We start from the raw sequence: 246,391 nt of genomic DNA, 5'->3' as shown, positions 1-246,391 counted from the left end.
GGACATTGCGTCCTTCCTTGAGTAGGTCCAGAAATGAGTCATTTTTGCCATCTAAGGCGAATCTATGCGTGTGGTATAAGGATTCGCTTTAGAAATTCACGTTCGTGTGGTATAAGGATTCGCTTTAGATTCACGTTCGTGTGGTATGTGTGCTGCATATGTCATGACAGGAACAAAAGCTGCCCACAAGAAACTGCCTCTTAGGGCTGAAAGCAGAGTTGATGGTAGAGAAGTTCATTTCCTGGTGGGCAGAGGATGTTGTTAGGAGTTCCAAATCCTCCCACCACCTCCACACTTCAGGAGCCAATGCTGAGCCGAAGCAGGTGAAATGAATTGGCAGACCACAAACACTATTTCCTCCCAAGACCAAGCTTTACCCAGCCAGCACGTAAGACCCTGGGGGGGGGGGTTCTCAACCTGTGGGTCGCAACTCTTTTCCATAGGGGTCGCATATCAGATATTTACATTACGATTCATAACAGTAGCAAAACTACAGTTACGAAGTAACAACGAATATATTATGGTTGGGGTCACCACAGCATGAGGAGCCGTATTAAAGGGTCACAGAATTAGGAAGATTGAGAACCGCTGCCCTAGGACATCAAAATTCTTTATTCAGGGCCAAATGGCATCTAAAATACTTCAGTCAAATAAATAAAATCGTTGCTGGAAGTTTGGGGTTGAAGTCAAAGAATGAATCCTATGGACCTTCCTGTGGCCTCAAGATATCTCACAAAGTTAAGGTTCAGTGGAATGTCACTAGGCCACCACGGTCCAGGTACAGTGAAGGACAAACGCTTTGTATCTCCTTCTTTAAGTAGCACAATATTGATTTCATAAACCTAAGTGATTAATTTTATAGCATTTGCTTCAGAAACTCAAAAAAAAATAGAAAAAAGAACCTGCCTATTGGGAGTCAGCCACATGGACCAACCCATATCAATATCAACATGGCATCAAAGTCTTCTATTAGAACCACATGGAGGGCTGGCAAGAGGCTCCACAGGTAAAGGTGAGTGCCACACAAGCCAGGCAACCAGAGTTCAACCCCTGAAGCCCATGGTGGAAGCAGAAAACTGACCCCTGAATGTAATCCTCTGCCACATGAGCACTGTGACATTAACGCGCATGCACTCGAGCACATGCAGACACAGACACAGACACAGACACAGACACACACACACACACACACACACACACACACACACACACACACACACACACACACTGAAAGTACCACCACCTAGGGAATCCTTGAATTTTGACAAAACAAGGCAGTTGATTACCAGAATGAAAGAATAGAAGCAAGGAAGAAAGGAAGGAGATTTAGACTTGAGTGATATCATGAGGGAGACAGGAAGGAGCTGGGGAGGATGCATTTGACCAAATGTTATATGAGTCATTGAAAGGCATAGGATAATTCTGCCCAGTCTCTGTGAACTAGTACAGATAAAGGCCCCTTAAGCCATGCCTTCTCTTTAGTACAGCATCCTTTTGACAGTGCTTCTTCTAAAGTTTCAACAAGAGCATCCTCTTAGATGGAGCCTTTTTTTTTTTTTTTACAAGTAGCTGAATTTAATGGCAGCTGTCTTCTTGATATTGTTTTGTGTAGTAAGGAGTCTCTTGGGACTTATCCAGAAACTAAGTCAAGAAAAGACAATATTGAGGAACAAAATAAAAGGTAATCCCAGGAAAGGCAATGATGCCTAATGGGTCCAATTGGGGCTTATTATTGGTTAATGAATCATTGTCAAAACATCACAGCAAGCATGAGCGTGCACAGTCTCATTGACAGTGAGAAAATGACTCTTCATCCCAACAGTTATTAACTGGGAGTTGTTTGAAAACACGTCCAGTGATTATAACAACACCGGAGCTAATTGAGAACCCTGAGTCGACAGCAAACAGCCTACAATAGCAGACTCGGTCAGCTCAGACGGGGTTTCTTTCCTAATTACTTCTTGAAAAATAGCAGGGAAGAAAATTGAATTTGGGTGACAGCCTGCAGATATCAAGCTTAACTAAATCTCCCTGTTATTGGTACATACGTGTGTATCATACATATAATCATGACATGTATATCACGATATATATTATTGTGACATTAGAAGCAGCATTTGAAAACAGAAATTTCTCAAGGAAACATTATGGTTGCTGTCCCCAGCGTGGTCTTTATAAGAATACTGATACCTAACATGCATTTCAGCCAACTCTCAAGTATTCATAGGCCTAGAGCATCTCATCCCTAAGGCTCAGTACATTTTCATAGCTTCTGTTCCCAGTGGGCAGGAACAGACAGAAGTACACAAATGCCCCATCTGCCTCTTTGGTTATTTTCCCAGGAAGGAAAGGATTGAAAACTGTAGCAACCAAGTGAAGCCTCGGCTTTGGGGCAGATCTTATTGCTCTGCAATGCTCACTCACTACATCAGTGATTCTAAGAAATTGTCTAGAATGTCAAACAAAACACTATTTCTATACTCTTAAGGGAAAATTAAGGTGAAACATGCTGTCTTTGTTGGGGTTTCTATTGCTGTGAAGAGACAACCATGACCACAGCAACTCTTTATAAAGGAAAACACTTAATTGGGGCTGGCTTACAGTTTCAGAGGTTTAGTCCATTATCTTCATGGCAGGAAGCATGGCACCATGCAGACAGACAGGGTACTGAAGAGGAGCTGAGAATTCTACATCTTGATCCACAGGCAGCAGGAAGAGACTGTGCCACACTGGGCATAGCTTGAGCATATAAGACCTCAAAGCCCGCCTCCACAGTGACACACTTCCTGCAACAAGGCCACACCTACTCCAACAAGGCCACAACTCCTAATAGTGCCACTCCCTATGGGCCAAGCATTCAAACACATGAGTCTATGAGGGCCATTCCTATTCAAACCACCACATACACACTCTTAGAAAAGTTACATTTAGGGCCAGGGGGGATGGCTCAGTCCTAAAGTTAGGGTCTGGGTTTGGATCCCCAGTACCACACACCTCTAACCCTAGCACTGTAGGGATGGGAGAGGTGGAAAATGGCCAAGCCAGGGAACTCAGTGGTCAGCTCTTGACCTTCACACATACACACACACACACACACACACACACACACACACACACACACACACACACAAGCACACTCAAAGTTTAGTTTATTCTGCTTTTCAGATATACTGAGAAGTCACTCGGCATGGCTGAAAGCCAGTGGTATTCAGAACTGTCCCCTTGCCCACAGCTTCCACACTGAATATAGTGTCCATTTCTACCCAGTGGCTTCCTTTAGCAACAGCATACATCCTTCTCATCACGGGACTGGGAGGACACAAATACCAATTTCTCAAGCAAACAGCTTTTAATGGCCGACTTTCTATCTATTCATCTCACCCCCTAAATCGTGCCACTGTCTGAAACATCCTCATAGTTCAACTGTGGATGACTTGATTTTGTTCAGTAGAACAAATGGACAGTCAGAGCTTCCCAAAATATTATAAAAACAATACATTGCAAAAATCTACTAAGATGTAGGTATTTTTCAGCTCTATCCAGAGATGCAGTGCTCTTTAGAAAATATGAAGAGAGGAAAATTTGGAAGGCAGGTTGATGTCTCCTGTTGCCTCTCCATTACCTTCTTATTTCCCCTTTGCAAACCTGGGTCACATAAGTAATTAATTTTCAATAAGCTGGGTAAATGGTCTTGGCTATTATATCACTCTAATAGGTTGAGGGGACGAGAGCAATGTGAGACGTCTAGGCAAATTCATTTAGCAAGGCCTTGACATTTCTCCTAAGACTTCACACATACTTTTTTACTGGATTGTCAGTTCGCAGAGGCCGGCCATGATCATGAGACTCGTAGCCTGCTTTACAGTCGGTTCCTTGTTGTTGTAGGTCCAAGCTTGGTGTAAATCTGTCTCCACATGCATGCTCACACGCAAGAGGCCAGAGTAAGACATTGGGTGTCTTTCTCTGTTGCTTTTCACTTTATTGAGACAGGGCCTCATTTTGGCTAAGCGGCCTAGCCAGTGAGCTCTCGGGAGCTGCTCTCAGGAGCCGCCTGTTTCCACTCCCTAATGTGGGTGCTGGAGACTTGAACTCAGGTCCTCGTGCCTGCCGAGCAAGTGCTCTTAGCCACAGAGCCATCTCCCTGGCCATGGATCCCAAGCTTGCATCCATACTGCCAATGTGACAGTACAAAAAAAAATAAAATCATCTCTTGAAAAGCAGAGACTATTCTGAATAAACTCAGCGAAGAGTTCGACAGTGAATAATTTGGGCTCCACTCTTTCCCTTTATGGCAAATTCTCTCCCACTTGAATGTTTCGCTACCGTCTCTGACACCCAAGCAGAGATCCAAATGAGCGTCCTAAAGCTCGGCGGGCCCCACCTCCTGTCCCCATTCTTTCCGTCACCTAGCAGTGAGGTCCACCCCCGTTTTCCCTGCACCCACACAATGGCGACACTTTGAAGTGGAGCAGATGAGGTCCCTAAATTTGTTGTCCCTACTTAAAATTGATAATCTCCTATGTTACAAACCTCAAGCACCTATTTTTAATGAAAGCTTTAGATGAATATCAAAGAACTATTTAGCCGTGTCTAATATTTTAATTAGATTATAGTCTCAATTTAACCCATTAAATCTCCTTTGATGATCCCCATATTTAGTGTTTAGCCTCAGATGCACGAGGTAATGAATACTGGACCTTTTGATTTAATGAGAATTTCGGCTCTTCCAGCCTGCACCTCTTTTTTGTGTACCTTTTATTTTGCCGGCTATAGAATTCAGTTAATTGAAGGGGTCTCTCACCATCACACATTAAGGAGTATAAATTAGCATCCCCATTCTGGCTGAAAAATGCAGGCGGACAGTTCTGCTTTGATCTGAGGATTGAGCTGAAGAAGGCAGCAGCCCCCTGAAAATGAGCTGATGGCCTTGTTATCAGAGCCAAATACAGATGCGTCCATGTGTCACAGAACACTTAATGTCTTAATTGGTCACCTTCCAATTCTGCCTGTCCTGTTCATCTCATTCTCCTGAGAGCCTGCATGTGCAAGTGTGTCTGTCTGTCTGCATCTCCGTCTGGCCTTCTCTTTTTTCTCCCGTTTCGCCCCTCTCTTCACTCGGTTACATACCCAGATTTTAAATTAATCTCAGTTCAAGGAAAAGGCAGCACAGCCACCCCTCAGAATCCGAGGGGAATCTGATCCAGGACTCCCTACAGATATGAAAACTCTGTGCCTGGTCAAGCCCCTTGATTAAAATGGCTTGGTATTTTCATGCAACTTCTCTATATCCTCTCATGTCCTTTCAATCAGCTCCAAGTTACTTAGGACACCTACCGTAATACAATGCAAATGCTACCAAAATGTCTGTTTGGGGAATGGAGACAGGGAAATAGAGACTTCACGTGTTCACACAGAAAAATATATCTTTCCAAATATTCTCAGTTGGTGGCTGGAGCCACAGACTCCATCATCCAAATGCAGAAAATCAACTGTAGCAAAAATGCCTTCCCTTGAAATAATTTTTCAAGCATTTACTTATTTTGTGTGTGTGTATATGTGTATGAGTCTGTTCTTTCCTTCCACCATGTGAAACCTGGGCTTGGAACTTAGTTCATCAGGCTTGGCCACAAGCGCCCTTACCCACTGAGCTATGTTGCTGGCCCATGCCTTGTCATTTCTACAAACATCTGGAGCTATTCAGAGCCTTCCACAGACACAATGCTTAGGTTCTGTGTTCTCATCCTCATCTATCTCATGTCATGGGGGTGCTGCTGGGAGATGTCTTTCTGTACTCTGTGAATATATATTGTTCCCATTGGTTAATAAATAAGCTGCTTTGGCCTATGGCAAGGCATCTTAGAGGCAGGCAGGAAATCCAAAGAGAAAGACAGGAAAGAGAGGCGGAGTCTGGGTAGACACCAACCTACCACCCAATGAGCAATATGTAATGCCACAGCTATGTGGCAAAACATAGATTAATAGAAATGGGTTAATTTAAGATGATAGAGCTAGCTATCAAGAAAATTAAGCCATTGGCCATACAGTTTGTAATTAATATAAACCTCTGAGTGATTATTTTATAAGCTCTTTAGGACCATGGAGCTGGGCGGGACCAGAGAAAACTTTCGACTACAGTGTGCATCTCTTACTATAATCTCAGAAGGGCTATTCTGTGTTTTCTTCCTCCTATACAAAAGAGGGAATACACTGAATAAAACTATGTTTTTACTAAACATAATAAAGTTAAATACTTTGGGCCCTGTATATACTTATTCTTGATGACAAATTTATCTCCCATCTTAATTTTCTACTTTATCTTGGCCATCTAGAGGATTGTCAAAATCACCCTGATGAGCCTGGCTAGCCTATTCCCATCCTGATATTGGGCTGTGAAGTCTTTCCCCACACACCCCCCAGCTTTAAATCTACTCTAGTGATAAAGTGATTCCCGCCCCCCCCCCAAGGTCAACAAATTCTTTTCAACCTTGAGAAATAAAAATAAAGGATCAATTCAATTCCAACAGCAGGCCAAATAAAGCTAAAAAAATGTCAAATTTCAGATGATGAAACTTTTGGATAAATATGGTAGACTGAAAACACACACAAAAAAAATCTGGTTTCATTTTCAAGATGAATCATAGGGAATAACTGAGTGACACTCTTCCTAGGGAAATGTGAACAAATCTTCCACTTATCCCAAATGAGAAACCAACAACAGCTGGGTGGTGGTGGTACACACCTTTAATCCCAGCACTCAGGAGGCAGAGGCAGATGGATCTCTGTGAATTCAAGGCCAGCCTGGTCTACAGAGTGAGTTCAATGACAGCCAGGGCTGTTACACAGAGAAACCTTGTCTCTAAAAAAAAAAAAAAAATAAGCCAAGTACAGATACTCCCAAAGTCAGATTTGGGTAAGCCAATAAATTTTATTAGATACAGAATACAGAAGCAGAAATTACTTAAAGACAGCTGCATCACCAAAGCCCACCCCCACGTAGGTGACATCTCACAAAGCTGGGACCCTGGAGCACCCAGTACAGCCTACAGTCAGCTCAACTGGTAGCACAGTTGGTCTGAGCCTTTTCCGGGCAGCGCAGCTGGGCTTTGTTTCTTCTGGGCAGTTCACTGCTTGTCTTGTCTTTGCTTCCTCCAGGGTGCTCAGTCTGAACTTCATCCAAATCGCACAGCTTGTCCAAGAGTGATTTTTCAGCTGTTTTGACAGCTTCTATACATGCTTGGAGAGGGAGGAGCCTAGTGAGGCTGCTCAGTTTCAGGGACCTTCTGAGGTTATCCTGAGATGTGTATGTCTTCAGGAGCTTCCCTGCAAGATGAACTGTTTCACCTCCTCGTTAGACTCTGGAGTTGTTTCATCATCTTGATGATGAGCTTCCCTCCAAGATGGAAGGTTTTAATCTCAGAGGAAACTTACACAACAGTAGCTCGAAAAAGGCCCAAGGAGGAGGAGTGACAGTAGTGATGAAACTTTGGAAGCTGGAAAAACAGATGAGTGCCATACTTCAGAAAAACCGACCAACTCCAAAAGTAGTTGACTCTAAGCTAGCACGGAGAAAAGCCTTGAGTCGCTCTGACTCACCTCAGTAAACAGCAAAGATGCTCAAGAGCTGACGGTATCAGTCATGTCCAGGATAAGGGTTGAGGAGCTGGAGAGATGGCTCAGGGACTAAGAGTACTCGCTGCTCTTGCAAGGACTTGGGTTTGGTTCTCAGCCCCCACATAGCAGTTCATAGACATCCATGACTCCTGTTCCAGGGATCCCAACGCCCTCTCCCGGCCTTCGGGGGCACCGTGTGCATGTGGTGCACATGTATACATGCAGGCAAAACACTCATACATATAAACTAAAAGACAAATGTTTTAAGAGAATAATAAGCTAGAAGGAGGAGGAGTAGAGATGAGGAGGTAAGTGAGGCATGGATAAAAATGTGTTCAAAAGCAGCTAGACCTGTGTCGTTCTCCATTCTCCATGCAGCCGAGCAACGGCTTTCTCCAGCCCCAGGAATAGATGGTCACCTTCTGATGAGGAAGTGAGGAACAATTGGCTCTGGTGAGACGACACATGCTGTGTAAGCAGGGGGCATGGGCGTCCCCTCTCACCTGGCGCTCAGAAAGTAGAGAGTCATCTCACACAGAAGAGTTTAGAAAAGTCTTCTCTAGGGAATCTGACCAGCTGACAAGAGAAGCCCTGGGGCTGTAGCTGGATGGCAGAGCAATCCCCTAACATACTGAAGGCCCTAGGTTGAATCCATAGTACTGAGTGGGGGAAAGGAAACTATTAACTCCGGGTTGCTTTGACCATGCTTTCATGGGCCAGGAATGTATCTTAGTTGGTGGAATGACTGCCAACATGCACAAGGATCTTAATTCTCTCTCCAGAACCACACAGTCGGCATGTGGTACGTGCCTATAACAGCACCACAGAGGTAGAAGCAAGAGAATCAGAAGTTCAAGTTCATCCTCAGCAACCTGCCCTGCTTAGGCTACACAAGACTCCTTCATCAAGTAAATAAGTAAATTTAAAAGGGGAAAGACCTAAAAATCCTGGCCTCAGGGGTTCTTCAACTGCCCATGATAAAGCTCTCAGCTCCACAACCATGTACTCTTAAGTTCTCCTCAAGTTGCTCATCCTTTATTTTAAATAGGGTGAAAATACTGGAAATCCCTAGCATCTGAGCATATTACAACAGGACACCTGGGGAACCAGGGACCATATGAGTTAGAGAGAGGACAGCACGGCAGCAGAAATCAACTCACACATAAGGTTAGAAAATAACAGAAAGGGATTTCCCCAGAAATCAGAGTGAAAATGGAAAGGGATAGAAATAAAGCAAAGAGATAAAGAAATGTAGAGATTCAATCTAGCAGGTAAGAATCCAAAGCACGGATGTTCTATAACGTCCTATAAGGAACAAATAGAAAAAAGGAGAGGGGCCGGGCGGTGGTGGCGCACGCCTTTAATCCCAGCACTTGGGAGGCAGAGGCAGGCGGATCTCTGTAAATTCGAGGTCAGCCTGGGCTACAGAGCGAGATCTAGGATAGGCACCAAAACTACACAGAGAAGCCTTGTCTCAGAAAGAAAAAAAGAAAGAAAGAAAGAAAAAGAAAAAGAATGAGAAGGCCACCAAAGGAACAACTGGAGAAAACTGCTCCTAACTGAAAGATCAAATGACTTTTCTGACTCACAGTGCCTTCTGGATGTGCAAAAGAGTGGATGAAAACAGAACCAAAACACGATGCAGAGCTGAATTCCGGTACACTGGCTGCAAGGAGAAGACCTTGCTGGCTCCAGAATGCGCGCAGCTGCAGTGGAGAAGGAACCTGGGTTGGGAGTAACAATGGCCATTGGCAGCTGAGCCAGTCAGTGGAGTCCAGCATTCAGAATTACTCAGAAATACTCATAAATTATTTCTACCTGGAAGTGCCAATAACCATGAGACTGGAATGATTTCAGTCCTTTCACCCATCAGGCACCAGTTCTCAGAAAACACAGTAAATTGGTTTCCCAGAGCAAGAGATGTTAGCTCCGTGGTGGAGCTCTTGACTGAAGTTGGAGCCTCAGTCCCGAGTGCAAAACAAAACCCAAACAAGAGAGGGCAAAGCAAGAAAGAAGATAGTGTGAGAAAGAAGAACAGAAGGGAATAAAAGGGATTCCCGGGGTGACAGAGAAGGGAGTTGCTTTGACACTGAACATGGAGTGGACTCCATCAGAAGAGGCTGTGAGAGAGATTTTTCAGGGAAATGAGATGTTAGAAATATGAGTACTTCAGGAGTGGGAGACAGACAGACAGAGCTTAAGAGCCAAGGAGTCACAAGTCCATTAAGAGTTTTAAAACAATGAGATAATTCAATCAAAGGAAAAAATAAGCCCTCCAGAGAAGCCATTGGCTAGCCGTCATAACTGGCATATGTATATCACCATAATGATGTAACTGACGTTACATTATTATTTTTATTGAGAAGAGAAATGAAAAGAGTATGCATGGGCAGAGGCAGGGAAGAAGGAACACTATTTCCATCTTTCCTGGTCTAAAGTTCTAGGAAATTCTTAAACCAAAAAATACCAAAAAGCAAGAATTCAGTGAAATCCCTTAGAAACATAGAGACGCCCTAAAATCAGCAGCGCCAGATGGGAGATGGCTAGTTATCTCTGTAGTAAAGAACATGGAAGGGTTGGTCAGTGAGCTGACTCAGGCAGTAAAGGTGCTGACTGCCAAGCCTGATGACCTATGTTCAACCCCGTGGTGGAACCCACGTGGTGGAAAGAGAGTACCAACTCCCATAAATTACCTTTTGACCTCCACGCTCATGCTATGGTGTGGATGGCATATACACACAAACATGCACGCACGTGCACACACACACACACACACACACACACACACACACACAAACATGCATTCATGCACACACACACAGTACACAAGTAAAATGTAATTTTGAAAATTTTTAAAAAATGAGGAAGAAGATGGGGCAGCTCTTCTTCTCTTTTAAATAAAATCCTTATAGAACTATTTGATTCTTTAAACAATGCACGTGTGCAAATAATAAAAGACAATTCTTTAAAATCTGAAATAAAGCACTTAGGAATTTAAAGTAAATGCAAAAATGTAAAAGCAGAGCTGGCATGACGTATTGGGTTTTCTTTCCTTTGGTTTTGCTTTAAGCTTATAAATTCCCATTTGAAGTCTGAAGTCAAGCCCTGAGGTGGCCGAGAAAGGACTAGCTGAGCAGACAGGTGTACAGCTCAACTGGTAGAGAGCGTGTCTGGTGCGCATGAAGCCTCTGTTTCAGTCTCCAGCACGGCATACACTGGGTGTGGGGGTACATGCCAGCCACCCCAGCACTGAGGAGATAGAGGCAGGAGGACCACCAGTTCAAAGCCATCTTCAACTATATAGCAAGTTCATGGTCAGCCTGGGCTGTATAAAATCCTGTCTCCTCAAAAATGCTATGGGGCTGGAGAGATGGCTCAGTGGTTAAGAGTTCATACGGACCTTACAGAGGACCCAAGTTTGGTTCCCAGCACCCATGTCGGATGGGTCACAATTGCTTGTAATTCTAGCTCCAGAATATTTCACACCCTCTTCCGGACTCTGCAAGCACCTGCCCTTACATGTGCACATAACCACATATATGTATATAATTTAAAAAATAATAAAATAAACCTTTAAAAAGATAAAATAGCCAGTGGGCTATTCTTTGGCTTGCACTGGCATAAATTACTGGAAAGGACACTCCATTACCTTATTAACTATAATGTGGATCCTAGAGAGACAACGAATACTGGAAATTCAGTTGCTCCCCAAGGAGTATATTCATCAACATTTTAATTAATTTTTAAAACAAATCCTTCTAAAACTTTCACCATGTGTGTTCATGTTCTTTTACCTTAAAATGTATTATTTTATGTATTTGGGGTCGGGGGTGGTAGCACAAACCACGGTGGACATGTGGACATCAGAGGACAACTTTGTGGAATTGTTTCTCTCCTTCCTCTTTTGTGTGGATTCCTGAGATGGAACGCAGGTCTTCAGCCTTGTGTGGCACACACTTGACCTACAGAACAATCTCTCTGGCCCCCACAAATTGGTCTCATCACTTCCTCCATCCACATTTTTCTTTGATTTGATTTTTGAGATGCAGTTTTGTGTCGCCCAGACTGGCCTCTTACTCACTATGTCAAGCCCAGGATGAACTTGAATTCCTTTCCAATCTTCTGGTTTCTACCCCCCAAGTTCTAGGATCACAAATATGGGCCATTATGCCCAGTTTTGTTTCTCCTTTTAGAGAGGGTTGTTTCGTGTTTGTGCTCCAAGGAGATGGACACCTTAAAGACACAGCTGGAACGTAACTTCTGGCTTTCCCTTGGTATGTTGAAGACTATATTCATTATCACTTTAAAAGGTCCTTATGAATTTGTCCACCCTCTCTCTGTTCCCTATCAGTCACCAAATCGGGTAACTAAAACCTTAGAGCAGAATGGGGCAGGGCTAGAGAAAGGGGAAAAAGGCATGATGTCAGCAAGCCCTTTTCAATGGAGCCTTCCAGGCTATGTTTCTTTCGTGGAATACAAGTCTTCACCTGGCGCAAAAAAAAAAAAAAAAAAAAAAAAAAAGTAGGACAAAGTGTGATGGATCCACACACACAGCTCCTTTGAGACATTCTAACCCCTTTGTAATGAAATGGTGAAGCTCAGATGGCTGCTTAATGTGAATCATATGAATGGTTGAGATCCTATGTAGTCTGATGTCAGGGACTTCCTAACTGATAGGTTCTGACCTACGTAGTCATCTGTTATGTTCTTCCAGCTGAGACCTCATAGTAGGTCCTTGCAAAGCTCTCACCTCACTCTGTTCACCATTCTTAACTCATTTGTGGGGCACATCCAGCCAATGGCTATGATGCCTACTCAGCTCCATCTGTGACTCTCCAATACCACAGGGAGAGCACAAGAGAAAGAGGTAACTGAAAACGAAATCACGGAGGCCAGGTTATCTGGTGCATCCTCTAGAAACGCTAAGGGGTAAGAGGGGAGGAGTACCAACCAAAGAATACAAGGGCCCTGGGGCATGGGATGCAAGCTTGTGATCCTAGCCCTTGGGCGGGGCCGGCAAAGGAGGACCATGAGCTCAAGGCCAGCCTGATCGACAGAGTGAGACTTGACTTCAAATGAAAAACAAACACAATACACTGGAGGGAACATAGGAGAGCCATTTTGAATGTTCAGCTCACGCGTCAACATTTACTAGAATTTTCTCTGACCAACTAGATGTATTAACTCTGCAACTCCCCAAAATAATGAGCTTTGTGACACTGAGCTTGTCTCTCTGTGCCTGGGATGACTGACTCATCATAACTAGAAGATTAGGTGAAGGAGTTTGTTTGTTTGTTTGTTTTATAAGGGAAAGGTGTAAATGCGAGAACCTACTCATCCTGTCAGATACAGGGGTGTCTTCTGAAACAGCCCAGCAGGCAGTTGCCCCACCTTGTCTTAATGAACAGAGTGTGAAGGAACTTGGAACCTCCTAGGAAAATTCATTCCAGGTTCAGATTGCTCTTGGCCAGGAGAGTTGCCAAAAGTCGACCTAAGATGTTATTAGACAATTGGCAGCTACCACTTCTTATTCATTCTTACATCTGAAATTGCTACAAAAATCCTCTCCTCCCAGTGCTACCGTACCCACAGAGCTGCTGTCACTTACCATAGCAACCCGAATTGCTTGTGAGGTGGCACCAGAAGCAGCTTCTACTCTTAATCCCGCCACTTTGTCTTTGCGATCATCTGAGACTTGATTTCTCCCATGTAGTAAGTGTCAAATGAAGGGCTTGGGAGTTATTAGATGTGTCTTCTAACAGGGATCATTTCTTCCTGAGAGACACTTTGTCCTTAACTTAGTAAAATGACCCCTTGTTTTCATTTACTTTCTAGAATGAAGTGTTAGAACTTGATGAATTAAAATCCATACTCTCCTCCTCTGCCCTGTTTTAAGTCTTCTAATTGCTGTGGATCTATTTATTTAAATTAGGATGCGTGAACTGAAGTCTTCATGAAATGTCAGACCATCTAAACAATGGGAAACCTGCGGTTCCTTTCCTCTAGAAAGAAGACAGGATGTCGGAGCTTAATAATGAAGAACCACATAAGGGCTGGAGATGGAGTTCAGTGGTGGTACACTGCCTAAAATGCATGATGCTCTGGGTTCCGTTCCCAGGAGGAGGGGCAGGAGGAGGTATCTAATGCAGCCTTGCGTAGGTAGAGAAGCCCACACTAGAAAGTGCCCTGGACTTGCCTTGTGACCTCTGTCTAAACCTTCCTAATGAGAAGGTGCTTAGTATAGAGACAGCCTCATCCTTACATGACAGGGTACATCGACCCTACAGTTGCAGCTACCACCAGCTAGCTCCTTCTCCACTCCTCCCCAAAGCTTCCCTCTGACTAGCCAAAGGGCTGACAGTCCTTTATTTGTGTTTTACACACCAGTAAGTATTTGGGCTCCTGCACACTATGGACATTTTAGCTTGTCAATATTCTCTTTGAAGTTCGATGGCAAAAACATTTAAAATAAACATAGCGTTTAAGTATTTCAATTAATTCATTATTTTGTAGATTGAGCCAAATTCAGGAAGACCCAGGGAGCTCCCTGCTTCAACTGAATGTGTTTACTGCATAGTTAGTTCTCTGGGCTCCAGGAAGCCCTGTTTAGTGTGCCTCTCCACATTGTTGCCTCTCAGAGACCCGATCCACTCTCTCATGTCATGCATGCAGATTAAGTATTTCTTAGAATGACAGTCAGCAACACTAAGCTGAGAAATAGTACTGAAAATCTCTCTCAGAAGCTCTGAAATTAAGTCCTTCAGGAGCAGTCTTGGGGACAAACATGGGTTGGGGGGATCCCATTTGGGGATTAGATGAGAAATTATTTGCCTTCCTCGGCTACTCAAAGATGTTTCTGTCTCTTCAAAATTGGATCTATATGTCTTTCTATAATATAACGAACATAGTTTTGTGGGATCTTTACTAACAAGAGGGACTGAGTTGAGACAAAAACCTGAGCCATTCAGACAAAATACTTTGTCAGCCCATTGAGGCTTTGATCAGTTTCGAAGGTCAAAAGCAAAAATTGCTGCCATTCAATTGAGACTAAATTGTGTCTGTCTTTTAATATCACTGATCTGAAGAAAAGAAGGACTGGGGGAAGGGGGAGAGGAGAGGAGAGGAGAGGAGAGGAGAGGAGAGGAGAGGAGAGGAGAGGAGAGGAGAGGAGAGGAGAGGAGAGGAGAGGAGAGGAGAAAAGCTGTGAGGACTTTGCTATCACTTTATTTACCACAATTCTAGGGCTGGGGTGGGGTCGGTGAGAAAACTGTACCTTGCTCTGGTTGCATTCAGAGCTCTTCCCCTCCCAGCATTCCAGTAGTAAAAATCAGGGTGACTGGAAGTGGCATCTCCCTAAACAGGCAATGCTCCTGAATCAGACTCCAGTTCCTGGGGCTCCAGACTCACTGTGCCCCAATCTGGAAGAGCTATTTTTAAGCTGGAAGCTTTTCTGTTTACCTGCTTCTTCAAGACAGAAGCTCAAGAAGTGCCCTCACTCTGATCCCCATGGAATAAGTCCTGGCATTTTCTGAAGGCAGAAAAGATAAATGCCTAGTGCTTTTGAGTTTGTGTTCACCGTCTAATTTAATATCTCTCTCTCTCTCTCTCTCTCTCTCTCTCTCTCTCTCTCTCTCTCTCTCTCTCTAAGCAGCTGTTGTCCACAGGACTAGAAAAACTTGAGTTTTTTTCCCCTTGGCTTTGGCTCCATGCTCTTATGTGAGATATCTTTCTTTTATTATCAAATCACACTCCTCTAGCCCAAGGGTTTGTTTGTTGGTTTGGTTGGTTTTTGTTTGGGGATGTGTGTGTGTGTGTGTGTGTGTGTGTGTGTGTGTGTGTGTGTGTGTGTGTGTCTGTAAAGCATTTTCTGTAAACTACTTCTTTTAAATGGTTCTGTAAGGCTGGAGATACGGTGTTTCCGGAAGTAGCGGAAGTAGAGGGTTTGCCTGGAGACACTCCGGCTTTGAAAAAATATGGTCATTATCTGAACAGAGGAGGAGAAATCTGAGCCTGAATTTGCATCATTAGCCACAACTACACAAACTAAAGAAATGAGGAGGATGTTCTTATAAAGCCACAGGGGCAAATTGCAAGCCAAGGCATTGTTACCAGAAAGTAAAGAAACAATGGGGAAGAGCATACAAAAAGAAGGGAACAGAGTCAAATGATCTGAGTCCATCCAGCTGTTAGCTAGCCCAGTTCCTGGATACATTCAACTTTGTGGAGCCTCAGTTTGCTGACCTATGGTTCACAGCCCCCTTGACTGACCACAGAGCAGGCTTCACAACGCCTGTGTTTTAAGTGGTGGCTTTGCCTCCTCGGTGACGCAGACTAAAGCTCCCTTTCTGCCAGTTGTTTTTGAAGCATCGCTACATTTGTTACACTGCGTAAACTCAGAACTTTCACCTAGAGGAGTCTTGAAAATTCATCCCCTCGTTGGGGAAAAAAAAAGAAGAAGAAGATTAAATACACCCAAAACTCACACCACTGCAGTCTCTGTAATTATTTATCTCTGCTCCCGAGGGTGAGGAATGCACCTGCCACGTTCATTCCTCTCCAGTTTTCCTAGGCTCGCTGATCTAAAGACAACCAATAAGCCAAGGGAGGCCGGAAACCGAAGTCTCCTCCCTCACGGCTGCTATGTCCGTTAAGTGTCTTCACATAGTTCATTAGCATAGTTTCACATTCCAAATACCAAAAGGCGCCAGTCCCCTCAGCGTTTTGCAGAGACAAGATACCATTTGCGGTGACCTTTTTCACCTGGATGAAATTCATTAATCTCCATTAGTCAGGTGATTGAAAACAGAAAAGTCGGGGTCGAGGAGACGGAAAGTGTTAAGTAAAGGTCATTAGCCAAGTTCATTGCTACCGGGGATAAGAAACTGGGAAAAGGGAGGTGACTGCTAGCAGCGGAACGGGACAACGAACGATTCCCGGAAACCTAAGCTCCTTCCCAATTTGCCCCGCAAGCCCTTTATTATCTAGAGAGACCGCAGACCTAGAAAGAGAAAAGAAGACCTTCCAGGGGCAATGGAGAGGAGTGGCGGCGGCGAGCCATAGCTTCAATGCCCCACCCCCAAACAAGTGCGCATCCACAACACCTTTTGCCTTAATTCCGAAGGCTGTAGCCTTGCCAAAACACTGCACGAAGTGAGCGCGTCCACAAACAACCCGAAGACAACACTTTTAAAATCTCAGTAGCCTTTGGGACATGAAAGGGTTGCGGGACAAGAGTGCAACAAGTTCCGGAAGCAGAAATTGCGCTGTGGATTTTCTCTGTCCATGGGTCTGTGGAGAGGGACGTTGTGGGGGACCATGAGCGCCACAAGCGCCCGGGATACCGAGCGTACCGATGACCACTGGGACCCCAGAGGATGGAAGCGCAGTCCGTAGAAGGGGGTCGCCTAGGGATTTGAGTTAGAAATGTGGGGTCCGGGTAGGGGTGTGAGCAGAAATAGTGAAAAGCCACCGACAACCCTGCCAGGACACAGAAGGTTTAAAAGGTCCAGCGTGGCTCTCCCTGGATCCCCGCATGGCCCCAGCCATCTGGTCCCTTCATCTGCAGTCAACTGTACTGCTTAGGGGAAAGCTACGGTCCGGGTGGAGAGGCGGCGGGTACAGGGCGACAGAACTAGGGGACGAGTGGCTGAGAAAGGAGGATGGAGGGGCTCTGCATTGGCAGCGGGGAAGAAAGCTCCGTCGAATTGTAGAACCGCGAGCCCAGGTGCCAGTTTGGACTGCGACACTGGGCAGGTCCCGGGCGCTGAAGACGCCGAGCGAGCGCGGGAACCAGCGATCCCACTGGTGATCCCGGACGGGGACAGGATGCGGACAGGGAGAAGGCTGGGGGCGAGTCGCGGGCGCCTGCGGATTGATGAATGGACTGCACAGTCTTTCTTCCAGCCCGGGCGACTGGAGCAGAGTCTAGAGTCTCAGCGAGTCTTTCTGTCCGGGAAGGACCACGGCTGGCCCCGCGAGCTGCTCGCCCTGGTCTCCCTCCCCAGCCCGAGCACTCAGAGCACGTGCGGCCCTGAGCTGAGCTCGCCTTCGTCCCCAATGTCCACCTCATCCTCCGGCTCCGTAAGCACGAAGGCGCCGGCGGGCAGACTCAGCCGAGCGTCGGCCACCGCGGCCTCTGGGGCCCGGGGGCTGCCCTCCGGGCTCTCAGGCCCGTCTGCGGCTTTGGGTTCGTCTTGAGTTTTCCTCAGCTGCTTTTTATGCTTCATCCGCCGGTTCTGGAACCACGTTTTCACCTGGTTGAGGGGAGACAAACAAAATCACGTCACTCCTCAGACAAATGGTGACGGAGCTAAGAGCTGAGCGAGTGGCGGGGGTTTAAGGGAAAAGGCTCTCTGTCTACCGAGTTGAATTCGGTCCTGACGCTATGGTCGCTTTTGGGAAAGCCACGCATTATCGTTTTAGGCTGAATGAAAACTTAAGGCTTCCAAGAGAGAGTGCACCAGAATAGCGATGAGGATCAATGGTATGGACAGTAATTTGCTGGATGGATAGGGTCTCCTTTACACCCCATTTATGACCCTGTGACGGAAACAACTAAATCCGGGGCCCAACGGGACTCGTGGGCCCGGAAGACAAGAATGGATTGAAGTGACTGGTTTTTCTCGGAGAGAATATTAGTCTCAGCTCCGAATGGCTGGTGATTTCACAGCAAGATCCTGAGAAGGAATAAAGGAAGGGCTTGGGGCGGGTGGTGGTGGTGAAGGAATAGGACCAAAGATGAAAAGTAGAGGGGAAGCTTGTACTCCAGTGTGAGCAAGCCCTGGGATACCTATGAAGACTTGCTGCTGGGAATGGTACTCACTGAAATAAGTACACGGGGGCACTGAAGAGGGGTCAACGGAGCATGGAGGGGTGGTGTAAACCCATAATCCACACACGGAGGCTGAAGCGGGAAGACGAGGTTTGGGGGCCAGCCTGGACTACGCGATAAAACCCTCTCCAAAACAAAAAACCGTTTAAGCTTCTCCAGAAACAAGAGCCACCTAAATCAGCTTGTCACCCGCTTGGTCGGAAGAAAAATAGAAATAACCACTAACTTGGAGGTGACAACCGAATCACTCGAAGTGATCCCCGCCCCCGTAGAGGCGGGTAGATAAATCTAATGTGAAAATTGGGTATAAATTCTGCCGGGTCTTGGGGGTAACCTCGAAGGAGAGGGGAGAGATTCATTTTTACTAGACGTTTCTGGCACTGTTCAGAGCTGAGGGGAGAAAAGCAGGGCGCAGGATCCGGGGTCTCCTGTCCACCTGAGTCTCGGAGAGGCTGAGGGCTGTGGCCAGCTCCACGCGCTCTGGCGTCGACAGGTAGCGCTGGATTTCGAACCTCTTCTCCAGGCCGGAGAGCTGCGAGTCAGAAAACACCGTGCGAGCTTTGCGGCGGCGGCAGTGCTTCCCGGGCAGCTCGGCGTGCTGCGGGTGCGGGAACAGCGCCGGGACCGGCACCCCTACAGAGACAAGAGCAGTCTGACTGACGGAACCGGCATCCCCAGGAAGTGCCCTTCAGCCTCCCAGCTCCACTCCACTCCGTTGCCCAGCCTTCCCGAACACCTGTCCCGTACTTGATCCAAAGCTCCTGGATCCCATCTCCCAATAACCCTAAGACAGGGGAGAGGAGGATCGCAAAAATAGCGCTTGGAGATCCCTCCCAAAAGGCCATCACAAAATACAAATACTAATCAGTAAGTAAAACAGAAAAGAAAAATAGAGCAAAGATCCAGAGGACTTTAAAAAAAAAATCATCTTCCTGGAGACTTCCTCAGAGCGCACTTCCTGTTGGGTCTGTGCGGCTTGGCGAAGTTTTCTTGCAAAAGTCGGAGGGTACTGGAGCTGTCCACCCACATCCATCCAGACCTTCACAACACCGAGGGCTAGATAGAACTTTGCCTTCTCGACTCTGAAAAGCACCTTTCCCGGGTCGCCCTCACCCTTCCAGCAACCAAACAAAACAGCGCAAAAGGATGCTTATCCAAAGAAACTGTGGTCCTCTCCTCGGACATTTCCTTGTCAGTGGCAGGGGCGCCCTGGAGACCCTGTTCTGTAGTCTGATCCTAAGCTTTTCCCTCCGACTCCAAGCCCCGCGGATCAGGAGAGCTGAAGCGCCCTTTTCTGGTGATCCGGGGAGGATGCTTCCGTTTTGCCACTCTCTCAGCTTTACTCAGTGTTTTAGACGCTCCAAACCTACAGGCCTCGGACACCAGTGCCTACCAATCCCCGGGGAAGAAAAACAAAAATCAAGCTGTTTTAGCACCACGGATTTGGGGCAATACCAGCCCTGGGAGAAGTGTTCATCCTCAGCCGCGTGGTGAAGCCAGAAGCAAAGCGGGCCTCAACGGGGAACCTCAGAATCTCCTCTCTAAGCTAGCGCTTGAGAATGGGTTTTAACTATCATACACTTTCAACCTTTTCTTTTTTCTAGATTCCAGCGTCCATATTTCATACGTTGCCTGTTACCTTTCCTCGGCTCCTGCTGGAACCAATTTACTCTGGTGCTCAGCATGGAGATTAGAAGACTTTTTCTATTCTGGCTGGAACGAAAATGCTAGAGAAGAAAGTGTGCGTGTAGTCTGAGAGAAACAAGCAAACAAAACCAAAACCGACCTATTTCCCAGCATCTCCAGGCCCAGTCTTACTTTGTCAGTCCCCACTCCATGCCAAATGGTCAATCTGAAATACTTTAGCAACTGATTCCAGCAACTGGGCCAGAAGAAAGAAGACACCGAGCAGACTGACCATGAATTAAACGTTGAACATTGGAAGTGAAGGTGGTTCGAGAACAGTAGCTCTCTTCTGTTCTGAACCCTTCCTGTCAACCTGAATCTCCTTTCCTCCCTCACTTCCATGTCCTCTGCTGAATCGGCAAATGTTCCTGACCCGACCTAGCTGAAGAGAGCTGGCCAAGTGAAGCCTTTTCAGTTTCTGCACTGGAAAGTTCAGGGCAATTCTGTGGTACAAGAATGACTGAGGACCTCCTTCTGAGATGGAAGAAGCTAAGGGGGAGAAGGGGGCATTGAGATATGAACAAAGTGGCCTGGAAGCGTAGAGTAAGACTGAGCACTGGCCCACCAGGAATATGATCACATCCATCCACTCCAGCTGCCTCTGGCCAGACACAATCCCCATCCCGTTATAAAAACTGTGAAGTAACCACGAATTGTTCCACTCAGTTGGCATGCCACAGGGAAGCTCTCCTCTCTGCCATGTCCCCAACCTTCTACTGTTACCCAAGGACCCAAGGAGGGAGGCCACCCAGCCAAATCTGGTCTCTGGCGGGGGGGGGGGGGGGGGGGGCGCTGTGCTAAAACAAAACAAAACAAATAACAAGACCCAGCCCACCCTCTCTCTCCCCACTCCTAGAGGCTTTTGCTACTTACCCGAGGTGGTCAGGAAATAAGGATGATGGTGGTCCCCCTTATGCAGAGGGTGATGGGCATGAGGGGTGAGGAGGGTGGGTGTGGGCATAAGGGGGTAGCCATAGTCTAGCAAAGGCACCCTAGAGGCCAGAGAGCTTGCAAAATGGTCAGGGGCCACCTCCCTCAGCGGCTTGGGCTTGTGTAGCAGAATGTCCTCTATGAAGAACGACGTGGGCCTCTGAGAAGATGCCGGGTGGAGAGGGGAGGTGAAGTTGAGATTCATCTTGCAGAGCGCCTGTCACAGGGTTTGGGCCAGGACAAAGTGTCGAAGGCAGACAGCTTCGCAGCTGGCCTAGCCGAAAGAAAGCCCGCACCTGCTCCTGATCGCCTAGGCTCAGATTTCGGCTGCTCTAGCGACCCGGGCTATCCCGGCGCTTGTCTTCTTGCCTCTCCAGCGCCAGGGTAGGTTGGTTCTCTGTGTTGGAGAATTGGCAGCTTGGAGAGGGGAGCCGGGAGAACCAATAGCGAGGCTGCGGAGGCAGAGAGGAGGGTGGGGTGGGCTCGGGGCGGGGCGGGGCGGGGATCTGTCCGCGGTGCTGAATGAGCCTGGCCAAGCAGGGAGCGCTGAGCCCAATGGGTTCGGTTCCTAGCAGGCTTCTCCACCCCAATTTCTGCCCCTCCCGGAGCTGCAAGAGGTGTTGTGTTCTGTCTCTTAAAAAGACTGAAAACGAATTTTTTTTTAGCCGTTGTTTAGCAAACCAGAATACCAAAAGAGTCCCGATAGCGTAGGAATAAAGCACTTACTCAAGCCCGTTTTGGTTTTTAAAGAGTTTCAGTCATCAGTAACAAAGAGGAGGAAAGTGAAGAAATAAAGATGCAGACCATCTGCTACATCAAGTGGCTAGAGTTAGATTAAATTGACAGGAAGGATGACTGAATTGTTGAGGGAGTAAAGATGACGGTGGAAGATGCTTTACCTGGAATCTAGGGAGTGGACAGAGGGAGTCTATGTCTATCACCCAAATGACTTGGTCATTTTAAATCTGTCCACAGACACCGTTGCTGTCACCCTCCATCCTGCCGCTCCTCGCTTCAGTCATATGGTGGTTTGTTTTTGTTTTTGTTGGTGGTGGTGGTTCTTTTTTTTTCTACATCACCAGCTCCAGCCACAGTCGTCACCCATCACTGCATTAGATTTTATCCCATCTCTTTCCCCTGCCTCTTTCCTTACTCTTCTTTCCAGTCTTTCCCCCCACCCTGTTTGTCTTTTTCTAATCTGTCACATTTATTTCCCTGGAGTCAATTTGCTAAAATTAAGGTGATCATCGACAGCACAGCAGGAGTAATTTGGGCTCGCATCTCTGAAAATTGCTCTAATTATTGATGTTAAACTCGGGGAAATTAAAAGAAGCCACTTCTCTTCCATCTCCCAATTTTTAAGCTCTAATTTGTTGATATCTAGTCGTCATCACAATTCCAATCACTACTGCTAATAGCAAAAGTGTCTTAACAGAGACTGAGTCCTTGCAACCCATGCTATGAGATAATTAGAGGAGGTGCTGGGAAGTCAAGTGTTAATCCTTGGGCGCTGCAGCAGGATTTCCATCTGATCTAGCAGGTAGAACAAATTAATTACCAGAATCAATTAGGCCCCAAACTTCAGTGCTCTAGGAAGTGGAAGTGTCCTATTCCACACGGACACACCGGTAAGCAGATAGGAGAGGAAGCAGAGGGAGAGAGTATGGGGGGGAGGGGGGACAGAGAAATGAGATCTTGGTACATCAATCAGGCATGTAAATGAAGTCAGAACTGTCTCTCTTTGTCTGAGAGGTGACTTGTGTTTTGAAGTTTATAATAGTAGGAAGAGAAGGCGGGAGAGGAGGTGACCACCGAAAGGAGACAGTAGACTTCAGAGAAGTTCTCTAACCTTTTGTCCTGGCCGAGTCATCATTTATGGCACTGAGGGAGATAAAGGTGATGGTCCACACAATGGAAGTCCACCCATCTCTACTCTCGGTGTGAATGTATCAAATGGGTATCAGTCATCCAAGCATAGCAAATGGATATCAATCTAGTCTATCTCCAAACACAAGGCTGGCAGGCTATTGTGGGGAGGGAGCCTTACAACCAGACTTCCCTGGATGTCAGTCAGCCTAGGTTCAGATCCTCACCCGACCTCCGGGGGGCGGACTTTCCAGCTTCCTTGGGTCAGGGACTAACTTGTGCCACAGAAACAGAAAAGACTGAATGTCACTTGGGGGACAGGGTTAGTAGGAACGTCCTTGAGTGCCAGTCATTGAGCGGTGACACAGAGAACTCTTCCTTAAACAAACACATCTCCGAGTGATGGAGGAATCCGGGGTCGGGAAAGGGAGGAGAAGGAGTAGTAGATTGCCTTCCCGGTCCTTTGGTGTCAGACAGCCTTTATACCCTGACATCGATGCTGTATTCTCCGCTCAGGCTCAGGCTTCTCTCCCGGGGCAGAAACTGGTGATGGGGGTGGGGGGTGGCGGAGGCTCACGCCCAGGCTAGCCGAAAGCATAGCTGCCCATGGAGAGAGACTGAAAGGCGTTTTCCTCGGTAATCCGGCCGTCCAGTCTCTGCCTCTTTAGGTCGCGATAGGACCTAAGAAGTTAGAGCCGAAGGAGGAAACACGGACGCTGGGAAAGGTGCAAGACCTGGGGCACTGGCGTCTTTCCCTTCCCGATCGGTGCCGCTAGCGAACAATACTAGGAGGCTGGATGAGTTCCAGCCGCCAAGACCAAAGCAGACCCTTGGATACTCTTAGGTATCCTCGGTGCCGCCACCATCCTTATCCACGACAGAGACCCCTTCTCCTCGGGTCCCAGACACATCGCAGCCAGGGACCTTGTGGGGCCTGAGACCAGTGCACCAACCGGAGGGAAGCGCGGGTGCGGACTGTATGCGGATGCTTGGTCCTCAAAGGGTTTCTGATCCCGTCCTGGCCTCAGGTTCCAGGCCGGGCTATGTCCCAGATCCTAGAGGAAATCCTGAGGCAAGGAATGCCATAAAGTTTCTCCCATTGGCCGGGACTCCTTGAGCAGAACCCCTGAGAAAACGCTTGAGTGACCAAAACCAGTTCTGGCCCAGTCATACAAGGGCTCTGGGGTGAATGCCAGGCACACGGTGTCCAGCCCCTCCAGGTCTCAGTCCTAGTTTGTTCTAAGGGAGTGGGTATTGCAATCGGCAGCCCGATTACACACGCATCGCTCTCTACCTTCCAACTCCACCTCTCCCAGGCTTGGGACAACCTAGGTAACCAAGTCAGTGTTAGATTTTAGATAGGGGTAAAGATTACGAGCTGCAGGGAAACAATTTCCTTTTAAAACAACAACAAAACCCAAAAAGACAGATGTGTCATTGTCTAGCTTAACCCCGAAGCCTAGAACAGTGCCCGTCAATAATATAGTGTGACCCACATAGACCATTTTCAATTCCACCCGTCAAATTTTAAAACCAGGCCAGGTGGCGCCTGCCTTTAAGACTTTAATCCGAGCACTAGGGAAGCAAAGGCAGGCAGTGAGTTTGAGACTAGCCTGGTCTACATAGCAGGGTTCCAGGACAGCCAGGGCTACACAGAGAAATCCCGTACCAAAAGAATTTTTTTAAATAAAAATTAAAACAAATATTTGTGTACTATATTTAATCCCAATATACCCCAGATATTATTAGTCAACATATGATCAATATAAATATGATTTGCATCCTTTTTCATACTATGTTTCTTGTTTGTTTTCTAGGCAGGGTTTCATGTAGTCTAGATAGGTTTTGAAGTCAACATGCAGGCAAGAATAACCTTGAACTCTTGATCCTCACCTGCTCTGGGATTACAGGTCCCAGGCAAGGCTTCCCACTAAACTGAAGTGTCTATTTTGCATTTACTGCACATCTCAATCCACACTAGCTCTTTCAAGCGCTCTGTAGCCACGCTAGGTTTGAGGTTACCGTACTGTACAGCAGCCCTGTAGTTCACCACCGCCCTCTCTTTTACTTCCTCCAAATGTAGGCAGACACACAAGAAAAATAAAAAGCAGTTGCTGCAACCAACCTAACAGTTTCTCAAGGTTTGCCCTTTCATTCACCACTATGCTTAATTATTAAGAATTCACAGAACATCTACTCTACAAGGCTCCTTTCTCCAAGCCTTGGTAAGTTTCATAAATGCATCCATGTTACATTTTATTTTATCTTATTCTCACTCACTTGGTCAAAAAAAAAAAAATCTGTCCCTCGGAACCAGAAAGCTGTAGCTGTAAGGCTGACACAAATCCCGATCCTATATGCTGCCCAGAATAAAAGAATACAGCAACAGTAATAATAAAGATCAAATGATCCTCTCTCTCCCCATCTAGGATTCAATGACATTCTTGCTTGGGTTTTAGCTGGAGAATCATTCATTTAAAGAGAGAAAAGACATGCTTTGCAGGGAATAGATAATTAAACAGGCCCTCTCTCTTTCATGTCAGCCTCAGCTAAAACTGCCATCTGAGGTGGGACTTAGTTTCCCAAAAAGATGGCCCTATTGATGATCAAAGGAAGGACTGGTTCCATTAGCCAAGTTGCCTTCAAAATAAAGGAGACATGTATTTTAGCAGGATCTGAGTAACACACTTTACTCATAACAGTTTGTATTATATTGCTGGTTGTCCGCTTCAGCCTACCTTCTATCTGGTACTTTATTTTAAGCACTACCAAAGTGGATGACATGTCTACAAAAAGAACAGGACTCGCTGGATGCTTCTAGCAAATGCATCTTCAAAACAAATGCTTTTGTACAGGAAATTAGGATGTGAACCCTCATGAGAAACACATTCAAAGATGTGAGATTGAAAACCCGGCATTTCTAATGTGTCAAGGACAGAATCCATCCAGTTTGCTCATTTGGATCTTCCATTTCTAAGATCTTCCATTTCTCTCCTGAAGTTCCCAATGCTGTCTTTGGCTATCTCAAATTAAAACATATTTCATGTTCTTTTAGGAAGTGGAACTTGGAAGAAAGAATTCAGTTTCAAATGTGAAAGAGTTGATGCCATTTCTCAAATCTCTGAAAAATACACAATAGAATAAAAATGGCCTTTAATCTACCTCTTACCAGTAGCTCTACATTTCTCCAGCAGATTTTGAAAGAGTGCCCAAATATACTACCATGGGGGGAGGGGCATGGTGGATAAGGTAAAAAAAGCCAGGCGATGGTGGAGCATGCCTTTAATTCCAGTACTTGGGAGGCAGAGGCAGGAAGATCTCTGAGTTCAAGGACAGCCTTGTCTACAGAACGAGTTCCAGGACTGTCAGGACTACACAGGACTACCCTGTCTCGAAAGACAAAAGAAACACAAACTAACAAAAAGCCTTTTCTCTATACCCTTTTATGCAGGCATGATCGTGCTGGTCTTAGGAGGTGGTGACAGGAGATTGGTACTTCTGAGATAGCCAGATGAGCTGGAGACCAGCCTGGGTTTAATGAGACCCTGTCTCAAAAATACGACCGAGTTCGGCAAACAGCTTTCACAACACAAACTGATAATCATATTACTAAGTTACATAGGGCTTATTTTTTTTTAAAGGAGTTAGTTATCTTTAATTATGCATGTGTTCGTGTGTAGGTAATGTCTACCAGTACCTGTAGCTGCCAGAGGTGTCAGATCCTCCTGGGCTAGAGTTATACGAAGTTGTGAACCATGCTATGTGGGTGTTGGGAACAAAACTGGCCCTCCGCAAGAATACTTTGTGCTCTTAATGCTAAGCCATCTCTCTAGCCCAAAGATACTCACTTCTTATTTATTTGGGTTTGTATAAAAATATATTTATATGTGTGTTTATTTTCATAGTTGGTAAGCTTCTGGCATTATGAGTTGTCAGACCCTTTCAAATTCTGTTATTAGGAACAGAGATGAGCTTGTGAACATTTCCCAAAAGAAATTCATGCCTAGAGGTAGATATTTGGTACATTTTTTTTATTAAATTGCTTAGTTGTTATACACTGTTCATAAAGCCAAGTTGATTTAAATCCTTTAACTCTTGCTGATACTAGATAAAGGAAGGAAATACAGGTCTTATCACTCTAAGGGGATAATATTGAATTTGTTTTCCAATGACCACAAAGATATGTAGTCCTAAACAGAAGGGGAAATATTGGAAAAGCTTTGTTCAATAAAAGTAAAGTACAGCCAGGAGTGGTGGCACACGCCTTTAATCCCAGGACTCTGGAGGCAGAAGCAAGTGAATCTCCATGAGTCTGAGGCCAGCCTGGTCTACATAGTGAATTCCAAGACAGCCAGGGCTACTTAGAGAGACCCTGTCTCAAAATCAATCCATTAATCAATAGATAGATAAATACAGTTAAAACAAGGAAGGGCATTCTGTGTGAGACATAAAAAATTTAGAAGCCGCCGGGCGGTGGTGGCGCACGCCTTTAATCCCAGCACTCGGGAGGCAGAGCCAGGCGGATTTCCGTGAGTTCGAGGCCAGCCTGGGCTACCAAGTGAGTTCCAGGAAAGGCGCAAAGCTACACAGAGAAACCCTGTCTCGAAAAACCAAAAAAAAAAAAAAAAATTTAGAAGCCATTAAAAAAACAGTAAGACAAGCTGTGCTGATTTTTTAAATTCTACATAGCAAAATCAATCTTAAGCAACATAAAAAAAAAAAAAACGTAAACCACAAACAGGAAGAAAGTACTTGTGATTCATTTGTAATCAGAGTGCTTTACTATGTGTAAATTCCTGTAAGTTGTAGGAAGATACAGGCTGTGTTGTTTTTGAAACAGGGGTCCTTCTATGTATCCCACGCAGGCTTTGAACTTACTCTGATGCCAAGACTGGGCTCAAACTCTCAGTCCCCATGCTGAGATTACTAGAATGTGCCACCACACCTGACTCAAGAGTATAATTTTTTATTATTGATTATGTGTGTATATGTATATGTATGTACGTGTGAGTACAGGTATTTAAAAGACTGGAATATGACATCAGATTCCCTGGAGTTACAGTGACTGTGAACCTCCAGACATGGGAACTGAACTCAGGTCCTCTGGAAGAGCAGTATGTACTCTTAACCTCTAAGCCATGTCTACAGCCAAAGAGTATAATTTTAAAATGGAAAAAGGAGTTGGGCAGTGGTGGCACATGCCTTTAATCCCAGCACTCGGGAGGCAGAGGCAGGTGGATCTCTGTGAGTTCGAGGCCAGCCTGGTCTACAGAGTGAGGTACAGGACAGCCAGGACTATGTCACAGAGAACCCCTGTCTCGAAAAACCAAAAATAAAAATAAATAAATAAATAAAATGGAAAAAAACGATAAAAAGAAACAGTATATATGCACACACACACACACACACACACTGAACATTTGAAAAGATGCAAACAGAAATATTAGCCAATCATGCTGGCACACTCTTATAATCCCAACATTCAAGAGGCTGAGACAGCTAAATTATGAATTTGACGCTACCCTGAGATACTTAGTAAGACTCTACCTCAAAAAGAAAGGAAATTTTAAAAATGAAATTAAAAATAATAAAGTCAGTTTGATGACAATAAGAAAAATCTTCCGCCTACCTTTTTTTTTAAAAAAAAAAAAAAAAACATACATTTATTTTGTGGGGAGGAGACAAGCAACATGGCTCTCTTGTGGCAGTGAATTGACATCTTTTAAGAACCAGGTTTCTTCTTTCACCATATGGATTCCAGGGGTGGAACTCTGAGGGTCGGGTGTGAAGGCAAGTGCCTCTATGCTGGCCCACAACTAACAAATCCCCAAAATCAAAATCAACTAAAGAATTCTGTGGATGGATCGTAGGAAATGCTTGTTCTCCCACATTCATGCAAGGATTATAAACTGTTCGATGAAGAACAACTTGATCAAAATTATCAGTTCCCTGCGGGCTGCAAACCATGGCTAAATTACAGGAACTCGATGAAGGGACCTTTGAGATACATGCCTAAGTGAAAAAAGCTGAGCACCAGATATGAACTTCTGTTTTCAGGGAGAGGAGGAAGAGAAAACAAACTTAATTACCTATGCTTGTATCACTTGGAGAGATGCATAAGACACTCCCATTAGTGGCCTCTAGGGACCAACCTAGGCGCTGGGAACTTAGTGAGGACTGAGTGTTTCCCCTCTGCCCCTTTTGGATGTTTTAAGTATAAAGCATAAAAAACATTAAAATTTCAAAAGTAAAAACACAGAAAAAAAAGGATCATTTTACTTTAATGTAAATACCCAAATCATCTTATATTACGATTCTCATTTTATCTATGCAAATTATTGGTCCCAAATTAGGGCATAATGATGTTTAACTAAACTTATATTCCTTAGCAAGGATCATGCAGCTCTTGCTTTCATATACATTAGCCATGATTTCAGAGAGCTAACACATCCCTGCCCTCAAACACATATAAATAAAGATAATATCATCTGAAGGAGTGTGTTAACAAGAGTTTTTCAACAGGCATGGTGGTAAAATCCCAGCCCTTGAGAGGTAGAGGTAAGAAGATCAGAAGTTCAAAGTCATCTTCAGTTGCATAGTGAGTTCCAGGCCAGCCTGGGATATATGAAACACTATCTCAAAAAAAAAAAATCTTTTTACTATCCTAATAATAGCTCTTTGGGTAACTTTAGGGTGAGTTTCTTCCATTTATATTATTCAACATATATCTATTCTGCATAACTTTTATTATTTTATGGATATTGAAACATGGAAATCTCTTAGGAACAGTTGTAAGGTCAAGATAACATGGCTAGTGTATTTAGTCAGTTTCAGGGACTTCCTTTTCTTTACTTTCTGAGCTTTCCCGATTGGTGGAATGTCTCAGAGGAAAGTGCTATACAACAACCTGTTGTAGGAAGTATTTTGTGATATGAATGTGTAAAGCTTTAAAAGACTGTCTGGAAATAGGAAACCTAGTGAATGCCAAGGACAATAGCTTCCTCTGGGCATCTGGTGCTTTCATGCTCCCTCACTAATCCAGGCTACAATGTAACACAATTAATTTAGCTTCACATTTCAAGGAATGGAAGATCAGTGAGGGGCCTTCCAAGGCCTCCAGCTAGTTAGTGGCAGAAGAGGATTCAAACAAGTCCAGAGATCAAGCTCTTTCCACCAAATCACATTTTTGTTTATATTAAGAAATAAATTTTTGTTCTTGCTCTATGCTTTGTTTTGAAATTTTGTTTAAATTATATGTCAAGCACAATGCGTGTGGAGAATGGAGCTGAGCCTATAAGGACGGGGAGGCTCTGGAATATTTCAGTGGGGTTGGTTCCAGCTCACAGGAGTCATATAAACAGATGCTCACAGGTGGGGTGGAACACGGTTTGCTTGCAGGATACGGAGATGAGCAAAATCACAGCAAATATTTCCGGAAGTATCTGAAGTATGGCTGGGTATCTGAAGATCACCAGAGGCAGATCTTGAGGAAAAATACATACCTCTGGGGACAAAGAAGGCGATTCGAGTGGATCTGCACCCTCACGTAGTGATGCTCTGAGGAGCTGCATCTCAAGCTAGAGAGATGGCTCAGCAGTTAAGCGTGCTACGGCTCTATCAGAGGAAGGGGCTTTGGATCCTAACACACACACACACACACACACACACACACACACACACACACACACACACGAGAGAGAGAGAGAGAGAGAGAGAGAGAGAGAGAAATAAAGCAATATTTTTAAAAGGTTTAATTGTATCTCATTTCTATGTACAGAAGGAATTAGAAGAAAGAAATTGGTAAATCCACATATTTAAATTTTGATGTTTCCAGATGTAAGTCCCTTCGGTTAGTGGCCAACTAACCACTCATTTGTTTAAAAAAAAAAAAGTCCATGTCACTTTGTATGGATACCAGCTACGACAGTATTATCTTAGATATAAATACAAATAACATGCCCTTTGCTTTGGAATCATTTTTTGGTCTGTCTCTCCAATCCCTTCTTCACTGGTCTGAAGGGTGATTCAAAATGTAAATCTTATTATATCAGTTAATGCTGAAAATCCTCTTAGTATGTTGTGTATATTTGTCAACAAAACAATAACATTTGATAATTTCTCAATGCTAAACTCTAAGATACCTCATTATCTCTCATCTTTAATTTTTTTAATTTATTTATTATGTATTCAGTGTTCTGTCTGCAGGCCAGAATAGGGTACCAGATCTCATTACAGATGGTTGTGAGCCAACATGTGGTTGCTGGGAATTGAACCAGGACCTCAGGAAGAATAGCCAGTGCCCTTAACCACTCACTGAGCTATCTCTCCAGCCCCTCATCTTTAATTTTTTAAAGATTTATTTTTATTGATGTTCAGTACATGCTTTTGTGAATTTATATGCATCATGTGTGTGAAAGAACCCACAAAAGCCAGAGAGTGTCAGATCTCCTGACACTGGAGTTATGGGCAGTTGTGGGCTGCCTAATGTAGATGTTGGGAACTGAACCCAGGTCCTCTGGAAAAGCAGTAAGCACTCTTAACTGCTGAGTCATTCCTCCAGCCCCATTTTCTCTCTTTAAGTGTTAATGCATACTATACCTCTACCAGGAACATTTATTTATTTTTCTACCAACTCTCACTCCATCCATACAGTTTTCAGCTAACACATTGTAGATGTAACCAACCGTCTTATTAAATAAGAAACACAGAACCAATGTAAAAGAGAAAGTCAAGAGGTCAGAGCTCAGAGCTTAAATCTCACCCTTCCTCCTGCGGTGGTCCTAGTTCCCCGAAAGAGAGCTACTTCCTGTGTGTCTGTCTTTTCATAGTCTTTTGTTCTGCCTTTTCATTGGTTGTAAACCCAAACACGTGTCTGCCTCGTCACTATCTGTATGTACAGCCCCCCAGGTCTTAAAGGCATATGTCTCCAATGCTGGCTGTATCCCTGAACACACAGAGATCTACCTAGCTCTTCTACCAAGTGCTGGGATTAAAGGCGTGTGCCACCACCGCCACACTCTTGCTATGGCTCTAATAGCTCTGACCTCCAGGCAACTTTATTTATTAACATACAATCAAAATCACATTTCAGTACAATTAGAATACCACCACAACACATCAATTCCCCCCGAAAAGTTATTTAATATTAGAGTCTTTTCTTGATGCTCCCGAGAGTTAGGTACCCTTTCTGGGCTACCACACACGTCTGACATATGTTTTTATGTATTGTAACTGCCTCTTTGTCTCCCTCTCTAGTCTGAAAACTCCAAATAAGGAGGCCAATTATTGGGATACAACACATCCCAAGCATCAGGTGTGTGGTGTTACACACAGTCGGGGCTCAGTGAATGCAGAGTAATTACTGAATTAGTAAGTGAATAAGTAAATGCATCAATGAAACATCACCCTGGGAGATATTACTGTGCTTGAGGGGAAAATGGACATGCTAATCCTAGTTAGTAATGGAGTTTGATGATGGTGGCATGGCTTGCTATCAGGTAAGAAGATGTGGGGAGGGTGGTTGCTATGACAACCTTATTAAATATCATTGGTCTATAGTGCTCAGGGAAGGTCCAGATGCAAGTGGGTTTAAATCTACATGCATGGAGCTAGAGAGATGGCTCAGAAATTAGGAGCACCGGCTGCTCTTCCAAGAGGACCTGGGTTTGATTCCTAGCACCCACATGGCAGCTCACACTCTTAACTCTAGTTCCAGGAGATTTAGTGCCCTCTTCTGGCCTCCTCAGGCATTTCCAGCCACATATGTAAATACACACATACAGATAAGTAAATAATAAAGTACATCTTAAAAACAGTGTATCTGCAGGTTCCAACTATTTGGTGTGTGTATCTTAGAATGCCAAGATTAGTAAACCCTTGGAGCCTTGGAAATGTCTCTTTTTGGTAGTCTTTGTAGTACAAATAGATTCCACAGGAAGTCACACTGAAAAACAGTAAGAAAGCAGAACCTTGAAACCAGAGTCTCTACATCTAGTGGAGAGTTAGCTTTCCGTGACTCCCAGAGGTAGGGGACCCTGTCAGAGACACATCAGTCACGGCCAGAATTGCAGTACTTCTCATCGTGCTGATTGTGAAAATCCAGCCCCTTAAATCCTATGTATTCACTTACCTCCACCAATACTTAGAGTGTCACTGTGTACCTTGCACCACCAGGTACTACAGAAAGCTCTAACCCAAGCTCCTGGGACATTTTATGATTGGGACTGTAAAACGGGAAAGCTGAAGTTTACATCAACAGATCACTTACAACTAAATAGAAAGTCTAACCTTCTGCTAGCCATTCAAGCCAAAGATCAAGCTTGGCATCACTAAGACTGAGAGAATCAGGCTCTGTGTACTCAGTTAGGGTGTTAACTGATGTGCCTATAAAGTATTTGCACCAAAGCTAGGTGTGGTGGTACCCATCTCTCATCCCAGTACTCCAGGTACTAAAGAGAAAAGTGACTTCAAGGCCATCCTGGACTACATACTCCTCAGAAACCAGAAGATCCCCATCTTAGAACAAAATAAAAAGGTATTTGGATTGAAATGTTTACTCTTAATTAAACTAGGGCTATACCTAAGTTCAAGTTATTATAGGACACACAAAGGACAGAAAACAAGGTAAACTATACTGCATGGAAGCAGCCTGACAGACTCAGGAGATGCAATACCACACTGGGGAATTCCTGCAATCCTTCAGTCAGGAATGAGGAAAACAGAAATATAGTGAGGACCAGCGACTTAAGAGCTGAGATCAAGGGTGACGAGATGGCTCAGTAGGTAAAGGTGCTTGCCACCAAGGCTGAGGACCTGAGTATGATCTTAGGGTGGGGGAGAACCAACTCCTGTAAGCTGTCCCATTGACACAGACACACACACAGAGAGAGACACACACACACACACCAAAAAAAGTAATAATAACAAGATTAAAAGTCATTTTTAAAAAAGAGCAAGAGAAAGTCACACACTAGTGGTCCTTAAATTGGACCCTGCTTTGAACCAACTAACCAACAACAAAGGATGCTTTTAAGAATAGGAAACTTTTGTTTATTTGTTTGTTTGTTTTATGTTTTGTTTTTTGAAACAGGGTTTCACTGTGTAGCCCTGGTTATCCTGGAACTCACTCTTGGAACGAACCTACTGGCCTCGAACTCAGAGATCCTCCTTCCTAGGATTAAAGGCATGTTCTACCACCACCCAGCTGAGCTTGAGACTCTTAATTTCAGGGGCATAGGTTCAAGGCCCACACTGGCCACTGGAGAGAATCTGAGCCCATATTTGCATAACTTTAATCCCTGCCCTCAGGAGTCAGAGGCAGGCAAATCTCTGTGAGTTGGAGGCCAGCTTGGTCTGCATAGAGAGTTCCAGGCCAGCTAAGGCTACAATAAACAAAGAAAAAACACAGAAGGGGCAGGCTAGGGGTCTAGCACAGTAGTGGGTGTAGTACAGATTGTGCCTGGTTTGAATGAGACCCTGGGTTCAACCCACAGCAGTATGGGAAGAAAGGAGGGAAGGAGAGGAGAAGGGAGAGGAAGGAGAGAGGCCGGCAGACAGACAGACATGCACACACAGACAGAGACAAACAGGGAGAGATTCTTAAATACGGGTGGAACTTCACCATGTCTGAATGTAAATAAGCCTCTGGACAGAAGATTGATAACTATAACATTCTGATTTGAAAATATTCAGTCACAAAAGTTAAACAATGGTGGACGTTAGTACATATTCAGCATGTAGTACTCAGAAAATGCCACAGACCAAAACCTTTCTAGGAGTCTTGAGTTAAAAAAAAAAAAAAGATTTCTTGACAGGACGTAGGCAAGGAGTACTTCTTGGAGGAGGTGGGCGGTGGATGAATGTGCACTAGCCAAGCCTGGGGGGGGGGGGTCACTGAGGAAGGGTCAGGGTGTTGTCATCCTAAAAGCACAGGCCTCCCCACTCCCCAGCCCCACCCGTGAGCTGTCCAAGGGGCCCCAGCGAATCTAGCCCTCAGAGACTCTGGGCCCCATCGCCTAAGATGTCTTTGGAAGTCCTCTTGCTGTTGGTGTAGTGAGGGAAGCCCAGCGCCTGACCTCCTCGCTGTTCAGGGCTGTAAGCTCCTAGACGAATAATCAAAGCTAATTACAAACACAAAGAGATGCTCATTTACAAAGAAATGACCTTGGTTACTTGTTGCACCAGCCGGAGGTCAACTGAGTCCAACCCAATTAGTACTTTCCCCGGAGGTTGCGGAGACCTCCTCTAGGACCCCAGGCGCCTAGCTAAGCGACTAGGCTTCCAGCCGGTCTAAACCACCCAGAAAGAAGCCTCTGACAGCAGACGGCCTGGTTTGATCTCAAGCTTAGTGATGACCGGCTTCTCCCCACCGTTAAGCACAAATTCAGCGAGTCCACATCAAAATAAGTAAATAAATAAATAAAAGCAAAAAAAAAAAAAAAAAAAAAAAAAGCCGAATGGCTGATGTGGCCATTTATACGCTCTGACTAATGCGGCCCCTGATTTCCCTTCCAAATTAAATGCGTTTCGCTTAGTACATTTTCAACAGACGTTGCTCATCTGCTGGATTAATGAGTTTGCTGTGAAAGCTACTTCCGTAGCAATTCGAAACAAAAGCGCCTTAACGCGAGTGCGGCTCTGCGTCCCCGGCCCTCTCCATCCCTCCCTCTCCCTCCCCAGGGCAAATGCACCGTTGTTGCCAGGATGGGGAAGCTGCAGTCGGCCGAGGGTTCTCTTCTGTGTCACTACACTACATTAGGAATAAAACCTTCCACTTAAACACTTAAATGAAAACATCGAGAAACTAATTTACTATTTGCAATCACATGATTTAAGCCGGAGCTGCCTTAATTTCCTTCCATTTTGCTTCATATTCAATGTGCGCGTTCGCTAGATTGGTCTATGAAAAGGCTGTCTCCGAATCGCAACACTTAAGACCTCTTTCATTTTCTTTTTGATTAAATAATTGAAATTCCTGTCAGGGCCTGCACTTTACTGCCGCACAGATTTGGTGTGTGAGGATAAAGACCCCCCCTTATTTATGTGTTTATTTATTTATTTACTGTCCGTATCTTAAAAGCTAGTGGGCTTTAGTTCAGTGAGGGCTGGGGAAAATGGACGGAAGCTATTCACCCATTTCACGGGAATCTCCTGTGCCCATTAAGTGATTGTTTGAGACAAATTAAGAAAAGCACGGCCTCTCATTTAGCCACCCCCATTCATCTGGAAGCTTCTACCTGCTGGAAGGAGTCCAGCTACTCCACTGCCAATACCAGCCATTAGGAAAACAAAACGGAGATCTCCACCGGCGCACGTGCGTGCACAGACACAAAACACACACCTATCAAGTAAGCCCAAGAAAGCTTCGGTACCGAAGCGGCTAGCCGTCGAAGGTTGTTTATCCTGTTTGATGAATCTCGGGCCAGAAACGCCCGCCCCGGGTGAACCTCCAGCCCATTGCTACCATATGCTCTAAGTCCCTTGGAGTTGAGGCCACAGGATCCTTATGGAGGATGGAGGAGGGGCCCTGGCTCAGGGGAGGAGCTAAGCTTCCGCTTCTCCAGCCCCACCCAACATCTGGGGGGGGGGGGGGGAGAGAGAGAGAGAGAGAGAGAGAGAGAGAGAGAGAGAGAGAGAGAGAGAGAGAGAGAGAGAGAGAGAGAGACTCTGTGTGTGTGTGTGTGTGTGTGTGTGTGTGTGTGTGTGTGTGTGTGTGTGTGTGTGTAAATGGGGACCAGTGTGGTGTGTGTGGAGGTCAGAGGAAAACTTCAGGTATTGGTCCCACTTTCTACTTTGCTCCATACACCAGGCTAGTGAGTTGTCCTTTGAGCTCCTCAGGGTTCTCCTGGTTCTGCCTCTCGGTTCCCTGTAAGGAGCACTGGGATGCCAGACACCTGTGCTACAGATTCGGCTTTTATGCAAGTTCTGGGAGTTTGAACTCAGGTTCTCAAGCCTGTACAGCAAGACTTCTTAGATAGATAGAGAAGCCATCTATCTCCTCAGCCCAGATGGACATTTCTTTTAAAGTGGCAGCAGCAGGTATTTATGTGGCTCTGCCTTTTGACACGGGCTTCTGTGATGCCCGTGCAGTCTCAGAGTGAGTCTCTGTATTTAAACACAAGGGGGCACATCCTAATTTAAGAGGCTGGCCATCCAACACCCTAGGAGGTACACCCTAGCTCTCCCTAGCTGTGTGGTTCGGGATATGTTATCCCCTCGGAACCTCCTCTGTGAAATGGAGACATAAATAAATGGCTTCTCCTTCCCCAAAGGATGGCTGAGAGCTTTACATGAGACAATACACAGAAATAGTCGGTGTAGCATCTGATACGGGGAAATTGTTGAATGGAAATCACAACACTACTATGTGTATACACATCTTTACATGTTCTCAGTCTCTCAAATAGTGTACCCACAGAAGACGGTCTCTTCCACAATCTTCCCACTTAAAAAAAAAATACAGAGAGGGAAGGAGGGAGGAAGAGAGAGAGAACCCAATCTCACACAAATAATTCAACTGCAGAACACAGCCTTGAAGGACATCTAGCCCAGTCTCCACCCACCTGAAACACCTAACTCACTTGAATGTCTTTCCTATAGGAAGTCTCAGTTTACTTCCACACAGCCTCAACTGGTGATTCCCATTCTGACACTGGTGTCTTCTAGAATGCCACACTTATCAGAGAGAAGCTTTGCCAATATTAAAACCAATGCCAACCACTCAAGGCCAGGCATGGCACCGCATACCTGTAATCTCAGCACTGGGAAGCTGGGATAGTTTAGTGAATTGGAACCAGCCTAGGCTACATGGCAAGACCTTGTCTGAGAAACAAAGGCAAAAGCAAAAACAGGAAACGGAAACATTCTGCCACCTTCTCTAAGTGTTATTTTGCTTCAAATGCATATTCTCAAATCTTGCACCATTATTCCTAACATTTTTTTTTAGTCCCTTGTGAATCTATATAGTTTAAAATCATGTTTCCCTTGAATTGAGCCTAATAGTCCAAGTATGGTGTGAACAATGCCAGATAGAAACACATATTGTATTTTCTCACTGATTATTCACTCCAGCATTTACAGACTGATAGACCCCAGACCCAGGGTACTACCTTCTCGAGGGGGCGCCCCAAGAACCCAGACTCTGATCCAGTTGATGCAACAGCAAGAGGCGTTTATTAATGCGGCTGTACAGTCAGGCAGACTCAGCTCCAGAGAGCAAGAGTCGCATCTTACTGTAGACACATGGGTGCTTTTAAAGGAAAAAAAACACAAAAGCCATAAGGTTACAATTCCCATACAATTTCGTTTCACAAGATCATGGTCTGATCACAGAGTGGGTACAGTCACATCCGTATGTACATTTTCCTGAAACCTCAAGGGGGGTATCAGGGCAGGAGCGGAGTTTACACACAGGTCACCGTGGTCCTTCCTGGAGCACTTGCAACTATCCCAGTCACAGTTGAGCACATCTCTTAACAGAAATCTTTTTACATTGTTACAGGGGTGACTGAGTAATGATTGAGTCAGGTTGGCCCTTGGAACTAGTTTTCTTTTTAGTTCCTTATTTCCTGGAGCTTGGGGGTGTAAGCCTGAAGGGTTAGGGTCTTTCAAGACAAGAGAAACTCTGCCAAACATATACACCATACACACTGAAAAGCATGATAATCCTATGCAAAAGATTAACTCTCAACTACGCATGTTGGAGGTGACCCATGACAAGCCTGAGTTCCCCTTCCAGCCATGCCTCCCAGAATTCCTGTTTCATATGCAGTCATTATCGGTGGGAATTGGGAACACCATTTCATTTTTTAACCCTAACCTAAAGAATAAAAGGAGGGCCAGCGAGAAGGTTCAGCAACAAAAAGTGTTTGCAGAGAAAGCCTGGTGGGCCCCAGTTTGATCCTCAGAACACACACAAGGTTGAAACTGTGGAGCTCTGTCTAGTGCTCCTGCTTCTCCAGCCTGGCTCTCCCTCTCCTCCCCTCTCATGATAGAATCTTGCCATGTTTGAGACATTCTCTTTCCTTTCCCAAGTCTGGTGGGCAATTCTGAACATACGAGATAGTCACCATGCACACCTGCTACATAGTTAGTGCTGAGGATTTGGGAAAAGGTGACCAAGACCCCCAATAGCTAGGGGAAAGGTGATTGAGGTCACTCCTGTCGGGGCTTTGGAGACTCTGTGCTTCTGGCCTCTTGTGTTCTGAACAGCAATGACTCGAGCTTGGCCAATAAATACATCCATGCATGAAAAGTCGAGGAGATGGGGTTTGGCTCTATAGCTGTTTCTGCCTTTCTAGGTGACCTCTTAGACCACTCTTTAAACTCACCCGTGAGGTATGGGGAAAGTCGTCAATGCAAAGTAATGTGGAACCAAAGGACGAAGAGCTGTTCCCATCAGGCTGCTCAGGCTGCCCCATGGTGCACAGTGAATCCTAATTCACTTCTTACCTGAGCCTTGAACCCTGCTCTGAGGAGACTCCAGCACCCCCTCACATTTCGTTCCAGCTTCCTTCCATCTGCCACAGTTTCAATGCTTTATCCCTAGAAGCAGACAAGTGAGGTGGAGCTCCTGTTCTCAGACAATGGGTTCTGTACCAGTGCTGACACATGGCAAAGTGGAAAACCTAAATGAATGCAATGTGGTCAACAGGAACATTCCTTCAAACTTTGTCTTCTGTACCAGGCAAGGTTACATCATGTAGCCCTGGCTGGCCTGGAACTCAGTATGTAGGCCAGGCTAGCCTTGAACTCACAGAGAGAGGTCAGACTGCCTCTGCCTCTTGAGTGCTGGGACTAAAGCCATGTGCCCCCATACCAAACTAGCCTTTTATTCTAATGGCAGGACACTGTGAGCTCTAAGAAGGCAAGGACTTGGACATCCTTGTTCTCTGTTTTATCACCAACCCCCAGAAGACACATGTATGTATAGGCAATCCATAAATACATGTGGAATGAATAAGGAAATAAACTGTACCCTTTCTTGTTTCTACTATTAAAATAGCCTTTTTCAATAAACTGATAATAATAATAATAATATTTTTGAGAATATTTTTATTGGAAAACATCTAAGTAAATAATCATTTTTGAAGATTTGTTGATCTGTAATGCCTGCATTTAGAAACCTCTAGACTAGATTTTTTTTTTTAAGTCTTTTGAGACAGAATTTCTCTGTGTAGCTTTGGAGCCTGTCCTGGAACTTACTCTGTAGATTAGGCAGGCCTCGAACTCACAGAGATCCACCTGCCTCATGCGCCACCACCGCCCAGCCCTAGACTAGATAATTTATCGATGGCCACTTAGTCTGTAATCCCTCAGACACTGAGGATAAAATACTTGAAAGATCTTTAGAAACCATGACAGGTGTCTCCCGCTGAGGTTTGCGTGACTTTGATTGAGATTATGGAAAACAGCTAAGTCTAATGGCACAGCCTGACATCCTAGCACTCAAGAGCTGAGGCAGGAGCATTGTGAATTCCAGACTATTGTGTCTCACACCTTCTGACCAGTCCCATTACTAAATTCTCTTGACAGACAGTTGTACCCTCCCATCTCCAGCTGAGATAGGGACAAGCTCCTACAGCTTCATCACCAAATAAATACTACGAGGAAAGAGACATTAACCCAGCCACACACAAACCTCAACAATTCTGTAAAACCCTTAGATAGCCAGTTTTGTGGCTTATGAAGATGAAGCTCTCTGTGTACCGGTTCTAGTTCTCAGGGCTGCTGACATTTCAGGGTGGGCTATTCTTTTTCTTTTCCATTTTATGTAGATGAGTGTTTTGCCTGCAAGTATATCTGTGCACCTTTACTTTCTGTGCCTGGTGTCTTCAAAGACCAGGAAAAGAGCATCAGAACCCTGGGAACTGGAGTTACAGATGTTTGTGAGCTGCCATGTGGGTGCTGGGAATTGAACTCTGGTCCTCTGGAAGAGCAGCCAGTAAGTACTCTTAACCACTAAGTCATCTCTCAGGTCCCTGGGCCATTCTTTGTTGCGGAGGCTGCCTTCAGTATTGCAAGAAGTTTGGGCAGCATCTATGACTTCTACCCACCAGATGCTAGTAGCGCCCTCACACATGTGGGCAGTCTCTGGAAGGGTGATGAGGGTGTGCACAGTTCTCTGCAGTTGACAACTATTCCTATGAGCACTTTGCAAGCCATGTTCACTCCCCTGGGTTCGGATAACATCTCAACAGAACCGGACAGCCACATCTCTGTAAGCCTCTTCAAACAGGACCAGGAAAAATTTATACTAAGGGCACTGGTGTAGAAGGTTTAGGCTGCTGGACATGCTCAAAGTTTCCTCTTCATTCATGAAAGTGCCTTGTCAATATGTCTGTTCAATATACCATGAACAACGTTCTATTGGCCAGAAAAAAAAAAAAAAAAACTTCTAACATTAATTGTGAATTGCTGTGGATATTGCTCTATATAAATAAAACACTGATGGCCAGTGACCAGGCAGGAAGTAGGTTGCCAGGCAGGAAGTAGGTGGGACAAGGAGAGAGGAGAATTCTGGGAAGTGAAAGGCTGAGGCAGAGTCACTGCCAGCTGCCGCCATGACAAGCACTATGTGAAGACTCCGGTAAGCCACCAGCCACATGGCAAGGTATAGATTTATGGAAATGGATTAATTTAAGCTATAAGAACAGTTAGCAAGAAGCCTGCCACGGCCATACAGTTTGTATGCAATATAAGTCTCTGTGTTTACTTGGTTGGGTCTGAGCGGCTGTGGGACTGGCGGGTGACAAAGACTTGTCCTGACTGTGGGCCAGGCAGGAAAACTCTAGCTACAGTGAATATTAATAAAAACTCTGTGATAAAAGAAAATAAAGATCGCTGGGCGGTGGTGGCGCACGCCTATTAATCCCAGCACTCAGGAGGCAGAGCCAGGTGGATCTCTGTGAGTTCGAGGCCAGCCTGGGCTACCAAGTGAGTTCCAGGAAAGGTACAAAGCTACACAGAGAAACCCTGTCTCGAAAAACCCAAAATAAATAAAGAAAGAAAGAAAAGAAAAGAAAAAGAAAAAATAAATAAAAAGAAAACAAAGATCAACAAAGACTGCACTAAGTGCAGTCATCAGCCACTTCAAGGATAATGCATTTTTGACCAGAGATATTCAAATGTTAACTGACCAGTCCTGAGGTGTGAAATGTATAGCACACTCTTTATACAGAGACAACTGTAAATTGAAACAACACAAACCAGACATGGTAGTATATGATTTTAATCTCAGGACTCATGAGTTTGAGCAGGTTGAACAGGAGGTTGGCCAATCTGAAATCAGTCTGAACCATACAGTATGTTCCAAGTCAGCTTAGGCTGAATAGTTAGATACTGTTTTAGAAATAAATAACTACTTGGGTGTGGTGGTGCACAGCTATAATCCCAGCACTTGAGAAATAAAAGCAGGAGGATCATCAGCTAGGAGATCAAAGTCATCTTCAGCTAGTTTGAGGCTAGCTTGAGCTACATTAAGACCTTAACTCAAAAAAAATAGATTAAAGTTGAAGAAAGAAAGAAGGAAGGGAGGGAGGGAGGGAGGGAGAGAGACAGAGACACAGAGAGAGAGAGAGAGAGACAGAGAGAAAAGAAAGAAAGAAAGAAAGAAAGAAAGAAAGAAAGAAAGAAAGAAAGAAAGAAAGAAAGAAAGAAAGAAAGAAAGAAAGAAAGAAAGAAAGAAAGAAAGAAAAAGGGAAAGAAAGAACGAGAAAGGCAACTCAATAGCTTGAAGGACAGCAACTTAGGCATTCCAGATGTTGGTGCTGCTGTTATTATTTTAGCAGTATTATTGATTCATTAAATCCCCAAGGCTGAAATCCACGGCCCCACATCCAACAGTTTGTTTATGAGCGGCTGGGAGAAGAAGGCAAGTCCCTCCATGGGGACCCTTGCACTCAGACTGTTCTTGCATGCGATTTGCTGCCCGATTTTAATGAAAACCAATGTCCCCAGCCACTTTTCCCAACTGGCAGTGAGGCTGGCGTACAGCAGGAGTCAGCTCAAGAGTCCATGTTGGGGGTGAGTTACATGACTGCCAAACAGAGTTTGTTCCCCAGCAAGTTTGTGTGTATAAGAATGCACAAGTTGCAATTAATTCCCAGCGAAGGCGCTGCTCGAGTTAATTAGAAATGCAAAGTGTGAGTCTAAATGTTATGAGATTATAAAATGGCTTAATAATGGGAACAATGAGATTGAAGCATATGCATTCTGGCCATGTAAATATTTCCTAACAGTGCCAATCTGATTTCATTTGCCTAATCACACCATTGATATGCAGCCGCAAGCCTGCAAATAGAAAGGCTGAATTGCAACAGATCACCCTTCTAATGTCATAATTATTAATCTTGGAGGGAAATGGAGCTGATATAGTCTGATGCAGGCTGCTGGTCCCCTTGAATTGAAATGGGGATAGCAGTGCTGAGGAAGGAGGAGGAAGGTGATACACCGGCCCCAACATCCCTACTCAGCTTGCTGACCAGTACTTAGGTAATTAGGAAACTCAACAAATCAGTGATGAGAATTCTGGGGAGAAGCTAGGCATCAATTCCCCAGTCCTCAGCAACACACACACACACACACACACACACACACGCACGCACGCACGCACGCACGCACGCACACGCACGCACACGCACACGCACACACATGTCGAGTAAAAGAAAAAGAGAGAAAGAACTTTCTGTGGCACTGAGGACATCCAAGACAAATGAATGGGGATGGAGCTGAGCAGGGCAGATATGACTTCTCTTTGCGTCCTCTACTTTGTTGGTGTGCTCCATATCTTGAGCACACAAAACCTCACTCCCAACTGAACCAGTGGACCAAATTCCCTCCATTGTGAACTCACTAGCCTGTGAATGTCTCGTCTCTTCATTTGTAATATAAAGGATACTTAATCAGGATATTATCTGTACTTCCCATGGCAGCATGCATGGTGAGTGTGTGTGTGTGTGTGTGTGTGTGTGTGTGTGTGTGTGTGTGTGTGTTACAGCACATGTATGTAGGTCAAAGGACAACCTCAGCTCTCAGCTTTTTCTCCTTCCACTTTGCAGCGTTCTTTGCCATCTGACACTGAGTACGCCGCCCGCCGGGGCCAACCGCGCCCCCCCCCCTCACCCCTTCCCTGAGCTCCTGAGGAGTGGCTTGTCTCCACCTCCATCCCACCACAGGTGTGCAGTACTGTATCTTGTTTTGCATAGCTTCTGAGAAATGGAGTCCTCATGCTTACAGTACCTGGGGAGTCATCACCCCAGTACCCTCCCCGACGGCATTTTGCAAGGCACTGTAAGTGTGGCTTGCAGATCCTACTGCAATGGGCCAGATCTCTAGGTGCCGCAGTGAGGATCCAGCTGCCAGACAGGGTATGATGAAGGCATGGGTTTAAGTCCTGAACTTGCATTTAGCTGTGTGACTGTGGGTCAGTCACCTGACCAACTGTGGGCAAGTCACCTGACCCCGGTGAGCCTCCACCTTCCCATTTACAGTCCGGGATTTGTGACCCCTGCCTTAGAGTTTTGTTGTAGAGGGTTATTTAAGACAAAAAAAAAAAAAAGTGAAGTCACTTATTTCAAAGGATCTCGAGCCATCAGAAAGCCCTTCATAAAATATCAAATGCTATGTGATCATTTAAAATGCGAAATCTCAGCCCCAAGTTTCTCTGCTCCAAACAGTCTCTCTCTAGCCAAAGAAGTTGTTACCTGTCAACAAATGCTGCAAGAATTTCTAAGGCCCAGCAGACTGGCTGAATACACCCACAGGCCTGCCCAGTGTCGCTGGCTCAGCCTAGGTAGGTGGAAGACACCCATAGGGCTGCCCAGTGCCTCCACACATCAGGCAGACAGGCGCCATTAGGATGAGTGGGGAAATGGACAAGAAAGAGAAGAGAAGCAGTTCATGTGCTATGGAGAGAGGCAGAAATGAGGGATCAAAGGTGGTGAGAAACAAGCTGATGTGGGTGGCCTGAGCTCCCACCTGGGGCCATGGTGACATCGGGGCCTAGGCTGATGCCTAGGGCTAAGTCTGGGTCCATGACCCTACCACAGCCAGGGTCTATGTGGATGTCCATGGCTCCTGTTACCACTGAGGGCCATGCAGATGCCCAGGAACTGGGCTCCACCTGAGGCCATGGTGACGTCTAAAAGCCATGCTGCCACTGTGCCATGCTGATCTGAGTGTCCTGCAATGCCACCAAGGGCCACGGCGCCATCTGGGCCTGGGCTGCTGCCTGGGGCCATGTCTGGGTCCGGGGTCCTATAGTAGGGGTTTGTGCTGATGTCCGTGGCCCCTGTTGCCACCAAAAGCCACACGGATGCCCAGGGTCTGGACCGCCACCTGTGGCCATGCTGGTGTCTGGGAGTGTGGGATGTCAATCCAGTCATACCCTTCCCTGAGGTGGGCAGTCCCAGTGGAGGCCCAGGCTAACCAACTCAGCTCCCACCCAGGCCCACATCCAGGGCTTTGACAGAGATGACTAGGAGAAAGACAGAGACACAGGATCGCTTTGGGAGGGCCCTGAATCAATACCCAGTTGCCCAGAACTTTATTTAAAAGGACTTTTTATAATATGCCAAGAGAAGAGGCATAAGACCTCCCCGTTGCAAGATCAAAGCACATCATACAGCCAAGTGTAGACCCTTCCAAACACCTGATAAACACGCTCCTGGCCAAATCATTCTATTATGCCGCTCTGCTGGGTAAAGCAAACTCAGATTCTCTGACCCTGAGTAAGGTCTCACTCGGAAGCCTCTGTGGGTCTCCATACTCTCAGACCTCATTCAGGGAAAAATCCTTGAAGCTGGGGAGGCTAGAAAGTCTCTGGGGTGAGAGGTCTTGTGTGCTTTACTTGGCCTTTTGGGCTTGGGACTCAGGCCTTTTCTCTAACGGCCTTTGGCATTTCAGTCATGTACTCATCCTGAGTCTTTGAGGCAGAGCTCCCAAAGGGCAGCTTCTTGTCACTCGGCACCTCACCACTGCAGCTAGGTCCCAGTCTGTATTATCAGGACCCTCCTCCAGGACACACATCCCAGCAGATAACTGGTAGACCACAGAGAAGGCAGCTCTGGGAATTGTCAGTTTTTCTACAGCATCAGCAGCTGGATTGAATGAGGCAGTTGACTTAGCTCTCTAAGTACAGCCAAGGGGCCGCAGAAGTGAGTTGCAATCCACTGATGCTTGGTATCCACGAGAAATTGGTTCCTGGATGCCCTGCACACACAACATCCAAGATGGTTTACATGTGTGTTGTCTGCCTGCTTGTTTTGAAGCAGGCTCTCATTTTTATAGACAAAGCTGGCCTGACATTCACTATCTAGCCTAGGCTGGCCCTCTAACTTATAGTACTTCTGAGTGCTGGGATGGCATGAAATTATCTCTAGATGGCTTACAATGCCTAATACAATGTAAATGCTGTTGTATTGTATTGCTGAAAGTACAATGACAAGACATGAAACCAGAAAGGAGACCATGAGGTAGGGGGAAAGAGTTGAGGAAGGAAGGAAGAAATAGAGTATGTAACATGAAAGAAGGCAAAAGGCCACTGGAAGTGGAGGAGTACAGGGAATGGGGTAGAGAGAAGAGGAGGGTGAGAATCAAGAAAACCAAATTATGCTTGAAAATGCCATAATGATCCCTAACATCTTGCATGCTAATTAGAATTTTTGTTTATATGTTTTTGTTTTTCGAAACAGGGTTTCTCTGTGTTAACAGCCCTGGCTGTCCTGGAACTGACTCTGTAGCCCAGGCTGGCTTCTTACTCACAGAGATCCTCCTGCCTCTGCCTCCCGAGTGCTGGGATTAAAGGCGTGCACCACTGCCACTCGGCTAGAACTGTTTTTTTTTTTTTTAATTTTTTAAATAAACCAAGGTTGGAAAGGTGGCTGAACCAGTAAAGGCCCTTGCCACCAAGCCTGACGGCCTGAGTTGGACACCTGAGACCTGCAAAGACAGAGGCAGCTCCCACAAGCTGTCCTCAGACCTCCGTGTATACCAACCATGTCATGTGCACTCCCACGGTGGAGTAGTATACACAGGCACACACACAAACATGGGGGGCCTGGGGGGGGAGAAATTAAAAAATTAAATAGTGATGTGGGGAAAAAACAAAACATTCAAACACATTTAGTATTTATACAAGTGCAATTTTTTCAAGTATTTTTCAATATGATCATTTTGGATATAACTCAGTGGTAACATGCTTACCTAGCATGCATCAGATTTTGGGGTTCTGGGCTAGCAAAATGGCACTTGCTGTGTCAGTCCAATGACCCAAGTTCAATTCCTGAATCCCCATGATAGAAGCATTGACTCCTAAAAGTTGTCCTCTGACCTCCACATGCCGGTACCACCCATCACACACACACACACACACACACACACACACACACACACACACACACACACACACACACGAGAAGAAACAAGACCCCAGGTTTCATCCTAAGCACTGCTGAGAAAAATTAAATATTTTCTGTCTGACTGGGCTGGATCTGTGGACAGGACCTGCCTGCTCAGCACAGTGGTTATGAGTGCAGAGGCTGAAGCGGGAAGGTCAGGGCCTCAGTCTTGGCTTTCTTTCTGTTCGTTATCTTGGGCAAGTCCTTAGCCTTTTAGGGCCACTGTTCCTTGTTTTCAAATAGAACTAAATGGAACTAATGCTAGCCCCTAGCTTGGACCACTGTGGTGATTAGATTAGCCCACATAAATCATAGTATACTCAATCAAGTAAAAACTATTTTTTTACATGCAAATCAGTGTCTGAGATGTATGGATGTGGTTCCTACATCTCTCTCTCTCTCTCTCTCTCTCTCTCTCTCTCTCTCTCTCTCTCTCTCTCTCTCTCTCTCTCTCTCTCACATACACACACACACACACACACACACACACACACACACACACACACACCCCAGTTCCTTTGGCCAGTCATCCCCTATAGCCTTGCTCTGGGCTGGAGACAAAGGAAGGACCCTGTGGGGCTCTGGTGAGCAAATGATAACAGGTTGGACCCAATTAGGACGAGATCCCTGGAACAGATGTTGCTTGTATGCAGAGGAGGGGATGAAAGAATTGGTTCCAGAGGCTTGGGACCTGCTTGTAGAAGATGCTAATTGATTTCTTGCTGACAATTTTTTACCCTTAAATGAACAAGAAAGAGGGTATCACTGAGGCTCATGTGTTTCACGGGCTAATGCGTATCTGTGTCCAGAGAGAGGAGAAAATTGTCTTTGTTTTTCTCTCCATAAGAAACATAGTCTCATTTGTCCCGGGCAAAGATTTAATTCCTGGCAGATCTTCAGAGCTTGAAGTGGATAAAGGTTACCTTCAGAACTGCATGGGAGTGCTTGCTGCCTCTTGTACACCCTGGGGACATCCAAAGGCCTGGGAAATCCAGGTGGGGTTGACATTTTCTCATTGGGGAGTTTGGGGAGCGAGGGGCAAGGATGAAGCACCAGCCTTAGAAACTGACGAGACCCTGACTTGGTGGGAAGAATCAGACCCAACAACAGAAGAGGTCTCTGTAAGAATAGCTCCACCTTCAAACTCTCTCTGTCCATTGTATCTTTGTCTCGTTGCTACGCCGTGATGGACTGTATCAATCCGGTGACATGCCTGTCCTTGAAAAGAATTTTGTCTCAGGGATAACATCAGACATACACTGCATGACAGGCACTGTTCCCTTTGCATTTTCCCATTAACGCATTTAAGCCTCGCAGAAATTCTACATGACAGGTGCACTTACTATCCCTGTGCTAAAAAAAAAAAAAAAACGGAAAGGCCGAGGTCACGTGTAGACTGGGCTCGGAAGCCTGACAGAGTTCCTCACCTCTGTTCTTCTTGTGCCTCCAAACCCTAACACAATATGAGCTTAATGTTCTGTGCTGAACTAAGAGCGCACACAGTGGTGGTGCCGATGCCGTGAGCATAATGCTGAGCGCTCTATAAATATTAGCTAAGGAACTGCCTGCCAAGAAGATGATTTTAAAGCTGCAACCTGAGGTGAGCCAGATGGCTCCGCAGGTCAAGGCGCCTGCTGCCAAGCCTGACAACCTGAGTTCAATCCCCAGGAACCACGAGGTGGGAGGAGAGACCTGACTCCGGTCAGTGTGTTCTCTGACCTCCACAGGCACACCGTGGCAGATATGCACACACATACACAGGCAGCAAATAAAATAAAAAGCAAGTGAAGCTGTGATTCCATCACAGCCACTGTCACCCACCCGGAGGTCACGCCAGGAAGAGGGAGGACACCGTCGGGGTACCTCACCTACTTGACCGTGCAAATCGATTGTCATTTGGGCAACTTAGGAATGCAGGCTCTTGTGTGTGCAACACAATTGTTCTACACGGAACTACATCCCCAGATTCCTCCTTTCCATTCCTGTTGTCACCTTCTGTCACGCCCTCTATTCAAAAACTGATTACCACCTTTTCTTTCTTTTCTTTTGTATAGTTTTGAGTGTGTGCATGTGGTGTATGAGTGTGTGCACCTGTGTGTATGAATGTGTTCCCCCGGCACCTGTGGAAGCCCAAGGTTAATGACTTCCTCAGTTGCTTCACGAGTCACCATTTTGACTGGGCTGGCTGGCCACCGAGTTCTGGGAATCTGCCCATCTCTGCTCCCTTCCTCTGAGAATACAGATGCTTACCTCTGCATCTGGCTTTTATATGAGTACCAAGGATCCAAACTTGGGTCCTCATGCTTGTGTGGCAAACTCCCTGGGCCATCTCCCAAGATCCCACACCTCCTTCTTAAAAAAAAAAAACAACTAAACTGCCAGGCGGTGGTGGCGCACACCTTTAATCCCAGCACTCGGGAGGCAGAGCCAGGCGGATCTCTGTGAGTTCGAGGCCAGCCTGGGCTACAGAGTGAGGTCCAGGAAAGGTGCCAAAGCTACATAGAGAACCCCTGTCTTGAAAAAACAAATATAAATGTACATGAGTGCTCTATTTGTATGACTGCATGCTGAAAGAGGGTGTCAGATCCTTTTACAGATGATTGTGAGCCTCCACGTGGGTGCTGGAAATTGAACTCAGGACCTCTGGAAAAGCAGCCAGTGCTCTTAACCTTTGAGCCATCTCTCTAGCAGCACCTCCCCCCAACACACACTCACCTCCTTCTTAATTAGGAATTAATACTACTGGAGTAATCCCTCTGAACTCCAGACTCCTCTACCTGTTATGGTTAGATTAATGTTCCCAGGAACCAATTTTAACTGAGCAAAGCCTGGCACTCCAGGTGCCTTCCTAAGTCCTTAGCTGCTTTGCGAATCCTCCCAAACCTGGTGCTCCATCTCAGACACAATTCTGCATGTTCACATTTCATCTCAGAGTTTGTTACCATGTAGCCCCAGGCTTCGGGCCTCTGTAGTAGAAGAGAATAGCAGAAGACTCCCTGGTTTTGATTATTAAATTTTTAGTTTTGACAATCTCATGTACATATAAACGCATTGTAATCATATCCACCCCCACCACCCTGTCCTGTCCCCTCCCAGATCCACTTCTTCCCATAGTCTTCCTCCTATTTTCATGCCTTTTTGTTTGTTTTTCATTTAGGTCGTGTGCAGGTAGCCACAGTGCTCATGATTGCAGTGGCCAAGTCCTATCTAGCTCCACGGCACTTCTCTTTCTGTCTTTCCGGCCCCTCTTCCTCGAGGCTCCTTAAGCCCTAAAGAAGTAATGTAGATGTCCTGTTTAGGGCTGAGCACGCAACAGTCATTCTCGGTGCTTTGTCAGTTGTGAGACTCTGAACTCAATGTCTCCCTCAGACCCAGGCTGATAGCAACACTGGTCCATGAAGAGAAACACAAGCATTTGACCTGTCTCAGGTTTATTTATTGGAGGGGACTTTTCTTCTTGGAGAGTGTCTTTACTGGATGAAGAATTCTGCATTGATAGGTAATTTACTGGTGTTATATTGTTTTCTGGCTTTCATTGTTTATGAGGAGAAATCGATGTTTTACTCCGTGAAGATTTTTGCTATCTTTGAAGGCAGTTTGGCCATACATCACACCAACAATACCAAGTTCCCTCCTAGGTCATGTGACCTTCTTAGTCATAAACTTTAGATTTACTGTACTGGGCATGCGTTCCCTCCTACAAGGCGGGTCTCGGATTCTAGCAGAAGGTGGCTTGTAACCCCACCCCCACCCCAGTCTTATCGTTATTGCATCAATGGCCACATCTCACTGCCAGGTCAATACTGTAGCACATAGTACTCACTTTTTTTTTTTTTTTTTTGAGACAGGGTTTCTCTGCTATGTAGCCCGGGTTGTCCTGAAACTTGCTATGTAAACCAGTCTGGTCTCAGACTCATAGAAATCCACCTGACTCTGCCTCCAGAGTGCTGGAATTAAAGGCGTGGACCACCATGCCTGCCTCAGAGTCACAATTTTTTTTTTTTCTTTTTTAAATCAAGACAAGGTTTCTACATGTAGCTTTGGAGCCTGTCCTGGAACTCGCTCTGTAGACCAGGAAGCTGGCCTCGAACTCACAGAGATCCACCTGCCTCTGCCTTCCAGAGTGCTGGTATAAAAGGCGTGTGTGCCACCACCGCCCAGCACCAGAGTCACAATTGTTAAAGTCAGACAAAGCCAGGGTTTGACCCTCTGCCTTGTCACTTGAGTAGCAATAACTTGGTCAAGTTATTTCATCTCTGATTCTTGGATTCCGTGTCAAAGGAAAATAATAACACCAACTTTGCAGAATTGCCACAAAGTTAGATGGACGTGGTGTCTGCTGAGTATCTTCTAAGTGGCTGGCATCACTGGAAGACGGTGAACAAACCATGGAGCTGCCATCCAGCCAAGATGGAAGTGGCGTGAGTATTTACTCTGTGTAGTAGTAACTGTGTAACGAGTCTTTTCTGTCCCCCAGCCAACTCCCAAATGACGACACTGAGACTTCTTACTAATTATGAATGTTCAGCCTTTAGCTTAGGCTTGTCTCAACTAGCTCTTATAACTTAAATTAACCCATTTATTTGCTAATCTACATTCTGCCACATGGCATTACCTCTCTTCCATCTGGCACCTCCTGTTTCCTCTCAGGCTGGCTGGCAACTCCGCCTTTCTTCTTCCCAGAGCTCTCTCTGCCCAGAAGTCCCACCTATACCTTCTGCCTAGCTATTGGCTATTCAGCTTTTTAATTACACCAATCACAGCAATACATTTTCACACAGTGAACAAATATCCCACAACACACCTGTTTGTATCTGCCACAAAGTTGCCTCAATAAATGCTAATTGCTTTTTCTTTTAAACATCTCAAAATGCCTAATAATAGACGTTACTCTATTTTCTACCCAAGACACCATTAAGCAAAGATGCTGTGTTTCTTCAATTTCAAATGAAAACAAGGAAATTCCTTAAATGAGAGGCAGTGTCTTTTTGTTTGGTTGGTTTGGGTTTTTGTTGTTGTTGTTGTTATTGTTGTTGTTTTTGCTTTGTTTTCCTTTGTTTTGAGAGGGGCAGGATCCTGTTGGTTGATGTGCACTCTGAATTTGATACCATACTCACAGCAGTCACTAAATACTTGGTGGATAAATCAAGCATAGCTCCTTGGCAACTTTGTGTGTGCACAAATTTCAGGCTTGATACTTAGCATTACAAGAAAGAAAGATCACTGCTGTTGTGGAATATTATTTTAAGGTGTATTACATTTGTGTATCCTGTGGAACATTTGTTTTAATGATGCAAAGATGTGTTGCATTCTTTTATGTTGAAATTGTTTAACTCTGTGAAGCTGTGTTACTGTGCCTGTCTAAAACACCTGATGGCCTAACAAAGAGCTAAGCAGCCAATATTGAGGTAGGAGAGAGAAATAGGCAGGGCTGGCAGGCAGAGAGGATAAATAGAAAGAGAAAAAGAGGGACAGGGAAGCAAGAGGATCAAGGAGCAAGGGAACAAGGAGAGGAGGATGCTAGAGGCCAGCCACACAGCCACACAGCCACACAGCCACACAGCCACACAGCCAGCCATGGAGTAAGAGTAAAAGTAAGATATACAGAAGTAAGAAAAGGAAAAAGTCCAGAGACAAAAGGTAGATGGGATAATTTAAGGAAAGCTGACTAGAAGTCACCTAAGCTAAATCCAGGCATTTATAAGCAATAATAAGCCTCTGTGTGTGACTTATTGGGGAGCTGGGTGCTGGGTTCCCCCAAAAAAGAGTCAAAGGGTAAAGAGAAAAATAAAACAACCAACTACACACTACTCTTTACACATATATATCTGTATGTATGTATCTTGGGTTTTTTGTTGTTTGGGCTGACTTGGCTTTGATAGGCAAAATCTTTCAAATGTGATGCTACTGCAAAAGAAGAATCATAGATGTTTCCATGCCATAAACACATTACCTTACAGGCAGTGGGGAGTTTCCCCACACCCAATTCAACCATGCCAGATATCAGAGAGAGAGCAGCAATGGCAAGCATGCAATGGCAGAGCAGAAGCAGAGGACATTCTGGGGTCTGGGGTCTCGGGGGCCTTGCCAACCTGAGAATTATTTACTAGGTGGGCTGACAGCCTGAACCTCAATCGTCACCTGCTGCCCCCATGACATGACTACCAACAAGACTTCTCTCACTTCACTCCAGAACTAGTCTGCATGGGCTTCATAGGACCAGCCTCTAAATTCTGACAAGAAAGGCAACAGCTTATGCTAAATAACAACAAAATATTATGTGGGTCATGATGTACGCTTCAAGACAAACCAAGTTAAATCTCATTTTTAAACTCCCGGCTCCCCAGTTAGGGTGATGTTTTGTTTTGTTTGTGAGACAGGGTCATGAAGCCCTGCCTGGTTTTGAACTTGATGTGCAGCTGAGGCTGGTTTTGAACTTTTGACCCTCCTACCTCCACCTCTCAAGTGTTGGGATAGCAGGTGTGCACTGTCATACTTAGCCATTCTTTGATTTTTTTTTAAATTTTTAATTGACAAATCAAAATTACATGTAATTATAGGGTACCATGTGATGTTTTGCTGTATTTACATATGGTTATATTTATCTCCTACTGTGGCTTGGGTAATTTATTTTACCTCTCTGGACCCCAATTTCCTCCTCTGTAAAGTGGAGAAATAGAACAATAGTACCAACATCATAGTATCAGGGAAGCAATCAAGGATGATTTGTGTAAAAATATCATAAAAGGTCTAAGGTGCTATAAACATTCAAGAAATGCTGGCTATTCATCTCCAGAACTGCAAGAAGTGAGGGGTGTGAGGAAAAGCAAGGCCAGAAAGGCAGATGTGATGGCACATGCCTGTAATCCAGTATCGATGGTACTGAGGCAGGAAGAGCTAGAATCTGAAGCCAGCCTGAGCTAGAGTGAGTTAGAGGCCAGCTGAGCCTTAGAAATGAGACACTAAAAATAAAGTAGGGGAGGGAGGGAGGGAGGGAGGGAGGGAGGGAGGGAGGGAGGGGGGGAGGGAGGGAGGGAAAAGGAAAAACAGAGAGAGAGAAAGAGAGAGAGAGAGAGAGCCACACAATCAAAGGTTTCCAAAGACCCAGATGTTGGCTGGGAAGACAGCTCTGTGGAGCTTGCTGCAAAATCGTGAGGGCCTGAGTTTGAATCCCCACCACATATTTAAAAATCTGGGTGTGGACACATTCACCCAGAACCCCAACACTAGAGCAAGCGCTCAGAGAGAGGAGGATTACTGGGGCTTGCTCTCTGCCAGCCTAGCTGCCTCTGTGAGTATTCATACACATGTAGGAGGCATGCTTTTGCATGCAAATGCACACACAACCATAAACAAATAAGAAAATCTAAAAAGCAAATGCCATTTATCATTCATTACCTAGACTCCACAGCTGGGTGTGTGGCTGTATCTCAGGTACTTCCCGCCTGCTCCCAGCAAGCTGTTGAGTTAGTTCTTAACCTGAGACTTGATAGAAATAATATACTCCATACTGTGGGCATTGTAGGGACTGCAAATATATAAACACAATATATGCTTATGCTGGTATCTGTAAATGGACAATAAATATTAAAGTTATTGGCATGGCCACCATAGCTCCATCCCATTGCTAGGGCTTTTATCCATTTGTGAGCCAGTGTAGACAGAATCTATGTGCCCCATGATGAGAATAACTCCACCAGATAACTAGAGAGTGGCAGCAATCTGACTAGAGATGAGTCCTGTCCTCGGGAGCATGTGACCTGGTTCACAGAAGCCAAGCATTGTAAGAGCACGCTGATTACAGAGTCCTTTCTCATTGGACAGCCTGTGTGTTCAAAGCTCTAGGGGACAGATGTCGCCAGCCCTGTTTGTGCTCTGCCTAGCACGAGTGACTCCCAGAGGTCATCCTGCTTTCTAGTGGGCAGCTGAGTCAGGACAGGAAGAGGCGCCCTCTCTCTGGGGTGAGGCTTATGGTCCCCAGAGAACGAGTTTTGATTAGGAGGAAGAAGCACCTCAGAGCTGGAAGGGAGCAGAGTGACAGGTACAAATCCCTCCCACTGCACCTGCTTCCTCACATACAACCTACAGAGAGCTTGGAAGAGCCTGGATGTGGGGGTTCCCCAGAAAGGAATCTTGTTTGTTTGTCTGTGGTACTGGGAGTTGAACCCAGGGCCTTTAGCACATGCCGGGGAAGTGCTAATCTACATTCCGAGCACTCCTTTTATTATGAGACAGGAGTTCACTGAGTTCTTCAGGCTGGCCTTGAACTTATGATTCTCCTCTCAGTCCCCAGGGCTGCTGGGAACACAGGCCTTGCCACTAGGCCCAGCCAGGGAGGCCAGTCTTCACAGGACTCCACTAGGCCCAGCCAGGGAGGCCAGTCTTCACAGGACTCCACTAGGCCCAGCCAGGGAGGCCGTCTTCACAGGACTCCACTAGGGACTCCACTAGGCCCAGCCAGGGAGGCCATCTTCACAGGACTCCCCTTCTTTGGTTACTGGCTTCCTCCCCTTCCTGTCTTGCCAACCCTTGTTTAACTGGAAGAAATCAGTCCCTTTCTTTTCTCTTTGCGTGTGTGTGTGTGTGTGTGTGTGTGTGTGTGTGTGTGTGTGTGTGTGTGTTTGCACACTCATGGAGACCAGAAGGTGACTTCAGATGTCTTCCTCAGTCACTGCCCACTTTGTTTACTAAGGCAGAACGTGGAGCTGAACGTGGAGCCCGCTGGCTGCACAAGCCAGTTTGTCCCTGGCCTCTGTCTCTGCTTCCCGAGCGCTGGGATTGCAGACAGGCTTTCCCATGGGGCCCTCACACTTACACAGAGAGCGTTTTTCTTCCCTGAGCCACTTCCCCAGCCCTAAGTTCCTTTCTCTCCAGTGCCTGAGTACATTTGTCACTGGGCTCCCTTAATTTCAGGTCTACAGTCTCCTCTTCTTTTTAATAGCTAATGAGTCCTTGGCTGATTAGAGTTTTACAGTCACCTATAATTAGGCCTATTTAGTGCTTTTGAATAGGATACTTTTAACCCATTTCCGCCTCTTCCCATCATTAGGGGCTTCTGCCCAGGTGCAGACACACAGGAAGCTGGCACTGCTGAGGATGGAGGGGAAGGGAGGGTCAAAGGCACTAATGTATGTCCATATACATATACATATACATACATACCTATTCACACATGGGACTGTCTGCAGGTGCACACGCAGGAAGCAGGCAAAGGCATGGGGAAGGGCAAGTATGCACACAGGTGCATACACACGTATGTGTATGCACACATTCACACGTGACACTGCCCACTTTTGGGGTCCAGCCCCAGGGTCCCTGTGAGGCCAATAAGAGCACCATGCCTCTATATGTACCTTACATGGTTGTAAGGAAATCATTTGACTGTGTGTATAGTCAAGAGCACAAGAGTCCATCCTTATCCATGGGTTGTTTTCTGTAGTTATCCTGGACCCCAAAAACTGCTAAATTGAAAATTTCCAGAAATAAGCAATTCAGAAGTTTCAAGTAGCCAGATGATGAAGTTTCAGGCCTGGTTGTTGCAGCCCACACGGGGAGTGACCTTCCTGTAGCTGGTGGAGTCACGCTGCTATGTTGCCTGTCCATCAGTGACTTGACAGCCACACTGGTCATCAGATCAGCCCCACAGTGCTTGTATTCAAGTGTCCCTTATTTGATTTGATAAGAGTCCCCAGTGGGGATGCTGACAGTTTTATCACAGTGTATCGTTATATCTTACTTTAGCTACAGATTTTAGTCTCTTACTGTGCCTAATTTATAAATGAAACTGTGCTACAGGCATGAGTATTTGGGGAAAGCACAGTAGATGTGAATTTCAGAACTATGGAGACTCAAGCATCCACTAGGGTTCAAGGCCAGCCTCCCAGCATTCGGGAGGCAGAAGCAGGGGGATCAGGAATTCAGGACTGTCTTGCTAGTTAGGTCTATTTGTTTGTAAACCTGACAGGAGCTAGAGTCATCTGGGAAGAGAGGCAGTCAACTGGGAAAATGCCTCCATCAGATTGGCCTGCGGGCAAATTTGTGGGGACATTATCTTATTGATGATCCATGAGGGAGGGCTCAGCCCACTGTGGGCAGTAGGCACGTGGCCCTAGTTTGTGTAAGAAAGCAAACTGAAGTGCCAGGGATGGTGGTGCTCGCCTTTAAAAATCCCAGCACTTGGGAGGCAGAGGCAGGTGGATCTCTGTGAGTTCAAGGCCAGCCTGGTCTCCAAAGTGAATTCCAGGACAGCCAGGGCTGTTACACAGAGAAACCTTGCCTGTCTCAAAAAAACAAAAAAAGAAAGGAAGGAAGGAAGGAAGGAAGGAAGGAAGGAAGGCAGAGAGAGAGAGAGACAGAGAAAGAGAGAAAGAAGAAAAGAGAGAAAGAAAAGAAAAGAAAAGAAAAGAAAAGAAAAAAAGAAGAGAAGAGAAGAGAAAAGGAAAGAGAAGAAAAGAAAAGAGAAGAGAAGAAAAGAAAAGAAAGCAAACTGAGCACGCCCCCAAGCGGCGCTCCGTGGCTCCTGCTTCTGTCCCTGCCTCCTTTCATGTCTTGGTTGAGCTCCTGATCTGACTACCCTTCTTGGTGGGCTGTAAGCCGTGAGGTGAGTACACCCTTCTCTCCCCAAGTTGCTTTTGATCCTAGTGTTTATCACCGCCACAGGAAGCTAACTCGGGCAGTTGTCTTAGCTACTTTTTCCGTGGCTGTGATAAAATACTCTAAAAGCAATTCATGAGAGAAGCAGTTCATTCCGCTTCACGGTTCCCCAAGGAAGGGGTGCAGTTTCCGCTCAGCCCCAGCCTCCTGCTGTCCAGTGGAAGCTTCCTTTGCAGCTGCGATAACAGAACAAGAAGCCTGGGCACACAGAGAGTAAGGCCTGGCAACCCACTGAAAAACAGAAGCGCCCTAAGGTCTCTAAACAGGTCAGAGGCTAAATGCTTCCGTTATGATTTTGCTACCTGATGACCTAAACCGTAGGAAACTCTTAACGAAATTTAAAAACAGAAAGAAAAAAGAAAGAAACTAGAACACTCTCTTGTCTTCTCAGGACACAATGGCTTCTTAAAGTCAGCCTAACTCAAAGCCGCTGAATTTTGAAATGCGGCTCCAGGAGACTCTGGAGCGCCACCTGGTGGTCTCCTCCAGCAAGTGGCAATGAAAAGGGATAAATGTGTTTTGATAGAAGTGTGGTTCACGGGAGGTGTAGGGACCCCCATTCCTCTACCACCCTACCCCAGTCCCCAAGGCAGAAAAAGATGTCATTTGGCCTGGGGCCAAAGAAGAGGAGCCTTCAGTGCAGGTGGGCTAGACTGAAGTTCAGGACTTTGAAGAACGTGTGCAAATTTCGTTGCAGATCACTGAAGAAATCGGTGATGGAGAAACAGAAGATATGTTAAGGGGAAGGGCAGCGAGAGATGAGGGCTCCACCCTCCCTACAGGCTCCAGGGCACTTGGTCGGGGTTATTTCACCAGAGCTGAGTGTTGGACAAACAGAAACAGTTACATGTGCATGGAGATTTTCTTTAGTTTTTATTGATTCTTTGAGAATTTCATACACATATACGATGGATTTTGATCATATGCACCCCTCTTCCCCCCTCCAACTCCTCCCAACTGTCCCTACAGCCACACCTCCCTCCCAGCTTCATGTCCTATTTTTTTTTTAAAGATTTATTTTCATGTGCGTTGGTGTTCGACCTGCATGCATGTCTGTGTGAGGGTGCTAAGATTCCCTGAAACTGGAGCTACAGACAGTTGTGAGCTGCCATGTGGGTGCTGGGAATTGAACCCGGGTCCTCTGGAAAAGCAGCCGGTGCTCTTAACCACTGAGCCATCCTCCAGCCCTTCAGATCCTATTTTTAACCTACTACACCCAAGGAATGCTGCCTGTCTGGGCACAGGGGTAAGATGATGGATGGCAGCTTGCGCAGCCCGACAGGAGCCACCTCCCTGAAGAAACCTGACCCTCCCTTCTCACAGTCACCTTCTACAAACAGCTCTTCATCTCAGGGTGGGGCCTTGTGAGCCTCTTCTACTTTACGGTTTTCAATACCACAAAGTCAGGTCTCCTATGCTGCCCTTCCCTGCCTGAGAGGACTCACTAGGTGGACTCATGGCCATCCTCTTGCCTCTGCCTCCAAAGCACTCGGCTTACAGGTGTGAGCCGCCATGCCCACCCTCAGTACACTTTTTTAAAAGTCTATTTCCAGGGCCTGCAAGATGGCCCAGGGGATAAAAGTGCTTGCTGCCAAGTCTGACGAGCTGAATTCAATCCCCGGGACTCACCTGATAGAGTAAGAGAAACAACTCCTGTAAGCTGTCTTCTGATACACCTACCCACCTAAATACATACATACATACATACATACACACATACATACATACACACATACATACACACATACATGCATACTGTTCATGGGGGCTTTAGAGATGCTCAGCTGGTAAAGCACTTGCCACAGTAGCATAAGGATCAGAGTTCAAATCCTCAACACCCACATTCACGCCATGTAATCCCAGCCCACAGAAAGCAGATACAGAATCCCTGGAGCAAGCTGGCTGGCCAGACCAGCCAAATTGAGGAGCTCTAGGTTCAAGTGAGAGTCCCTGCCTCAATACATAACGTGGAGAATAACCAAGAAAGACACCCAAAGTCAACATCTGACCTCCACAAATACATCCACTCACTTGCACACACACATGTTCCCACACATATGAGAACATTCACACATATCACACACACGCACACACAGACCTTTAAAACGCGTATTGATTTTTATTATAAACTAATAACAAAACCACAATAAAATAAGTTGAGGGAAGGAGAATTAATGTAAGTAACAGAAGAGTGATTCAACAACGTACTCTAAGGTAAAGCGCACACAACAATGTATCTATTTGGAAAAGCTGGTTGTTACAGAATATAAATTAGAAACTGTGAAACTACACTGTGTAAGGTCAAACAAAAAGTCAAGATATTATGAATAAAAGTCAGCAAGACTTTTACTATTGAAGAAAGAAATTAGAAGGTTTTTGTTTATTTGTTTGTTGTTGTTGTTGTTTTAAGGGTGAAAGAACCATTTTTTTTTAAGAGAATGAACCATTCGCCTTGGGCTGGAATTGGAGCCCTCTGTATAAAGTCATGGTTTTCATCAGACAGATGATAAATCCGATGGCCACAGAGACACAAGCAGGAACCGATGTGTTTGAACACAAATGAATAACCGAAGCCATCCAGACAATAAAGAAACAGTCAGACCCCTTAACATTAAGCACCTTTCATCCAGAGTCTTCTCGCTTTCCCCCACACCCTTTTTTGTTGCCCAGGCTGACTTAAAGCTTGCAAAAGTCCTCCTGCCTCAGCTGGAATTGTGGACATGAATCACTAGTGCTGGGATTAAAGGTGTGAGCCACCATGCCTGGCTGGCAAGGAAAATTTTTTAAATATAAAAAATAAACCAAGAAGGGGAAATAGCTTTTTCTTTCTATAGCATTCCAGTTAATCAAGGTAAGTAGAATAATAGAAAGCCAAGCCATCCTTGGCTACATAGCCAGTTGAAGACCATCCTGGGTTATATAAGACCCTGTTCAATATTCCCTTCCTCCCAAAACATGAATAATCACATAGTCTTTGTATTAGAGAAAGAACTCTTAGCATATCATCAGGAGTCGGCCTAACAGTCCTCCTCAGACATCTCTGTACCTTAATTAATTGGTTCATTTGTGGGTGTTCTGAATTAAAGGACTAGGAACTAGGCTTCCTACTAGAAACACAACAGTGAATAAGCCAGACATAATCCTTACCTTCAATAAGCTGCAGGCCTGGCAGAGATAATTAAAGAATCCATTACAGCTAGGCATGGTGGCGCACGCCTTCAATCCCAGCACTCAGAGGCAGAGGCAGGCGGATCTCTGAGTTTGAGGCCAGCCTAGTCTACATAGTGAGTTCCAGTAGTAAGCACCCTTCAGAATACACATATCTGTGCACCCCTCACTCTGCTAATTTTAGAATATTCTGTCACCCCAGAATAAAATGCCACAGTCATTGCGATTATCCCACACCTAAGGAACCACCAATCTACTGTCTGTCAGGTTGGCTGTGCCTATTACGGACATTAGCTATAAAAGGAGTCAGACCATGTAATCTGACTGGCTTCTTTCAGTTAGCAAATGTTCCCTGGGTCATCTGCATTGCAGCATGTCAGTATGGACTCTGGTACTTGACTAATATTTTATTGTGGGAGGTATCACAATTCTAATTTATTCCTTTACTGAGTGATATGTAAGTGGTTGGGTGTTATGACTAACACTTTGTGTGGATGTATGCTCTCAGTTCTCTTGAGAATATGCCTACATGTGCAACTGCTAGGTCATATGGGATTTTTTTCCATCTTATTTATTTGTGTGTGTGTGTGTGTGTGTGTGTGTGTGTGTGTACAAACATGTGAGGATGGAAGGGATACACCCTTGCCACAGCATGAATGTGGAGGTCAGAGGACAACTTTCAGAAGTCATCCATGTGGGGACCCAGGGAATCAAACTCGGTTACTTGGGTGGCAAGCACCTTTACCTATATTGAGCCATCTCACCAGCCAAGGAAGATTGTGTCTAATTTTTTTTTTAAAGATTTTTATTTTATGTGTATGAGTGTTTTGTCTGCACGTATGTGTATGGATATTGTTCATGCCTACGGATGGCCCTGAGCCATCATGTGGGTGCTGGGAACCGAACCTGGGTCCTCTGCAAGAACAAGTGCTCTTAACTGCTGAGCCATCTCTCCTTACAAAATGTTTGTGGCACTGCAAGACTGCTTTTCAATGTGACCATACTATTTTATACTTTTACCACACAAAGGATAAAAGTTTCAGTTTCTTGAACATCCTTGCTGATGATTATTATGTGTTGTTTAATACTGTAGCCATCTCAATTGCTGGGAAATGCCACCTCATTGTGCTTTCCAGTTGCAATTCTCTCATGTCCAACAATACTGAACATCTTCTTATATGCCCATTGGCCATTTTTATAACTTCTTTGGAGAAAAATCCATTCAAATGGATTGTCTTCTATTATTGAGTTGTAAGATTTATTTATATACTTGATATAAGTCCATTATCAGATATATGATTTCCAAAAGTCACCTTTTTTTCTTCTTTGTTTGTTTGAAACAAGGTCTCTTGTAGCCTAGGCTAGACTCAAACTTTCTAAGTGAAGCTGGTCTTGAACTCCTGATCTTCCTGCTCTCACCTCCCAAGTGCTGGGATTGCAAGCACGTACACCATGCCAGCATGAAATGTGCTCTCTCTTCACCATTCTGTGTTTACAGCAATGGTTACTTCTGCATGGCTGTGACCGAACGCCTGATGGAAATAACTCAAGAGGGGGGAACACGTTTTATCTTAGCCCAGCCGTTTCAGTTCAATACAAAGGCACTTGACCCATGTGCTTGGACAGAACGTCTTGGTGGAAGCAGTGGGGGAGGAGCGCGGAGGATTGAGAAAGAGGCAAGAGATACAAGATGGCCGCAGAGGCCCCCGCCCGCCCGGGGATCCATTTCCTCTACTTAGGTCCCATATCCTAAAGTTCCCAGGGCCTCCCGAAAGAGTGCCACAAACTGGGGACCAAGCCCTCAACACTCGCAGGAAGGGTTTGTTTGTTTGTTTGTTTGTTTTTGTTTACCAGAAACACTTCTTAATCAAACTACAGTAGTCGAAAAGCAAACCACAGCTTGTTCTTAGCGGACTCCAGGTATCTCGAGGGCTCACAAAGCATTTCATACTCTGGGAGCTGTTCATGGCCAGCTTCGACATTACAGGTATATACTTTACAGAATTACCCTCCCACACATCCTGTATGTTGTGTTCTGACACCAATTTGGCTCCTAATTCTTTGGTCAAGTCTCACACTGCGTCCTCCTACAGCCAAGAGCGTGGCTCTAACAAGGACTAGCAGCTCATTCAAACATCGATGTCAGAAATACGCATGACTAGCATAAATGCCTCGTGTCCTCCTCCTGTCTTCCAGTTCTCCCATCAGCAAAAAGCACACCAATGTCACTTCTGGGACAGCCCTTACGAGACTCCCCCAACTTCGAACATGAACAACAGCTGCCCGTGACACCAACACCGAGAGAAAACTGTATACATTGTTTACTCGGTTTTATCCAGGCACCCAAATTGCCACTTCCTGAAGCCCACTCTCCAGTTGTTAAAGGGGCCAACTCTGATTACTTTCAGGCATATGGGTCCAGGGCTGATTTTCTTAGCTTGTTCTCTGAACAATAAAGTGTTCTTAATTCAAACAACAACCACCAAAAAGAAAAGGGGGGGGGGCATCGTGCTTTCTTCACCTGCTCAAAGACGCAGCCCCACCGTCCCCATCTCCCTAAAAGCTTTCTGCAGCCCACTAAGAATACCCAATGTTGACAGATGCAGGCTATCAATACAGAGACTCAAGATCCCAGGGTGAGAAGTGGCCAGAGGCGAAGTCTTGATAAACAGCTCAAATTGGCTCTTACTCCACAGGTGATGCCTAGTTTATCTGGGTAATTGTAAAGGGCATTTTACAGCAAATCAATTAAATGAAAATCTTTTAAACCCTTTTTAAATGGGGGAGGAGGGGGCGGGAGGAGAGGGCCAACCTTTGTGAGCTAACAGGTGATTTTAATTGGATCCAGCAGCGTTATACCATGTTTTTGACCCATTCGGTAAAGGCAGGAAAAGAAATCAATACATTTCCATCAGCATCCGCCCTCCTGGAGTCTCATAAATAGAATGGAGACACGAACCCCACTTAATGGCTTCATCAAGCACCTCACTGATTCTCTAACAGAATTAAATAGGTTGCAGCTCTCTCACCCACCAATGTCCTGACACTGAGATTCAAAACGCCCCACGGGCTGGGTGCTGCTAGGTGACATATTTGGTCTTGTACTGTTCTTTGTAAACACAGCCTTGCCTTTAGTCTAGCCCCAATCACGACTGCATCTTCTGAAGCAATCTGAACTCAGAGATGTGAACCTGTGCCCCAACCGTTCCCTAAATTCAAAACACAGAACATCCAAGTTGCATTCCTGACAATAGAGCCCTGGAGAATTCACAGGGCCCAACAGCCAGGGAGCTTGACTTCAGCCATATATTAGTTGTGTGATGTTGGGCAAATTATTTCACCTCTCTAATCTGCTATATTCTCGTCTTTAATGGGCGCTAGTGAAACCGATCCCTACCTCGTGAGTGACTGTGAAATTAGGTATTTTTATGTATCAATCTATTTAAAGGTCCATGCAAAGGCTGGAGCAACATGAAGAGACAGACTGTGTGTGTCACTAATAATAAGAGCCATGTGAAGCTAAGTGTGATGACGCACACTGTAATCCCAGCTACTCAGAGGCAGAGAGAAGGAGAACATGTCCTCTCTCCTGTTTCAAAATAAAATGTAAAAGCGTGATGGACGTAATTGTCAGTAAAGCACTTGCTTAGCATGCCCAAGAGCCTTTGTGCAAAATGCCCAGGATTGCAAAAACATGGGAAATAAGAGAAATCAAAATAAAGCTATATTCATCTACTGGATTGGCCAAAAAATAGATATAACATTACTATAAATTTTTAAAGAAAAAAAGACAAAGTATCAATTTGATGTGTGGTCTGCTGAGAAAACAATTATTTCCAGTGACTTCCCATGACAAGAGTGGAATACACGCTTCTTCCCGTTACTGTTTTTCTACACCGGGGTTTGCCCTGCAGCAGACTGACCTCCCGCTGGAGAGTCTCCGGTCTCAGCTTCCTGCGTGCAGGACATCCAGCTAGAGCAATGTACCCTAAAGACAAAGCTGGGGGGGGGAAACCAGTTTAAGTCTCATCTGGGAGACAGACTGTTAGTCAAACTATTGTGGGATATTTAAAGGGATTTTATGGGTTTTGGAGTAAGTCTACAAAATAGTCATACTGCTGTCAGACACTAGTACTTTCCATGTAAAACAAAAACAAAAGCAAAAAAATGTTAAGTAGCCCTTGAAAAACATCAATGCCAGCAGTCAGAGAGCTGAGGAGAGAAGGTGGGATATTCATTCCATCTTGCCTCCCCTGTGAACCCTAGTCTCGAACAAACAAATCATCATCATCATCATCATCATCATCATCAAGGTTCAGATCTTGAGACCTTACCCCTAACTTCCTTTTTCTTTTTGGAAAGACACCTGCACCCAGGGCAGGGCTGGGTTGTGAGAGGACCTGGATCATGGATGGGGCTAGACCCTGGGAGGAGCTGGCCATGAGATCGAAAGCACTCCGAGCTTCCCTGAAGGGGAAGAGCCCTCTTAATCCTACGTACCAGCTACAGGTAACCGAAAGACCCCATCTCCTAAAAAATTAAGACTAGCCCTGCCTAATGGCACAGTTCTTTAATCCCAGTTACTCAGGAGGCTGAGGCAGGAGGATCACAAGTTACAAGGCAGCCCAGGATACATAAGAAGTTCATTGCCAGTTTTGGCGTCTTAGTGAGGCTGCATCTCAGAATAAAACATAGCAAAGGAGCTTGGGAAGATCGCTGGGTAGTAACACACTGGCACAGCATGTGCAGTCCCTGGTACTGCACAAATAAGAGGAATTAACAGTTTGAGAGTAAGCGGCAGTGGTGGCGCACGCCTTTAGTCCCAGCACCCGGGAGGCAGAGGCAGGTGGATCTCTGTGAGTTCGAGGCCAGTGTGGTCTATAAATCGAGTTCCAGAACAGCCAGCACAAAGAAACCCTATCTTGAAAAAAAAAAAAAACAGAAAGAAAAACAATTTGAGAGTAAACAGAGAGTAGAATAGAGAACAGGGGGAGGGGTACTGGACAAAGTCACCAAGACACTGGTAAACAGGAAGAAAAAATCCTAAGTGTTTAAAGGTAATAAAGGTGACATTAATTCAATGTCACCATTTCACTGAAAGATGTGCCATTGAGTATGTCTTAATTATGTGTGTTTACAATTTACCACAAATTAGCTAATTAATGAAGTCATGTTTAAAAACAAACTGAAAAATAGTTCTCCTTCTTTGCTTTCCTTTAATGCACCTGAAAATGCTAAAGCCTACGGGACAGAAGTTGTCCAGATTCACAAAAGTGAAGGGCCCTCGTTAAAACAAAAGTAGGCGAAGACAAGTCGGTTCAACAAGAAGCGTGAGGTTCAGAGTTCAGATCCTCAGAACCAGCATCCGGCCCACCAGTGATCCCAGAGGGCTGTAGCACAGATACAATCACCTAGAGCAAGCTGGCTAGCCAGACGAGCCATAAAGGTGAGCTCCAGATTCAACAAGAGACCCTGCTTCCATACATAAGGTGAAGAGCAATTGAGGAAAATATTCAACATCAATTTGTGATGGCTATCTTGGTTGTTGACTTGACTGTATCTGAAATTAGCTAAAACCCCAAAATGGCTGGGCACACCTGTAAGGGATTTTTGCTTAATTGAATGCTGTGGGACGGTCTATATGTCAAATTGCTCTGATTGGCCAATAAATAAAACACTGGTTGGCCAGTGGCCAGGCAGGAAGTAGGTGGGACAAGGAGAGAGGAGAATTCTGGGAAGCAGAAGGCTGAGGCAGAGAGTCACTGCAGCCGCCGCCATGACCAGCAGCATGTGAAGACGCCGGTAAGCCACCAGCCACGTGGCAGGGTATAGATGTATGGAAATGGATTAATTTAAGCTATAAGAACAGTTAGCAAGAAGCCTGCCACGGCCATACAGTTTGTATGCAATATAAGTCTCTGTGTTTACTTGGTTGGGTCTGAGCGGCTGTGGGACTGGCGGGTGACAGAGATTTGTCCTAACTGTGGGCAAAGCAGGAAACTCTAGCTACAATTGAATCATTTGAAGAGGGAAGATCCACTTCTAATCTTGATCCTTGAGGTGGGAAAACACACCTCTAATTTGGGCCACATCTTCTGCTGGCAGCCTACATAAGGACATGGAAGAAGGATCTTTGCCTTTGATCTTTGCCTGCTTGCCTGCACTCTTACTAACAATCCATTCCTTCACTGGCATTAGAACCTGCTTCTTCAGGTGTCCAGTGTATACTGAAGACCCGCTGAGTCTCATGAACTGAATAACTACTGGATTTTTGGACTTTCTGTTAGAGGCAGCCATTGTTGGATTAGCTGGACCACAACCTGTAAGTCACTCTAATAAATCCCCTATATATGGAATATATATACATATACATATATATAGAGAGAGACACACTCTAGAAAACCCCAACTAATACAAACATCCACTCACACTTGCACACATGTGTACATGCACCTGCAAACACACTCACAAACACCACCAGGGCCTGAGGGATGCCCTGCAGATAAAGATGCCTGCCACACAAGCCAGACAATCTGAGTTCAATGGCCAGATCCCACATAAGAAGTAGCAGAGAACCAACTCCACAAAGTTCTCCCTTGACCTCCAGACACATGCTGTGACACAGACACACCCTACAACCACAGACACACGCACACACATGCACACACAGAGAGACAGACAGACAGACAAAAAAGACAAGGTGATAGAAATAATTCAGCAAAAGCAGATAGTAACGTTAAGAAGGAATGAGTAAAAATGATTTCATTAACAAGATCTCCATCTGTGTGGTAGCTAGGCAGTGGTGGCAAGTGTCTTGAGTTCTGTCGGTCCTTCCCTCTCATCCCTGAGGGAGTTTTGTCATTGATACAGTCCATTCAGGGCTCATCCACACGTCTACAGGATGGGATCCATCTTAGGAATTTCTCATTTGTAAGTTCCATTGGCAACAGTACCACGCAGTGTGTGCTAATATGAACTGGAGTCGGACAAGCCAGGCAGGTTGGCATGCAGCTGCAATCCCAGCACTCAGGAGGTGGAGGCAGGAGGATTACAAGGCTAAAGTCATCCTGGGCTATCTGGTAAGATGGAGGAGCGGGGAGTAGGCCAGGAGAAGGAGAGACTACTCTCCTCATTTGTGGAATGAGATTAACATGTGGACTGGCTTGGTGTTATGTAATGATACAATGGAAAAAAAAACCCACCATGTGTAGTGTTCAGCATACCTGGCACACAGGGAGGGCTGAAATGTTTGCTGTTACTAATGGGCTGAGGACAGCTTCAGGAATGGCGGCCTGGCTCCCTCATCCTTGCCCCGTCAGAATCCATCACGCTGCCTAGCGTCTGTCAAGAGTTCAGTGAACATTCCCTGAATGAGTCACTGTGTGGGAAGGGGGGGTGTCAGGGAACATGGGAACACCATTAATAAAGCCGTGGCCCCAGGTCACCAGGACGCTTGGCCACTTCAAAGCAGAGCGTATCAATCTTTGCAGAGAGGATGCCCTTTAAGTCTCTTGCTTCCTAAGTGTTTACATTGTACCTGACTGAGCATAAGTCTTGGAGAGAAAGATTCAATCAAACGTCCTAGCCTCATTCTATTCCAGCCAGAGCAGAGCAGTGTCTATCTCTCCCTTTCTCTGGGCCTGTCACAATCTCAACAGATAGGCTTTTAAATTAAGTAGTGATTTGGAATGTAAGTGAGTGCATTTAAGATGATAAGAGACAGAGAGATCCTAATGGCTGAAATATTTGTCATATCACAAGTAAACGGAGTGTTTCGGGGAGTCTCTAATATAACTAATTTTTCCCAGATCCTCCTCTGCTCTGTGTGAGAAGATGAGGTCAGCTCGGGTTGAGGCGGCCCAGAGTGAGCAGCTGTCGGGGGACTGAAGAGAATACTGATGGATGGCTGCGACGCCGGGACTGTTTTCCACGAGAACCCAGAGCTCGATTGGATAAATTAAGCTGTGGATGCCCAACAACCAGAGGCGGCCCGCTGCAAATGAAAGGTGGGAATGAACGTGTAGCCCAGGCTGCTGCCCCCCAGAGATCGGAGATAGGCCTGTGTGGGCTTGGCCCTGTGCCGGGGGTGGGAGGGACCTGGAGGGTAGATGGAAATAATAGTATGCAATTCTCTTCTCATTCTGCGCCCTTCTCATTCTCCTGAGCAGCAATTCTGAATCCTGTTGTCAAATCTTTTCTCGAAAACTCAACTCTCAGAGCTGGTAATTTCACCACTTCCGGGGTTGCCCATCTCCTCTGAGGCTGCCTATCTTGATCAACATGCTTAGGAGATACCCTGGCAGCTTCCATTGTAGCCATAATGCCCTACTGCTTGTGTGAGAAGTGCAATGAAAGCTGAAAATATGTGCTAAGACTGGCGGTGAGGATGGGGTTGGGTGCGGAAAAGACAGCCCTGCTCAGTGGCAATTAGTACAGTCGTTATTTAGGCTTGTAGTTTAAAAAACAACAACAAAACAAAAAACTAAATTTAAATTTTGTATGGCCTGTTTGTTTGAGTCAGGGTCTGATGCTGTAGTCTACAATGGCCTGGAATTCACTGTGTAGACCCGGCTGCCCACAAACTCAGCCATCTTCTTGCATCTGCCTCCTGAATGCTAGGATCCCAGGTATGACCCACCACACCCAGCTTGCTCTTTCTTTTGTTTGTTTTGTTTTCCGAGACAGGGTTTCTCTGTGTAACATTCCTGGCTGTCCTGGAACTCTTTGTAGACCAGGCTAGCCTACAAAGATCTCAAACTCACTGAGATCCCCCTGACTCTGCTTCCCAGGTGCTGGGATTAAAGGCGTGCACCACCACCACCACCACCACCACCACCACCACCACCACCACCACCACCACCACCACCACTACCTGGCTCCAGCTTGCACTTTAAAAAGCATACATTCACTAAGTGTAAATTTTTGTTGTTGTTGTTTTGTTTTGTTTTGTTGATTTTTTGAGACAAGGTTTCTCTGTGTAATGGACCTGGCTGTTCTGGAACTCACTTTGAAGACCAGGCTGGCCTCAAACTCACAGAGAACTGCCTGCCACTGCCTCCCAAGTGCTGGGATTAAAGACATTCACCACCACTGCCCGGGAAGTGTAAATGTTTTTAAAGTCACAATTTTGTAATCTTGATTTGGCATTTTTTAGTATTTTGGGAACCTAAAATGAAAATAAATGGCCCAGGCTTCTCCCTTGAGGCTCTGTCCTTCCTTCCAACATTTAAAATTATTACTGCATTCAAATAAGATTAAGAGTGTAAAATTAAACTGGACCCAGTGATGCAGGCCTGTAATCCCAGCTACTCAGGAGGCTGAGGCATGAGGATGACAGCTCAAGGCCAGCCTGAGGACCTTAGTGAGAATCTGTCTCAAAATAAAACGTAAGACAGCAAGATGGTTCAATGGTTAGAGCCACTGATGCACAAACGTGATGCCCTGAGTTTGATCCCTGGAACCCCACGTAAACATGGAAAGAGAGAACCAGCCCAACCATACAGTTATCCTTCGACCTCCACGAGTGCATCATAACACTCTTACACACACAATATACATACACACCCAAATAAATAAATAAATAAATAGATAAATAAATAAGGCTGGGAGCCGTAGTTCAGTGGTACCTGCTTACTCTAGTACCACAGAAAAAAATCTGAAGTTAGTTTGTTATAAAAGTATACTTTATGCCAGGCAGAGGTGGCACATGCCTTTAATCCCAGCATTTGGGAGGCAGAGGCAGGTGGATCTCTGTGAGTTCGAGGTCAGCCTGAGCTACAGAGCGAGTTCCAGGACAGCCACCAAAACTACACAGAGAAACCTTGTCTCGAAAAACAAAACAAAACAAAAGGTATACTTTATATAATATGTGAGCTATCTAGAGTAGGAAAACTCAGAAATGGGAGGGGACTAGTAATTGCCCACGACTGGGAAGGAAAAGGGAGGTGTGTTTGTTTAAGGGCAGCATTTCAGCTTCGCCAACGAGAAACAATCCAGAGACGAGCTGCGGAAGGGTGTGAAGGACTTAACCGGAACCACAGGCACTTGAACATTATTAAGATGGAGGCTGGATATGCTAGCTCACACCTGCAGCCCTCACCCCTGGGAGGCTGATTTAAGAGGATCAAGAGTTCAAGACCAGGGCTGAGGCGATAACTCAGTTGGTGCCTGCCTTGCAAGCATAAAGATCTAATTTCAATCCATAAAGTCGATGTGAAGAAAGCCAGGTGTGGTGGCATGCACTTGTAACCCCAGCACGCTGGGGAGGTAGAAAAAGGCAGATCCCTGAGGCTCACTGGCCAGCCACCCTAGCCTACTGACAAGTTCCAGGCCAATGAGAGACCATGTCTCAGAAAAAGGTAGACAGTAATGCCTGGGGCACAACACTTAAGGTTGTTCCCTGGCCTCTGCGTGCTCACACACGTGCACATTTACACACGACTCCAGGTTAGAGACAGTAAATAGGGGCTTGTTAACTTTTAATCCCTGCACTTGGAAGGCAGAGGTAGGCGGATCCTGTGAGACCAGTCTGGTCGACAAATCAAGTTCCAGGACAGCCAGGGCTGCACAGAGAAACCCTGTCTCAAAACAAAAAAGGAGACACACACACACACACACACACACACACACACACACACACACACACACAGAGAGAGAGAGAGAGAGAGAGAGAGAGAGAGAGAGAGAGAGAGAGAGAGAGAGAGAAACTTAGAGCCCAGAGCAGCCTTTTGCCGTCCACTCCCCTGCCCGCCCCCATGGATGTCGATTCTAACTGCAGTTGGAGTGAATATAGTCACACTCTTCACCTGTTTGAAAATAGCTATCCAGCCTCTCCACGCTCCCTCTCCTTTTTCCAGCCTTTCAAAACCTTTTATTGATTTCCCTGCCGCAGGCTCCTAGGACAAGGAGTCTTATGGGACTTATTCCTGCGTCCTGGAGGCAGCACAATACCATGATGCTTTTTGTGATGCCAGGTGCTTGGTCAGGCTGACTGTGAATGTTCCAGTTGCTGCAAACTGTAGTCTTTGTATTGAACCCCAAACAGCTTTCTTTCAAAGCTGGTCAATTCAGCTACATGAACTTGAACCAAGCACCTCACCCATTCCAAGCCTCAGTTTCTTTGCTATGATAACGAGATAGGCATTCCTGTGCTGACAGTTTCTGATTCCCATACTCCAGGGACCTGGTTGAGAGGGGAACACAGGAGGATTTTGGGTCATCTTGACCCAGAAGAGATGCCAAGCAAATGTGTTTGCTGTGTTTTTTAACTTCTAGAACTAGAAGCTAAATAATCTTCTATTGAAAGGTACTAGAGGTTAAGAGCACTGGCTGCTCTTCTAGAGGTCCTGAGTTCAGTTCCAGACAAACACATGGTGGCTCAGGAGCATCTATAATGGGATCTGGTACCCTCTTCAGGCATGGAGGCAGAACACTGTATATGTAATAAATAAATTTTTTAAAAAAGACAAGGGGGCAGAGTTTCAGGGGGAGAGAGCAGGAAAGGAGGAAGGAAGGAAGAGGAGGATGGAGAGAGGAAAAGGTTGGACTCGGGAGTATAATTCGGGTTTGCTCAGCAAACATGAAGCCTTGCGTTATGTCTCCACCAGGGATGAGGAGAAATGTTGATTTTATTTATTTTTTGAGACAAAATCTCATGTCTGATCCTCCTGCCTCCACTCCCCAAATTCTGGGATTACGAATGTACACTTCCATACCCAACTTCCGAAGTGCTGGAGACTGAACCCAAGGCTTCTTGTGTGTGTGTGGGGGGGGGGGGGGCGGCTAATTTGTGTGCACTTGATACAAGCTGTAGGCATTTGGAAAAGGGATCCTGAATTGAGACAATGTCCCCAGGGGATTGGCCTGGGGGCAAGCCTATGGTACATTTTCTTGATTCATGATTAGTGTGGGAAAGGAAGGGTCCAGCTCATGTAGGTGGGGCCATGTTAGTCTGGTGGTCCAGAGTCCAAGGAAGCAGACTGAGCAAGCCAGTAAGCAGTGATCCTTTGGGGCCTCTGCTTAAGTTCCTGCTTCCAGATTCCTACCCTGCCTTCTTTCGGTGATGGACTGTGATATGGAGGTATAACTGAAATGAAACCTTTTCTTCTCAAGTTGGTTTTGGTCATGGTGTTTGTATTCCAGCAACTGAACCCAGAAAAGATTTACTTGGGCTCAGAATTGGAGGTTCTTGTGCATGATTAGTTGGTTCCGTTGCTTTTGAAGAAGCAGCATGTCGTGTGGCAGCACGTGGTAAAACCACTGACCTTGTGGCCAGGCGTAAAGAGAGAAAGGGGAATGGGTAGGGTCTCACCGTCCCCTTCAAGGGCATGCACACAGTGGTCACAAAACTTAAAGTTCCTGTCCCCTGACAGTAATGCCACACTGGGAACTAAGCCTTTAGCACTGGGCCTTTGGGGACATTTTGTGTCCAAACAATATTGAATGGGTCTGTGTCCTTGTGTGACAAAGCTTCTCCTGGGGCAACACAACACACACACACACACACACACACACACACACACACACACACACACACACACACATCTACTGACCCCAGATAAGGAACCCATGACAGATCAAACTATGGGTACCACCAAAGCCCAAACTTGGTGAACCAGTGGGTTTTATTGGAGTTACTTACAGGAAGGTGGGTGAGGGGTCATGTACAGGAGCAGAAATGACTCAAAGACGGATGTATCACCAAGGCCCACCCCAGCATGAGTGACAGCTCACAAAAACCGGGAACCTGGAGCACACTGCACAGCCTGCAGGCAGCTCAAGAGTTTGGAGAATGTCCTTTTCAAGTGACTCAGATGGTCTAAAGCTCTTCTAGGCAGCTCAGCTGGGTTTGGCTTCTTTTAAGTAGCTGGTCTGGTTTCACGCTCGTCTTTGCTGCTCAGCTTCATTTGTCATTAAGAAACGCTCACTTTTACTGCTTTCTCTGGCAAGGAGAGGATCTAGTGAATCTGGTCAGTTTCAGGGACTTCCTGAAGCTGTTTGGAGTTGTTTATCTTCCTGATCAAGGAGCTTCCCTGCTGGACCCAACGTTTCAATCTCAGAGGAAACTGTTACACAACAGCCCTGCCCCACTGTCTCTCACTTTGCCCCTGATGTTCGTTCTCGTTCTCTCTCTCTCTCTCTCTCTCTCTCTCTCTCTCTCTCTCTCTCTCTCTCTCTCTCTCTCTCTCTCTCTCTCTCTCTCCCTCCCCCCCCCTCCCTCCCTCCCTCCCTCCCTCTCTCTCGTATTATTAACATTCTGAAGAGTGGGCAGCTGGTGGAGATCCTTGGTAGTAGTGGGGAGCTTTGGGGAGGGGACAGGATACTCTTTGTATCAGGTGTGTATCCTAATGGTCAGGATAGTACCAGTTTACCAGTTTACCAAACAAGCATTGGGATCAGCCTGCCTAAGTTCAAGTCCCTACCATGTCACTCCTTCGTGACCTTTCTCTGGGTAAGTCATTTTGTCCTGAGTCTATATAACAGAATATATGAGTTATTAATGGCATTGAAGTCAGAGGCTTATTACTGCTCATAACAACAACAACAATGTTTGAAACCTATTCGATAGTTCTGGGTCCCATGTGCTTGAAACTGTGGTAACTACCACACGGTCATCTAGCCTTTTCCCCAGCTTGTGACCTCATTATGTCCATCCCCCTCCATCTTCACTTTATAATGAAGAAGCCCAGTGCTAACTCCAGAATGAGGGTGCAAATGTGGTCCTACCCTAGAGGACATTTATGGAAGCTGCTATGATTGGAGGACACCCCTGGACTAAGTAGGAGAGAGGGATGTTTGGCATCTTGCAACATGCAAAAGTCCTTCACGTCAAAGAAAAAGCCTCAGCTCAGGAGACTTCTGAAACTGGGTTGGGTTGTAGCCTGTGCTTGTAATCCCAACACTTGGGAGGTTAGGAGGTAGGAGCAGGAGGATCAGGAGTTCAAGGTCATCCTCCACTAACTACATAGCCCAAGGCCAGCCTAGGCTATGTGAAACCGGGTCTCAAAGGAATGAAACCTGAACAAACTCACATGACTTCTAACTCTTCCAGACATTTGACAAAAACTAGTTTCACCCATAAAATTTATTTCCCAATATCTCCCATTTCAGGAATTTTCTTTAACTATACTTACTTGTTTTTAAATATACTTCAAATTTGTCTTTAAATATATTTACCTATATTTATGTGCATTGGTATTTTGCCTGTGCACCACACGCATGGTTGGTGCCCCTCGGAGGCCAGAAGAGGGTGTCAGATGCTCCTGAAGCTAGAGTCATAGATGGTTGTGAGCCACCATGTGGGTACCGGGAATTGAACCCGGGTCCTCTGGGAAAGCAGCCAGTGCTCTTAACTACGGAGCCATCTCTCCAGCCCCAGGAATTTCCTTTAATGGTGACCTCTTACAGTTACTCGAATTAGTGTCCCTTTCCTTGATGTTGCCTGTGCTGCAGTTTTGTCGTGGGTGGGTTGCCATGCACAACCAATTTACTTTTAATGGAGGACATACCAATTCTCTGTCCATGCAGCAGCACTCACAGAAAACCTGAAGGTCACAGTATATAGCAGATAGAAAAGTCTCTTAAGCAATTATTATGATTGAAAATTGAATTTAGCAAGTTCATACAATATATAGTCAATATTTACCTTTGATGCTATTCCTGTATAAAAGGAATAAATAACTAGAAAATGAAATTTGAAAACCATTCCATTTACAATAGCACCAGGGGAAGAGGAAGGGTGGAGTCAGGAGTCGCCAGTCACACACAGAGGAAGCAAGATGAAAATGCCCAACTGAGAAAAGGTGCCAAGCCACGTGGCTAAACATAGACAGACTCTCGAAGTAGACGGGCCCAGTGGCGGCCCGCTGAGGTAAACGGGCCCGGCGGCAGCGGCCGACAGGGACATTCAGCCCCGGCAGCACCCGGCAGAGACATTCAGGCCCAGCGGCGGCCCACAGAGGTAGACAGGCCCGGCGGCAGAGACAAGCAGACGCAGGTAGGCCTGCGGCGGCGGCCCGCGGAGGTAGACGGGCCCAGCAGCAGCCCGCTGAGGTAGACGGGCCCAGCGGCGGCAGCCGACAGAGATATTCAGGCCCGGCGGCAGCCGGCAGAGACATTCAGTCCCAGCGGCGGTCCACAGAAGTAGACAGGCCCGGCGGCAAAGACAAGCAGACGCAGGTAGGCCTGTGGCGGCGGCCTGTGGAGGAAGACGGGCCCAGCGGCAGCCTGCTGAGGTAGACGTGCAGCGGCTGACAGGGACATTCAGGCCCGGTGGCGGCCCCCAGAGGCAGACAGACCCAGCGGCAGCTGACAGGGACATACAGGCCCGGCGGCGGACCGCAGAGGTAAACAGGCCCAGGGACGGAGACAAGCAGACACAGCTTGGAACAGGGACGCCCCTAACCCCAACATCTGGGGAAGAAGCTATCTCCGTGGGTCAGAACCAGAACGAATCTGAACACTCCGTCTGAGGACAACCCAGGGCCCAGCTGCTGATCCTGTGAAACCCAACAACTTGGAGGTGTTGGTGAGACTACCCTGCTCAGCTGAAACCCATCTGGGAGAGGATTCAGAAAACAATAGCACCAATATAATCAGCCAGATGTGGTGGCTCACACCTGTAATCCTAGCTCTCAGGAGGCTGAGATGGGGGATACTAGTTCAAACTCAACGTTTGAGTTATTTATCAAAAACAAACCTATCAATATAATTAGGACTAAATTTAAGAAATGAAACACAAGAGTTCTTCATTTTAAACTACCTATTGACAGATTATTCAAGCCCTAAGTAATGGAGAGCTGTACCATATTCTTCAGACCATCGTTATTAAACTGTCAGTTTTACTCAGTTTGAGCTACAGAGTAAATAACATCCCCATCATAAGTCAGCCTGCCATTTCACCAGAAATTGAGCTGACTACTGGACATGGCAGCACAGACCTGTACTCTCAGCACTTGAGAGGTAGAGGCAGGGGAATCAGGATTCCAGGCCAGCTTTAATTACATAGTGAATTCGAGGCCATCCTGGGTTTCATGAGGCCCTCTGTGAAACAACAACATAAATAAACTATACACCAATAAAGAAACAGAATGAGGGGCCGATGAGATGGCTCGGTGTTCATCAGCTCTTGGTACTCTTTAAGAGGGTCTGAATTCAGCCGGGCGGTGGTGGCGCACGCCTTTAATCCCAGCACTCGGGAGGCAGAGCCAGGTGGATCTCTGTGAGTTCAAGGCCAGCCTGGGCTACCAAGTGAGTTCCAGGAAAGGCGCAAAGTTACACAGAGGAAACCCTGTCTCGAAAAACCAAAAAAAAAAAAAAAAAAAAGAGGGTCTGAATTCAATTCTCAGCACCCACGTGGGGCTAATAGCCACCTGTAACTCCAGTTCCCGGGGAGCTGACACCCTCTTCTGGTCTCCATTGGTAGAGCATGTACATGGTGCACAGACACGTGCAGGCCAAACACCAATACACATTAAATCAAAATAAACAAACTTTGAAAGAAACATAATGGGTATCGGAGACTATAGGGGTCCAGCCCCTCGATAGTCCCCTCCCAGGGTCCGGGAAGAATCTACAACCAGCTGATAATTAATCTTTGATGAAAAGAAAAGTCCATACACTTTAGTATTCTGTGATAGTTCTCTCTCTGCACAGCTTCTATTCTGCTCTCATGTCTAGCTCCTTTCTTGCCTGATTTCTCTCTATACTTACCTATTGCTCCCTCTAAATTCTATCTTAATTCTCTCACCTTAATTCTGCCTCATCTAGGTTCTCTTTTTTTTTTTTTTTTTTTTTTTTTGGTTTTTCGAGACAGGGTTTCTTTGTGTATCTTTGCGCCTTTCCTGGAACTCACTTGGTAGACCAGGCTGGCCTCGAACTCACAGAGATCCGCCTGCCTCTGCCTCCTGAGTGCTGGGATTAAAGGCGAGCGCCGCCGCCGCCGCCGCCGCCGCCGCCGCCGCCGCCGCCGCCGCCGCCACCACCAGCTACCAGCTAGTTCTTCCCCATCTGGCTCTTCCTCATCTTCCATCTCGTTCCTCTAGTCCTCTCTTCTAGCCCTTCAATCTAGTTCTTCCCCATCTCAGTTTGTTCCTCTCAAATTCTTTTTTTTTTTTTTTATTTTTATTTTTTTGGTTTTTTCGAGACAGGGTTTCTCTGTGTAGCTTTGCGCCTTTCCTGGAACTCACTTGGTAGCCCAGGCTGGCCTCGAACTCACAGAGATCCACCTGGCTCTGCCTCCCGAGTGCTGGGATTAAAGGCGTGCGCCGCCACCACCGCCCGGCTCCTCTCAAATTCTTACCCATCTAGTTCTTCCACTCTCTTTTCTCTTCTCTCCTTTGTGCCCTAGAAGTCCCGGTATATAAAGGGATGGTCCAAGCTAAATTGTATAAAACTATTACTTAATGTCCACCTAACCTAGGTGGTATCCCCTTGTGGAATTTACCTTAAGTCAGGAGTCTTGTATGTGGGCTGTTATCACTGTTAGTCCTTGGAAATTGGGTGACCACCTGGGCGGTGTCTCCTTGTGGAATTTACCTTAAGTCAGAAGACTCACCTGTGGGTTGTTATCACTGTTAGTCCTCGGAAATTGGGCGACCACCTGGGTGGTGTCTCCTTTAGTCCTTGAAGGTGGCTAGGGGAGATATCTGTTTCTGGAGAAAGCCTTTCCTGAGGCTGTTCTCCAAATGCCTGGAATGTGTATGTCTAGAGAGTGATCAGTCCACATTGTTAGCCCTTCTTAGAGAAAAATCAATTGGGAAAACTATGAAAGCACACATGATTTTCATAACAGAATACAGCTGATATATAACAAGCCAAGTAACACCAAAAACTCCTTGGGATTTGGCTTCCTCTGGAGGAATTCCCTGATTCCTCCAGGTAGTGACTTTGCCATAACCAGCTGATTTCTTACGATATATTTCTGCGGCCCGCAGCAAATGGGGGCTGGAGAGACGGCTCAGAGGTTAAGAGCACTAGCTGCTCTTCCAGAGGACCCAGGTTCAATTCCCCACACCCACGTGGCTGCTCACAATTGTCTGTAACTCCAGTTCCAGGGGATCTGACGCCCTCACACAGACATACAACAGGCTAAACACCAATGCACATAAAATAAAAATAAATTTAAAAAAGAAACATAATGACCTTAAAAGTTAATTTTTAATATTTATATGAAAAAGCAGATTGAAATCATTTTTTTTTTGGTTTTTCGAGACAGGGTTTCTCTGTGTAGCTTTGCGCCTTTCCTGGAGCTCACTTGGTAGCCTAGGCTGGCCTCGAACTCACAGAGATCCGCCTGGTTCTGCCTCCCGAGTGCTGGGATTAAAGGCGTGTGCCGCCGCCGCCGCCGCCGCCGCCGCCGCCGCCGCCGCCGCCGCCGCCGCCGCCGCCGCCGCCGCCGCCGCCGCCGCCCCCCGGCTCATTTTTTTTTAAACTCGAAAAGCAATTAGGGAAGGGAGGCTCATATTAACTTTAAGGCTTTCTATAAACAGCTTGGTGATCCAGCTTAACCACAAACAATGTGAAGAACCAAATTTAGTTCAGTTACTGTATGACAACCAGTAGCAAGACTACCCTCAAACAGTGCTGAGGACCTGGATCTCCAGTGACATTTACTTTGCTTCTGGGCCTAGGGGGGGCTATGCTCATCTGTGGAGCCTCTCATGAGAGACGGGGTGGCTGGGGCAGAGTCCTGTTTACTTACCACTCCTCCTGCCTCTGACTAGTGCCCAGAGGCTACTTCTGTACCTCTCTGTCGGGGTGGTCTGTCCAAATGAGGGTTCATGAAAAGCAGACTTCCTGCAGGGCAGTGGAAGACTCCTACAGTGAATATATCCAGAGAAGCAGGTGGGAGCCTCATGGCTTTGATAATCTAGATTTGGAAGGTTCCCAGAATGTCAACATTCTGTCTATTGTAAGGCAGTCCCCAAAACCAGTCCATATTCCAAGGGAGACAATTAGATTGTACCTTTACTAAAGAAAGGTAAAAAAAAGAGGTTATAGATGTGTTTTAAAAATAGTACTCAAGCTAGGCAATGGTGGCACATGCCTTCTATCCCAGCACTTGGGAGGCAGAGGCAGGCAGATCTCTGTGAGTTCGAGGCCAGCCTGGTCTACAGAGTGAGTTCCAGGACAGCCAGGACTGTTACACAAAGAAACCCTGTCTCGGTAAAAACAGAACAAAACAAACAAACAAACAAAAAAAAATAGTACCAAAAAAAAAAAAAAACAAAGAAGGGTAGGGTTCTGGAATGAAATTCACCTAAGAGAAAGTATGGCAACAATGAAAAAGTATCTAAAGAAAGACTAGAACAGCCGCCACCCGAGGAGTTTTTTCCCAAGACTTGTGATAACACTCATCAGCAGAGAGAGGTGAGTTAGAAGATGAAGCTGGGTGGAGGACCGGGCCTCAGTGTTGGACATCTGCCCTAGGTTCAACCCAGTACTGCTGAAAACGGGGTGGGGTGGGCAGAAAAGCCAAGGTCACTCAAGGCCCCCAAATCTCACGAGCCTGCACATCTTCACTTCCCACTAACATGCCCTTCTTTCTTCCGGCTTTTCGTACTCATTCCTTAGGGTTGGCTTAGACACTGGCCTCCTTCATCCAAGTGTGGGTCTAGTGTTCTTTCTATTGGGCTCCATGACTCACTAACACTTACCAGTGTCTACTATTTTATCCTCATCTCCATTCCTCTCCCCCTTCCTGGAGTCTACGCTGCTTGCAGGCACAAGGCATTGCTTTGAACCTACAGACCCCTAGCAAGCAAGCGATGAATGACTTAAACAAGGGCATGGAGTATTCCTAAGTCACCACACAGGACACACACACATGGGGCTGCCAGACCTCTTGTTTGGCCCCGAGATCTCCTGTTACCTCCCTGCACAAGCCAACTAGAGCTGTGCAGAGCTGGTCTGAGGTAGGCTAAGCTAGTCCCTTAGTGTGACGAGCCAGCTCTTCAGTCTGCTCAGCTGTGGCCTCCCCTCAAGTCTCCCCAAATCAGCCAGTTCCTCTTCCCAGTTCCTCTCTGGGAGTAGATCGACCTGCTTCCAGCTAAAACCTCAGACGCGATAATAGGAGAAAAAAAATAAATAAATAAGGGTTGAGAGTTGGACAGTTGGTGGCAACGAGATGAACATAGATTAATGATGTGGACCTCGCCCTGGCCTCCTCAGCCTGGGCTGGGGAAGGTTCATGGTTGATACCCATTAAAGGGCTTAATGAAATAATTATAATTCACACCCCAGAGCATCAGAGAATCAATACTGGGGAACTTTGAGCCACTCTGGGGGTGGCACCCCACTGGCTTCACAGTTCAGCTCAGCAGGTGGAGCTGGTAGAAGGAAATGCAGTTGACAGGAAAGTTACATTAAAAGAGGGTAATAATAGATTAAAAGCTGCCGGGATCCTGGTGACTGGATGTCAATAACCTTTATTCCCTGCCTTGGCCCAATTCTGCCCCCTCCGTGCACTATTAGCCCAAATCGATGGGCTGTCAATTGACATCCCCAGCTACAGCATTAATGCGAGCTCACAAAGGAAGCCTGGCCTTATATTATCACTCCTCTCGCTTCCAAATTACCACATAATGCAGGCCGCGGGCAGCTTGTGACATGTTAACACTATACACGATTTGTTGGGATTGGACTAAACATTTCATGGCTATAGATTTCATCAGAGACTTGATGACAGAAATAAACTGCCATCCACGGGGAAATCACTGGAAATAATAGAATTAGGCATTGTTTGGGAATCCAGAGGGACAATGGAGGGATGATGAAGGAGGAAGAGAAAAGAGCCGATGGCCTGCTGTGGGGGCAGCGCCCGAGAAAGACTACAATCGAAAGGCCTTGCTTTCATTGGGTCTCAGTAAAGAACAGGTACTTGGATTTTGTCCTTGGCTTCATTTTCAATTTTTACTCAAGAACTGGGGAGAAGATTCTTTCCCCGTGACAACCAGGAATGTGATGGTCGTGGGCTGACCTGTCACTGAATCCTAATCCCAGAACCTCAAATTTGAAAGTAGGGTCCTTACAGAGTTGCCCGGACAGCAAATGTTTAGGGTCCTGCTTCTTTACACATTGACAAGCACAATATGACAGGCAGGTGACGGTAGAGTCAGGAGATTCCCCTCCCAGGCAACTATGACTCCTGCCCAGATGTTGACTTCAGACTACCAGTCTCTAGACTGGAGACAATAAATCTGTTGTTTTAAGCTGTCTATGTGTGTTTGGTGCTTTTATGGCCCCCTTAGGAAATAGTGTTTACTCATGGCTAATGATAGCCCCATTTACTGAGCTCTCTCCCAAGTCAGCTGCAGGGATAAATGTTTTACACATACCGGCTCCCTTCATTCTCCTGATGATCCTAAGGTCGAGTATTGTAACCTCCACTTCTCAGGTAGTTTCAGAAAAGTAATTTGCTCAGCATCGCACACCTTTAGAGGGCACAGCAGGTCTCTGGACAGAAACAGGAGAAATACTAAACCAACAAAAAAGCTTCTGTTGAACTTCCCGAGGTTCAGTTGGTTTCTTGCTTGTAGCTGGCCTTCTTTTCAAGTCTATCTAGTATTTCCTACCCTACCTATTTGGTTTGAATTGAGCCCCACTGCAAATATACATCAAACCACATGGTATACCACCACGGCCTCGAACTTGCATTCCTCCTGCCCACCTCCTAAGTGCTGGCATACAGGCATGAGGCAGCCCCCCTGGCCTTAGATACTTGTGAGAAGGAAAAAACTGTCCTATTCCTTCTCCTTCATCCCAATATTGTAACAGTTCTCTCCCATTTGATCTCTCTCTCTCTCTCTCTGCTCTTTTCCCTACAGCCACTTGGTGGAAATGTTAAAGGAGTCACAAAGACCATGTATTATATGCTTCTGTGTCTGCAAAATGTTCAAAATGGATGCATGGCTAAGGGAGTTTGTGACTAAGAAACAGTGGTAACGGATAGAGTTTTGTTGACTAAATTGTTTTACATCATTCTGTAAATATGTAAATATACACAAAATACTGACCAAAAAATAAATAAATAAATAAAAGATGGTATATGGCCGGGCGGTGGTGGCGCACGCCTTTAATCCCAGCACTCGGGAGGCAGAGCCAGGCGGATCTCTGAGAGTTCGAGGCCAGCCCGGGCTACCAAGTGAGCTCCAGGAAAGGCGCAAAGCTATGCAGAGAAACCCTGTCTCGAAAAACCAAAAAAAAAAAAAAAAAAAAAAAAAGATGGTATATGAACTGTTAAAACTGTTGTCTTTTCTTAGAGACATGAGTTATAGCCAAGGCTCTACCTTGAACTCACCATACAACTACAGATGATGCTGAACTTCTGATCCTTGTCTCCACCTCCCAAGTGCTACACTACAGTCATGGGTCACACCGAGTTTTCTATGGTGCCAGGACTGAATCCTGCTGGGCAAGCATTCCCACCTGAGCCTCATTGTCTTTGCAAAGGTCAGCTCAGAAGTGAGTTTAAGTTCAAAGGGTAAGACAGGAACATCCGCTTAGCCACTGAGCCTTTGCTCCCCTGCCCGCCCCTCTACTCTACCTGCATTCACACACTAAACTCTCTACCTCAAGCCATGCCCCACTCCATCCCCAGCAGGGAGGGGCACTTGCTCACGTGCTTGGACATGAATGTGGACATTTGGGGCTGGCTTGGTCTATCATTAACCTGTGCTTCGTCATGCTGCCAATAAGGCAACATGTGAAAACAAACAAAAAGCACTCCCAACAAAACTGTTCCAGCTGAGCATGGTGGCCTTTAATCCCAACACTCAAGAGGCAAAGGTAGGCAGACCTCTGAGTTTAGGGGCAGCTTGGTCTACAGAGTTCCAGGACAAACAGGGCTATGCAGAGAAATCCTGCCTTGAAAAAATCAAGAGAAAAATATCCCCGGGCAGTTGCTTTATAGTTAGTGCCACCTGCTGGACAAAGATGTCTTAAAATTACACAGGATCATGTGAACCAGGTCTCATTACAGCCCCTACCACTGCTCCACTCCATCAGGACTAAGACACTACTTTCTTGTACACTTCGAGCCTTGAACTCAGTATCATTACATTTGAACTGTTGAGAATTTTATTGCTATGGCTCACAACAAAAATATTTCCCTTAGTAAATTAAAAGTCTACGTTACTTGAGGAACTTTAGCTATAAAATATAAAAATATAAAATATTTTTATTGCTATAGCAATAAAAAATGCATCACAGCTCAATTTTAACTAAAGCCTGGCATGGTAGTCAATGCCAGAGATCTCAGTACTTTCCAGGCAAAATTGAGACAACCGTGAAAAGCTAAGGTAACATGCTGAACTGCAGAAACAGCAATTACCTTCCCTGTAAATTAGACTTAGGAATCAAAATGAATGGCAGTGGAATACTGATGTCCCTGGAGAACATCTAGTTTTGCTTAGTGATTTCTTCCAGAAAAACAATACTAATGTTCACTCTGTAATGGGGCAGGGCAGAGTTGTGTGCTAATAAGCCTACTGCCTTCAGTTCCCAGAACCCAGACTTCGTCTGTCTTCTGACCTCCAGATGTGTGCCCATATATACAGAATTGTAAAAAAAATCTGCAAAGAATTATAGTCTGTGCTCTAAATGTACTGAGGCCTCAAAACAATTATATGGCAGTACATTAATGTACTGGCCAGGGAGTAAGAAAAAAAGTTCTAAGTAGCCCAAGTAATAAGCTGTAGATGTTCCTCAGCTCATACAGTGCTTTCCTAACATGTTGGAAATCTCTTGGTTCAATCCAAGTGGCAGTATGTGCACTACACACCTGTAATCTCAGCACCATAAGGCTTAACTCTTAATAGGCTGAAGTAAATCTGCCTTTCATGCAATTTGTGGCACTAGCCTAAGAGAAGCCCCAACTATTCGCACTAGAGGCAAGAGCTATTAGGCTAGTCTGCCACTAGGTGGCAGCCTAACACTTAATAGTTTTCAGATGTGGAAGCCCCAAAAGATTTACCATTTCCTGGGATTCGGATTACCATTGGCCTACCAACAGCCCCATTTTTTTTGTCTTTGCCAAGAGATTACACCAAAACCCCCACCCTCCCATGGGGCTAAGGCCCTTTTGCTCCCTTCAGCTTTGTCAAATTGGTGCCATTTTTAAGAACCAAATCCAGTTATGTGAAGCTGCAGGTTGAAACTAAAACCCAAATTCACTGCTTGTGAATCTTGTCAATCTTATTCTCCCAGTTAATGTTCATCATCCCAAAGCTCAACTGATGAGTAAACCCACTGAGGTTTTATTTCCACCCTCACTGTGCCAGGTGTGGTGGCACAGGCTTCTCAAACCAGCATTTAGAAAACAAGTCAGCTAGAGATCTAGCTGAGTCACATTTCAAAAACCACCTCTGGCTCATAAGTTACACACTCAGGACAACTGTATGGTGCCAATTTAAATAATTTTATTAGACATTCCATTTTCCACCTGTTTTATCAGACATTGCATTTTCCGTTTAGGATACAGTGCTTATAAAGTGCAATGTTTTATTTACTTCCTCTCCCTGTGCACATGTTCCATGTTCAAGTATTGAGAATGCCCAGTAATTTATTGTAGCAGCTTCAATTTAAAACTGCTATGAAACTTGCTAAATTTGGGTCCTTCAATTGTTTCCCTGTGGAACAATGCTACACCTCTACTTGGACTGACTTAATCCACCTCCTCAATGGTGGGCCCTGAAGAAGCACCACCAGATGGAGGAGCTCCTCCTCCAGGGAAGCCCCCAGGCATCCCTCCTGGCATGCCACCAGCACTCTGGTACAGCTTGGTAATGATGGGGTTGCAGACTTTCTCCAGTTCCTTCTGCTGGTGTTCAAACTCTTCCTTCTCTGCAGTCTATGAAGAGAAAAGTATCAAATTACTAGAGGTCTTTAAACAGTTCATTCTGAGGGGCTGCCAACTAAAGGCTACATTACAGGAACCCATTCCTTAGCCTTAAGAGTCACTCAGACATCCAAGGAAGGTAACTGCCAACACTGCTTTGCATTCTGGTGGAAACCGCGAATGTTTTGGACCATTCATCACAGTGACCCCTACTCAGCATCCATCTATATATACTACTCCCTCTTATTGGCAACAGAACACCTACCTGATTCTTATCCAGCCAGCTGATGATTTCATTACACTTGTCTAGAATCTTCTGTTTGTCCTCATCATTGATCTTGCCTTGAAGTTTCTCATCTTCAACTGTTGCTTTCATGTTGAAAGCATAGGACTCCAATGAATTCTTGGAGGAAACCTTGTCTCTCTGCTTCTCGTCTTCAGCTTTGTACTTCTCAGCCTCCTGGACCATGCGCTCAATATCCTCCTTGCTCAAGCGGCCTGGTTAAAACACAAAATTATGAGCAAATCTTAGAATTCAAGTTAGATAGACCACTAGGGCTGAATCCTATTAGAAGGCAGTTGCTATGGCCACACTTACCCTTGTCATTGGTGATGGTGATCTTGTTCTCCTTGCCTGTGCTCTTATCTACAGCAGAAACATTGAGGATGCCATTGGCATCAATGTCAAAAGTGACTTCAATCTGAGGAACACCACGGGGTGCTGGAGGTATGCCTGTAAGTTCAAACTTTCCAAGCAGGTTGTTATCCTTGGTCATGGCTCTTTCACCTTCGTACACCTTGAGGAAAAGTAAAAACACAGTAATTAAGATATTGGATTTAGAATGAAAGAACCAAAAAAAAAAAAAATCACCTCAATTAGGGGAAGATCAGTCGCTCAGACATCCAAGGAAGGAACTAGCCAACACAGCATTTCTGGTGGAAACTACGAATGGTTTTGGAATCCATCATCACAGCGAAGACTTCCCTGGGTTTTCTATATAAACCAAAGCAAAACTCTATAAACATACCTGAATGAGCACACCAGGCTGGTTGTCAGAGTAGGTGGTGAAAGTCTGTGTCTGCTTGGTAGGGATGGTGGTATTGCGCTTGATGAGGACAGTCATGACTCCACCAGCAGTTTCAATACCAAGGGAGAGAGGAGTGACATCCAAGAGCAGCAAATCCTGAACATTCTCAGACTTGTCTCCAGACAGAATGGCAGCCTGGACAGCTACAAAAGGGAAAATAAAGGTTAGAAACAACCACCCTACTAAGTTCAATCACTTCAACACATTTCATTCGCTCAGACATCCAAGGAAGGAACTAGCCAACACAAAACTTCTGGTGGAAACTACGAATGGTTTTGGAATCCATCATCACAGCGAACTTATCTTAAGGGCCTCTTTAAAGAGGGACTTTTTGGACTGTCAAGACAAGTATGTAGGGCCTTATTTACCTGCACCATAAGCAACAGCTTCATCGGGGTTAATGCTCTTATTCAGTTCTTTTCCATTGAAGAAGTCTTGCAGAAGCTTCTGAATCTTGGGGATTCTGGTAGAACCACCCACCAGGACAATGTCATGGATCTGTGACTTGTCTAGTTTGGCATCTCGAAGGGCCTTTTCTACAGGGTCCAGAGTGCCTCGGAACAGGTCAGCATTTAATTCTTCAAATCGAGCACGGGTAATGGAGGTATAGAAGTCGATTCCCTCATAGAGAGAATCAATCTCAATACTGGCCTGGGTGCTGGAGGAGAGGGTACGCTTAGCCCGTTCACAGGCAGTACGCAGACGCCTGACAGCTCTCTTGTTCTCACTGATGTCCTTCTTGTGCTTCCGCTTAAACTCAGCAATGAAATGGTTGACCATTCGGTTATCAAAGTCTTCTCCACCCAAGTGGGTGTCTCCAGCTGTTGATTTGACCTCAAAAATTCCATCCTCAATAGTGAGGATTGACACATCAAAAGTACCACCTCCCAAGTCAAAAATCAGCACATTCCTTTCAGCTCCAACCTGTCATTGAAAAAAAATATTCTTAGCTCATATACTTCTGGTGGTGTGCAAATTAACCTAAGCCAAATTTGTGCTTGAACACATACCTTCTTATCTAACCCATAAGCAATAGCAGCAGCGGTTGGTTCATTGATAATTCGAAGCACATTGAGGCCGGCAATAGTTCCAGCATCTTTTGTTGCCTGTCGCTGAGAGTCATTGAAGTAGGCTGGCACAGTGACCACAGCATTGGTGACAGTCTAGAAAATACAATCAGTAATTTGCACAATTGTTAGCTTAGCAAATTCCAGCACTTAACAGAATGCTTTTCAGAATCAAGAGCCACCCCAAATTGACACGTGCTAAAACCCACCTTCCCAAGATAGGCTTCTGCAATTTCCTTCATCTTCGTCAGAACCATAGAGGACACCTCCTCTGGGTAGAAACTTTTTGTCTCTCCTTTGTATTCTACTTGGACCTTGGGCCTGCCTGCATCATTCACCACCATGAAAGGCCAGTGCTTCATATCAGACTGAACAACAGCATCATCAAACCTACGTCCGATCAAACGTTTGGCATCTGTAAAATAAATGTATTTCATTTTACTACACCACTAAATCACAAATTAAGGGAGCCCAGAAGTTATGTTGTACTTTAGCCCACTAAAGGAGTGGTCCCTTATCACCGAAGGGGGGGGTGGGGAAAGATGACATCCGGGGCACAATGGCCCACATTCAATACCTTGCGACACACTACACTGCCCATTTTATCAGTTGCAGCGTTAATTTCTCAGGCTGCGGCAGCCTAGAAAAAAGCTTCCCAGCCCACATAAAAAATTGGCTCCTTACCAAAAACTGTGTTGGTGGGGTTCATTGCAACCTGATTCTTCGCGGCATCCCCAATTAGCCGTTCTGTGTCAGTGAAAGCAACGTAGCTCGGTGTGGTTCGGTTTCCCTGGTCATTGGCAATTATCTCCACCTTCCCGTGCTGGAAGACACCCACACAGGAGTAGGTGGTGCCAAGATCGATGCCGACTGCAGGTCCCTTAGACATGGTTGCTGCAAGAGAACGGCACAGAGGAGAAAATGGTTACTAAGCGGCTTCCTGCCCCTCCCCGGAGTCCGGACCGCAATGGCTGTGGGTTCCTGCCAGCCCAGACCGATCACCTGAGGCGGCGCACAAGGCTCAGGACGGCACTGCTGCAGTCCCGGCGGCCGTGCCAGCGCTGGCAGCGCCCGCCCCTGGCTGGAGCAACCATCTGTCCTGAAGGTCTGCGACAATGGCTGAGCACGTGGCCCCGGCCCCGAGCGCCCAGCCCCCCCTCCCCTCCCCGCGCCGTCCGGACCGCGCACTGCGGCCGCCGGGCTCGCCCTCCTCGACTATTCCAAGCAGCTCGCTCCCGGGCGCCTGTCGAAAGCCTCCCTCTCCCAACCCGGGGACCGGAGTCGTGGATGCGGCCCGGGGCCGCCGCGGCCCCCCTCCCCCGCCGCGCGGAGCCTCCAGGCCATGGCGGCGCCGCCCTGCCTAAGCCCATCCTCCCCTTCTCCAGCTGCAGCCGCGGTCTCCGGGGACGGAGGCCTAAGCCGCGCCGCGCCCGCCGCCCGAGCACCCCTGCTGCCCGCTGCAACCCGGCCGCGGCCCTCCCCACCCCAGCCACCCGAGTCCCAGGCCTCACCTGGCGTGTAGGCCTGTGCTGCGCTAGCGACGAGACCGCACAAATTCCCCCCGAAAGCTGCCTCCGCGTTCAATGAGACCGGTTTCCGCCCGCCTCACTGTCTCTTATACCCTGTCTTAGAACCTTCCAGAAGGATCCCGCCCCGTCCCGCTGCCCATCAGAGCCCCTCAGCCAGTGGGCGACGGGTCGCGTCTGAACGCACCAATGAGGAACCAGGACGCCCCCCCGGGGCCCGCCTCCGCCCCGCCCCCGCCCCGCCCCACCTGGCGATGACGCACGCCCGCAGCGTTCTGGAACTTTCATGCTCGCCCCCGCGCTCCGCACGGCCCGTGGGGGGGGCGGGGGGGGGAAGGGGAGGGCGGGGCGCAGGGAGCCCGCGCGCGGGAGTCCTCTGTCACTCAGGGCTGGCGGGGGAGGGGGTGGAGGGAGGCGGCCGAGTGTACGCATGCGCGTCCTTGTCCGCGGGCGCGGGCGGGGAGCGGAAGGAAGCGGACGCGGGAAGGCGGGTCGATCCGCCACGGACCAATGACGGCCGTGTTCTCCGCGACCTGGGCCTCTCGGGAGCCTGGGCCGGGGGGGAGAGGAGCCCGAGGGGAGGGGGAGTCCGGGAAGAGAAGACGGAAGTGGGCCGAGGACAAAATGGCGGCGAGGGTTGTCGCGCCCCTCCCCCGCCCGCCCGCTCCTCCGGCCCGGCCCGCTCGCTCCGCCAGCCCCGCGGGCCATCGGCTTCCGCCAGGTGTGGCGCGGTCCGCCGCCCTGAGACGGATGGGGCGGCCGCGCTGGCGTGGCCGGGTCGCCGTGCCGCCTCGGAGGTGGCGCGGCCCCCGGAGGAATGGAACGCGCCCGTCCGCAGCCCCCAGGGCGGAGGCCCAGCCGTGCCTGACCGGGTCCCGGGGTCCCCAGGACCCTCGGCCGTGCCCCTCAGTGAGAGGAAGGGTCCAGTCCTGGCTGATGGCCGCAGCCGAGCGCCCCTCCCCACCTCGGGACTGCGGCCGCGTGGCCTCTGTCCCCTCCCGGTCCCTCCAGACCGCTCCCTCCGTGGGGGAAGGAAAAAAATGTGCAAAAGGGTGTTTTTTTGTTTTCCCCCCTCCCGAGGGTGAGCCGGGCCTTGGCAGTCCTCGTTTCCGGCAGCCCTGTGTCCTTGATGGAGCCGTCTCGACCTTTTATTTTCAGTAACATGAGGTAATGTCTCCCCCGACTTGACTTGCCCCAAACCGAAGGGCGCGAGCGCGCAGAGTCCCTGCAAACGTGACAGTGGCCGCCGGCGCGGGCGCCGGACCCCGGAACCGCAGTGCGCCGAGGCAGGCAAGGGCGTCCGGGGTCCGCGCCCACCGAGCCCCGCTCGCCTGCCCGGCCACGTGTCCTCTCCGACGGGCAGAGCGGCTGCTTATCAGCCGCACATCGGTTTATTTTTTAAAGAAGAGTACTGTAGCTACTCGGAATTAGGCTGTTTGAATTGGAAGGTCTCCAGACCACGTGAGGACGGCTATCCGAAGGCTCTTTGTCCTTATCAAAGCCAGTAATAACCGAACCAAAGTCATAAAGGAATAACTCCCCCCACCCCCACCCCGTATTTGAATCTTGGCATGGAGTTCCTGGAGGGATGTACTTTTTGTGACTGTCCAAGAAGATCGTTTTAATACGGTGCTTTTCGTGTAAATGTGAACACACGTGCTTATTTCTTACGGCTTTTCTAAAGTATATATCGCTCACCCCCATATCAGGAACGAGAGGCACAAAGACATCACAACTCCTTTGTCTTAGGCTCACCCCTGGCCGATTTTCTAAGCTACAGTGTCACTGGGTGTGGCGGCTTACACTTACAGTCAGCACTCCGGAGGTGGAGGATCAGGAGTTCTGCTAGACCCAGCTTGGAATATATGAGACGGTCAGTCAGTCTGTAAAATGAAATTTGAAAAATGAGGAGCTTGAGTCTGTTTGACAAGTGTTCTTTCTGGGAGGTCCGGTGGTGAGGGCCTATGACCCTTGCTACTACAGAGGCTGAAACAAGGAAGGGAGCTCAAGGCCTGCCTGGACTAGAGCGTGAGTTAAAGGCAAACCGGAGCAACTTAGTGAAACCCTGTCTCAAAATAAGAAGTAAAAGCGTAAAAGCGAGGCCCGATTAGAAGACAGGACATCCTGAGGATGGGAGAGGAGGGAAGAAGCCTCCTGCCTGTGGAAAAACAAGCATTCCAGCAAAATTAACAACTGCTCAATGCCCTCCCTTTCCAGGAATCTCACTGTAAACCCCATTCACAGGGAACAAACTTTTACTAACCCCCTGGTGCAATCCTAATGGCTCCAGACTTCGTCTTATCGGACGACAGTTCCAGCCAAGGCATCTCTGGAGCCAACCTATAATCTCACTATCAAGAGAGGGAAAGGGGGCAGGGAAATGTCAGGACCTGCAGTCCAGGGAGTTCCCGGTTAGTGCTGCCTCAGCCTTGATCTCTTAACAGGCTTCCCTCTGGAGCAAATGGTGGTTAATGCAGAGACTCAAGGCTGGTCAGACTGCTGAGAACAAGCGACTGTAGAGTGTTCAGCCTTAAAGGGACATCATAACACCTCCTCCAAGACTCAGGAAGCATTCGGGAAGAGGGGGTAGAGAGAAGTAAGAGCCAGATGATGGGACAGAGGATCATGAAATGTTTCTGGGCATGGCATGGCAGTGGCACTCATGAAGTCGGTGGCTGGCATTGCCAGCATAGGATCTGCGCAAGCCTGATCCTCCGAACATTCAGTCTAGATGGGGGAGGGGCTCAAGGAGCCCTGCCTCACCCAGGGAGCAGATGGTTTGATTGCTGGTGGAGAGAAAGTCTTGAGTGGGTAACCACTGGTGAATAAGCCATGCTCTAGTGGATATAACTCCATACTCTGCCCACAAAGGCAGCCTTGATTAAGCCCAGTGGATCCCAAAGTAAAAACAAAAGACATGAAAGGGAGTTGGGGACCTTTTAAAAAAGCCTCTTCTGGCTTCCTCGGGCACCCACACACAGGGACACATATTCACACACAGAAGAAGGTGTCAGATCCCCTGAGAATAGTTATAGGTGGAGGAAAGCCTCCTGACATGTGTCAAGAACTGAACTCCAGTCTTTCAGAAGAGCAGCAAACACTTTTTTTTTTTCTTGCTTTTTCGAGACAGAGTTTCTCTGTGTAGCTTTGCGCCTTTTCTGGGACTTGCTTTGGACACATGCTGGCCTCGAACTCACAAAGATCCGCCTGGCTCTGCCTCCCAAGTGCTGGGATTAAAGGTGTGTGCCACCACCGCCCGGCGCAGCAAACACTCTTAACCACTGAGCCATCTAGCCAGCCCAGAATGGGGATTTGTTGAATGAGAGACCAATGGGGGGGGGGGGCTGCCAAGGGGATAAGAGTGGGTGAGGGGGCTGCTCCTTCACCATCATGTCATGCCCACTCAGCTGAGGAGTTGTCATGAGCAAGGTCCGCCCTCCCAAACTGAAGAGATTTATGGACAAGAATTACCATTGAAGTTAAATGGTGGCCGACATGTACAAGGAATACTGCGGGGACTTTAATCCCTTTTATGAGTCTCCTGATTGATGAGTGTGTGGGGATGGTAACTAGTGGGCAACACATGAATATCAGAATGGTGGTCACAGGAGGAAACAGCATCATCATGTAGGAAGCCTTGGAAAGAGTCTAAGCAATGGCTGTTCAGCACAGGGGTCACATCTCTTCCCCAGAGGGACTGTTTGACTGTGATGTAGAATTGGGTCGTGTTTTCATATAAAACGTTTTGCTAAGTAAACTTTTGTGATTCACTATGGGGCAGGGGGCATGAGGGAACCAGTGTGACCGGAATGCACTAGATGTATCTGGGACTTCTGGCCTAATTACTGCTAAGTTCCAGTCTCAAGAGGATAAGGTTATGATACCCGACACCTTCCTCTGAGCTCTGCAAGCTTACAGGCACACACAACTGCACATATACCACACTATACATACACACATGAACAGAAAAAGGTTTTTTGGGTTTTCTTTTAGGTTTTTTTTTTTTTTTTTTTTTTTGGTTTTTCAAGACGGTTTCTCTGTGTAGCTTTGCGCGTCTTTCCTGGAACTCACTCTGTAGACCAGGCTGGCCTCGAACTCAGAGATCCGCCTGGCTCTGCCTACCAAGTGCTGGGATTAAAGGCGTGCGCCACCACCGCCCGACTCCAGAAATAGTTTTTAGACAGCAGAACAATTAGCATCAGCTTCTGGTCGCTCAAAGTGTGTTCCAGGGTTTGAATCGTGTTCTTACTATCTATTAAAAGCACAAAGGGAGCCGGGCGGTGGTGGTGCACGCCTTTAATCCCAGCACTCGGGAGGCAGAGCCAGGCGGATCTCTGTGAGTTCGAGGCCAGCCTGGGCTACCAAGTGAGCTCCAGGAAAGGCGCAAAGCTACACAGAGAAACCCTGTCTCGAAAAACCAAAAAAAAAAAAAAAAAAAGCACAAAGGGCCGGCAAGATAGCCCAGAAGGTAAACTGTCTGCCATGCAGACATGAAGACATGGGTTTGAGTCTTGGAAGCCATGTAAAGGAAGAAAAAGCAAACTGGTCCTACAAGGTGGCACTCTGACCTCCACATGCACACCGTGGCATGAATGCCCCTTCCCCTATAAAAAATAAAACTAAGACAAAATAAAAGCAGAAAATAAAGTGAATGTTGTGTCTTTGCTTCTAGCAGCTCAGGGTTTCAAACAGCAAATTTACTTATTCCAGAGCTGAGATTAACCAAGCAGAGTGATGCAGACCTACACCCCAACACTCAGGAGGTGCAGACAGGAAAGGCACTAGTTCTAGGCCAAGGAGGGCTACCCAGGGAGACTGTTAAAAAAAAAAAAAAAGACCAGGGTGCTTGTACACACCTGTAATCCCAGCACTCGGGAGGCAGAGGCCTAAGGCTCATTTCAAGTCTGAGGCCAACCACATCCACTGAGTGAGACCCTCTGTGCTGGTTCACTTTCTATTGCTGTGATAAACACCATGACCAAAGGCAGCACGGGAGGAGAGAGTTGATTTCCTCATATAGTTTATAGTCCATTGGAGGGGAAATCAGGGAAGAAACTCAAGGCAGGAACCTGGAGGCAGGACTGAAGCGGAGACCAGAGGAACACTGCTTACTGGCTTGCTCTCTGGGGCTTGCTCAGTTTGTTTTTTGTTTGTTTGTTTTTTCGAGGCAGGGTTTCTCTGTGTGGTTTTGGAGCCTGTCCTGGAACTCACTTTGTAGACCAGGCTGGCCTCAAACTCACAGAGATCTATATGCCTTTGCCTCCCAAGTGTCGAGATTGGAGGCGTGTGCAACCACCGCCCAGCTCAGTTTTTTTTTAATAGAACCCAGGATCACCTGCCCAGGGGTGGTACCACCCTCAGTGGTCTGGGGCATCTCACATCAACTATTTAATTAATTATTTAATCCCAGCACTCAGGAAGCAGAGGCAGGTGGATCTTCCTGAGTTCCAGGTTAGCCTGGTCAACAGAGTGAGTTCTAGGACAGCCAGGGCTACACAGAGAAACCCTGTCTGAAAAAAAAAGAAAGAAAGAAAATGTCCCACAGATTTGCCTACCAGCTAATCTGATAGAAGTGTTTTCTCAACTGACATTCCCACTTCTCAGATAACTCTAGTTTGTGTTAAGCTGACAACAAAAACAAATGAATAAAAACCCCCAAAATGAACCAGCACACCTTTTCTAAAGAATAAAAAAAAAAAATCAAAGTTTGGGTGCTTGGGGTGCTGCCTGGAAATAGGGTAACGATGTACATTGGTGTGTGCCTACCACATGCTAAGCACTGTTTTAAGTAGGTGGCACACACTACTCATTTACTTTTAATTACAAGGTCAGGCATGAGGCACTTGTCTGCACTCAAAATATGAGAGGCAAGAGGATCATGACTTTGAGCCTGAGCTAATAGTGAGACTCAGTCTCAAGAAGAACAACAGAAAATGTATCCCAGATCTCCAGAAGTAAGAGTTCTGTGATTACAAAACAGAACCTTCTGTTTCTCTTCCTATAGTACAAGGCCTTCAGAGCTTTAGAGGGTAAATAAAATGTGTAGGACTTTATTTTTCTGTCCTTTGTCTATCATTTCGTTTCCTGTTTTTCCCCTTAGGGTTCTTAGGTCTGGAAGTGTCAGAACATTTAGGTCTTTTTATCTCAGAGACCCAAGATCCATAAAATCTGAATTTGTCATGCTCTTGCTGTTTAATGAGAGTCTAATGAGGCAGGTAGTATATGAAGGCCAGGCTGATGGATGGAGAGATGGCTCAGAGGTTAAGAGCACTGGCTGCTCTTCCGGAGGTCCTGAGTTCAATTCCCAGCAACCACATGATGGTTTATAAACATCTGTAATGAAATCTGGTGCCCTCTTCTGGCCTGTAGGGATGCAGGCAGAACACTGCATGCATAATAAAAAAATATTAAAAAATAAATAAATAAGAAAGAAAGAAAGGCAGGCCAGGGTACCCAAATTTATATTGTGTGTAGAGTATAAATGGGATTCATAGGTGTATGCGCTCTCTGGTAGCAGTAACTTATTTGTGGGGTTGGGGATTTAGCTTAGTGGTAGAGCGCTTGCCTAGCAAGTGCAAGGTCCTGGGTTCTGCGTCCTCAGCTGGGGGTGGGGAAAGTTATTATTCAGGATCAAAGAACGATAAACTTAAATGGAAATTCCATCAGAAACAGCCCCTCTTAGAATCAATGACATGACTAAAAACTGCAGTATGTGGCCTGATTGTCCAAGACTTGAATGTGTTTACTGCATTCCTTCAGGAAAATTGAAACCAGAATGATCCAAACTGATATTAGTATTTTGCCTTTCTAACTGTAGCAAAGTATAAATTACTTCACATAAACATGAAGACATACATGTAAGTCATCCTAATATCATTTTCTTTTATTATACTATACAAAGGAAATTAAGGAAAATATTTAGCCACATTGAACATTAAAAGCAGCCTGCTGTCTAACTATTGAGTTCTTTTTCTACAGCCTCTGTGTGTGGAGCAAGGACCCAGGACACTCGTGTTTCCTTATGTGACTCGAATGTCAACTGTTTTACACAGATCTTTGTTGTTTTGTTTTTGCTTTGAAACAGGATCTCACTGTGTAGCTTTGGCTGGCCTGGAACTTACTCTGTAGACTGGGCTGATTTCAGCTCACAGAGATCTGCCCCTCAGCCTCCTGAGTGCTGGAATTAAAGCTGCAGGGTACTGCAGTGCTCAGCTTGTGGTAGGCAGATTGTATCCTACCTTCAGATACAGACAGAAAGGCTCCTGAAAGAATAAACAATCTGCTCTACCTCAACCTAGTTTCAAAGTCAGATCAGCCTTATTCCACAGCATATGCTTTGCTTTGTGTGCTTCGATTCTTAGCCAAGATTGTCAGCAGTTTATGAAGTTTCAAAATACTTAATTTGTTATCTGGAGAGTGCATGGCATGTATGTGGACATCAGGACAGCTTTGTGGATAGAGTAGGATCTACACACACACACACACACACACACACACACACACACACACTTAAAAAGTATCTTTGAGACAGAGTCTTCTGTTGTCCAGGCTGGTCTCACTCTACAACAGAGGATGAACTTGAACTCTTAAGTGATGCAATTAAAGGTAGGTGCTGCTATGGCTGGCTTCAAATTCCATGTAAATCATCTTGTTTAATCCTGTAGTATGGAAAAGAGATGCTGTTGTAGGAACCATCTTCTCCATAAATTGTTGTTATTGTTATGATTATTGGGTGTTAGAGGTATCACCATGAAGCCCTGGCTGGTCTGGAATTTACTATGTAGAGCAGACTGGACTTGAACTCAGAGACCTGCTTTCCATGTCTCCCATGTGCTGGGTTTTTTGTTTTGTTTTGTTTTTAATATAAATTGAAATCATTGTCAAAGGTGCTTAGTGGATAAACTGATTTAAAAAATGTTTCTGAGCCGGACATGGTGGCATACGCCTTTAATCCCAGTACTCGGAAGGCAGAGGCAGGTGGATCTCTGTGAGTTCGAGGGCAGCCTGGTCTACCGAGAGAGTTCCAGGACAGGCACCAAAACTACACAGAGAAACCCTGTCCTCCCAAAACAATAAATAAATAAATAAATAAATAAATAAATAAATAAATAAATAAATAAATAAATAAATAAAATAAAGCGAAACAAAAAGCAAAAACATGTTTCTGACTTCTCTGGGAATGGTGACAAAGATGAGATAAAAACCCAGAAAGAGCTGGAGATGTCGCACAGTGGTAGAGCCTTTGCCTAGTTTTGTTAGGTTGTGGGTTTCAGTCCTAGCAGGTAGGCAGGCAGGCAGAGAAAAGAGGGACAAGAAAGTTAGCCTTAAATAATTATAAACACAGTTCTTGGACTGGGGTTTTGTTTCACTATGGTTTTTTTTTTATTATTTATTTATTTTTATTTATTTTTTTTGAGACAGGGTTTCTCTGTGTAGCTTTGGAGTCTGTCCTGGATCTCACTCTGTAGACCAGGTCGGGCTTGAACTCACAAAGATCCGCCTGGCTCTGCCTCCCGAGTGCTGGGATTAAAGGCGTGCGCCGCCGCCGCCCGGCTTTGTTTCATTATGTTTTTGAGACAGGGTCTCATTGGGTAGCTCATGCTGGCGGAACTCAACTTGTTTTTCTTTTTTAGATTTACTCATTTATTTGTTTATTTCCTTATTTTTGAGACAGTGTCTGTTTAGCTTTGTAGCTGCGTGTAGCTTTACTATACAGCTTTGGTTGGCCTGGAGTTTGCTCTATAGACTAGGCTGGCCTTGAACTTGTAGGGATCTGCCTGCCTCAGCCTTCTGAGTACTGGGATTAAAGATGTGTGCTACCATGCCCAGCTCCAATTTTTTTTTTTTAATTTGTATGGCTGTTCTGCCTGCATGTATGTTAGTGTAGCACATGAACACAGTGGAGACCAGAAGAGGGTGTCAGATCTCCTAGAACTGGAGTTACAGGTATCTGTGAGCCACCATGTGGGGGCCAGGAATCAAACCTGGGTCCTCTGGAAGAACAGCTAGTATTCCTAACTGCTGAACCATCTCTCCGGAACCAGACCTTACTTTGTAGTCCAGGCTGGCCTCGAACTCTCAATGGCCCTCTTGCCATCCATCAGCTTTCCAAGTGATGAGATTAGAGGCAGGCGCCACCACACCCAGCTGTGACCATAATGACTTCTAAATCTGGGGCCCCTTGAATGTTTGAGCTCTATAAACATTTTTAATAAAATTAATGTACCTTAATTATTATCAACTTAACCTCAGTGTGTTCAAGATACTCTGTGCTCAACATTCTCTCAGAATTGTACGTATTATTTCATCTATATCCATGATTACATTTATTTATTTATTTATTTATTTATTTATTTATTTATTTATTTATTTATTTATTTATTTATCGAGACAGGATTTCTCTGTGTAGCTTTGGAGCCTGACCTGAACTCATTCTGTAGACTAGACTGGCCTCAAACTCATAGAGATCCACCTGTCTCTGCCTCCCGAGTGCTGGGATTAAAGGCATGTGCCACCGCTGCCCGGCATGATATATGTATTTATATGTTTACAAAATAATTTGTACTGTTTGAATGATCTTTGTTGTGTGAGTGAAGAGGGTAGAGAAGAGAAAGCAAGCAGAAGGAAGGTATGTCCATGGGTTTTCATAAAAGCTATAAGAATTTTAGGGATAAGAAGAGCAGCTAGTCAAGATCTATCAGTTCTGATGGAACACAATGGTGTACGTCTGGGTGCATGTATTATATTTCTGAGATGACGTCTTGCTAATGTTGCTCAGGCTGTTACTTGCCTCAGCCTCCCAAGTGCTGGGATTCCATGTCATGTTACTACACCGACACAGCTGTGTATAAATTGGAGCTCTGCTACTGACTCAAACTCGCTGTGTTTTACTTTTCCCATTTGTTTTTAATTTTGTCTTTCCAGACGGTTTCTCTGTGTAGCCCTGACTGTCCTGGAACTCATTCTGCAGACCAGGCTGGGCTTTAACTCAGAGAGATCCACCTGCCTCTGCCTCCTGAGAGCTGGGATGAAGGTCGTGTGCTACCATCTCCCAGCCTTATTTGTTTTTTAATTGTATTTACTTTTATGTGTATATGTGTGTATTTGCATGAGTGTATATGTACCGTATAGATGCAGAAGCCTGAGGAGGTCAGAGAAGAGCATCAGAGCCTCTAAACTGGAGTTAGGGACAATCGTGAGCCACCATGTGAGTGCTGGGAACCAAACTCCAGTCCTCTGCAAAACCAGCAGTGCTTTTAACTGCCAAACCATCTTTCCAACACCGAGTTTTCTTACTTTTAAAATGAGAATGCACCTCGTGGTAGTAGTGCATGTCTTTCATCCCAGCACTCGGGAGGCAGAGACAGGTGGACTCTCAGTGAATTTAAGGCCAGCCTGGTCTAGAGTGAGTTCCAGGACAGCCAATGTGGTTACACAGAGAAACCCTGTCTCAAAAAACAAAAGCAAACAATAAATTAAAATAAAATGAGAATGCAAACATCTTTTCATAGAGCTAATATGAGTATGAAGCTGAGATAAAATGTATAATATATTTAGAGTTTTGGGGTCAGGGAAGGAAAAAGCTAAGCATAGTAAATTTGCTTGTAATGTCAGCACTCTAGGAGGTCGGGGCAGGACCTCAGGGTAATCCTTAGCTGTAAGTATATGGCCAGCCTTGGCTACATGAAATCCTGTCTTCAAAGAAATAGTGCCCATCACACGATATTTCAATAAGTGATAGCTACCGTTATTGTTCTCTGTCTTTCTGAAACAGGTTTCATGTATGCCAGGCTGGGTGAATGTGAACTCCTGACTCCAGTTGAGTGATCAGATTATGGGGATGTACCACCAGCCTGTTACTTTTTGCTCTTAGATTTCTGTGGACATCTGTGAAGTTGTTTTCGGATTTCTATGACTCTCAGGGGTTACTTCTCTTGCCAGATCCCTCAGTTGGTACTTAGCCTTGGCACAAAATACTCGCTTCGCAATGATTATTGGTTGATTGTGACAAAGTCTTTAAGGGCAGCTGTCTCTGTGCCGTTTACACCTAACATCTGGCTTTGAGAGGAAGAAATACTTCATATACTGATGAGCCGGCCTGCTTTCACGAATTGCCTGCTTTAATTCATTTGGATGATGATTTGGGTCAGTGGTCTTTCTCCTGGAATCTTGGGGATTAACAATAACTTGTGAATGAACTCACTCACTGATAGATTGCACTTGGCCTCCATTCTGTTATTTTGGCAGCAAGGTGTAGCTACATCTCCACGGCAGGTTCCAGGAGCCCAGCCTCTCCTGCAGTGGTGTCTTCCTTTGTTTATTTTGTCATTGCTGATACAGATGGAGTTACAATCAATAATCAATAACTGCCTTTGTGACACTTTCTGTCCATTTACAAGGCGACAAAGCAGACTGACAGATACACAGCTTAACACCGGAAATGAGACAAACTATAAGAACCTTTTGGAACAGAATTCTGAAACGCTTTGCATACAACACAACAAAAACATCACTTTTACTAATTTACAGATTTCAGTTTGGCTTACGTATTTTATTGAAACGGTTACTCTTTAAACGTCCACATTCTTCCATCTGCATTTTCTTCCCACAAACTTTTATTTGGGCTTCTGTCCATCAGTAATTTTTTCCTCTGTTTCACAGTAAAGACTCATTCAGCTTGGTTGGCAAAATCAATGGAATAAGGTTTGGAGCCGGTCATGGCCCTCACTCTGTCCCCAGCCCACACTCCGTCTTACTGAAACCTGGAAGCCTGATTCTAAGGGAAGGCGCTCAGGGCCGCAGCTCCCAGAATTCCTCAGCTCCTAGTACAATCTGTTTTATATATTTATTGTAGTTTTCCACTGGGAATGAATTTCCAAAGTCACTTGGGTATTCAATGGGATTAGTCTCCAATAACACATTCAAATAACCGGGATTTCCTTTTCAGACAAAGGGGACTGATCCCTGCTCTGGAAGCACTGACAGGAAACCTGATTCTCAAAGACAGGAAACAGTGAGAAGATTGCCAGTGAGGCCCAGCTGCAGCCTTCATTGTGAGCTCCTTTGGCTCAGGGACTCCAGGAAGGCGAATTCTCAGAATTACATAGCAGAAGAGACATGTTGCCTGGATACCATCCTCCAGGAGGAATAAAAATGTAGTCGAGTAAAGGGCTTTAAAAAAAAAAAATCTTACAATGAGATAAGAGTTAGTATAAGGAGCATTTCAAATATGCCTATTCTCTCAAATGAACAGGCATCCCTGTTATTCCCCCAGTGTCTCTTATCTGTACCTCTTTCAAAGGAAGACAAAACTCAGGTGAGGACCGTCATTTTAGCAGGCAGGAAGTCCACCCAAATGAACCTAGACACCTTAACACAAGCATCATTTCCCAGGCACTTTAGAAGGAAATGTATGTATATTCTGTGAGGACACTCTTCTGCACATTAAACGTAGGGATGGATAAAAAGCCAGAGAAACGGGGCAATATTGAGCATCAACCTTTTCCCTGTCCCCGTCTGAGTACCACTTCAGAGAGTGCTTCAGCACAGTAGCTGCAGCCACTTCCTCTTTCCTGCAGCCTTTGCCCTGGTTAACAAAAGGAAATGCTGGGTTCCACCCACCAGGACCTGCTGACTTTGAATTCAGGCTTAGCAGCTAGGCCATAGGAACCCCATTTGTCACAGCTGTCTAAAAGGCAAGTTACTTATCCTTATCGAGGAAGGACTGCTTTTTTTTTTCCTTTTCCTTTTTAAATTTCTTTCTTTTCCCTTATATGAGTTGTTTTGATAGTTTTGCTGGTGAATCCTTTTTGCTAATTCTTTCCCAAATGCCAAACACACACACACACACACACACACACACACACACACAAGCATTAACAGACATTAGCTGAACCCTCTCCTGACACCCACTTGTTTTTCTCACCACCTGCTCCCTAATGGTAGTTTGTGTGCCTTTCAGCCCACAGCTACACTTTTCTTGGAGGCGAAGGCTGAGAAGAGAGACGCTGAGGTTCTCTCTGGTTCAGCCTCTTAGTGGGGGAGTGACGGGGCATGTATTTTCAATGCCTTTAGGAAATGATCTTTGAAAATTTAAGGCCTAGAATCATCAAAGGTCCCACATCCACATCCTTCTAAAAGGAAAGAAACAGAGGAATCTCCAAGTTTGGGCCAGTATTAAATGTCCTTTGACCTATTAAGGGAAAGGTCTAATTCCCCTCTCTATTCCAATCAGTCTTGAAATTCTGGTTTCACGGCTTCTCAGCAAGAGGAGCAGGAAATGGTATTCAAAGGGGACCTTCCAACTTCCCTAAGAGACTTTCTCTAGAGGATTCTTTCCCTAAGGACATTCATTAAGTGACCTGTAGCGAATACTTGTTTCTTCTAGAAACATCTAGTAGAGAAGTCTTTAGGGGGCGTCAGATTTGAGTCATGACCGGCAACTGCCCCAGGATTTATTTTTGATATCTGTTGGCAATCCTCTGAACATCAAAGTGGAAAGTTCTTCACAGACCCATGTCCCATCTTGGTTGGACTCTTTTCTTAGTTATTATTCTAGGGTTCCATGGAAATCGGGAGGTTGGTTGTAGATAAGGAAAGAGAAAATCACGTTTCTCTGTCCCCTGCTAATCCTCCCCCAAATTAATGTTCAGACCTTAGGATACATGAAGTCAAGTCAAAGTAGAAAAAAAAAAAAGTGTTTCCTTCTTTTTTTAATGTGAGTTTCTTAGAAGCATTTGTCCCAGTACATGTTGCAGAGAGGTGTTAATATAAGGCTGTGGGTTTCTGTTTTGACTATCTGAATAATCACGATAATCCAATCAATTTGCAGAAATGAATAGAAAATTGATCTATGAGATTCCCATTTCTTCTTGACTGTGGTGACTCGCAACATTCCTAGGTAAGATGGCTCAGGTGTACACAACCTCACCTCTCCTTGATTTTCACCACAAGTCCTGGTCAGCAAAATTAGTTTGGGCCCCCCTTGCCTCCACCTCTCCTCTGAAGGCACAGTGAGGTGCCTTTCTTGAGATGACCAGCCTATCCATGTCCTTTGTTTGGTGTCCGGTAAGGAAGGAAGGTGCTCGTCAGAACTGGTCGGTGCCATGATGGCAGCTATGAAAGTGAGTTCTCATCTGGCTGAGGGGCTTGTGTGGCTGGTGAACGGAGCTCCGGTGGCTAGGCTAGGATCCTGACTTCTGGAAGAGCGCAAGTCAAGTCCGCTGTGATTTCAGACAGTTTGGAAGGCTTTGCTCTGGCTAGGGATTGTGCTGAGTGTGGTTTCTGCTTTGGTCAGGGTCGTGTGGTGCACTTTCTTTGGTTCAGAACCTCTTGCTTCTGGTCCAATCAGGCTGTAGGCCTGAGTGGCAACCCCCGGCTGGGGGGCCGCTTCACTGGACAGTGTCCTCTGGCTTCTCGAGGCACTGTTCCCTGTGGAGCGGGTGGAGGAAGAGCCAGAGCGGGAGCTCCTGGAGCCTGAGGAAGAGGAGCTGGGCTTCACGAGGCGGGCTCTGGGGGCTTCCGCATCTTCTCTGAAAGGGAAAAAAATGAGCAGACAGAAAAGATAAACTTTAGTACTGCCAGGGATGTGGTGATGACTCTTAAAAGTTACTTCCTAAAAAAAAAAAAATAAATTTTTTTTTTTTAAATAAATCCCTCAAGCCAAAAAACCTCCAAAGGCAGCCAGTTAAGGAACTAAACACTTCCTGGTTTTGTAAGACTGGATGCTCAGTTTAGGAAAATGTTTGGTATGTGACAGCTGGACGTCCAGCCAGGTGTACCAGAAGGATACGGATCAACATGAGATGGTCTGCATAGAATAGCCTTGATTTTGGGGTCTGTGTACTCAAAGCCTTCCATGTCCTGTAGGTCATACCGTCCTTTATCATATACCCTTTTTAAGTGGGAATGAATCAGAAGTAAAGTTGAGAATTATGCCGGTTGATTGTTAGCTTGACTCAAGGCAGAGTCATGTGGAAAGGGAGCCTTAACTGAGAAGACGTCTCTGTCAGGCTGGCCTTGGGGCAAGTCTGTAGGGCATTTTCTGGATTAATGAGTGATGTCAGAGAGGACAGCTCACCGTGGGTGGGGACGCCCTGGGTGGGGTGGGGGAGATGATGCTGGTTATATAAGAAAGCGGCTGAGCAAGCTGTGAGGAGCATGCCAGTAAGGTGCACCCCTCCAGCGTGGCCTCTGCTTCAGTTACACCCCACCCCACCCCCACCCCGGGTTCCCGCTTGAGTTCCTGCCCTGACTCCCCTTTGTACTGGACTGTAAGCTGGAAGGGGAAATAAGTCCTTTCCTCCCCCATACTGCTGCTTTTGGTCATGATGTTTATCACAGCAGCAGAAACACAAGCCAGAACAAGGACAGTTTCACAGTAAAGTGAGTCACATCTTCCGTCCCTCGACTGCAATTTCCTACCTGCCAGAATAATCCTTTGAAGGGATCCCTGGTTCGGAGGGAATGAGGGATGTTTATACTGACTAGTTACTATGGGCCTGGCCTGTAAAGGGAGTTCCTAGGCGTAGGGAAGCTTACCGAATCTCGTTGGGTCTCTCCTCTTCCTCGTATCTCTCTTTGCTTTTCCTTCGGATCAGCAGCCATATCAGGAGGAAAATGAGCAGGGCCCCAGCCACTATGCCCGTCACTGCTCCTGCCACCATGCCGATGCTTTGCACATCTGTTTTCTCAGAAGCACAGACAGAAGTCAAGTCAAACCTAAGCTAGGAGACGCACGAGCTCTCAAGACAGAAGCCCTGGACAGGACGGCTTATAGCACCGCACCCCGGGACCCTCACTTGTGCGACTGTGCCTTTGCATATTCTCACCAGCTGTAGTCACGGAACCACGGATTTTAAGTCTGCCTTGGTTTACATGATAAAATGGGTGGGGAAAGTTATTGTGTCATGTTAAAAAACCGTTTTAATCCTAATAAGATACCTTTGGGCCATCTTCTAGCTCTGCTCATGCCCCTTTCCCTAACTTCCCTCTTCTACTGGTAAAATAAAATAGAAGATAACCTACAGCGTACAATTCTGTGCGTGATTACTTGTGGCTTTCAAACTCAGAACTCTAGGTAAATTTGGCTTGCACATTAGTAACATAAATGTTCTCATTTGAATATAAATTAGGCTAAGAATTTATTAAGTGCCCGCCTTAAGCCAGGCAGTTCTAGGTCTGATAGAGAGTGATAAGAGTTTTCCTGTTTGTGAGTTTGAAACAAATAAAGAAGTCAGTACAAATAATTGTAGGATGTGAGAGCCAAAGTGATGACTGGCCATGTGGAGGGAGGACAGAGAACAGTTTCAGTCTGGGCACGCAGGACTCCGATGAAGTATGGTGTTTAAGTCGAAATGTAAATGACAGGACTGTCTTGTGGTGAACTAGACGTAGAGCGCTCCAGGCAGAAGGCACAGTGGGTGTGATGGACTTGAGTCAGTGTGAAGGAAAAGTGCAGGGACATGAAGTCACAGGAAGGGACCGTCTCCCATGGGGCCTAATGGACCAGACAACCATTGTATTATTGAGGCAATAGAAGAGTTGCATGCTTCAGGCCACATTTAAGAAAGCACACTACGTCAGTTCTAGGGGACATGGAGGGTCTCAAGGGAAGGAGAGGAAGCAAGGATACGAGTTAGGATGCTTCTAACTGTGCAAGCTGGAGACGATGGCGAGTGGGCGAGGCTGGACGTAACGTGCGTAGAAGCAGGTAGAAGGGTACCACCTCTATTTGGAAAGTGTTGTCGACAGAAAGTGCTGTTTACTCTTGTCCTGCTTATCTTTGAAAACTAAATGGCCTCTTACTATAAGGATTTACCCTTCATCCAGTTTTCCCCTGAGACAGGGGCTGGGGTGACCTGGAATTCACTATATAGACCAGGCTGTCCTCACACAGAAATCCTCCTACCTCTGCCTCCCAAGTGCTGGGATTTATGGTGTGCACCACCATGCCTGCCTGGCAAAAAAAAATTATTTTTTTAAAAAAAATTGGACTTTAGATAGCTCTAGGTTCTTGAAAGGTTGGGGTTTACCTTATTTTATCATTGCATTTTATTTATTTATTTTATATGCATGTGTGCCTTTGTGAGCGTATGCTGAGGTCAGAGGACAGCTTGCACGAACCGGTTCTCTCCTTCCACCTTGTGGATTCCTGCAATCAAATTAAGCTCATCAGGCTGGGCAGGAAGCACCTACTGCCAAGCCATCTCACTGGCTTTGGGTTGTGTATGTGTGCACATGCACGGCTTGGTTTATAGCCCAGACTGACTTTGAGTCCCTGGTTCTCCTTATTGCTGAGATTGTATGTATGAGCTTCCATACCTAGTTGGTACTATTTTATTTTAGTTTAGTTTAGTTTCACTGGCATGATAGCTTCAAATAAAAAGGGTGGACTTTTGACATGACAGGCAGTTTCTCATAGTTTCTCTGTGAAGACCTTGTTAAATTCGTAGGACAACTGATGCTTGACAGGACAGAAGTCCACTTCCTGACCCTTTGTAACTCTAACACAGCTTACAGACCTCTGCGCAGCAGGAAGACACAGGCTTCCCATTCCCGTTAAACAGGTGACCCCAGAGATCACACCTGCCATTGTGTGGAACATTAACTATTTTGCTGCCTACCCCAGTGATCTTCACAGTCTCCAAGTTAAAGTGTCTCTGTCCCTAACCTAAGGTTTCAAGTGCTCTTTGGACCGGCTTTAACATCCTAACAGCTCCTTCATTAACTAGTGAGATAGTTTGTGTGTATGTGTGTGTGGGGGGGGCATGCACGTGCCACTGTACCCTTGGTTGGCGGTCACAGGACAGACAGCTAGAGGGAGCTGGTTCTTTCCACCATGTTGGTCCTGGGCATGGAACTCAGGCCATTAGGCTTGCTGCCAAGAGCCTTTATCTGCTGACCACTCTTGCTCACCCATGACTCACTTCTAGTAAACAAAACACACCTCTGAGGCTTTGCTTTTACAGAATCACTGCAAGTCTTAGTTCTCAAGTCTCTAGATCTCCAATGACTGTTTCAGGCTGGCCAGGAGCCACAGGGAGCCATTTTAGAGGGCTAGCCTCCAGCATCCAGGTCTGATAATGTATGCAGCCCAGATGACTCACTGTGCAACCTCTCCTGAGGAGAGAGTGAGCCCGACTTCCTAGCTAGGCCACTCTTGAATTTCCGACTTACAGAAAGTAAGTCAAGAAGAGAGTCAAGAAGTTTTAAGTGGCAAAATTTGGGGCAATTTGTTACACAGAAATAGAGACAAGTATTCAGGCTGGTTTTATTTTGTGACTTGGTTTATGATGTTATTTTTTTTCCCCACAGTGGTTAGTAATCCCCAATGTTGAAAGTGCTGCTACTGAACCATTGAAGATGTTTTGGCTGGCTGACATTTCTGTGGCCTATGAGCTTTAGAGCTGGTTAAGACCGTTAATTGCTTTTCTCTCTTGTCATATTTGTTTATTTCGAGACAGGGTCTCACTATGTAGTCCTGGCTGTCCTGGAACTCACTCTGTAAACCAGGCTGGCCTCAGACCCACAGAGATTCACCTGCCTCTGCCTCCCGAGTGCTGGGATTAAAGGAGTGCACCATCACACCTGACTCTTTCCTTTCCTTAAAAAAAAAAAAAAAGTTATCATCAAGTGGTCCAAGCTGGCTTCAAATTCACTATCCTCCTGTCATAGTACCCCTAGTGCTACCATTGCAGGATGCATCAAAACACCTGACTCTACTTTTCTGTTTTGTTGTTGGTTTTTTGAGACAGGGTCTTATGTAGCCCTGATTGGCTCTAAACTTCTTCTGTATAGTGGGGGATGACCTTGAATTCCAGATTATCCTGCCTTCACCTTCTAAACTTGAGGACTGTGTATGTATCTCTGACCTCACCCCAAGTCTGTGTGTGTGTGTGTGTGTGTGTGTGTGTGTGTGTGTATGTGTATGTGTATGTGTGTGTCTGTGAGTGTGAGTGTGTGTATATGTGTGTGTATGTGTGAGTGTGTGTGTATGTGTGTATGTGTGTGTGTAGGTGTGTGTGTGTGTATACGTGTATGTGTGGTGTGTGTGTAGGTGTGTGTGTGTGTATACGTGTATGTGTGGTGTGTGTGTGTGTGTCTGTGTGTGTGTGTGTGTGTACAGAAGCATGGTGCTGGCACCCAACTGAGGGAGCTACCCATGCTATGCCAGTGCTAGCCCACTGAGCCAATCCCCAGCTCCACAGTTCGGAGGACTGGCTAAGTCACATTGGTAACCATACAACCAGTCAGAGTCATGTTCTTCTGGAAAGAAAGACTTTGACCTTGACCTTATTTTTACTCATGATTTAAACATTTTATGCCAAACTGTAATGCAACAATAAAAATTGTAAATGAAACAAACAACAAAATCCTTTATGGAAAGTTGGGGGTTTAGCTCAGTGGTAGAATGCTGGCTGGCATGCCCATGGCGCTGAGTTTTATCTCCATTCTAAAAGAAAGGCTGCTGTGGATATCATTCTATATAAATAAAAAACTGATGGCCAGTGACCAGGCAGGAAGTAGGTGGCCAGACAGGAAGTAGGTGGGACAAGGAGAGAGGAGAATTCTGGGAAGCGAAAGGCTGAGGAAGAGACACTGCAGCCACCGCCAGGACAAGCAGCATGTAGAGACTCTGGTAAGCCATCAGCCACGTGGCAAGGTATAGATTTATAAAAATGGGTTAATTTAAGATAAAAGAACAGTTAGCAAGAAGCCTGCCACGGCCATACAGTTTATAAGTGATATAAGCGTCTGAGTGATTATTTTATAAGTGGATTGTGGGACTGCGGGGCTTGGGGAACCTGGAGAGAAGCCCTCCAGCAACAAAAGGCAACATCAAGATACTCACACTGCACAGGGCCACCCCAGGATACTCACACTGTACAAGGCAACCCCAAGACACTTGCTCACACTGATCAGGGAAACCCCAAGATACTCACACTGTACCGTCACTCGAACCACACAGCTCTCCTTTCCAGCCTCGTTGCCCGCTGTGCACTGGTAGAGCCCAGAGGAGTCCATGGTGAGATTCTGCAGCAGCACCCGGCCAGGGTTGTTGTAATCTATACAAGAGGAAAGCAGAATGGTAAGTCTCCTCCAGGACAGTGTCTATATTGTTTACTGTGGCACATCACTGACCTGTGAGGTCAAATGGTTCCATGGGATGAAATGACAGAAAAGATCTTGTTTTGAAACGTGGGAAATGGGTAAATACTATTTTAAATTGTCGTGCAACTTCAAGAGTTACCAAAGATTGGGAACGACGGGCCTGGTGGCTGTTTGAGAGGCTGAAGCAGGAGAATCACCTGTTCATGGTCTAACTGGGCTACAGAGTGAGTTCAAGGGTATTCTGGGCAACTTCCGGAGACTATCTGAGGGGACAGGGAGCAGATACAAAGTCCTAGTTCTAATCCCCACTGCAGAGCCAAAAGAAAAAAAAATGGAGAGCATTCAGTGAATACTAAAACAGTTCATTTAGTTAGAGTAGTTTATATAATACATTTCCTTAACCCTCTCATTTTAATTTTTATGACATTTGAAGAAAGAGGTAGGGTTTTGTTGTTGTTCAAGTTTACAGATGAAAAAATGAAGTTTAAGAGATTTAACAGTAACCTAGACGTGTAGGTAAGTCCCTATAATCCCAGCAATTGGGAGACAGAGGCAGGATAATCCAGAGTTCACTAGTCTTGAACTCTGGGTAGCAAGTTCCATGCCAACCTTGGCTCTATGACATCCTGTCTCAAAAAATAAACAATAACAGCAAGAATGGTTCACACTGGACTTGGTGGTAACATATGCTGTAATCCCAGCACCTGAGAGGTGGAGGCTGAAGGTTCAGGTGTTTGAGGCTAGCCTGGGCTATGTAAGACCTTACATCTGATCTTGGCCAAAGGTTGAGAGTAGACTTCTGCTGGTTAGTTTTTTTTTTTTTTGGGGGGGGGGAGGGGAGAGGGTTTCAAGGTAGGGTCTCTCTGTGTAGTTTTGGAACCTGTCCTGGAACTTGCTCTATAGACCAGTCTGGCCTCAAATTCACAGAGATCTGCTTGTAGTGAATCTTAAAAGGTCTTATTAATAAAAACAAACTCGGAACCAGGCATTGGGGTGAACGCTGAAAGATCAGAGAAGCAGAACAAGCCACAGCTTCCTCACCTCGCCACTTCCTCAGCTGTTCCTGTTTCCTCAGACTGGAAGCTTCTGAATCCCCATCCAAATGAATCTCAGCTGAACTGCTGCTCAAAAGCCTAAAAGCTTAACCAGCTCTAGTTCCTCATCCTCACGCCTTAAATACCTCTCTGCTGCCTGCCATCACTTCCTGGGATTAAAGGCTCTTGTTACCATGCCTGGCTGTTCCCAGTGTGGCTTTGGATTTACAGAGATCCAGATGGATCTCTGCCTCTGAAATACTAGGATTAAAGGCATGTGTGCCACCATTTTCTGGCCTCTATATCTAGTGGCTGTTCTGTTCTCTGACCCAGATATGTTTATTAGGGTGCACAATATTTTTGGGAACACAATATCACCCTATCTGCCTGCCTCTGTCTCCCTGCCTGCCTCTGGGACTGAAGGCATGCACTACCACTGTATGGCTTTTTTTTTTTTTTTTTTTTTTTTTTTGCTGGTTAGTTTTTGATGGTCACTTTGACACACTTGGGAAGAGGGAACCCCCCCCCCCTCCAACTACATTGATCTCTGGGTGTGTCTGTGAAAGATTGTTTTGATTGATGGTTGATATGGGAGGAAGGCCCAGGTCACTGCAGGTGGCAACATCCCTAGGTAGGAGCGCCCAGGCTGTGTAAGAAAGCTAGTTGAGGGGGCTGTTCTTCCAGAAGTCCTGAGTTCAATTCCCGGCAGCTACATAGTGACTCACAACCATCTATCATGGGATCTGATGCCCTCTTCTGGCAGACACAAATGCAGATAGCATACTCATACGCATAAAATAAATACATGAAAGCTAAAAAAAGAGAGAGAGAGAGAGAGAGAGAGAGAGAGAGAGAGAGAGAGAGAGAGAAAGAAAGAAAGAAAGAAAGAAAGAAAGAAAGAAAGAAAGAAAGAAAGAAAGAAAGAAAGAAAGAGAAAGAAAGCTAGTTGAGCATATCTAGAGAGAGAGAGCAAGTTGGTTCATTAATGGTTCCTGCCTGCAGGTTCTTATCTTGCCTTCCTGCCTGACTTCTCAAAGATGGACTGTGACCGGGGAGTGTAAGATAACACTCTCCTAGCTGCTTTGGGTCATAGTGTTCTACCACAAGAACAGAAAAGCAATCTAGGACAGGATGCTAGATGAGACCCTAAATCAAACCAAACAGAGCAAAACAAACTAATGACAACCGCACAAGCCCATGACAATGCATTGAAAGGAGACTCCTCAGCCTGGTCAAGGGCGTCTGGCGAGCTGCTGGCCCAGCAGATTTGGAAGCCGTGGCCACTGTATTATATATTTTTGGCCCCGGAGACTGACAGGAAGATGACTTACCAATTCTGGATCTGGGCGGCAGGTGTTCATCCTCTCCCTCCTTCTCCCGGATGCGCTGCCAATAATACACAATGGGCTTGGTTCCAGAGGCAGACTCACACTGCAACATCAGGTCGCTGCCCTCCGTCAGCTCTCCTTCCAGCTCACACTTGGGCTTGGAGGGTTTCACTGGCGAAAAAAATTTTTTGAAAAAGTGTGATCATGCAGAAATTTTCCTAATGCCAGGTTCAGAGGAAGAGCTGCACCCTGCTTGGGTGTTTATTTAGTCATCCATCTTGCCGACTTTCGTTCAGTTTTGAGTTGAAACTCACCTAGCCATGCTTCACCTCCTGAAGCTCGATCATCTTCTCCCCGGCCCCTCTCCCCAGCATCCCTCAGCAGCTACCTGCAGTGGTGGAACCTGCCACGCCTCAGAAACCCCCATGCCACTTCTCAAAAAACAGATGCTGTTATTTACTGGGAATTTCTCTTTTTTTTGGGGGGGGGAGGGGGTTCAAGACAGGGTTTTTCTGTATAGTTTTGGTGCCTGTCCTGGATCTCGCTCTGTAGACCAGGCTGGCCTCGAACTCACAGAGATCCGTCTCGCTCCCCCCCCTCCCCCAGTGCTGGGATTAATGGCATGCACCACCGCCACCTGGCTTTACTGGGAATTTTAAGAAAATTAATTGAAACAAGGATAGAAGATCAGTAGTTTGGAAGTACTTATTCAAGTATTCAAAGAAAATTATCCAAATATTAGAGGATGTTTAAATTTTATAAATAAGTTGCCATGGGAAAATCATAATTATGGGTCATCAAGATGGCTCAGTGGGTAAAAGCGCTTGCTCTATGAGCCTGGAGTCCTGAGTTCAGATCCCCCCTCCCCAACCAATAATAGAAATGTATACACACACACACACACACACACATGCACACAAACTAAATAAAGTTAAAAAAGAAAACTATAATTATGTTTTCTTCTCTTATTATGGTTAAAATCTAGAACATAAACGTTTCTTTGTGGGAACTGGTCCTGGTGATGTCTACGTGCATACTACAAGAATTAAATAGGTGATTTTACTGCCATCTACAGCTGGCTCGGCCCCTCTTGACACCTCATAAGATGCAGGTATTTTTTTGAGACAGGGTTTCTCTGTGTAGCCCAGGCTGTCCTGGAATTCACTCTGTAGACCAAGCTGGCCTCAAACTCATAGAGAGATCTGTCTGGCAGGCATTTACCTTACCTAGGACTTTGAGGATGACATGGCTCCAAACATAGCGTCCTGAGTTCTTCACCTTGCAGGTGTATCGGCCTTCGTCGCTAGGCTTCAGAGGCTCGATTTGCAGGGAGGCATCTCCTGCCAGGAAGTTGGAAGCAAAGGCCACTCGGCCCTTCTGTTCCTCAGTCAAGTTATTGTAGACATGGCGACTGGAGTAAGTAATAACCTGGGGAGACAGACAGAGGCAGCGTCAAGGGGTGGGACCCTTCCCCATTCCCTTCTGCTGTCAGGATGAGGAAAGGGCCAGGTGTGGTAGTGCACATCCAGTATCCCAGCACCAGGGAGCCTGAGGAAATAGGATCACAGGTTCCAGGCCAGCCTGGGCCAACAAAATCCTGTCCAGAGAGAGAGAGGGAGGGGAGAGAGAGAGACAGACAGAGAGAGAGAGACAGACAGAGAGACAGAGAGAGAGACAGAGACAGAGACAGAGACAGAGAGACAGACAGAGAGACAGAGACAGAGAGACAGAGAGAAGTGGAGGAGGAGGAGAGGAAGAAAGATTATTCTCAGTGACACAAAGCAATCAAGTTTGGGTTGATTCTAAAGGCTCAAGAGATTGTTATTAGAATCCGAGTATAATGTATTTGCTTAGGCTTTGCTGTTTCTTCCAAAAATAATACTTTATATCTATCTGCGTAGTATTTACTTACTGATTGTTTATTTTAGGGAGAGTCTCACTGTGGTAGACCTGGCCAGCCTGGAACTCACTATGTAGACCTGTCTAATCTCAAACTCATAGAGCTCCACTTGCCTCTGCCTCAGGAGTGTGGGAGCAAAAGGTGCACGCCACTCTACCTGGCCTGTGCAGCCTTTGTTCAGCCCCCACCCCCTTTGCCTTCCCCACAGATAAGAATAAGTTAACATGGAGGGCTAGAGAGGTGGTCCAGCAGTTAAGAGCACTGGCTGCTCTTCCAAAGGATGTGGGGTCAATTCCTGGCACCCACATGGTGGCTCCCAAATGTCTGTAACTCTAGTTTCAGGGGATCTGGCACCCTCATCTAGGATACACATGCAAGCAAAACACCAATGTGCATAAAATAAAAATAAAAAAATCATTAAACATTTAAAAAAGTTACTTAGAAAAAAACCCATTTCTTCCACTTTGTTTCCCCAGTTAGGGAAAACACACTTTAGATTTCCCTAAGAACAGAAAACACTTCCCTCCTAGTCAGTGCATTCTGCCTGCCCATCAGCCTCAGGTCTTTGTTCTTTCTCCGGATCATCTCAGTTGTCATTCCTGTTGGTGACAAGAGCCACGCTGATGGAGTCCACCAACACCTCCGCCCTTTAACTGCCGTTCTGCCATCCTGTCTGGTTTCGTCACCAGCAAACATGACTGCTTCCCACCAGACCCTTTTCTTGATCCCAAACACAATGGAGTGAGATTAGCAAGGAGAGGAACGTAAACACATTTCCTTGCTTTCCTCAGGACACCGCAGGAAGCATGTGCCAGAAAAGTTGGTGGCAGTTGAATCTGAAAGATAAGCAGGCTACATAAGGGATGAGAGGCAGGGAGAGGAGAGCATTCCGGACCCACAGGACAGCCCCGCAGTAAGCATGGAAGCATCTGGGGATCTCCCAGGCACATTTCTGGACACAGCTGTTCTGAGTTGTCTCACCCAAGAGCCTTCACCCGGCCCCAGCCACATGCTGCGGCTCTGCCACTCAGCAGAGGCTTTCCTGAGAAGTCAAAGCTACCAGTAAAACATCCATTCTATCTGGACTCCTCGGTGCTGTCTTCTAAACACAGAAGCTTAGTAATATTTGCTGAGTTAAAAACAAAATGCAGAGAGAGAAGAAAACATCTTTCTCAAAGCTTCTATGTCAGATGCTGCCCAACACAGAGAATCAAAGAGAGGCAAGGCACAGCTCCTACTCTGAAGGAGCTAGCTCAAGATCTTGGGGGAAGAGAGAAAAGAATGAGAGAATACTAAACACCATGTCTTATTATATTTGTGTTTATTCAATACTGTCCTCTTACCTTCAAATACCAGTACTGTCGGGGCAGGTGTGGGCATAAGCCTGGAATCCCAGCGTTTGAGAGGCAGAGACAAGGTCTAGCAATCTTCCTGCCTCAGCATCCAGATAATTGGGACTATATATAGGTGTACACCACTCTATCTGGAGTGAGCTCATCCCTAAGTCTGGCTTCTTCCTGGTTATGGTGTATTTCTGACCTATCTAATCTACGCTACAAAAAGCTGTCAAGTTAATCTTACTGATGTGAAATGTGCATTCTCTCCTTTGGTTCAAAACTCTAATGGAGTTTCCTTACCACCTTTGAGAGATGGCCAGACTCAGCCTAGGGGTTTCAAGGTCACCGCCACACTACTGTCCCAATGCCCTTCCCAACTGGCTCAGTCACACAGCGGAGGACCAGCAGCTTGCTTCATTTCCCTGGTGTAGCACTGTGGCAGGAATCTTAAAAGTTCTTATTAATAAGATCAAACCTGAGAGCCAGGTATTGGGGTGAAGCTGGAAGGTCAGAGAGACAGAACAAGCCACAGCTAACCTCACCTGGCCAACTTCTCAGCTTGGTCTTGTTTCCTCAGACTGGAAGCTTCTGTGTCCTCATCCCAATGGCTCTCAGCTGAACTGCTGCTCAAAAGCCTGAAGCTTAACCAGCTAAAAGCTTAACCAGCCAAATGCTTCTAGTTTCTGGTCCTTATACCTTATATACCTTTCTGCTTTCTATCACCACTCCCTGGGATTAAAGGCGTGAGTCACCATGCCTGGCTGTTTCCAATGTGGCCGTGAACTCACAGAGATCCAGAGGGATTTCTGTCTCTGGAGTGCTGGGATGAAAGGTGTGAGCGCCACCATTTTCTAGCCTTTGTATCTAGTGGCTGTTCTGTCTCCGACTTCAGATAAGTTTATTAGTGTGCACAGTATTTGGGGAACACAATACCACCACATAGCACGAATCTTAAAAGGTCTTATTAATAAAAACAAACCCAGAGCCAGGTATTGGGGTGAACATTGAAAGATCAGAGAAACAGAACAAGCCACAGCCACCTCACCTCGCCACTTCCTCAGCTGATTCTATTTCCTCAGACTGGAAGCCTCTGAGTCCTTATCTGAATGGATCTCAGCTGAACTGCTGCTAAAAGCCTAAAAGCTTAACAAGACCTCTAGTTTGTGATCCTTATGCCTAATATGCCTTTCTGCTTCTTGACATCACTTCGTTGGATTAAAGGCGTGTGTCACCATGCCTGGCTATTTCCAGTGGGGCCTTGAACTCACAGAGATCGGGATGGATCTCTGCCTCCCAAATGATAGGATTAAAGGTATGAGTGCCACCATTTTCTGGCCTCTATGTCTATCTAGTGGCTGTTCTGTTCTCTGACCCCAGATAAGTTATTTAGGGTGCATGATATATTGGGGGGCACAATATATCACCACACCCTGGCATCAATATGGGTTGTGCTATCTGTGTGGCCCACCCTGGCCTTTGCCGACATGTCGCCACCCCACTTAGGTAATTTTCCCTTCTCTGTCTCCACATAAAGAAGCTCTGTTCGTTCCTTGAAGTTTGAAGTCAATGTCAACGTCTCAGGAAACTTTTCCTGATATGACAGGCCGGGAAGGGCTTCTTCACTTTGCTCCCATCTCTAGCATTTCTTCGTACCTTTTTTAAAAATTCCTTTTGGGGACTGACAGTTGAACCCAGAGCCTTGTGCGTGTTGAGCACAAGCTGCCATCAAGTTACACTTCAGTCCCTTAACCACTTGCCTGTGAAGAACAGTTGTGAAAAGACTTTGGCAATGGGCAGACAGGTTGCTTTCTATCATGTTGGGCTCTTCTGGGGACCCCTGTGCAGCGGTCTGATTTTATGCAGAGTTGTGATCTTTAGCTGGGCTACTTGCCAGCTCTGCATTCAACATGCCTTTATTAAAATCATACTCTGAGCCAGGTGCAGTGATTCATGCCCATAAACCCAGCACTTGGGAAGCTGAGGTACGCGAGTTTGAGGACAGCCTGGACTACTGCATTACTTGTCTTAAAGCAAAACAAGACAACCCCCCACACCGTCTGCTTGGTACTGTGCTGGAAATTATCCACTGCAAAGGAAATAAGTGTCGAGAAACGTTAAAAGATAACTTTTGAAAAAGAGGTAAAACTGTGACTCATTACATGAAAAAAGAGCACAGTGTCAGGAATGTTGATCTTTACTCAGTAAATGACTGAAAACCAGCAAGCAGAGAAACATGTGCTAACAAACACTTATAATCTCAGCACCCAGGATGCCACGGCAGAACGGTCACTAGTTTGAAGCCAGCCTGGGCTACAAAGCAAGTGCCAGGCTATGAAAACCTGTCTTAGAATAAAAACACAAACCGACAAACCAAAGCAGGAAGATGTTACAACCAGGTCACATGAGAATTAGGACTAAAAGTGTATGCTTTCCTTTGGACAACACTGATTGGTTTCTCTGGGAATGACAGTGACTTTCATTGCTGTAGCTCACAAATGTTACCATCAGCCTCTAACTCATGATCCTCCTGCCTCAGCCTCACAAGCCCTGGGATTCTGAGAGCTGCCACTTGTGGTGATATTGTGTTCCCCAATATATTATGAACACTAATGAACTTATCTGGGGTCAGAGAACAGAACAGCCATTAGACATAGAGGCCAGAAAATGGTGGCACACACACCTTTAACCCTAACATTCCAAAGGCAGAGATCCGTCTGGATCTCTGTGAGTTCAATGTCACACTGGAAATAGCCAGGCATGGTGACACACACCTTTAATCCCAGGAAGTGATGGCAAGAAGTAGAAAGGTATATAAGGCATGAAGACCAGGAACTAGAGCTGGTTAAGCTTTTAGGCTTTGAACAGCAGTTCAGCTGAGATTCATTCGGATGAGGACACAGAGGCTTCCAGTCTGAGGAAACAGGATCAGCTGAGGAATTGGCGAGGTGAGGTGGCTGTGGCTTGTTCTGTTTCTCTGATCTTTCAGCGTTCACCCCATACCTGCCCCCAGGTTTGTTTTTATTAATAAGGCCTGTTAAGATTCGTGCTACAGTCACTATACCTAGTTCTGGTGTTGCTTGTCTCTGGTGTCTTTGGCCATGATCATGGAGTCTTCTCCTTCAGAAGTGCTTCTCTTATTTTTGCTCAAGAAACATTCACATAGGCTGCCTTTTGTATATAGCCTTTCCTGTGCCCCAGTTAGGATGGTACCCTGCTGTTCGAATCTTATATGGTCTTAAAATAAAAAAAATACAAAACCCAGAGCCAGATATCAGAGTCAAAGATGAAAGCTCAGAGAAGCCGAGCAGCCAGGCACTAGTTCTTACCTGTACACAGTCCTCAGCCTAAAGAGAGTGAGTTCCTGTTTCCTCACGCCTTATATACCTTTCTCTGCTCAGACATCACTTGCTGGAATTTAAGGCATGTGTGCTTCCCAGTACTGAGATTAAAGGCATGTGCCACCACTGCCTGGCCCTGTTTCCAGTGTGGCCTTGAACCCACAGAGATCCAGACAGATCTCTGCCTCCCGAGTGATAGGATTAAGGATGTGTGCCACTACTGCCTGACCTCTGTGTCTAATCCAGTGGCTGGCTCTGTCCTTTGATCCCCAGGCAAGTTTATTAGGGTACACAATATATCACTAGAGTACCCTCAATCTGAAAAAAAATTTTTTTGACAGGGTTTCACTATGCAGCCCTGACTGTCCTGGAACAGGTCCACCTGTTTCAACCTCCTGAGTGCTGGGATGAAAAGTGTGCACTACCATACCTGCCTGGCTGTTTGTATTTAGTGTGTGTGTGTGTTTCTGTCTGTGTATAGGTATACATGCACACATGATTTGTAGGCACACAAATAACAGTGTATGCCAGAGAACAATCTGTAGGCGCAGATTCTCTCTTTCCACCAAGTTGGTCCCTGGGATCAAACTCAGGTCGTCAGGCTTGGCTACAAGTGCCTTTACCCACTGAGTCAGCTGGCTGGCCTGATTATTTTACGCGTAGAAAAAGGTAGTGACGAGAGTAGACTGTATGTTGTCATCCGACAGAACAATGAAAGTCAATCTAACCATTTTGTAAAGAAACAAAAGAAGTAACTATATGAATTACAGCCGTCGTGAGGCTGTGTTTATGAAGTTCCGGGAGGACCTGGGTCAACTTGTTCCGACTTGTACGGAACAGATAAATCTGCTCAGCAGCCTGGCAGCTCCTCTCTCTGCTGTGCTGTGGCCTGGGAAGCAATTGCAAAATTGCTTGTCTCTTTCATTTTCCCTTGTTTATTTGTGTGTTTGTGCGTGCCCCGGCACGTGAGTGGAGGTCAGAAGACACCCTGTGGGAATCAGTTCTCTCCTTTCCCCACGTGGGTCCTGTGGATGGAACTGCAAGCACCATCACCCTCTGAGCCATTGTAGCCGCCTGGGTTCTGTTTCCCATCAGGGGTCTTCTTGCTCAAAGCCGAAGGGGAGAGGAAAGAGTGACGTGTAAGATGTTACCATGGCAATTGGACAATTGCTGTTTTAATTCCTTTTTTCTTTTCTTTTTTAAATATTTACGTACATTGGTGTCCCCTGGAACTGGAGTTACAGACAGTTGTGAGCTGCCACATGGGTGCTGGGAATCGAACCTGGGTCCTCTGGAAGAGCAGCCAATGCTCTTAACCACTGAGCAATATTTCTCCAGCTTCCTGTTTTGATTTCTAAATTTGAGAACATAGAGAACAATTCTATCACAGGTTGCCAGCTGACTTGTGGGAGGGGGTGGTCAGTCTCCCCTTTGAAATTTATCCAGCCTTAGGACAAAGGAAAAAAGTACTTGAATTCTTTGGCTATACTACCAAGACCGAAATACACGAGTCCCCAGGACTGCCTACTCACCCCCAGATGTTCCCTGCCTGTTCTGAGCATCCGAGACAAACAGATGAAAACATTTCTCACATTGAAATGCAAAGCTAAACTTGCGATTTGCGTCATTGCTCAGCCCACGCTATACACCGCGTCTATTTCAGCCCTTCCCGTCCCTTGCAGCCACCCTCGGCCCCGCTCCTTTCTCCACACCCTGGAAGTTGTTGTAAAGTTCTGGCAGCTTCACCCACTATTTATTTCTTATCTCTGTCTTGAGATTCCCAAGTACGAATGACTGTGGTTTGAATTATTGTAAACTGGGTGTGGTGGTGAATGCCTGCAGAACCAGCGTTCGGGAGCTTGATGGGAGAGGAATGGGAATGTGAGGCCAGTTTGGGATATACAAGTGAGATTAAAAAAGTATTTCAAAAATTTCTCTGTCTGTGTGTGTGTGTTTGTGTGTCTGTGCATAGTTGTGCACTTGCTAAGGCGTGAAATGAGTGGAAGAGGAGGCGGGGTGGGGTGGGGTGGTGGTGGTGGTGGGGGGCCGCGGGCGGGGCCGGGGAGGAAGGAAGAGAAATCTTTATTGTATAGTATGAAATTATGCCTGCTTTTAGTTGAGGTTCTCTCTTTTTTTTTGTTTTGTTTTGTTTTGTTTTGTTTTTTTGAGACAGGGTTTCTCTGTGTAGTTTTGGTGCCTTTCCTGGAACTCGCTTTGGAGACCAGGCTGGCCTCGAACTCACAGAGATCCACCTGGCTCTGCCTCCCGAGTGCTGGGATTAAAGGCGTGCGCCACCACCGCCCGGCAGTTGTTAACTCCCGGTACCTGTGTCAGAGGGGTTTGCCTTAAAATGCAGCCTGTCCCTAGTGCTCCTCCAGTCTTTCTAAAACGCCATGACATTATTATAGGACCGTTTTTCACCTCCCTAGTACGGCCGGCCGGGAGATCTTCCTCGCAGCCCCTACAGGCTTACGGCTTTAACTCCACCACTCCAGCTGCTTAGGATTTCCCAGCTGCCTTTGAGTCTGTGCCGCTGTGTTTCCTTCAGGAATGTTTCAGAGACTTAGCCCAAAGCTGCGTGTTGTGGTCTAACCTTGTAATTCCAGCCCTGGAAAGGCTGAGGAAAAAGGGTTTCAAATCTAAGGCCAGCCTGAGCTATGGAGACCCTTATCTCAAAAATAAAAACACTGGGTGTGGCAGTAAGTCCCTGTGACTTCAGCATTCTGTGATGATGATGATGATGTAATGATGATGTAATGATGATGTAACGATGATGTAATGTCGTGTTCCATCGGCATGCATGCCTGCAGACAGGCCAGAAGAGGGCACCAGATCTCATTATGGATGGTCGTGAGCCACCATGTGGTTGCTAGGAATTGAACTCAGGACCTCTGGAAGAACAGCCAGTACTCTTAACCTCTGAGCCATCTCTCCAGCCCTGATCTCAGCATTCTTAAAGGCAGAACAGGAGGACTGCCAGGGATTTGAGGGCACCCTGGGCTATAGCAAGACTCTGTCTCAAAAAAGCAAACGAAAGTTTTACATCAGCTTTTTTTTTTTTTTCTTCTACAGGAAGCTGTCCTTGACCTCTTCCTCCATCAAGTCTTGGGGGCTGGTTCTGGTTTTATGTAACAATCCCCTTATCTCTAGTTTCACTTTCTGGGGTTTCATTACCTGCAGCCTATCACTGTCCAAAAGCATTTAATCCTGGCACTTTGGAGGTAGAGGCAGGTAGATCTCTGAGTTGGAGGCCAGCCTGGTCTACTCAGGACAGCCAGGGCTACACAGAAAAACCTTGTCTTGACCTGCCCACCCCCCCAAATCCAGGAACAAACAGTATGTATGGTTTAAATTGTGCTCGGTTCTGAGTAGTGTGAGGAAGTTTTTGCAATCCTATCCCATCCTGCCTGAGCCATACATCGTACCTTTATCCAGCCTGTCTATGCTGTCCATGAGGTGACCACTCATCAGTCACCCAGCAGCAGGCTGTTCTTGGATGGCTGTCCAGGTGTTATAGTACTTATACTCAAGGAACCTGACTCACAGATTAATTCAGAGAAATGGTAAAAACTTGGATATGCTGAAAAGAAGACATAAAGTCTTCCTTCAGTGAAAAGGTGAAAAATTTTGCCTTCATAAGGGAAACAAACAAACAAACAAAAGTACCATGTGCTGAATTCGCTGTAGTTTCTGGAAGACTAAATCTTTGCTTGTTCATTGAGACGGGGTCTCGTGTAGCGATGACTGTACTCCTCCTCCTCTTTATGTAGCTCAGGAGGACCCTGGATTTCTGATCTCCCCATTTCCACCTCATGAGTGCTAGCTAGGATTGCATGTGTGCACTACCACATCCAGTTGGTGGATGCTGTGGGTTGAACCCAGGGCTCTGTGCATTCTGGGTAAGCACTTCATCAAGTGCATTACCTCCCCAGCTCCTTTCCCCTCCTTTCCTTTCGAGTTATCAAGTGTCTTTCGCTGTAAGCTCCCAGGAGGCAGTGATCTGACAGCCTCCTCACAGTCGCCCTGGCAGGTAGACTGGCATAGAGTGAGCGCTACATAAGTCTGTGGGGTCTGAATGACAGAATAGACGGCCATCCTTAGAACGTCAGCCGAAGGTAAGTTAGGAACTCATGACTGCATAAAGCCAGGGGAGCGGAGCTTTTAACCCTACCTTAAAACAACCTCACTCTCCCGGTTGTTCGGCCATATAACTCAGCAGCTCTTTTCCCCCCTTTACTTGAAATGAAAACTTTCGGGCAGAAGTTACATGAGTGGTGATTAAAGAGAAAACGGGGAGGTGTTCTGAGTGAGTGGTGATAAGCCACCAACATGCACAAAAGAGAAAATATCCAGCAATGTGTGTTAAAGACGGTGGGGACATCTATTCCATTGGGGTAGTTGTGACCGCTGTAGGGACTTGCTGCCAGGTTGTGAGTTGGGGGCAGAGATTGGCTCAACTCTGACTCAAAGCCTAAGTGGGGCCTTGAATTATTAAGAAACACGAGAGGTAAGAGTGTCTGTCTCTGTCGACTTGGGACTTTTGTGGAAAGTTGGCCAGTTGATACGATATTGGAGATGCCCAGCGTGAGAAGTTCGCTGAACTGCCTGGGCGGGACTCTCACTCCAAACAGATCCCACCGGGACAGAAGAGGTGGCCTGAGGTCGCAAAGAGCTCAGGAGCTGGGCTCCAGTCGGGTCAGAGGAGAGTCCTTTTCAGAGTTGTTCTTTGGCTGTTGTTCCAGAAGCTCCCGTTTCCTCTGTTCAGAGCTGAGAATAGCATGTCTGTGACTGACCAAGACCTTCTCAGAGCACACACATTCCGGTTAAGGTGACCTTGCTCTGCAGAGAACAGGTCGTCTTTGGAGGATGTGCTATGAGAACAGGATGACAAGCAGCATCACACAACAAGGTGATACAGGCTGCCGTGTAAGCAGCTGAAAACCCCAGTGTGATCCTGAGATGGGTTTTTAGTGCAAACCTCAGCTTCTCCCAGCACAAACCATCCTAGGAAGTTAGTAACGGGGCATTTAGAAAAAAGGACTAACTTTCTTTTTTTTAAAAAAATTAAATCAGAGAAAGAAGCAAAGCTCCATGAAAAAAAGGAAGGCAAATTTAAAAGACTTCCCAAGTTATAGATTAAAAAAAAAAAAAAAAAAAAAAAAAAGATCACAGGGCTGGAGAGATGGCTCAGTGGTTACGAGGATTGGCTGCTCTTCCAAAGGACCTGGGTTCGATTCCCAGTACCCATATGGCGGCTCACAACTGTCTGTAACTCCAGTTCCTTCTGGTGTACATGAAGACAGGTGACTCATATACATAAAATAAATATTTTTAAAAAAGAAAAAGATAAGTCTTTGAATAAAAACAACAGTAAGTCGTCAATGTGTAAATGAGAATAACTAAACTGTAGAGTACCTGAAGGAGGAAGACCCGGCTGCAGGCAGCCAAGGCAGAGAGGATGGTAACTGTACGTTACTCACTCATAGTGCCTAACGACAGGCAGCCCAGGGCATCGTCAGGAGCCTGAGCACTCCAGCTTTCATCCCCACTGCCAGAAGCACGGGACCCCCAAACCCATCGTGGCTCTGCCTACACGGAGCGTGGAAGTCCCAAGCCTGTTTCTTTCTTTCTTTTTTTTTTTTTTTTTGACTTCAGAGGCAGCAGCTGTCATGTGGACTAGCCACATTTGTGAACGGCATTGTCCTGTTCTTGCCCCTCTCCATCACAAGGTGTTTGTCATATTCTATGGTCTTTAGAACCTGGACGTCGGGCTGGAGAGATGGCTCAGAGGTTAAGAACACTGGCTGCTCTTCCAAAGGTCCTGAGTTCAATTCCCAGCACCCATATGGTGCCTCACAACCATCTGTAATGAGATCTGATGCCCTCTTCTAAATAAATAAATAAATCTTTAAAAAAAAAAAAAAAAAAAAAAAAAAAGAAAAGAAAAGAACCTGGACGTCATGACTGTGCATGTCCAAAACCTGGCCAGGTGATGAGAGTTCAGGGAAGCAGGAGAAGGAGAGTTCTGGGCGTGGAGCTCCCTCTAGACTGGGGACCAGCTGCTGCACTTAGCTCCCTTCTTAGGCGAAGATGCCGCCACCGCCGACACAGACTCCTTTCCCTAGTGCCAGGGGCTTTGGACTAGTCGGCCCAGCCCCAAAGACTCTCTTACTCTCGTAACCATAGAGACGCTTCTAGTCTCGCTAGCTTCTTGCCTGTTCTTCTTGCCCTTGCCTCCTGAGTGCTGAGATTATAGGAGTGAACCACCTTGGTTCTTTTCTGTACTTTTGTATGTGAAGTCGTTCAGGTTAATGTTAGATGAGAAAGCTTTGAAGAAAGCAGATGTGAGGGTAGAGAGGAGAGCCACTCTAGCCAGGAGGGTACTTACCACTTTCTGGTTCCCTTCATTATCCGTGAGCAGCCATTCAATGTCCAGGGTGTCTTTCTCTGGAAGCCCCAGTTGATGGTGACAGGGCAAGGTAACCTTTTCCTCCGCCACTCTCTTGATCTCAGTGTGAGTCCCCAACGTTCCAACATAATAGGATACTGGAAAGAGGAGAAACCTCTAATGAGCAATGCAGATCCTGGAGGACAGCGTGCACAGGGCAGAGAGCCCAAGAAATAAACCACAGGAGCTCCCGTGGGCAGGGAAGGGGCAGGTCAAGGCTGTGGACATCCCGGGCTGGAAGGAGGAGAAGCCCTTTGCCTGCCACTGGCTCCTCCCAGGAGCAGAGCCAAAGCCACTTCAGACTCCCTGGATTTCACCCTATGGGTGCCTGTCTTCTTTCCTCGTTAATGTGTTGGTTGGCCGTGGTTTGTTTGTTTGTTTTTAATAATTATTTTTATTTCATGTGTGTTCATGTTTTGCCTGCATGTATGTCTGTGTGAAGGTGTCAGATCCCCTGAAACTGGAGTTACAGGCAGTTGTGAGCTGCCATGTGGGTGCTGGGTATTGAACCCTGGTCCTCTAGAAGAGCAGCCAGTGCTCATAGCTCCTGAGCCATCTCTTTAGCTCCCAGGTTTTTTGTTGTTTTTGTTTTTCTTTTTTCTTTCTCCCTCTCTTTCTCTCTTTTCTTTTTTTTTTTTTTTTTTTTTTTTTTTGGTTTTTTCGAGACAGGGTTTCTCTGTGTAGCTTTGCGCCTTTCCTGGAGCTCACTTGGTAGCCCAGGCTGGCCTCGAACTCACAGAGATCCGCCTGGCTCTGCCTCCCGAGTGCTGGGATTAAAGGCGTGCGCCACCACCGCCCGGCTTTCTTTTCTTTTTTATTTCTTCTTTTTTTTCCCCCCAAGACAAGGTTTCACACCATAGCTTGGGCTGACCATGAATGTACTATCTATGCCAGGTTAACCTCAAACTATTAGCAACCCTCCTGCCCCAGTAGCCACCATGGTCAATTCCTCTTATAGTTTTATTGTTGTTTGCTTTTTAAAATCAATTATGAGATCCTTGCTGGGCCTGGTGGTATAGGCTGATAATCCCAGAAATCTGGGTGGTTAAAGCAGGTGGATGAAAGGTTCAAGGCCAGCCTAGGCTACAGAGGGAGTTGAAGGCCAACCTGGGCAACTTCGTGAGACCCTGTCTCTGAAGAGCGAGCCAGGTGTGGCGGCCCAGGCCTTTGATCCATCCCAGCACTTGGGAAACAGAATTAGGCAGACCTCTGGGAGTTCAAGGCCAGCCTGATCTACAGAGCAAGTTCATGAACAGCCAAGGCTACATAGGAGACCCTGTCTTGAAAAGACCAAGTACAAAGTCAAGAGAGGCTTGTGGCTATCGCTCTGTGGTAGGTGTTTGCTCAGCACATGAGAGGACCTAGGTTTGGTTTCCAGTACCTCGGTAAACAATGGAAAACAAAACCGAATGACGTAAGTCAAGTATGTCTTGTCTTCACCAGAGGCTTCTGGAAGGATGGCAGTCACACAAGCCCTGCGTCGAGCTACAGGCAGCTCTGGTTCCTGAAGTTACAGAGTCACTGAAGCTGGAGAGAACCCCCCAGCTTTTCTGTTTCAGCGAGAACCTTCTTATTTTTCAAATGAGAACCTTCTTATTTTTCAATTGGAACGTTCTTACTCTTCAAATGAGCTGCTGCTCTAACCCCAGAATGACTCTTGTTTTCCAGTGGCATACATTTAGGAGGATGAAAAGATGACAGACGCCATTGTAATAAAAAGGGAAATCATTCACAATAGAAGGATTATATGAATGTAGAGAAGAGAAATCGTGGGCAACTGACTACAGCAAGGGCTTTGTAAATATTAGAAATACTGTATGCAAATCATCTGTCTAGTATACCGTTTAGCACTTTATGAATGAAATGTTGTTATTGTTAAGTGTTTCACTGGCCATGCTGATACACATCTGTAATCCCAGGTGCTCAGGGCGCTGAGGCTAGAAGATGACTTGAACTTGGGCATGACAGGGAGACCCTGCCTTTAGAGTAAAGAAAACAGGGGCTGAGTACAGCGCCCTGTGCTTGCCACCCCAGCACTTGAAGGCTAAGGCAGAAGAACCAAAAGTTTGGGGTTACCTGGGCTAAAACCCTTTAAGAAGCTGGGGCTAGAGAGGAGGTTCGGCAGTGAAGAGCACTGGCTGTTCTTCCAGAGGACCTGAGCTCGGTTCCCAACTCCCGTGTCAGGCAGCTCACACCCAACATCTGTTTCTTGCCACTTTCTATCACGTGTACAGCAAGTTCTCTTGGAACAAATGTCAGTGCAAAACACAAGACTGTGAGATGAAACCCACATGTCACACTTGTACTTGAACCAATGTACGCGTTGCCCAGCTTATGTGGCACAATCGGTTTAGAAATAATACTTTCAGTTTCCTTTTACTGTGTGGGAGAAAGATTTCCTGTAAACTGACATGTTTTTGCCTTGTGGGTTTGAATACATGGCAGATAGCCAGTCAGCATTTAGACATATTTTACTGACGAGCAAACTAAGGCATGGGGGAGAAGAATGCTGCTACCAGGTCGTGATAACTCCTTTAGAGCAGAAGCACTCTATAACATAATCTGTTTCCCTCTGGTCCCCCACAGCAGCCCCCAGGAAAGCTGAGAAAGTGGCCTGTCTGCATCGTGCTGAGGTGAGCATGGAGGAGGAATCACTGGCTTCCATCTCAACGGAAACCGGCAGAGCCTCCCTAGCCTCACAGAAAGCTAGAGAACGGCTACACCCCCCAAGTGCATCCAGGAGGCCCTTGCTGCACGCAGAATAAATCAGTGCGGAGGCTCGGCTGTGAGACTTGCCGAAAGAGGCCACTAGAGGGAAACAAAGGCTCAGATTTGGCTGATGTCCCCAGAGGACCGGAACACGGTGGTGGGTGGCGGTGTGCTCTGACAGAGCTGTAGCTTCTATTTATAACGCACCCAGAATTAAACGGAGCAGCACCAGGAGGGTGCCTTCGTGAATACAGATGACTTAAGCCAGGCAGGGAGCATCAACCAGAGCCCACGGATCTGCTGTGGTCCTTGGACCTCGAGTCCCCAGACTCCAAGATGCCACCAGGGTTTCTGCAGATTTCTGGGATCTTAAAATAATAGCCATGACCATATGTTGATTCTATAGTCTGAGCTGGCAGGGGCCTTGGTAGTATTGGTGGGAGCTGCTTGGCATGTGCCTGCCATCTGGTGGGTGAGAGAGAATGGGCAGTCCAACCACCCTATGGCTAGTATAGGGTTCCCTGGGCAACAAGGCTCATTTTTTGGGGACAAAAAATCCTTACAGATGGCTAAACTTAAGAAGAAATTGCAGCCTAACTAAACTAGTGAGAGGCAAGGGTGGGGGAAGAGGGAGGTTTCTGAAATTCTGCTGTAGCATTTGTCTGTGGGAAGAGGTATTGGAAGGGGATGTTGCAAAGAGAGGCTTCTTGTGTATATGCAAAATACTTTCCTGGGAGCCGCGGGCTTTCCCCTGCGGGGCTTTTACAGGCAGTCCCCACACTTACCCAGGTGTTAGGGGGAATTGACCTCTCAGTCTTGATGTTATCAGCAGGCCCCTAGCCCTGGGACCGGCCATAGGAGCTGCCCTGGAAATATCCCCTTCCCTGCTCCTCTGTAGTGAGGAAGGGGCTAGTTCTTAGAGGACTGCATTCAGTCAAGGTTAGCTTACAGCTTTGCTCTCCAAAACCTCGAGTTTCATTAGATTCTCTTGACCATTCCCAACTGCCTTGAAAAAGATCAGGCAAGAGGAAATTTTTAACAAAACCCATACTCTCTTCCCCTTTCTCCCCCCTCCCCCTCCCTCCCCTCCCCCTCATAGTTTGGTGAGTATACTACACAAGGGATAGTGGTCTGGCCAGGGACAACAACAGTCTCCAACCTCTTTTTCCTTAATAGGACTCGCCCACTTTTCCAGTGTCTGGTGGATACAGGCTCCCATCTACATGTCCCCAGGCTCTGGGGAATGAACAGTAGAAATGGTCCCTGAAGGTACAGTCACAGCAGGCTCTAGCAAAGTCACAGAGCTTGGTGTAGGGGCTATGATCTGAGTTATTTATCAGCCTGTGTAGGTCAAAGTTTACAAAGTTAGAGTACCACAGTAGGTAATTTCTCCCATGGCAGGGATCTAAGTCTGTCCAGGCACACTTATAGTGAACAGTGGAGTGCCCTCTAGTGGTGACAGTCATGTAGGCATCCTTTCTTCAACTGAGTGATAATTCTTTTCTCAATGGTTCTGGGACATTTAGCATTCACTAATCCTAAGTAGGAGGAGTTTCCCCATATTTTTCTTTACCCAGAATATATGAGCAAGCCTCAGGAGAATGAAAGCACCACATTTAGTTAGAAAAGCAAAAGGAAGGGCCATTCCAGTACTTGCAAGACTGAGACGAGAGAAACACTGAGTATCGTGACTTCAAAGTTAGCCTGGGCTGCAGTGACCTATCCCATCAAAAAACAAAACAACCAAAATAAAAAGGACTTTGGGAACCTTCCCATCAACCTCTCATTGCATAGACCAAGATTCTGAGTGACTCAAGCCAAGTTTGTGGAGTTCTGTAGGGAGAGGGGTATGTGCATGCTCTTGCACGAGTGAGACACCCACACTTTCCTGGAACACCCTATGCGCTTCACCAGGCACCATGATGGCACAGCAAGAGTGAGCTTTGGGATCAGACCTGGATTTAGAGTCCCTGATCTCTCCCAGCCTTTTCTTCTCTGTAAAGTGAAAAGAAAAACACTATCATCCAAAGGGTGCTGGAAGGATTGAACGCGGCTGGTGCCAAGGATCTAACAGAGCATGCACTCAACATTCCGTGGTTGTTATTGTTGACTGTCACACTACGTTGTAAAAGACAAGGGGAAACAGGACAGACACGAGGAAGCCCAGCAGGGGTGTGAGGGGTTTGGAAGGAGACAGTTCTGGGGACACAGGAATGCCGTAGATGCAGAGTGGAGGGAGCACCCAGAGCAGGGTGGGGTGCATGTGGTGCGGCTCTCCTGCCTTCTCTTACCAGTCTCCCACTAGCAGTCTCCATGCCAGCTAGTGAGGTTCCTCTTCTACAAAGCAAAGCATATGCTGCCCAGCCCAGCCCAGCCCAGCCCAGCCTCGTTGCTTTATGAAGATCTTCAGAAGAGAGAGAGAAAAAAGTGTGTGTGTGCTGGAGAGATGGCTCAGCAGTTAAGAGCACTGGCTTTTTGAACCCAGAGGACCCAGGTTCAATTTCCAGCACCCACATGGCAGCTCACAACTGTCTGTAATTCCAAGATCTGACACCCTCACCCAGACATACATGCAGGCAAAAACACCAGTGCACATAAAATACAAGCAAATAAATTATTTAAGAGAGAGAGAGAAGAAGGCTGCCGCGGCTATGAATTGCTAACCACCAGATACACTGCTGAAATGCACGCATATTTGGTATTTAGACAAAGCCTAAAGCTAAAGGAATGAAGCTTGAAGCTTGCCAGTGGAATTTCAAACATCTGGAAACGGGGATGATGTCTGGTTAGGCTATCCCCCACCCCTAGTCCGCCAGGACTCTCTAAAATAGTGGGGTGAGCACAAGGATAAGCCATAGGCTTTGGTCAGGAGACTGGACACAGACACGCCTCTTCATACCCTAGTCCGTGGTCTGGTTTTAAAGAAACAATAGGGAGAAGGAAGGAAGGGAGGGAAGCGGGGTGTGTGTGGGGAGATAAGTAAAAGGTGATGAGAAGATGGTGAGGGAGATAAAAGGGGGGGCAGCAAGAGGGGAAGAGAAGGGGGGGGGGAGGAGAGCCCAGCATTGATTGAAAGAGTAACAGGGTAGTTTTCATTCTGTTTTCTTACTGCAGTGCTGAGGATCTAAGTCCTGGGCCTTCTACAGGGTGGGCACATGCTTTACCACAAAACCACACCCCAGCCCTAAGTTTTCAGATGCAACAAAGGCTGCTTAAAGATGAAGACTCACGCCAGGTGTGGTCGTGCGCACCTTTAATCCCAGCACCTGGAGGCAGAGGCAGGTGGATCGCTGAGTTTGAAGGCAGCCTGGTCTACAGAGTGAATTCCAGGCCAGCCAAGGCTGTATAGTGAGACCATGTCTCATTAAGGGGAAAACAGACAATATGTGGTTTATTGTGTCCACCCGCAGTAAAAACATCCACTGTTCTCTTCATAAGTGAAGATGGTACTGGGAATACAAAGATGGGGGTCTCTTGTTCCCTAAAGCCTTTGGAAAGCTGATGGTTAATGATCCCTTCCACTAATTTAACAGTTAACTCAGCTCATTCAAATGCCTCATCCCAAGTGAGGCCCATGACCACACCGTGAGCTAATGCTATCAGTTCTGTTTAGAGAAGAGAAAACTGAAGCTACCATAGCTGAGGCCATGCAGCTTATAGGAAGCACCGTGGAGATAGCTCACTTCTGATCACCCCCTTCCCCTAAGAGCATTGCTTTTACCTTGCAAGATCAGTGGGAAACAGGTCATTTCTATTAAATATATATACACCAAGCTAGGTAGCCAAGTTAATCCGATTGGGTACTCCGCAGGTACATTAATTGTCTTGCTAGCTGGGATTCGGAGGCAAACACAGGGAGAAATTTAATAGAGACATGTTGAAAGTTACAACCAGACACAAGTACAGGGTTGGAACCCGCAATCAGGTAAGAACTCCATTGGCTGCTAGTTGATATGAATTAAGTCCGGGGCTGCACTCATGGCGGGATGATGTTTCAAACACAGGAGTGGCAGCCCCCACTGCACCTCACACGAGCCACGCTAGCACGTTCATCACATCTGTGAGCAGGGCGAGGTGTTAAAAGCTGGAAGAAACTGATTAAAAAAACAGAAACAACAAAAACATTGCCGTCAGAGGAATGTGGCCAGGCAATGATAATGCTGGAGAACCATGTGTAAAGAACAGTTGGTACAGTTATAGGTGAAGGTCAGCAGGACGGAGTCCTACAGGGCAGTGTGACAGTTGCCGTCCAACATTAAAAAGGCTGCAAAAGAGCCAGGCGTGGAGACCCAGACCTGTAATCCCAGCGACTGGGGAGCTGAAGCACCGAGGCTCACAAGTTCAAGGTCTGCTTGGACTAGAAGAGTGAGCTCAAGGGCCAGCAAGTGACTGCACAATTCAGTGAGTCTGTGTCACAGTAAAGAGTAAGAAGAGGGCTGAGAACGAGCTCAGTGGGAGGTCTTTTGTCTAACGGGCTTAAGGCCCTAGGTCTAACCCCCACAACCGGAAGCAGAGAGTCTACAAAAACTGGTAACAGGATTTCCTGTGCAGGGAGGCAGTGGGCAGCATCTGATGTGTCAGGAGGGCTCCTCAGGTTTTTTGTCTCAGTCAGTGTGTGACTTGCTGATCTGTCTGTAGCTCATCTTACTTCCTGGCTCCAGATCAGAGAGAGACCAGTGACCAAGGTGACTAGCCTGTGACCTCTGCCAAGTGCACCCAGCTTAGGGTGCTGCCAGACCTCTGCCGGAGTTACAGGAGACTCCATTGAGCTCTTAGCCTCTAAACTTATCATGGCATCGTGGCTCATGAATGTCCATGGGCTGTTTTCATTGGAAGTTCAATTGCACATCATCCAGGGCTAGATTTCACTGGGACCTCTTTATGAACCAATACCGACGGGTATCATTTTTACCATACTCAACCTGATTTTCCTTCTTTCTTTTATTTATTTAAAATATTATTTTTTATTCATTTTACATACCAACCACAGATTTCCCTCTCGTTCCTTCTCCCGCTCCCGCTGCGCCCCCACTCCCCCATCCCCGCCTCCAAAAGGGTAAGGCCTCCCATGGGGAGTCAGCAAAGCCTAGTATGTTCATCTGAGGTAGGACCAAGCCCCTCCCTCCTGCATCAAGGGTGAGCAAGGCATCCCACCATAAGTAATGGGATCCAGAAAGCCAGCTCACGCACCAGGGGTAGATCCTGATCCCACTGCCAGGGGCCCCTCAGACAGACCAAGCTACACAACTGTCTCCTGTATGCAGAGGGCCTGGTCCGGTCCCAGGCAGGTTCCACAGCTGTCTGTCTAAAGTTCATGAGTTCCTACGAGCTTTCACATTGGTTTTTTTATGTCTGCGTGTTCATGAGTTTAAATGTGCACAGATGTCAGAAATCAATCCTTTTTCTCCCCCCAACCCCCAACAGGGTCTCCCAATGGCCTAGAACTCACCTAGTAGGCTAGACTGGCTGGTTAAGAAACCCCAGGAACCTGCTTGTTTGCACCCCTCCAGCCCTGGCATCATAAGTGTGCCCCCCTGCACTCAGCTTTTTCTGTATTTTGCCCGGGATTGAACTCAGATCCTCATGCTTGAGTGGCACGCCCTTTATCCACTGAGCCGTCTCTTCAGTCCCAGCGTAATCTTTTAAAATAAGAGCTTATTATGCCGTTGATATGCATGAATTTTTCATGTGAGGAAAAAGGGCTTCTTTAGATTAAGAAAAAAAATCAAGTACATCATAAGCCTGTTGCGTATTGTTCCTTGGGGCAGAATTATCTCCTTACGGCATAACTGATTCAACCAGAAAACCATGGATTGGGAGATCGATCTTCAGTTCTGTGATCACAGATGACCTATACAGTCACACGATTCCGCCTGTGGTTGGAATATGTTGTGGTTGCTGGCCTTTTGTTTTGCAGGGCTGGAGAATGAACCCAAGGCCCTGCCACATGCTAAGAAGGTACTCTAGCATCACGGAGCCACACCCAGACCTGGAGTTAATATGTTCACTTGTTCACCATAATGTCTGACACAGCAGAATGAGCCGCAGAATCACACATTTTTTCATTCACATAGGGTTATGCAAAGGGGATGTTAAACTGAATATTCAAAACGTTTCTCATTGTGAAGGGCTTACTGACTTGATGTACTTACGCCGTGTGGAATATGAAATACAAAATGGAGCTGGGTGGTGGTGGCGCATACCTTTAGTCCCAGCACTCAGGAGGCAGAGGCAGAGGCAGGCGGATCTCTGTGAGTTCAAGGCCAGCCTGGACTACAGAGTGAGTTCCATGAAAGGCGCAAAGCTACACAGAGAAACCCTGGGGGCTAGAAGGATGGCTCAGCAGTTAGGAGCACTGACTGCTCTTCCAGAGGACCCAGGTTCAATTCCCAGCACCCATATGGCAGTTAGCAACTGTCTGTAACCAAGATCTGACACCCTCACATGGACATACACCAATGCACATAAAATAAAAATAAATAAATTATTTAAAAAAAGAAACCCTGTCTCGAAAAAAGAAAGAAAGAAAGAAAGAAAGAAAGAAAGAAGAAAAGAAAGAAAAAAGAAATACAAAAATGTGTACTGTTGTATGTGGGTGTGTTTCTTCACCCCGCTAAGCTCTCACAGTTTACACAAAGGGTCTGGTTTTGTTCCCTGTTTCCTTGACTTCCTCAGCACGTTCAGGGCTACAGTGTTCTTTTCTGCTCTGTAGAGGTTTTCATCCACACGGGGGCAGAATTCACCCAGGAAGAATTAACAAACATCCCACCTTGGTTTCCCCTAACAAAGCTCCTAACTGACCAAGAGTGTTAGACTAACCTGGACTTAAGCTGGGTCAGCACTTTGCAGCATTTGGTGTTATGTGATAAAACGACATGCACTTAATACTCAAGGGCTCGTGCAGCAAGTGGAAACCTTAGACAATAGCATGACGTTCAGAGAACTTTACCCAGGAAACAGAAATTAATAGTGCTTTAATAACTTAAAATTGAAAAAGTTTTATTTTGTGTTTTTGAGTGTTTTGTCTGCAAGTATGTTGACATACTACATGCATGCTTGGTGTCCAAGGAGGCCTTAGAAGTGAGTGTTGGATCCTCTTGAACTAGAGTGACAGTCATTTGTAAGCCAGCATGTGGGCACTGGAAATTGAAGCCAGGTTCTCTATAAGAGCAGCCAGGGTTTCCACACTGAGCCGTATCTCCAACCCCTGGTTATTTTTTTTTAAATAAATTTTAACAATTTAAGGTCAACATTTTACTCTTGCAAATTAAACAGATGTTTGCTTTGTTTGTCTAAGTCCAAAAATACTTATTTTATTTGCAGAATACATTACAAGAAAAAAACCAAAACAATTACTCAGGTGATGTAAAGTACTATCTCAGTGCAGTAAATAAAATGGATAAGGAGGGAAAGTTGTCCCACCAAGCTGGGCAGTGGTGGCACATCCTTTTTTGTTTTGTTTTGTTTTTTTCGAGACAGGGTTTCTCTGTGTAGTTTTGGTGCCTGTCCTGGATCTCACTCTGTAGACCAGGCTGGCCTCGAACTCACAGAGATCTGCCTGGCTCTGCCTCCCAGCCTCGCACATGCCTTTAATCCAGCACTTGGGAAGCAGATCTGAGTTGAAGGCCGGCCTGATGGACAGAGTGGGTTCCAGGACAACCAGAACTACACTGAGAAACGCTGTGTTAAAACACTGAATAGCAGCAACAACAAAACCCGAACAACAACAATAACAACAAAACTCACACGCTGTGCCAGAGCCACATGCCTGTAATACCTACATTTGGGAGGTGTGGGCAAGAAGATTGCTTACAGTAAAGGCCAACCAGGCTGCAGAGTGGGTGAGACCTTATCTCAAAACAGAACGAAACCACATCAAAGAATTGGCTGCAGGAATAGCCCAGCAGTTCAGAGCACTGACTGCTCAGTTACAATGACCACAGCATTTGGGTCCCAGCACTCACCCAATGTGCTCACCAATGCCTGTCACTCCAGCTCCAAGGGAACTCTTCTGGCCTCTCCAGGCACAGGCACACACACACACACACACACACACACACACACACACACACACACACACACACAATCACATAAATTAAAAACCAAAGAACAAAGCCCAACAAAAATCTGTCTCAGATGGTTAAAGATGCCAAGATGTCAGTGTTTCAAGGCACTTTCAGCCTTGAAGTTTAGGCTCTGTTCTAGGCCAATAATCTATCCTACCTACAAAATTCTGGAATATGCCGGTTATTTGGAATCTAGAACCTCAAACTAGAGCAGGCATGTAGAAAGTCATCTAAATCACTTGTGGCTTTAGGCCAGTGAATCAAGCTAGTCTGTGTCAAACTGTTCACATACAATAATTATTTCTGAGAATGTGAACCACAGTGAGACTGTCCTGAAATCGTGGCAGAGCTGAGTATCCAGCATTTTATTTTTTGTATATCATCACACTCAGGTATACTGATTCCACATTTCCTTAAATGAACACCTAATCCCCTGTTTACCTGGGTGATACAAACCCACAAGGACTTTGACAATGTCGTTGGCATCCAAAGGGGAGTGGCCGGGAGCACACTGTTGCTCACAAATACAAGTGGCGCTCTCGTTACTGCGCCAGGGGTGGAGAATCATCTTTTGTCTACAAGAAGACCACAGTCTAACAGAGAAATACACAGGCACCAAATTCTGTTCAACAGTGTGTGATGAGCGTGGTGTGTGGGTCAGGAGGGCGCTAAGAATCCAGAGGAGGAAGAACACAGAAAAGGCTGGATCTACTCTGGACCTTGACTTGGCTGGAGTTTTAGAGATGTAAATGACAGGTGGTGGCATGCCATAAGCTGTGAGTAGGATGGACTGATATACCTAAGTCACCAAGCTGACCTGAACATAGACATATTAGACCCTTCATCCTGACAAGTTCTCAGAATGTGATGGGGGAAGGTCAACAACGCACACGCTTCACCACTGCAGACTGGAGGTTGACCGTCTGTCTAGGAATTAGCTTTTCTGTTTTTGTTTGTTTGGCCTCAGACTCAGGCATTCTTTCTGCCTTAGCCCTTCAATTGCCGGGCTTTCTAGTGTGCGCCACCACACCCAGCTTGAGAAGGTCTTATCCTCATTTCTCAGGTAATAATGGTCAAAGGAAGGATATCACCTGGCCCACAAAGACCAGGTCTCTCAGAAACATAGCAGTCCTTGAGATGCTTCCTTCAGCCGCATCCTCATCCTCTGTGCACATAATCTGGCTCACAGATGTAGGAACTCATACATACCCATCCCTGTCCAGAGTCCTCTGCATTCATGCCTGTGCCAATCCACAGGTCAGGGAGAGCGTGTGTCTTTGATTATGAATGACACTTTCAGAGCTCTAGATCTCATCCTGGCTTATTTCATCAGCATATCTATTTACAGCCTCTGTCTCATTCCAAATGCTAAGGCACTTTCTAAATCTAAATCTTTTATTACTGACGGAGGAGATCTGAACAGGAGAGGGAACTTAAAAATAGTCACCAACTCCGAGGGTGAGAGTGGATCGTTAGGGATCCATGACAATAGAGAACGGAGAGGATGATGATGTCTGAAATCCATGGATGTATAAGAGCCTCAGTCCAGTCTCTATCTTACCAATGCTGGTAACAAATAGAAGGTGACTGGTTTGAGCTTCACCCCTTCCCCTTCCTCAGTCACTCTCTAAGAAGGGACAGTAAAGGCGGGGGATGAACAAAATGAACCAGGAGAGCTGTGTTTGCTGCTCACCGGTAAATCCCATCCAGAATGATTAAAAAGGACAATACAAATTTGCTATTCGATATACTTAACATTTCTCCTGTGTAGAAATGTTGCTTAATAACAGCTGATAATCTAAAAAGTTTTCTGACTTTCTTTATGTGTGCATGTGTGCAGCCACATGTGAACACGCCATGCTACACACGTGGAGCTCACAGGACAATGGGTGGAGATGTTCTCTGCTTCCACCACGTGGGTCTCAGAGATGGAACTCAGATAGCCATGCTTAGCATTGAGTGCCTTTACCCACTGAGCCAACCTGCCACCCTTACCAATGTTTCTTTCTTTTATTGAGGCTGGCTTCTAACTCAAGATTCACTCTCTTTGTTAGCTCCGTGAGTGACAGGATTACAGATCTGTGCCATCACACTTAGATAGCTAATGATTTTTTGGCATGTATATGCACAACATTGTTACTTGATTAACATTCGTTTCCATTTTCCATCTTTTTAGTAACGCTCATTGACACATATAGACATGAACTAGGAAGACTGGCTTGCCTACAACCACACAATAAGGAATAGATACAAAATTCTAATCCATCAATTTCGAGAGAGACAGACATCCTTGGCAACATATTAGCCCCTCCACCTCCCCCCCAGTATATCTGGTTAATAAAAATCATATTGCTCTAGAGCAGTGGTTCTCAACCTTCCTAATGCCACAGCCCTTTGATACAGTTCCTCATGTTGTGGTGACCCCCTAACCATAAAATTATTTCATTACTACTTCATAACTATAATTTTGCTATTGTTAGGAATCATAAAGTAAACATCTCATACAAAGTCATGACCCACATATTGAGAACCACTGTTCTAGAGTCTTCTTAAAGCTTTTTTGTACTTTCCTCTACTCTTGGCTATATTCAGAGATGCTTCTCAGTCTTTCTCTGTTTAGGCTCCCTTTTTGTTTTGTTTTGTTTTATTTTGTTTTTCAAGACAGGGTTTCTTTGTGCAGTTTTAGTGCCTGTCCTGGATCTTACTCTATAGACCAGGCTGGCCTCGAACTCACAGAGATCCCCCTGGCTCTGCCTCTCCAGTGCTGGGATTAAAGTCGTGCACCACTGTTGCCTGGCTAGGCTCCCTTTGTTGTGTATGTATAAATGAACTCATACATCATCACTAGTATTTGGAATAGATTAAATGTGATTAAACGACGACATTTTATAGCAGACTTTCCAAAATAACACAAGGCAAATTTCATGCCAATTGAGAGAAGGTGGGTACAACAGAAATATTTAGTACATGGTTCTGTTTATATGAGTTATAGAAATAAGAAAGAACTAATCTGGCCCAGGCATGGTGATGCACACCTTTAATCCCAGCACTAGAGAGGCAGAGGCAGGTGGATCTCTGAGTTCAAGGCCAGCCTGGTCTACAGAGTTCCAGGGTTATACAAAGCAGTATTGTCTCAAAAACAAAACAAAAAGAAAGAACTAATCTGTGTATTAAAGTCTAGGCAGCTACGGTACACACACAGATAGACACACATAAACGTGCGCGCGCACACACACACACACACACACACACACACACACACACACACCCCTGATAACACACACACACACACACACACACACACACACACACACACACACACACACTGTCACCTTATCAGAAGCCTATAAAACAGGGTTTGATCATTTTACAGAGCAAAATCTAAGACTCGGAAAGGCTGATTTGCTTAAAGATCTCAGAGCTAATAACTGTTAGAACCAATTTTTCCTTTTATTCATTCTATATACCAACCATAGATTCTCCTCTCATCCCTCCTCCCGCTCCACCCCGCATCCCCTCCCCGCTCCCCATGCCCTTAGAACCAAAATTTTACCTCCAGCAGTGTGACATGGAACCTGTGTTCTGTAAGTGACATCAGCTACCACACTGTTCCTGTCACTCTGGCTGTATGTCTTTCTGGCTCATGTCGTCAGGAATATCTTACAAGGTGCTGCCATCCAGTTGTTGGAGCACAAAACTCAAAACCATCTTCAGAGACTATGGCAAATGGGATGTAATAGTTACTTCCTGTGCACCGTTTGTAGGCACCGCTTTAAATCTGTTAGGAAGATTTAGATTTAAATCTAAAAGGCTAAAGTTGCTGGTCCCTGAGTATTTGGGAGGAACAGTTAGAACATACTCTTATTAATGAGTTCTTGAGAAGCTACCAGATGCAACAATCCCTTATCTAACAGAGACCTTTTCAATTACTTAAAAATTAGTCACATAAGGGGCTTAAGAACACTGGCTGCTTTCTCCCCACCCCCCCCAGAGGACTCAAGTTCGATTCCCAGCAACCACATGGAGGCTCACAACTGTCTTAGTCTAACTCCGTTCCAGGGGATCTGACACCCTCCTCTGGTCTCCTCTGGTACCAAGCATGAAAAAGGTATACAGACATATATGCCTAAAAACACCCATACACACAAAAAACAATAAAAGAGAGAACATTAAGTTCTATATTTGATAAATTCTTAAAGATTACAATGAATTTTGTTTCATTTTTATTTGTGCGCACACACACACACACACACACACACACACACACACACACACACACGTTGTATATTCTGGTGTCTGTGGAGGCCAGAAGATGGAGTCAGATCTCCCTGGGATCTGGAGTTACAGGTAGTTGTGAAACACCTAACATGGGTGTTCGGAACAAAACTTCTGTTCTCTGCCAGAGCACCAAGTGCTCTTAATCAGTGAGCAATCTCTTGTAACCTTTAGTAAGCTTTAATACACTTCTTACAGTAAGTGTGTAAGACAGCGGTTCTCAACTTTCCTAATGCTGTGACCTTTTAATGCAGTTCCTCATATTGTGGTGACCCCAACCATAAAAATATCTTCATTGCTACTTCATGGCTATAATTTTGCTACTGTTATGAATCATAATGTAAATATCTAATATGCGACTCCTTTAAAGAGGGTCTTGACCCACAGATTAAGAACCTCTGATGTAAGCATAGTCATAGTCAGATTTGGCTTTTTTTAAAATTTATTTTGTTTTTGCATCCCAACCACAGTTTCCCCTCTCCTCTCTCCTCCCAGTCTCCCCTCTCCATTCCCCCTTCCACTCCTCCTCCTCTGTTTCTCCTCAGAAAAGGGCAGGCCTCCTGCGGATGTCAGCCAGCCATGGTATATCAAGTTGCAATAAGACTAGGCACCTCCTCTCCTATTAAGGCTGGATGAGGCAATCTGGTAGGAGGAAAGGTTCCCAAAATCAGGCCACAGGGTCAGAGGCAGCCCCTGCTTCCTCTGTTAGGAATCCTACAAGAAGACCAAGTTACACAACTGTAACATATATGCAGAGTGTAGGCCTAGGTCAGTCCCATGCAGGCTCCCTGGTTCAGTCTCTGTGAAGTCCTATGAGCCCAGGTTAGTTGAGTCTGTGGGTTTTCTTGTGTTGTCCTTGACTGCTCTGGCTCCTACAATCCTTCCTCCCTCTCTTCCACAGGATTCCCTGAGCTCCACTCAATGTTTGGCTGTGAGTCTCTGCATCTGTTTCCATCAGTAGCTGGATGAAGCCTCTCTGATGACAGCTGGGCTAGGTACCAATCTACGAGGGTAGTAGCAGAGTATCATTAGGAAGGGCTTAAAAAAAAAAAAAACAAGGAAAATTCTTAGAACGTCTTCACTTTCAGAGACTGAATAATAATAATGTCTATCAGAATCTGGGTCTTGGCCAGTGTGCTACTTAGTGACAGTGTCGTGGTAAATAGCCCAAACTGGACACCAGCTTCTCTATCAGTGTTGTGGTAGAACAACCCGAGCCCTGCAGTTCGATCCCTGACACTCAGGGCACTTTGCTGTAGAAAGCAGCACACCCCGGCAGGGGAGGATTTGTAAAGGCCAGTGGTTCCGGAACTTTCCTTTCCTCCTGTCACTCACCCACACCCAAATGACTCAAAGGGCAACTTCACGCTCATCTGTTCCTTCTCCACTCGGGTTTCCTCTTCACATGATCTAACCATGAGTCTTGAGTCTGTCTTGCCAGGAGGATGTCTTTGCAATGCCATCAGAGCTGAAAACCAGTTGGGGCTGACCTCCCTCCCTACAGACCTGGCATCCTTCATGCTAGAGCGGGAAGGACAGCAAGGAATGAGAAATCACCCACATGGAAATCACCCACGTGCTTTCTCATCGATGATGAGTACCCCTTATCTAGCTAATTAGTAGCATCCCTTAAAAGAGTTTGTTTTTGAATGTAAGCCTATATGGTAAGTAAACTTTCCAACAGAACAAAAGGAACACAGTAAAAAGCAAAACTCCTTTTCACAGCTGTCCATCATTTTCCCTTCTACAGGAAACTTACTGCAAGTTCATGTGCATTCTACGGGTCACGCTGGGTTTACGGTTTGGCTAGATACAGACTGCTAGATTGGATATTGATTTTGCTCAAATTTCAGACAGCATTCCTCCATTAGTGTGGTTGATCCTTAGTGCTGATTGCCAACTTGGTTGGGTGGAGAAATGCCCAGGAGATGAGTAAAACACAACTCTCGATACATCTGTGAATGCACTTGTAGAGAGGAACTCCTGAATGTGGGTATGGGAGTGGTGCCATCCGTACAGGCTGGAAACAGGACTCCCCACCTCCTTCTACCTTGTTCACTGTGAGGCAAGCAGCCTGTGCCACAGGCTTCTACTGATGTTCTGTCTCACCACAGGTGCAGAACCATGGGTGCAGAACCACAGGTGCAGAACCACGGGTTCAGAACCACGGGCACAGAGCCACAGGCGCAGAACCACGGGTGCAGAACCACGGGCACAGAGCCACGGGTGCAGAACCACGGGCGCAGAACCACGGGCACAGAACCATGGGTGCAGAACCATGGGCACAGAGCCACGGGTGCAGAACCATGGGCACAGAGCCACAGGTGCAGAACCACGGGCGCAGAGCCACGGGTGCAGAACCATGGGCGCAGAGCCACAGGTGCAGAACCATGGGTGCAGAACCACAGGCACAGAGCCATGGGTGCAGAACCACGGGTGCAGAACCATGGGTGCAGAACCACGGGTGCAGAACCACAGGCACAGAGCCACGGGTACAGACCATGGGCACAGAACCACGGGCACAGAACCATGGGTACAGACCACGGGCACAGAACCATGGGTGCAGAACCACGGGCACAGAACCACAGGTGCAGAACCACGGGCGCAGAACCACGGGCGCAGAGCCACGGGTGCAGAACCATGGGCGCAGAGCCACAGGTGCAGAACCATGGGTGCAGAACCACAGGTGCAGAACCACGGGTGCAGAACCATGGGCACAGAGCCACAGGCACAGAACCACGGGCGCAGAACCACGGGTGCAGAACCATAGGTACAGAGCCATGGGTGCAGAATCACAGGTGCAGAACCACGGGCACAGAGCCACAGGTGCAGAACCACGGGCACAGAGCCACAGGTGCAGAACCACGGGTGCAGAACCACGTGCACAGAGCCACGGGTGCAGAAAGTTTTAGGCTCTTATGCCTAAAACTTTTATGCCTTTCTTCCTCCCTCTGTTCCTCCCTCCCTCCCTCCCTCTCTCCTTCCCTCCCTCCCTCCTTCCCTTCCTTCCTTATTCATTTGTTGTCAAGCCATTTAACATGAAGACTTGTTTTATGTGTCAGGAAATGTTCTTGTGCTATTCAAAAACGATTCTGCACAACTTCTCTTTTAGATGCCAGGCCTCCTGGACGGGCCCCCTAACTTTTGTGTCTTTTCTCTCATGTTGTTCCGTTGAGCTGTTCTGAGAATCTTCCTGCGGGCTCTCTTGGGGAGCATTATAAGAAATCTGTTAAAACTGGCCATTCAAATAACAGACCTATTCTTTTTCTGGTTGCATAACATTCAGTGCATTCCTTTTCATCTTCGAATCTTAGTTTCCCCAGCCACAATATGGGGAAAGTAAGTGTACAGAACTATGGGCATTAAATAAAAACTAGGGCTGTGTGTGGTGGCATACACCTGTAATCCCACACGTGGATCTTTGCAAGTTTGAGGCCAGCCAGTGCTATAAAGAGAAGCTATCTCAAAAAAAAAAAAAAAGTATATTGTGAGAATTCAGTTAGTTTAAATACATGTCTGATACAAAATAAATGTTCAGTAAATATTGCTATTATTGTTATTACCTGTTCCTCTTAAATAACATTCTATTCTTCAAGGATTCATCCCATTTATGTCTCTGGGATATCAACCAGCATTCCTTGCATGTCTCTCTCTGTTTTCCTCTTTACTCAGATGTCTTGGGAAGAGAGAGAGAGCAAAAACCTTTTTGATGATGCTATGAATGCATGGGGCTTGGTCTATGCTGGGCTTCTCTGTTGACCTTTTCATTGTAGAATTTCCAAACGGCAGTGTCTGTCCCCCCACCCCCACCCCTCCACGAAGGGAGGGGTTGTCTTCCTCTGATTCTGCACATTTGTTCACAGAGTTCTTTTCTTCTCTTTTGTTTAGCCAGGCTCTTGTGAAGCACAGGTTAGACTTGACTCTGTTAGATGGCCGAGGATGGCTTTGAACCCCCCATCCTCCTAGCTCTGCCTCTCAAGTGCTCAGATTACTGGCATGTGACACTGCACCCAGCAGAGTTCTTAAGTCAGCTGCCTGTCAGCAAGAGGTGGGTGAGGACTGTCAATGATGTCTGAACTGAGAATGCTCACAGCAGCCTCGGAGGAAAGGCGGCCTATGGACCCTGCCCTTGCTTCTAGGTTGGCTTGCTTTGCACTGTGCCTGATCCTTCCGCGTCTGACTTCCCACACTTCCCTTCTATGTGGAAGGTGCAGAGACAGAAACTGAGATGTCTAAGTATCCCATCCCCTTTTCGAGACAAGGTCTCCTGTGGCCCAGGCTGGCTTTAAACTCCTGACCTTCCCACCTCTATCACCTAAGCCCTGGGAGTATAGAAATGGACCACCACACTCTGCTTAACCACCCCCTTTAAAAGCAGGTCTCCCACCCCCAGCCGTGAGCCCCCGGGCCCCAGCTCATCTCTCTGCGGTAACCTGGTAGATGCCGGTCCTGTGATGGACCGGCTTGTTCCCCGTAAGGACTGTGTCTTCATCCGCTGAACTCCAGCATCATCAGCTGCTTCTCTCTCCCACGCTCTCATCTCCTCTACGTTTACTCCCTTCCCCATTCTCTTGTCCGTGTGGACTCACGTCCATCTCGTTCCTTTATTTTTACCTCAATGGGATTTGGGAAAAGAAACAGCAAAGCACTTATGCCCAGTCCTCTGGTACCTATAGTAAGTGATCTGGAGGTGGGAGAACGTCGGCATCTCCTCTCTTTCGTTTTTGAGAACATCTAAACCTTGAATCTGCCTGTGGCCTTTTATCCTCCCATTTCCTGTATGACAGTCGTCTTTGCTGAGTTCAGTGTCTCGGCTGCCAGATGGCCTGTGGTGGTGCTGCCCAACTCCCCACCACAGAGGACAGTCCTCGGGGAAAAGGACAGCTGGTCCTTGTGCTCAGCAGCTCCTGTTGGATCCTGGGTGGCCACACTCAGGCTGGGAACCATTTCGGTTGCAACACCCTCTGCTCAGCGTGAGACCAGAGGAGAAAAAGAAGGAGCCCCTGTTTCCCATTAGGCTCTGCTTCTCCCCAGAACCTGCCTGAGAGAAGATACTGGAAGAATTGAAAGCAAGTCTCAACCAGAATGAGAAAACTGCCAATTACATTCCTAGTCAGTCCCTTTTTAAAAAATATTTTTGTTGTTTTTGATTTTTTTAAAAAGATTTATTGCCGGGCGTTGGTGGCGCACGCCTTTAATCCCAGCACTCGGGAGGCAGAGGCAGGCGGATCTCTGTGAGTTCGAGGCCAGCCTGGGCTACCAAGTGAGTTCCAGGAAAGGCGCAAAGCTACACAGAGAAACCCTGTCTCGAAAAACCAAAAAAAAAAAAAAAAAAAAAAAAAGATTTATTTATTATGTATACAGTGTTCTGCCTACATGTATGCTTGCAGACCACAAGAGGGCACCAGATCTCACTATGGATGGTTGTGAGCCACCATGTAGTTGCTGGGAATTGAACTCAGGACCCCTGGAAGAACAGCCAGTGCTCTTAAACTCTGAGCCATCTCTCCAGCCCCCATTTTGTTTTTTTTCAAGAGAGGGTCTTGCTATGTAGCTCATGCTGGCCTCAAGCTGATCATCCTCCTGCCTCACCTTCCCACATTTATTTAATTATAAGACAAGGTCTCACTGTAATGCCCAGGCTAGCCTTGAACTCCTGGGTTCAAATGATCTTTCTGCCTCAATCTCCTAGACACACAGAGCTACTTTGCCTAGCTTTGCTAGTTCCTCAACCCACGCCGGGATCTGACCCATACTCTCCCCAAATGTACCGTCATTTTTACCCTAAGAAACCACAGAAGGAAAAATAGTGTGGGTTTCTAAACTTTCCCTTGTCTCTTTCTTCTTTTCCCCTGCCGCTCTCACTTCCTCTTTCCTTCTTTTCTTTCAATTTAGCAGGCTCTCTGAGCTGAAGGCATTTTTGGTTCAGACAGAGAGAAATGAATGACGGTTTTCAGATGTGAAGAAAGTAAAGAAATCCTCTGGATGCGCCATCACTGCGGTGTAAGCAAAGCCCTGTTCTGCCCAGCACAGCGCTTTCTCAGTTCTCAGCTCTTTTGCTGTGTCTGCAGCTTAGAAACCCTTCTAGAGACGGAGGTCTGCTTAGGAAAAATATTTATTTAAATCTTTCATTTTTTCCCCCCTCTGTGGTCTTTAAAAACCACTATGGTTTTTAGTCTTGTAATCAGCTTTTCTGGGCATATCACATTTGTCTCCAGCTGTGACCTTTCTGGGGCATGAACTCTGCAAAATTCTAGGAGATATCTGATATTTCTGTGCATGAGAGGTTGGTGGTGAGGCTTATGAGGGGATACAGGGATACCCAGGCAAATGTCGAAGCGCGTAGCCTAGTTCCTGTGTGAGCCAGTGAGTCAGCAACTGGGCCATACATTGCACTTTGAGGGACACAGGATCCTGCAGCAGATGGTAACGAGTGAACGGGGGAATCAGCGGAGGGAGCAAGGCTTCCCTGCAAAGGACCACGGCATTTCAGAGTGACAGGTGAAGGGTGGCTGTGACTCACAGAGGCAGGAGTGGGTGCTGGGTGCTTGGCTGGAGTGAACCATCAGTCAAGGTTGGATCGCAAGGGAAAGAAGGAGCTAGGAGGAAAGGGTGAGCCATTTGAGGGGGACTTGGGAAGAGAACGTTTAGAAAAAGAAGAGAGAGCCGGCCTTGAGCTGTGCGCGTTTTGAGACAAGGACTAATCAGATAGCCCAGGCTGGCCTTGAACTCATGATTCTCCTGCTTCTACAACCCAAGTGCTTGGAATACAGGTGTGTGCGCACCACCACACCTAGGTACTGTCTATCACTTTTTAGATCCTGGTCTTGTCCTTTTATGTCCATCATTTATTCATTTGATGAATGTTTATCAGGCAAATGTCAGGTTACCAGCAAAAGTTTTTAAATGTGTAAGAATACTAGTAATAATAATAATAAAAGGGTAGTCTTTTCGTTATGTCCTTCTCAAAAGGGATGCTCAAATCTGGCATAATGAATGGTAGATGCAGAAAGATCATGACTTCTGGGCCAGCCTGGGCTACATAGGGAGGCCCTGTCTCAAGCAACAACAAACAAAGGCAAGTAATGAGCAGTATGATAGGACCACTTGGGTTTACAGGGTGATTATGTAATCTGTGTGTGGTGGTTTAAATAATAACGACCCCCATGGGCTCATCTATTTGAATGCTTAGTCACCAGGGAGTGGAACTGTTTGAAAGGATTAGAAGGATTAGGAGGTGTGGCTTTGTTAGAATAGGTGTGCTATTGGGGGTGGAACTTGAGGTTTTAAAACCCATGCCAGGCCCAGTCTCTCTCCCTCTGCCTGTGGATCAGGCTGTAGCTCTCAGCCCCTGCTCTAGCACCGCCATGCCCCCTCCAAGATAATAATGGAGTAACCCTTTGAAACTGCAAGCAAGCCCACAATTAAATTCTTTCTCTTGTAAGAATTGCCTTGGTCATGGTGTCTCTTCATAGCAATAGAAGAGTGACTAAGACATTGTGTAATCTATATTCTCCTGGAGTATCATTTTCTGAATGGTCAGTAAGTTAAAAACAATTTCTTGTTTCTCTCTCTTTTTCTCTCTCTCTTTTCTAGCCAGTTTTTTTTGTTGTTGTTGCCTGTGTGTATGTGTATGCATGTGTGTGTGTGTGTATCCCTGGCTATCCTGGAACTTTGCTCAGTAAACCAGGCTAGCCTTGAACTTAAGAGATCCACCTACTCTGCTGAGACTAAAGGCATGTGCCAACCACACCCAGCTCAATTACTTGTTTTAAAAAATACAAAGTAGAGAGATGGGTCAGCAAAATGACTCAGTGGGTAAAGGCATTTGCTGCTCAGCCTGAGGACCTAAGTATAACCCACATGGTAAAAGAACCAACTCCCCCAAGTTGTCCTCTGATTGACACATGTGCACTTAGGCATTCATGTACTTAGGCCACACACATACACACACACACACACACACACACACACACACATGAATACAAAATTCATGGGTTTTGATTTTTTTTTTTTTTTTGAGACAGAGTTTCTTTGTGTAGCCTTGGCTATCCTAGAACCAGGCTTGCCTAGAACTCGCAGGGATCAGCCTGTCTCTGCCTCCCAAGTGCTGACATTAAAGGCATGTGCCACCACTGCCCAGCTTCATGTGTATTTTTAAAGACATGCATCCTTGGGGCAGGAGAAATGAACGGCTCAGTGGTTAAGAGTGCTTACTATTCTTGCAGAGGGCCTAAGCCCAATTCTCAGCATCCATGTCAGGCGGCTGAGGTGGCCCAAATGGCTCATAACCTCCTGTAACTCTAGTTCCAAGGGGACCCGACACCTCTGACCTCCAAGGGTACCTGCACACATATGCAAATGTCCATAAACAGGGATACACATATACCAAAAATAAATGAATGAATGAATGAATGAATTAATGAATGAATAAGAAAGAAAGAAAAAAACAAGGAAATTTGTGCTTATGTCTTATTATTGTAACCCTCTCAGGCAAGGACACTTCTCACATGCACTTTTGTATTCATACAATGCTTGTCATCAATAAGCATTCAATAAATATAAGCTGACCTGATTAATTTTCAGAGGGATATGCAAACTGCCTGAAAAGCACATCCAAAACCATTAATTATTTTATTCATTCATCTCTTCATGAATTAATTATCAGCTTTCTATTCTTGAGGTGGGCTATGAAGGTAATAGCAAAGAAAACAGATCTAGTCTCTTCTCCTATAAAACTTATAATTGAAGAGGACACCTAGGAATAAAAGAAAAATACTTAATTATAAGTATTTAATTATATTGAATAGAATAGATTAAATAAAATCAAATATTAGCTGTGTAAATGTGAGAAATACTATATAAGAAAAGTATATGAAATTATGAATATATAATAATAATTATTATTAGGGAATTATAATAATGATTAATATTATTACTAATATTTATTATTATTATTATTATTATAGGGAAGAAAGAAAGAAAGAAAGAAAGAAAGAAAGAAAGAAAGAAAGAAAGAAAGAGCATTTAATAAATGCAAGATATGTTCATTATCTTTAAAAACTTTTCAGGGGCTGGAGACAAGGCTTATAGGTTAATAGACCACTTGTTCCTCCCAAGGACCCAAGTTTGGTTCCCAGCACCTACACTGAGTGATTCAAAACCACCTATAACTCTAACTCCATGTGATCCAATACCCTCTTCTGGAATCCAAGGGCCCCTCACTCATGTACACATACTCACACAGACATACATACAAATATATAATAAAATAAAATAAAATAAAATAAATCTCAAAAAAAAAACCCAGTAAACCAAGAAAGGAATTTCTTAAAAGCAAACAATAAAATGGGCAGAAAAATGCAAAAAAATTAAGTTTAATAATTATCAATATGATATTGAATCATAAAAATTTGATCTTTTGAAAACACTAAATCTTCAGGTGTACAGGAATGGCGAGACTCCTCATGGACTGTCTACGCTGATGACTAGCTTTATGGATCACTTGTTAAAACCTCCAGGAATATTACTTAATCCTTACAACAACCCTATGAGATAGGTAAGCCTTTATTCCCACTTTACAGACAATAATACTAAGGTGTAGAGAAGAAAAACTGGCTAAGCAGATATAGCTGGATGTCATAGCCTATATTTTAATACAAGACCCGTGTCACTTGGAGTCTGGGTCCGTAGCTGTGCATACCCTGTGTTAGCCAACCATATGACCTTTCACCTAGACAGCTGAGTGGCAGGCAAGCATGCAAGTTAGTGGTAAAGCAGGGACTAGAACCCAGGTCTCTTCCTCCAAAGGTACTGTCTTTGCTTTTAGAAGCTGTTACTTTCCCATCGAATCCTCCTACCCCTCCCTTTTAACCAAACACTCATTTTTCTTTCTTGGAAGTTCCAGCCCTGAAATACTAGAGAAATAAATATAACTCATAGAGCCAAGGAGACTGGATTTCATCTCCTGCCATGTTTAGCATTCAAAACCACTAAGCCGCAGAGAAGCTTACCCACTCTAAGAAAAGAGCCTCCTAAAGCAGGAATGGGTGTGATTCTCTCTTCCTAGGAATGTAGATGGTGTGAAGGACTAAATAAAGGGAAGAGAAGGCGAAAGTAGGCGGAGACTGGAAGGTCTTCACAGCATGGTTCTTCTCTCTGGAAACGTGAAACTCTGGGGTCTGTGCTGGAGCATTCAAGGGATGTAATCTGTTTTCTTGTGGACAAGGATCAGTTCCCATTGTCTTCACTCACAGTCACCAGAGAGACCCTTCTAACTTCCTGAGAAGTGGACCCTTAGGAACCAAGACTCCAGAGTTCTTACCCTGCTTTCTGGGCGGGGTTTGGCAAAATTAAAAGGGAAGCAAAATTCTTTATCATCCCAGCCTGTGAATTAAGAAGAAAACTGGGGGCTGGAGAAGACAGCTCAGCTGGTAACGTGCTTGCCTTGTTAAGCTCGAGGACCTGAGTCTGATCCTCCTAAGTAGCAAAACAGCAGAGGGGGGGGGTGCCTATCTGTAAACTGACAAGGGCTGGGAGAAACAGGCGAGTCCCTAGTGCAACCTACTTGGTGAGTTCTAGTCCAGCAGGAGACTCTATCTCAAACAAAAAAAACCAAAAAAAACCTATGCATGCACTAGAGGAACAACACCCCAAATGGACCTCTGACCTCTACAGACATGTGCACATGCATGAACATGGAGGGACAGTAGGGGAGCAGAGACAAAGATGGAGAGAGGGAAAATGGTATTGACTAGACAAGTCAAGAGAGAGAAGAAAGGTCTCCTCCGCCTTTTTCCTTTTTAACACTGGCCGATGAGTCTGAAGTGTTGGAGAGAATGGCACCTTGGCAACACCAGAGCCAGCCAGTCTCCAGCCTTAGGCAGCGCGTGCAGAATGAGCATCCTGGAATGAGCATCGAGCTGTTGAAGAGGGACCAGTCTAAAACCTCACAGGAAGCTGCTTCTAAACAAGGTCAGGGGCCTGGGTGTGTATATATTCACACACAGTGTAAACGGTGGGGGAACATCTTTGTTTTCCTTCCCCGGGATGAATTTCAAAATTATTGTGCATCACTCCAAAGTAGATCATTTGAGGCTACCCTTTTCCTTCCCAGGAATAACGTCACCTCTTCAATCTTTGTTCTTCTCCCTCCAAAGTAAAGGGTATAGAAAGTTCACTTTCCCCATGAGTTCCAGCGAGAGAAATATTTCCCAGAAGCCACAGGGGTTGAGGAAAAAAAAATATGGGAAAGAATATTTTGAGTCTTGTAGGTGATTTTAAAATCTTTCTTAGCTTAATTGTATGCATTTAAAATTAGGAACAGCTGGGCACGGTGGTCTACGCTTCACTCAGGAGACTTACAGTTGAGAGGATCAGGAAGGCAAGGTCAGCTTTCCCTATGCAGGGAGTTCAAGGTTAGACTGGGCTACATGACAGCCTGTTCCAACACACACAGTCACAGATACACATACATACAACACATAAAAATTAATAAAAAAAAAATCAAGAGGCAGGTGGATCTTTGTGAGTTAGAGGCTAGCCTGGTCTGCAGAGAGAGTTCCAGGACAGTCAGAGGTACACAGAGAAACCCTGTCTCAAAAATCAAGAAACCCACCAAACAAAAAAACAAAAAAAAAATCAAGACATTTATAAACCCCAGTGTAACCAATGGTTTCCTGAGCTGGCTGTGGTCAAACTGAAGTCTAGACTGCCATTTACTAAGATCCATCGTTGACTGAAGCCTGTTTAATAAGTGCCAATGAACAGAAGAGCATGGCTGTCATAAGATTAAGAGCACTGTTTGAAGCACAGAGCATTGTATTCATACAGAACAACTTCTTGACTTATAATAGGGCTGTATTTCTGATAAATTATCAATCAACTGAAAACATTAGAAATTTCTAGTGCATTTGCATCTAACCTACAGAACACGAGAGCATAGTAACATAGTAGACTAGAAATGGGGAGCTGTTTTTTATCACAGTTGTGTGGCTGATTGGGACCGGGGCTCCCTGCAACACCTCAGAGTCATGACAGAGGATAGGTCATCTTTTCTGAAGCCCTGGGAAAAGAACAGGTGCAAAGTAGGATTTCTACTGAGTTTGTGTTGCCAAAATCAAAAACCCTAAGTTGATCCATTGTTCAGTTATAGACCAACTGTACACCTTAACTATTCTATGAAAGAGTGACAAGAAAAAAAACAAAAACAAAACAAAAAACGGAGACCTGGACATGGTGGCACATGCCTATAATGTCAGCACTTAGGAGGTGAAGCAGGAGAATCAGTTCACGGTCATTCTTGGTTACTTAATGAGTTTGAGGCCAAGGTGAGTGAGCTGCATAAGACTCTGTGGTGCGTGGGGGAGGAAAGAAAGAATTACAGCGTTTCTGGATGTAGCTCAACAGTAGAATGCTTGCCTACCAAAGCCCTGAGTTCAAGTCCCTCCCTGTACCACCACAACCATACACACATACAAAACTGCAAAATTAAGGCAGTGAGATATCTCAACGGGTATAGGTCTGGAGTCCTGAGTTCAAGCCATCCCTGGAAACTACATAAAGGTATAAGGAGACAACCAGTTCTACAGAATTGTCCTCTGACCTGCATGTGTGTGACATGGCATTCATTTGGGTATATACACACACTCATATAATAAATAAATAAATAAATAAATAAATAAATAAATAAATAAATAAACAAATACATTTTAAAATTTATTTTTTATATTTATTGGTGTTTTGCCTGTATGATGTATGTCTGTGTGATGGTGCCAGATCCCCTGGCACTGGAGTTACAGACAGTTGTGAGCTGCCATGGGGGTGCTGGGAATCAAACCCAGGTCCTTTGGAAGAGCAGCCAGTACTCTTAACCACTGAGCCATCTGTCCAGCCTCTTCAGACAAATACATTTTAAAAAAGAAGCAGGGAGCCAGGGCAGTGGTGGTGCATGCCTTTAATCCCAGCACTGGGGAAGCAGAGCCAGGTGGATCTCTGTGAGTTCGAGGCCAGCCTGGTCTATAGAGCGAGATCCAGGACAGGCACCAATACTACACAGAAAAATCCTGTCTCACAAAACCAAAAACCAAACCAAAGCAAAGCAAGCAAGCAAGCAAGCAAACAAACAAACAAACAAACAAAACCCAACCCAAATCAACCAACCAACAAACAGAAAGTGCAGGGTTGAACCCAGGTGCTGGGCACAGCTTCTGTTAGCGCTAATAGTGAGTTATGATTTCCAAGTCTTTAGGTCAATTCTTCACCCAGGCCCACTTTGTGGGTGCACAGGATCCCTATTAAGGACTCAAAATGAATGGTTACTTTGGGAACTGACAAAGGAAAGCTATTTGGGGTCCACATAGAGGTAGCTAGTTCCTAAATGACAGTTTCCCCAATATTTCCTAATTCTCTGACTCCCTAGGTCATAATTACTCACTAACGCAATCCTAGAGCTCTTTGGGTAACCGGGGAAATACGTTTCCGGTGACTTCGTTGGAGGATAGACAGGATGTTATGACTAGAAATCTGGCTGGAAGGTAGCACAGCGCCAGACCTGTGTGGTGACAAACTTTTCCCTTGACTGAGCCGTGGCCAGAACCTTCCAAGTCCTCCTTTTGTTTCTTCTCAACCTTGGGTGCCGGGTTGGCTCACTTACTTCGGCAAGAATCTTCCCATGTCACTTCAGTGACCCAGCCCACTCTGGATCTCATTATCCATCCTACCACTCTGGTCTACTCTTAAGAAATACCCTGTCCGTCAGTTTTAGCAAAGAATTGGGCCATTCTTAGTGTTTCCACCCTCCGGTCTCCCCTCCCTGCTTCGTGGCTGTGAATCCTTGCTTTCCTTCTTGTATTGGTAGTTGATTTCCATCTCTCTCCCCTCCCACAAAACCCCATTGTAATGACCACCGATAGGGCTTTAGGACATACTGCTGTCCACTTAGGCACGTTGACTATTTTAAGCTGAAATGATGTAAGGAAAAAGCCCAAGGCCCCTGTGATCTTCCCCTGCAGCAGGTCCTGAGAGAGTTGTCCTCCCTAACCAGAGGAGAAAGGATTAAGGGATCAGTCGCAGCCAACAGCCTCACTCAGCCTGACCTTCCAGTTCACTCCCTCCTCCCCAAGACTTTCCACTCCTCATTAAGTCCACTGTAAAAACACTCGGGGTTGAATCATTTCTTCGAGTCTTCATTTCCTTACCAATGTTCTGACATCAGAGAAGACATTAAATTTATATGCTTTTCTCTTGATCATCTGTCTTTTGTTACAGGGACCTGACCTGGCTGGAAACCTGGAGGGGTGGAAGGAAAGCTTTTTGTCGTCTTCTACTCTTCCTTTGAAGAGTCATCCTTTCCACCTCCAACAAGGGTTTTTTTCTTTTGCAATGACATACTGAGAGGATTAGGTCATTCTTGGTACCCAGGCCAAGGGGAGCCAGTGGGGTTTAAAGCAGGAGTGCTTTATGTTTCAGTCTGTAAAGCCAGAATGTGCGCTGTTAGCGGTGTCACAGATGCTACCCAGGGCAGATCTGATGTCTTGGAGACCAGCTGCAATATATCCAAGGGTGACAAGGAACAGTGAACAGTTTTTGAGCCTGTTAAATTTTCTTTGTGTCTTAATTATCTCAACAACAATAGAAGACCTGGGAAGATGATCAAACACGTTTGCAATGTTCATATAGATATTCTAAAAAATAAGTTATGCCTGGGGCTGGAGACATGGCTCTGTGGGTAAGAGCACTTGCTTCTCTGGCAGAGGACAGTTCCTAGCACCCACTTTGGGTGGCTCACCATCACCTGTGACCACATAACCAGGGCTCCAAAGGCTTCTCCTGGTTTTTGTGGGCACCTGTACTCCTATGCATGTGTACACACACACATACACGCGCGCACGCGCACACAAAATTAAAAATAACATGAACCTTCAAAAAAATTTTTTGTTATCCCTGTAAAAATGCCAACCCTGCTTTACAAATGCCTCCTTACTATAGGTGTTATGGTCAAGGCTAAAGACCCCAGTGAATGTCCCTGGCTCCTCGCTAAGCATGTTTTTCCTGTTTCTTAGCCCGCCCCCTCCATACTAGACCAAATCCTGAACATGCTTTCTCCAACATCCTGAGCTTTCTCACTTTCTCTGTTTTCCATTCCTAACTTAAAAGGCTTTTTCTTGATCTCCCCTCCTCCCTTTCAGCTTACCTGCCTTGTTTTCTCTCTCAAGATTTAATAAAATTGTCCTCGAGCTTCCTTCTGAGTCCGTTTTAAAATTCTTTTATTAATGAGACTAAGAACGCAAAGGGAGACCTCGGTTTCCCAGGCAACAGATACTTCAGGCCCGCAGACCAGGTACGGGATTGTGAAAGAAGATGATTGCCTGCAGTAGATTTCTACTTCCAGCGTAACATTCCCCGGCTGCAGCCCAGGTGACTGCTTTCAAGAAATAATGTGTGCAACTGAAGCCCAAAGGGTTATTTTAGTAACTCACAGTAAATGGACCCGGTTTACAGGCTGGTGAACAGCATTTGGCTCCCAGGGTGACAGGCGGCCAACGTGGGGCTGTCAGGCTTTGTCCTCCTCCGAAACCGAGTAAGCCAACCGTCAGTGTCCACCTCCCGGAGCCCCATGTGCGTTTCTATTCAAACCCTTCTCCTCTAGAAAACCAAGCTAGAAAGCTCACTTTCCATAGTTCACAAAATTGTACCCCACTCAGAGGAAGGAACGGAGAGAGGGCCCGGGTGACAGACAGGCTAGGGTATCCTCGGAGGCTGGGGAGATGGCCATCTGCTAAGAACCAGCCGTCTCTCCAGGGACCCGCTAGGGTCATCTGCTGGGTGTTTGCTTTGGCCAGCATCTGCCAAGAGGGAGCGGGGTCGGCTCTCCCCGGAGACCCAGAGCGCAGCAGCCCGGCTTCCCCCACGCTGCCTGTAGCCTGCCGCTCGGGGCTGCCTGGCCACCGCTGCAGTTTTATAGACCAGCAAGGCGGAGCCCAGAGCCACCCGCGAGGGCGGCCACCCGGGCTGGGCTAGGCTCCTCCCAAACAAAGAAGTCGCAGAGCTGCAGGGCTTCTGCGCCGGCGGAAGGCGCCAGGCTGGGTGATTGAAACCACATGTGCCGGAGGTCTGCGACAGCTGGGGGCAGACACCAGGGACTGGCGGCGGGCTGCTGCTGATGTGGCCTCTCGCATTTTTGTCCCTTGGGTTTCTAGCTAGACCCGCTGAGAGCACTAGATAGACCACAAGCATTCTGGCAGGAACTCCTTCCCCATAACAAAATGATTAGAAACCCCCAAGGCCCGGGGTCTCTGATTTCCAAGAAGCTGTGAAAGAGGCCCTAGTTCTCCTCCCAGGACACAGCAAAGGGGATGAATTTTACTTGTGGTTCTGAAATAAATTAATCGACATTAGCCACTCACACACTCATGCACGTTCACACACACACACACACACACACACACACACACACACACACACACACGTTAAGCCTTTTTGAAGGTTTCAAACTCATTGGACAAATGCACTGTTGTTGTTGTTGTTGTTGTTGTTGTTGTTGTTGTTGTTGTTATAACACTTAGAGGCCTTCCTTGACCAACTCCCTTCAAGCCTCTCAAATAAGTGTAGCCTTGGCTGCCCTGGAACTCTTTGTAGACCAGACAGGCCTCACACTCAGAAATCTGCCCATCTCTGCTTCTCGGAGAACTGGAATTAAAGGTGTGAACCACCACCGCCTGGCAAATCTTTTTTTAGATTTTATGTGTATGAGTGTTTTGCCTGCATGTATATCTGTGCACCACATTTGTGCTTGGCGCCCAAGGAGGTGGTAAGCCTCCATGTGGGATCTGGGAATTGAACCCGGGTCCTACGCAACAAGAAGTGCTCTTAACCACTGAGCCAACTCTCCAGCCCGTAACTTATTACTTTTATAAATACTTTCTACACTTTTTCTGTATGGTCACTAATAGGTTTCAAACCTGGGACAAGTGCCTATTTACCAAAGCGCACACTGGCCCCCAGCTTCTCCCTGCATCCCTCAGTCCCTACCAGTTATGCCTCCTGGAATGCCTGGAGCTGGCATATCCCACCCTCTACTACTCCCCCTTCCTCTTCCCCTCTCCTCATGGCTTAGGGTCATGTCCACTCTGGACTCTCCCAGACGTCCCTGCCTCTGGCTCTGCTCTCCCATATATCCACGCTACACTTTTCTCCTCCACCATACCTAGGAGTAGTCATGTTTCTTTCTTTTTCCTTCTCTTTTTTTCATCAGTCACACGTTCCTATGTATGTACTCAGATGAAAGCAAGCCTGTACATTTAACTAAACGGGCATCAGTAAGTGTGCTGTTTGCAGTCCACACCAATTCATAGTAAATTTTAAAAGTATTTATTTTTATTTTTGCCTGTATGCGTACATGCACATGTATCATGTGCGTGCCTCTTAGAAGTCAGAAGAGGGGGTCAGGGGTCCTGCATTTGGAGTTACAGATGGTCATGAGCACCCCGAGGGTGCTGAGAACTGACCCTGGGTCCTCTGCAAGAGCAGCAAGTGCTGTTAACCATGGAGTCTTCTCTCCAGCCCCAGTTCTTGAGAGATTCTGAACGCTTTTCCACACTGTAACGAAGACTTTCAACTCTGTGATGGGGTTTCTCATTTATCATGAGAAGGAGGGGCAGATGGGATAGAGGGATGAGCTATGGAGTCTCTATGGGACCAAAATAGCAATACCTCTTTCCACCAGCCTCACTCAGAAGGACTCGCCTCAGGGAAGAGGTTCAGAAAGTGATTGTACTATCAGATGTCAAAAAGAAAAGAATGCGGGCTGACAGTAACTTAGAGGGCCTAGGTCCTACAGTTGGCTTTGCTATTTGGCAACTTGTACGGTCTTGCTATCAATTCTCCCTTTTGGGGAATCGATTTCCACATCTGCAGTTCAGAGGGAGTGGGCACAATCTACAGGCAAGCTTCCAGAACCCTGGGAATCCTGAGAGTAAACCAGGTAGGAACAGCTGGGGAAGATGTTCTTGAAAAGATGGATTTTCTTTTTTTTTTTTCTTTTCTTTTCTTTTCTTTTTTTTTTTTTTTTTTTTTTTTGGTTTTTTGAGACAGGCTTTCTCTGTGTAGCTTTGCGCCTTTTCCTGGAACTCACTTGGTAGTCCAGGCTGGCCTCGAACTCACAGAGATCCGCCTGCCTCTGCCTCCCGAGTGCTGGGATTAAAGGCGTGCACCACCACCGCCCGGCGAAAAGATGGATTTTCTTTTCTCTCTTTTTTTCTTTTATTCTTTTCTCTTCTCATCTCTTCTTTGAAGAGCATGTCATTGTAGCCTAGGCTATCCTCAAACTTACTATATAGTTGAGGATAGCACTGAACCCCCATGGATCACTTTTTTAAAACAAGCTGAGCTGGCTAGTTTTACGTCAACTTGACACAAGCCAGCGGGGAGCCTCAGTTGAGAAAAATTCCTCCATTAGATTGGGCTGCAGGCAAGTTTGTAGGACATTTTTTTAAATTAGCGATTGATGTGGGAGGGTCCAGGATGTGAGAGGGCCCAGCCCATGGTGGGTGATGCCATCCCTGGGCTGGGTGGTTCTAAGCTATATAAGAAAGCAGGCTGAACAAGCTATGGGGAGCAAGCCAATAAAGAGCACCCCTTCATGGCCTCTGTATCAGCTCCTGCCTCAGGTTTCTGACCTGTTTGAGTTTCTTCTCTGGCTTCCTCCCCTGATGGACTATGATGTGGAAATATAAGCCAAATAAACCCTTTCTTCCCCATCTTGCTTTGGGTCATGGTGTTTCATCACAGCAATCGCAATCCTGCATGAGACCCAGCACCATGATTTCCTTTCCCCACCGGTGCCCCTGCATGGGTGCAGGGGAGACACATCAAGAACCAAGTGGAGGGGTTGGAGAGATGGATAAGTGATTGAGAGTATCAGAGCTCTGCTGTGAATATGTGTCACTCTCATTGGTTGATACATAAAGCTGTTTCGGCCAATAGGCAGTGCACATCTATGCATGCAGGTGAAACACTCATACACATACAATAAAAATAAGTCTGCTAAAGCCACTGATGCTCTTCACGGTCCCTTCTGTGAGCCGGGCCTCTCACCTAGGTGGGCTCTGCGGGGTTCCAGCACTTCTAACCCCCACTCCCTAGTTTTTAAGCAAGCTGCCCAAGGCCAAGATCCACATCTCACTGTCATTATGTGGTGGAAGGACATTGGCTGTAGACTCAAAGCACATGGACCTCAGTCCTGATTGTCCCCCCTGTGAGATGAGTAAATACGGCCAGTCTTTCTCCCCGACCCGCACTGTCCACCTTTGTTAAGCAGTAGAAACAGATCCCTTTCTACCTCATCACTCTGATTGTTCAAGGTTTGTCTCCGTCACACAGTCTGACTATAGTCCCGTGCCCCAGCTTTCCAGGGCTGGAGCTCCTAGGACTAAGCCGCTTGTGACTAGTAAGCCCTTGAAATGTGGCCACCTGAACTGAGAGACACCATAAAAATAAAACAGAGGCAATAAGAAAAGTAGTATAAGAGATCCTGTTATTATGAGTTGAAATATCTTCAACACTTAAAGTTAGAAGATGTAGGATTAAGTTAACACACCTGTTGATCAGCAGCTTCTCATTTTCCCAGCCCATCAGTTCCTGGCACTCACCATTCTCTTCTCTGCTTCTATGAGTCTGACTATTTTAGAATCCTTATGTAAGTAATATGAGCATAGTCACTGATGTTGTCTTTTAATGACAGACAGGTTTATTCCACTTACCATCACATCTGCAAGTTCATCCATGCTGCCTATTTTATATTTTTATGTCTGAATGATATTCTGTCCAAAAGAATCATGTAAGCTATGTGTGGTCTATCTATAATCTTAGCACTTAGGAGGTGAGGCAGATATATTAGGAGTTCAAGGCTTGCCTCAGCTATACAGTGAGATTGAGGACAGCTTGGGCTACGAGAGTCCCCTCCCCCAACACACACACACACACACACACACACACACACACACACACAAAACACACACACACACACACACACATGCGCGGATCATGCACTAATAGCATGGTTATGGAGAATAAATGAGATTCCCCAAGAAAAGTGCTTAGTGCTTGACCAATGTGTGCACTCAGTCGATGCTGGCTCTTGTCTTTTCTTATTCCTCTATATTGAGAGCCTTAAGTTTTTGAAAAGCAGACACAGGCCACACACAAATATGCTCTCAGCTCACAAGAAGTAGACCCACCCACTCTTTACACTTACTCTTGCTCAAATCTCCATCAGTTCTTTTTTTCTCATGGATGTGAACCATGAAGATTGGCTCCAGATCCCGTTTTCCTCCACACTTATCCAGATGTTTCATCATCTCCGAGGTCTCCATACACACAGATGCTGATAACTTCCTAATCTACTCTACCATGCAGACCTCTTTCCTGTTGGATCCAGCTAGAGCATCTCTCTCTATCTCAGGCACCTCACACTGGTGTTTTGCCACCTGCATTCTGAACCTGATGGAAGGTATCTGTTCTGACTCTAGTACCACCCACTTGGTCCGTTTTCTGACCCAGTTTCCTGAGTCAGAACTAGGGACTAATGCCTGATTCATTTCTTCCTTTCTTTCAGTCCTGGCCCTGGTCCCGCAGATTCTGTATCCTGGACACCTCTGACTCTCACCTTTCTCCACCCCATTGCCCTGCTGATTGCAGACTTAGATCTGTTGAGTTACCTCTAGTTAGACTTGGTTCTATATTTTCCATCCATTTCACTCATGTATTATAAAATGCCTGTTTTCAGCTGGGCAGTGGTGGCACACGCCTTTAATCCCAGCACTCGGAAGGCAGAGGCAGGAGGATCTCTGTGAGTTTGTAGGCCAGCCTGGTCTATAGAGTAAGTTCCAGGACAACCAGGGATACACAGAGAAACCCTGTCTCGAAAAACCAAAACCAAATAAATGATAAAAAATAAAAAGAAGCCGGGCGGTGGTGGCTCACGCCTTTAATCCCAGCACTTGGGAGGCAGAGCCAGGTGGATCTCTGTGAGTTCGAGGCCAGCCTGGGCTACCAAGTGAGCTCCAGGAAAGGCGCAAAGCTACGCAGAGAAACCCTGTCTCGAAAAACCAAAAAAAAAAAAAAATAAAAAAATAAAAAATAAAAAATAAAAAGAAATAAAATGCCTCTTTTCTTTCAGGTTTCAGCTTTAACCCAGTTCCTGTGTTAGTTTCCCTGGCTGCTTACTCTCATTCATTTATTCATGAATTCCAAAGGTGTTTTTTGAACATCTAACTTTTGAAGCACTTTACTAGCTATGAGGTGTACAAGGATAAATAATATACTGTCACCTTCCTAGTTGAGAAATACGTACCACTATAGGACAGATAGATGAATCCACAATTACAGTATAATACATCAAGTGCCTATAAGAGGTATAATGGATACAGAGTTGATCTTCTTTCTCCTGGCCCTACCTACCAAAGTGGGGGGAGAATCTTGTTAATTAAGTTATACCCAGATAGAGAAGTCTATCGGGAACCAAATGTGTAACCCTGCCCATGGCCACTTTTGCTTACTTCATGGACTCTTCATTTCTAGCATGTTTATTAACGAGCAGCAACTATAGCATATCTTTTGTCTGCTGGAAGTTTTCTAACTTTAGTACCACCTGCTTTGCCCCTTTTCTCAGCTCACTCCTGATTTAAGTGTAAACAGCTTTCTCCTGCCTCTTCCCCTTCCAGAATGTTCTTCCTAATTAATGCCCAGCAGATTGCTTCGCCTATAATACCACCCTGATGGTAGCCCTTAAAAGTCTGCTGATTGAGACATTTAAATCCCTTCCAGTTCAATTTCAAATAATAACCACCATATAATGGTTGGAATGAGGCCCTGATGACTTCATTGAATATCAGAACCCTGAAAATGAGATAATGTTATGAAAAATATTAATAATTGCACGGGGCTGTACGTACACATTATTGTTTTTGTTTTACTGTAACCCCAGCTTTGAAGAGAAAGTCTGTCTGCAGCCCAGCTCTCTATTCTTTGGTTTTTCATTTTCTCAACGGTTCTCTTATTTAAAGTGAACGCTCCTATCTTACAAAGTTACTTTACTCAACCTCTGGACATGTCTTCTTAGAGGCAGATCTAACATTTTCTGGGCCGGTCCTTCCACCTAGAATGCTCTCGGCTCCCACTTCCTCTCTCTACCCTCATGCAAACTTGACACACCTCTCTAGCTAACGCAGTCCCACTGGTCGGCAAAGCCTTCTTCAGACCTCACCAGCGACTGGCAGTTTTCCCACCTGAGTTCACCCCAGTAGCCCTACAATACAAAACACGAGGCACAGAGGCTCTATTGATAGATCTGCATCGCTTTTCACGTGCAGGGATTGCTCTGTGTGCTCTCAGAGTCCTTACATTGGAGTCCTAACTTCCGAATGTGGCTGTATGTAGCGACAATCTCTTGCTATTATTACTATTTTGAGACACTCTAGTCCAGGTGAGCCTAGAACTGGCTGCACTCCTAATGTTTCAGCCTGAGTTCTGGGATTAGTTGCAAGCACTATATCCTGGTGATTTCTTTCAGCTATAAGCTCTTTTAATATGAGGTTATTAGGGTGGTAGTCTAGTCATGAAAACAAGGTAATGTTTATGAAACTCTTAATAACAGCACAGGCCTGGATGTGCTCATTATCGTTATTTGTTTCACTATCCGGCTCGGAAGAGAAAGTCTGTCTGCAGCGCAGCCCTCTGCCCTTATGATTTCCATTCACTTTCTCAAGCTCTTCTCTTCCACAGAGGGAATGCTCCAGTGTTACAGACAAATACATAGAACTGATTGGGACACCAAAAGGTGCAGAGAAGATCATGCAAAGACCTGGAAGAAGGCGTGGGAGACCGTGGGAGAAACCATCCTAACACTTGGATCCCACACTTGCAGCTTCCACGACTGTGAGAATCTAAAAACTTCTGTTCTTTAAGTCACTCAGTCAAGGCCACTTTGATATGACAACCCAGACAAATGTACCCCCTCGAGGTCATCTAATTCTGATTCGCTTTATAGCTCAGATTAGGAAAACATTTGCCAAGTACCTGGTCTTCTTTGCCTTTGAACTCCATATTGCCTCCTGTATATGTTCATGTTGCCTGTAATGTACGCCCCAGCCAAACTCTGCAGGAAAAGATCTTAAGCACAGAGGTTGTGTAAGAAATGCCTGATGGGGAGACATGTTGAAAGATGTTTTAGTCACTGGGCCAATATGAAGTACTCTCAAAAACAGTTCATTATTATTTTTGTAAAGGTTTCTTTCTTCCTTCCCTCCCTTCCTCCCTCCCTCCTCTCTCCTTCCTTCCTCTCTCCTTCCTTCCTTCCTTCCTTCCTTCCTTCCTTCCTTCCTTCCTTCCTTCCTTCCTTCCTTCCTTCCTTCCTTCCTTCCTTCCCTCTTTCCTAGGAATCATGATCTCTTGCCATGAACCATATCTGGCTGAGAGACTCCAGTGCATTGACATTGAGTGTAATTGACATTAAGCATCACTCTGGACTGCCTTCCATGCTGCTCCCAAGGTTCCAGGGCTTGCGTGGCAGTGAGCAATGACATTCAAGCTTGCCAGTCATCTGGAACACTGAACTCTCCTCTCCCCGGGCACAAACAGCCTGCAGGGTTGGAGCAAATCAGAGTTTCAGATGTGTCTCTGTGGGATAGGCCCAACGGAAACTTTTATCTGATCTTTTTCTCTGAACTTCCTTTTCTTCCCGATCAGTGCCTCTGAGCCCTGTTACCAGGACCGTATCCACCCCCAGGGATATACCTCTCTCACTTAATATTTGGGCCGCAAATAGAAAATACAAAACCCTCATTCCCTGTGCCCTTTAATAAAGCTAAGGCAGACTGGAGCATATATGGGAAATTCTACTATGAACTGATTGGGGACCACACACACACACAGAGAGAGAGAGAGAGAGAGAGAGAGAGAGAGAGAGAGAGAGAGAGAGAGAGAGAGAGAGAGAGAGAGAGAGAGAGAGAAATAGCATAAAACTAATTATGACATATTGACTTTTAAATAACTAGCCCACTTAACTTGCTTGTTAAACACCAATGTTTTGTATTTGCAGGCTGGAGAGATTTTGCTTTGATTCTCGGGCTTTTCTTTCTTTGGTTCTTTTCTGACCCTTTTGGAGAAGCAATGGCATTAGACACCTATCAGAGTGCTGACCTTCCCACCCAAACCTGAAGCTGAAGGCCAGTCCAAGATAAACAAGGAGCCTTCACTTCTCAGCCCTTGTTCCGGGTGGCAAAGCAGGAGGTATGCAAATTTTGGCCCTCACAGCCTCCTCCACCAAGGAGGGCTCCTTAGGATGGCTTTTTTCACCCCATCCTTACAGCACTTTTTTTTTTTTTTGGTTGTGGTTTTTTTGAGACAGGGTTTCTCTGTGTAGTTTCGGTGCCTGTCCTGGAGTTTGCTCTGTAGACCAGGCTGGCCTCGAACTCACAGAGATCTGCCTGCCTCTGCCTCCCAAGTGCTGGGATTAAAGGCGTGCGCCACTGCTGCCGCCACCACCACCACCCGGCCATCTCTCTATTATAATAAACTCTCCACATGGATGCATCTGCCCAGCCTGCTGCAGCATGTGTCCCTGCACACGAGGGATACCCTCGGGGGTGTTCCTTCCCCCCATAAGTTTTTTTTTTTAACACCCCCATAGGCCTCTCGGCCACGGCCACTGCAGCAATCCAAATCAGACTGAATTAGACTGGTTGAATGAGAAAAAGCCCAGGTTTAATGGGTAAAGCATTCCTGGGTGATTCTCCAGCCCCCCCCCCCCACCCCCCCCCCCCCCCCCCCCCGAGAGGAGATAGGGACGAGAAACAGGAAAACCAAGGTTCTGTTTTCTGGGATGCAGTTTAAATACCCTGTGGGAGTGGTCTTGAGCCTCTCTGGGGGAGGAGCTGTGTCTAGAGGGCTTTGAAGGGGCCGGTTTGGGCAAAGAGATGGGAGAGGGGAGTTGAGGTGAATCTTCCACCAGAACATTCCAGACTCTTTGGGTATAGGATACCAGGGTGCCAGGGGTTGAGGTGGAGCTCCCACCCCAAACACTACCCCCGCCCCCCCCCAATAATTCATAACAATGGACACTTAGAATTAAGGGATGGTTATGGCTTTGGAATCAGGGGCATCAGGTTAGAGCCCCAATTCTATTACAAGCTAACCTGTGTAAATGAAATCTTTCCACCTTTCTGGTTCTCTTAATCACTTAATTTTTCACTAGAAGACTCCCAACTCATCGTTGGAAGCACTAGAGATCACTGATAGGAATTTCTGACGAGCTGTGATAGACGCTTAGATAGAGAGAATGGGAGAGATGAGTATGTAATTGCTATATTTGTTTGGTGGTGAAAAGTATTTAAAAAAATATGGGACTTCTTGGAAACAAATAACAGAAAAAGACTTGATGGTTAAAAAATGTGTAAAAAAATGTGTTGAGTATTAGATTAACTAATATTTAAGTCCTTTCTAACTGGCCCTCCAGAATCCCTGTGCTGTCGTTATAAGAGAACGGGTCGTGAAGTCAGAGCACACAGGGCTAGTGATGGGTGAGACAGGTTTGGAGGAGGAAAAGGGTATTTACCTGATGGCCACTGTTTGTGACATGCCAAGTCTGTTTTTCTCATTTATTACTTAACAGCCATTTAAACTGAAGTCATCAGTGTCCTGACAATGGGGAAATCAGCTCAGAGAGGCAGTTTTCCACAGCTCAGCACCGACAGAACTAGAATCTTGTTGTATTTCTGGGTCTGCTGCTCGCGATCTTTCACAGTGGTGTGGGAGCTGGCCTCCAAGATGGCTTCCTGGCATTCACGACTGTCTGTAACTACTTCCTCCACCAAGGAAGCCCGGCCTGTTTAGTCAGTAGTATTTCTTTCTTCCGAAATGATGGTGTTGAACTTCCAAAGCTGGGTCATATAACACATGGTGGCTTCTACCCTGTTCTTTTGGACTGTTCCTTTTGTGGGGAGTCAGACATCCCAGCACAAAGAAAACAAACCCGTCATGGAGAGTCTCATGTACCTCCTGCATAAATGAACGAGCATTCTTTGGGAAGCAGCGGACTGAGGAGGGTTTAAGTTCTCTGCCCCATTCACCTGCTGAGGTCGCAGTCCCAACTGTAACTATATTTGAAAATGGAGCCTCTAAGGATGTAACTGAGGGGTAAATGAAATCCTAACGAGGGAGCTTGTGCCAGTCAAACAAATGTCTGTATAAGAGCAGACGAGGAGGTCTCTCTCCCCGCATCATGGAAGAGAGTCCAAGTGAGAACACAGAGGGAAGGCAGCTGTCTACAAGCTGGAGGGCAGCCTCTCACCACACAGCAAATTTGCTAGCACCTTGATATCAACATAGAGCTTATAGAACTCCGGGAAGACAAGTGTCTGTTCTTTAAGCCACCTAGCCTGGGGTGCTTTGCTGTGACAGTCTGAACTAATACCGAGGCAGACCCTTTAGTCCCAAACAAGCTTCCAGATGAACGGCGGCGCCTTACCTTGACCACACCCTCAGATGATCCTAAGCCAGAACCCAGTCAGCTAAGCCCCTTCTGAGTTCCAGATCCACAGAAACTGCGACCTGATCAGTGTTTGCTGGTTTAAACCACTGTCTTGGGGTGTAACTTTTATATGCAGCAATATTTAACTGATGGAGGAAATGGGGGAGGGACATTTACCACAAGGAAGAAAACCAGAAAAGGCACAGCTTATAGCTTGAAGATATCGCTCAAAATGTTTCTCAGACATGCTCTATCCCATGGATAGAGACTGACAAACAATGCTTCCTGTTGGCTATGTGTTAGAGAAATACCCAGGTACACTCCCTCTCACAGATGAAAAACCAATAAATGATATTTCTTTTCTCCAAAACGTTTTGTGAAGAATCCCCAACAGCATGAATGGGACCAAAGGGAAAGTCTCCTTGGATATCTCACTCAGATAGTTTCTTCCTGGGACTCTGGTTTGCTACTCTGCTAATACATTTTTATTGAGATTTCTATTAAATGGCTGAGGCTCATGACCAGCTTTCGGAGAGGAAATCCTCAAGGACGTATCCATTCATGGGGGGGATGGAGGGGTTACAGATGTTCTGTGGCTGGCATGAATTCATTAGCTGACTCTGGCTCCCAAAAATAAAATTCAGAAGAACCTGGGGAGATAACTTGTCACAGAGTATTCATAGCAGAGTGGGGTGTTCTGAACATCCCCAGGACATCACTTCAAATAATTCAAGTCCAAGAGAATCCTAGAATGTCAAACCTAGAACCCATTTTCAACCACCTCTTTATAGGGAATAAAGGAGAAGGCCGAGAAGCTATGCCGTTCTCCCACACGTTTACCGTCTAAAATAATAAAGTACAGCGGGCAGTGGCGTATGCCTTTAATCCCAGCATTTGGGAAGCAGAGCCAGGCGGACCTCTGTGAGTTCAAGGCCAGCCTGGGCTACCAAGTGAGTTCCAGGAAAGGCGCAAAGGAACACAGAGAAACCCTGTCTTGAAAAACCAAAAAAAAAAAGAAAGAAAGAAAGAAAGAAAGAAAGAAAGAAAGAAAGAAAGAAAGAAAGAAAGAAAGAAAGAAAGAAAGAAAGAAACCCTGTCAAGCTGGACGGTGGTAGCACACACCTTTAATCCCAGCACTTGGGAGGCAGAGCCAGGCAGATCTCTGTGAGTTCGAGGCCAGCCTGGTCTACAGCGTGAGATCTAGGACAGGCACCAAAACAACACAGAGAAACCCTAAGAAAAGAAGAAGAAGAAAAAGAAGGAGAAGGAGAAGAAACTCTGTCTTGAAAATAAAATGAAAGCACAGCCTAGGACTCTCATTATTTATGTTCTCTTTGCTGGTTGTCTGATGGCTTTCATCTTTTTTTTATATTTTACTCCCCCATCCCAACATGTGCGTGCATGCGTGCGTGTGTGCGTGTGTGTGTGTGTGTGTGTGTGTGTGTGTGTGTGTGTGTGTGTGTGTATGCTGGAGTGTAGATGTCGGAGGATAACTTGGGGGAGTCCATTCTTTCCTTCCACCATGTGGACTCCAGTGATCGCACACAGATCTTTAAGTCTGGCAGCAAGGGACTTTATCCACTGAGCCACCTCTCACTGTCCTTGTGTGCTTTTGTGAGTAGGGATCTCACTATGCAGCACAGACTGGCCTTGAACTTGATATGGCCCAGGCTTAATATCCTCTTGTCTTAGCCTCTCTAGTGCTGGTGTTATGGATATGTGCCTCTCCACTGGGCTTGGTTGTCTGGTCTTTATATTTCAGAGCATTCTGTTACCCTCTGGTGGAGGAGGAGGGTGAGGGGCATTTTCTTTCCGGCCCAGCAGTTCTGCTCAACTGCCCTTCCTAGTTAAGTGCCTTGGTCTCGACTTCTTCCTACTTGGTCTCTTTTGCACAAATCTCCCAGGTCTGCTCTCTCAGGCTTTCGCATAGATCACTCCGCCTGCATTCAAAGTACACTGCTTGGTTCCAGTACTGATGTCCAGCCAGCTTTTGGCAGGACAGGAAGAAGGTGTAATGGAAAGTACCACAGCCGGCAGGGTTAGAGTGGGACTCTCACATCAGCCACCGGGCCACTGTGGGATCGTAGGCAAGTCACGTAGTGCTTCCCAGCCTCTAAGTGCCCTTCCAATTATAGCCTGCTGTCTCATCAATCAAAGAAAGCAATCCCTTCTAATGAGTTAGCTAGCTACTGTTCAGGGTGCCTAGACAATACAATGCTGCAGTCTTGGTAAAACGCTTCTCTCTTAGACAAATGCTTAAGAGCAATAACAATGGTAGAGTATTCAGGCTCTGGAGGTGCAGGTTTACATGTGTGTGTATGTATGTATGCTACTGGGGATTGAATTCAGGAGCGGCGGTGGGCGGGGGGGGGGGGGGGGGGGGGGGGGGATCTCCCGGATGCGAGGCACATGCTGTGCCATTGAGCTACATGCTCAGCATTATCACATACATTCCTTTTAAAAACTATTGCCTTTAGTCAGTATACAAACAAAAGGTTTTGTTCTGGCATTTTCATCCATATATGTCTTTGTGCTTTGCTCCTGGTTTATCCCCTCTCCCACGGCCCCCTCCTCGTCCTCTGTCCATCTCTTTCTGTTTCTTCCCCTCAAATAGCCCCCCCCCTTTCTACTTTCATGTCACCTGTACTCCAGTGGTCTTTATTTCTTTGGATCTCCCCCACTTTAAGACCTCTTCTAACACTCCCTGGGCCTGCTTTTTATTTTCAAAAACCTGAACGGCCCATGTCAACATACATGAGAGAGCAGAGAGTACTTATCTGGATCTGCTTCAGCCTCTAAAAACATAATTTGAGATCGTGTCTCATAATCCATCTGCCTGAGCTTTCCTAGTATCTGAATTAAAGGTGGCTGTGGAAGACTTGTCTGTCGCTTTCTGCTTCTAGAAACTAGACTTGGCCCCAGACCATTCTGTCTTGGTCTGAGGGCTTTGCAACTCTGGTGGAGCCATCTCTTGCTGAGGCCTCACTGTCTCCTCTTTTTTTTTTTTGAGACAGGGTTTCTCTGTGTAGCTTTGCGCCTTTCCTGGATCTCACTCTGTAGTCCAGGCTGGCCTTGAACTCACCGAGATCCGCCTGCCTCTGCCTCTCCTGAGTGCTGGGATTAAAGGCGTGCGCCACCACCGCCCAGCCTCACTGCCTCCCTTTAAAGAACTCTTCACTTGTTTCTCATGTGCATCCTGCTGTTGGGTGAACAGCTCTAATTTCGCAATAAATCATGAAGCCAAGAGCCAGCACGGATATTTACAGCCCCTCGATTCAATTGTTCTTCTCATATTTTGCTCAATGAAGCGCAGGGGATTTAGTATGAGGCAGATCTGGTTCTGAAATCTGCTTTATTCCTTCCAGTTGTTAGAACCCAGCAAGTGGCTTCATCCCTCCTACCCCAGGGCGAGTTCTTACATGGTGTTAGCAATACAGAGGTAGCATCAGCATTAAAGAAGATGGTACACCAAGGGCCTCACACTGTGAGTATTAGTGGTGACTATCAGAGGTCTGTGACTAATTCACTGAGCCTCCTTGTAGGAGCCCAGATATCCTGTGAGGAGCCGGGATAGAAATAAAAGACAATCTGCAGAAGTTTGTGAAGCGGTTGATTTGCAGGCTTAGTTCTAAGACATTTGGAAAAGGTGGGGAAGACTCAACATCCACCAAAATGTTAAAGAGAGGAATTCGTTTCAATTTGGATGTGCACGCGTGCTATTAAAATAATGATCAAAACAGTTTCTGGGTGGTCTTTCCAAAACCCATTCTCCCGGAGAATTAGACCTTTACCTTCCACGCAAAGGCATCAGCGTGTGGCTCTCCCAGAATCTGTGCAGACCAGATTACCAAAGAACAGCATGAGAGCCTACAGGCCACCGGGAAGTGGGAGCCCCAGACTGTCAAGAAGAGAGCTTGCACCTGACACTAAGGGGAGCTAGGAAAATGGAGGCAGGGGTTGAGAAGGGTAAATGCTGTCCCCGTGAATCACTGTGCTGTAGGAGTCATGATGGCCTCCAGGCAGGTGTGGGAAGCGTCTACATGAGTTTCACATCCAAATGAGAACAGATCCCTTGTTGGGATGACGTCAACAGATGCATCAGTCAGAGTGCTACATCGGTTTTAAATCATGTTGACTCTTCTTCACAGCTTCGATCTGTAGATAATTTTCTCACATTTAACAGAATAGGGGACCAGCGACCAACAATGACAAGGTGCTGAGGTAAGTGTTGGCTGAGATGGTGGTGAGATGCCCAGGTGTGCAGGGAAAGAGGGTGGTTTCAGAGCACAGCTGTGATGCCATGAGTCTGCAAGGCTGCGATGTCTTCCTTTGCCACACACTCAGCCTGTCGGTGGTAATGGCTGCGTTCAAATTTGTTCTTTGGTGTCTAGCTCAAAAGGATGAATTTGCCAGTCTTTCTTACATCTACCAGATTTGTGATAAGATCTCCTTCCTGATGGGGATGAACTTATTTTTGCAAAGGGAACACTTTTCTATATTGTTATTATTGTTAGGAATTCTTTTTTAAATGTTTGGAGAACTGACTGACAGCTGGGGAGCCTGCATGGGACCACACTAGGTCTTCTGAATGTGGGTGGAAGTTACGTGACTTGATGTGTTTGTGGCTCCCCTGGCAATGTGACCAGGACTTATCCCGGGTACAGGAACTGGCTTTTTAAAGCCCATTCCCTATGGTGCCATGCCTTACTCAGCCTTGATGCAGAGGGGAGGGGCTAGGTCCGGCCCCACCTTGGTATGCCAACCTGTTGACTACCCAAGGGAGGCCTTACCCTCTAAGTGGAGGGGATGGGATGGAATGGGAGTAGGTGGTGGGGGGAGTGGGAGAAGAGGAAGGAGGGGAACAGGGGTTGGTACATAAAAGGAAAGAAAATTTTTTAAAAATAAAAAATTATAAAATAAAAAAAGAAAAAAATGTTTGGAGAACTAAGAGGTAGAAATTGATGCAAAGAATTTTTCTTTGCAATAATCCAATTATACTCCATGAATTTAGTACCTTTCCTAGGGAGGTAAATTATTGATGAGGAGAGGTCATTTTGTTGCATGTTTTTGCTACACTTTTTGTGACTTCCCAGAGGTCAGCTCCCATGACCACCGTGGATTTCAAGAGAAAATCAGAGTGCACAGCCACAGTGTAACTTGGGAGCAGAGGCTGAATGATGTGGAATGATTCTGCACAGTTCACGTCAGAGGAACGTCTTTGACTTATTGATTTCCTAAGGTGAGTAGAGCGTCTTGATCCTGTTTCATGCCTCTTCTTTTTGAACCCCCCTACCCCCCCTTCTTACTCTCCCAAACAGTTGAGGTTAGGTTTCCTTTCCTCCACTAGCAACACCACACAAGGGTCAAGGCGAGGCAATTACAGAGTTCAGGTGAAAGGCTCCACCTGGGCTCTGCCACTGGCATCTGCAAAAACTGCGCTCTAAATCTCCGATTGTGAATGACTTATCATCTGTCTGGGGAGGTACCACTAAGATAGGTAGAACAAGTAATTTAACCCATTAAATATTTATCATACCTTTGCCATGTGCCAGACTCCTCATGCTCAGCCTGCATGTAAGACACTGATTTCTTTCTTTCTATCTGTCTTTCTTATACCAAATGGCTGGATCTCATTCTTCAGCGCAGCTGGCTTCCGAAAGCGGTTTTCAGAGTACAGATCATCCGGAAACTCATTCTGCATGTGAACTGTTGGCTTCAGTCTTGCTAGGAACGGGTGTCAGCAGCCTGTGACCCTGCAGGCGCTAGGATGTCTGCAAGCTCACGTCTGGGAGTGAAGTGCCGCGCAAGGAGGGGGTTTTGGCACCTGAATGCTCCCAAAGCTGTGCAGAATGTGTGGCTATGGAGCCAGGATGGGGAGCCATTGTGCTGGCAAATTGAGAGTTGCAAAGAACAGGGACCCTGATGCGGAGAGGTTCACAGTTTAGTGGGACGATAGTAATCCAGGTGCCACTGGATGCCACAGGACAGCTCTACCCAGGGGGACGTTTGCAGAGGAGCTAGGGCTCCCACTAGAGTTGAGCGGGATTCCAGAGAGTTCTGGGAGAAACCACACAGAAGGAAAGATGAACAAAAGGGCCAGAGGCAGGGAAGAGCAAGAAGAGCAGACACCAGCCTGCTCTTCACACGGGCTTGAAGGCATTCAAGTATTCATTCAACAAACATTTCCCCAGTGTCCGCTTTTACAGCTGATCATTGATGATTTATAGTTCAGTGACTTCCAAGGAAGGATTTGGGTCGGTTTAAAACACATCCCAAACAGGAAGATAAGTAATGTAAATAGAACATAGAGCCATTAAGAGGTTCTGGGGAATAGTTTCTCAGGCACCTGGGATGAATTAATTGAAAGCTTGCTGGGAGCAAGTACTGCAGAGGTGCTGTGGGTTTTATTGAGTGAGAGGAAGTAGCTTAAGAGCCCACAGGGAGAATGGAAGTGTACATAAGTAACCACATGTAGGCAAAGAGCTTTGGAACTTTCCAGATAGGCAAGATCGGTCTGAGCCGTGGAGAGCAGAACCGGTGCCGGGAGGGGAGAAAGTGTGAGTTCAGAAGGAAGAAGAGGTCGGCGTGGCAGTTGAAGCAGGAAGGAGTATCAGTGGGATGAAAAAACGGTCCTAAAGTTCTCAAGGCAAAGCAGCAAGCCAGATGAAGGGTAGACCCAGTCAGTGGGAATAGAGCGAATTCTTGATGAAAAAAGCCACAGCCATCCGGAGAGGGCCTTACTTTCGGTTGTAGGAATTTCAGTCCAGCTCGATAGTTAGCAAAGCTCACTGCGGGTGTTTTGGTGGGGGTAGGGTAGGGGAAAACAAGGGAAAAATTACAGTATAGGAGATTCATTCCGCAGACGCACCTAGGATGAAGTGGAAAGAGAGGTGTGTAGGGAGACCTCTTAGGACGCTGAGACTGGTCTGGACACTCGGAGAGAAAGAAGCATGGTCTGAGCAGGATACAGCAGGAACAGGAGAACGGAAGACAGCTGGGACAGACACTTTGTGTTGTCGTCTACAGCTTGCTGCTTCAAGTGTGGTATTACAACCCGAAGCACAAGCCTCGTCTGGGAGCGTGTGAGACTGCGGAGCCTCTGGCTCCGTGCAGACTCAGCTGAATTTGAACCTGCATTGTTACTGAAGCCCTAGGTGATGCAGAGGAGAGTACACAGTCCCCTCTGGCCACTGGGGACTGGCAGCCTACTGTGTGTGCAAGGAGCAGGGGAGAGCATCCCCTGCCACCAAGTGTAGGTGTAAGGGCTTGGTGGGGGGTCAGAACAGTTTGTACTGGGAAGGCCAGACTAATGGCTGACTGATGAGTTCCGAGACCAATGATAGCTGGAAGGGATAAGGGTATTTATGCTTAATTTTGTATCTTTATGCCAGACTACTGCTCAGTAAAGCCATGTCAGTCACATTGTATGGCATACAGAATTCTGTCAGAGAAATGACAATTTTGTCCAAAACTTACATTTCTTTTCTATTTTTTTTTTTTTGATTTTTCAAGACTGGGTTTCACTGTGTAGCTCTGTAGCCCAGGATGGCCTTGAACTCACAGAGACCTGCCTGCCTCTGCCTCCCAAATGCTGGGATTAAAGGTGTGCGCCGCCGCCGCTCAGCCAAAGCTTACATGTCTAACAATAAAATCCAAATTGTCCTATCCGTTGTTTCTTTGCTAACACTGACAGTGGTGTGGTAACACATTGTGCCCTGTTTTCAGTGTTTGCTCTGAAATAATTCCAGGCAAACAAATATTAATGTGCCAATTAAGAACTGTGCTTGAGCTGAGGGTGGAGTTCAGGTGGCAGCTATGGCATTTCCCTAGCATATATGAAGGCCTGGGTTTGATCCCTACCATAATAACCAAGCTCCGAGGTGGGCACTCAGGTGCTGGAAGCAGGAGGAGTCAGAGTTCAAGGTCACTCACAGCTACGTGTTGAAGTCCAGGCCAACGGGGATACCTGAGACTCTGTCTCAAAATTCTGTGTTTACATATGTGCTTAACTGCAATTGATAACTTGCTTCCTCTGGCCATTTCAGTTGTTTGTTCGCTGTCCTCCACAGACTCCCCTAGGTTTCAATATCTCAGTCAAGACGTTAAAGTTAGAAGTAACTCACTGATTTCATTTTTCATGAACAAAAAGCTGATCTGGATAAGAGTACATCTCAGCACTACCCTTGGAGCATTGTGACTCTTTGATTCCTCATGTCATTCTTGCTTGGACATCTGTCTCTTCTGAGAAGAGAAGACTTTATTTTCCTGTTCCCAGGATCAAACACAGTGTCAGCTATTTAATATAATAACTGCACAATAAATCTGGATGACTAAATGAAGTCATATTTGCAATAACGGGCTTTTAAAACATGATAATAAATTCCTTAAAAGTTAATAAAAGTGACCTCAGGATCCTTGGACTTGGAAGCCAACCAGGGAATTTTTTCGAATGATTTATTTACTTTTATTTTATGTGAGTTGGTGTTTTTCCTGCATGTATGTCTGTGTGAGGGTGTTGGATCCCCTGGAGCTAGAGTTACAGGCAGCTGTGAGCTGCTATATGGGTGCTGGGAATTGAACCCAGGTCCTCTGGAAGAGCAGCCAGTGCTCTCAATCACTGAGCCATCTCTCCAGCCCCAACCAGGGAATTTTGTGACATGAATATATTATCATTTGGCTGAGAAAGAGAGGATGTCATAACAGAAGGGTCATGACTGCTGCAAAGTTCTAGAAAAAGCAACTATAAAAATGTGATGTTGACAACATCGCTCAATGCTGTGCATGAGACAGGGTGTACTAACAAAAACCAACACCTCCTCAAAAATAGAGGCAGCTTCTCTCTTTTTTACTAATCTGATGAGAGGACCGCCCAAAGTCCCCAGAGCAACTTCTGGTCTGTCACCAGCCTCTGGAGGACATGACATCTTCCAGGAGGGCATGACCTAAGCAAGGATCTAACCTTGGTATAAACAGGCTGCTAAAAACAGCTGGACTGTAGCAAGTTGTCTGCAGCCCAGCTCTGTGTATGACAAATCTGAAACCTTGAGCAGACCAGTTTTCTCTAAGAGCCTTAGTTTATTCACCTGTAAACTAAGAATAAAACTCACCTAACTTCTCAGCCTTATAAAGCCCCCTCGATGTGTGCAAACCCAGCATCTGGTACCTTACCCACCCCTGCCCTTCGCTATACCTCACCCTAGTCCTAGATGCGCTGCTCATCAATAACAAAGTGCTGACTGTTATTCTGTGTTCTAGCAGGTGCCCAGAGGTCCATAGCAGAGTCCATGGTGATAATCTTGAAGTCCCGATTCCCTGTGGCCTCTGCAGCCAGCAAGTCTTTCTCCTTTTAGTAGCATTATTTGATGTTTCCTACCTTGCTAGAAATCCAGACATCCACCGTTGTGGGTAATGTTTTATTTCTCTTATTCAACAGTGATTTGTTGTTTTTGTTTTCAGCACTGGGGATCAAACCCAGAGCTTTGCCGATGGCCAGCAAGCATTCCACCCCTGGATCATCCCCAGTCCTTATTTCCCGAAACGGGATCTCAGGATGTAGTCAGTACAGGATAGGCTGACTCTCCCCGACCTCGTGTACCTCTAAATGCCAAGTGCTGGAATCACAGGTGTGTACCACCACCACTACCCAGTTTCCTCTTTTTACTCAACCTCGGGCCTCTGGGGATTTTAAAACTCTCCCCTTAGTCTTTTGTCATCCTAGAAACCCATGAGCACAGACTCTACCTAGATCCCATGCTACCTGGTGCTCTCAAATCCATGGAAATGGAGGAGACGCGAAGGGTAGAACATGCTCCCAGCCGATGCTCACATTGGACTGTTCAACACTGCTTCGCTGTCTTTCTGCTTTCCAGGCTCTGCTACAGCTTTGTTACTCCCTATATGCATCAAAGGGTCTTGAATTACATTTAAGGAGAAATGGAAGAAACCATTAAGAGGCATGAAGTCTGACTTCCTTACCACAAACCCGTATGTGTTATTTGCTACAGGCCCAGATTCTGATAGAACATCTTGCCTAGTCCCAGGCCAGTGGGGAGCTGCTGCTGCTGCTGCTGCTGTTTTACTAAATTAGCACGATGTGCCCATCAAACCACCGCCACTGCCTCCTCCTCCTCCTTCTTTAGACTTATTCATTTTACCTTATGTGTGTTTTGCCCATGTGTATGTATATGTACCACATGAGTGCTTGGTGCCCTCAAAGGTCAGAAGATGGCATCAGATTCTGGGTCACTGCAGTTATTAGTGGTTGTAAACCATCATGTGGGTGCTAGGAATTGAACTGGGGTCCCTTGCAGGGACAACAGGTGTTTTTAACTCCAGAGCCACATTTCCTGTCTCTCAAAATGCCTTCTAATAATTTATGTATTTTTATCTTATGTACATTAGTGTTTTGCCTGCATGTATGTCTGTGTGAGGGTGTTGGATTCCATGGAACAGGAGTTACAGACAGTTGTGAGCTGCTATGTGGGTGCTGGGCATTGAACCCAGGTCCTCTGGAAGGGCAGCGGTGCTCTCAACCACTGAGCCATCTCTCCAGCTCCAAACTGCCTTCTAAAGAGCTATGTTCATACCTGTAGAATGGCACTGCTGTTGGCTTCGCTTAGAGAAGCTTCTTGTAGTGGTCACTGTAGAGGCTCCTAACTGGCCAGCATGTTAAGAAACGGTAACTATTGAACGCATAGCCACAAATAGGACATCAATGTCACTGCCTCCGAGGCTTAGGGAACACTGTGGAGGAAGGAGCAGAAAGAAGGCAAGAGCTGAGAGGAGGTGGGATGTGTGGAATGAAGTGATGACTTCCAGCCACGACATGGCTGTTGTGCTTTTGAACCTACAGTGGCTCTGATTCTGACACAAGATCTGAACAGGACTGGCCTCCCTACCACTGTTTGTGGAAGAGTGGAGAGCTCACGGGGGCCTACAGTGTGTAAATCTACTACTGTGTATTAATCCACTCCTGCTATGTGTAAATCGCACTGAGGATTTATGTACAGTTAGTGGTGGATGAGGGAGAGACGCTTTCTTCAGCTGTATAGCCTCTGATAAGTTGCCCGTGTTCCTGTAAGCAACTCCTCACCTACACTCTTCTAAGCAATTGTCTTAGCTGCTGTTCTATTGTTGTGAGGAGACTCCATGAACAAGGCAACTTGTAAGAGAAAGCATAATTAATTGGGATCTTCTTATAGTTTCCAAGGTTAGTCCATGATCATCATGTCAGGAACTATGGCAGCAGGCAGGCAGATGTGGGGCTGGTGCAGTAGCTGAGAGCTCACATTTGATCTGCAAGTTGCAGGCAGAAAGAGAGAGAGAGAGAGAGAGACTGGTCTTGGCTTGGGCTTTTCCATGTTCAAAGTCCACTCCCGGTGACACACCTCCTCCAACAGGACCATACTACTCCACAAATGCCATACCTCCTAATCCTCCCTGAACACTTCTGCTAACTGGGAACCAAACATTCAATGGGACCATTCCCATTCAAACCATCACAGCAACTCTAAACAAACACACACACACACACACACACACACACACACACGAGGGCTTAATTGCGAAGAGAAAAGTGATTAGTGGGAAGAGGACAAGAGGGATGGATATGATGAAAGTATGTTATGTACATGTAAGAAAATGCCACAATGAAACCCATTATTATGTATAATTAATATATGCTAATATTATTTGTAAGTGTGACCCTTCCATTCGTCCCACTTTCCAGCTTCCTGTCATGCTTTGGACCCTGAGTGCAATGACATCAACAGGCCAGGCAAGATGTGCCTCCTTGTGCAAAAACATCCAGTCTGCAAATGGCTTGTTCTTGCCTTGAGGGCCCGAAGGGGGAGCAGCTGGGTCCACATTCTGCGAAATAGGTTTTGGATATAAGAAGGTTTCTCGGAGTTATTGCCCGCCTCCCCAGGCACCAGGTGCCTCTTCTCCAACTTCGTCTCTTTGCCCAATGCCAGGGTTCCGCTCTCTTCAGCGGGGTTGACTATAAATGGTCATCAAGGGGAGGCAGCCAGAATGCCAAGAGCTATGAGCCTGACAGAACTTGTGTATCAGCCTGACAGCTTCAATAGCCCAGAGTCTGCGAGGAATCCCAAATAGTCGTGGTTCCTTCCTCCTCAACCACAGGCTGCCTGCCTGCCTCCTGGCCTTGTTTAAACAGGACAAGAGCAGGCTGTGTTTGCACTCAGAGGCCAGTGACCTTTCCCCACTGTGGGAGAACAGGTCAGGAAGACTAGCTTGCTGCTTTCCTGCTTTTAGGTCTGACTTGCAGAAACGGGACGGTAGGGTTTCCTTATCTGCTAAAAGTCAGACCTGTTCCCGGCTGAGAGGGATGCCTGGGTCCGAGGGCAGTGATCATTACAACTCACATTACTGTGTGTCAGGCTTGGTGCTAAGCACTTGGGGGATAATGAGCATATAGCATTTAGCCTAGTACTTGGTATACAGGAAGTACTCAATAAATGATAGCTACTGTCATCAATAATATTTTTAAACATCTTTTAAAATTATTTAATTTAGATTTATTTATTTAATTGTTTTATGTGTCTGAGTATTTTGCCTGCATGTATGTATGTATGTATGTATGTGTACCATAGATGGTCCTATTGCCTGTGGAAGTCAGAATTGGGGGCCAGGTGTCGGGTGTTCAATTCCCTGGAACTGGAGTTAGAGTTGTCAACCACTGTGTGAGTCCTGTGGAAGAGCAGCCTGTGCTTGTAGCCACTGAACCATCTCTCCAGTCCATCAACAATCTTTTTAAAAATTTAAAAATTACATTATTATGCATATATGTGTGTGCGCTTTCACACTTGTGTGCCATGGTACACATGGAGGTCAGAGGACAACCTGTGGGAGGTGGTTCTCTCCTTCCACCATGTGGGTCCTGGGGCTCAAACTCAGGTTGCCAGGCTTGGTGGCAAGGACCTTACCCATTGAACTATCTTGCAACCCTCAATATTTATTAAATTTTAACTTAATTAATTATGTTTTTTTTTTGAGACAGGGTCTAACTATGTAGCCCTAGGTGGCCTGAAAATCAGAGATCTGTGTGATTCTACTGCCCATGTGCTAAATTTAAAGGCAGACGCCAGTTTGCCTGGTTCCCTCATCAATTACCTTACAGATCATTCAATGAGATATTTTTATCTTTTGTTTTGTTTTGTTTTGTTGCTGTTTTTTTTTTTTTCTTTTTCAAGACAGGGTTTCTCTGTGTAGTTTTTGGTGCCTGTCCTGGATCTCACTCTGTAGACCAGGCTGGCCTTGAACCCACAGAAATCCGGCTAGCTCTGCCTCCCAAGTGCTGGGATTAAAGGCATGTGCCACCAGCACCAGGCATCCCTTTATTTTTGACAGCTGATAAAAACATGATGCTCTGAAAGCAGAAACATATATACCCTTCGTACCTATAGTTTATTTTATTTTTAATTATATGTATATGTGTATCTATGCACATGTATGTATGCGTGCACACACCTACAGTGTCCAGAAGAGGGCATCAGATTCCCTGGAGCTGGGGCTGAAGGCAATTGTGTACAATGTGGATGCTGGGGTCTGAACTCAGGTCTTTTGCAAAAGCAGTGTGTGATTTCAACTGCTGAGCCATCTCTCCAGCTCCAGAAAGTTCTTTTTAAAACTGATAGCAGGCTGCCAACTTGCTGAGGTCAGCAACGAAATCGGGGCTAGGGAAGCCTTCTCCTTCAGCAGCGCCAGCTCTGAAAAACAGTTTGGCTGAAAACTTCGGCCCTCCCACAGCTCCTTCCTCTGCCCCGCCCCCACCCCACCCTATGCCATGCCCGCTGTGTGTTTTGTGCACTTTCCTTAGAAAGCACTCTGCAGAGGGAGGTCCACAATATGGCTCAGACAGTGCTGTAACTTCATACTGACATTGGGGCCAGGGTACCTTGGCGTCAGTACACAGCACCCAGGGGCAGCCATCAGATGGACCCTCTCCATCTACAGTGGATTTGGATGTCTTCTTTTAGGAGAATTCTCTGAGACTCTTTCTTTCCAGAAGTGGAAATAAATCATGGAGCTGGTTGAGCTACTTGGCTCAGAGGCAGGGCTGTTGGAATCTGGAACTTGGGGGCTGACTCAGCTGCCCTGCACTGCCCTGGTAGGTAAGAGAGCTGGCCATCTGTTAGTAGTCAGTACCCTCCAAAGTCCACTCTTTCTCTCCAAGTACTCCTCTTCCAGGGAGCCTTCTGGGATGAGCTCAGGTCCAGGGATACTTCCTTCCGGTCCTGCCCCACCTCTGTGAAATGTACAAGGTTCACAAACTGCTAACTGTGCCACACTTTTTAACATTGTGTTCCCCTCTGATTTGTGTGTCCCATTGGACCTGGAGTCTTTTAAGAACATAAAGTCCTGGGTCTCTTCATCTCCCCAAACCCCAATCCCTGCCCTGCTCCTCCCCTGCCCCTCCCCTGCTCCTGCCCTGCCCTCCCCTGCTCCTGCACTTGTTGGGTTGAACAGAATCTACTGTGGGCTACGCTTCCTCCATGCATCCTCCAGGACCAGGCATATGAGATGGTAATGGGGAACTCCCTGGTCTTCAGAGACCTTTACTGTGAAGGCCCACCACAAGAAAGGAATGGACAGCATGGAAGTCTGGCTGCCCAAAAGATCATGTGTCTAATGTTTGCACTCTGAAAATGAGCTGCTGGACCCCTGCTGGGGAATATCCGTACAACCCTGGGGCTCTCTGGGCACAGCTGGACTTCAGAGGTCCAGGGGGAGGTACAAAGTGAAGTATATTCTCTTTGGCTATGAGGGACTCCGGGACTCCCAGGGGAACCCACTGGCCTCATATATATTTATGTGAACTTAAGATGCTAATGAGTGTTGCGGAGCCAAACGCCCCACTGGGTTTTGTGAGCAATTGGGTCTACTCTTCACATCAGCTTCTTTGTGTGCAGGGCTGTAGGTTCAAATTGCAGATCTGAGCTTGGAAGCGCAGCTGACATGGACACCTGCCAGGCCTAAGAGCGGAGTCAGAGGGGCTCCAGCAGGAAGCAGAGCCAAATGCACCGCAACGATGGCCTGGCTGAGATCAGCGTGTCCATCTCCCAGGGTCCAAGAGGCAGTGCCTGATATCTATTAGATAGGGAGTTTGGACCCCATTGCTAGGGGATCCCCGCCCCCTCGTCCTTTCCAACCATTGAACCCTGTGGAAGCCCCTCCCTAACAGGCCAGTTTTGCTAACCTCGAAGCCTTGTTTTTCTTGTTCTCTGACATGGGGCCCGAAGATCAGTACACGGTCACCTCAGAGACCATCTCCCTAGTGTGGCCTGATGCCACTCTCGTTCCAGGTCAGCGGTCAATTCCAGTCTGTTCATCATCAGACAGAGACTCTGTGCCAGGCACCAGGCAAAGTGAGACGAATGAGTCAAACTTTCTCCTCCCAAATATATGGTGTGGGGACACTCACTAGTTACGGTGTTTGCTGAAATAGAGCGATGAGCAAGAGTCTTCTTTAGGAAAGAAGCACAGCAAACAGCAACCACTCTGCTTGGGAATGATGAGTAAGGTTTCCCAGGAGGCCTAACTCCCCAGCTTGGCCCCAAAGGTCAACTAATCATCTTCTAGGTATAAAAAGAGGGGGAAGGAGGCTTGGGAGATGACTCAATTAGTGTCTGCTGTGCGAGGATAAGAACCTGAGTTCCAATCCCCAACAACCACATAAAAAGCTGAGCATGATGGTGTGTACCGTAAATCCCAGTACTGGGGAAGCAGGAAAACAGGATCTGGAAGCTCAATGGTTAGCTACTCTAGCTGAATTGGTGAGCTCCAGGTTCAGGGAGAGACTATGTCTCAAAACAGAGATACAGAGCAACCGAAGAAGACACTGACATCAACCTCTGAATTATAAGCAAGTGCGTGCGTGCGTGCGTGCGTGTGTGTGTGTGTGTGTGTGTGTGTGTGTGTGTACATACACGTACACCCCCCCCCACGCACACACAGAGGCAGGCACACATGCATGCACATACGCATGCACGCACTCATATATGTAAAAGGGTGGGCAGAGGGATTAAAGGGCATTCTCAGCAGAGGGGAGAACATGCTTGAGGACCAGACTTGAAAGGGTCTGGCCTGTGTGGTGAACAGCAAGTACTGACTGAGTAAGCTGGAACTGTACTTCCAACTCTGGTGGCAACAAGTAGCCAAGGTCTGCACCGAGACCATGGGCAGCCTGATCACTGAGCCGAGAGGACTTGGGCCCAGGGCACGGAGAGTGATTGTGGACTCTTGGACTAAGTCAAGAGAAAGAAAGAGCTATTTAAGGAGGAGAGGCACGTGGCCACAGCAACTACTAAACAACTTGGATAATAAGGCCAAAAAAATAAACAAAATAATAATCAACTACATCCACTCTTAACTTTTTACTACACATATCCTTCCAGCCTTTAAATTTAAAAAAAAAATATTATATTTCTCATATGAAATAACAGGTTTCCTTCATCCCTTTCAGCATTGTTAAGATAGAGAGAGATACTGGACCTCCAGTCCTGAGGTCTTCTTATTAATCAGCATTGGATCACGAGTAGTTATCCAAGTCACAATATTTCTCTTTTAGTTGTTTTCCTGGAAGCACAGGGTTCAGGACTAGCTGTCCCTGAACCGCTTTCCTATCTGGGGGTTTTCAGTTCACGCTGGGTATTTTGTTTTGCTGCTTTTTGTATATAAGCTTTTGGGTCATGTAAGGCTTTCTCTGTGATTTTTTTTTCTTTTATCATGCTGTAGATCCTCATACATGATAGGTAAGTTTCTTCCCCTACTACACCTCCAGCCTAGTGACATTAAGTCAGATCATGTCCTTAGCATAAGTTTCTAGCAATGGAATCAATGGGCCAAAATTATGTTTTTTAAATTGCCAAATCAGACTTTTAAACTTTAAAAAGGTTTGACATCTCTCCCCTCAGTGAATAAATGCATCCATATTCCCGGAGTGCCAATCCAAAGGGCCATGTCTCCTCACCATTTTGCATGTCAGTTCTTCAGGGAGCATGATCAATGTGTCCCCTCACCGCCCCCCCCCCCAAATCTGGGCCAGGAGCTTCAAAGTTCACTGTGTTTCCCTAAAACTTCTCTAGAATAATTATCAATAAGGCAGGCATGATTTACTTTTCCCTACGGAGACAGAGTGGTAGGTTTTCACCACTCAAGAATAAGCCCCACGTCTCTCTATGGAGGACACCTAGTGTCTTTCTGTGGGGCACAGGTTAGTGTCAGTTGCAGACTGCTTCATGCTGGGGGACATCACATAACAACCCAGCTTCTCTGGGGGGAAATCCATGGTTCTAGCCTGCTCTTCTTCCTTTCTTCTTTTATTTTATTTTAAACTTTTAGTTAGGGGGTAGGGTGGGCATGTGCACATCGTTTTACCTGAAGAGGCCAGAGGTGTGAGATCCCTCTGCTGTGGGATGGTCTGTATGTCAAATTGCTCTGATTGGTCAATAAATAAAACACTGATTGGCCAGTGGCCAGGCAGGAAGTAGGTGGGACAAGGAGAGAGGAGAATTCTGGGAAGTGGAAGGCTGAGGCAGAGAGACACTGCCAGCTGCCGCCATGACAAGCAGCATGTGAAGACACCGGTAAGCCACCAGCCACGTGGCAAGGTATAGATTTATGGAAATGGATTAATTTAAGCTATAAGAACAGTTAGCAAGAAGCCTGCCACAGCCATACAGTTTGTAAGCAATATAAGTCTCTGTGTTTACTTGGTTGGGTCTGAGCGGCTGTGGGACTGGCGGGTGACAGAGATTTGTCCTGACTGTGGGCAAGGCAGGAAAACTCTAGCTACATCCCTCTGGAGCTGGAGTTATGGGTGGTTGTATGTCACTTGACGTGCTGGGAATTGAACTCAGGGCCTCTGGAAGCACAGCACATGCTCTTCACAGTTGAGCCATCTCTTTAGTCCCTTCAGCCTACTCTTGATGTATCTTTATGCGAGCCAGACTGTAACAGCAGTGATGCTAGTAGTTTTATACGAACGTGTTCACACACTTAAGTACATGTGGAATGACCTTTCTTTCATACATGCCAGATGGGAGGCTGTACATACTAACCACAAGGGAACCATCGCATGCCTGGCTGGTTACATGTTATTGTGTGAACTCATTTGGAGACTTGAGTGACTAAGGGGAAGCGCATAGGCTTGGCGCAGTCTGATGTATGGTAGTTTGAGACCGGTAAAGCTGTGTTACCGCTCAGAGCCTCGGCTTCCACCTGTGTTACACTGGAAGACACATACTTGTTTCACAGACACAAACACTGAGGCTCAGGGACACGGCACCTGCCCAAGACCACAGAGCTAACACACAAATGGCGCCATCCTTCCCCTCCCGCCCCAACATACTAAATTCCAAGCTTAGAATCTAAGCCTTCTTCCCCCTCCCTTTTTTTGGTTTCTGCCGTACTGAATGCTGATCCTACATTCATACATGCGAGGCAAGCGCTCTGTCGCTGACCTACACCCCCAGCCCAGCCTGTAAACATGTATGAAACTTCAGCTTTTCACCTGAAGTAGCGCCCGAAGCTCCGCCCTCTGCACATTCTCCTTGCACGTATTCGAGTGCTCCCTCCCCCACATTTGCCACCTCACATGACCTTCTTCTTGTCCCACTCCAGGGACAGGATGTAGACGGACATCACTTTTGTCATAGTATGCACAATAGGAAATTGTGATTGTTTCCATCGTTTCTACTAGCAGAGATAAGATGGCCAACTGGAAGGGATGACATGGGCCAAGATGGTCGGGACAAGCCGCATTCATTCCTCTGTGAATACGGCTCCTTTTCCATCTGTATGCAACAGCACTGTCTCCTGAAATGCGATATTTCACATCCCTGACATTGGGTCTCCTTGAGCTGTTTTGGTAAGCACTGAGAAAATAAACATGATCTCCCCCTTGCTGCCTCCTCCGGAAGAGGTGTGTGGTCCCTGGGGAGACGGCACAGTGCACAGTCTCATCCTTGTGCTTACTTCTTCTGAAGAATGCCCTCTGGCTACAGGCAGACCTTTGGAGTCTCATTCTGTTGAAGGCCCCTGAGAGTCGCCTTTAATCTGGAAATTAGGGACAAGTTTAGGATTTTTTAAAAAATGGCTCCCGAGAGTTATTTAATTCAGACCTCCTTATTCAATCCCACATTCCCCCCCTTGGCTGGAGCCATCTGGTTTGTGTTCATTGTGAAAGACGATCGCAGGACGTTACCCTTTTGAGAGTGCAGGCAGGGGAAGAGGGCACAGGGTTCTTTCTCTACTGCAGTAGCTTTTCCTTTGGCTTCCATGCCGTGCAAAGGTGGATGGAAATGTTTTCACTTTGGCTGGATTCCGATTTGCTTGGGGGCACTGCATTTGTCAACAAAGACTGCAAGCCTGCAAGTCTTCTGGGAGCAGAACTTGATGGGCCACATACATCAAAGAGAACTTCAAAGGGAGCCGTTTGTCATCTGGATCCAGAGTAAGTCACTCTGAAGGGTCACATCCTGGTTTCTGTCTTCAGGTGGAAAATTTAAGGTTCATAAAATTTTTGGCTCCACCAGCAGTGAGTTACCTAAGAAAGATCATTTAGTGATCCTGACAGTAGGGTATAAATGGGTGCAGCTGGTCCAGGGTGAAATAGCATCACATGGCAGCATCACATAGTCTCATAGTGTCACGGGGAAGAAAAATATGCCATGCATGTGCATGGAAAATGGAAGAATATCAGTAAAATCCTTAGAATGGTGCCTGGCACACAGTGCACACTTAATAAATGCTAGCTGTTATACACAAAAAAACTGTTCATACATGGCCTGCTGCCTTCCTATGCTGGTTGAAACAGCAGTCTTTTGAAGAATGAATTTAATAAAAGAAATGCTGATGTGCCATTTTGTTTACATCAATAGCTAGCAATATTTTAACAGCGAGTTTCTGATTTTGTGCCCACATTTTACATTTTATTTATTTATTTATTTATTTATTTATTTATTTATTTATTTATTTTGAGACAGGGTTTCTCTGTTGTAGCCCTGGATGTCCTGGAACTCACACTGTAGACCAGGTTGACCTCAAACTTAGAGATCTGCCTGCTTGCCTCCAGAGTGTTGGGATTAAAGGTGTGCACCACTACACACAGCTTTCTGCCCTGAAATATAAGTCTGAGAAACACTAACCCAGGCATGACTCTACTTCAAATAAAATTTTATTTAGTCAGTAACTAGATTCCTTTTTGAACAATGGAAGACCATGTGGGTTTTTCCACAGGTATTCGCAAGGAATAGATGAGTCTGGGAGGTGAAAGAGACACCGATGGTCAGCAAACTAGATGTTCTGTGGAGTTCTGTCCAAGGCCAAGACAGAACTACTGGAATCCCAGCTGCTGAGACTCCCCCCGACCCCCATCTCCCTGAGAAGTATCTACTCTCATTCACAATGTCTGTTCTCTCTTGCCCCCTCAGCTCCTGCAGGGATGGAGAGAGATGGAAGCCGCATCTCCCCCAGGGCAGCTCCACAGTAGCAGCCAGGCGCATGAATGGACTAAACAGCATTTGGGAGAAGACAGTGTAAGCGCCTTCTTGGCTCTGTATCACACACACGAGAATCACCGTGCTGGGTGTCATATGGATGCTTCGTCTGTGGCAAGGTTGTGAGACCCCCTAAGGTCAAGCCCTTCCTCGAGGCTGAGGACGAGTGAGTGGGTCATTCACTTGTTCCTCGTCCAGTGAGCTTGAAGTGTCAGACACTTTGAGGGTACAGAGAGATGGCCCTGTGCCTTCAGAGAGCTCCCAGCCCAGCAGGTGAGAAAAGCCGTGTTTGTGAAGAGCTACATTTGCAATGAGGGAGTTTAGTCAGCTATCTTTGGCAGAGCGGGGAGAGGGAGCCCCCGGGGAAAGATGGCATTCAGGCTAGTTAGGCTGTCTTAGAGCAAGCCCGGGCTTTGAATTCAGAGCCCCCTCTTGAAAGCCTCAGCGCTTTGGGGGTGTTTTTCCTTCTTTTGGTGCAGCACATATTTGGGGTTTGAAGTGACGGAACGGAGCATGTGGGAGGGCAAGAAGGGGACATCACCACAGTACCCTCTATGTTGTCAGAAGCTGTCTGCAGCACATATACCACGACTGTGGCCATCTTCACCGGAACAACGGTGACGACCCTCGGGAGGCCCACACAAGATTCAGTCTACGGACATCCCTTCATAGAAGTGGGGAGGGGCGGTATCGGAGCTCCTCAGGACTCCAGCCACTCTTGCTCCTCCCAGCTGTCTGCAATTCTGCCCCAGCTGCATGTGGTCTGGAAGGTGCTAGAGGACACAGAACGTGGAAAGTGAACTGAAAGGGAAGATCCCATCTACGCCATTTTAAGCGAAGAGGTCCTCCCTTATGCTGCGGTGGGACTTTTCAGTATTTAAGGATCACCTACATTCCTGCATGCCACCCTCCACCCACACGCCTCTAAGCAAGTCCTGTAATCTCATTGGCTCACTCAGCTGGACTTGGGTGGCATCTTTTCTTTGGTCTGTCATTGGTGCCATATCTCAGGAGAATGGACATTTGTTCACCTCTCCCTAGGACAAGTGAAGCGGTGTCCTGTTACCTGGGTGTCTGCCTCCTCTGAGTGAGGATCCTGAAAGAGGAGAATGGGAGCTAGGGCACTAACCTCCTTGGGCTACATTCTCCTTAACCTTGGTCCTAAGAACTTGGTAAATTTATCCTTGAACTCAGATGGAAGGTTCATGGGGGATCCAAGGAAGTCAAGGGAGACTGGAAATGTGGTCTGTGGCCCTGCGATGAAAATAAAACAGAAGCCCAGTCTCAACCCTCAAGGAAGGGCTGGAGAGATGGCTCAGCAGTTAAGAGTTCTTGCTGCCCCTGCTAAAGACCTAGGTTCTATTCTCAGCACCCACGTGACAGCTTACAACCATCTATAACTCCAGTTCCTGGGGATCAGGTACCCTCTTTCGGCTTCCATAACTACTATACACACACATGCCGCACATATATCCATGTAAACACCCATACACACAAAGCAACAGTAAGAGAGGCTGACAGGTGCTACAAAACCAGGACTATAGCTGAGCCTCAGTTTACCTTTCCCCAAGGCTCAGGCAGGATCAGAGATAGGCTTTCATCCACCTTCCCGAATGTTTTCTCATCCTTCTCATGAATATGAGAATCTCAGTGAACATGTTGGTGCACACCTTTGATCCCAGCACTTGGGAGTCAGAGGCTGGTAGATCTGAGTTCAAGACCAGCCTGGTTTACATGATGAGTTCCAGGACAGCCAGAACTACATAGTGAGATCTTCTCTCAAAAAGACTTCACACCCAAAAACTAAAAAGATGAGAAACCAACCAACCAACCAACCAATCAAACAAACAGAAAAAGACAAGAACCTCAAAAATCTATTCCTCAGATGCCATGCTTTTTGGATGAATGTGTTTACAACAACTCCATTGTGGTGATGGTTTCGTGGATGTATACACACATCCAAACTTATCCAACTGTGTATTTGAAATACAAGAAGTGTATCATATGCCTATTATATCTCCATGAAGCTGTTTTACAAAACCACTGAATTATTATCAAATGTCTTCCACAGATGGATACCCTTAGTGATTCTGCCACACATTAGGCTCCAGAGAAGAACCCTCATTTCTAAGTCACTCTTTGAAGGAGGCCAAACATGCCAGTGTGAAAAAGATGCTTGAACACTGGACATCCAAGTCTGCACTTTCTCCCTCGAGGATTCCCACTGCCTCTCATTCCTTCACTCGAGCGCTTTTCTCGTTTCACTCAGAGAGACCCAAGCTCATGCCTAGCTTTCTGTCCCTAACCGAGCACACCCAGAAAAATGGCTTCTCTGAGCTTCACCAGTTGCTCTTCTGAAAAATGCTGCTACTTCAGAATTCTGAATGACATTAACTCGGTCTGCATTTTGGGTGCTGGCACATAACATGACCCGCATTAATGATGGCTAGCACTATGTTGTGAAAACCAGGGAGAAAAGGGTCAAGGAGAATGAAAGGAGAGGGAAGAAGACAGACATAAAAAAGTCTTCTTTAGCTATTTAAGGGCTTTCCGACTTGGGAGGCAAAGGCAGGTGGATCTCTGTGAGTTTGAGGGCACTCTGGTCTATACAGGGAGTTCTAGGACAGCCAGAGCTACTTAGTGAGTCTAGGAAAACAAACAAACAAACAAACTTCAAGGGTTCCTGGGTAGGACGGACGGGGATGGGAGGCCATGAGGAAGCAGAAAGAATGTGAGCTTCTGAAGCTTCCTAGCCTTGTGCCACTGGGCAAGTCACTCAAGCTACTCCGTGCCTCAGTTTCCATATTTTGTCAAAGGTCCAGGGATACTACACACTTCAGGAAGAAGTTATTTTACACGAGGTGACACACACATGAACATGGCAGGCACAGGGCCTGTCATAGATAAAGGGTTAAAATCCCTCTTAACTTGCAAAGTGATGAACGTGTGTGTGTCCTCAGTGGCAGTTGCGGGAAAGGAGACTCCCACACGGAGAAGAAAGTCATTCCTCATGCTGAGAGCTGTCTTAAGGACTGTTGGCAAGTCCCTAGATCGTTCTTGTGTGCTCAAACGGAGGACAGAGCAGTCTCTGAAAGGGACTTCTGTTGGGTAGAAGGTGGGACAGGCAGTCCTTGGACGAGTTCTCAGCGAGGCCACCTTTGACAGGTAGATGGCCTGGTCCCTGTCCCCGACATGCCAGCTCTACCACTTCTCAAGGACTAACCCTGTGTTACGACAGCTTCGACTCTGACTCTCAGGTGGGATCCCTCCCGATGGTACCTACTGGAGAGACGTGCTCTAAGGATCAAGTGAAATCGTACGTTGAGAGCTTTGCGGCCTCGTCCGATGACTTCAGCTCTGAATCATAGTGCTATGAGCCATGTGGCCAGAGCACCTGTGTTCCCACCGTGTATACATAGAGTATTTCTGTCAGCCATTGCCTTAGGCTCAGGGGTATAGAGGAAAAGATAGAAATGAAGTCAACTCTGTGGCAGAAACTGACACTAAGGGGTTGGGGATTTAGCTCAGTGGTAGAGCGCTTGCTTAGCAAGTATAAGGCCCTGGGTTCGGTCCCCAGCTCCTGAAAAAAAAAAAAGATTGACACTAGACAAAAGTGCCTTACTGTAGACAGATGTTTGTGAGGGTCTCCCTCCCCACTGGAGTTCCCGTGTTGAAATCTCAGCTCTGTGTGTGATGATTTTGGGCAAGATCCTTGGAAGGTAATTAGGTCCTGAGGGGTGCAGTGCCTTCTTTCCACCGTGTGAGTGAGAGCACGCACGCGCGCGCACACACACACACACACACACACACACACACACACACACACACACACCAGCAACTGTCAGTCCACAAGACGGCCCTCCCCAGACACTGAATCTGCCAGGAACTTGATCTTGGATTTCTCAGCCTGTAAAACACTGAGAAATACATTTTTGCTCTTTATGAGCTACCAATCTACGGCAGTTTGTTACAGCAGCCAGAATGGGCTAAGACACACATGAACAGGCGGGGGAAAAAGACATTCGGGAGTGTGGTAAATGTCAGGGAGAAAATACAGCAGGGCGAAGTGGCAGCGATGTCTAAGCAAGAGGCGTCCTGGTTAGAGTGCAGAGGGAGTTCAGAGAAGGTCTCAGTGAGGCAATATGTGCCCTCAAACCTGGAAGGCAGAGAGCCAGCCTTGGAACCATCTGGGGGAAGAACATTCTTGAAGGGGCGGGGTGTGGAGAGACCCTGAGGCAGGAGCCGCTGTGGCGTCTTTGGGGTCAGAGGTCTTGGGGGGGGGGTGTTAAACCGCACAGGTCGGGGCACCTGGGAGATGGGTTAGTCTCTAGGGGGAGTCTTAGAGAGTAAAGGCAGGGCAGAGGCAGGGATGCTACCAGCACCCAGGTGAGGACAGGCTGTGGCTCCAACCTCAACAGTGAGAGCCCTGGCTCTCACCTGGAGTAGAAAGAAGCCATTGGGCTGTGGCTCTGCTGTAAAAGTACACTCGAGGGCTCTGAAGCTGCAGTGTGGGAAGGGACCTCGCAATTCCCCCTTCCCGTCTTTCCTCCCTCAGGACGGGCACAAAAACCCAGAATGAGAGCCCCTTCTGGCGTAGTCAGTTTCCATTGCTATAACAAAACAGTAATGCTGGTTAATACGTAAACAAAGGAAGTTTGTTTATAAGTGAATAATATCCTGTAAGTCCAAGCTTGAGCAGCTCCTCTGGTTATGGTCTCTTGGCAGGTTGTATCTTTGTGGGAGTGTGTGTGTGTGTGTGTGTGTGTGTGTGTGTGTGTGAGAGAGAGAGAGAGAGAGAGAGAGAGAGAGAGAGAGAGAGAGAGAGAGAGAGAGAGAGAGCTCTTAGCTAGGCAGGAAGCAGGGTCACTCTAATAACACGTCTCTACTTCAGGAATCAGCCAGCATCCTTCAATAACTACCTTCTTCCCTTCCAAGGACAGCAGCCATTTAAAAGTCCCATTACCTCTGAACATCGACCAAGCATCTAGCACCCCAACCTTTGGGGGAAAACCACATCTAGGGCACAGCGTCTCCCAACGTTCCCCAACGTGGCCTGAGGTGCCCCTGGCCCCAGTCTGTGAACTACAAATGTGTACTATTTCCAGAGCGAGACCAGGATGTCACAACAGCCTCCACTCCCACGAGTCCTCCCCTCTACCCTCTGCTCCAGGCTCTCTGATGCGCCACCCCCACCCTGCACCACCCCCACCCTGCACCACCCCCGGTGCAGTGCCCTGACGACATGCCTGTGTTCCCCCTCACACTACTCACTCTCCCTCCACTGCGAGCAGAGGAACCTTCTGTCTTCTTAACTGTCCTTGTCTGTTCCGAACATTTTAGCTCTGTCTGGCACTGTTCAACGTTTTTTATTTTCCTCTGTCAACCTGGTCCCCTGACCCCACTAAAATGAGCAGAGTCTTGAGTCACGTGTGATTCCGTATCCACCCGTAGGACCCAGCACAGAGAGTCACTACCTGATTGAAAAAAAAAAATGTCTCCTCTTAGAAGATTCACCTCCGGCCAAAGGCAAAAACATGCACAGAAAAAGTTGTCATGCAAACCACAGCGAGGTCAGTGACATTCTCCCTCCTCTGACAGAGGTGACAGCTTGACTTCTTGGTGTCAGGATGCATATCATTGCAAACATCAGCTTGGTCTCAAACAGCTCTGACTGAGCGATGAACACATCTGTCTCGGAGCCTGCCAGTCACCCCCCTCCCCCCTCCCCCCTCCCGCTCCCCAAGGCTGTCCTCCTTTCTAGCTGCCCACTGGGCATGTGACTTGGAACCAGAGAGGAAGTTGACAAACGTGAGTTATTGCTTGTTTCAGTCCAAGTCAGCTCTGCAATAGGAGAAACACAAAGACTTTTCCCCACCTTTGGTCAGTACCTGTTCTGCTCACATGGGGTGGTCAAACTAGATTTCGGAGCTCGGTAAAAGGAAAGATGACCAGGGGCCAGTGAGAGGGCTCAGTAGGTAAAGGTACTTGCAGCAAAACCTGAAGACCCACGTCCCATCCCAGGACCCACCTGGTAGACAGAGAGAACCAACCCCTTCAGGCTGTCCTCAGACCTCACACTGTTCTCTCTAGTGTGCCCCATGGCGTATATACACAGTAAGTTCATAAATGGTTTTGTTTCTTTTAAGATAAACAGAAGATGACACCCGCTGTCACTGTGGAGACTTGAACAACTATTCTGATCCATGTTTGGTCAGAACCCAGAGAAATTATTGAAGTCCTTATTATTGGAATCCAGTTCTGTTACCTCTGCTTATGCCCAAGCCAGGTAATCACCCTAGGGGAAAACAGGCTGGGTCATTGTTGATAGCTTGTTTCTTGTTATAATTTAGCCAGATGTGCAGTAAAGGGGAACACCTGTAGGCTTGGGTAGCTCTTCCACAGCCTCATCACTCCATCAATTAATAATGGCTGGCATCCACTGGGTCCCAAGCATGGTTGCTATGGATGCTTTTCATTCCATGTTTTTCTTCCCATCTCTATGCCTGCTGTATATATGGCTTATCTGCTGTCAGCTGTCATGGTCCAGCCTCTACCCACATCCAAGGATATAGGCTTGGGGGCCAAGGAACTGTAACACTTTTCAAAGACCAGCATGCTTTCAAAGTAAGAGTAGAAAAATATGTAACCATTGCTCACTTCACCTCCCACAACACTAGGGATCCCGAGCATTTCTTTCCAACTGGGTCAAATGGGGGACTCCTTCCTTCCTCTGTTTGTGGACCTATGGTCTTGGTTTTGTGGCCACCGAAATGCTCATATAATCTCCATGTGAACCTCTAGTTCCTCAGTGCTCATTACAGGTGCTGTGAGTATTTCTCTAGAACTTCTCAGATGTCTTTTTCCTTTCTTTTCCTTTTTTTTTGAGGGGGGGGGGAGACAGGGTTTCTCTGTGTAGCTTTGGAGCCTTTCCTGGAACTCATTCTGTAGCCCAGGCTGGCCTCGAACTCACAGAGATCTGCCTGCCTCTGCCTCCCGAGTGCTGGGATTAAAGGTGTGCGCCACCACCGCCCAGCCTTTTTTCTTTCTTAAACTTCGTGGGAAACTTGAGAAAATGCAGATTCTTGATGCAGGCGAAGCATGTGTTGGTCTTCATGTCAATCAAGTTTGCTTGGAGAACCAGTCCTGCAGTTTGAGGCCCCCTCATTCTGAACGGCTTTCTCAAGGCTGTCCAGGTTGGAGCCCTGAAAATCCCACACCGTACCTCCTGAGAACTCCCACAGTCCTGAGCAGACTGGAGAAGCTGGTGACTCTCTACCCATTAAACAGGAGGCCTGTGGGAAGCAGCGGGGAAGCCTGAAGCTTGCCTTTCGAAGGAAGCTCTCTGACGGGCCCTTTGACGCGCTGGGGTGGAGAGGAGACATCGGAAGACGGGAGCAGCTGCCCATGGTCTTGTGAAGCAGCTGCCACACAATGATCCGGGAGCTGGGAGATTTAGCTTCTTGTTTTGATTCCACCGCTCACTGTGTATTGCATCAGGACAACTGACGACAACTGACCTCACCGATCCGTCTCTGCAAAATGGGTGCTGACGCTATCTGCCTCACGGTCACAAGGATCACAGGAGTGATTGAAGGAACATACACATTCTTAAAGCCCACCCCAGCTTTTGACGATCACCACCTGACTTGTGTGTCTTCTGCTTGCTCTGCCTCAGTGAAACCTTGGTAGGGTTAGTGACAAGTGAGGAGGAGGACTATGGGGGAGAAAGGGGCTGGGGAGATGGCTAAGTGAGCAAAGGGCTTGCTGGGCAGCCATGAGGCTCTGAGTGGGGAGCTCCATCACCCAGGTGGAAGCTGGATGTTGCCACTGGTATCTGTAATCCCTGCACGGGTATCTGTAATCCCTGCACGGGTATCTGTAATCCCTGCACTGATATCTGTAATCCCTGCACTGATATCTGTAATCCCTGCATGGGTATCTATAGTCCCTGCATGGGTATCTGTAATCCCTGCACTGATATCTGTAATCCCTGCATGGGTATCTGTAATCCCTGCACTGATATCTGTAATCCCTTCACTGATATCTGTAATCCCTGCATGGGTATCTGTAATCCCTGTGCTGGGGGATGGAGACAGGTAGAGTGAAGGGGCTGTCTAGCCCCAAACAGGTTCAGTGAAGACCTTGTCATCAAAAACAGGAGTGATGGGGAGATATCCCAGCATCAACCTCTGGCTTCCATATATGCATGAACAGGAGCACACATACCCCCAAACACACATATGCACACACAGACATAATGCACAGACACAGACAGAAACACACACACACACACACACACACACACACACACACAAGGAGAAAGAGGGAGGAAGATGGCCCTAAGTGCTATATCCTATGGTACCAGCTAGGAGCCTATGCTCAGCCCTTCTGCTATTTGGCCTGCAGGACTTCCAAAGAACAAAACAGGATCGAGTCAACACTCTTGGGCTGGCCTTGCCCACTAAGACACTGTTGGAAGGAGAAGCCACATGCCCTGAAAGTTATTAGATGGAAATGAACCACTTGGAGGAGCTGAACTGTTCCTGGCTCTGGAGACAGTGGCGACAGAGGACGATGATGTCCTACCCTCTCCTCCATCCCAGTGCTGCACAGACCCAGCGATTCCCTCCTGCAGTCAGCGCTGTGCAGGATGCTCTGACGACTTCAAGGCTTGTGGGGTCTTGACGGTGAGGCTGGCCCCAAAAGCTCCACTCCCTGCAGATGTTTCCGCCATCTTTGTTCAACACCTTCATTACCGTTTCCTCTTTGTGGCCTTTTTGATGGTGAAGAGATGCTTGGGAGAGGAAACAGCTGAGTTTCCTAAGCTTTTTTCCCCATTCATTAATGTGTTTTTTTATTTCTGCTCCATTCATCTCCAAGTATCTAACATGAGCCGGTGACCCATATGATTACAGAGGAAATAGCCTGCATGTCACTATAATGTGACACAAGGTACTGAGAAGGTACGAACAAGGTGTTTCTAGGGTGCAGAGCTCTCTGCTCAGGGGTCCGGCAAGACTTTGCCAAGAGGGAGCTTGGTGTGTGGTGAAGAAGCTAGAAGGCCATCAAGGCAGTGGGTCCCCTGCATGGAGCTGCCCTAGTATTATAAGTACAGGGTATGTGACTTTCACAGATCTCTCCCCCACCCCAGCCCCGCTTCATCTCTCCTTGCCTGCTGCCTCAGGCCCACCCCCACCCCTAAGAGCAATGGATCATTTGGATCCTGGAGAGAGGAAAGGGACAAGAAGACGATTAGGCTACCATGTCAGTGTTCAGGGGACAGTCACTCGGATTCCTTGGGGCTGGGAAATTTCAGAGCTCTGGGAACAGGGTGTGAGAGGCAATGGGGCAGAGAAGGTGGCCTGGTTTCTGGCCTCTTCTCTGTGGAGAGTGGAGGGAGGCAGGGCAGAGCCTGCTGCTCCCGGCTGTTGGCTGCAGAATGGAAGATAGAACTCCCCCAGAGGAAAGCAGATGGGGACCAGGCCTCAGAGAACAACCCAGACTCCACCAGCCTGGCTCCAGAATGCATTCTGAGTGGGAACTCTAGGCCTGTGGGAATCTGGGACACCAGCCTAGTTGTCTTTTGTAGGGAGAAAAAAAAAAAAAACATCACACTTGCTGTTTGGGTCAGTGGCAAAAAAGCAGGTTTTTCTTCTCACCTTGCGGTTTTCTTGTCGTTGTCTCCCCCCACCCCCCGGCACCCCGCAACTTAAAAAAGGAAGTATAATTCAACACGTCTTGGGTCTGAGTGTTGGGCTCTTTGGAGTCTAATTTTGGTGAGTCCATGACCAGCTGACAACAAAGGAACTGTGTGTGGCTTTGTGTGAGGCCGGACCCCAGACTGTGTACCCGTCGGTGGTACCACTATGTAAGGATGCAGATGACGGTGGGTGATACAACGATGGTCCGAAGACCATATCTCGGAGCCGTCTTGTTTGTACAAGTGTAATGTCTGGTGTTTAACCAGAGACAGAATTGCCCATCCTTATGTAGCACGCTACCCAAGCTGCCTCCTCGTTCTTTTCTTCCTATCTTGAATTGTTTGCGTGTGGTGGGAGGCAGACATGCACACGTGTGTGAAGGCCAGGCACCAACCTCAGATGTCTTTCTCGATCACCTTCTGCCTTACTTTTTGAGACTTGGTCTGCCAGTGAGTTCACTGTTGGGGCTGGCTGGCTGCCGAGCCCTGAGGCTCCCCCTGCCTCCGCCTCCCAGCCCCGGAGTTAGAGACGCACTGCCTGCCACACCGGCTTTGGCATGGGTGCTGGGAGTCCACACCAAGCTCCTCATGCTTGCAGCGCAAGCACTTCCCCTCCTGAGTCATCTTCCCAGCCTCTTTGTGCTGTGGGATGGTCTGCATGTCAAATTGCTCTGACTGGTCAATAAATAAAACACTGATTGGCCCATGGCCAGGCAGGAAGTATAGGTGGGACTAACAGAGAGGAGAAAGGAGGGAACAGGAAGACAGAGGGAGTCACTGCCAGCCACTGCCATGACAAGCAACATGTGAAGATGTCGGTAAGCCACGAGCTACGTGGCAAGGTATAGATTTATGGAAATGGGTTAATTTATGATATAAGAACAGTTAGCAAGAAGCCTGTCACGGCCATACAGTTTGTAAGCAATGTTAAGTCTCTGTGTTTACTTGGTTGGGTCTGAGCGGCTGTGGGACTGGCGGGTGCCAAAGGTTTGTCCTGACTGTGGGCAAGGCAGGGAAACTAGCTACATCTTTGTTCTTGTCCTTCCGAATCAACACGGAAGCAGAAAGCACGCTACCACCACGTGTACTCAATCAACAGTCCAGTGTAACCTGCAAATGTAACCTGCACATCTCGCTTTCTAACTGCAAAGAATAACCACCTCAGAGGTTGTTGCACAGTCGACTACCTGTGTGCATCCCTAACACCATGGCTGGCGACAGCAGTTTCTCAATAAAGCTTTACCTGATGCTGAAAACAGAAACGAACCAACTAGTAGCTGGACCAGTCCACACAGACAGACACTATGGAACACGCAGTAGAGCTTATGGGAAAAGAAGATTTTTTTAGGCCATGCATGCTACTGCTTCAGAGACCTTCAGGCAGGAAGCTAAATGGCCAAGGAAGGGCCATCTTGACCACAGCTACGTAACACACAAAATTATTCTCCCAGAGAAACAGCAGACAGATGGGGCACAGATGGGTCTATGAGCCTTGTGAGGTCCTAGAGCAGGACGATATTCCCTAAAGGACACTAAGGGACTTGCCAGTGGGATAAGGGAACAGCAGTGGCCGCTATAGGGTGGCTCTAATGGCCTGGTGTCAACTGACTTCAAGCAGGCCACCCACCAAATATCGCACGGGCTGACACTCCTTGAGCAAAGACAGTCATGATAATGACAACAGACATTCATTAACTGCTGATTATGTAGCAGGCGGGGAGCTAAAATTCGAAATGCATTACTTCATTTAGTTTTCAGACACACACACACACATGCAAAATGCTATGACATTGTCACTACATGCAATGGCTGCTGAGAAAACTGAGGTTAGGGAGGTGAAGTAATTTGCTCAAAGTCATACAATTATGAAGTGCTCCTGGTCAGCATCAAGCGACGATCTGGGACCCCAAGGGTCCGGCTCTCACAGCAGTTGTTCCATGGCTGGTCCACGTGGAAGCTTTATGTGCCTTCCCTCTGCTCTTCCCTTGAAGAGTGATTGCAAATAATTGGAATTGTCATCGGAAGTAATGAGAAGCGACAGGGGATGGGTTTGAAGGCACAGGGCTCCAAGTCTGAACGATCCCCCTCAAACCCAAGCCTAAATTTAAACAATGAAGTCACAAAACAATTTCCCTCTTAGGGATTTGATTTTTTTTTCCTGTTCCCTTCCATCACCCAGAAGAGAAATCAGAATATGGCAGTGGCTAAAGCTCTGTTCTGTACAATGGATAAGTTTGAGAACAGAAAATTCCTTCTTGGCTTAATCCTGTTTGTTTTCCATGTAGAGGAAATTACCTGTGAACCCAGCTGAGGAGTCCACCAATCTCAATGGACACAGTCCAGCTTACTGATACCTTTCTTCTTCATTTTTCTTTATTTAACATCCCATGAGGGATGAGGCGATGGAGGTGGCAGGTAGGGATGAAGAATGACACCATACGTTTCAGTAGGCAAGGACACAGAGGATGCTGGGAAATTCAATCCCTCCAGGAAGCACCTGGCAGGATGCCAAGGACACACACTGATTAATCCAGCCTTTCTGATGTTGATGGGTCACCCTACCAGCCTGCCAGCTGCCTTTTTAGCACCAACCTTGACAATGTGGAAGTGTAGTGGGAGACTGGAGATCATCGGGTCCCTGAAGGTACAAGAGGAGACCCTGCCTTCCACACAGACACAATCAGATGACTTCTCAGAACTCCTAGGGGCCCCCTCATATTCCCCATGCTCACTCTCTCCTACATATTTCTGAATGTCTCCCCCACTGCTCAGTGCTTAGGTGGTAGAAACTGGCCTTCCATATTATAGGAATCTCGGAGCCCAGCTCAGGGATGGTACTCAATTCTGTAATTGTTTGTGAAGGAGGGGATATGAATAAAGAAGTCCCTATGATGGATGTGAGTATCAAAGATGCCAAAAGGAAACTGATGGGCTCCTGTCGCCATCCTTGAGGACAGTGTTCAGAGAGGCCCTCTGCTGACATCAGGTCAGTTTAGCTGTTCACTCGGCTGTTTCTAAGCTCCTTCCTCCCCTCCTCCCCCCTCCATCCTCATCCTCTTTCTTCTCTTCAGTTAGCTTTCCTGACCCGACCTCTTCAGACCCGCTTTGCCATCCTTTCAGAAAAGCCTCCAGGAACGGAGAAACTATTCTGAGGAGAACAGTTCCATTTTCTCCTCCCAGGAGGAGCCCAAAGGAAAGCTTTCTTCCCTGGCTTCTCCTGAGACAAAGCAGTTTTCAGCCTTATCACAGCCAGACGTTGGCTGGGGCTACACAGACTGATCCAACCGTCTGCCACTCACAAAATAAAGGTTCATTTCATCATCCGTCCCCATTTTGGTCTGTAGGGTGCCAAAGGAAATAAACTTTTATGTTTTCAGAATCCAGACAGTTGGAGTTCAGAGAACCAAACCTTTTTTTTTTTTTTCTTTCTTTCTGGAAGGGAGTTAAGGGTCTGCATTCTTTCTTTAGGAGACAAGAAAGTCAGAACTGCTAAAAGCAGGATTTAACTAGAAAGTGCACTACACAAGCAGGTCATACAATTCCCAAACCTTCACACCTATAGCCACAGGATCTTGTGTTAATATAGGAGGCTCCTGTGCCTGACCCGAAAGTGGGGCACACACCTCACCGAGAAGCCTCCAAGGAGTTGGGAAGAGGATGCAATGGGATGCACACGGGATGTGTACAGCAACTCACTTATAAACAATAGTTGGTAATCCAAACAAACCATTTGAACAGGGCAGGGAGAGGGGGTGGGTGATACATGGCCCACCATCTAGACCTTCTCATTTGGTAGTGCTATGCCTTGTAGAATCGCTCAGTGTCTCCTGGTAAAAGGGAAGCTCACCCACCGCCTTGGGAATCTCCAGTCCCCGGTCCGTGTCTCTGTTCATCTGTTTCCTAGGGGTATTCATGCAAGTTCATTTTGACTTCTCAGAGCCTTGGTTTATTTATTGTAAGATACAGGCATCAGACATTTACTATCAAAGAACAACAAGAGGATGACATATGGCCTGAAAGCAGGCTTTGCATGAGCCCTTGTACCTGTCCCTTTAAGATACTGGTCACTTTGAGTGGCCAGACCCCATATAGCCTGAAGAAATCAGGCCATTTCCCCCTGCAGCTCTCTCTTTGGGACAGAGAAACCGTGTGCTGCTGGAGGGTTTAGCAACCCTTCATTTATGGTCCTGCCTGTACCTGGCTCTTCTATGCTCCTTGCTCTGTAGGGTACGCCAGGCTAAATCATGTGGTATGAGGCTTCCTGTTAGGGCTGATGGGGGCATTTCTCCAAAGCTCTCCTCTGGGCTTCCGCTCATCACTGACTCTCTCTCTCTCTCTCTCTCTCTCTCTCTCTCTCTCTCTCTCTCTCTCTCTCTCTCTCTCTCAGGTTAAGCTATCCCTCCAGTGGTGCCTCTGATCTCTGAGTTTGAAAGGGAAGCCCCTCTGACCTTTATGTCACGACTCTGACCCAGTGCACTGTCCCATTCTAGCCACTTCCCACCTCGGGGCCCAGTGATGGCTCTCGTGGCTGGGAGACTTCTATTGAGTCCATTCCTGAAGGATAACTTTACATCAGCTCTTTCCCTGAACCCACCCACCAACTGCCACTGCCCTCTTCTTCCCAACCTGTCAAAAACTCCCAAGCCTTGTCCAGATGTTGAGAACTGAGCCAAGGGTGGTGACTCACACCTGTAACCAACCCAGCACCCGAGAGGCTCCCGCAGGATGGTTGTAAGTTTGAGGCCAGACTGGGCTACAGAGGTAAGGCCTTGTCTCAAAGGAACAACCATCAAAAAAAAAAATTTGGGATTCCAACTAGTATTATGACTTATGGAATCCTCTCTCAATTGTAGCACAAGTAGACCAATAATAGAGTATTACATTAGCAAACACAAACACAAATTCTAATCTAGGCAGGGAACCCATTGCGCTCTACACCTTCCTGGCAGAGCTTTATTTACACTTTGTTATGTATAAACCATGGATAAAGAAAAAAAAGTGGGAGCAGGAAAGAAGTGAACAAGACAGCGTGGGGTAAAAGAACTTGCCACCAAGCCAAGCCTGATGCCCTGAGTTCAACCCCTGAAACCCATATGGTAGATGGAGCAAACCAACTCCTGTGGGCTGTCCTGTGAGCTCTGCATGCTCACCATGGTCACCCACATTCTCTCTCTCTCTCTCTCTCTCTCTCTCTCTCTCTCTCTCTCTCTCTCACACACACACACACACACACACACACACAAATGCTGTTGTTTTTTAAGCAGAGGGGTTTAATGCTTATAAGTAGTTTTGTACAATAAACCCTCAAAACTGGTCTTTCCTGGGCGCTCCTTCTTTGGGTTGTTTGTAGGCAATGTTGCTTAGGATGAAGTCCTTTTGGTAAGTATTTGGGTTGTGAAGTCCCCAGGCACAAGGATCTGGTCACCACTCTGACCTTGAAAGACATTCTCTGGCTTACAGAACTTCAGGGCAATTGTGGGATGAATGTCTCAGACTGCTTTGTCCCTGGTACTTAATTGACTCTTAAAGGTATATAATCATGGTCACCAATTGCTACACAAGGGCAGTACCTGAGAACAAAACAAAAAAACCAAGCAAGTGTGGTAAAGCCACATCCTTTCCAGAATTAAAAACCTCAGAGAATAGTAGGGGATAGTCCTGTATGAAAACCCAGGGATGAGCTGAGTCTAACGTTTTTGTTTTAGAGCAATGTGAGGAGGAAACTGAAGACGTGTGTGTGTGTGTGTGTGTGTGTGTGTGTGTGTGTGTGTGTGTAAAACAAGCCTGGAATAACACAGCGAACTTAAGAAGGAATGGGAGTCACTGACATCCCTTCCTGTTCCTTGTGTGCACACAACCACATGTTTGGAACTTCGGACATGAATTCTTCCTTTTCTGAACACATTAAACACGACACTTAAAGTTTCCAAGATTCCAGTTATGACAGCTAAATTGAAATGTTTCGACATCTGCCCTATTTTTCAAGCAATTTCTCAACCCAAAAAGCCATGCCAATTACTCAGTATTTAGCTCATCTGACGGAGACACTGGGAGGCCAACTGTGATCTTGAAACTTAACGGCACAAGATGAAAGAGGAGGAAAGACATTTTCTACCTCTCAGACGTGTGACAGGACACATCATGGCGTCTGGGTGCTGGTGTGCCTCTTCTACTAAGTTAGTTAGTTGGGTAACCTTAGCCAACTCTCTCTGGACTTCAGTCCCCTCTTCATCATAAAAGACCAGGTAGATTTAGATAAAGGATGAATTTGGATTCCAAGGAAGGCTACCCGGAAGTCAACGAACCCCTGGAGATCATTGGAAGATCTGGAAGTATGTAAATGTATCTTCCTCTAAGTCAGTGGTTCTCAACCTTCCTAATGATGCAACCCTTCAATATAGGTTCTCATGTTGTGGTGACCCCCAACCATAAAATTATTTTTGTTTCTACTATGTAACTGTAATTTGGCTACTGTTATGATTCATAATGTAAATATCTGATATGTGGGATACAAAGGGGTCATGACCCACAGATTGAGAACTGCTGCTCTAAGAAATGGTTTTCTTAGATTCTCTGAGGAGTCTGAGTTCAAACTTTGTTTTCATTTGTTTCGAGACAGGGTTTCTTTGTGTAGCTTTGGAGCCTATCCTGGATTTCCCTCTATAGACCAGGCTGGCCTCAAACTCACAGAGATCTGCCTGCCTCTTTCTCCCAAGTGCTGGGATTAAAGGTGTGCACCACTACTGCCCAGCCTGAGTTCAAACTTTTAAGAATCAGGGATTTGGGTAGTAGCTTAGATTCCCCCCACACACACACACAGCTGTGACAATCTTTGTGTCTGTGTTTTAAGACACCTGTCTGATAGTTCACCATCATTAGGTACTTTGATGGAATCCATCCATTCATGTGTTGCACAGCTGAGCATAAGCCATAAATAAGTTAGGACAAGACACGAGTCCACTGGGATCATAGCGCTATTGTGACCACCATCATAATGCAGGAAGAGGAGGGAAAGACGTGTGGTCCCACTCAGATCTGTCATTGCACTACACACCCATGAAGGCTTACATGCTTGCAAGCCTTCCTCAAGTTCCTTGCTGGAGAACCCAGCTCTTCCCCTGTTTTCTCTGAATGAAGTGTTTGTGCTCAGCATCAAAAGCACTGGGCACTGGGCTAAGGATGTAGCTCAGTAGGAAGAGAGCTTGCCTAACATACTGTAGGTTCTATTCCCAGCGGTGCGTACACACACACACACACACACACACACACACACACAGAGAGAGAGAGAGAGAGAGAGAGAGAGAGAGAGAGAGAGAGAGAGAGAGAGAGAGAGCATGCAACCACAATGGCTCTTTTACATGCTAAACTAAAGGTTAAGTTTTTAAAATGACAAAGAAGAAAAACGAATGAGAACTACTAAAGACTTAGAGGCAACAAAAGGTCAGAGAATCATAGAAAAAAAATTGAATTAGAGACCCTCCACCCCACCCCCCTTTTTACACATAAGAGGGATGAAGCCAGAACCCAGAGAGCTCGCCACTTCCGGATCCAAGCTCTTTGCACAGCAGAGTGTAGGATGGGAGATGTGGATCACGTGGGATCCAAACATGACCACTCTTACAAGAAAGCCAGGTGAGACATTAAGGGGGAAAATCCAAAACAAACCAGACTTGAATAGCAAGAGATGGCTCGGGATGGTATCAGAGGGTCCAGGGCCTCTCTTCTCCACTCCTTAGAGATCACTGCCTATTCGTATATTCACATCGAAGAGGTGGGGTACCTGGCCTCACTCACTAGCGGGTTCAAAGAAAGCAAGAATCAACTGGCCCACCCTTGCTCAGACTATTAAAGTCTCCCATCCCACCCAGCTCTCCTGCTTTTCTGTGCATTTTCTACAAAAAAGAGATTCTAATGCAGCCACCCATGAGAGGAAACAGCACGAAGCCCCCTTTAAAAAACCAGTAGAATAAGAGAGGTGTTTTTTTGTTTTTTTGTTTTTTCAGGCAAGTCTGGATTTTAATTTTGGCTTTGGTGAAGAGTCCTCCACATCCCCAGGCTCAAAGCCATTTTGCAAAGCGGAGCGGATCCATCCAGCACACCGGCTTTCCTCCTGTGCCCCCGATATCATTTGGAGAGGGGTTCCCTTCAAATCGCTCCCTTTTAATGCCTGTCTCCGACCTGAGTAGTTTAAGCAACTTAGATCCAGGACATCCTGAGTCTGAGTTTGCTAACAGCCAGATGAGGCAAAGGGCAGGTATAGAAGAAGATTCAGTAGTGAGAATTCCCAGTCAGTCTTCCTCCTATCTCCTCCCCCTGGCCTTTACTGTGCAAGATGAACTCAAGAAAGAAGTCCAGTGGGGAATCAGCTCAGCAGCTTATTTTCCTAGCTAAAGATGCGATCACACCTAGTAAGAGCTCAACAAAGAAGGAACAAAGACTGGAGGATGGTCCAGAGGCTGAGAGCACTTGTTGCTCTTGCAGAGGTCTGGGCTGGGTTCCCAGCACCCATGTGGCAGCTCACATAACTCCAGCTCCAGGGGATCCGATGCCTTCTTCTGACCTCCCTGGGCACCAGGTACATACATGGTACACACATACACACGCAGGCAAAACACTCATACACACACACAATAAGTAATCTAAAGTACGATTTAAAAGCAAAAAAAGAAGAAACAGTAAATAGGTCATCATATCCTCGGATCTCTGTCTCAGTCAGACCCTCCTTCCTCAGCTGCCTCCAGCCACTTGAACCACGGTCCCTCCTCACTTTGCGTGGCACACCACGCACAGCCTGCCTTCAAATCCCACCTCTGCTCATTATGAACTCGTGGCTCTGACAGAGTTAACCGGACCTCCGCACACCTTGATTTCGTTTGCAATGTGAGTTTAGGCCTAACGGGTGTCCAGTAGGGCTGGCGTGGAGAACAGAGGCATTAACAAAAATCACCCACAGTAAAGTGCTCAGGATATAAAGGACTCGAATGGTGAGCTGGCTCTCACAAGGCAACTCTGAGTTTGACTCCATTGCACCTCTGAGGATTGGTGGCTTGGAGGTGTGACTCTGGAAGGCTGACAAAGGTGCCATCTAGCTATGCCAGCTGTGCTGCAACAATTGGCCAGTATCTCAAAGAGCTTCGAGAAGAGCCCCTCCCCTCTCCTCCTCGGGCCTCAGCTCTCCTCGGCCTATACCTTAGCGCGTCCAGCCTGGGGGCGGTACATAGGCATGCCAACCAGTGTGTAAGTTTTCAGAGAATGTTGCAAGCCCTGCTCACCATGCCAGGGGGCTCTCTAGATCTCCCTCACCTCTGCTGGCTCTTCTGGGCTCCAGCCTCCGTCCAACTCCCGGAGATACTGGCCCTGGAGCTTGGAAACACCCTAAAAAACCATCTAATTTTCTTGGGGGAGAAGCTAAGGAAACAAAGCCCTATGTAGTAAGCTGCCCAGGGTCACCTGGCTAGTCAGTTCAGGCCCACTGTTAGTTCCCCTCCACCCTGGGGTCCGGCACACCTGGCCTACTCTTCAGATTTCTGAACTCCTGTTAACTTTGGGTTTGAACTCCAGGTGGACAAGATCCTCGCTTCCTGACACACGCCTGGACTTCATTCACTTGTCGTGCTGTCTTCCCGGTCCGGTCCCTCCCAGGTTCACAGACCCCCTCCAGCTCTTTCCACACGTCCCTTCTGTGCCCTGGCCCCCAAAGCTGCCCGAGTCCAGCCCAGGCATACTAGCCTGTGCCTTAGGGCATCCCTGCCTCAGGAGACCCGCCTGGTAGCCACCGCCTAAGTAAAGACCACCCAGCCAGGCCCTTCCTGCCCAGGAGCCAGGTTCAGGAGAGGGCAGAGTCTGCTCTTTCCCTCGGTCGCCTCCTTTGCTGCATCGGTTTCAAGGACTCCAGGCTCCCTTCGACCAGGCTCGACTTCACATTCCTGTCCTCCGTTTTCTCTGATTCTCTGGCTTTTCCTTTCTCTCCTTCCCGGGGTCGCATTCAGCCTGCATCTCCCGGGGTCACCTGGCTTCTTGGTGCTTCTTGCACCCTGCCCTGTTTCCCTCTCTACCCTTTTCTCCTTCCATCTCTCCTCCCTCTCCTTCCTTCTTCCCCTTCAACACATCTGTTTCTAATCTGAGCGCTCAGAGGCGCCTGTTTGAAACAAAAAGCTCCCCCCACCCTCAAAACCTGGCACAGAAAACCCTGGATGAACCTTTCCTCCCCAGCTCTCCACTTTCCCCTGGTACTCCTGAAACCAAACCACGCGCTGAAAAGTACCCTCCACACCAAACGGTTCTCCGCCAAACTCCACCAGGAAACGCCCCCACCCCGTAGCTGGCTGGAGGGCCCAGATGTGTGAGACATTTCGATGGCCGACTGGGCGGTCCTCCGCTGCCAGATGCGCCCCTCGGTGGCGCGGAGGCAGGGACCGAGTGGTTGCGGCACTCCGGGACTGCAGGGACCACGGTGCTGAAGGCGGGTCTCCACCCAAACGCAGGGTGGCGTTTGCCCAGGGCCATCCAAACTCCCGCCCTCCCCAAGGCACTCACCTAGCCAGAGGAAGAAGAGGGACATCCCGATCCCCGGACACGGGCGCTTCCCGGCTCAGCGCTGCCCGGCTGCAGGGAGACCGAGCGCAGCCGACGGACCTTCTGCGAGCAGGGCGCGGCGCCTCGGGGTGCGCGCGGGGGGCTGCAGCCATGTGCGGGCGCCGGCCCCGCGCCCGGGTCCCTTGCGCTCTGCGCTCCCGGGGCACCGAGGGCTTCTAGCCCTGGCTCCAGCAGCTGGCGCCGGGACGGGGGCCGGGCCCAGGGTCAGGGAGGAGAAGGCGAGGCGGCAAGGCGCTACCGCTTCGTGGAACACTTTTCCCTGTTTGGAAAGAAAACCGACTGGAGAAAGAGAAAAAAAAAATTGAGCTGGAACCACACGGCTGCCTCCTACCGCAGCCCCTCCCTCCATCCCTCCCCTCGCTCTCCCTTCCCTTCGCTCCCGCCCTCCCTCTCTGCGTTTGGGGTTAGCTGCTGGGGCTGCTTTACCTCCCACCCGGGAGGGAGGGCCGCGGCCCGGGGTGATCGAGGGGGGCGCTCGGTGCCAATTGATGCGGTACAGGAGAGAAGCTGCAGCAGTTCGGCCAAGAGCCGGTGGATGCGGCCTTCTCAATTCTGTCTTTTCTCTCCTACATCTCTCTACTCTTTTGTATATTTTTCTCCCTCACAATGCTCTATGATCTCTCTCTCTCTCTCTCTCTCTCTCTCTCTCTCTCTCTCTCTCTCTCTCTCTCTCTCTCTCTCACACACACACACACACACACACACACACACACACACCACACATTTACATTTTTAGCGGGGGGCGGGGCGGGGGGGGGGGAGACAAGGTCTCACTATGTAGCTCTTTGTTGGTCTGGAAGTCTATCTATGTAGACCAGGGTGGCCTCGAACTCACAAAGCTAAGAAAGAGCTATCTGCTTCTGAGCGCACCACCATACTAGGTTTTGTTCACATTCTTGCTTCTCCCAGTCTCCTCCTTGCGTCCTCTCCCTTCAGGTTTCCCCAGCCTCTCATTTCTCCTCTCCTATCCCTCCCAGGTCTGGTTAGGTTGGTGTGATGTCACCAGGGTCACCATGTAAATAGTGGGTTTGTGCAATACTGGGTCATTAAAACAGTTTTTCTGGCCTTCCTGTTTGGACCCTTTGCCGCCACATAATGGCCTTTGTGTTCGCTCCCTGTCTTTGCTATTTACAGTCACCTGCTGTTAAGTCAGCACAGGGCTGAACCAGCCACTCTCCCAGAGAAGTGGGAGTGTGGGGTTCAGGGAAAGGGTGGTGCTTTAAGAAGCATCATGGTGCCGGGCGGTGGTGGCACATGCCTTTAATCCCAGCACTCAGGAGGCAGAGCCAGGTGGATCTTTGTGAGTTCGAGGCCAGCCTGGTCTACAGAGCAAGATCCAGGAAAGGCGCAAAGCTACACAGAGAAACCCTGTCTCGAAAAACCAAAAAAAAAAAAATCATGGTGATGCAGACCTATATCCTAGCACTTAGGAGGCTGACACAGGAGGATAGCCAAGAGTTCACATCCACCCTGGGCTATTTAGTGAGTTTCCCAGCCAGCCTGAACTAGGTGTAACCAGCCTTGCAGGGATAAAGAAATCACAGACACGTGAATCCTGCAAACTGGTGGTCAGGCTATTAAAACAATGAATCCCCAAAAGCTGGAATTCCCCCAGGAATCTCATGTTGGGAGAAGAAAAAGTCTAATGCCTAGGACAGCGGGAGAGAAAACTTTTCTCCTGGAAAGGAATTTATTATTTGTCAGACCACCTGCCTGGAGACACAGAAACGCAGTGATGGGCAGGCCCACACCCTCGATGGGAACTGCTTAGATATGAACAAGCCAGGCTCTGTTAAGTATCATCTCCAGAACACAGACGATGGATGGGGGCCGAGTGCCACTGTGTCTCTGTCCCTCTCTCTTCCCAGTGAGATTGCACTGAGTAAAGTCTCCCTTTCTGTCCCAGGATCACTGCATAGGAGGTGGGCAAGAGGGCAAGAGGACCAGAGAAGGAAAGGGTGGCGGGGCTGCTGCTCCCCTCTCCAGGGCTCACAGCTCTTCCCTGCCACTCTACTTTTTGCTGAAAATCCTGGACCAGTTCGCTCTAGTTCCAGCCCATTTGTGCCCCTGGAGAACTGGCCGAGGGTGCTGCCACTCACCTTCCGTTCCACCATGGGGCCAGAGCCTAAGCAGCGCTCAGTGAGCAATGGCGTGCCCCGCTGCGGGCTGCCAGGCTGCCCCTTTGCCATCCCTCCTTTCTGGCTCCCTTAGGCCCCTAGGACCGGCTTAGCTCTTGGCAGTTGTACTGAAAGCCAGCCCCACTTCACAGATGAGGAAAGCAGAGTCCAGGAGAGACTGCACAACTTACTTAGAAATGTTGTCAAAAGCCTGGGTTCGTCTTGGGGTTTGGGGATATTAGCCCCAAGCCTTCCTTCCCCGTGACCCCACCCCCTTCTTCTCCTTTCCCACATTCTGTCCTGAGAATCCAAGCCAGGCTCCATGTGTGGACATTTTTATTCTGTTTTAGAGGTTAGAAAACCATTTCTTAGGAGGATAAAATATCCACCCCTAGCTTGGAAAATGCTAAAACCCCTCCATTCCAAAAATCGATAACTTAAATATATTACTTTTCTAACAATTTTTTTATTGATTCTTTGGGAATTTCACATCATGCGCCCCAGTGCCACTCATTTCCTAGTCCCTCCCATAGATTCCTCCCACCCCTCCAAGGTGCCCCCAAGAAAGAAAATTTAAAAAGTTCAAACCAAACCAAAACAAATGAAAAGCCCCACTTCACCTCTCCATCTTTCCCACCTCTTCAGCGTTTCTTCATCCATCTGAGTGGCACCAGGAGCGGCGGTGTGTCACGCAGCAGACTCTTTGGTCCACTCAGCTTTTACTTGCAAATGTTCATTGCAGTGAGTTGTTGGTCTGGTTCAAGGCTCTGGCTTCTGGCACACCATCAATACTGGACCCTCACCAGAACTCTATTCAGATGTCTGTTGTCCTGAGCCATGGAGATCCTGTGGCTATGGTTCCGAAGGACCAGTCCCTTCACACATTCCAGCAGGTCATAGATGGGGTAGATGTTTTGGTGGGCCCTGGATTTGGGACTGAGTGGTTGTTGCTTTGGTCAGTCTGGGGCCACTGGGACTGTCTACCTCGGTCAAGGGCAAGAGCCAGCTCTTCTACCCCGAAGCCATCAGGGCCAGCCCTCCCGTGCCTGTGGTGAGAGGTGGGACCATCTCTCCTGAGTGTGGGGCCAGCTCTCCTGTGAGGGGCAGAGTAATCTCTTCTGCTCCAGTGGCCAGTGAAGCGCAAGGCCAGCTTTCCCAGGGCCAGCAAAGTGTGGTGCCGGCTCAGAACAGCCCTCGGATTTCAACACGCATGGTTCCTATGGTCCCCTGTGGTGATGTGGGCCACGGAGATCAACACAGACCCCAGCTGCAGGAGAACCATGGATCTTCAGCAGCAGATGGGTCCGGATACCACCATGGCCCCTGTGGCAGTGCAGACCACCAAGATCAGTATGGTCCTGGAAGCAGCATGGCTCTAGGACACCAATGTGGTCTCAGGTGGCTGACCAGACCTCAGGTATCCACATAGCCTTTGGGGATAACAGGAGCCATGGACATCAACTGAGACCCTGGATGCTGTAGAACCATGGACCCAGACATGACCCTGGGCAGCAGCTTAGGCATAGATGTCACCATGGCTCCAGGTGGCAGCACAGTCCACTCAGATCGGAATGGCCCCAGTGGCAGTCTGGCCCTTGGACACCAACATGGCCCCAGGTGGCAGCCCAGGACCTGGTTATCCACATGACCTTTGATGGTAACAGCAGCCATGGACATCAGCACAGACCCTTGCTGTTGTAGGGTCATGGACCCAGACTTTGTTTTTGGCTGCAGCTTGGGGCCCCAATGTCACCATGGCCCAGGGTAGCAGCACAGGCCACTTAAATCAGTACGGCTCTGGTGGCAGTATGGCCCTCAGACACCAACATGGTCTCAGATGGCTGACCAGACCCTGGGCATTTATGTGGCCTTCGGTGGTAACTGGAGCCATGGAGCCATGGACATTATGAAATATTTAAAAGGTTTCTTTGATTCTGGTGGTGGCGTCTGAGACAGAGTCTGACTGGATGATAGCCTTAGTTGGCCTAGAACTCACAATGTAGTCCAGGCTGGCCTCAAATTCATAGACAGCCCCTGCATTTGCCTCCAGAGTGCTGGGATTAAAGGCATATGGCACCATAGCAGGCAAATTTTTCGTTTTTAACCGTTTATCTAATAGGGTATATCCACAACTATAACTGCATATGAATGTGTTGAAAAGTGAATTCTTTATGAAGGCTGGGGCAGGCAGGAAGGAGATGATAGGAAAGACACTTCCTTGTTATTTCTAATTCACAGTTTTTAAAAAATGCTTGACATTATTTCAGACACACCAAAAAGTAGCAAAAACAGTACCAAAGTCCCTGGGTGCCCTTTACTCGGCTCCTCCTCTTTATTGCCTTTTAGGAAAGGTGCATTTTGTATGCTTCTAAAGCACCATTTCTGTTCCACTGTCACCCTTCTCGTGGCTGCTGCTCTGGCCGGAGGGATGTGTACCTGAGGACAGACATGTGTAAGTCTAGCAGATGTGTGTGTAGATCCACATCACCCAAGCTGGGGGCATCAAGATGCCTTGGGCCCTCAGTTGTTAGTCATCGGCTGGGATAATTAGATCATACTGAGATGTGATCTTAAACACTCCCTTTTCCCCGGGTCTGAATCTTGTGGCTGCTAGGAAGCTGATGCATCTTTCTTGGGTGGGGATCTTCCACTCCAGGATATGACTGTCCTAAATCCAAAGTAGAACTTCTGGGAACAGTTTATAATAGTTTTCCGCTGTCTACCTATGCTAGGTCCTTTGGGCGAATGCAAGGTTGCATGTGACACTCTTACCTTTAGTGGACCGTCAAGTCCCGTGGGAGAGACGACTTCACCATGAGAAATGGTTCATCAACAACACAAGGAAGTAATGCTGTTAAGGTTCCAAGTTAACTCTGACAACGAAAATAAATGTTGGGCATTCCCAGAAAGGCAAGCATGTTATGGAGTAGGGTGGCTGGAGAACGATGCCTCCGTCTCAAGGACGACTGGAACTGAGATAGAGAGGACCTGGCAAGGACCCTGGGTGGGCATTCCCGCTCAAACACGTGGAGCCTACATATTTAGGACACACTGATTGAAAAGAAAAAATGAAAACGAAAATTACACATTGAAGTAAAACGTCTAGGACCGTGGGACTGAAGTAAGATTATGAATGCCTCTGACTGTGAAGGGTTCTGGGATTCGTTCAGCACCTTCTCATCAAAACCATGTTAACAGGAAATACCTTGAGGACCACAAGGTTGGTGAGCAATGGAGAACCTTAGCATCTCCCTCATGACCATCCATTTTCCCACTCCAGGTTTTCATGTGAACATTAGACATTGTCTCAGTGTTTTGGTTTTCTGTTTGTCTGGTTGGTTGGTTGGTTGGTTGGTTGGTTGGTTGGTTGGTTGGTTGATTGGTTGGTTGGTTGGTTTTGATTTTGTTTCTTTTGAGTCAGAATCTCATGCAGCTCAGGCTGGCCTTAAACTTGATACACAGCTAGGAAGATTTTCAGCTTCTGACCTTCTTGCCTTCACTTCCTGAGTGCTTATTTTACAAGTATGCACTCTCACAGCCCAGCTGTCTCCAGATTTTGTAAAGAGATATGAGTATACAGCTTCAAGAGTCGATTAGCTGGAGATATATCTCCTGCAAGAAGCCTAGGGATCAATCCACCATTCCACATGAAGCAGGCATGGTGGTCCATACCTGCAATCTTGCAATCCCAGCTCCAGGAGCAAGAGACAGGATTAGAAGTTCAAGATCATCCTCAGCTGCATAACAAGTTTGAGGCCAGTGTGGGCTACATGAGATCCTGCCCTCTAAGAAGAAGGAGGAGGAGAAAGAGGGAAGGAGGAGGAAGAAGATGGAAGGAGAAGGAGGAAGACAAAGAAGAAGGAAGAAAAGAAGGACGAAAACAAAGAAGGAGGGACACACATATTGTTTAGCTGTTGGTGGTGGCATGTGCTTGTAATCTCTGTATGGAGGAGATTGCTGTGAGTTCAAGGCTGGGCTACAGAGTGAGGCCCTACCTTAAAACAAAGCAGAGACACACGTATTTTACTCTTATTCTTGCTCTCTGGGATGTCAGAGAGTTCCATCCTACCTCTTCTCTAGGAAAGTCCTGGATCCTGCATGGGGATGGGGGTGCGTGATGCCTTGGAGGTGACCCTGGAGCTAGTTAGAACGTATTGCATGTAAAGCATGATAGTGGGAACACAGGAGAACAAACAGAAGGTACGTGGAAGAAAGATTGGACAGGACCAAGTGTCTAACAGTCACCGTGGATGAGAGAGAATGGGGAAGACAGAAGAGGCATCCAAAGTGACAGGAGGGGATCTAATACAGTGTTCTATATGCCAAGCGTGTTTCGTTTGGAGACAGGGTCTTGCTGCATAGTCCTGGCTGGTTCGGAATATGTTATATAACACAAGGTGGCTTTAAACTCATGGCAGTCCTCCTTTCTCTGCCTCCCGTGTGCTGGGATTGCAGGCGTCAGCCACCGCACCAGGCTTTCTATGTGTAAGATAAATGGCAACCATCTATGTGCTTCACACTATCACACTACAGTGAGGAGGCTGGGTGTGGAGAATGAAGCCAACTGTACTGCATGCCATGGGCAGTAAACAATTAATTAAGGCAAGATGTAAAGTCAGGAGAGCCAAGCCTCTTAGACCCCACTGCCTTTGAATTGGACCTGACAAACTGGGGAAGTTGAGTAAGTCAACTTGTCAGGCTAAAAAAGATAAATGACTCAATTACTTCGAGAGATGATAACGTTGAAGGACGACAGTCATCATCAGTCCATCTGTCATCTATGTTCTGTTTTCTTTTTCAATCAATAATTCAGAGTTGAAGGTATAACTCCATGGCAAAACATATGCCCACGGAAAACAAAATAACAACAGCAACCTCCCTTCCCAGCAAATCCATTAGGTACCTAGTATGGGTCCAGGCACTAAAAATCAATGGTGACCAAAGCAAAGTGGTCCTTGCTCTGAAGAGTTTGGAGTGAATTAAGGGAGACGATGCAAAAAAACAAAACAAAACAAAAAACAAAAACAAAAACAAAAAAAAAACAATCCATGGAATGAGAGAGTGGAGCTCACTGTGGAGCTCACAGCTCACTTAGTACATGGATGCCAAGGACAAAAGTCTGGGACAAAAGCCTGTAAATTCCTTTCCATCCACAGAAGCCACCAGGCAAACTGAGCTGAGTGCATACAAGTGCCTCCGGAAGTCATGCAGGAAGAAGCAGTCTGCCTCCAGGAGCTTTCTTTTGTGGGTCCCCTGCGGGCAGCACCGTTAGCTTTCTGGGATCCACAGCCCTGCACACCCCACCCAGCAGGATAAAGTACACAGGCTGGAATACAAGACCAAGCAAGGTTATGCCATGTACAAGACTCTTGTGCACTGTGGTGTCAATTCCTATGGGTACCACTCAAGGTTGGCCTGTCTGCCACGGTGCCAACCGGCTAGGTAAACTTTGCCTGAAGCCTTCATTCAGTCTGTTGTGGAGGAATTAGCTGGATGGGGCTTTGAGAGTCTTGAATTCTTACTAGGTTTGGTAAAGTTCCTCATACAAATTATTTGAGGTTATCCTCATTGATTTATTCCATAAAGATACCTGGAAGAAATCCTGATACCCTAGTGGATCACCAAATACATCCACAAACCCAGAGAGGTGTGGACTGCTATTTACAAGTTGCCAGAGTTGGAAAGGGATCACACTATTGATGACTCTCATTGGGCCGGTTTGGAGAAGGCACAGTACTTTTAAGCTCCACCGTTATTACTAATATAGTGATGTTTGTAAAATTCATACCTGATAAATGATTTAGGCTGATTGAAAAAAAAAGAAAGAAAGAAAAGAATGTCTACAAACCGAGGGGGAGAGGAACACAGTGGAAAGTCAAAAAACTCTGATTTTTCCCATCCTGCTGTGAACTGTGGACCACGTTCCTCCCACCCAGTACTGAGGATGACACTCAGAGCATTGCACATGCCCGACCAATGGGCTGCAGCTGAGATGTCTGCAGCACAAATGTATCTTTCAGTGCCGTTGGGCTCCTGGATCCACCTGGGTGGTGCCCTCACAGATGAGGTCCAAGCTCATGAGGATGTTTGGGGGGATGGAGCTGCATGTGATGGGAAGGGTTCTGGGTTGCAGGTTTGGTAGTCATGAGTCGGCCCCTGATCCGCTGCACCTTCCCGTCCCCTGCCTGGCATCGCCGTGGCGAAGAAATGACTTTGCGGTGAAGGCGCCTGCTGCAGTGTCTAACACATGCGGGACTTGGTAAATATTTGTTCCAACTAAAGCTGGAGTGGAGTTCATAGAATTCCATTCTGTGCAGTAAACAGAGCCAATTTCTGTCTCATTTCCTTTTTCTACTCAAACAAGTTATCTTTATATATTCTTTCCTGTCCTACGAAGATGCTTCCTCGACTTGGCTGTTCAGTGTGTTTCTTTTTATGGCTGGACAGTAAGAGGCCCCAGCTGGCTTTTAAGGTTCTTCCAGGATAACTTTAATGGAGGCTGTGCCTGAGGGCCCTGTGTGCTAAGGGAGGCTAAGTAACGAAGTGTTCTCCTCACCTTGGGAGAGAAAGGGGCTGTTTTCTCCCTGAAGGGCCAGGACAAGGAAGAGGTAAGAGTGTCTGGATCGAGTTCTAGGCCCACAACTCGTGGAGGAAGTCCCAATCTCCCACCTGTGGGGTCAACTGAAGAGGTAGGAACTTGGCGGGGCTGCTGTTTCTTGGAGGATATTTGTCCACGGATAAAAGATCTTAACCCATCTCTGCAGCGACACCCAGGATTCAAGGTCTGTCCCTCTACCTGGTGGGGCTTTGAGGGGGGCGTGGGCTACTCAAGAGGAGCAGATTCACAGCTGGAGCCCTTGCCATCTGCTCCTCCTTCCTCCCTGGGAGCAGTGTGCTTGGGGGCTTTCCAGAATTTCCATCCTTCCTCTTTTAGTTCTTCGGGAACTAAAGGAGCTTCTGATGGTCCAAAGTGCATCTGAGAGTTGTCTTCATTATCGGTACGACTGGGTTGGGATCACTATGGAAACACACCTCTGGGTTTGTTTGAGACTGTCTTTCCCTAAAGGTTAACCTGAAGATGAAAGACTTACCCTGAACGTGGGTATCACCATCTAATAAACTGAGGCCCCAGGCTGAATAAAAGGGAGACTGTTAGCTGAGTACCAGTATTCTCTTTCTGCTTCCAATGACCTGACTCATGCTCCTTCCAACATGCCTTCCCTGGCGTGATGGAGTCTACCCTCAATGTGCGAGCCAAAGCAAACCTTTCCTTAGCTGCTTTCGGCAGGGATTTCATAACAGTAGTGAGAAAAGCGTCTATTCTATGGGTTCTCAACCTGCGGGTTGCGGCCCCTTTGGGGTCAAATGACCCTTTCAGAGGGGTCACGTATCAGATATCCTGCGTATCAGATGTTTACATTCCAATTCATAACAGTAGCAAAATCACAGTGATGAAGTAGCAGCGAAATAATTTTATGGGTGGGAGTCACTGCACCCGTGAGAAACTGTATTAAAGGGTTGCAGCGTCAGGAAGGTTGAGAACCACTGCTCTGATTCATTGTCCCGAACTGGAGTACAACCCTTATAACCTCTTCCTGCTTCCATGATTTCATAGCAGTGTTTCTCATCTGGCTGTTGAGAAGACTGCTAGAGTCTATGTGGAGATGTCCCAGCACAGGCATCTTGGTGCTCAGGTTAGCTCCCTTCTTTCTTCCTCCACAGAGGTGCGACAGTTTCTGTCCTGACTGCAGCTCCTACTAGATGAGGGTCCTTTCACATCTCAGAGAAGAGGATGGCATCACCTCCTTACTTTACAAACGGGTAGAGTCTGGTGACTCCTAAAAGACACACAGCAAAAGGGATAGAAAAGAATATTCCTAAACAAGGCATGGTGGTGCATTCTATAATCCCTGGAGGCTCATGAGTTCAAGGCTAGCCTGGGCTACAAAGAGATATCCGATCTTAAAAATAATTATTTATTTTTTAAAAAGTGTTGCCTGTCCTGGATCTCACTCTATAGACCAGGCTGGCCTTGAACTCTCAGAGATCCACCTGCCTCTGCCTCCCGAGTGCTGGGATCAAAGGCATGTGCCACTGCCACCCGGCTTTAAAAGTATTTTAGGGCTGGAGAGATGGCTCAGCGGTTAAGAGCACTGGCTGCTCTTCCAGAAAACCTGGGTTCAATTCCCAGCACCCACGTGGCAGCTCACAACTGTAACTCCAGTTCCAGGGGATCCAACACCCTCACACAGACGTACATACAGGCAAAACACCAATGCATGTGAAATTAAAAATAAATAAATAAATAAAAAATTTAAAAAGTGTTTTGAAAGAATATCCTGATGTTGTTTCTTTTCTTCTCATTGTTCTCCATCTTGGAGCTGGCAGTAAAAGGAAAGGAACGGTTCGTTCCAGCTGAGCATGCTCAGAATTGCCCCCAGGACGTCGCGGGAGAGAGAGCACTGGGGGTCAGATTCTGAGGGTGACGGGAATATCAGAGAGACCTGACCTGCCGCCCTGATGTCGCTGTGAAGGACAGTAGCTCAGAGGGGACAGCTGCAGTCCCAGGATCACACAGCTAGCTGGCAGCGAGGAGGCACTGAGAACCTTCCTCTGACTCCTAACCTCATGCTCTTGCCACCGTCCCCCACTGACCTGCTGTGCATTCCGAGTGGCATCTCCTCCAAGGTAAAGGCCACCTGGAGGGTGAGCAGAACCATGCCCACCCTCATTCTGTCACTGAACTGTGACCTGGTTGACTCCCCCCGACCCCCCTGCCAAGAGTCTAACATCACTTCCCTCTGTTGCTATGGAGGCACCTGGCAGAGAACAAAAATGACCAAACCAGGAGACAGAAAAGGTCTTTCTCTTCCCAGCTGTGGCGGGGAAGATCAGCGAGGTTCCTGCCAGCATGAGGGCCTGAAAAATGAGTTCCAGCCGGAATCCGCAGTCCCTCTACGGCCATGCAGCTGTTCAGCTGGATGGCCTAGGAGTGCCTTTCCATCCAACTTCCTCATTTTTAGCTGGAGAGCGACCCAAGGGAAGTTCTAGCTCAGGATTAGGGTCCAGTCAGAGGCACAGCCAAGTCTGCAACCAAGCTGCCTAGTCATGAGTCCTTTTCTCTTCCTGGAGTGTGGACAGATATCTCATGGAATGGCTCCATCTTTTCCCAGTGGACCAGGAACGAGAATAGAAAACTAGCTGGTGGCCACTGGCAGAATCAGGTGTGATAGCACTGATAGAGGCCCTGGGTTGTTTTCTTTTTTTCTCTCCCTGGTAATGGATGAGCCTTAACTGAAATCATCCAACAAGACTGACGAGAACACAGCCCATGCAGAGCCTGGGTAGGTCTTGGTGTCCAGCCTGTGAGGAGCTCATGGTTTGTGGCTGAGATGCTCTGAGCTGTCAGCAGCTGCTTGCAGCTGCTCATTGACAAGACTGATGTGTGCGGTGGCCACGCTCAGGAGGTGGGAGATGGGGAGGAACATTTCCCAAGCCCAGCAAGCGGGGAGACTCGTGACTCAGAACCAGGCTCTTGCATCTTCCCCCAGCAATCCCAGGAGGTGGGGGAAGGTGAGTGACAGCTGTGGCCCAAGCCAACAGTGTTCCACGGACAGCCGATGGTGGTGGGTGGACGTCAGCCAGCCGAAATGGGCGCTTCCAGGCATCACCCTTACTGAGCCAGCTTGAACAAATTATGAGTCTCTGTGTCTCACCTCTCTGAGGAAAATAAGGAAGCTACAGCCTTGTAAACCTCAGTTCTTTATGAAAGTGAGCTAAACATGCCAAGGAGTCCGCACAGAACCTAGATGGGGGCCACCGTTCTTTCTTGTGTTACTCAGCTGCAGTAGAGAATCACTCAGCCCACAAGCATTTGACGTGGACCTGTGATAGACACAGCAGATAAACAGAGAAAACGGAGCCTGGGTTCAGGACTCAGAGCTGACCTCTCCTCCTACCCAGGGGAAGCACACGCAGATGCAGATAGACACTATTTACTGGCTGTGGTGGAACTTGAACTAGGCAAGGTTGGGAGAGTTTCCAGTCTCACCTTAACAGCCCAAGACTTCCCACTATTCCAAAACACGTTGTGGGACTTTAAATGTCTGGCCAGGTGGCACAATTACAGCTCTAGAGACAATCAGATGTAATTATGTCTTATGCTCACAGAGTACTTCTGACGTCTTTTAAAGATCCAATCTAAATTGTCTCTCTGAAGCTAAGGAGGAAGGACTCTCCACAGACTTCCTTCATTCTACAACTCTACTGTTTGGAAAGGGCACCTCTCTCTCCCCCAGGGCCAGCTCAACCCTCCCACAACTCTCCAAATTCATCTTCATCCACACAGACTCACGGCTTACCTGTGTGCACATGTGTGGTTCCCCAGAGGCATGGGGAGGTGTGGTCTTATCTGTGCAGTGAATTCACGCTCATCTCGAAGCCATGAACCTTCTGGGGGAAATTCTATGCTTTGGATTCATTGTCCCTCAGCACAGTTATACGGCTTTCCTTGGGAACCAGTGGATCTTTGGAGGTTTCTGGACGGACTCAGCGTTGGTAGGTCAGGAGGCTTCATTGAGGTCATTTTCTAAGCCAGGCGGTGGCGGCACATGCCTTTAATCCCAGCACTTGGCAGGCAGATCTCTGAGAGTTCAAGGCCAGTCTGGTCTACAAGAGTTCCAGGACAGCTAGGGCTGTTACACAGAGAAACTCTGTCTCAACAAAACAAAACAAAACAAAACAAAACAAAACAAAACAAAATAAAACAAAACAAAACAAAAAGAAGTCCATTTTCTAAACCCTATGAATAAGTCAACCTGAATAATTATGAATTTTGAAAAATCATCCATCTGTATCCTCATTAAGATCACACAAACACACACACACACACACACACACACACACACACACACACACACACACACACGTGATAAACAGGTGTTGGCATAATTAAGACCCGCATATACTATTGGTGAGAATGTAAAATGGTACAGCCATTATGGAAGAAAATATTGAATTTCCTTTAAAAATTGAAAATGGATTTCTAAATTTATTCCTCCAATAACTGAAAAATGGGATTTCAAAGAGATATTTCCATATCCATGTTCAAAACAGCACTGCTTACAATAGCCCCAAAGCAGAAGTAATTCAAATGTCTATTAACTGATGAATGGATTCACAAAATGTGTTTAACTATATAATGGAATAAATGTATTTTAAATGTCCTGGGGATTGGGGATTTAGCTCAGTGGCAGAGCACTTGCCTAGCAAGCGCAAGGCCCTGGGTTCGGTCCTCAGCTCCAGGAAAACAAACAAACAAACAAACAAACAAACAAACAAATGGAAAAAATGTCCTGTTACTAGTTATCATTGTAGCGCTGGTGGTTGAACCCAGGGCTGCTTGCATGTCGGGAAGCACTCTAGTAACACTGAACCCCATACATCCCATCCTAACAACACCCCAGTTGTTACAATAGAACATTATTCAGCATTACAAAGGAAGAAAGGTCTGAGGCATGTGGCAACATGGATGAACCTTGAAGTCATTATGTCAAAGGATATAAGCCATTCCCCAAAGGATAAGTGCTTTACGATTCCATTTCTAAGAAGCACGGAGAATAATTGTGAGGGATAGAGAGCAGAATGCTGGCTTCTGGAGACTGAGCTGCAGAGACTTCGGGGTTCTTGTCTATGATGGTTACCCTCAATTGTCAGCTTGATGGGATTAGAATCACCATGGAAACACACCCCTGGTTGTGTCTGTGAGGGCATTTCCAGAAAGGTTCAACTGGGAAGAAAAGACCCACTGTGAACGTGGGCAGCAGCATCCAGTGGAGACAGGGAGCTGTGCCAGTTGTCATCCCTTTCCCGTGTGGCAGTGTGACCAGCTGCCTTCCATCTCTGATCCCATGCTTTCCTTACCATGGTGGACTGTTTCCCTTCTTAATCTGTGAGCCAAGATAAAACCTTTCTCCTCCGACTTGCTTCTTGTTAGGATTTTGCTCACAGTAATGAGAAAGTAACGAATACAATGTTTAGGAGGCACAGAGTTTCCGTTTGGAAAAAAGAAAGTTCTGGCAATTGATGATAGTGACCATCGCACAAAAATACAAAGGTGCTAACTGTCATTGAATTACAAGCTTATTTAGTTTGGGCTAAGGATATGACAGTGGTAGAGTGTATGTCTGAGACCCTGAGGTCAGTCCTCAACTGCCACAAACAAGAAAAATCTCAACTGGAAATTTTTGTGTATTTTGTATACCACAATAAGAAGACACAATCTAAGCTTGGCATGGCAGGTCACAGCTGTGATCACAGCATGTGAGAGGTAGAGGCAGGAGGATCCGGAACTCAAAAGGTCATCCTTAACTACACAGTGAATTTGAAACCAGTTTGAGTTACACCAGATGCCATTTTAGAACTACGCTGACAAGAGCAACCACAGCCCCCCAAATGTATCTACACTGCATTCTTGAAAAAACCAGAACCCTGGTTCTAAACCATCCAGGCCAGATAGGCATCATGAAGGTCAGGCTGGTCTACTACTTTCTATGTAGCCAAGGATGATACTGATCTTCTAACCCTCCATGGTTCTGCCTCCCCTCTTCCCAGTCCTTTTGTTTGTTTATTTTGTTTTTTGAGACAGGGTTTCTCTTCATAGTTTTGGTGCCTATCCTGCATCTCGCTCTGTAGCCCAGGCTGGCCTCGAACTCAAAGAGATCCGCCTGGCTCTGCCTCCCAAGTGCTGGGATTAAAGGCGTGAGCCACCACCGCCCAGCCCCTCCCCAGTTTTGAGATGTCAGTCCTGCACCATCATACCCAGTGTGTGTGATGCCAGAAGTGGGTCCCAGGGCTTCATGTGTGGTAAGCAAGCAGTCTACAAACTGAGCTAATCCCCAGCCTACATTATGGTAGAATTGAAAGAGCAAGATGTCAAGTCGGAAGAGCCAGATTCAAGTCTTTTTCCTTCTGCTTGTTAGTGGTTCAATCTTGTTCTTACTGGATTTAGTTTTCCTTGTCAGTTGGCTGAGTATTATATTATCTACATAGATATCGTCACCCAGCAGATGCAAAAATCCAACTAGACAGTTCTTGTGGATGTGCTGAGCAAACCACAGTCCACTCACTTAGATACGGAAGGTTCTTCGAGAAAATGATGAGGTTCTCTCTGGGACTTTCTGTAATAGTTTCCGACTCCTCTTGCCAAGTCCCTCCTATCACACCTACATCCCATCTTACAAGGTTTCGGTTATTTCAGATTGAAATAACCTTTCTGCTGGGAGGTTTCCAGGTCCCAGATTTAGCCAGTCCTCCATCTGGTAGGTATCAAAGGGGACAGCAGGAACCCTCAGCAAACAGTGTGGAAACACAAACTTTTGGGGCCAAGGACAGAATTCTTTTCCAGGTCTGCTTTGGTTTGCAAATTCCTGGCTGTCATAGCAACCCCAAAAGCAAAGGAGGGCTGTTCAGTGTCGCCTTTGACTGCAGCCTGGCCTTGGGTGTGCTCAGGTTGGCTGTCTTGTACACTGGTGATCACGCTAGGCCTCTAGATTCTTTCTGGCTGCTCGTATCCTGGGCCTGGTGTTGCTCTGCGTCCCATCTGCCAGATCACCAGAGGGGAGGGAGTCTCCAAGGGGCCTCTGAGAGATGCCATTAGCTCCCACCAGTGGACACAAATGCTTGCTTCCATTGTGCAGATGTGCGAAGATGGCTTGGGGAGTGGGTGGCTGACAGCATTTCCATGGTAACCTTAAGTATCCTCATGCAGTCATCAGCTGGGCTCTGCTGACCTAGTGAAACCCTGGCAACCAGTACTGTTTATCCCCTTGGGTGAGACACGGAGACGCGTAGAAGAAGACCTCATCAGTTTCACAATGAAGACATTCCTGTGAAATTGCAGTGAGTGCTCAGCTAATTGACAAGTATATCTACAAAGGTGTGCAGTATCATTTTGATTAATTGCTACATTAGTGATTAGGAGAATTTTTTTTAACATATCGGAGAAAAATTTACAGGTAAGTTTTCCCTTTTTGCAAGAAGTCCTGATTTCATACAATGATTACCAATCAATTATTCTTGGATCAAATTTCAATGATAATGATAATGATTGCAATATTTCTCAGCAAAGGGATTTTTTTTTTTTTTTTTTTTTTTTTTTTTGTGACAAGGTTTCTCTGTGTAGCTCCGGCTGTCCCGCAACTCACTCTGTAGACCAGGCTGGCCTCAAATTCACAGAAACCTGCTTGCTTCTGCCTCCCAAGTGCTGGCATTAAAAGTGTGTGCCACTTTTGCCCAGCTTAAAGGCATGTTTTATTGTTTGTGACAGTCTTGCTGTTTAGCCCAGGCTGGCCTGTTCCTTACCATTCTCCAGTCTTAGACTCCTGAGTATTGAACTTATAGCCGGTAGACTATCTCAGTCTGTTAACTGTGACGTGGAATGGAGCCTCGGGCGGCTTCTGAAGTCCTTAGAATGTTCCTGCTCACTGCATATGCGTTTTTTCTTCTTCCTCCTCCCTCTCTTGCATTTCCTTCCTTCCTTTTCTGTCTCCCTTCTCCTCAGCCCTTTTTCCTCTTCCCATCCATCCCTCTGTCCTTGTTACTCCGCCCGCCCTCTTCTCCTTCTTTTGTCTCTAGCTCCTTGTTTAACCACAGCCATTCCTTCTTCTTTCTCCCCGTCTTCCTCTTTGTTTCTATCCATGGGACCCCCTCCCACGCCTGCCTGCCCGCCTTCCTTTCTTCTCTTTCCGCCAAGGGGTGCATTGCTGATTGACACCGAGGCAGCATGACGTCATCGAGAAGCTGTGTGAACTAAGGTGGCCTGTGTTCTTGTTGTAGGAGCCTGGAGACATTGCTAACTGTCTGGTCCCTGGACTGTAAAATGAGGTAATACCATTTGTTTCCAAGGGTTCTTAGGAAATTAAAGTCTATTAGTATAAAAGCATAACATCAAATGCTGGCCGTTACTGTTTCTGCTAATAGCAGTTTCTCTCCTCACTCCAGGAGGCTTCACATGAGAGCGTTTGCCACCACATCCCGTCACTGCGGCGTTTCCACCGAAAGTGTGCCAGAGTGACGCCTATAGTTCTAGCTCTTTCCAAAAGTTCATATTTAATTCGTGAAGAACTTGTGTGTGTGTGTGTGTGTGTGTGTATGTGGTGTTTGTGTGTGTGTGGTGTGGTGTAGTGTGTGTATGTGTGGAGTGTGTATGGTGTGGTGTGTGTGTGTGGTGTGTGTGTGTGGTGTATGTGTGTGGTGTTTGTGTGTGTGTGGTGTGGTGTAGTGTGTGTATATGTGGAGTGTGTGTGGTGTGGTGTGTGTGTGGTGTGGTGTGTGTGTGGTGTGATGTGTGTGTGGTGTGTGTGTGGTGTTTGTGTGTGTGTGATGTGGTGTAGTGTGTGTATGTGTGGAGTGTGTGTGGTGTGTTGTGTGTGTGTGGTGTGTGTGTGATGTGGTGTAGTGTGTGTATGTGTGGAATGTGTGTGGTGTGGTGTGTGTGTGGTGTTTGTGTGTGTGTGGTGTGTGTGTGTGTGTGGTCTGTGTGTGGTGTGTGTATGTGTGTGTGTGTGGTCTGTGTATGGAGTGTGTATATGTGTGTGTGTATATGGTGTATGTGTGTGGGGTTTGTATGTAGAGTGTGTGTATGTGGTGTGGCGTGTGTATGTGTGTGTGTGGTCTGTGTGTGGAGTGTGTGTATGTGTGTATGTATGTATGTGGTGTGGTGTATGTGTGTGGGGTCTGTATGTAGAGTGTGTGTATGTGGTATGGTGTGTGTGGGGGGGTGGTCTGTGTGTGGTGTGTGTATGTGTGTGTGTATGTATATGTTGTGGTGTGGGGGGTTCTGTGTGTAGAGTGTGTGTGGTGTGGTGTGGGGGGGGTCTGTGTGTAGAGTGTGTGTGTGTAGTGTGGTGTGTGGTATGATGTCTTGCTTGGTGTCTTCCTCTACCACTCTCCTACTCGTTCCCTTGAGAGAAGGTCTCTCACTGAACCTGAAATTCAGTTTCATCTGATTTGTTGGCCACTGCACTCCTAGAATCTGCCTGTGTCCAGATATATGCAGTTATGCCTGGATCTTACCACTGAGCCATCTCCCCAGACCTCCTACATTTCAGTTCTATTGATTATTATTATTATTATTATTATTATTATTATTATTATTATTATTATTATTAATCTGGGAATTGTTTTTGTGACAGGGTCTCATGTAGCTATGGCCGGTCTCAAACATTCTACGTTGCTAAGGCTGGACTTGAACTCCCGATTCTCTTGCTTCCACCTCCCAAGCACTAGGTTTACAGGCAAGCATCACCCACAACTGGCTTATATTTGAAATTTATGGATCGTTTATTAGGGTCAAAGATGAAAACAATCTAAAGAATATTCTCTTGGAAAACTTTTCCTAGAAAATAAAAAAGAGAGACAGGGAAGTCAAAGCCCTTTCACAACCACAGACGTGGCAGTCAAGTCTCTCCCCGCGGATGAGCCAGGGTCGGTGGGCTGTGGTACAGACCATGCTCCGACCTCCTGCTCCCAGCAGCCCTTTCCTGCCATGAAGGTTCTTCTACCTCTGCAGGTTTCCAGTGTCCTGCATGTGTCAGGGTTTCCAGATGCCTGAAGCAGCTGCTTCCCACTTCATCCATCCATTGCTCTCTCTCCCGCCTCTTGTTCCCTCCCCTCCCCTCCCCTCCCCTCCCCTCCCCTCCCCTCCCCTCCCCTCCCCTCCCCTCCCCTCCCCTCCCCTCCCCTCCTCTCCCCTCCCCTCCCCTCCTCTCCCTTCTCCATCTGTCCCCTCCTTTCTCTTCTCTTTCCTTTTCCTCCTTCTCTTCTTTCTTTGGTTTTTCCAGACAGGCTTTCTCTGTGTAACAGCTCTGGCTGTCCTGGAACTCGCTCTGTACATCAGGCTGACCTCAAACTCAGAGATCCACTTGCCTCTGCTTCTGTGCGCCACCACCGCCTGGCTGCTCATTTATTTTCTTTTGTTCTTTTGATAATTTTTACTGTACTTTTTTTTTTAATCACCTTTTATTATCTGGCATGTTTATGTAAATAGGTTAATTTTTTTATTTTATTGAAAATAGATATTTTTCATACAATATATTCTAAATATGGTTTTCCTCTCCCCAACTCACATTTCCTCCCCGCCTCCCCTTTTGTCTACCCAGTCCCTTTCTGTCCCTCCTTAGAAAACAAACAGGCATCTAAGGGATAATAATAAAAAGAGATAAAATATAATAAGATAAAATGAAAACAGACTGATCGGATTAGGACAAAACAAGCAAACGGAGGGAGAAGAGCCAAAGGAAGAGCATAAGAAACACACGTGGACACAGAGACATCTACACCCACAGGAGTCCCATACAAACACAAAGCTGGAAACCATACTACGCGCACAAGGGACCTGCGAGGTTAAAAAAAAAAAAAACAAAAAGAAAACAAACAAACAAAACCACCAAACCCTGATACAACATTAGGAGACGACTAACCTCCAAAGATGCCTCTGACTTTGTTTTCCGTTGAACATCTGCTGTTGGGCATGAGGCCCACCGTTAAGAATAGTTTGTTTCCCAGTGAGACTCCCTTGTAGAAAACAATTTTTTAAATAATTGATTTATTTTTATTTTATGTGCATTGGTGTTTTGCCTGCATGTATGTCTCTATGAGGGTCCCCTGGAACTGGAGTTACAGACAGTTGTGAGCTGCCATGTGGGTGCTGGGAATTGAACCCCGGTCCTCTGGAAGAGCAGTCAGTGCCCTTAACCCCTAAGCCATCTCTCTAGACCCCAGAAAACTAAATTTTTCACTTGTAAGTGGTTATCAACTGGAGATAGCTTTTGTGTTAGGGATGGAGGCATGTGTCCACTTCTCTTCTCAGCTCTAGGACCCCGTCTGCTGCAGACCCATGCAGACACGGGGTATGCTGCCCTAGTCTCTGTGTGTTCATATGTGTGCCAGCCCTGTTGGATCTAGAAGGTCTTGATTCCTTGATGTCTTCTGTCTCCTCTTTCTACCTCCTTTTGGCAGTTTCCTGAGGCCTGAGGGGAGGGATTTGATCCCATTTAGGGATGAGTGTTCCAAGGTCTGTTACTCTCTACACAATGTCTGGCTGTGAGTCTCTGTATTTGTTCCCATCTGCTAAAGGAGGAAGCTTCTCTGACAATGCCTGAGCAAGGCGCTGTTCTATGAGTACAACAGAATGTTGTCGTTAGGAGTCATTCATTGCTACATTCCTTTGACAAAACAGTAGTATTTGCTTTCCCCCTAGATCTCTGGCCTATCTCGCCTCAGGTTCTTGGCTACCCAAGGAGTGTTGGGGATGGGTTCCGTCTTGTGGAGGGGGCCTTAAATCCAGTCAGATACTGGACGGTCACCCCCACACCCATTTCGTCTTAATCCCATGAGTTCTGCATCAGACAGGGCCTTCCATTTAGGAAATTCTCGACTGTGGCAAGACTGCCATGGAACAATTTCTGCTCCTTCCACTTCTTGTTTTCCTTCCTGTCTTTCAGTTTTTATCCACCCTGCTCTTCCATCTAATCATTCTGGACAGCTGTCACCAGAGCGGAGGTCAACACCATGCCGACATTTCCCTCAGCTCGCACTGCTAATAAACTTTTAAATGCCAGAGACATCATTATCCTCTAGACTTCCCCGGGAGAATGTGTCACAAAGGGGAGCTTCATCTGGGTCTTCCTGGCTGCATGTAAGCTCGAAGGCAGTCTAGACGGTACCATTACTTTGTCTAGCCTCTGAAGCCACGGTGGTGCTGAAGGCAGGTAGATTTTCCGATAAGTCTATGAGCCAATCAGAACTTGAGTGCCCCCAGCTCCTCGCTCTGCTTCTTGAGGTCGTCTATCACCGTGGCCCACGGTGCTGCCCGTGGATCTGGGGCTGCATCCTGGACTATGATCACATCAGCTGCAGGATGGGCACAGAGCTCCAGTACTTGGCTTGAGATTGTTCATTCCCATGGCTGACGGTCAACATTGCTGTGGAGGTGTCAATGAACTCCGGACACCTTGGCTGTGTCAGCATCACCTCTATAGTGGTAAGATTACATAAGAGGGCGGGGCTCTCGGAACTTGGTGGGACCTGGGGGCCCAGGACAGGAGATGCTTACATTTACTAATGAGAATGGACGTCCAACTGCATAGTCATCTTCCTCTCTCCCATATAACCTATTCCTAACCTATTCCTTCATTTATTTAGTTCACCAACACTTGAATTTTTAAATATTTATTTATTTATTATGTATACAGTATTCTGCCTGCATGTGTCCCTGCAGGCCACATATTCGTTGATAAATGGCTTCCTCTTGAAGGACACCTTGGTTGGTCAAGGTATAGTTTATTATACACAGCTAAATCTCTATAATATATCCTTGCAGCTTGCTGCATGTGGTGTCATGTTTGGCTAGAGTCATCATTGAAGTCTTCATGGAGAAGGTGACTCAAGAAGGGGCCTTAAAGGATGGGGGCAATTTTAGTGCAAGAATGAGAAGTGGTAGATGTCTGGAGATATGAAATGTCAAGGACAGAGACTCGGGGGATAGGAATGGAAGGTAATGAATGGTAATATGGGAGATCATAAAAAAACAGGTGGGTATGAACCCAGCAGAGTGAGTTTGAGGAAAAGGGCTGGCGACTGTATGTGAGCTCTGCTCAGTGGGTCAAGGGGGCTATGATAGTTGTTTGACCTGGGGAGGACCTCAGTGTTGTGAAATAATCTTTTCGTACACAGAAGGTACCCTAAGGGGCCTTCTGATTGGTTTAATAAAGAGTTAAATGGCCAATAACTAGGCAGGAGAGAATAGGTGGGACTTCCAGGGAAAGAGAGGACTCTGGGGAGAAGAGAGACACAGAGGAAGTCTGACATACAGAATTAAAGATAGGTAAAAAGCCACATAACAGAATGTAAATTGATAAAAACAGGTTAATTTAAGTTATAAGAGCTAGTGGAACAAGTCTAAGCTGAAGGCCAAACTTTCATAATTAATAAGAAGTCTCCATGTTGTTATTTGAGAGCTGGTGATCCAAAGATAGCCCAACAAGAAAGCTTGCTACACCTCAGTGTGTAGAAAGACTGGGGTTTTCTCAAACTTCCAAAGGACAGGGTGGAAGTGGGAAAGAAAATGGTGGGAGAAACAGGTGCTAAACAGCTTTAAATGTTCTGGGTTAGAGCCAAGAAAGCACAGCCCAGAGACGGTGCCTGCAATGAAGAGATGAGTGGATATTCTTTTGAGGATATGTAAAGAGATTCATTAATGATTACTCACTCAAGTAAAGAGATTTGTTGATTGATTACAGAGCCACTTGGAGCACAGGACAGATAGAAAGTCCATCTTAGCTTTGATTTCAAGCAAAGTTGCCAAAAAGTAACTCCACTCCTTATTCTAGCATTAAGATTGCAAACCAAAAGTCAGGTGGTGGTGGAGCATGCCTTTAATCCCAGCACTCGAGAGGCAGAGACAGGCAGATCTCTGTGAGTTCGAGGCCAGCCTGGTCTACAGAGTGAGTTCCAGGACAGGCTCCAAAGCTACACAGAGAAATCCTGTCTCATAAAACCAAGGTAAACAAACACCAAGATTGTAAACCAGTCTGAGTTCAAGGCCAGCCAACTCTACACAGTGAGTTCCAGGACAGCCAGGGCTACACAGGGCTACTGTCTCAAAAAACAGAAAACAAAAACAAAACAACAAAAGAGTATGCCCGTCTTTCAAGGCCTGTTCTAGAGTTAGCTTCTCCCTGAAGGCTTCCATGGTGACTCTAGTCAGACAAAATAGAGAAACCAGAAGAGAAAAGTATTGTGGCTTTGTGTTAGAAATGTGCTAGGGAGGGGACCAAGCTGCACACTGCTGTATCAGTTTGAACTTGGATAGTTAGCTATCTACATTAGGTACCGGAAGCCAGGTGAACCCACAGCTCACCCTAGAACAAGAAACAGAAAACTCAGGAGTGAGCTGGACTCAGGAAAACGGGTGTAACCGTCAATTTGATGGAGTCAGATCTCTGAGGGTCAGGGTTTCCGGATAGATTCATTGAGATGGGAAGACTCAGCTTAAATGTGGATTGGCACCAGCCCACCAGATGGGTCTTTAGACTGAGTAAAAAGGAGAAAGCCTATTGAACAGCATCATTTATTTCTCTCTGCTTCTTGACCGGGATACGATGTGAGCAGCTGCTACATGCTCTTCCCGCCATGACTTCCCTGCCATGATGGATGGACGGACTGTATCCTGCAATGGTGAGCAAAGGAAATCTTCCCTTCCTTCCTTCCTTCCTTCCTTCCTTCCTTCCTTCCTTCCTTCCTTCCTTCCTTCCTTCCTTCCTTCCATCAGATTTTTTTTTCAGCAACCAGAAAAGTAACTAATACACAGGATCACCAGATACCAGTAGGAACCAGTAAGGCATGGGGATGGGGTTCTGGAAGGAACATCAGTGTCTTAGGGTTTTATTGCTGTGCAGGGATACCATGACCAGGTCAACTCTTATAAAGGAAACCAGTTCACTGGGGCTGGCTTATAGTTTCAGAGGCTTAGTTCATTATCCTCATGGCAGGACATGGTGGTATGCAGGCAGGCATGGTGCTAGAGAAGGAGCTAAGGATCTTACATCTTGATCCATAAGCAGCAGAAGGAAAAACTATGTCATACTGGCCAGAATTTAGCTTACAAGACCTCAGAGCCTGCCTCCACAGTGACACACTTCCTCCAACAAGGCCACACCTCCTAATAGTGCCTATGGGCCAAGTACTCACATACAAGAGTCTGTGGGGGCCATTCCTATTCAAACCACCACAACCAGCTACACCAAATTTTAGAGCCAAAATGTTCTTCTAGCCAGATGTGGTGGTGCACATCTTTAAGCCCAGAATCCCAGAGGCAGAGGCAGAGGCAGACAAATCTCTTAAGCCAGCCTAGTCTACAAAGCTAGTTCTAGGCTAGCTAGGGATATACACTGAGACTCTATCGCAAATAAAATAAAATAAAATAAAATAAAATAAAATAAAATAAAATAAAATAAAATAAAATAAAATAAAATAAAATAAAATAAACAAAAATTAAATTGAGTTGAATTAAAAGCACAAAACATTCTTCTTGGTCATTCAACTTGCTGAGTCTGAGCCTGACCGGAATTCTCACCCAGGGCTCTGGGACCTGGCCCTAGTCGTTAAGTCTGAGGTAGGCCTGGGAATTTCTGCTGCTGCTTTTTGTTTTCTGTCCCATTCAGGTTCTCAGCCACTAGTTTGGAGGTACACAGCACTGTCACCTGCTCAGAACTGGTCCTGTCACTGCTATGGGCTGATGAGAGCCTAGCTTTCTTTTTTTCTGAAATCAGAAAAAAGACAGAAACGTAAAGAGCTGACCCCAGACCATCGAGAGTTAGCTCAGAGGGGAAGCCAGGGTCTGGCCACAGAGCCTTCCACATCGAGGCCAGAGCAATCCCACTGTCTCAGCATGGTGCCACCACGCTGCTCTGCCACTGAGCTACACGCCAGCCTGGTCTCTTTTTATGGAAAACATAAACTCTACAAGGGCAGGAGTTGGTTTGGAATCTTGGACATTTACAAATGTAGGCAAACTGTAGAAAGGATTGTGTAACAGGCCCCCAGGTTCCCATCACCCTACTTTTTTTTTTTTTGGTTTTTCGAGACAGGGTTTCTCTGTGTAGCTTTGCGCCTTTCCTGGAACTCACTTGGTAGCTCAGGCTGGCCTCGAACTCACAGAGATCCGCCTGCCTCTGCCTCCCGAGTGCTGGGATTAAAGGCATGCGCCACCACCGCCCGGCTCCATCACCCTACTTTGAATCATTGGCTGCATCAGGCAGGTCTGTGTCGGCTTCATCATCCTGGCTTCCCCTCCCCAGTCCCCATCATTCTCAGGCAAGGGCCAATCAACCCATCCTCACCCTGTGGTCTTTTCATACTCTAGTAGCCCCTTAGCAGGTAATAAAACAAGTTCCAAAGATAAGATGAGCTCAAGGAAGACTTCCCTCTGCTTCCCATTTTGACCGTTGAAGGGCAGATCTCTTCAAGTTGCTTCTTCAAATTGCACCCAGTTTCCTCCCCCCCCCCCACCTTTGTCGTTTTGAGACAGGTATTGCTATGTAAATCAGGCCGGTCCAGAACATGTGATCTTCCTGCACCACTTTACGGGAGCTGGAATTACCGGAGTACACCACCATCCCAAGTTTGGTCGCTAAGTTTTTGAGGTACACATGGAGAATCTAACCTAGGGCAGTGCATAGAGAGCTAGTTCCTAGGTCTGTAGCGAAGGGAAGGACTTCACGTGTTGGCTCAGGAGAACACACCCTACCTTCACCAGCCTATCACGTGCCCCGAGAGGCCGAGTACAATACGTGAGAGCTGCCACCAGCACTGGGACCTCTGAGCCTGGGGTATCCTTAGGTCACACATTAGGGGGTCGGCTCTTTGGTCTCGAACCCTGCCTTCTGGCAGTCTATCTGCCTTGAACCCACACTCCCAAGCACTGCACCCCTCCCTCCCAAGCTCCACTCCCACATCCAATCATGGAGCAGAAACACAAGAGTGGCAAAAGAATTTGTTTTGGAAAAACTCAAGCAGTCGTGAATGCCCCTAAGCCAGGCTGAAGGCACTTGGTGGGGCATGTGCACGAGGAAGAACTGGGAACGACCAGCACTGGAATGGAATTTCTATGCAGGGAACATCCTCCTGTGGTCCTCATCCCCCAGAGCCTTGCTCCTGAAGTCGTGAGAGGGTCTCTGTCGAGTGCAGGGTCTTCTGTGCGGTGGCCTTTGTCATCAAGATGGCGGAAGTCATTTTCTACCGAGGTGCTAAGCTTGCTATGCTTTTTACCTTTGCATGTGTAATTAAGCCTGTGGGTTATGGGGACCACAGAAAAAATACAGAATGTCCTGATGGAATTCAGTTTACCGAAGAATCTATTCTTTTTCATTTGAGGGAGAAATCATTACTTTGTATATGATAAAGTAAGATGCATTTTTTTGTGGGTTTATAAAGATAAACACAAGAGTTTTAAAAACTGTCCTAAAGGTAATGGCCTAGTTTCTTTCTACAGCCATGTGGGGGGTTGGGTGAGATTTGACAGGTGATGTCCCGATGGTCCATGGGGCAGGTGAAATGCTCATGGTTTTGAAGTCTCTCCTCACCTGACTTGTCAGCTCTTAGTTTCGACAGCCTGTGAAGTCAGCACTTCCCCGCTCTCTTGAGATGGGCTCACCTTTTCCTCTCGTCAGGCCTTTGTCCAAACTGTCATTTATGCCTGGGACAATGGCTTACCTCCTGACAAACACATCCTATGTCTTCTTCTCATGATGCACTTCAAGGTCGTTTCCTCAGGAAGTTTCCTCTGAGAAAGGGAACCAGTTCTCATCGAGAACCTGGCTGGGGAGCGAGGGTGCAGTGCATGTCTGTGGGAAGTAGAGGCAGGTAGCTCAGAAGTTCAAGGTTATCCTTGGTTGTGTAGCAAGTTCAAGGTTAGCCTGGGCTACACAGGACCCTGTCTCATAAGCCCCTCTTCTGAGAGAGAGAGAGAGAGAGAGAGAGAGAGAGAGAGAGAGAGAGAGAGAGAGAGACTGAATTTCAGAATCCAATCCCCAAACCACATTGCAATAATAAATATTTGCTCAGTATTGTACAGGATTTGACAATGTATAAAACTGTCAGACACTTATGAAGTGATCTTTGCAACCCCATGAACTAAATAGAGCAAGGGTTATTTATGATTCTCATCTACTAACCAGGTGACAAAACCTTACAGAAGTTAAATAACCTCGAACCACACAACTAGGAAGTGGTTCTTCTGCCTGTAAAATACAGTTTTCCAAGACGTGGAAAGGAAGCAGGAGGAAGATCAGTGTTCTCTCATTGTCCTACCAAAAACCTTCCTCTAAGACTGTTCTACAGGACCAGCGATAGAGCTCAGCAGGGAAAGGCACCTGCCACCACGCCCGATAACATGAGCTCGATCCTGGTGCCCACATGGTGGAAGAAGAGAACCAACTCCTGCAGGTTCGCCTCTGACCTCCACCTTGGTGCCCTGGCATCTGCCCCCTCCCCAAACATTAGGTATTGTCAAAGTCTGTAATCTCAGTGCTGGGGAGGCAGACAGGAGGATCCCTGGCTCCCTGCCCAGCCAGTCTAGTTTACCCGGCAAGTTCCAGACCAGTGAGAAATTATCTCAAGAGACCAAACCGAACCAAACAAAAAAAAGTATACAGACCGGGCATGGTGGTACCCTATGCACTTTAATCCCAGTACTTGGGAGGCAAAGGCAGGTGGATCTCCTTGAATTCCAGGTTACATGAGTCTATGTAATGAGTCTCTATTTCAAAAACAAAACAAACACACAAACCAAAACCAAAATGAAAACCGAAGTGGTCTTGAACTTCTGATTCCCTTGTCTCCAGTTCCCAAATGCTGGGATTACAGATATATGCCACCATGCCTGGCCCTAAATGGAATTATAGAAGAACTCTTCTGGGTCTTTTTCTTTTCTTTCTTTCTTTTTTTTTCGGGGGGGGGGGGCGGTTCAAGACAGGGTTTCTCTGTGTAGTTTTGGTGCCTGTCCTGGATCTTGCTCTGTAGACCAGACTGGCCTCGAACTCACAGAGATCCGCTTGCCTTTGCCTCCCAAGTGCTGGGATTAAAGGCGTGTGCCACCACCACCCAGCCTCTTTCGGGTTTTTAATGGTAAGTTTTAGTCTCATGTTTCATATACAAACATAGACTTAGTATCTCATAAAGCTAGTACCTTCATAATGCTCGTGCATGCAGACACATGCATTCCATGTTGCATGTATGGAGGTCAGAGGATAACTTTTGTGAGATGGTTCTCTCCTTCTACTGTGGGTGGATTCTAGGAGCTAAACTCAGATGGCCAGCTTGTCAGTGTGTTTATGTGTTGAGGTATTTCAACAGCCTTTATTATGTTTCTTTTGAAACATTTCTAGAATATTCATGCTCTATAATCAGCTGGATGAATTAAAAAGTCAATGTTGGTATTTCATTGGGAAGGTCTTACATTTATAAATGTGCTGGGGAGACAGATTTCATAATAATTCATTGTCTTCATGGTATGTTTTTCCATTCAGTGAAGGTTTCCATTCCATTTAGTTTTAGCATTTTAAAATTTTATTCACTTTACATAGTTCTTAAGTTTATTGCCAGGTATCTATTATTGATTTTATAAAATGGTTATTTATATCTTCTGTGTGTTGTTTACACCATGACATTTACTGAGTTCTACTCCTAACCATGTCTGAGGAAACTGAGTGTTCTTATCCTCTTCTACTAACAGCTCACCTCAGCCTGAAGTAGTTAGCTTATCAAGAATTTGTATTCTTGGGCTGGAGAGATGACTCAGCAGTTAAGGGCACTGGCTGTTCTTCCAGAGGTCCTGAGTTCAATTCTCAGCAACCACATGGCGGCTCACAACCATTCTTAATGAGATCTGGCGCCCTCTTCTGGCCTGCAGGCATACATGCAGGCAGAACACTGTATACATAATAAATAAATAAATCTTTTTTTTAAAAAAAAGAATAAATCTTTTTTTTTAAAAAAAAAAAAAAAAAGAATTTGTATTCTCTGAACTTTCCAATCACAGTAGTTTGTGAAGTCAAGTTCCCACCAACGGGATGAGCTGCAGTCCCCACCTGCGGCAGAGATAGAAGACAGGAGCAGTTGGCCCTGGTGTGCTTGCTAGCTGGGTTGAGTCTTGGCACACACTTTGCACGAAGAACTACCTAGCTGAGCTACTCTGAGCTGCTTGCACTGTGTGTGTGTGCTCTGTGTGGACACCGAGATAATTCATTGTTGGTTTCTAACACGAGCGCCGGAGAGACCTAAATGCTAACAAGTGGCCTTCCTGTGCCTTCGTGGGGTTGGGGCTTATTGTGTACCCAAGGGATTAGTAAAACTCTGCTCTGGGTGTTTCTGTGACAGTTTCCAGAGATGGTAACGTCACAGGACTGTGACCTGATGAATGGACCGATCCTTGATGGATTCACGATATAGTGGCCTAATTGGGGGGGGGGGTGTCTTTAGTATTTCCCTTGCTCTGCTTCGGCCCCTGCTCCCACGCTCCCTCCCCTCCCCACCATGATGAGCTAACACACCTCTGAAACAGAAACTAAGTGAACCCCACTTTCCATGTGGTTCTCGAAGATACTGTATGCACAGAGGTGAGGAAGCCAACTAATACAGGTCTTCGGGTGCCTAACAGTTGGTGCCTGGGTACAAGAGAAGGCTGATTTTATTTATCTTTCACTGGTGGACTAGATCATTACTAATTTGAGGGAGACAGGGGCCTATTGGAAAGTTGGCTTTTAATGCCAAAGTTAAGGTAAACTGAGACCGCTCTGGAAGGAAGCAGAAGGGATTCATTTCTTTTTTGAAAATCTGAAAAAAAAAAATTCTCTTGAGAGAGACCAAGCAAGGAAGGTCATCCTTGACTAATGAGGCTTGCAGCACAAATGTGAGGAGAGACTGAAAAATGGGAGAAGAGAAACCTTCAGCAGCAGTTTTGAAACTTGATGGAAATTGCACAGTCAAGTGTCTTTTTGTTGTTGGTTTTGTTTGTTTGTTATTTTTGTTTTGTTTTTGGTGCTGGAAGTTGAATCTAGCAACCCATGCGTGGTAGGCAAGTCTGCTGTCACTGAGCCCTCCTTTTCTCTTGCTTGAAAAAAAATCTTTTTCTCTTTTGAAGAAAAAAATACATTAAATTACTCAGATTAACCTCTGGTTCACTGTAGTGCAGGCAGGACTTTAATGTGTGACCTTCTTCCATCAGTCTCCTGAATGGCTGAGATTCCAGGCCAGAGTCACCAAGTCAAACTAGCAAGGATCTTTTACAGTGTCCTTGCAAAACAAACAAACAAACAAACAAAAAAACAAAAAAACCACAGTTCTTACCTGAAAAGAATAAGAGATAGCTTATTCTGAAGCCATTTTGTGTGACCGTGGCCCAGGTTTATAGTTTTACAGAACAAAGAACGTCATAAATCAAAGCAAGTTTAAAATATATTGGTGATTACTGGGGCTGGAGAGATGGCTCAGAGGTTAAGAGCACAGGCTGCTCTTCCAGAGTGACCCAGGTTCAATTTCCAGGACCCGTATGATGGCTCACATCTCCAGTTCCAGGGGACACACACCAATGAAAAAAATTAAATTAAAAAAATATATTGGTGATTACATCAGAGAGGGAGGGAGGGAGGGAGTGAAAAGAAGGAGAAGAAGAAGAAGAGAGAGGGGACAGAGCTAGATGGCATTTTCTTTCTGTCTCTGTTGTGAACTAGAATTGCTGGCAAGAAGCTGTGTCTACAAAGACTGATGGATTAAAACTGCAGTGAGGTGGACAGGTTGGAATCTTGCAGGTCCAGAGGCTAATCTTGGGCTGGCTTTAGCCCCCTGAATAGCCAGCTGTTCCTTGCCCACCTCTGTGTTAGAAGGAACTAAGCCCCTGTGACTGATAGGTAAAAACTTCTTGGAATCTAGTTACTAGGCAGACACCCTCCCTCCCCCATTACTCTAAGGTTCTAGGAAAGAAAGGTTTATGTCAATTTTAGGGCCTCCGTTTAGCACCATCTGAATTGGGCTAGAATCATTCATTCATTCATTCATTCATTCATTCATTCATTCACAGACTCATATAGCCAAGCTGGCCACAAATTGGCTATGCAACTGAGAAAGTCCCTGAGCCTCTGATCTCCCCGACCTGATCTGGAGCACCTGGTTTTATAGGGTATGGGGGAATCGAACCCGGGTCTTTGCACGTGTTAGCTAAGCACTCGACCAACTGAGCTACCTCTACTGTTAGGCTAGAATTTTAAAGAGTTAAACAGACGTAGTAGCATTTGACCTGAATGCTCACCGAGTGGCTTCTCTCTGGCAATATTTAACACCTTAAAATGAAAATGCATCAGCTCCTGGGGCTGCTGGGAGAGGGTACAGCAGTTCTTGACACTGTTTTTTTGCCGACAAGGTAACAGTTTAATTTGAGCCTTTCTCACCAGGAAAGTGGGGTTGGGAGAGATTCTAGTGCTTCTGCTCCGTCTGTGTCCTTGCTGGGGACCAGCCTGACAAGACACAGGGTGGTTGCATAGCCCCATCCTTTCCTCAACGCTGCTTAAGAAATGGCTCCAGGGGCGTTATCAGGGGTAAAGATGAGTGGAAAGGTCTCTGTTGCCTCTCTGACCTTTCTTCTTTATTAAAAGTCTAGCTAAGAAAAAAAAATAAAGGCCAAGTTCCAAAGTTCAGGCACAAATCTCTTAAGTCTGTAACCTGATTTCCTATGGCTCGTATTTTGTTAGGCTCTGGATGTAAAATTTCTAATTCATCCTCTTCACAACCTGTATCCCAAGTCAGGTCCTGCCACCCAAGGTCAATAAGGCAACTTTAACAAGCCAAATTAAAAGTGGAAAGCAGAGAAAGGCAATTTATTTAATGTGACCACATTGGGAAGAGAGTCAGAGACCCAGTGACCGCCTGAGCCCTGAAGCGAGGTCAAAGTTGAAACAGAGGTCGAGGATATGCATGTCTGAGCAGTCCGGGCAGGCAAGGTGTGGTCATCACTGTCTGGACTTCAACCTCATCCTATGAGGTGGGCCGATTAGTTGTTACAACTGTGTGAAATCTCTCCCCGGGAGGCAGGCTCCCCTCTAACTCCCCCCCCCCCGGGGGGGCCCTTCCCTTGACCCAGTGCTGGATTCCGGGGGAACTCCTATTTCTTTGGGCTCCCTGTTTCACTAGTCTGATAATCAGATGGCCTCTCTCCAGCGCATTTTCATTTCAGCCAGGCTGGGGCCAGCTTCTTGAGTCGCAGCGTTGTCGGGAAAGGTCATGTTTTCACCGCCGGACAGGTGCTTGCTTGGGTGGGCCACTCTTACCACGGGGGACAACATGGTCCAATCTTCTGAGCAAGGATTTCTGACTTGATTTTCCATTTTCGTCTTTTCTTTTTCTGCCCCTATGCTCTGAGACATCCAAGTCTTGTCTTCCTGTTTCTACTCTTCTTGCCCCAAATCTTAGCACGTGGAGGCAGGAAGACGGAAGGAAGTCAGCTGGAGCAGCTGTCCGCTCAGCAGAATCGCTGGCCTAAGGACAAGGACCCTGTAGACACACTTTCAGCTCCTCAGAGGCCCCTGGCTGTTGTCTTAGACCTTGTGTGGTATGACCCACTTACTCCTGACCCACTAAGAGCCCCATCCCACCCCCGTCCTCCATCCCTCCTCCCCAATGCCAGCTCTGACCCCAGCCAATCCCAGTGTGACTGGACAAGTGTTCCTTGATCCTCAGAGCCGAACCCCAGAAGCCTGTTGGTGTGCACTGTAGATATGTCACAGCTGCCCACAAGGTCCCGGGTGATGGGGAGACAAAGGATTAAGATATTTGCACCTTGGCCTTGAGCAAGCCTCAGCCACTTCACTTAGCGTGAACTCAAGTGCAGAATCCCGTCTTTGAAGGAACTTACTAAATAATCAAAGATGCCCAGAAAAGAGAAAGAAATATGCCTGGTAGCTGAAGAAGCAGGCTGCATAGAGAAGGGGTAGAAGTCCTAGACAGACTTAGCTGACAAGAAGGTTCCCAAAGGAGAGTTAACTGCTTCATTTCCTACCTTTTCTATCCAATATATAATCCAACGCACTTTTTTCCTGATTTTTGTTTACGGTTCTACATGCACGGTTTTAAAGAGAACTTGGATGCTGTGCTGTGTTGAAAAGAGTCAGGGGAAGGGAAAGGGATGTGGCTCCTTCTGATCCAAACCATCAGTTTGCTGAATGGCCTTTGGTGAACGCCTCATTTGTCCTATGGCATTGATCTCCTTAGGGATTGCTCATTAGGACATTGCTAAAGAACAAAACAAGACTGCACACACTTTTACTCTATATGGCTGTGCATAGATGTCCACATGTGTAAATATAGAAATATATCTACATATAGCTAGATCTATTCTAAGATACATACATTGAAAATTTTGTAAGTTGTTATCAGTCATTGAAAACCACACAAACCTCTTATACGTAAGTCTTATAAAACCTTATAATGTTCTTGAAAGATGGGCAATAGTGACCTCCTCTGCCCCAGACACACCCACTACCATCATGACTATTTACAGAAGAAAACCCCGAGGCTTAGAGAGGCCGGAAAACTCACCCAAGCCCACACAGGCTGTTTCTGCAGTCTAGTGACCAGCACGGTACAGGCACAGGAACGGTGCTTTCAGTGGTGATAACAACGCTTGCCTAGTCAAATACTTCCTTTGTCTTTTAGTACCTGGAATATTGTCTCCAATTGCAACACGGGAGGCTGAGTTCCTAAAGACTTTTGCTCTGTAGTGTGACGCTAACTTACCTGGGGCTTGTTCCCACTTTGTCATGAGAGTGAGTGTTGAGAAAGACTTAGTGGCGGGTAGGAGAGTATGGGGAGCAGTCTTCTCTCAAGATGCTGTAGGAACTCCTAACAAGGCATTAATTAGGAAATCCTTGCACACATCAGGCTGCAAAAATGCGTAAGACATCTCTCAATATAATGTGGGTGACATTTCCAGTAGTGACATGTGTGCTAGCTTTAAAAAAAAAATCTGTTGGGAGGTAACCAACAGTTAGAAAACATACAGCAGCCCCTGAGTGCCACAGGGCCAAAGACCCAGGAGTCATGACTGGTTGGCTCAGATGACAGTTGATGAGTATGTAAATTAGGGGAATTCTTCCAGGAGCTTGACATCTCTGTCCTGGGCCTCTTTGGGATTGCTTCATCTTCCAGATGGCACAGGCGTTTCCCTCCCCTCTCCACCTTCTTCGTCCCCGACTTTGTGTCCCAGCAAAATGAACTTTGCTCTGTTCCAAGTACACGCCCCAGGCTTTTCCTACTTTCCGCTGCTGCTTCGATTCCTTGCTCCATCTGGAATGGCCTTCTGTTTCCTGCTTTGCCAAGTTTCTAAAGATTCCCGATCCTTATGGCCTTGTACAATGTCCTTCTCTCTGTGAAATCTTCCCTGTCTGACCAGATGGGAACGGTCAAAGGACACTCTTTCTTTTAGGTTGAGCATGTCTTTCTTTGTGTTACAGACACAAGCTTCTGTGTACGGGAGTGATACTGAGGACGGAAGAACCGAACCAAGGACATCAAGCAGGCCAGGGGAGCACTCTGCCGCTGAGCTAAAATCCCCAGCCCTAGAGGTTTGCTTTCTGAAGGTTCAGTTAGTATGTTACCTTTTCATGTTCCCAGTTGGTAACGAATGACTCTGTCTGCAATAGCAACTTAGTCAATGGGTGAATGGATGAATGAATGCTCGTCTCTTAAACGAACAGCGGAATTGTGTGTAGTGGGAGGTCAAAAGATAATTCAGTTTACTCATTTGTCAAACATATATTAGGATCCAGGGCCTCTGCCAAACTTATGATTCATTCCTTTCTTAGGATCTTTGGTCTCTAACAAACAAACACGAATAACAAAGAAAAAAGTTCACTGTCTCTAAGGGAAAGGAATTAAACCCACTTTTTTTTTTTTTTAAAATGAACTTAATCAGGGAAATTTGGAAGGGTAATTGTGATCGAGCTTGAGAGGAATGTATTGGCTGGGTGTTTGTGGCACCCCAAATTCATGTTGAAATTTTTCAAGCTGGAGATAAGGCTCAGCTGATAAAGCACTGGCCTAGCACGCACAAGTCCTCAGGTTCAGTCCTCAACACTGCAAAAAGCAGGTATGTTGCCTCATCTCTGTCATCCCAGCACTAGAGAGGTAACGGCAGGGACATCAGAAGTTCAAGGTCATCCTTGGCCTGGGATCGGTGGAAAAAAATCCTAACCTTCAAGATGATGATATTGGGAAATGGGATGTCAGAGAGGTGATCTCAGTGTCTGTATGAGAAGCCCAGAACATGCTTAGGTCGACTTTTCCTACCCTATGAGTCCATGCAGGGGACAGCAGGCTGTGACCTGCAGAGGGCTAAGCCTGACCAGCTTTCCAGGCTGACCTCAGGCTTCCGCTGCAGAACCAGGCGCAGCCCGTTTTTCTTGCTGACAAGGTTCCCAGTGTCTAGTGCTGTGCTCTAGTAGCTGAGTTGACGGAGACCAAACGAGAGCTGGAATGACTAAGAAAAAGGTTTGGGATGCTGATTGTGACTGTGTCAGCGAGTGTTACACAGAATACACATTTGCTCTCTGTGGTAACTGTATTTGACGGAGCATTACTCAGCCTGTGAACAACTACTGAGAGAGGACCTTGAGCTAGAGGCCGGAATCGTGAAGGTTGCAGTAACTTTGAGGAGCTTGCGGTCTAGTGGGGAGCTCATGCTGGCATCCTACGTTTGGGTGCTCTGGGAGGAGGAGGAGCCTAGAACACCTTTTGGTGGGCAGGAGAGTTTCAGGAAGGACATAGCTTTGCCTATGGGCTGATCAAGAGGTGGGGTGGGAAGATCAAAGTAGATAACCTATATTCCAGTAAGATGGAGCAGGAGAGGCAGACTGCTGATACTGGAATCTGAATATACCATTCGTTATGTGTAATTCTGACAATCCACTCAACCTCAGTCTTCTCCTCTGTAAAATGGGCTACTATTATTACCTGACTAATAGATTCTTGTGAAGAGTAGTGGAGAAACCCTCCAGAGCTCTGGGTAGGACCTACCCCATTCTACCTACACTGACTCTTCCTTCCACAGACAGTGAGAGCATCTCCTGGATGGCTCTGCTGGTTTGCCCTTTTACCTGGTTGGCTACGATGGAAGAACTGGCTGACTAAGCAGATGCACTTTTCCCTACAGAAAAGTTGAGTTAAGTAATTTTGCAGGCTGCTAATCACACATTCCCCAATTGGCATTTCCATAAAATAATACCCTGCAGATAGAGTGAGCACCCTGAGCCTAAATCAACACACATTTCCGAGCATGTTATTGGATGGGGAGGAGAAAAGGTATGGGGATCTTTACTGAACTGTGAGAGGCTCCAAATCTAACAGGTTGGTTCCATGTCTGAGGCTAAGGGATGCCTGAGCGCATTCGTAGCTGTGGCTCTGACCATTGGAGAATGGATGATTTTTTATCTTACATTTTTTTCATGGAGTTGGATGGCCTTCTGTTGCAATGACAGAACCTGGCTGTTTGTTACAGCATTGTCTGTGGGTTAAATGAGCAGCGGACTTTAAAACCAGAGAGAAGATGCACACACACACACACACACACACACACACACACACACACACACAGAGAGAGAGAGAGAGAGAGAGAGAGAGAGCTTTAACTTCTGTCCTCACCCAAAGTTGCTTTGATATTGACCTGATGATAAGGTCTGAGCATAAACAGATGGGCTGGAAGCAATTAGAGATTATTAAATCTTACTGTTCCTTGAGGGGATAGAATTTTCATCCAACCACTGGCTCCTGATGCAAAGGAAATTTTTATTCCATTGCTATGGTAAAAGAATAAAAAAGAGTGATAAGATTGGGAAAGAAGAGAGGAATGCATTTTTAAAGGATGCCGAGAGGAGGTAGATGGGAAAGATGGCAGGAAGTAGGAAAGGGCTGTAAGAAAGATGAGGAAGGGAAGTAAAAGGAGACAAGAGTGTATGAAAGGTGGCGTGGAGCCTCAGGGTGGCTGCGCTGCCCAGAGCTGAAAAAACAGGATCCTCAGTTTCCATTTCCTTAGAAAACCTTTGTGAGAGAGGCTTCTTCACATATGTGTGTGTATATATGTGTGTGTGTGTGTATAAAATTATATATATATATATATAATTTTATTATTTTATGTGTATATGTGTCCGGCTTTGTGTATATCTGGGCACCACATGCATGCCTGGTGCTCTCACTCTCAGACGCCGGAACTGGGTGTCAGGCCTCTTGGAACTGGAGTTACAGAAGGTTGTGAGCAGCTGCGTGGGTGCTGGGAATTGAACCTGGGTCCTCAGGAAGAACAGCTGGTGTCCTGTAATATCTGCAACATCTCTTCAGGCTGAGACCTTTCCGAGTAATTAGCTTGGTACATCATGTTGCCTACACAGCTTGTACCAGCAGTGAGGTCTGGCGTTTTCTCTAACGGTTTTCTAGCGAGTAAATCCTATCTCCCTTGATAGATGGCCCCTGGGTCCCTTGCACTGCCTCTAAATTCTTCGTCCTCCACTGATGAGATGTGAAGCAAGACGCTGGCTCAGCAGAAGGCTCCTACGCGGCCAGCAGTGGCCCCAGGGACGCGGTGAGAAGCCCCTCTGCTGTCAACAGCCCACTCCCCAGAGGAGCCCCGGCCTCTGGTACAGGGAATGTTCAATCATACTTTTGCTGTGGTTCCTCCTCATTTCCTGGCAAACTTTGGCCGTATCTTCTTTAAATACAAAAAGCACTTTCTCTGGGAAGGCACCCAGGGATCGATACGTGTTAATAAATTTTATAAGCCGTAACTAGCTTATTTTTGATGGCACCTACGGGTTCCTATTGATTTTTATTTGTCCTCTCTCATCAGGCTGTGTGCCCCTGGAAGGCTCACAGGGATGGCTCTATTTATGGGCTGCTTGACATCCTGGTTCCTGAGATGAATGACCTTACGGAAAAGCATCACCACCACGGCAGAGCATCCTCTTCCCCCCTTCTCCCCTTGACCTCTAACCTGCCTGGCTGGCCTCAACCCTCCTCTGCCAACGTCAGGAGAGGCTCCCCTTTTCCTTATTTCAAAGCTAATGCCCCACTGGGTTTTTAGCTTCATTCAATAAATGGATTTGTGTGTGTGTGTGTGTGTGTGTGTGTGTGTGTGTGTTTGTACATGTGCATGCCAATGCCCATGGAGGCCAGAGTGTAGGATCCCCCTAGGACTGGAGTTACAGATGCTTGTGGGTGCCCAACATAGAGGCTGAGAGCCAACTGAGGGTCTGCACACACCCCCTAGCTGTCAGGTCCTCTCTCCAGCCCCTCACCGCTTCAGCATTTTTTTTTTTTTTGGTCTTATTTCTCTTTCCCCCTGAGTATACATATACGTGCACAAGCTTGAGTTTCTGCAATCGGAAGCCTTCTCCTCCCTTCCAAACCAAGCTTTCGTGTCCCCTCCTACTTGAACTTGGCCCAGACCATTTACTTCTCCACTTATAACCAGGTGCTTATTTGTCCTTGTTTTACTTGTTTATTTCAGAGTCTTTTTTGTTTGTTTGTTTTTTGTTTTTGTTTTTCAAGACAGTTTTTTTTGTTTTTTTTTTGTTTGTTTGTTTGTTGTTGTTGTGAAGCCCTGGCTGTCCTTGAACTTGCTCTGTAGACCAGGCTGGCCTTGAACTCACAGAGATCTGCCTGCCTCTGCCTCCCGGAGTGTTGGGATTAAAGGCGTGCACCACCACTGTCCAGCTGAAATCTGTCTTATTGACTTTTTTCCTGCCCATAAAAACATTGGTTATCACCTAACAGTTCAGACATGGCATAAAAGAAATCAAGCCAGGGATGACCTGAACAAAGCCCCGGCTTCCCTTGGTTGTAGTTGCTTGGCTTTCAGCACAGCTACAGAGGTCTCAGACCTGAGTGGAGCACTTGCTGTCCATGCCACACCAACATTGCTGACCGAAGGGTCACCCTGGGGTGTTAACATTGCCTAAGCTGTTTTTCAGGAGCTTGGAGGTAGCTCAAACTGGCTGAGAGCACCAACCTTTCTCTTGATTCTGTGTAAGTATCTTTGACCTCAGAGAACCCAAATTCCACCCTGGGATCATGCTATTCATGACATTTCTGGTTCTGTGCAAGTTTCTGATGGGTGACCTATGACCTCAGAGA

At 46.5% G+C, this 246,391-nt stretch overlaps 3 protein-coding genes, 1 long non-coding RNA gene, 2 other non-coding genes and 1 pseudogene across 6 annotated transcripts; 2 read left to right on the top strand and 5 right to left on the bottom strand.

Annotated features, from left to right (window-relative positions):
* Window positions 1-15,728: 15,728 nt before the first annotated feature.
* Window positions 15,729-21,470, bottom strand: Bsx (brain specific homeobox). Its single transcript, XM_006981230.4, has 3 exons — window positions 21,002-21,470; window positions 18,879-19,075; window positions 15,729-17,864 (listed from the first exon to the last, which is right to left on the bottom strand). Exons 1-3 carry the CDS (start codon window positions 21,261-21,263, stop codon window positions 17,625-17,627), a joined length of 699 nt encoding a protein of 232 aa, XP_006981292.1. The 5' UTR covers window positions 21,264-21,470; the 3' UTR covers window positions 15,729-17,624.
* Window positions 21,471-85,536: 64,066 nt separating this feature from the next.
* On the bottom strand, window positions 85,537-89,800 carry Hspa8 (heat shock protein family A (Hsp70) member 8). Its single transcript, XM_006981229.4, has 9 exons — window positions 89,642-89,800; window positions 88,815-89,024; window positions 88,340-88,545; window positions 88,074-88,226; window positions 87,432-87,987; window positions 87,004-87,206; window positions 86,574-86,772; window positions 86,241-86,473; window positions 85,537-85,987 (listed from the first exon to the last, which is right to left on the bottom strand). The coding sequence occupies exons 2-9, from the start codon at window positions 89,017-89,019 to the stop codon at window positions 85,802-85,804; spliced, it is 1,941 nt and encodes a 646-aa protein (XP_006981291.1). The 5' UTR covers window positions 89,020-89,024; window positions 89,642-89,800; the 3' UTR covers window positions 85,537-85,801.
* LOC121831281 (small nucleolar RNA SNORD14) lies at window positions 86,867-86,952 on the bottom strand. The gene has a single exon (XR_006074649.1). It is a non-coding gene; the product is annotated as a small nucleolar RNA SNORD14 (small nucleolar RNA).
* On the bottom strand, window positions 87,275-87,360 carry LOC121831280 (small nucleolar RNA SNORD14). The gene has a single exon (XR_006074648.1). It is a non-coding gene; the product is annotated as a small nucleolar RNA SNORD14 (small nucleolar RNA).
* A 3,168-nt stretch (window positions 89,801-92,968) lies between the features above and the next one.
* Window positions 92,969-93,448, top strand: LOC121830798 (small nuclear ribonucleoprotein G pseudogene; annotated as a pseudogene).
* A 7,738-nt stretch (window positions 93,449-101,186) lies between these two features.
* Window positions 101,187-207,902, bottom strand: Clmp (CXADR like cell adhesion molecule). The gene is made up of 7 exons (XM_015999725.3): window positions 207,486-207,902; window positions 125,094-125,251; window positions 113,357-113,558; window positions 112,134-112,301; window positions 109,600-109,722; window positions 105,197-105,338; window positions 101,187-104,187 (listed from the first exon to the last, which is right to left on the bottom strand). Exons 1-7 carry the CDS (start codon window positions 207,508-207,510, stop codon window positions 103,887-103,889), a joined length of 1,119 nt encoding a protein of 372 aa, XP_015855211.1. The 5' UTR covers window positions 207,511-207,902; the 3' UTR covers window positions 101,187-103,886.
* A 22,871-nt stretch (window positions 207,903-230,773) lies between these two features.
* On the top strand, window positions 230,774-244,959 carry LOC143274124 (uncharacterized). The gene is made up of 3 exons (XR_013052549.1): window positions 230,774-230,899; window positions 241,723-241,833; window positions 244,723-244,959. It is a non-coding gene; the product is annotated as an uncharacterized LOC143274124 (long non-coding RNA).
* Window positions 244,960-246,391: the final 1,432 nt, after the last annotated feature.

Source organism: Peromyscus maniculatus, chromosome 7 (genome assembly GCF_049852395.1).
Source record: "Peromyscus maniculatus bairdii isolate BWxNUB_F1_BW_parent chromosome 7, HU_Pman_BW_mat_3.1, whole genome shotgun sequence".
Lineage (NCBI taxonomy): Eukaryota > Metazoa > Chordata > Mammalia > Rodentia > Cricetidae > Peromyscus > Peromyscus maniculatus.
This window is presented reverse-complemented; position numbering and strand designations above follow the sequence as displayed.

Coding starts and splice junctions, on each gene's coding strand:
- Bsx (XM_006981230.4), bottom strand. CDS start 21,263: ATGAATCTCAACTTCACCTCCCCTCTCCACCCGGCATCTTCTCAGAGG. Junction 19,076..21,001: donor TTATTTCCTGACCACCTCGG/GTAAGTAGCAAA, acceptor TTGTCTCTGTAG/GGGTGCCGGTCCCGGCGCTG. Junction 17,865..18,878: donor TCAGCCTCTCCGAGACTCAG/GTGGACAGGAGA, acceptor CCCCTCAACCAG/GTGAAAACGTGGTTCCAGAA.
- Hspa8 (XM_006981229.4), bottom strand. CDS start 89,019: ATGTCTAAGGGACCTGCAGTCGGCATCGATCTTGGCACCACCTACTCC. Junction 88,227..88,339: donor CAGAAGCCTATCTTGGGAAG/GTGGGTTTTAGC, acceptor TGTATTTTCTAG/ACTGTCACCAATGCTGTGGT. Junction 86,773..87,003: donor AGCCTGGTGTGCTCATTCAG/GTATGTTTATAG, acceptor CTTTTCCTCAAG/GTGTACGAAGGTGAAAGAGC.
- Clmp (XM_015999725.3), bottom strand. CDS start 207,510: ATGTCCCTCTTCTTCCTCTGGCTAG. Junction 125,252..207,485: donor CCTCTTCTTCCTCTGGCTAG/GTGAGTGCCTTG, acceptor TCCTCTTTCCAG/TATCCTATTATGTTGGAACG. Junction 104,188..105,196: donor GAGAGACCCAACGAGATTCG/GTAAGCTTCCCT, acceptor TTTCCCTTTCAG/AGAAGATGCGGAAGCCCCCA.